The sequence below is a fragment of the Balearica regulorum genome, chromosome 5, assembly GCF_011004875.1.
Source record: "Balearica regulorum gibbericeps isolate bBalReg1 chromosome 5, bBalReg1.pri, whole genome shotgun sequence".
In the NCBI taxonomy this organism is placed as follows: Eukaryota; Metazoa; Chordata; class Aves; order Gruiformes; family Gruidae; genus Balearica; species Balearica regulorum.
In genome coordinates, this window is record NC_046188.1 from 61,442,855 (window position 1) to 61,731,212 (window position 288,358).

General features: G+C 37.5%; 1 protein-coding gene across 2 annotated transcripts; it reads right to left on the reverse strand.

The window, feature by feature from the left end:
- Positions 1-30,678: 30,678 nt before the first annotated feature.
- On the reverse strand, positions 30,679-234,344 carry SPON1 (spondin 1). Of its 2 annotated transcripts, XM_075755244.1 has the most exons (17): positions 233,912-234,344; positions 227,053-227,159; positions 193,385-193,518; positions 167,251-167,324; positions 166,446-166,568; positions 160,667-160,815; positions 62,751-62,815; positions 39,220-39,421; positions 37,990-38,130; positions 37,543-37,618; positions 36,917-37,099; positions 36,410-36,580; positions 36,130-36,297; positions 35,096-35,260; positions 33,230-33,493; positions 32,307-32,386; positions 30,679-30,996 (listed from the first exon to the last, which is right to left on the reverse strand). In XM_075755244.1, exons 1-17 carry the CDS (start codon positions 234,132-234,134, stop codon positions 30,808-30,810), a joined length of 2,514 nt encoding a protein of 837 aa, XP_075611359.1. In that variant the 5' UTR covers positions 234,135-234,344; the 3' UTR covers positions 30,679-30,807. The 2 variants fall into 2 exon arrangements, with proteins under 2 accessions (XP_075611359.1, XP_075611360.1); XM_075755245.1 differs by lacking the exon at positions 30,679-30,996 and having other exon boundaries at positions 31,630-32,386; positions 233,912-234,267.
- Between the last annotated feature and the right edge of the window lie 54,014 nt (positions 234,345-288,358).

Below are 288,358 nucleotides of genomic sequence, written 5' to 3' on the forward strand. Positions count from 1 at the left end.
TCGGTGGTCTCCTGATGCCTGTTTATGCGCATCCCAACGCGTGGGCATGGGACTGTTTGGTTTTCCCAGAAGAGGAAAAAGTAGTGCTGAGGTTGCGGGGACATTACAAGTGTAGATACCTGGAAAATCTGAAATTCAAACTGGGAGTTGATTGCTGGAGGCCATTTCTTCCAGGATTACACAGAACCTAATGTGGGTTTCTGCTGGGACCTTCACTTACCCAGCTAAATCATGCAGCTTTATGCTGCATTGATGCTTTAAAAAACTTTAAAAGCTGATGCTGGTCTTGAAAGTTGAACCTAAAAATCTCATATTCCTGGTAAGCCTTTAGAATGAAATGTTAAAGTCTCCAAGTTTGAGGCTTTATAATAAAAATGCTGCTTTGATGCTTAATTAGAGTAAAATTAAAAATGATTGCTCATGATGATATTTCTTTGTAGCAGAGCTCACCCTTTAAGAGTATTTGATTTCTGGCAGCTTCTTCAGAATTTCTAGTAGAAAGAGGCAGTATGGTCAGTACTTAGTTTTTACATTAGAATCTTTTTGAAATTATCTATTGATATGCTTTTTTAATGAATTACTCCAAGATTTATTTTTTTTTCAGACAGGCGACTTCATAAAAGAAAAGTTTATCAATAGATTACATTTACCAAGCAACAGTAGTGTCGCAGATCATTGTGATATTTAGAACTATGTCGAAAGCTGAAGTTCTGCCGGTTAACTATTGCTTATGTTCTTTAAAATGATTTTGTCACATTTCTGGTTTGAGGTAGAAAACTCACACTGAAAATATGAAACCTTAAACTTAATTTAAAAAAAATTGAGTTAATTGTAACTTCTAATTCTCAATACTTTTAATTTTAGTAACGTAGAAAATATTCTAAATTCAAGGTCTTGGATCTTCTTATCAGAAAGAATCTACTTCTCATATAATAGGTTGTCAGAATTTGAAATCTTCCAGTACTGGGACAATATACACTGAAAATAATCAACTAAACTGTTTTTGGCTTTGCTAAGGCAACCTGTCATTAAAATGCATTTCAAAATACCTAGGGATGTTTCACAAATGTGGCATACAACGTTGTATCTACTGGTATGTTCTGCAATCTCTTTCTTGAGTACTAGCACATATATCCGGATTTCTAGGTCTGGAAGAAGAATACTAACTACTTTTGTGTTCAGAAGAGAGAAGGTGAGGGAAGGATAGAATGTATCTGCTGAAAGTCAGGGTTAAACTCCCAAGTTAGGTGTGATTGGGGAGCTCAGCTGTGTAATCGTATAATAATGTATAATATAATGTGTGTAATATAATAATATGTAATAATGTTTAATGTTTCCTTCTCCATTTTCTCACAGCTTATTTCTTTCTCTATGCTAGAGTGTCATATCACATCTTTCCTAGGTTTACTGGAAGTCTTTTTTTCCCCAAGTAATTTTTTATTGAAGCTAATCTAACTTTAGACAAAAGAATTATTCTGAAGCAAAAGGTTCTTATTTTAACATGCCTTCTCTGAGGATCAAAATCTCAATTTTCTGTTATTCTGAAAATAAAGACCCCCTGTTATCTGCTGAAAACAACCAGCCAGTGCTACTCCCTGTTGGGCACAACTTATTCTGCTGCCTTGTGCAAGGCACTCTGGTGCTAGCCCGTGGTGGTATAGATTTGGTGGTGGTGATGTGGTGGAGCTCGAGAGCCATCCGGTACTGTGATTATGACTGCGTAAAGGGTTTGGCAAGTGCAAGGATGTCCTCTGGTCAGAATAAAATGCAGTAAGCAATTTGTAGTGTAGGGGGAACCCTTGATAAAGCCAAAGACAAGTTTTGGAGAGTTTGTGGTGCTGTGCCTTAGTTACATTTCAGGGTGTATTAAGGTCTCCTCATCGCAGAGACAGGTGGGATGAGGGAACACACACCTGTGATGAGATGAGGCATAAGGCACTCCTTTGCTTATGGTGCAATATTTTGTCAGACATTTGCTATTTAAAAACTCCAACAAACCAAACCAAACACCCCGCCCCCAAAACCACCACCACCAAAAAAGAAGCTTCTGCACACGTTACGACTGGTGCTAGGCTCTGGGTAAAGGATATCTGGACTACCCATGGCAGGAAAGGGGGGATTGCTGAAAGCTGATGAGGGAAAGGAAGTCATCTCTTGAAATTCACTGCTGGTGGCGTGGGCTCCTGCTCCGTCTGTTGCCGCTGCTCCACGGCCTCGTCAGGCAGCAGCGCCCTGTGCTCGGCAACCGCGGCAGGTCAGCGAGAGCAGCCGCTGCGGGGTGCTGGCAGCCACCCGGGGTACAGTCCAGATCCGAAGCAAGCCAGAACCTAATGCACTCAGTGTCATAAAATATACTGGCATGAATGATAATTTCACTAAATCACTTTGTTGCTATTGATTTTCTTTCACTGGATCAATGCAACCAGATTTAATGTGAGAATGAACGAGGACAACTACAAGTAATAACCTGCAGAATCTTCCAGCAGTTGAACTTGCTGTTCAAATGCCAGATTTTGATCAAAACATATTTTGTATGATTGGAGTGTAAGGAAGTTTTAAGATAACTTGAACAGAAGGTCTCATTATTTTTGCTTGAATGTAAATACACGGATTATTTCCTTTAAGAAGAACAGAATGTTATATTTGTGCTTTGTTCTATCTCCATGCTGGAAGACAGAATATTACATAAATATTGGTCAAAGCAAGCCTTTTTTGATCTCTCTACTCCCTTCAAATTTTGCGTGTTTGCCATGAAAATGAAAACAGCTGTAAATGTGTTATATTTATTGCTTTGCATAGTTGTGAAGACCTCTCCTGAAAAGCCCTCCTTGATAAGTAATTAAAAATTTACTAACTCGCCCATCCTTTTTGAAAACATCTTTGTAGCTCATTTCCAAATTTAATGAGCCTGACTTCAAACTAATTCAAGATTTAACAGCTACTTTGACTGCTGAGAAATGTCAGCAGCAGCCCTGGGTAGGCTGTTGGTTCAGTCGACAGGCAGAAACGTATAAACTCTTTCATAGTCCGTGCAAAGATCTGTGTTGTGGTCGAGGCCACTGCATTGTAGGAGGTGAGTTCACAGCTGGACCATACTGCTGACTGTTGTTGCTGACCAGGCGTGTTTAGAAGCTGCTGGTTTACACTGGTTTTTGAGGTTCCATCCTTTTGCTTTCTCGTGTGTATCCAGGTTCCTGCCTGCAATTTGTTGGAGACCTTTCCACGAGATTATTGCACAAAAAAGAAAAAAATTAGACACTCTGCTTGTGCCCATCTTGACAGTGTACAGCTGCTTCTGGGCACTGATACTCAACATTTTATAGATACATGAGTAGATGCATACACTTCGTAATGTTCACTCTTCCTTTCACGTTCCCTTAGATACTGATGTGACATGATGTATAAACTTTAACCGCAGTCTCTTAAACTAAAAAGAAATCAAACAAAACTCAGCAAATGGGAAAGGTGGCATTTTTCATGGTTTAGTTAAACTGATGTTGTTTTGTTTGCAGGGGGATTTTAGCTTTACTGGGGTATCAATGGCCCCTGTTAACGTACTAAATTGTGTGTAGATCAACACAGACGGATACAAGTCTAGCCTGATATGCTGATCAGCTGGTTATTTTAAGTGCCTTTGCATCTTTAGCTGAGAGACAACCTGTAAGTAGATGTTGACCCCCATCTGAAAATTAGATTGTTTTGGATTCTGTTTTAACAACACACATTTCACATCTCTTTGGGTCCTGGCTCTAAGCGCACGTATGGGGAGTTAAACGTGTGAAATGCAAAACGCATTGAGCGTTATAGCCTGGCGATAATATTCTGTAGCATCTTAAAACCCAAAATGCCACTTGTTGGTCTGGAGAAAACCCAGTTATCTCACGATTATTGTCCTGATTGCACAGGCAAGGCTGGCAGAGTAAGCTGGAGAAAGCAGCACAGCCTGCTTGGCCAAACATTATTCCCATTCCTGCTTATGCGTTGCTGGCTGTTGCTGGAGGCAGAAGACGAGGCAGATAGATTTAGGATCTAATGGAGTATAGATATTCTAATGTGCTTGTGCTCATATGATTGCAAATGTGACAGTAAACTGTAATCCTTTTTTCCTCTTCACTTCTGTATAATGAATCATGGTTACTACTGATTTTCCCTTATAGCTCTACACTGAACTTAACTGTAAAATTGGAGTATATAAATCAGTATATATAGAGCTGAAGGTTGGTAGTATTTACTCCAGTTGTCCCATTAAAAATGTATTTATTAGCAAGATTGTCATATTTCAAGATATGAAATACACTGGAGTGGGTTCTTTTTAGGTTTTTTATTTTACTTATTTTCTGCTTGATTTTATATGTGTGGCTCAAATGCTCTAAACTCAGAGTAAATTTAGTTGATCAAAAAACTAGATATGGAAAGGGGGGTGGGTGTGTGTGTGTCTGTGCATATGCAAAGTCCTGACTATGTTGTGGTTTTTCAGCTGCAGGTCTGGGACCATACTCACCAGCAGCTTCTTACTCTCTGTTTTGCTTCCACTCTGATGTGCGTGACTGGCTGATGGGTCTGAGCGCCTTTCGTATAAATCAGGCTGGCAGAAACAGAATCTTTGAGGGATTTTATGGAGTCTTATGTCCTCCTCCTTGTTCAAAGTAAACTTTGCTTGGGATCAGATTTTAATTTTATTTGTTTCAGGGACTGAAAAATATTGTAGTTCATTTCTTAATTAAAGAAGGTGTTTTCAAGTGTTACAGTGGTGAAACGTCGAAAGCATTATAATAGCTAAACCCCAGATACTGAGACTCCAGAATTTATATACTGGTAAAATACCCCTCGTGCACCAGAGTCCCTTCTGTACACATGTGTTTATTTTCATTGGTACCCAGCGGAACAGCCTTTCCTCATACAGACTCAAACAGTTCCACAGTTGCCTCTGTCAAAAATTTACTGTGTTGTTTCTGACTGGAAATAAATATTTGTCTTAAGTAAATTGTAAAGTTGGTAACTGCAGGATTTTTTCCAGGCAATTGGCTTCTATTATATATAGAAGAATCACATGCTAATTTGTATTTTTTATATAAACACATAAAGTAGACTTGCAGCAGGCAGACTGTCTGCTCGCACTGTGATTCCCTCTTGCATTAAGACTCCTGCTGCTCAACAGCCAGCTGAAGGGAAAAGCTTAGGCGGTGCATTGGGACAGGAGTCGTCAGCCAGCAGAAACAGCCTGTCTTAATTTCTTCAAAAATGCCATCTGAAGACAGACGAATTTATTGTCTTTGCTGGTATCAGCATCAGACGGGCATCCTCACAAAATACAACTTGCACAACACGTACGAGCAATGGCATAGGGATGAATTCACCTCGTAAGAGAAAAGGTCGTACGATTTAAAGCTCAAAGCGAACTCACCCCGTGGCTGCAAGCGCTCTCTCAGCTGAAGATGTTGCCACTGGGGCAGGATAAAGAGGGGCTATCTCAGCCCGTGCTACTGGCAGCCTCCCCTGCCCCCCGTGCGTTTGTCACGTCTTTCCGTCTACTGTGGGGCTTGTACGTGTGCTGTATGCTGTGCTAACGAAGTGCTTGAAAATGCTTTGGTTAGGCTCTGCAAGTTGTTTGGCAGTTTGTAATCAGGGCAATTTAAAGATTCGAATCTCTAATCAGAAGGAAAGAACCCTTCAGAAGAGGGTTCTTAAGTGAAAAAGAACTTTTGGGCCATGACCTATTATCTACTTTGAGCCAGGATAATCTGACAAATTAGAACTGAAACTGTTGGAGATGAATTCAAATTTTAGATTTTTTTTTTTCTTAAATTTTTTACAGAAACAAAAATGCGCTGTCTGTTCTGTGCTTTGTAAATGCACATATGCAGGGTGGTCTGGGTGGTAACAAAAAGGATGCAAATGATATTTTCCCAGATGCCCTGTCTCGTTGGTGCTTTTCCCCCAGTCCAGTCCCTCGCGGGTTCATTAAAAGGAAATTTCGTTGTGTGAACCTGACAGAATTTCCTGGGTCCAGTTGATACTCTGTTTATACAAAGTATTCCCTAAGAAATTGCACAAATTCCATCAAGACAATTGAGTATTTATTGTGTCTCTATTCTTGAAATCAAGTGGGCTGTTCTTAATCAAGTTTCATGTTGAATCTATTAATTTTACAATTATCTCATCAGCAAAATTTCCAATAGACTTTGATAAGACTGACAATCTACATAGATCAAAGACAATCATATAAATGGCCTTTTAAAACTATGTGCTGGAAAGAGCATAAGCTCTGCGTTACTGATAGAGCTGATCTCCAAGCTTTACAAAATTTGCTTGATGCTGTATGAGTAATAGTTGGGTTTTTTTAAAAATTAGTAGAATATTGCCTTTTTTCCCCTTATCATCAAGCAGATTTTAGTTTAATTTTGTTTTCATGTATTGTGAGCTATCATCTTTACAAATAATGGGGAGATTTCATCTGGATTTTGGAGCTAAACTGAAATGGTGACCTGTTCAAAGTCAAAAAAACCCAACAACCTAGGCGCTGTGTCACTGCTGTGTGTTCTAACCATCATCATCTTCTCTTTTTCCTCGATGGAGTATGGAAAAAAACCAACCCCTGCTTGAACAGAAGGCAAAATCACAAATCATCTGTTCTTCCCGAATTTTTTTTCTCACAGTTCTCTTAGTAGAACTTGAGAAAATGTATTTCTGAACTAAAAGCAAATTGACTGACCTAAAATGTCAACGCACTTTCCATCAATGGATTTAAATAATGAAATTATGCAGACATTTCTCAGTATTTAGGCACTCAAATTAGTAAATGCTGGAAATGCCAGCAATAATGGCAGTTCTTGTCCTGTTTACTTTCTGTGTTTGAAATCCTGTATAACCTTTGCTGAAACCTTTCAGAAAATTGTTTGAAGCGATCTGAGTTTAGCTTCTGTGTCCTCAGCGATCGTTCAGCATATATGTTTCCCTCCACTTGTTCCAGCCTGTGGAAACTGGTTCATTTATCATTTGGCAGAAGTCTGGAGGTATGATCCAAATCCTTTTTGTTCATTCAGAAGTTTCATTTCTGCTGAGCTATTCAGTTGGAAGACCATTTATGTTATATTTATTCGTAAAGAGATGTACCAACCCCCAAAAGATGGCTGCTAGTTTAGTACTGCCATTTTACCAGAGGGACTCCCTCTTTCTCCCCTTTTCACAGTAAACATGGGCTTAATTCAAAGTCAGGACTGCTACTCTTTGGTTATGAAGTATTTTTCCTTGAAGTTCACCATTCGTAGAATGGGATTAATATTTCCCTATTCAATATGAAAAGAAGCAGACAGTAGTGATCTTAAATGATCATAAATGTATTTTCTTTTTATACTTAGTTTTGTTCCAAATCTTAGCTAGGCTAAGGTTATAATTTTTATAACAATATATAATTTTTAATATAATATTTTTTGCATGTATTATATGATCTGATGTTCACATAGACTATTGATACAACATTTCAAATTGCCGTAGGAAGCTCCCATTTTTTTTATTACACTATGTGCTCTGTTGCCTGGCATGTAGCAGTGGAATGACATAGTGAATTTAAATAAAAGTTGCTGGTCTACTGCTAGAAAAATTAATTTTTGTGTCCAGCAGACAACCTCTTGGAGTCCCTATAACATTTTAACGTGGCTGAGGTGGTGAGGAGAGAACCATGAAACAATACCCGTCCCTGGCAAGCTCTGTCTTTCTCTGTCAATCTTCCACATGCAGTTGTTGGCTTTTGCTCGGAGCACTTGTTCTTTCAGCTTCTTGGGTTTGGGTATTTTTGAAATCCCTAGTATACGTGAGAAAGAGTTGTTGCTTTCAGATTTCTTTCGTTTTAACTTTAATGGAGTGTCTTACCATTCTGTAAGCAGTCATCCCCAAAAAACCACTGTGCCTGGTAGGTAAACTGGAATTTAAAACTGTATTTCCTGTTCCTTCAATGTATCTATAGAGAATAAAACTGCGGAATATCTGAAATGAGTATATATCTCTTGCAGGTATCGTATAAGGATCCAGGAACAGGGAGGACTGTAGGGATAGGTAGTTTATTTTATTATACCTTCTGGGATAGTTGGAAGATGTATTGAAGCTGTGGGGTTTTTTATCTTTTTGTCACATCTAAGAAAGAAAGAACAGTCTCGAAAACAAATAGGCTAACACCTAAAAGGTGGAAAAAGATACTTGCATGGGAGGAGTAGGAGGCTCTAAATATTGCAGTCACACACATTCTGCATGTTACACTTTATGGTCTGCGTGCACGCGTGTGTATGTGCTTGTATGTAAGCAAAAATGCCCTCAGGATAGGAGGATTATGCTCTGAGACCCTGCACCTGAAAAAAATCCCTTGCTTACCTCTAAGTATGGAGAATAATGCTGCCAAAGTGTTACTGGTCTTCAGGCTTGTGCACGTTTTTGGAAACTCTGATAATTAAGCAGATAGGTGCCCACTGCATATTTTTATTATTCTAAGGCAAAGCGGTGACAGACCACCACTAGTTCAATGTGGAAGGTATAATTTTAAAGTGGATAAGATATTTTTGCTTTCAATATATAATTTATATTTGCATCAAATTTGCCAGCTTTATTTCGCCTCTGTCCTTTTTATAATGTAGTTTTAACAGTAATAATAAAAAGAGAACACAGGCTCATATCATACAGATATAAAAGAAGAAATTGCTACTGAAATTTAGTCTATAAACTGACTTTATAACAGAGATTTGTGGAAAGTAAAAATATTATAGTTCTATTTTTTCACTGTAGGGCTGTTTTAATGTCACTCTCCACAATCGCGATGAGAGTATTTGTTTTATTATAATCACCTGATTATTAATGATATTGCCACTAAGCAGTTGTATTGCCAAATTAATAATTCCCATTATATAAAATTGCTATAATGAATGCTAATCTTCCTTTACGTTCCAAGCAGGCTGGCCTTAACTTTCTAACCATCTTTAAAAAAAAAAAAATAATGTTATTGAAATATAAAATGTTTAATTGGAGAAAAATAATATTAATAATATAATATCACCATCAGGACTAGTCATCGGATTAGAGCTAGGAGGCAGATGTGAGGTGAAATCATGTTTTTATTACAAGAAACGTGGTGGATTTTTGAGAACGTTACAGAAAGCTGGTTTTCCATTGTACAAACTGCATGAACGTTTGCTAACGTGGTGTGGAGGTCCAACCCTTGTAAAGACAGACACGTATGCACCGCGTCATTCACCAGGCTGTTCTGATAACAGTCAAAGGGCAATTTATAGGTCACTGCACAGGAATTAAATTTTTGTGGGGTTAGAACCTTCATATTTCTGTCTCTCAAGTCCCCTATCAGCAAAGCTGGAAAAATCTGCTTTACCTTTAATCTTCATTAGCTGGGATGTGAGCTTTGTTTTGCTAATATTCACAGAGCAATCGGAGTTCTCAGAGATGGGTCACCTCATCCAAAAAAAAAACCCCAAAAACCCAAAAAACATAGCTTAAATGGCATTATTTTCTTTGTCCAGGGCGTGCATGGGTGCCAAAGCCATCTCCATGTCGGTGTGTACTTTTAATGATGACACTGATTTCAATGGAATTGATGCAACTGCTTAAAGGTTTTTTGGAATGATTGGTAGAAAATATTTAAAATTTTGATAAGTCTGGCTTTAATGTATCATAAAGACTTCTGTAGATACTTTGGTACCTTGATGTTCTTCATGAAATATTTTAAGTCAGTGCATTTTTTCAGGTTCAAATTTTTCCTTAATGAACAACCGCTATAATATTTTTTAATGTTACTGAAGCTACAGAAACATTAATTATTGGTTTTCTGTTAAGAGTTAAGAAGTCTCTTTAGAGCTATTAGTGTACTTTACATTTACACATTTGTGTGAATATATTGCATTGTGCCGCTCTTCCCTCCAATTCTTTTCCTAGCTCGTTGGTCTAGATAGTAAGCTTTTGGAGGAGCGCAATTTCCTTCCAGCTATGTGTTTGTGCAGTACCTAAAGTAAAAAACCCCAAAACCTCCTGATCTTGCTTGGGGATAATATTTTATTCAGTAAAAATCATGTGTATGAACTGGAGAGAAGGAACAACTTGGTGCTAAGACCACAGGTGTGCGTTTAACGCAGGGAAGATGTTGAAAGAGTGCTTTTCACAGCTCTGCACCTCTTGGTCTGCTCGGTGTAGTGGGAGGCTGTTGTGTTCATGCTTTCATTTTAAGGAGGCTGATTAATGAATCGCTGCTCTCTGAAAGCAGCTTCTTATTAACACTGCATGCTGATGGAGCTACTGTTATTTACCCACAATATTGTCTTCTAAATAATAATAATAATAAAAATTACATAGAGATTATGTAGAGATTAGATGAGTTTCTCCACAGCAATATGAATATTGACTCTGGAAAGCTCTTTCTGCCAGACCAGAAACATGCAATTTTGTTGCAGCCTCAGAGGTAAATACTGGTATTTGAGCAGTGCTCGGAAGGCATAATTAACTGTTTTAGTGGCTCCGCACTTCATTGGTGTAGGTTCAACAAGTGCTGTTGAGTTCTGATCATGAAGAGGAAAGCTTTTTCCCCTTCAGAAAATATTTAGTGTTTAATATGTGGAAATCCTACTGCACCAAAGGCTTTCCATTTCTGTGGTATTCTTTCACATACAAAAGTTTGAATTACAATGAAATTTTGACTGAGCTAAAATCTGCTGTCTTAAATATCTGTCAAAACATGGCAGGTAACATTATGCAGATGGAATCTATATTTCATAAGGTGAACCCTCCCCCCCAAACCATGTTATTCCCACGTAGAGGCAATGCAGAGTGGGAAGCAAAGCAGGAAGAATGAGTGAGTGAAAAGGACATTAATGTAGGAGACAGGAGTTTTATTACTGCATTACCTTAAACATACATAACAATACATTATTGTATATGTAACTAAATCTGGCACAGGAAAATATACCAGACAACCTGGAAGTCAGAATAACACAAGGGTTGCCCTGATTTACGGTGCAAGATCCTGACCTTTTTGAGGGGCTTTTACCCTTCAGCTGAATCCAGTTCGACACAGAAACCATGAGAATTGAAAAGGACGGCTGATACAATAATGTAGAAAAGGGTCAAAGGCAAGGAGAGGTTAAATGTAAGGGCAGCAGAAGAGGAGATTCAGCAAGGAGCTGGGCAGAGGGATGCAGGCAGGCAAACAGGCTGGTGCAGAAGAGCATCTCTGGTGGCTCTCTCACCTTTGGCAGATCACTGCTCTTTCCCTGGCAGCTTCAGCTACAGCTGGGCATTTCAGAACAGGAATTAACTGGTGTGCTGCAGGTCTGTTTTTCTCCTGTTACCTCAAGACTGAGGCCTGGATTTATCCCAGATAACTTTACATACTCAATTGAGAAAAGCTAACTTAGGCACCTTTTGCAGAGCCCTCTGCAATGAATAGGAAGATCTGAAAGACAGCCTGGAGGGCCCCGTCTTTCCTGGTTGACTGTTCATACAGCCAGTGACTTCTAAGGTAGGTAACTTTTGGTGCCTGGGGTTAGGTGGGATGAAAGCTTTGTACTTTCAGCAACAAGAGAGAAAATACTGGTGAGTGGAAGAGCTTTGTGTGGCCCTTATTCCCTAGCGTAGAGCCAGGAACACCTACATTGGGCTTGACATACCGCGTGTATTGTGCGTTCATCTTGTGTCAAAGGTGTGCGTTTACAGTGTAGTACTTCTGATACAGGTTCACTTCACAGAATAGGGGATCCGAGGGCAACAAATGTCCTGTTCGCATTTGTCAGGATATCAGCAGGTGAAGAGCATCTGAAAAATAAAAGTGCTTTTATTTTTCTGATTGAAAGGCATGGATTCAAAAGATCTTGTACAACTACTGTATTAGCTACCCTTTTTATTCTCAAACAATGCCTCTGTTCTACTCGGAGTAATAATATACCTATATTGAGGTCAGAATTTGATTCTTAAACTCATTATGCAAGATGATGTGTATGAGGAAAGAGAGAGTGATCCTAGACAGATAATAAATACATGAGAATTATGTCAAATAATATTTCAGAAATGTTTCAGATAGAAAATTATATGATGATATATTACACCTGTTGCATAAAGAGAATAACTTTGATTTCTCCAAGTTGTAGTGGGAATGTCTTTTAGCTGGAGCTGTGGGTGCTGGGGTGCTCTGCATACTGCTGACCTCCAGCCAGCATCTTAAAATCAGCCCAGGAGCCATGGTGAACACTATTTTTCAAGAGTAGTTTTTTTCTCTCCAGGTTAAGGGTTTCAAAAAAACAAGTGTGTGTGCAAATGAATAGTGCTTTTCTTGCTGTTCTCATTTCCTTGAACTCAGTTATTATAAATATTTTTCAGTCTTTGTAGCTTCAGCTAACTAGCTTTTCTAAAGCCTTCCTTGCTCTATTGTTTCAGGGAAAAAAAATCCTACATTTTGTCAGCTCTACTCAACTACTCAAGAAAAGTACAGAATCTTCCATTGCTGCTTTCTGTTTAACATTGTTTATTTGTAGCCCCTTCAAAAGCTTTCCAGTGGTCATTAATGCTTGGTTGGGTAGCCACACTGCATTTCAAATCAATGAGCTTTTTGTCTATGGGTGGATGGGAAAGGGTTGCTTCAGTCGGTGTGCTGCTGAGGATGTGGATGCTTTCCTTGCTGACTGATAGAGAAGTTGGTTAAATCCTACTGCTAAAAGCACTCGTTAGAATAAAACCACAACTTGCTCTGAGGGTGCTATTTACTTTCTTTATATAACTTCACTTGACTGAAACTTTGTTTGCTAGATCCTAAAAAGTGTTGTGAATCCTCATGAGTGCAAGATTTGCTGTAATAACTGGTGCAAGTACTGTCACTGCATTTAAATATTCAGTATGAAAACACTTGTGTGAGCATCATGAAAACTTTCTGCGTACATCAGACTGGTAGCAGAAATAAAATCATGTGTTTGATTTACAGAAAGAAAGAAAAAAAAAACCCCAAAAGTAAAAAAAACCCAAACCCAAAACCCTATTCCAGGCCCTGAGGCAGTGATATGAGAATACTATAACAGCCCTAGACCCTGCAGGAGATTATAACTAGGAGTCATAGTCCTTTTTTCCCTCCTCTGATCAATAGCCGCTCTGCGTGCATGAGGTCTCCTTGAGAGATAACCTCCTTTGCGGGAAGCCGGAGCTCGGTCTTCAGCCCCAGTCTGCCTCCCAAGGTCGTGCACGCAAAGCACCACGAGAATAAGCTGGATAAAAGGGCTGCATGAATGATTGTGTTCTACAAGGGGCCACGGAGTGTGAACTGTCTTTCTTGATTCTAAAAATACCTCTGTTATATGTAATCTTGCCTGTGGTACTCATAAGGCCAATATGTATGTGTGCTGAACCCATTTTATGAAAAACGGATGGTTGGATTTTCAACAAATTTTTTTTCCAGAACAGATTATTTTTCACTAGTTTATGAGTTGAAGGATGCAGTATCTTCACGGTCAAGTAAAATTTTACTTCTGATGAATGCACAGCTTATGATTTTAAAATGTTGGAGAGCAGGTAGAATTATTTCTGCCTCCCATGTTTTCTCTACAAGGCATAATATTTAACACTGTCTGTCTTCAAAACCATCAGCTAGTACCTTCTGAACGTTCCTTACACAACATTATAGCACATGTTTTCAAAGCCAATCAACTTCTGAGAATTTAGGTGATGCCAGAATTATGGATGTTCATACCACAGCAGAGAGAGATTTCCACCTCCGCTTTTTCAGTTTGGCAGGAGAAGTGTTCCCTAATTTGCTCGGTGCCATGAAAGCTGCTTCATCTCTTTTTCAGTCTTCTGAAACCAACGTCTGTTAAAGACTGCAAAGCATGTTCTGGGGCTTCAGATTTGGTGATGATATGGGCCTGTTGTTTTGAAATTATTTTCCATTTGTGCAACTGTAATTATTGTTATATTGGTCAGTATTTCTCTGGTACCCAGTGTTTCACAAATGCTGTGACACATTTCAGTGGTGAGAGAAGGCCATTTTGTTCTTCACGAGTTGAACCTCATGTGCGGCTAGTCACGTCCCGGGAGGTCTTCTAACATAGAGATCATCTGATTTATGTTAGACTGAATAAATATGGATTCACTGCATCTCAGTAGTGATAAAGGCAGCTAAAATCCCTGGCTGTTTCAAATTGCACCTTTTTTCTACTAGAGATGGAGAATTTAATGAAATTGTTTAGCAGATGAAGCATTAGAGAGATCCTTTTAGATAAAATGAATGGCTGTAGCTAATACTGTTCTTCTGAGATGGAAGGGAACAAGTGTATCGAAAGGCATCATGTTTAATCTCATCATTTTCATGTACTAAAGGCTTTCACGAGTCATTAGGTGAAGCTATTTGAGTGGAAAATATGTACACATCAGATGAATATTTCAGTCAAGTATGTCATTTAGTTTTTGAGAGGGCACCGTTACTTATGGTCCTGACCAGAATGATGGATGCACTCAAAAGGGTTAAGCTGAAGGCACTGTTATATGAATCACCTACCAAAATCAAATTGCACTGGAAACAGGGGAAATGTGTAGAATGTGAGAATTACTGTGCACTTGAAAATATGAAAATAATCTTATGAGCATGCTTTTCTGTAGCACTGTAAGAACTGTTTCAGTGTTAGAAAACGTAACTTCTTTTGAACAGTTGGAAAAACATGACAGAGTACTTGGGCTTTTTTTGAAAGCTGCAAAATTCCCTTTTTGGACTTAGCAAATGTGAAATTTCTGCCATTATTTTTGCACCGCATCTGGCAAGTCAGTCCGTCAGTCTAGCACTGCCTGCATCTGCATGTCCCGTTGGTGATAAATAGGAGATGTTGACTTGTGGCAGCAGAGAATAAATACGAGCTGTATAGCAGGGCAGTATGAACATGCCCACAGCTGACCTCAGCGTATGTAACCGTGGCAGCGTACGCAAACCCTGTCTGCGTGGTGATGGATGCAGATTAGTAAAGCAAGCCATTAGTAGAAGCTGCCATGTTTGGTTAGTTTAATAACAGACTGAACAAAACATATGGGAGTATATGTGAAGATACATACTTTGGCAGAGGCTTTATATAGATATTATGGCTTTGACGGTCTATAATCTATTAATGCATTGATAGATTAATATTATCTGTGGAACAGGAGGAGGGATACATCAGGACCACTCTTACAGGAGAAACAGCACCAGAATGTATATAAAGAAGCTGTAGTTCAGTTTCTGTTATTTTCCAATGTTTTTGATATGGTTTTATATTGATATGAAAATAAAATCTTTCTAGGTTCGTGTATGCCCTTTAACATAATCCTTCCCTTCTTTTCCCCTGCCTTTGCAGCATCTGACTTCTTTGCAATAGTAGACAATTTTGCTGTGGGCAATGGAAAGCAAAGTACATGGACCCACTTCTGCCTGAATGTGCCAGGAGTCATACGTATAGAACCAGATTTTATCTGAGATTTAAGACATCAGAATAATCTCTAACCTGTCACACCTGATCATGTCCTCTTATGGGAGAGAGCTACGAGTTTTTTCTTCAGTGCTTCCCGGTATCTTTTTTAGGATTATGCTGTCCTCATACTGATACTGTTCTGTGAAAATGATTCTCCCTTCTGCTGGCTCTTTTTCTAGAGAAGTGTAAGTTGTGGTTCTGTTTTTAAGGCACTTAAACCTGTGTTGCATTTGAAGAGTACAAGATTATTCTCTCCTCGTTTAAAGTCCTTTCCCCTCTGAGCGCATCACTAGGTGGGATAAAAGCTCTTGTCTTTATAAAAACTAATTTTGTGTCATCGATGACGACAAGCATCATATTCACAGTGGTTTGATTATGGAATGACATCACTTTAGGACAGCTTAAAAATTGATCCTAATGTAGATGTAGGTTGATGTTAGGTGTGGCAGGTCAGTCGCCAGGAGCAGGCAGCACGCCTGAAGCACTGCCTTTTGTTGTGGTTCTGTCGTCTAACAGCAGGACACCTCCACCCCCTCCTTCCACAGCCTCTTGCCTCTCCAGTGCTTCCTATGATGGATGAGTTCCTTCCGCCTCGCCTTTGCTCTGGAATGATTGATTTGGTAGTATTCTACCATTAAGTTATTCATGTTTTCTCATGGTTTAACATGATTGTAATATATGCAGGGCCAAAATATAGACTGAACAGAGCTGGCAAAAGCCAGAAATGGACAGGGTGCATCAGTTATAAAATTCTTAGTATCAGCTAACATGAAGGAGCAACCCTTTTCTGGTCGTCTTGTGTGAGAAAAGCAGAATATTGTTGTAGAGACTTCCTGTTTATTTTTAATGAAGAAGTTCAGGTTTTGCCATGTACTTTATGGCTCTGGGAAGTGAGCTTTAACCAGAGAAGAAGAAAAAATTATATCTGTTGCCTTGGAGTGATCCAAATGAAAATAGGATTTCTGAAATTGCAGGCAAAAAACCTGTACTTGATCCACCTAGGAATTAGAGCCTTTATTAGGATTCATAAGGTTTGACATGATTCCTCCTTTTATATTTTGGTTACATGTTTTTTTTTTTTTGTGAGCAATAGTTTGGATTTAAATGTCCTGAAAAAGTTCTGTGATATTTTAATAACTTTTTTCTTAAAGAATGCTGTAGAACAGGTTGATCCTTGCTGTCTTTCCTCTGGAGTCAGTGGAGTTATGCCAGGAATAAACTGAGGCCAAAACTTTCTTTTAACTCATTGAGATGTTAAAGGTAAGAAGCCTTTAAACAATCAAACAAAAAACAATCGAGCGTGTAAAAAAGCAGAAGGCCTGATTCACAAATACTTATTAATAAGTATAATGCTTATTGATCTGAAGGTTTTCCTGTGAACCTGCCTACTGTAGAAACACAGAGCTAGTGCTAAGCATCATAAGGCTGTTAGTTTTTCAGCTGTTCCATAAAATAATGAGCCTAGGAAAGACAAGTAGCATTAATAATACGTACAAAACCAATAATGGCGCCTGGGGATAGAAGGTGGAATAGACCAACCCCTCTCGTATTTGCATGGAATATTACTGGCTTTCATGTCCTCTAGCCGTCTGTTGAAAGGGTTTCCAAATCCCTGTTAACATAGGTCATTTGAATGGGACCTAATTCCACACCCCTCCCTTCCCTTTTTTTTCCCTTCCCATATCTTTTTTGTAGCCACTAAAACTATTCCTGGTAGAGAAGCAGTTTATAGGAAATCATATTGTCGCCTTTAAAACTGTTAGGTCTCTGAGAGATCAGCAAGACTTGGGACTTTTGTTTTTCTGTTTGTGTGTTAACCCCCCCCCCCCCCCCCCAAACCGTCACTGTATAAAGTGTGTACCCAACAGAACAAAACAAAGGATCTCTAGAAACATAAAATCAAGTCAGATTTGTGAGTAACAGCTCGGGTTTTAAAAACTTTTGAAAATATCTGAGTCATCCTTGGTATTTACTGTCAAATTACTGGCATGTGGAGGATATTAATGATTATATTTATTATGCATTTGCTCTATTTTCTCCAGCCGTTTAATTTGTTTTGTCACTTCTTTGGGTTTTGTAACATTTTATCTCTTTTATTGTTTCTTTCCAACTGTATGGCCAACAAAAACATTAGATTATTACTGTGGAGATCTAGCACAGATGGTTCAAAACCTGGGCTCAGCACATGGCTGGAAGGCATGCAGAGAGGGCTGAGACGAGGAAGTCTCGCTCCCAGGCGACGGAGCATTTGCTAAGCTGCTCTGTGGAAGCTTCTTCTTCCATCTGGCCGTATGTAGTCCCAGCCCTTTTCCTCCGTGCTGGGGAGAGCAGGATGGGAAGCCGAGCCTCCTCGGCTGTGTTTTTCCCTTCTCGGGTATGCTGCCTTTTTGCTTATGCCAGTACGATGTGCAACATCTTTCCCACCATTCTGCAAGGGAACGTCGTCGGTTCTGATCAGAAGAACCTCTTAGTGTCAGGGGAAGGGATGGGGACTGCATTTCCGTAGGTTTTACTACCAAATGCTTGTGAATAATGTTTGCAGGTGCAGCCTTCTGGCAGAGGAAGTACCTGTGCATTTAGATACCACCTTTTCTAGCACATACAAGGCAAGGTCCGTTCAAGGCTGCAAGGAGGACTTTTTACATGGGGCACTTGTGTTTCATAAAAATTGTGGTTTATGATGTGAATTTTAAAAACACACCAAAACCCCCTCACATACCTTAGCAGGAATCCTGTGATTTTAAATTGCTTTTTGTACTAGGAAGGCTGTTTATTTTGTGAATCAAGCCACAGTAATAGAGTCCTGTTGAGCAGGGGAGGAAAGATTTTTGCTTTTTTTGCTGCAATTTTGCCTGCTGTTCTCAGTTATTATCTGCAAAGTTGTGAAATTCTGTTAAATCATTTTAGTCATCTCTTGGCTGCAGGAAATGTGTAACTTGCAGATATAAAGAGTTATGAATTTGTTGAAGAGATAAGTATCAGCCATGTGAATGTTATGTTATTATACAATTTCTGCTGACTTTATTGCAGCCAGAGATGCACTCAGTTTTATAGGGCTCCCAAAGAGATCGATTAATATTTCTTTAAATATTAAAAAACAAAGAATGCAAGAGGGTACTGAGGAGTTTCTAAAAGAGCAAAGAAGCTCCAAGAAATGCTCTTCAAATTTATTTCCTCTTTGGCACACTGAAATCTTGTTGAAGTCACCGAGTGGTTTGACTTTCCTTAGACTCATTCAGGAAACGTACTAAACTAGGTTATGAGCATATTCCCAAATTTTGCCTGAGAAAACATCGAAATTACCTTGAAAGCACCCACCCATTATTTTTCTTGGTAAGATTTTGGAGGAACTGTTTTTCCAGTTCTGAACAGTTGAGTTCTTTATTTTAACAGGGTTTTTTGAAGGGTGGGGTAGGTGTAGGCTCTTCTGCTCACTGCGTGGCTGAGCTACTCAGTCACAGCCGTTACAAAACGCCAATACGTGGCACCACCTCTTGCCAGTAAAGCCGTTTGGAAAAAATTGACAGAAATACTCTCTGTCAGGAAAAAACAAATGAAGCAAAATGCAGCTGCACACAACATCGTAATGCCTCAGAATTTAAATGTGAGATCAAAATGGGCCCTGTTCCTGTCCTTGCATTGTTCAAATGCTGTTGTTATTACAGATGCTGGGGTAGATGAAGCAGACAGCTAGGGGTGTTTGTCAATATGTAAGTTATATTTGGCATTTATATAACACTTCTTCTGCATGTTGCCTGCTCTCTACCATGTGTCTGTTGAAGCCCTAACAGTGTCCCACGACAATCTCAGCTTAAGGCTGTTTGTAATGCCCGCGGTTTGTCTCTGTCCCAGTGCCACAGCATGCAGCCCCTCAGTTTTTGCTTTTGTTTTAAGCCAGAGTGGTACCCTGAGCACAGTTCGATCTCATGAGTAGTTACACCAATACAACTCGTGGTGTGGACTGGTAGTTAATGAAAAACAAGCAGGATTTTTAGGCCATTAAGCCTTTTTAGCTCCCCAACATTTCGTGGTATGAAACAACAACCTGAGGGAACTCTCTCATAATTCTGTCAATCATTAATGATATTCACAGTTGCATTTAATCCAGAATGAAGTCCACGCCATGTATAAATCCTACTTGAAGGACAGACACAGATCTTGAGCAGCTCAAAGGCTTCTGCTGGCCCCCTACGTCCAGAGGAACTGCAGTGCTGGCAGCAGCCAAAAGAGGTGGTTCACATACGGCAGTAAATCAACAACGGCGCAGTCAATAACCTTTTGAGAAAATACTGTGGGACAAAAATATATAGTTTCAGTAAATGGCATCACACAGATATCCACTATCCATACATTACACAGGTTTACCAGCTGGTACTTGGAGGACTGCAGCCTAATTTAGTCTGACCTGTAGACAATAGATTCTGTTCTTTTGATGGGTTGGATAATAATATAATGGGAAGAACCTCCTTTAATGGAAAGCATGTATTCAGAGTTGTACATGTAAAAAGCATTGTATATATCTGGAAAACATTAAATCAGAAGTACTCTGAAAGTATCTGATTGTCAAAGAGTGAGTCAAATGTGAACTTCCAGCAACTTTTCCATTAAATACTGAGAGCATTTCTCTTCTTTTGTTCTTCTTTCCTTTTGGTGATTTTTAATCCTTCCATGAATTTCAGATGAAGTCTGCTTAAGTGGTGGACAGGTGTAACTTATCAGGGGACAAATGGGGAGTGGCACAACCATTAATCACAAAGCAGAAGCCCTGGGCATGGAGTCAAAGTGCACTGTCTGCCAAACAGTTTTCTACAGATTACTTGATAACAATATTAAGATTGATCACACGGTACTGATCTTTTAGGTGATGTGAACTGACCTACTTTTAAAGGGGGTTAATTTGCAATTTCACTGTAGCAAATAGAGATGTTGCCTTGTGTAATGCAATTTACTAATAGAATTCAAAACATGCACAACCTTAACCCTATTTTGGAAAGAAAGTATGATCATTTCACTTTGTCAGTCCTGTTTTCTACAGGGAAGAATCGTTTTTGCGGAGATCAGGTTTTCAGACATTATTATTATTACTACACTGAAGAAATACACAGTGAATGAGAAAGGTGTAAAGACCCACGACACCAAATAACAGACTGTGGAACTATGCCTGATCCACCCCACTGCCCAATCTGAATAGGCAAAAAAGTGAAAGGAGAATGTTTTTATTAATCCTTCTTTACAAACGAAGCATGGAGGCATAGACCTGGTACCACAAAGCAATCTTGGCTCTGCAGCCCAACTTTTGTCTGTTGTGTGTCCTCCCAGGAGAAAGGTGGGCATCAAAGCAGTGTAGTTTGAAGTGAGGGACTCTCCGGGACATGCCATGCCGTGCGGTGGCATTGCGTTTCTCTGCTGACCTGCCTGCTGTGTGTCACACCCGCCAGCCCACGGGCAGCTGCGCACCTCTTCACAGCCGTGCTGCTTCGCGGGCGTTGCGTGCTCAGGGCATAGCGTTTTCGCAGTTACCACAGAGCTGCCCGAACAAGAGGGGGCAGAGCGGGTCTGGTGACAGCAGCAAGGGTGAGCCACCACTACAGATGACCTCACGAGCCTGTCACCAAGGCCAGCATGGCGCAAGGGCAGCCACAGCAAAGCTCAGGCCTGGACCCAGGGCAAGGGCTGGGCTTGCTTGCAGCTCCCTGGCCAGCGAACCCTCGGGTGCTTGCGAGGGTGGGAACACCTCCCCAGGGGACGTTCATCAGGGCAACTAGAACCTGTTGGTGTACACCGAGGTTCGTTAATAAGCTGTCTAGTTTATCCACGGTTCTTTGTGAAGACGGAAAGATGAGGGTCTACCTCTCACTAACTATAAGAGGACATCCTCCTTGTCAAATTGTAAGTCCCTGCTGCAATGCATGGTGGGTTGTAAAAATTAACTGTGGGCAAAGCAGTGCGTGTTCTCTTAAATGAATTATTGAAATATCTGAACAACTTTAGCATATGTTAAATAAGAAACATGAAATGGAAAATTTTAGGTTGAGATTAAAAATATTTCATATGATTAAAACCTAGATTTTTAAGAAGGAAAGTGTTAAGGAGAAGATGTTGGTTTGTAGTAGTCATAGCAACGTAGCTCTTGGTTTTGTAACATTCTGGTCTTTTGGGACTTGAAGGGAGGGAAGAGAGGAGAGGTTTTATTGTTTCATGAGCAAAGTTTGCTCAGCTAAGATTGTGCTTTGTCCTAGCTTTTCTGTAGTCATGTCAGCCAGCATCCAGTTACCTTAACATAATCACTTCATGCCAGCAGGCATAGCTCAGGGAAGACAATAGACCTAAAGGCACAGTTTAAAAATTTGGGGTCGAAAAATTAGTTCCCTGCTGTTATTTATGGGATCAATTCTGAGGGGTCTGACTCTTCAAAACATTCAGTAGGAGTTTTCAGATGTCTAAATTGTGGTTGTAGGTGTGTTCCGTGGGCCACGTACTTAAAGCTTAAGCACAACAATGCTGATGATTTTTACAATTAAAAGTTCTTTTTCAGGTCTACACCAAAGGGATTTTGTTCCAAAGTACTGTCTTAATTAAAAGAGAAATCTTGCTCTCGAGAGACAGTGTTATATTTTTTTTAGGGAGCACACAAAGTCTGTTTGGAGTTGGATCCGTGTTCAGTCGGTGCCTGAAGAACTGACCTGACGTCCCAGAGCCCCGTCGGGTTGCAGCACCCCGCTGTCTCTGACAGGCACCGACCGACCCGTTCGCTCTTCTCAGTTGGTGCTTGGCGGGTCTGGTTTTGTGCTGCTGACCCTGATAGCATTTCGCAGCAGGTCTGGCTTCGTACCTCTCTTCAAGTCAGAAGCGCTCTGGTTTACGGGACTTATCTGATTTATGGGACGCTCTGCTTGCTGCTGTTCATCGCCCTGCTCCCTGGCCCAGCTCTGTGCCTGAGCTTGCGGTGGAGCTTGGGTGGCTCGGGAAGAGCAAAGCCACCGTGTCTGAAACCTGCTCCCATGCTGCCGCCTGCAGACGCGGCGGAGGAGCCTCGGATGGGGACTCCAGCCTGGTCTGGATGCAGAGGGGGGTTTCTTTCTGCGTGTTTCTTTCTTTTGGAAATAGCTTCAAGGAATTAATTGAAGGAACTCAAGGAATTAATTGAAATGAATTTTTCTGGAATTAATGAAAACCAAAATTAAACACCCTTTATTTCAGTTAGGGGTGTGGTCTGTCCAATCAGCTCTGTTTTCTTTTTTCTGTAAGTTTTCTTTTTAATTATAAATAGAAAACAAAAAGATCACTGCACCAGGACAGAAATAACCTAGTTGTCCCCAGTAAGAGAAGCTAGTCCAGTTTTGGTCACCATAGAAATTAAAAGCTCTAAAAAACGCATCTGGGAGCAAAGTATTTCAGGAAGTCAAACTATTGATTGTGAATGTATTTAGAGCATTTTAAACGGACACAGAGAAGCTCCAGACATGGCTTTTTATACTACTTTAGAATAAAATGCTACACTTCAGCTTCTAGCAATACAAAAAAGGGTAAACCCATGTGTCCTGTTAGCCCTCTGGTCGAAGAGTGTGTGAAAGTACGGCTCTGCTCACGAATTACTCCTTCAACAACTTTTCCCTTCTTGCAACGTTGCAGGCTGGATGCTCTGTAAGCCAGTGCACGCCTTACGCTTTCACCTCATGGTCCAAGTATAGAGTGAAAAGAGAAACCTCAGTGAGAAATCTAACATTTTAAAGGAATATTAAGTTGTCTGGCAGTTAGATTTTACATTTTAAATTCTAAAATGAGTAAATAAGCTTTTTTTGTAGTTCAGAAAGTAAAAATGTTAGGAGTATTCTTTGTGTGCTGTCTATTCCAATCGCCAATGTAAAATTCATGCCTTAATTAGTAGAGCTGTGTCTACTGTAAATGAGAATTAATTTGGTAACTGTTACTTGCATTACTCTTGTTTTTATAACTGAAATTTTGAATTTTTTTTCTAATTGGCAAAAATAGAAAAAATAATATTACATAACTTATCTTTTTTTATAAAGAGTTTGAAATGTTCTGATTTGTTAGATGACTCGCACTAAACCACTTTTTTCCCCCAAAATACGTACAAAATAGACAAGGCCACTGTTTTCTTCACTTGTCAGACTGTTTTAATTTGAGAATGTACTTTAATGTGAAAAAGGAGAAAAAGCTGTTTTAAAATAGCTAGTTGATGAAATTGAACAATACATTGAAAATGTTTAATTTCAACTGAAGTAAAAATGTTCCTAAATTGGTACTTGGGTATGAAGCTTTTAAAGTTCTGTTTAACCCCCAAAAGATTAATTTTTCAGATTTGTTTTCCCTTTTCTGATTCTGAGCCAGAAACCCTTTATGCATTATACCCAGCTGGTGGCATAAGCTAATGTTTTTATTTGTTTTTCCAAGATAGACATAAAGGATTTTGAACCTAGGCTTCCTTGTTCCTGAAACCCATCAAACCCAAAACCTTAAAGGTGTTCTTCTGTCATCAGTCTCTCTTAGGTGATGCAGCATAAAGCTTTGCTGCTGCAGGTCGTGCTTAGAGGAGGACAGCAAGGGATCCTGCCTGGCAGCATGAAGCTGGACATGGCTTTGGACATGACTCAAAACTTGTACGAAATAGGTATTACTGATTTTTTTTTTTTCATTATTTATGTTAAATGGTAAAGAATACTTTGCCATTGGTTAATGGTGCGTGGACTTACACCCAACTTACACCCTCTGCAGATCCTTGCAATCAGTGATGCTCTGCGTACAGACTCCTGCTTAGTGGGGATTTTATTATTTTTTGTAAACACGGAGCGGTCTGTGTTGGCTTCCAGTGCCATCTAGTGGGTTGGGATTTTATTTCTCCAGTAGGTAGGGTTCCAGTAAAGACATTTCAAGCCTGTATATGTGCATAGGTCAATATCAATATTCCTTTCTGTACACCGCTGTGTCCTTCCGGAGTGATCCATTTCCAGATATTTATGCTCATTCCTGATATTTAAGGTAGATATAAACTACAAGTTGAAACATGTCATAGAAAAGTAAACAGAACTGTATGTTTGCAAGTAGATGGTATGACAAATACCTGTGTTTTCCTTTAATGGAGACTTCTTAGATAGAATGTAAATGTATTAATCTTTCTAAATAGTGTAGCTGCTTGGTTGCACTTGGAAGTACTGTTCCTGTATTGCAAATCTTGTTCTCCATGTCTTTTTTATTCAAGTGGTATAAAAATTGTATTTTCCCATTAATAACATTTTATGCATTTTGATCTCATGATGTAGACCACTTTCAGAACACTTTTTAAAATTACAATCTAGGGCCCTTCTTTTATTTTCTAGACACTGGTGTGGTTCCCTCACTGCTCAAGTGGGCTTAAGGCTTCTGTAAGTAAAAGCCTTCTTTTTTGTTGTTTTAAAACTTCTGACTTGTGTTGATAAAGTATCGTGAGCAAATAATATGTAATAGCTCAAGGTTTATGGGTGAAGTGCGGGATCTATTCTCTGTGTTGTTTTCAACTGTTGGCCCAAATCCTTTGGCTTGGTGCTTATATCGATACAACAAAAGCATAAATCCTACCCCTGGCCTCATTAGCCCTGTCTGGGGGGTTACTGAAGGAGGCTCTGTGGATGTGCCCCTGGTTACTCTTATACATTGTCCTCACTCTAGCTCCTCAGGAGCTGGGTGATGCTTTTGGGACCCCTCATTCTGCTGGCGTGAGCCCTAATCTGTTCAGATGCAGGGATGAGTCCCTGGCTCTCCCCAGGTGATGCTCACCACCTTCCCAAAGCTGGATGGTCCTGCAAGAAAGTCAGCTTTGGGACTTTTTTTATTCTACTAACCCTGGTGCTAGTCCTGTCCAGTCTAGGTTTACGGGCAATATTGGCCAAGGAACTGTGGTTGAGGCAGTGGTGCTTTCTGTATAGACTCAGTCGTACGACCTTCTCTGTGCTGTCCCCAGCCACTATGGGCACAGGCAGGGGACGATTTTTTTGCAGCATCATCCAGGTCTTTCGGTGTAAGAGAGCATTGCTTGGAAAGATTCTGTGATTCACTTACACGTCCCGTTTGCTGTCATTTTCTTTATATGCATGTGCACTCACTCTCTTTTTTCAGGTAAAAGGCAGTTTAGGTAAAGTTGGTTTGGTGTGCACCGTGCTGCTTCAGAGTCCTTTTAGCATTTGGGCCTTGAGTGGGTGAGTGTTTCAGGCCCTTGGTTACTTCCAGTGTGAATGGGTGAGCACCAAGAGTATGATTGTCCACCGTGTCTGGGGCTTCACAGTCCAGCCTGTTGTGCCTAAAACCCAAGAACTTCTGATATGCCCTAAAAAGCAGGTGGTGTACCATGCCCGTGGCCTTTCCCTGCAGAGCATCGTCTCGTGGCATGTCCAAGCTCCACAGAAAAGCTGTTGAGTTGGCGCTGTCATGACTGTCCTGATTGGGGCAGCCTTGAGGCTGAGCCCACGGAGTGTGCTAAGGTGGTAGTTGCCAGAACGGAGGGGACACACAGGCTGTTTTGGCCTTTCAACGGCAACGGGCACTTTTCCAAATGCTCCTGATTGAGTCCCTAAGAGACGTCTGCCTGAGCTGGGCTTAGGACTGTGCCTGCAGTGCCACCGGTTCAAATGGAGCGGTGAGAGGGGTGGTGAGAAATGCTTACTCTGCTCAGAAACAAGCTTTGATCTTTCTTTGAAAATTGTATCAAATGTATATTTTAATATTAAGACCTATTTCAAAATACCCTGCTGTTTGCTAATGAAAAGGAAGCAAATTGGAAGTCATGAGAGGCTGCGTTTTCTCCACTTGTGCAAATGTGACAAGTAAGCAGAACGGGAGGACTTTCCTGTCTCAGTGTTTGCAAGGTTATTACTGATGGCGGAGTAAATGATGTTCCCTACGACTTTTATGAAGAAGATGAGAAGAATGCAGAGCTCCAAGCGTTAGCATTTTAGATGCATTACACCATCTAGACCACATGTGAAAAATGTCATTGCCTACTGAGCAGTTAATGTGCCCATCAGTTATGGCACAAACTGCTCTGTCTTTAGGAAACCAGAGGAGACAGAAGTCAGTATCATTCAGGTGGCCTGTAATTGCTTTGTTTTGCACAACACTGTGTGAAGTGACTGAGTCCCAAATTTGAAAGCTTTACAATAAAGATCTTAAATGGGTTTGCATGTGGAGCAAAGGACACTAAGTGCCCGAAGCTTGGTAGCAAGAGATTTTTAAGCACGTTTCAATTTACTGGTAAAGGTTTTTTCCTGCTAGTAGTTAGTATGCTGCTTCCTAAGTGGAAAAAAGCATGGAAAAAATTGTATGAGTATATATGCACTGTATACCATATGTATATATATACACACACACTAGGTTGATTTGCAGTTTAGACTATAGCCACGTGACTATATGTTGCGGCATTAGTAACTATATAAGAAATGGAAATGGTAGTTGTCAAATAGTCTGCAATGATAGGGTTCAGATTTTAGCTAAGAACCGTGCATAATTTCAGGGTTTTGCTAGTTTTTTCCCACCCCAGAAACTCAGTATCTGTGGCCCTGAGGATGGCAGATACCTCTAGAAGGAGAGTTAATTGATTTACTCATATTACAAATCATGGTTGAGGACCTGCTCTACCCATCATCTTTCTGCCGTGCTGGTTATGGTTTAGGTGTGCTGGCCATGCAAAGAAGAGCATCCAAAGCTGGGGCAGGCATACTGACACGCAGGTCCCAAGCAGTCACTCGGAGAGCCAGGATTTAAAGAGGCCATATGTTCACTGTGCTGACTTACGTGCTCTGTGACCCCTTCTGAGGAAAAGCTGTTCTGATACAGCTTTATGGGCCAAACAATCGTGATTGCTGTTCCAGATGTCTCGCCATTTGGTACGCCAGAACATTAAATTGCTCCATAAATTCACTTAGCTTCACATTGCCAGTGGAGAAAGAGTTAGTGTTTCACTTGGATCAGTAAATTGTCCTTTGGAAAAGTTTGTCTCTGTCCATTGGTTATACATGACGTCAAGGCGCCCAGCTGACTTGTCCCGCTAAGCCAGACTGCTGTTACTGGCATCGCAGTGACTGCTCAAGCTAGGCAGGCTCAGTGCTGTTGGTCTTACTTGAAGACAAAAGGATTAGCAATTTTTGTGGAAACCCCACCATTCACCAACAACTTAAAGCAGGGCTCACAAGAAGTTGAGTTAATCTGTCTTTGTGCTTCTAGAAGTGGCTACAAAGATTGCGTGATGCTACAGCAGAGCATCTGCAGGAGCGGCTTGGCAGTAGGCATGTCCTTTTCCCAGCGTCGCTGGAACAGAGGTACTCAGTCGGTAGGCAGCCCTTTGCAGGAGAGCAGCACGCATGGGGTGCCTCATGCTGCTGCCGTACACGCTGACAAACCTCCCGCGAAACAGCTGCTTGGAAACGCTGAGCATTTTTCTAGTAAGAGCAAACAGCTAAATGCCAATGGAGTTTTATTGGACCAGACTCTGCCTTCAATTATCGGTAAGCAACTCCTAGCTTATCATCTCCAGGCAACTACCTGGAGGTCCACCTCAGCTTTGTTATGGTGTAGTTTTAGAATGGAGCTTTTTCATGAACACACTGGTTGCTTCTAGCTGGCTGCAAGATGGTACTTGAAGTCTTATTTCTACAGCAGCAGCAGCTTTGCTGTAGGGCTCCCCCTAACTGCTCCACTTTTCTGTGTAATTATCAGTGAGGTACTCTCACTACCTACCTTAACAGTCTTCCAGTTGCACAAAATATCAGTTGAAAGTTTCACAAAATCTCAGACTTTTTTGAAAGCTCATTTTAAACATTTTTATTTTTCCATTTATATATCACCAGGCTTTAAAAATGTGTTGTTTTAAATAGTCTCTTTTATTAAAAACCAACAAAACCTGCATGAGCGTAAGACAGGGTAATCTGAGTAACAATCCCAAGTTACCCTGTGATTTCCAAAGAACAACAAACTATTTGAGGAAAACCTTGATGCAAATAACTTATAAGTGGAAAGAATGACTGGCTTTGGTAAAATTCAGCTCACTCCAGATATCCCATTAGCTGGAACAGGAGTAAAATGTAAATGACAGTGTGACTTGCCTCCTTATATTGATAAGTGTGGGGGGGGTTTTGGTGTACATAATCATATTAGTTGAACAGAATCTCAAACAAGTGTAAAATTCATAGTAAAGATGTCTTTATTCCAAAATAATAATAATGTGTTAGCCAGACAGCTACAAAACATCTACACAAGACTTTGGTAAGAAATATTCATGGTAGCTTTTTCATAATTCCACAGCAAACAAAAACAACAAAGGAAATCTAAAAATGCAATCAGACAAAATTTTGTTTAAATTGTATGCTGCACACACAGAGTCCTACTGTACATTTGTTAAGCCCCTAACTTTTCTTTTTTATTATGTGTAAAGCTTCTACAGTTTGTATGTTAGGAAAAAAAACCCCCATACACACAATGCTAAAATCTGATAGTTGAGGTCTACAAAACTGGAGTGATATCTGTGCTTTCAGTTCAGCAGTATTCTTCAGGAGATGAGAGAGAGAACAGTTCTCATTTTTATTGACTGATAATCAGTGGCTATCACACTACTAGAAAGTTTACAGTAACAATGCAATACTTGTACATATTGTATATCAGAGCTTTATTTTTTTTCTGAATAGAAAATCAACCTCTTTTTTCTTCATTTGTTTTTGTTTGTGGTTTTTTTTTTTTACAAAATGTAACAAGCTTAAATATTTCTCTTGTATCAAGTTAGAACAAAGACAAGCGACTTTTAAAATGTTTCAACAGAAAAACAGTGTGAAAAGCTGAACCTAAGCAGGAATGATCACGTATTTCTGACCCAGTGCAATCTACATTGTCATTGCATGTGTTAACACGGTGGGGAAAAATTTTTTTCCAACATTCATAACTTTAATAAGCCTAAGAGAAATGACTGGAAATCACACTGAACAGCCTCCTAAGAGAAAAAAAAAAAGTATATGGAGAATCAAATTAGTAAGGGCCACAGTGAAAGGAATGCCAGATTGTTTTAATGGACAATTTTGTGGGCACGGTCAGAAAGATGGTGTGTATTTCCTACACACCTGAAGGTGTATTTGGACTATGTAGCCTTTGGCAAAGGGAGTAATTAAAAGACAAAACAGCTTGATGAACTGGAACAAACATGAAAATGAAAATAACTTAACATTGGTTTTAATTTATTATTTGCAGAAATGGGCATGGATTTGCAAGATTAGCTTGAAGGAAGTGGGAAGGGTTGATGAGATAAAATATAGTTCATAAACTCATAGCATTATTTTTTTTTTTTTCCATTCAGGAGAAACTTTCTTCTTCTGCTCCCTCTGCCCCAAGCTCTCACAGATCCAAGCCTACAAAAACCACTCTGCCACACATTTCATAGTCAAAGGTTGGTTTTTGAGTGATTAGCCCCTGCTGGGATATCCTCTGTCAGGCTCAGCAAGAGCGGCTCGCAAAGGTAGGTGGTGCGTGGGTCTCCATTGCACACGTAGCTCTGCCCTGGCTGAGCGCCTGGCGTTAATCGCTGGAGCCCTTCTCTGCAACCATCTGTTTCTTCACCTGAAATGTGCTCAGCTGGCTGCTCCTCCAGTATCTATATCATTCCACTGTTTTATTGTTGGGGATTTTTTGGTCATAAAAGGGAAATGTGCAAGGCAAGATCATAAATATGTTACTTAGGGACAGTTGCTGCTACACTGTAATGACAGTGCTATAGAGATGTAAACTGAAGAATTTTCCAACAAGCACAAGGAGGCAAACTATCTGAATTAATATTATTAAATGAGCCAAGCTGTGCAAAATGTAAAATGTTTGGTTTTAGCATCAAACCTTGTTCATTTTTTTTCTCCTGGTTTGGTTCATTATGGGCTTGCACCCATTTCCTTTAGCAGCAGTGGGAGAGGCTTATCACTGTGGTTGGTCCCATTATTTCCCTGGCCCTCCCTTCATTCCAGGTCTGAAAAAAAGGCAGGAAGATACTGTGAGGGGGTGGGATGTGACAGCTGTGGAGGTCCTGAGCAGCCCTTGGAGCATTCAGTGGAGAAATGGTGATGAAAAGCCCTACAGTGTAATGCAACCACCTGTCTAGCCCGCTGAGGTACAGGGAGATAATGAGAGGATTCCCAGGGCAGCGACAGTGACGTTGAACAGCCTCAGTGGGTTGTGGTTCACATCAAACCTGGGTGTCAGGTTCTCAGGATTGTGACCAGGTCTTAAGGAAGTGACTAAATTACTTAAGGCTGGTTTAAAGAGACTATAAAATAAATTTTTCTCCATTCATTTCTCTCAAGCTTGTTTTAAGAGTCAACAGTCTTTATTTTCAGTGCATTGTTATTACTCCTGTAGAGACATAGGTGTATGCTGCCTTTCCGGGACCAAAATAGAACCTATCACCTTCAACTTTCATCTTTATTGTTAACTTGTTAAACTTACAGGACAGTAGTATATTCCAATAGCAAGTGAAGCCCAAGGTCTCGCTGGTCCTACACGTAGGGCTGAGAGCTAAACTCTGCAGGAGACGGTGTAAAATAGCAAAAACAATTAAAACGGTGAGGAGCTATTTCCTAATATCAGGCAGTCTGTTGATCGCTCAAGTGGTCAGGGGAGATATTTATCCTGGCTAGTACATCTACAAATGAGTAATTCTCACAAATTTAGTAATTTTTAGATCCTCCTATACTCTCAGTAAAAACCCATGAATGACACTGCTGTAAACGTATTCTTGTGTCAATCTGTAATTAATATTTTAAGAGGCTGTCATTGTGTCATTTCAGAGGCTCCATTCCCTTTGTTATAAGGGATGCATGAGAACCTGGCTCACATTTTCTCTACCATTTTTATTATATTATAAACCTCTTTCTCTCTTCACCTGGAATTAACATCTACATGAAACTGAATCTAATTTTTTAGTGTCTCTCATGTGGAAGTCTTTCTGTGACACAGCTGTTGCGACTCTCTGTGTTTGGCCCAATTTCTGTTAGTTCTGTATCCATTCCGAGAGGCAGTGGATAGACCCAATATAAGAATATGGCATCTACGTATACTGCGACATTCACAGGTTTTCTTTGTGTGCTATTCTGACTGTTGACTATGTAGTGGGCAGGTATCACTATTGAGCTGCACAAATTCTTTCCTTTTTCAGTTTTAAAGAAGCAAAGACCATTTTGCATGGACCATAGCATCCATATGAAGACAAGTATATAGGATAATTATTATAACTACCAGGTTAACCCAATAGTCTACAAAGATAAACATGCGCTTTTAATATTATTGAACCAGCATTGCTGAAATTACTCCTTGGCATAGTTGTGTAATCACATAGGCACTGCTTTGGATTTTCAAAATCAAATCGAGAGAGAAATCCTCCCACACATGAAACATGTCACTTTTTAACTTAGTTACGTTAATATGCATGCATCCCATGTCTTTACAAGTAGTATTTCTATATGGCTATTCCATGTCCACAGATATGTCTGTATTTTAGTTAAATGACTCATAATGACCTACTATTTTTATGCATTAAGGGCTGGCTGGAGTACCAAAGATTTACTCTCAGCATAAATCCGTGAGGAAATATTTATAAAATATATTTCTTGCACCAGCAAGACTAAAAAGCAAACCACACTGCAAAAATGAAAACTAATATACACTTTATATTTTTTTTGTTTTAAAAACCAAACCAAGGTTGACTTTCCATTTAGCTCAGAGTGCATCACTTGGAAGCCTTGTGTTTTGTTAACAAGGATGAACATTACATGCTCTCAGCTCCTTTTTGTCTTTGCAGCTGGTAAACTGAGTACTTTTGGACCTCTTCTTTACCATCATGTAGCGTTCCTGAATTCCACCTCCACAGAGTGTAGAACATTCTGTCCAAGCAGTCCATGGTTTCAGCCTACAAACTGAAAAAAATAAGTAATTTGATTAAGTTTTTGGTATTTCAGTCTAACCTACGTATCTCAATATGTGTACTGCTATGCATGTCCGCACACTTACATCTATCTAAATGTCTAAGATAGCGTATTGCCTATTTATTACAGTAGAAATTAAGAAAGCCCAGTTAAGTATAATCAAGGAAGGTGCATTTCTCAAACATTGAAAATATGTATTAAAAAAGAAATTTACTGTCTACATTATAAAACACAGATAAAATTAAGAAACTGTTAAATGTCGGACAAGCGTGAAGCACAACTTAGCAGTAATTCATATCCAGATAATGTAAACTATACCACAAGATATTATGTTTTATTGACTGGAGGCATCAGTGCTTGATAATACAGCCCAAGCAGATCTCTCAGAGCAGTCTGAGTCAGATTATTGAGGTGGAAATCAATTCACTGTAAAAGTTCAGCATTGGATCCAGGAACAAATACTTTCAAAGTTCAAAAGTAACTGTATGGAAAGATAATCACCCAGGTCTGCAGAAACTGCAATCAGTCCTTTGCCAAGTGTCAATTCTAGATTTTTTTTCTCATTCCATGCTTTGTAGTGAAGAAGCTAAAATATGTGCAGTGATGGGACATGGACAGATGTGAGCCTTTCTCCATTGTGCCCTAAACTTAGGCTGCACATTTTTGGTGACAGGCAAACACCGAAAGTGGCTATGCTTTGCTTTTTGCTAAAACTTTCCCTAGACTGAAGTGCTGAAAATGATCTTGCAGCATGAAGTGGAGCTGGTCACAAACTCCTGTTATGCAGGAAAGACAAACAGACATCAGCATACTAAATAATGGTTTCACACTCACCTGGATACTGCTCGCTATCTATATTTTTTTTTGCTTGTTCACTTCTCCTTTTTTCCCGGGCCTCTTTCCAGCGCCTTTTTTCCATACCTGGGCCTCTCAGGCATTTCCTTACTCGACATTTTGTACGTTGGACTGTTTCTGGGCATGCTATTCCTCCAAACTGTGGTTCTATTTTAATCATTCTTGTCCTGATCATATGGCCCTTTCCACATGAGGTATTGCATTCGGACCACTGGGACCACTCTGTTAGTTCGCAGTCGATGGCTGCAAAGAATGAGAAATATTACACAAAAGCTGTGAGATCTAAACATAAGGTCAAGAAGAAACACACAGATCTGCCTAATGAGTTTTTAGATCCTAAATATATGAATGCAACTTAAGCCTCCAGTCTTTTCAGCAGATTTTGAGGCTACACGTTAAAACTTTGAGTCCATTAAAACTTTGAGTCCATTTCTAGCAGAACTATTATTTGACACTTTCTTCAATTTCTTTTTCAAGAGTGCTGCTGGCAGATCACTAAGATTACAAAAAAACATAAATAATTCTCCCGTGCCTTCTTCAGTTTTCCATTCTGTACACCCATATGTCTGTTTTATAATGAAAAGCTGTTAAAAAATGAGTTATATTTACAAAGAATCTGATACCTCTGAGCTCTAAGCCTTGCTTTACTGGTAAGTGTTATGCAATAAGCAAGAGTCACTAATACCATTGTGGCTTAAAATTTTTCATCTTTTCAGCACTGCTTAAAACTCATAGCCCCAGTGAATAATAATCAAAATGATATTTCACGTTATTTAAGAAACGCTGAATTAGCAAGTTACAGTGTAAAAGCCTTCTCTAGCCAATACTTACTGTGAAAAATAATGTAATTAGTTATAAAGCTTCATAAACCAGCTGGTAACAGGACACTAAAAGCAATCATATCTGATTCATTCAGCAGTGCCTTAGACCATCACGCTTCACAAAGACTGCAAAGCAACTAGAAATTTGCACCACCCAAGAAGTGGGGGATTTTAGTGGAGAAAGGTAAAAAATCAGTGCAGCTTTCTCCATGCCATCTGCTGGCTCATATGACATTCCAAGTTGCAAAGGGTTGTAGATCAGAAAAAATGCTGTGATACACCTCAGAGATGTATCAAAGGTGGAGCCTCTTTTGTGCTCTTTTTGTGAGCTCGAAGAATCACACAGGTGATTTTAATCCTTCCTTTCCTTCCTAGCACCCATTCTGCATTTAAGGAAAAAATAGAGTTTATAATTCTGACTTATTTACTATTGAGAAGTGTGCAAACTGTTGCCTAAAGTTACGGTATTGTGTTAAATATGGAGAAACCATATACCCAAAGCAATATTGGTCATCAGTATAGAGTTGAGTAAGGCGAGCTGAAAATAGGATTTGATCATATTCCAGCTCTCAACAGCCAAAAGTGCACAATACTAATAGTTAAAAAACCCCCAAAAACTACAGATGATAAAACTCCCATAGTACTGAATTCCCTGTGGTTAGACTTAGGAGTAATACATGGATGGAAAGCAAGAATCAGAGCAAGAGAGTACTGGGTCATTTGTTTACAGAGTTTAAGGAGGCAGAGACTACTTTTGCCAATTGTAGACCCCTCTCCAAAACAGAAGCAGAAAGCAGTCTATAGCATTCCTGCTGTCAGAGAGCTTTTAACTAAAATTTTCAAATGATGTTTCATAACCAAAGGCAAGCAGGAAATAATTGTCCATATTCATAACTTTTCTTAGAAAAAAAGAACTATTGTAGACATCTAAGAAACAATGCTAAAAAATGGTGGTAGAGTTTTGACCCACAGACTGTAACACTCATAATGAGCCTCCTTTTTCCAGAGAGTTTCCCACACTTACGGCATTCAGGCAGCATGCATTTTTCTGCTTGTTCCAGCTCCTCGTTGCAGTCTCCGAGCTCGGCAGCGGATTTCAGCATCCTTTGCCGGGTTCGCATTCCTTTCCCACATGTTACGCTGCAGTCGCTCCATTCAGACCAAGGAGAGAGTAGACAGGGGATAGTATCTAATATGGAAATAAAAAGGTAATGAATTCCTGTTATGCATAAATTACAAAGGTATGTATTTTGAAAATAATACAGGTGGAAAAGGTACTGGTTTATCTGTCATCACCCAATTATACTTTGTTGTCTCTTTGGACAAAATGAATCACCTGCTGAATGATGCTTCTGAAGAAGCTCAGAAAACACTATATTAAATTGAAAAGTTTGCAAGGTTTCCTTGGTTTTAATACCTTTTCTTTGCTATATTTTTCTATATCTTATTCATATCTGCAGAGTCTCAGTGCTTCCAGGGAATAAATAGTTGAAGAAGGAATGTTTCAATAATAACTCGTGGATTGTTGGTTGACAGAATTAGAAGCCAAATTGATATAGTCTAAATGTGATACTTCCTCAATTTATCTACCAAAAATCCTCTTAATTCTTTCTGTCTTTGAGGAAAATCTTGACATTTCATAAGAAATTAAAACCAATATTAATAGTCATAGTAAGGAAGAGACTGGCTGACTGCACGAAAGAAGGACCTCAATTTTTGAACTCTTCATGGGCTAAAAGGAGAGGGCTCTGTTTTATTCTAACTGTATTAAATATACTTCATACACCATAAATTAGAATTGCTTTTGTATGGCTTGCCAATATAGAGATCACTGTATGGGTAATACAGTAATAGCATACCACTGAATATTTTTTTACTGATACCCTCATTCTGTTGGTGAACATGCTACTTAGTGCGCATTCCCTAAGGGATCTAATTTTAAGGAGAACAAGAAAAAAACATTGCTTCTGGGTTAACTATATTCTTTGTGTGATGGAGCTACGTGTCAGAAATTATGCCTCTCTTTACAGCAGAGGAGGTAAACTCATGGACACTTACGGCATTCAGGCATCATGCATTTCTCTGCCTCTGTAGTTTCTGCCTTGCACATGGATCCATCAGCGGGAGTCATCTTGATCATTCTGTGTCGTCTCTTCATCCCCGTGCCACAGCTAGCACTGCATTCATCCCACTCTCCCCACTCGGTGACAAGGCAGCTGCTAGGGGCTATTCAAAATGGACAGAGAAAATCATTCAGCAGCAGAGCTCATATAAAAAAATGTTTTGGGCAGTGCTCCTGCTATTGGCTGGGTTTTACAAAGCTAAATAAAATACTTACAACATTCCTCATTTACAATACATTTCTCAGTTTCCTCGGTAGGCACTTTGCACATAGAGCCATCTTCAGGGAATTGTTTTACATATCTCTCTCTAGATCGTGTTCCCATCCCACAAGATACGCTACAGGGGGACCATGTAATCCAGTCAGACATCATGCAAGTGGAACCATCTAGAATACAGAGAACCATTTCAATTGCTAATATTAACACAATTGCTGATAAATCTGTAGGTGCCCACTTGGGCGCAGTATCACTTTTATGCTGCCTCTCACATCCTGTCCTCTCCATCGCTTACTTTACTCCTTTCCTTTATACTTTTGTGGACTTCATGCACCAACTCAGATGAACTGCAGAATTCACCACAGCCAGCTTCAATTTGTATTCTTCAGCAATTATTCCTCTGTTTGCCATAACCAAGTCACACGGCAACCAACAGCTTTAAGAACTTTAAAAGAAAAGCAAACCCTAGAAGGTGGTGTTCTCCTGCAGCCTTTCCTCTTGATTACCTTCATCACTGCAGCCTGGACCCATGCATGGCTGAAAATCTTGGGTATCTGGGCAGGGCACACTGAGGTCCAGCTGAGCTTTAAGCATTCTCTGCCTCATCCTCTTGCCCTTTTCACAGGTAGAAGAGCTACAGGCTGACCATGGGGACCAGTTTGAATATATGCAGGTCTCAGGGGTATCATCTAAAAAGTAAGAAAAGGCAGTAAATGTTAAAAATAGATTGTCTTCCACTCGCTTCTCCTGACTTGGCTGGTGATTACTTTAGATGCTAATAGAATACATTCTTTCCCTCTGCATTCCATCTTCTCCATTTTAGCCCAAAAGAAAAAAAAAAAAAACAAACACCAATTACCAACTTTCATTAAAAAAAATAATATTTTTATTTGAACCCCAAAAGGCTTCTCTCTTCTATTGCTTTTATTGTTAGCTTCCAGATATGCATGCAATTTCTTTGCTGTATAAGGGAAGGCTAATAGTGGATATCAGAAAAGATGAAAACCTAAATCACTTTTTGACGCTGAGTGGGACTTTGAATCCTAAGTCAGTTTTGTACTTTATCTAGAAATGATAGTGGAGAATGGAACAAAATATAAATTAGTGCAGCACAAACTAATTTAAAAAATACCTTCTTCTTTTTCCTCTGGTGCTAGATCTGCCACAATATCGTCTATGTTGTCAGGTACGATATTGCATTGCTCCCCCTGCAAAGAAATTATTGTGGAGATTGAATACAGGAAACTCATAGGTGTACACAGTGAGAGGGGCTAAACCAGCGTACTGTGAGGCACTGCTGCATCTGCAGCACTTTTTTCTCTTCTACTTCCTATGCATACTTAAAAAAAAATAAATCCTCAATTAAACAGATGCAGTAATTACCAGAAGTAGGAGAAATAATACCTTAAGACAGTTTATAAATGTACAAAACAGTTTTAGTTCTTTTCTGCCATTATCTTTGCTGCGGGTAGGTTAAGGAGTATAGATTTGGGGGGGAGGGGAGAGGAAGGATTGGGGTTTTTTTTGTTTATGAAGTGGGGTTTTTTGCTTGCTTGAGAATTTTATGTATATATTATACCTTGCGTGCAATTCTCTCAATGACAACTCTGGCTACCAGCTTGATAGATCCTCCTTCTGGATCATAAAATGGACTTTGAGGATGATCTAAGCTTGTAAGTGGTCTGATCTTCTCTTGAGGCACTGTAGGTTTGTTAGGAGACTGCAATCAGAAAGAAAAAAAACAAGTTAAAAAAGAAACTATTATTTTTTTCCTAATAATAGAATTCATCTGCAGAAATTGAAATTTCTCCAGATTGTTAAACTGGAAAATTCCAATATAAGATGAGCTTGGTATATTCATACTTAATGGTAAGGTATTGGGTTTTTTTCTCTATTGGGAAGCACTTCACTAATATTTTAGGATTCGATCCTGAAGCTGGGTTCATAATAAGATGTGTGCCTTGTTGTGTGGTTAGGTAACTACATTAATTAAAAAAAAAAAAAAAGTCCAGTATGCCTCCAGAGCTGCATTATAACTGGAGAAATTCCTTAGGTTCTAAACAGACTAGGTCTGAATGAAAAAAACCCCCACAATTTTTTTCATCTGAAAATATGTGGGGTATGTGGAATATGTATGGTATTTGAGGCTGTGACTAATCTTGCCTAATTTCAGCTGTCTATACAGTCTGCATAGACACATAGGGTAGGTACACTTGTCACCTATGGAGACCTAACCAATTCAGTAATTTGACATAACTCATTTGGTCAAAAACAGGACTTTACCTGAGGATGATGTGAATCTCTTCCTAGACTGAGAGAGGGATGGAGACAGAGAAAATGGATGATTTTAGAGTCTTGTAGTGATGAGAAGTCCAGAGTTTCAATCCCTGCTGTAAGGAACAGTTAAGTTTTCTGTGCCAAGCAGAATAGTTGGCATTGGGTTGAAACAGTAGAAAACTCAAGTTGATGTGGCTGCTGATGGCACACAGATTTGTTTCAAAGGGCTTGGACACCTTAATGCTTAGTTTTGAGCAAACAGACCTCCATTTATTCAATAGGCGAATATAATAATATCCCAAGTGAATTTAATATTATCCCATTAATAATAACACTCAGGGAATTCAGACACAACGACTGACAGTAACTGTAGCTAGCATCTGTCTAAATGACTTTTAATTAATTATAAGCAAAATTCTTACTAGAGTAGTATAAAGGCATTTATGGTGTTACCATAGATCCAATAGCTTTCATTCTTCACTGCTTTAAGGTAGACGTTATGTTTTGAATACATTACAAATAGGCCGCATACCTCATAGGTAACGCCGCTGTCTGTGCCAGCATCCCAGGGTATTAAATCCTGAACGACTTTCTGAACCCAGCCGCAGTCCTTGGTACAAAGGTCTTCAGCTGACAGACCCACGTTCCAGTCCGGGCTGGGGCCGAGCATGGTGAGGAAGGACATCAGGTGCCGGTGACGATCGACAGAAAACTCAGCAGAGGGAGCAGCTCTCCTGCAAATTGGGCAGAGGAAAAACTATTAACTGAGTTCAAGTTTGCTGTTAGAGGGCAATGAAACCGGTGCTTCAAACTGGGCAATACTGAACAGCGGCATGATGCTGTGTCCGGTACGAACGGATGGAGAAGCAGGACGGAGAGGACTCCTGCTCAGCACTCTCTAGTTTCAGGCTCCATGTACCATATGCGGAACGGCTTTGACATTGTTCAAGGAGATTTACAGTTTAATGGGTGAGAGAGATGTAGCAATACAAAGCTGCAGCAGCAGGCTTATGTCTTAGTTGTATAATAATAATAAAAAATCTGTCATGACACTTACAAAAATTTGAAGCACAATAGCAGGGCAATACCCTGAGGTTTTGGTTGCTGGGATACTTTTGATGCCCCCAAAAGATCATACTAATTCCAATGCCAAAAGTGCTTGGAAGTGCTACTGTATGTGTGTGAAAAAAGCACTCATTAGTAGAGTTTTAGTGCTCATGTGAGAGATTAATGGCCATTGCCAACCCTAGAGAGTTCAGCCAAGACTTCTGCAGGGTTCCGCCAGTGTATGTGAAACCACCTCTATTCATCCAGCCTTTGTCAGCCGTGCCCTTAGGAAGAAATCGTGCTGAATCACGGCGTGCTCTGCGATGCTGACGAGCAGCCATCATCTTCCTATGCAAAGGGAAAACAAAATCAGGCCAGAACTGGAGGGTTTTGGTCACAGAGGAAAAGCTGGACCTCTTCATGGCATCTTTCTCATGATCAACAACAAATGTGGCGTTATTTAAAATATAATTTTGTCAATTCTGCTCTACGAAATACTGGTCTGATGTCAACCCAAGTTTTCTTCAGTTACAGGACTTGGATCAATGCAGAGTCAAGTTGGGTTTTTCTTTCAGTTTTATGCCAAAACACACTGCTTTATGAACATCTAAAGACCATGTTTATTTTTAATGTAAGGGGTTTGTGGTTTTTTTTTTACAATGTTATTTATCTTCCCTTTTTGCGTTTGGTAGCTATATATATATATAGCTATATATATATATATAAAATGCACATACACTGTTCTTAGTCATTAGGAGTTTGTTCTTCCTATACATGCTTGCATCTCTGTAAAAATGTGGCATTTCATTTGTGTATTTTTACTGGCTCATAGCATTCTCAGCACATTAGAAAAAAATCCAGAACAGCCCAAAGACAATGATTTTTGAGTGGTTATCATGCATTTTCAAACTTAAGATGGCTGAGTTAGAGTATCTAGTTCCCCTTCAGGAAGCAAGTTGCAGAAGTAGGCATTTGCTAATGGGTAAAATGTTCTGGCCACTTCTGTTCCAGAGTCTTTAGAAGTTGTTTCTTACTGTGTAAGTTATCTTAAATTGAATTATAGCCTCTGAGTAGAAGAGTTTCTAAGTATTTGATGACATTAATCCTGCCTTTCCCAGAAAGATGCAAATGACTTTTTTTTTTTCATGACAGATAGAACTCTGATTTCAGTGGAACAATTTGTCTAATGTACAGTAATAAAATAATGAATGACAGTATCAACTTCGCTCTGTGAATACAGTATCCTGATGTATTTGTCAAGTACACAGTAGTGATTAGGTTTAAACAGCCTGACTTCTGTTAACTAAAGGATTTACAGCATTATAAGGGTTTCTAAGAATTCCCTATAGGAATTTTATATTTAAAACACTACATAGCAGAAGTCTAAAGAGTGTACAGTAAAAATAACAGAGACGTGTGTTTGTATACCCGCTCTTTAGCTTAAGCATATGTCTAATATGGACATTGCAGAATAGAGACGCCGGGAAAAGCAAGGGCAGCGTGGAGCCACCCGCTACGGTGCCTGGCACCTGAGCTGATGTGCAGCTGGTTGGTATGTATTGCGTGACGTTACATTTCACTGCTCCGTGCACACATGCTCTCAGGAAAGATGAGGGGCAGACGCATGCATACCATTTAAACGCAGAGAGTTGGAAATCACTTGACTACTTCAGGCACATTGCGATGGAAATCTTTTGGCACCTGTTATTCTTGTGATAGGCACGTACAATTAAGGGTCTGGATGCTTTGTTAGGAAAGTAAATACTAATCGTGTTATTAATATAAATCTAAATTAATTGTGTATTTAAATTATAACTATATCAATATTGAAACTGTGTAAAGAAACACTTCAGTAGGAGATACTCTTTGCCTAAAAGCCTTTGCATGTGTTGAATTATATCAGTAAACTTGAGCCTCCCATAATTTTCCAATTTCAGAGCACTTCACAAAAATTCCTGATCTTCTGCTCCTTTAAGACAGATAGCTAGTTTCATGGCCATTTTTACTGTGTTTTGTCCCATAAGTGTTTAACACAGAAATATAAAGATTAATAGGGGATGAATGGAAGCAAATTTTCTCCTCTTCCTTCCTCCATTTTTGTGCAGACACGTACCCAATGCACGTACACTTTGTCTGCAGTGCAGCACAACATGCTAGGGTGGACATTTTTAAAATTTTTGATATGCAGGTTTAAGAATGTGGTAGTTGAAATATATGTTATCATAAAATATATTTGTTGCACTTGCTACTTTATTAACTAATTTCTACGTGGATGCTTGTAAACAGTATGCATTCAAATTTGAACCACAATTGTATAATGTTGCCCAACATTCACAGTCCTTCTTGAATTGTTGTAATTAAGGAAGAGAAATGGGCTGATCTAAGGCACTGTAGACAACTACAACCTCAGCGTAGGGAGAGACACTGATTTGGCTTATACACTAGAGGTCTTTGGTGGGTTTTGGTGAGTTAGTTTGTTTTGTTTTTTAATAAAATTACAAAGTTCACATTTCCAGTATCCACAGGAATGACGAATTTATGAAACTAGCAGGAGCCTAAATCCTTCCACACATACCTCAACAACACATCTGGCTCAAGCGTCCTAAGGCTGGCCTGTGGATCTCCCCGAAGGAAACTAGTGTAAAAATGTACTCAAGTGCACCCTAAACCTGACCTTTTTCATTTCTGTATTGTCACACACCTGATGAAATAGGAATGTAGCTCATCATATTTATCTCTGCTTTCAATACAAGTATATATTGCCATTTTAAGGCTTTTAAATTTCAAGAACATGTTCTTCTGCAACAGGTAAAGATGTTGGAAAGGCTCGCAGGAAAAGCCTAAAGTTTGTAACTGATGTGACTTTGCTGTAAGAGACAAATACGTCCCTTTTCCTTCTCCTACACACATACATGCATAAAAACAATGGTGAATATGAGTTGCAAAGCAAATCCTAAACATCAGTTAAGTTGAAGGTGACAACAGTGAGGGCCCCACAGGGCTGGGGAATCCTGATTTCCTTGGCTGAAGCAGACAGAACTGTTCCACCGTCAGCCTGATCAGCAGGCTGACCATTCCTGTCATGTAGTACAGAGTGAAGCAAAGTACTAGACAGTGTCCTGCATCCTAATGTTTTCCATTTGCTTTATTTTTATTCTATTTTCTTTTTGTTAGCATGATTTGGATCTCCAGCTATAGGGATGCCGTATACTGAACAGCATAAGAGAATGGTCTTCCCCGCCCCACTTTTTGTGTGTGTGGAGTTTTTTGGTTTGGTTTGGGGTTTTTTTAGGCTAAAAGAGGACAAATGTGATTTTGCTTTACAATTCCTCCCCCCCCCCCCCCGCAAATGACAATCTAGTTACTATCACTGCTGGGGTGGAGAGGAGGCATTTAAGAAAGCCTTTGACAAGCCAACAGAAAACTCACCTTGCTGCCAGACATATTTTTGAGCATTGAATCAATACTGTTGTGTTCTGCTGATATTCTCGTTAAAAGTAATAGAGCACACATAAGAAAGGTTGTTGTAGAGAGTGACTGGAAATAGTGAAAATAATATTTTGCAGACTCAAACTTTGAGGTTACTTTTGGTTTAATATTTAATTAGTATACAATAAAGAAGTAGAAAAAGGCAGCCTGAGCATGTACTCTTTGTCTCTGTGACACTAACCAGCTCAACAAATAAGACCATTGATAGAGTTGAGTTTGTACCATTGGAATCAATGTGAATTTTACTACTGGATGCTATGTGCATTTCTATTATTATTTGTATAAGAAAGCCATGTGCCTCACCCATGCATAAAGAATTTTCCAGCAACAGAAAAGGACAGATTTGAACATTAAGAGCATCTGTATTTCCACTGCAAAGCGCAGTGTAGTGCAGAGAATCTCTTGCTCGTTGTTAAACTCACCAGGTTGGCTACTAGGAGTGACTCTAGCTGTGGCAGCACAAGCGCAAATAATTTTTTCAAATAACTTAAAACAAGGTATTAGATGCTTGTTATGCAGCAGTGGAAGAAAAGCCAACAGCCTGAAACAACTTCAGAAATATTTTATTTGGGCAGTGCATCACAGTTACCCAAGTTCTGACTTCAGTTGTGGGTAAAAAGTAATGTTGTGATGAAGTGGGCATATTAGAGAGAACAGGAGACTGTAAAATACTAGTTATGACAGCTGTTTAAAATAAAACTCTAGTTCAAGTAGTCATATATTTTATGCTTGGAAAAAAAAAACCAAAACAAACATCTGTTTGATTCCATGGATTTCATAACTATATGGAGTGTATGGTAGTTTGAAATAGCTTATACCTCTCCAGGTTTCTTCACAGAGCTGTAGTAGGGTATAATCCTCCTAAGCCTGTTGTTAGAGTCTGGATACTACATTCATTTGTGTAGACCAGGATGATCTCACTCATGCTAAGGATAAAGTAGTAGCCTTTTCAGCTAGGAAGAAAAAAGTGTAAACCAAGAGAAGCCAGTCCAAGTCTGATGGCCACCAGCAGTAGGTAGTCGAGAGCACTGTGGAGCACATTGCCACTGGTGTAGTTCCAGGTGGTGCTGATGATGTTAAAACACTATTTTTTTTAAGCTGAGAGTTTAGCTGATTACATAGACTATAAAACCCTGTATTTTAGGGAAATAATAAATGGATTGCCTATCATACCTCTAGTCAGCAAAAGTGGCATCCTTTTTTAGAGGCTTATGTGACATCACATTTACACTTTCCAGGATGAGCACTTGTGTTTATTCATCTTTAGAACTTTTTGCTGTTGCTACCAATAACATTATGAACATGGAAACATACTTCACACCCTTGAACTTCCAACTCTGCACCTCCTGCCTACCAGCAGCACCTACACAACATCTGTTTTATTGAATAAACTTTAAATAATAACATCCTGAACAGTACACTAGCTTCAAAGAAAAGAAATGAAGAAAATGATGTAAAATTGAAGGGGAAATACTACTCTCCTAGAAGTCGGCACGTAACAGAACAAATTAGATGGCATATTTAGATGATATATTGTTAGGAAAACCATTTATGAAGTGACGCAAACAAATTAGGACCATTACATGAACAATGTTTTTTGCACAGGTATCAACACTGACCATAGAAACAGAATTTCAGAGTTGCACAGAAGGAGGGGAAATCAAATTCTGCTTAAATTCAGGGCAGGTAAGCATTTAACCTAATGAATAATTTAAACACATGCATGTCCCAAAAGAGCAAGGGAAAAGAAAACTACAACAAAATGAACACTGAGTCAATGAAATTTGACTGACGTCCATATAAAAAAAATTTGAAAAGTACTTTAATGCCAAGCTGCTATTGTGTCTGAGAAAGAATGAAGCAAGCCACAACAAATTCTTATACATTTACCTTTTGGACTACCAAAAAAGGTCTACCTAACAATCTCTTACTTTGTTGTATTCAAACTCTTAATATGAGACTATTGCTGCTAACCAGCTAAAAGAGCTGGACATGTACTTGCATACACAACTAAGGAATTAGGTCATTATCTCTGACATTAAAACCACTAATCAGAACAAATGCTGTTCTAAAATATCATTAATCTGAGTATTTTTAAAAAGCATTAGAAAAGAAAGGGACTTTGTGCAGTGCATCTATCAGACATTTCCATATTGCTATCTAAATGTGCCTGGAATGCTACTTCAGATAATAATGACACCAGCTATTTGATTTGCAACAAGAACACCTTAATGATATTAACAAATGTGAACAGGCTTCCCTCACTGAAAAAAATGCTCAGATATCTCAAGTTAGGATTGCAATTTCTGAAAACTGCTGAATGTGTGTGTGTGTGTTCTTTGCAGATTGTCACAAAGCAGGTAGGTGTGGTTATCCCACACGGCGCTGGGAACATTTGCTCCTGTTTAGAATAATTTCATGTCACGACTTAGATCACTTACTGTGCATTTACAATCAAACCATGTTTCAGCAATCCTTTTGCAATAGATGACATTACTGTGTTTTATCCAGGCCAGGCTGACTATAAAGCCAAAGGACTCTAACTGTATGAATTCATAAAACTTCTCTCTTCTTCACTTCCTAGCAGCTTTAGGGCTACAAATCACCCAGAGTAATTACAGCTATATTTACAAAGGAAATCCTATGGGATGTTGTAAGAGCACTGTTGCTTTGTATCTCCTTTTCACCTGGGTAATCTACAAAAAGTCCTGACCATGCCCTGTTTGTCCTGAGAAACAGTGATGAGAGGTCAGTTCTTCAACCCAGCATAAGAACCCTGACAGCCAGATTGCTGATCATTTCCTCTCCCAGCAATAATATCCGATAAACAGCACAGATTTATTTATGAGCTGTTTTAGCAAAGAACTCTCTGTTTTGCTATCAGTTTAATTTGTTCTGAATATTAGGTTACAGCAAATATCTCCATTTAACAAAAAAATACTATAAGCTATTTATTGGAATATCTACAAAATGTAGCTACTCCTTCAAATTCCTTTCGAAGAGTTTAAAGTAGTATTGTTGTATTGTCATGCATTTCCTAACCATTTATTTTGCTGGTGTCAAAAGCGCAGAATTGCATTTTACATTTCCCTGTCCCAGTGTAATCTCTGAAGATGTCCAACATCTCACCACCTTTACGATACACAATTCCATTTCATTCTGCATCTATATCCATCTAACCTACATATACCTTTTGGTGTCTGGAGATTTGAATTAAATGTTTAATTATCATTACATTCATAACAATGCAAAGAGATAACAATTGGAAGTTTTAAATTTTGCATATAGATTTCAGTTCACTAGAAATTTAAATGGCAAATCATTCCAGTTAGTGAGTATTTACACAAGAATGAGGAGCTAGGATTAGTAAGTAGACATATAATTGCGTGAAAATAATGTATACACGATTACTCACTAAAATTATAAAGGGAAATTATTTTGGCTCAAGGAAAGACAACAGATGGTTGGGAAATAATCATAAAACAGTAACTACCAATGGGAGGAACATGTAAAGAAAACAAAAGCAAGGATAGAATGGAATGAGTAAGTTTGATTTAATTGGATGGCCATTAATTTCCATGAACAATTAGTGTAAAGTTCTTGCAGTGATTGTTCTTAGTTAAATCTTTTCTATGTTTTAATAACCAACTTTTTTCCTTGCTTAGTGACATTTAAATTTTAAATAGAAAGTAATTGGTAAGTGATAGAAAATGGAACTGCCATATGTGCTTGCACTGACAAAAAAAATGATCGATAAATTTTTTTTTTTCTTTTCCAACAAACACATATGTTCTTCCTTATTTTTTTTTTTTTTGAGATTGAATTATGAATTTCTTAATGTGGGTGTCAGACCATCTGTCAGACAATGAAGTTTTCCTACGTCTCAATAACACACATAACATTTAAGCCATTAATTCTTTTTGTAAGCAGGATGTAGTTTGTGATTAGGGTTTTTTTTTTTTTTAATCAACACGTTAAAAATGTATATGACTAGTAATGCAAAGACTCAGGTAAACATAGTCCTTCACAATAGCATGTGACTTCATGCTAGGAGAGGTAGAAATTTGCAGCCTTCTGCTGCTAGTATACAGCCCAGCATTATTTAGTCCTGTTTCTGTGAAAAACAAGAGACTATGTTCTTTTCTCATTTAAATGGAGTTCTGTAGAGCCGTTAAAATAGAGTAACCAAGTTGCGAGGGCAGCATATGGTGTTGAGTTTACTCATTCTTCTTAAGTAAGTTCCTAAAATATTAATAAAATGGAAATTCATATGATTAAAGCTTTTATGTTAATTATCCATATAGACACATACATTTTGAGCTCAACCACACCCAATCTCAAATTTAGCTGAATTATCGAAACTTGTAAAAATGCCAATTATGTAGATTTTTAAAATGTGCTTTGTCTACTTCAAGTAGTTCTTTTGGGTTAGGTGAAAAAAAAATCCTGCTTTTTGGATAAAATTTAGAATTTATATTTAAAAAAAAAAACCTGAACACACTAAGAAGATTTTCTGTTGTCAATGGGAAACCTTAAATTTACCGTTTAGATCTGATTCTTATGTGAAAGCTTTCATTCTGAAGTCAAAGCTGTTTAAGAAAAGTGTTTTAATTAGCTCCACTGATGCATAAACTGCTCATTCAACATAAATTACTCCTGCATACAGCTGTCAGGAGTTTATTGACACTTCTATGAAACTTCCAAAGTACTTCAAGTCCTACGAGCGGGGATCGCCTCATGGTTTAGGGAAAATGGTGGTCCTTAAGACAGCACATCAACAGTGTGGGGGAGCGATATACCGCAGGAAGGAAGGATGGAAGTTTTCTGACCTAAACTATAGTTTAACCATTAGTCAAATGCAAAGCTGGAGCACTCAGAATTGTTTTGCAGCTCCAGAGTGAGTTATGAATTTGCCTTCATGTTACCAAAAGCCACAGCTGACGTTTTCCCTATATATGTTTTTGTATATCAGATTGTCCTTTATGCATTACCATTTCTGATTAGACTGGGGGTTAGAATTCTTGTGGTTTTGACAATATTAAACTTCACTGGATCTATAAAATCATAAAAGGAGAAAAATAGTGAGCTAGACACACCATTGTGTTGCCATAGAAATAAGCGGCTCTGTCTGGCCTTCTCATTCCTCCCAGTTTGTACACAAAATCTCCAAACTGAAAATGTCTCCTAGTACTATACTGTCATTTTGTGTAAGGAAACTTCATTTACATCTGGATTGACAGATATTGGCTTTTACCCCATTTTACAATAGTCAGCGCAGTGTGACAGTGGGAGATAAGAAAGATAAGGCTTTGTGGGGGGTGGGGGGAAACTCCAGAGATTTTCAGAAATGAAAAGTAAAGACACACATGCTGTAGTGGCACTATCGAAATAAAATGTTGCCATGCAAGAATAAATATCTACACTTTATAGAACACTGTGTTTGGGGGTAGGGGAAAGCAACAGAAATTTTTGCAGGCTATCATCATATTCTATTCCTGGGATGCATATCATCAAACTACTTAAGTTAATATGACCTTTAAATATAAGGCTCAAATAGTACATCCATGCCAGTAAAGATCATACTTTAAAAGCACAGAGCTACCAGAACATGGTATTTTCATTTTTTTTTTTTATGGTGACATCTCTTTGCAGTAGGAGATACCATAGAATGCCTAGAAAGTTCTGCAAGAATTTATTGTTACTACCGCAACTTGTAACTAACTGGATTTTTTTAAAGTCTAAACCCAGAAATATTAATTATTAAAATTACATTCCTTTTCTCTTGTGAGCAGTTGACTATGAAACCTGAGTTTTTTAAAGACAAAGCATTTTCATCTTCAACAAATACTATGTGAGAAAGCATTTTTTTCCATAGAGGACTATGACAAGAAATCTCATCCAAAAAATTGTGTACATAAATCTGAACAAGATATTTATTTTAATTGACGTGCTTGCATTTCTTCTACAGTTAATGTATTTTTCCTCTGAAACTGGCTTCTTTTTACCTTTGTCATATTTCCTATGAAAGTTTTTACTTTAAAAATGTTAGTTTCTAAGAAAATAGGTTGGAATTTGACCATTTTTTAGTTTTAGGACTTCAAGATAATTTTTTTACTTGTAATCAATATAAGGAAAATATCACTTATGGAATCACTAACGAATGAGTGTTTCACATCTACATCTAACTCAGGTCCCAATTAGTTCTTGCAAGAGTAATACCGTTGGCTGTGATATAGTGAGCAAATGCCAATTCATATGTACTGCTTTCCTCCACTTCTTCCTGTAGTCTCACCAGAATATCTCACCTCTAACTATTACAAATTGTTTTGCATTCCAAAAGGCTTCAATCTGAAAATGTTTCCCCCAAGTCTGAGCTCTTCATTCTGATTTTTTTCTCACTGCATTTCACTGGCTTCCACTACGGCTTTCGCAAAATTTTTTTCATCCGTTTATGCTTTACATGGCATCTCAAATAGGGTCAATTTCTGAAGAATTAATGAGCTACCAGATGTTAACAAGTGAAGATAGGAATACTGAGATCTCTGTACATTCATTAAACTTGGTCAGATGTGAATGAGTTTTTCAACTCATTGATTATCAAGTCTTTTTTCCAAGAGATGGCAATACAAGACCTTCATAGTTAAGCAGCCATTATAACATTTGAAACAGAAGTAAAACATTGGATTTTCCTCTAACTTGGCATGAAAATTTCAATCTGAACACTTACCATGCAGCAAAATTACACCAATGGAAAACAAGGTATTGTAATCAGTATCCTACAAGGTGAACTATAATTGATACATAACGTTTCCCACATTTTGCACTTGTTAAATAATGAATCCATTGGCCAAATCCACTCAGACAAGAAAATCATTGAGCACGCTATTTTCCTCTGGTCAGGGAAATCCTAAAATCATTTTCTACTATTCCATGACAGCACTGAATTGTGATGTGTGAATGACACTGCACAGCATCCCATACGAGCAGAGAGGGACAAGTATATGTTTATTTTAGAGCTCAGAGGTGCACTTCTGAGGTGAATTTCCCGTTGTGTTTTGGTTCATATCCCGGAGCCATCTCAGAGCACAGACCTGATTTCTTTCCGATCAGTGTCGCCTGGAGCTTCTCCCCTACGCTCCTGCTGCCGGCAGGCAGCCGCGCTCCATGCGCCCAGTGTGGCGGCCCCCCAAAGCAATCTCCCATCCCCAAAATGTGTCCGTTCCTCAGCAATGTTTCACTCCACGGATCTGCTTCTGTTGCAATATATTTCTTACGGATGTAGGCAGCTTAGGTAGCTATTCGTTACGAAGACTGTTCACGGTTATTAGTACGTACACTATAGAGATTGTAATGCTTTCACCAGAGAAAGCAGAGGTTTAGGTTTAGACAAGACATATCTCACACAAAATCATTTTAAAATATACCCAGAGTGCCTATTTAAGGCAAAATATGGGCCATACAATGCAGCATTACAGTTTTTATTCTTATAAAAGCGTATCTGTACTTGGAGAGAGCCACTTAGGGATTTAAAAAATACTTTTAAGCATCTCAAAATTTAAATCAACTTATCTGTCAAGAGAGAAGCACATCATAACTCTTCAGTAAAAAACTCGTGTATTTTCTTTTAGGATAACATAGATCCAGTGAGATGTCAAATATAACCACATTTCACTCATCCCACTTCATTACAATGGCAAGTCACTGAGAATAAATTTGTAACTCAGACAGTTCATCAGCCTAGTCCTTGTTTCAATTCTTCATGCTTTAGCTACTAGCAATTTTATATCCTTTTATTTTCAGTTGTTCATGATGACTTGTTATCAATGAGACAGGCTTGTACAAATTTAATTATTTCTTTGCTGGAAGTTTTATTTTCCTGGATGCAGCTGTTACTGATTGAAAATCATGTTGATGTGAATTCCGTGCACTATGAGTACGGTAATGTCGCTGTTGTAATGGCAATGACTGGTGTGGGTTTTATGGCTGACTTCCCAACCATGTGTTAGCCAACTCATGTTCACATTACTACGGTCAAAGATCTGTTGATATTGTAAGCTATTAGCTGCAGTTAACACCATAAGCTATTTTTCCTCCCAAGAATCCCTAAAATAGCCATTAAGGTTTGCTTCAGGCAACAATTTGACAGTGTCTTAGCATGCTGGTCATTTAAGTTTCATTTTTAAACAGTTACTCTCCTTGAACTGTTTGTGCTATCCACTTTACTGTACGGAGAGAGACTACTCTCACAAATCATATTTATATAACTGCTCACATCAGGAAAGTCAAATGTATGAAATTGTCCCATATGCTAAATGAATAGTTACCCACCGATGAAATGATTTGCACCTTAGGCTATGTAGTAAATCAGCTAACATTAATGGCATTACCATGCACAGTGACAGAAGAATTTATCTGTAGTGTAGATATTAATTAATCCTTTTTAAAGAAAATAATCTCAAATTGAATATTGAACTTTGTGAGTAAAGATCATGTCTCCATGGAGCCTTACAGAACTGTTTTGCTTCTGCAGTAGTACTGCGATTCATTTTATAAGGCAGTCTATATAATGATCCAATACGTAATATATCCTGCAAGAGCTATACTATTCACAGTTCTGCTACTGTGTGAAAGAAAAGAAAATGTCTTTCAAAAATCTATTGTAACATCAAAACATAGCATGGGTTTTTTTAGAACAGGACCATGGGCTCCTCTGTGTGTGTCTTTCACACCCAACTCCCTAACCGCAGAGCTGCCCACGTGCCACCGTATCACAACCGGTCACCAGGTTACACCCACAGTATAACAAAGAGCTGCCCACGTGACCTACACTATTTTCTTTTAATTACAATAATGTCGCAGCCCTTCATATGTCTTCACCCTTTCCTCACCAAAAGATTTAACAGCTGCTTGGCTTCACAGTGCACTTTTCTAACAAAAGAGTTAACTACACTGACTTTTCTCTGTTAAAAGAAACTTCAAGGTAATGCAACCACTTGCACATCCTAAGGTGTTCAATGGGTTAAATGCAGCTTTGGGAAGATAGCTAAACTGGGAGAGCAAGAAAATATCTGAACCTTACTTTCTCAAAAGTACAGAGGAAGCAGAAGATAAATGCAGCATTCAACGAATTAGGTGAAAATGTCTAACAAGTATGTAAGAAAAATGAGCATTATAAGGAATATAAGAAGTAGCAATAAATACTAAGGTTCCTTATTTTTATATAACCCTCTGCTGACTCTTTCACACTAGGTGAAATTATACATGCATGATTTATTTCTCAAATCATTAGGTAGAACAGTGTTTATAAGCACTTTGTGTAATCAAATGTTAATGATATACAGTGGATAGATCATTAAAGGACTATGATGTGAGCTTTTCTTATCACTTTGGAGAAAACAACAAATACAATTTAAACTATGCCCATTACAGCTGGTTAATTGCAGTTCAGTCTGTATTTTGCCATTTGGAATGCCAGTTAAACCCAAATACAAGTATGTGTGTTCAAACATGTCTTTTTTTTAATTCTCAGATGGGTACTCTGAGGACTTGATTAATTAAGCAACTGAATAATTTACTCATTTCTGATGTATATTTTTATAAGTTGCATTCTGATACCAATATCAGCTATTTATGGACAGTGCATTGCATGGCAGGACAGGAGATCATTTCAGCATTCTTAATGGGATAGGCAGAGACGCATAACTAAAAGTGAGCAACTAATTTCAGAATTTGTTCACCTAAACATCACACAAAACAAGACTTCTGTGACTACATCACATTTTAAAAGAACTGAAGGTGCAATTTCATTTCGTGTGAAATATTTTAAGTGGATGGATAGGAACTGGAACAACTGCAAAATTCAAAACTCCATCTTCCCTATTGAGGTTGATTAAAGAAAATTAGCAGGTACTTTTCAATGAATTTTAGTTTGTATGCTATAAGGATTTTAGTGAATAATTCTATCAACCCTTAATAAGATGCTCCAGGAAGACTAATTCACAGAATTAACTTACAGACGTCGTCAGGTCTCTGGTCTGTAGGGCTCTGGGCATTTCATTATTTTTTATCGAAAGCCTCTCTGTTATCAAAGCTGAAAGGTGCATTGATTTGAATCTTCCCCTGGCAATGCTGATTAATACAGATCTAGCAGAGAACAGCATTTGGCACTGGTGTTGAGATTCTGAGTTAGACAATGCAAAACGTCTGGCTCCGGAGGAAGACGGTGAGAGGATTTCTGACGGTTCCTGCGTCCGCCCTGGACCTGGCGGCGGCAGGAAGCTGAGGAGACGCAGCACGTCCCCTTGCTGGCCCAGAGCATCCCCGGGTAATGGCTGTGCAAACAGGTGGGCTGATTTTATGATGACACAACTAAATGGACCATATTTTGGTCATGTGGATTTGCTAAACAGTTAAACAGTATGGGCTCTGAACAAGTCATGTACCTTCTGTCCCTACAGAAAGTGCAGCATTCCCTACAGAAAGTGAAAGCATTTCTAAAAAGGTCACTTAAGGTGCAATTATAGCATATAGGAATATACCAGGTGGTTTTATTTTGGTGTGTTCAAGCAGCACCTGATGCAAGACTTGGCAGCAGAGGTGTCAGTGTGGGTTTGTGCCAAGGACTCTGGATGCACGTTGGGGGCAACCAGGGCTGAAGGCTGCAGAACTGCACCGTCTCTGCTCTTTTTGTTCAGACTGGCTCAGCTGGCTCAGACCTGTGCTGCTGTCACACGTGATTTCAGCACGTTGCAACCCTATCTGAAATGCCTTAAAAAAATGTAGCTGGCAAAAACTGCTTGAATATTTTAACCTTAATATTTATAATAATTAACTGCAGTTAACCATGTCAAAATTAAAACATGATACAAGGGAATATGCAAGTTGCTGACACTAGCTTGGTTTTATCAAAATCAGAGGCAACAAGTAAACAGGGAGAAACAGAAATCTTTTTTTTTTTTCTGCAGTAAGATCACTGATTGAGGCCATGAAACTACTCTGTACTCCATCTCCACATTAAGCTCTCCCAAACAAATTACTCCAAATGTAGGCAGTGCAACAAGGTACGGATTTTGAATATAGCTTATAAATATTGTTTTAATATAGATCTTATAAAAGGAGATATGCCAGCTTTAAGTTGTGCCGTGTGTGCACGTACATTTTATCCACATATGCAGTTTAGGAAGAAATAGATAATTCACATAGATGAATAAGTAAATTAATTTCTCAAATTGTCCAGATAGTTATAAAGATCAATTACATAAATCCTAAAAAAAGATTACTTCTGAAAGATTTTCAGAACATCTTGAAAAGATTCCTCAAATAACATATTAATTTTATAGGACAACACAAAGGCAAATGTCTTCTTGAAATCTTCATTCTAAAAAACTACTCCATTTATTATGGCTGTAATGCAAATGTATGTAATTTTGTTCTATTTCCAGCACAGAGAAATTAAGCAAGTAGTGGAAAATCAGTTTCAACTAAATCTAAGCAAATTATCATTTACTTTAAAAATGCATTTTTGGGTGAACAGAAACATTGTTTCTTAAGCTGAATTCAGTAAATATCTGTCAAAAATTACCTAATTCATGCATTCTATTTTAAGTAATGTGAAGGTGTTAAAAAAAAAAAAAAAAGGCTAAAAACCTGGAAATAGAACAAAATATTTTTGTTGGCCAGAAACAGTCTCTCTTCCAAGGCAGCCAGGGAACTGAAAAAGCTATCATCCTTGCATAAGTACCACAAAATAAAGACAGAGTGATTTCTAATTAATGAGAACATGCAATTGATCTGTACTTATTCCACACAGGCCCCTTCCCCATCTCACAAAGCTGCTTTACTCACTGTTTACCAAACATTTTTGAAATTAATGTCCTTTAGAGAACTCTTCTGTCTCTCCTCCTTTTTCTTGAGGGGAAAATCCTAGTGATTGCTTGCTTTCTCTGGTTAATAAACGTTTGATTATTCCATGCAAAATAGCAAGGCTCGAGCTAGAAGAACATGATATGAGGTAGTAAAGGGCTCTCACTGTGTAGGTTGCTGGTTTGAATTTTCCATGCAGAGATAGTTACCGTTCAAATCCCATCAGGAAGAAAGGAGAATTAAACTTAGACCTTCCTAGTATCAGGAGAGTCTTCTCCATATTGGGGGATACCCTCTATTTCGCTGACCGTGTGGGGGTGTGGCTAACTTAGAAGGTATACTTGAAGATTTCTGTCAGGTCAGGTCATCACTGATGGAATAGGCAGGCCAACAACTAGATAATGGAAGTTAATATGATTTAGTTGTGATCTATTGTCTAACAGAGGTCCCCTCACCCTTATGAAAATGTAGTTTGCTTTGGGAACACTGACAGTTGGTTGTATTGTTATGCATTTAGTAATGTTATTAATAGCTATTTAGGTATGCAAACACTTCAGGAACTGAAAGTTTCAGAATTAGGTGTTTACAGCAAATTGATGCCTAAATGTCTTCCAGTGTTCTTTCATAAATTAGTCCCTCTCTCTGAACCTCACAAAACTTGCAACATGTGAGGTCAACAGAGAGGTTCAGCAACACATCATGTTTACATGGATAACGTTTACATTTCAGCTCTCTGCCATCTGATGGAACTGATTAGATAATATTGGTAACATTAATGTAGTCACAAATTGTTTTTATTAAAGCCATTTTCACTGCTGAAGACTTCTTTGGAGTATGCAACTGTATACATAATCTTGGGCAGTTTTATACAAGGATATTTATCAGTGAGACAAAACCACATTAAGGCTGTATAAGTTGTAAAGCGTAGAATATCAGACACAATAAATTGAGATCTTTTACAATGAAGCATAAGATGAGGAGAGGCAGTTCTCTCATTACAATTCGGAAGACAGCAAAGAGTTCCATTTCTGACTGCAGTGGTTCTCTGTCTAACAACATCTAAGTAATCATTCAGTGACCTAGATATGGAGGCTACTTTAAGGAAGAGAAGTTTCGTGGGCATAAGAATAGCAGAAGATTACAGTAAAGTAAAAAAAAGCAAAAAGTAAAAAACATAAGTAAAAAAGAGGTAAACCCAGAAACAAACAACTGCTGAAACCCCAGACAGATGAAATTCCCTACTCATCTGTGGCTTAGTTTTCGATTCCCAAATGGTGTAATGAAGACTCATTGAGCATAGCAAATTCACTGCAGGATCAAAACATACAACAAACATTCTTTACTCAAATTGTGGCAGAACAACTCTGGAAGAAAGTAAAGATTGAAAGAGCTTTCATTCAAGAACAAAGGAAGGAAAATGAAAAAGAGTATGTCAGCATTTTTTTCCCCCAGCTAGTTTGATCCAAGAACTCAAACATGTTTTGGATCAGAGCACTTTTGCATTTCCCATGCCCTTTCTATAGAATACTCTTCATTTGATTTCTGGAACAGTTTACTTTGTTGCCATGTTTAGTCGTGTTATCTAACTCGATGCGGAAAACCATACTTGGGAGTATCCTGTCCTATCATTTTCTGATATCCTCCTTGCAAGCCAGGAAAAACAGCCCTAGTATCTTTGTAGTCAAAAAAAAAATATCAAGGATATGTAAAAGTTGAAATGGAAGTGGACTGAGGGCATAATTTGTAGGGGATGATGAGGTAACCATACTAACTTATAAACTGTTTGGACTAAATAGCTCTACCCATCTGTAGTATACAGGAATAGGCCTCCTTTTCCATTAAACTTCACTTTCAAGTGCTTACTGGAGTGTTTTCAGGTAATCTCCAAATAAATGGGGAAGAGCTGCTTAAATGGATGAGAAAAAGAGTAAACTCTGCACACAGTCAAGTGGCTGAGGGAAAACCAAAGGACCATGGCTACTCACACAAACAGCATGGAGAGATGAAATGGAAACAGGAGAGACATAAAGGAGAGGATAATTTTCCAAACTTCAAATACTTCAGAACTATTTCCAACCTTCAAAAAGTTCAGAAAAATGCCTATCACTTTGACGTGCATTGGTTGAAATCAAGAATGGACTGAGGACATAAAAAGATTGGAAAGCAGTGGTGTTCTTGCATAAAAGAAAAAAGTAAAGAGATACATGAGTATGAAAAGTAAAGCTTGTGAATATTTCAGGGAAAGCCAGAATGAACACATGAAAATACTCGGAAAGGCACACTATCTGTAGCAGTATTTAATAATTTATAAGATACTGAATGTTAAATAATGGAATATGTGACATACTGGAGAGTAAGTTCCATCCTATGTCTGATCCGTGTTTGTATTTGTCAATCTTAGGCTATATGTGCATGGAAGTCCGTATTCCACAGTATTGCATAGGGCTGAACACTTTCCTGGTTTACAGGAACTACAAATAAGTGATTAGACACATTGAATTACCATTCAAATACTTCTCCCTTTGCCTATATTAAGAAAGAGCCATATAGTTATAGTGGACATATTTTTGAAATGTCAAACTACCCAGACAAATGTCTATTAATGTGTGACTCCTGTCCAACTACCCATTTTCAATTCCACTCTTTTTTTTCGTTCAAGACCTAAGAACTGTATGGTGAACTGATATTCCTTGTTCTGATGTGGTATCTTGTCTTGGAGGTCCTGCCATTTTGGAAAATCAGAGATCCATCTGAAGAATCTGCTTTCTTTCACTCCCCAACCACCACAACAAACATGCTGCTATGTTTGACACCTGTACAATAATGCCTTTCCCTGGTGGTGAGGAATCACGGAGGACATAGTGACCGTGAAAAAACAGGCAGCTGTAAAAGCAGCAAGTGCCCTGACAACACTGTGTGGCTCAGTTTTCACCACGTTAAAGACAATCCAGCTCATGCCAAGATGTGGAATTGACAGCTTCTTCCATGCCCCACAACCGACTCTCCCCCACGCCTCCCCAAAGGGTCCCATTTTTCTTCTTGTAACTGACTCTATAATTCACAGTGTAGAGTGGGACTAATTGATCAGGATTTGTGCTTATTTTCTTCTGGTGGATTATCCTGGGAAGCTCTTACTTAGATAAAAGTGCTTGTGGAACGAAAAAGGGGGTTGTCACAATAGAGATCTCTGGATTGGAAATAAAGGCATAACGAATACAGCCAACAACAACAACAAAAGCATCCATTTGGGGGAAGGGAATTCAAGGCAAGATTTTTAAAGGTATTAACTCCTGTGGAACTTGATGTATACTATCTTGAAAAGTCTTGCCTTCTTTATCCCCAAATTCTTCTGTTGTGGCTTGATTATTTTACAGGTGCCAGATATGCAGATTTGGGTACCAGTTGTACTATCTGTATTTGCTGTATTTTATCCTCCGTGTTGCCAAAGGCCAATGATTTGCAGCTGAATATGAAAGTGAAATTTCATTCTGCCTGAAACAGAGCTGAGAGGAAGGAAGCAATGAGCTGTGCTCTTGTTTATACAAGTAAGATAAGAAAAACTACTTTCATTTGACAGCACGCTGTATACTGATAGCATTACACTCAAGGAAGAATGCATTCCCTGCAAGTACTTTAAAGTCAGAGTTTCAGACACACAACTTGGTAATACAAACATAAGCAAAACAGCAAAGTGTTTTATTACTTGGTCTGGCACTCCTTGTGTTACCAATACTGTGCTCTCGGTTGGGCAACCATAAAGCTAGTTCACAAGGATCACCCAAAACTGTCTCCTGCATGCAGGAGAGTTTTTTGCATGCTGGTTTCCTGGATAAGAAACTGAATGGAGGATAATGAAGATGAGTGATAGGAAGGAAAAAGAAAAAGAAAAACAGTGACAAAGAACAGGCATATAGAGGAACTGAGGAGAGCAATGATAAAAGACAGTGAACTGTTAAGTCTATGGCAGGATATAGTTTCCACAGCATTATATTGTACTGGGAGATGACTATGTTAAAAAGTATTAGCCTTAATTGTAATTAACAGAAAGCACTTGAGAAAATTACTTAGTGTCATTATATCCTTCCCTGCTTACAGCTGGCAACTTGTCTCAGCCCCTTCTATAATTTCTTGCATCTGAACTCATGTCTGAAGCCAAAGACCTCTCCCTGGGGACGCACTTTGTGCCCACTGGATCTGCACTGAGAATTCTGTTTTCTCCTCCTTAAGCAGAAGAAAAGCTCCCAGTTATATTTCCCTTATTTCTGGTGTCATGTGTTTTGGCATCACTGTCAGATTTAGACACAGACTTATACACCTTATGCCCTCAATCCCTACAGAGCTTGAAACATTACTTAATGAGGTACGACTGGCCTCAGGGGTCACAGCCTCATTGACCGGCATCGACAGAGTAGAAGAAAAGCCATTTAACTCCGTGACGAATCTGTGAGTGGTGCCCCGCCAAAACCATCCTCTCACACATTATTACAGGTGACCAGAATGGAAACACAAGGGCTCACCAACTGCTCAAGATGTGGGCAAGAATTAGCAGTTTGCCTTGCTACAGCCTCTGCAGGGAAAGGAGGATATGCTGCTGTCTCCTTCACTGTTTTGGGAAGACGGGAGGGGAGCAGCAGCCCCAGGGGCAGGTGCAGTGCCCGTCCCGGCTGGCTGGTGGGTTTCCACTGAAAAGGATGGGTCTGAGTGAGCTGGTGCCTGCGATGAGCAACTATCGAGCCCGTAAGTCTCCTCTGCATGCGGAGAGAGTGTCTGCCACCACCCCTGTGAATGTCGCTGCACTCCAGCCCTATTAACTGTGGGTTGTTACTCTCAGATAGCGCGTTCACCCGGGGTGGCAGCCTGGCCTCCATGGTGCCTCATCCCGGGTTCTCCACAGCAGCGTGAAAATACATCAATACTCTTACAGCCCTCTCACAAGTTTTGGAGGTAACTGTTCCCCTCCTCCCTCTGATGTTAAGCGTAATCGCCATAACTAACTTGGTACTATAACTTGGATAGGGTTAGCAATAAAAATTACTATCTGGACTCAGGAGGTAAACTTTGTAGTGTGAGCAGGCTGAATTTGCCAACTTTTGGCACTTTAGGCCTCCGTAAATTGGCTCACTAGTGTTATGCATTTCATAATTGTTGTAAAACACACTCAGGAAGGTTTTTAGGCTGTGCTATTGTGACACATTGTAACACCACTTTGGCACCACTATCATGCTGTATTCTATATTAGATACCTAACTCATTATTATGCAAAAGAAGGTTATTCGTGACTTTTAGTCAATTCTTGATTAGTAAAGTGGCTGTGTTATGCATAATAATAGACCAAATGTTTATTCTGAGCAGTCATTATCCAATACTTGCACAGCTCCAATCTGAATTCCAGGAAGGACCATCTATAACAGCAAATGGGAAATTAACACCAGAATTTAATGGCTATTGAAAAGTTTGTCTTCTTTTGAAGCTCAGATCATATGTTAAAATGGAATCAAAAATAAGGACATCATGGCAAAAAACAATAAAAAATTATTTTAAAAGCAAAATATCCAACACTACCTGTAAACTGAAGGGACATTTGTTAGGGGAACCTTTATACAGCATTTGAAAGCACAAGTACCAAAAGTTATTCCTTTTGATGTTATTGAAACGTGAGAATCACCATATAGAAAAGGTAAGAATTGACTGGAAGAACATCTGGAGGACGTTGCAGAAGCATTTGCAGGCATGTCTGTGAAAGACTATGCCTAGAAAGCCTCCGAAGTCCTTCACTCAAACTTTTTGTGAAGTTTCTTAGTGCTATGTTAAACTAGCTATTATGACCAGGGGTAACGTACTTTACTTAGCTTTGATTCTTCTTATGTAATGTAGTCAGTGTGTTTGAAAGATGATGGATTGAGACTCTGGAGCGGGAGATCCTCTCTCCATCTTTCCGTGAACAAAGCACAAAGCTGCTTTCCTGTCAATGCCAGAGCCTTCCAAGCACCCAGAACAGTGAATTCCTAACAGTATTGTTCTCTTTGATACAGAAACACCATACATAATGTTGCTTCAGGAAAGTAACTGAAATTGGAAGGAAAATATAAATGGCTTGTTTCAGTCAGAGACCTCACTGCAGTAGAACAGAGAAGTGGAAGGAAGTTTCCATTTTAAAGTGTTAGTTTGGAGTGAATAGAAAGAAGGCAGCAGGGGAAAAAAAATGCTATCCACAACCACTACCTGGCAAACACTACCAAATCCATACACTGAGAATTTCAGGAGAGTAAAACCATAAGTAAAGAATGCCATTACTATCACCTTGACTGACCACTTGCATTAACGCCAGCCACAAAAAGTCTAACCCACAATTCCTGTGCAGAGCCTACAACTCTGTCTGAGGATTAAAATATATTCAAGTGATGGAAAATCCATCTCATGTTCAGGTAAGCTGCTCTGAAGGTTAGTCACACTGTCAAAGCCTTTTCCCATACCTTTTCCTTGTCATGAATTTCCTTAGCTTCCATGCTACGAGGGATTTCATACGGGTTTTTTTCTAGATTAAAGAAGGATCAGCTATCAGAAAGCTTTTCACTATTTAAGCTGTGCTCACCTCCTAACCTTTTTTTTTTTTTTTTTTTTTTTTCCAGAGGGGGAGGGAATAAACTGAATAGCTTAAGTCCTAAGCTGCTTAAGAGTTTCTAAGCCTCTTATGGTAGGGGAAGTTTTCTAAAAACTGAACTCTTGCAGCTTTTTTCTGACTAACCTCCAAATTTTCACATAGTTTCTGAAATACAGATGACAAAACCAGACACAGTATTCCACTAACACTTCCCTTATACCTTTTACAGAGGAAACAGGACTACTTGGTCCCTACAGTCCTGCAGTAGACTAATTGCCCTGCTTCTCCAAGGACTTAATTTGACTCTCAGTTAATGGGGTGACCCGTTATAATGGGTTCTCATCTTTAGTCACTTCTTGGAAGTCTCAGTCATTTCAGTCTGGATAATTAGTATGAACTTTGGGCCAAGCACAGATAAGTTATGTAGGAACCACCACCTCAACCTTCCCCCACAGCTCCCAGACAATCACTAAATTCAAGATATTCTGAAAGAAGAGTTTTGTCCTCTTTTCTGCTGAGTGCCAGACAGCCCAAAGCAAGAATCCTGGGAAGCTAGTTAGCTGTCTAACTTGGTGAAACAACCATGGTTATACTACCATCAGGATCATAATGCTATCATAGAGTGTTTCAGACAAGCATTTTAAAGAATTAGTCCTTTAGGAGTTTTTTGTTTGTGGATTGAGGATTTGCTGTATTGACACAGCGCCTTGCCACAGTGCATGACACAGGATGTTATAAAAATACTACATGTAGAATGGTACAATACATTTTCGAGCAAGCACTAAATAAACATCATCATTCAATGAAGGCACAAACTCCACGGGATAATCCTTCTCCTGTAACAGTGAACCAAAGCATGTAAAAAATGGAGAGATGCTAAGGAGGAAAGAATGAGAGAAGCAATTGTTGGGGGGCGGGGAAAGATTAAGAACTCATCTATGAAAATATTTTTAGACTCTTTCTGTAGAAGAGTGAATGATTATAGGAGGCAATGAGTTTAGAGCAGTCCATTAGCCAACACTGAACACAAGGCTATTGAGACATACTAGTCCCTACTTACTTACACATTCAGAGGTTGCCAGGCAGGCCACTGTGCTTTTGCCTTGATGACTGTTAAAACCTCATCGCTCTGTGAAGAGACACAAAACAAGAGTGATTGGGACAATTTTACAATGAAAGTAATATGTTTTACAGCAAAAAGAGGTACTAGATCAAACTGTGCCTCCAAATTCTGACTATGAGAAATATTCTTTGTCGTTTTTGTTATCCAAGCACCTCGTGTCCTCAGGTGCACAGGGTTCATCAAGGAGCCTATATGAATGCAGGAGGCAAGAGCAGCAAGCAAAGGCAGTCAGACCTTGGGCACAGTCTCCTTCCCTTCTGCAGGAACTGAAGTGAGCTTAAAACACCAATAGCAGTTCACAGACCATGTTAATTCTGCATTACGAGCTGAAGGGAAAGCTTTCAGAGCGGTTCACTGTGATGACAGGTATAAATAAGATGGCCTTTGCATTGGGGAAATACCCCAAACCAATATGACCAAACTGAGTTTGTTCTGGTAACACTATCACAAGATGATAACCATGCTGTATACTGGGCTGTTAGTCTGCATGTAGTAGTTTATTAGCAAAAAGTGTGTCTTGGGCTGTTGATTCTGTGACTCTGACAATCCTTGTGGTCAGAGGGACTTACCAGGTTAAAGCAAGCAAAGACAGAAAAATTGCTCTTAATGCATTATAGCTCCATGGGCCAAGAGGCAGGCAAAAGCTAGAGGCTCCTGCTCTAGGCACTCTAACACACCCTGTGAGCATGTATGATATATTATTTATTTATCCTCATATATGTAAGGATGTGAAGAGTCCACGGTGGATGCACTGCAATCTCCTCCAAGTCAAGTCATTGATAGCACTTTGTTTCTGCTCTCCATTTACTCACATAAAAATTACAGGGTGAAATACAGCACCCACCTGTGGAAGCCCACAGTGTGGCAAGGCATTGAACAAAGATTATTTCCTAAGTCTGCAGGAATTCCTGCATCAGCAGTGTTGAACTTTATATCGGTACAATCAACACAGGACAAAGGCAGGAGTCCGCTAACAAGGCTCTGATGCCCAAAAGACATCTATCACACTTTTTTAGAAGCATTTTCCCCATCTCCCGTAGGAATCCACCCCAGTAATTCGCCTAGAGGAACACAAAGTTCACAAGTCACTCACATGATTTCTACTGTCTTTTAAAAATATTTCCCAATTAGACTAAGAAACCCGCCTCATACATTACCAGTAATTGGCACTTCCAACTGAGCTGACCTTTCAGTTTATGATAATCGTGCAATTTCCTGCTTGACAGCAATAGTTCTAGACTAGCTCTAGTCCATATGCACCCCTGTTTAAAGAAAATAATATTCACTGGTTGTTTCCACCACTCTCAATATTTTCTGACTCCCTCTTTTTACCAAAGCGAGGTAATTACAGCGCTGATGGGCCCTCTCTGTAACACACAAGGTTTTCAGCCTTGGGAATACATATGTGACATGACCTCTCCCTCAGCCTGAGTGGATGGATAAGCCATTTCTTGAAAATCCTTTTTAAAAATACAGATGCTTGGCCAAAGCCTATACTACATTAAATGTCCTTAGCTAACATACCTGAAAGTCTGACTCTATAAATGCAGGTAAGTATAAAAAGATTTAATCAAACTCCCATACTACTAGTATAGTTTGAATAAAAAGCATTTTAAGATGAAAGTGAGCAATCAAACAGCACGCAGCAGAGTTACGCCAGCGGGCAGAGTCACCGGGGCAAGCCCTGGGTGAGTAGCAGCAGGCTGAGCCGCCAGCACAACCCTCTCCCAGGCTCCCCGCTGCGCTGGGCAGCACTGAGCAGAGGTGTGCTCCATGCAGGAGAGATGCATCACGTCCAGGTTCAACTATGGCAACCTTCTTCTTACCTCCATGCCTTCAAAAGTGGAAGAGACAGCTTTTCCCTCAAAGTGATTTAAAAGGAAACTGATCAGATGAATGAAGATAAAAATCTGAAGTTAAAAAGACATTATTTGTCTTTATCTGTTGATAGAATTTGCCTAAATTTTTAATTCTTGTTTCAACATCCTAAGACTCTCCAGCCAGGCATATCTTCATTTACTTGCCATTTGCATTCAAAATTATTAACTATGTATTGTACAGCCCAAAGAAAGTCTGTTGTGAGCATAGAAGGTTATGTTTATTAAAATAATACACTGCTGATCTAATAAAAGCCAATAATTATGTCAGTAACATCCCAATCGCCTGTGTCTGAAAGTATTTTAATGTGTGCTATACAAATGAAAAATGCACACCAAGAGTGGATGAACCATGATTAATAGTTTGGTAGGAAGTGCAGAGGGAAGGGAATAAGGAACAGAGCATCGGGCATTCAGACATCTCTGCATTTTTAAGGGATGTGAAAATTCAGATGCAAGAGCTGAATTCATGACCACTTCCTGAACAGTAACCAAAATCAAAAGATGCAGAATCCAGCATTCTGTTGGGCCTGGAATGAAAATACACATTTTTGGTACCTAGAGTTCCTTGACAATTACACAGGATTAAGCTGCAACTTGAATGAAATCATTGTTATACCAGACTGATATTCTAATTATGCAGTCATCTCCATCATGCAGATTTGTAATTTTAATTTAATTAAAAAACGTAACATGTACACTGTTATTAATGCCAGTGTATACTTACTTCTACATGCACTGATAGACAGATATCAGGAGTTGCTCCAGAAAAGCAGCCACCTTCCTCTGCCTCCAGCCTCTCCAGCTGACCTCCACATTTTTAAGGGAACATGATAAACTTGAACAGCCCAGGCAAACAGATGCTATCCACCACGCAAGTTCACAGCCTTGTGAACAATCTATAGATAGAGAGCAATCTACAGAAAAGGCACAGTGGTTGGGTTTGCTGCCCAATCTCTTTAGCAATAATTTATTGGCAGATGGTAGAAATTGAAAGGATGTGAAATGCCTGATGAGAAACCCACAAATTAATAATATACAACTAGTTGATATAATCCAACTGCCTTAAATAACCCACTTGCACAGACTTCACAGCGGAGGCATGAAACATCACATAAATTTTATGAATTTTAGTTAACATTTTCTTAGGACTTCCTGTATAACATTAATACTCATTTTTCTCTCCTCTTCATAGTCCCAAAGTTTTATTTTGATTTCTGAAGTAAAGAAACTCTCGAATTCATGTCAAAATATGGCAAAAAGAACTAGAATGTTTCACTATTGTATGTTGCAAGTTGTCTTGTCACCATTTATGTATTTGGCTGGGAAGCAATGGTTCCCAGGTAATGAAACTGTTAGATTTTGAAAAAGAAACCTGGATCATTTGCAAAATGAAGGAGTGTCAAAACGTTACAATGTCAGAACAAGTTAAAGGGAAGGGTACCAATGCTCTTGCTTGCAGCTGCTGAAAATCCTTTAGGTAAAGTCTGATATAAGCCTCTTCCAACAATAAAAGGGAAGAGGGGAAAAAAAAAGGAAAAAAACCCCTGTCAAGCCTATGTTACACCTCTGTGCACGTGGAAGTTTTCAAGGAGTGAATTTGGCACTACCTGTCAGTTGTTACAGAGATATACAGGAGGAAAGTTGCTACCCTCTTTCCTTTTCCCAGTTCAGGGGGGTTCCTTCTTGAGTACAAATCACACAATGATACTTGGGAATTTGCAACTGAGTTTTTGCTCAGCTTCTTTTGGGCATATCGGTACCACACGATGGAGTACAGGTATGCAATTCTCCCGTGAGGGGAGCAAGGGTGCGTGGTGCCGTGCTGCACCACCGTGCTGTACCGCCGGCCTGCCCCGGCACACCGCAGTCGCGTGCAGGCAGCTTCTCGTGGGAACAACGCGCCCTGCTCCTGGGCGACTTGCCTGCACTGGTGTGTCTGTGCCTCCATGTGCTGCAGGAACGTGCTACTGCTGATGCAGCATCTCTGCTACTCCTATGAGTAGGAAGTCACAATTTAATAACTAAATTAGTAGAACCTCTCAGGAGTCTTCACGGTAAATCCCTCTGAAAAGTGTGGTTAGGCATAATCACTTACACAACTTGGTGTAAAATCTTTGTAGAGCCTACTGAAGCCTCTTCTTCACTTTCAGTTATTAGTACAAATACACCATTTCAGTTTCCAGTTTAAATACAATGATCCCTTCTCTATACGCTTAAAGCTTGCTCAAAAAGCCCAGTGGAGCCAAAGTAGTTTCTAGATTGACTTAAATATTTTTTGGATTGTGGCTTAAAGTAAAACATGCAAAAATAGCAAACAATTATCCTTTTCTCCAGATCTGCTACATTTGTGTTTCAAGCTGGAGGTGGGTGGTTGACTCATTAGTGGTTCCTATGAAAGGACTGTCCTCCAGAAAGTCCTAATAGCATGATTTTTAAAAAGTTGATAATATCATTCTAATACAGACAGCCTCACTGACATTCTGAAGTTGGTAAAAATTAATCATTTACTTTACATCCATTTGTTCCTGCAATGTACAAATGAAGGCACAGGCAGAATAAAGTCATTAAATGGCAACAAATAGAACCCAGTGGTATGAAACCACTGCTAAATTAGATCATTCAGCTGTGCACTTTACAAAAGATTAAAAACATTTCCTCATCTGCAAGAACAGCAAGTGGGACATAACTTAAAAAGCAGCATTGAAGATAGAATTTGATTTGAAGTCTTTCTAAACCAAGGGGATTTAAACCAACTTGTTTAAAGGGTAACATCCATTAAAATGTAATGAAAGCTTTCAGGAAAAGTTTTAAGTATCATCTGAATACCTTTAGAATAAAAGAGAGATTAGTTGGATCTGGAAAACCATGTAAACTATTTCATGTGCTCCTGCTGCTTTTTGGTAACCGATGTGATTAGTATCTTTTCTGTACTGGAAGTTATTTTTATTACTATATGAGTAATTTTTATTACTATTTTTATTTTATGTGTGCCAAATAACATTAAAAAATGTTACTGTGCAGATCACTTAGCACTTTGTAATAATGATTTTATTCAGTTCAGCTAAACAAATGACAGTGTATTTATTATATGGCATCAAAACCAGAGTCAGATTCAATGAACTGTGGGAATGAAAAACACCTGTTTTGAGCCAGAGCTTAATTTCACTCATTTCACACCGCCACTGCTTGGCATTCATTCGATTGTTTTAGAACAGAGAACATTTAGTTCCTTCCACAACACTCATCCTCATAGTATCTGAATGCCTTTCTATCCACAGTGGACTCATTTTCATAAGATTCTTAGAAAGTGGAAAAAGCAACATTATCCTCAATTCACAGATGATGAATCGAATGTCTTCTGGAAACAAACCTACATATCTGAGTTTTAAGATAGCATCTCCACCACAGGATCATCCTTTCCCTCAAAAAAAGAATTTGTTATTGAAGGAGAAAGAGATAAGGTGAGAATGAAACAAGGTAATGCACAGTATGTCTCCTGTGGGGAACAAAATGCTATGAAAATGAGAATGATATAGTGCTTTGGAGGGATAGTTGGATGCTCTTAAAAGCTGATCAGTCTTCTATGATGAGTATAAACAAACCTTATTCCACCTCCACCCTATGCAGACACACAGAAATTACTTTAGAATGTGAAAAGCGTGTATTCAGTATCCCTAAGACTTCTTCAGTTCATGAAAATAGTTTCAGGTTAGCAGAAGGCTTCAAACTTTCAAATTTTGGCTCCTTGTTGCTATATACACTGTAAAGTTACAGAGTGGTGTTAGGAGGAAACATTCAAGAGAAGAAACAAACATCTGCCTGCACGGTCTGAGCAGCCAGGTAGTCTAGAAGGAAGCCTGAAGACCCAGGACTGAAGACGAGAGGCTGTTATAGTCATTCCTCCTGTGGGCTTAGGTACCTCACCCATTACTAAAAGGACATGCTTACTTGGGAGCATGAAGCTCCCTTCGGAAAGCAGACACCTTTCTTCTAAACTAGGAAAGGTGATAGTGTTTGCTGTAATGCTCTACTAGTGTTTATATAGGTACAAATTTCTACCAAGGGGTTTATGTTTACAACTGTCTTGCAGCTCCCTGCTGTTGAGTGAAAGACTATCTAGATGACATTGCAATCTATTCTACTGATCAAACTACCACAGCCTGAAAAAAGGCCTCAGGTTTGGGGCAGAGTGCCAGACTCATGGTTAGGCAACTGACTGGAGAAGGAGGAGTTCTGAGCTCTGAACTACGATTTTTCATCTGATAACCACTTAATGCTTGGTATGAGGGTGAGTAAGGTGGAGGTAAGAGGGAAGTGACTGTAATTTTAAGTACATGTACTTGAATTCTACTTAAGTTATGAGTGAGCTGTAGCTTCTTTGATGTCATAGGACTGTTACAATTCAATAGCATATGATATTCATTTATGAAAAATTCAACTGCAGCAACAGATGTGCCAGAAGGTACATTACAAGACCAGAAGAAAAGAAAAAAGTACTATTTTACCCCAATACAAGTGCACACTTTCTTTCCAGGTTGAGAGAAAAATAAAGACCAATCTTGTCTTTAAAGTAGTAACTAACACAAAATATCTAGTTAATTAATGCTCAACACATTACGCACTTCCATGGATATTAGCTGAAATCTGGCATGTTTTCTCCTGGTTAATAAAACCTGTAGACATCTTGCCTACCTCATTTTTACAGATGTATCTGAATAAAAAGGGGACATATAGGCACATTACTGAAATTCATAAAAACTTTAAAAGAAAAAGGAAGTAGCCGTCTGCTTTGTGGTAATAAAATATTTCTGGGATAAAAGCAGCTACATACAGCTTTATTTGCTCTGGAGTTCATCTTCACATAAATATACTTAACATGCACATTTGCTTTATAGTAACTGTGAATGGGATCTCCTGTAACGCACCCTGAACGGGCATGTTTTATTAACTGCATAAGCAATCAGTGTGCTTTGAGTCTGCCTGGGTTTCTGAGGATTTCTTGTTTATATGGAGCATGTCACAAGTTTCCCATAGCTATTAGCATGGTCATTACATAATCTTACTTTCAAGGCAACTATGGTGAGCAGGTAATACATCACACAACACATCTATTTTCCTGTGGGTGCAGCCAAAGAGGTTGCTGAAGTTGCCCTAAGCGTCAGCACTGGGATGCAGATCTTTTTAACATGCAGAGATTTTTTGATGAAAGAATGTGCAAAAGCTGTTTTTTTCCAGTTCATAAAAAAGAGCATTTTTGAAAAGGTTAAGCTTTTACTCACAAATTACTTTATATGGAAGGAAAAAAATAGCTCATCATTAAAGACAAAGACTTATTTCTACCATTTGATGACAATTAAATTCTGTTTAATTCTATAACTGACTGACATTCAGGCAGATTATACTTAAAACCAGTAACACAGATTTGGGGTTACTTTAAGCAACAGCAAAAATACATTTCAGTCCGTGGAATTATACCAGGATTGTGTTTGCCCATTTTACTTTGACTTCTCTATGTTTACGATAGCGGTTTTATGGCACCTAACAAACCCACACATATTATATGATATATAAATTTGCCTGAATGGAATTCATTATTTCATCATAGTACATACAAATTCAATATTTCCCTGTACAAAGAGATATTTCTTTAATTAAAAAGCCTTATTTATTTTCTTCAAAAAATAGGTAATGACATTTCAGGGAATATAAAGTCTGGTTTTTTCAGTTCACCAAAGTCTGGGGGAATTTTCAGGCTTTTAATAAAATCTACTCAATCACAAAAGCACAATTTTGGGGCTGCGATAGATAAAGAAATACCGTTGGGGTGGAACTGAAGAAAAATGGAAGGAAAGATGAGCGTTTAAATCCAATCCTGAATTGTTACTGTCTGAATAGGTCCCATTTCGGGAGAGCAAGTAACCCAGTGCTTCAGACAGTCCCAGCTTAACTACTGTGCTGTACAGGAAAGCTTTCCTAAATTGGATACTTAGCAATTTTATATTCACTTTTACAAAGAAAAACTTCTCTGTTAGATAATCAGGCTGAGAATTTTCCCCAAATGTGGATATTTTCCAGAAAATATGGAAATATATGTTAAAGCTACAATTTCAGGATTATGACTGCACAGATGCTAGCTGACAGTGCACATTTAAAAAAAGCTTTTGGAAGGGAATTATAGGAATTATAATTCCTGATTTTCTTAAAAATTACGAGGATGGGATGCAAAAAGAAGTATGTTCATTGTTACTCTTAGTACATATCCCAAAAGCACTGATTCACTTTGCATTAACAACCTTCTGCATTACCTGTCCCACAGGGTTTTCTTTCAATGAAGTGCTTGTTTCAGGAGGGGAATGTAGGCTGAAATTAATAACAGAACTGTTGCTAGTGGCAACAGTGAAAATCGTATGCTCTATTTTATTTCCATTAAGGTGCAGTTACATAATCGAGGGTGTCCCAATAAAGCAATAATTCATTTTTGCATAGTATAAAGCTTAGCAGTGTGTGTTAATGAGCCCTAGGTACGCTCTGAGTATTTGAGCTCTCATTTTCTGTGGCTGAGCAGATTCTGTAGGAAATGGATCTCCCTTGTGAATCCACTTCTTGATTTTCTACCGCACATTTTGCTCTCATTCTACATAGAATGCTTTGCTGTCTTTAGGACTACAGAAACATTTTGGGATCCTACATTACTTTGCCAAAAACAAGGGACTACGCTTACAAATGGCCACTTTTTAAAGTAGGGGATTAAACTAATTTTTGTAGCTGGCCATAAGTGGTGTAATTCGCACCCTCTGCTTAATAGGCTTATCCAATACGTACACTTTTATCCTCCTTCTGTCTTAACTTTCCCGATTTCACCAATCCTTTAGACTAAACTAGCCTTTAAACCTATATCTAAGTGCTATAAAGCTTTTGTTATTTTAAATTCATAAATGATCTGGAAACAGTGAGCACACCAGAAGAGAAAGAGGGGAAAAAAACCCAAAATCCAAAAACCAAAAACCAATCCAACACCCCCAGGCATTCTTTGTATAATCAAGCAGATGTATGCAAGTGAATGGCAACCTGCAAGCAGCAAGACAAAAACTGCATTCACTGAAGATAACGATAAAAGTGTTTTAAAGCACTAGGTTCACTCATCAGATTCCTATTTGGGTAACTACAGCATTTTTTGCTCAAACTCCTTCAAATAGTTTCAAAACAGTCAGGGGTGAAAGTACCGAGACAGGTTCTTGCGTATGCTACGAATAAGTGAGTTTCAACTGCTTAAATATCAGGAGGAAACCTCCGGAGAAGACTGGGTCTGCTCTGAGAAACAGCCCAGAGAATGGGGACGGAGAACAATTCTGTCTTCCGGTAAATGCTGGCAGTAAGGCTCCAGGTATCACGATTATTCATCTTGCTGCTTCTCTCAGACATTAACCAAATGTAGTAGCCTGAGCAGAGGAGAAATAATTTTTTGGATAATAGCAAGTGATTTTAAGTAAGACCAGCAAATTAGCTCAAGAGGTGAGCTTTCTTGACCCACGATAGCATTTTGACAAAACAATGGCAGGGTTGGGGTTTTTTTCTATTCAGAATGTACAATATAAATATTCTAAATGTGCCTTAACTGCTGTGTAGAGGCAATCACAACAGCTTCATTTCCCTTCAGTGAAGATGTGTTTAAGCCGTCCTTTACCATTCCTTCAAAAAACCCCCAAAACCAATCCAACAAGCCATCAAAAATGTAGCCTTTAAACAAATTAAGGAAATGAGGATCCTATCATGAATGATATTTTTGGTAATCTCTAAAGTAGTATTCTTTTAGAGAAAGCAATTTCACATCCCTTCCTCCCCCTCACACACTTTCTGCCGTTGCCGTGACAAACAGGTTGCTGCCCTCATGGACCATTTCTCCGGCACTCTGTAGTCTCATGGTTTATGCTTTGACATTAACCTGTCTCAGAATTTAATGACCAAAACACACTTGTCTCAGATTTTGGATAAAGTCCTCTCAATCTCTGACAGGACTTACGAGAGCAGGGTCTTAAGAGGAATGTCAGAGACGTTGCCATTTTTCCCGTCAGGGGCTGCCTTTACCACCTCCTTTCCTCCCCTCTGAAAAACAACTCAGTGTACACTGTGTGACTCAAAGGTCTATCTACATAGTCCTCCATGGACAGCAGGTCCACCCAGAGGCCCCTGATTCTGCTTGTGTAGTTTAATTTTGCCTCATCTTTGCTTCTGCACTCCTGTAAGTCAGGGCAGACGGCCAGAGAAGCAAACTGCACTACCTGAGGGCAGGATTAGCTTTTAGGGGAATGGATAGCTTTTGTTTTTCTCAGGCAAGGAACTCTCCCTTCCTGATCGCCAGCGAGGATTTGTATGCGTTTATAGAAAGGTCTTGTTTAGGTAGACGTTACGTAGAGGCAAATCCAGAAACTGAGACTGACCCAGAAAAGTTTCCTTGCTACTTAGAAATTTCAGAGGCCTGAGCTGGGTAACGTTGTCTCCCATCTCTGATGGTTTGCTCTGGCTCTCCAGCAGTTAAACAGCTGGGAAATGGTATTATGATTTTTAATTTTTTTTTTAATGTAAGCTATTTAGCACTAACTGTTCCCTCAGAACAGTGTGGGAGGTCAGATGAAGGTTATCTCCCCACCTGGTGCCCACACTACTTGTTGCTTAAAGAGCTTCAGGTATCTTTAGATCAGTTAATATGGCTATACTTTAGATGCACCATTGAGCAGAATTAATATTAGAAGAGGAATTATATAAGACTTACAGTTTTAAAAACAGTAGGAGCTGCTATTAGAGTGACATCTGCAATTGATGTAATTAACATACCAGGGAAGAGCTATTAATTCCACTGTAGAAAGTACTGTTTTGGTTTCTAGTTGCTTACTTAGAACAGCAAAAACAGAACAGAGAAATAAGAATTAAACCCTGTAGCCACAATGCTGTATGTCATCCTGTAGTAATCAGAGATAAATGGGTGATGTTGTCTCTCTAATAAGCCAGACATGAAGAAATGTCTTAAGGAGCATCTCTAAAGTACTCTGCAAAATTTCTAGGACATGAAATTGCTGAGTGTAGTCTTCATGTAGTTATTTTATGATCAGAATAGTTCTAAATTAAGGAACATAAACAGAAGCTTGCACTCTAAAAGAAGGTATTCACCATATTGCACTGTACTTGCTTGCCACAATATTAATTCTAAAAGTAAGAAAATAGTGAGAAACAAACACTGCAGTGAGGTCAGGATAAATGTAAGCATGTTAATTTTAGCTGTAAAATGCCGCTAATTGGTCAGGATACACCTTAAGGCTGTGTACCTAAGTGTACCGCTAAAAATGCTTATCGTGATGTACCTCCCTTGCTATTTCCCATGGCTGTTTTGTACACTGACCTATTTATATGCTTATCTCTAAAGCTTATGTGCTGAAGTTAGGTTTAAATTTTAGAGTTTAGCTGTTAGTCATGTTATCATGAAATGACACGATGCATTATTATATCATGAAACTGGCGTTTTGAATATTCCATGACATGTTCAGGGCCAAAAAAAGCACACTTCTCATTCCAGTAGTAAAGCACATATTTCTGTTGTGATCATCTCATTTCTATTCCTTTAGGCCTCTAATAAACTCTTTCTTTTCTAGCAACTCTGTAATCAGAATTGTACAGTATTAGAATTGTGCTTTTAAATCAGGGATACCGTGTACAGATATTTATTTTCCTTTATCTTTTTTTTCCTCTCCCTCGAGTCCTCTCTCATACCAGACTCCTGCTGGGGGATTTACGGCAGAACACTGAACACAACCATCAGTCCCTTCTTCATTTGTACAAAAGTAGCAGGGCAGACTGGTCCCCACTGAAGTCCTAATTCCAAGTGTTAAGCCACTTTATTAAAATCATTTACTATCCCTTAAAATAAAATTAGGTTGTTTTCTTTTTACTAATCTCTAAAGAGATTAGAACTGTTCCATTATTGCAGGGCAAACTTCCAAAGTGGTTAATAATCAGAGCAGCAAAGCATGGTAAATGCCACTTCTCATTACGAAGCCAGTGCTCGGACTCTATTCACTGGAGTAACTTTAAAGATACGTCATCCTTTGGCTAATCAGGATGAATGTTTTTACCATTCATGCTTCTAATGCAAAAGCATGCAAAATTCACAGGCTGGTTCCATCCCGTCTTCTCCTGACACTGCAGTTGCACACTGAAAGAAACTGATGGAAACGTTCGCTTACAACAGAATTGCCGAGTTGTTGCACCACAGTAACTACTGAAAGACTATTAGATATGTAATTACTGCGGCATTCTCTAAAGTCTGATGAGCCAATTAATAGCACTTTGTATTTTCATGGCATCTTGCCTCAAGGAACTTAAAAAATGCTTTTAAACAATAATTAAGTTCTAGACCTCTCCTGTAAATCATTTGCACCATTGTACAGACACAGAAACTACGGCAAAGTTAGCAGACCAAATAAACCACTTACAGATCAAAAAGTTTTTTCCCAAGCATGTTCACTGAATTCCAGCACTATGATGATACAATAACATTCCTTGCAAGACCAAAGACTGACAATCATACCGCCACTGGTCTTACCCCTAACTCTGAAGAAGTGACACCTGCTAATCCACAAGTAAAGGTGGGGACACCAAGCTTTCTCTACAATACTGAATGACCCACCCTCTGATAATCTAATTACATACAAACATGGCACCATCTACAATGTGGACTGTCAATTTGAATTTGTGGTTAAAACATTAATTAATCCAGCAAGCATGATCAAGCTCTCTGTGAAATACGTTAACTACATTAACTTTGTATTAACTAACAAACAGATAAAGACAATCTATGGCTCAAACCACATCTTTCACAAAACCAAAACCATGTAAAACCACCCTAAAAGGCATGCTATAAACCAGGCATGCAGTTGGCTTTGAAGAACAATTGTGTGTCTTTCCAATATGCACCTGACTATGATGGGTTTATAAATGAGGACACTTGTCTAAGGAAGACAGATGGGAATTTTGAACAATTCCTTTCCCCCAGTATCATCTACAAAGCTGGAAGCTTGTTAGATCTCAACCCGTTCTAGTATCATTGCATTATAATCTATGCTTAAAAAAAAAGTATATCACCCCTCAGAAAAAATTCTCTCGAACTACTAATTCAGCCTCATCCATCTCTACCCCAGTCAGAAAGCAAATGACCTTTTGCCACTCCATCCAGTCTTAAATATTGTAATGTCAAAAGTAAGTTTTCTGTGCACCAACAGACTTTGTACAGTGCTACTTGCTGTGCCAAAACCCAAACAGAAGTCACAACATTTCACAGGAACTATGGAAATGAAATAAAAATGAAAATATATTATGCCCTAGAAAGAAATCACACAGTCAAGGAAAAGGGAAATCCGATCTCCAGTAAGATATATTCTGAAGGTCAGGAAAACCTACAAAATATTTTCAAAGCCTGGGAACTAAGATCCAGTACTCTCTGCTTAGGAACAGTTACCGCTGTCTCACATGTTCTACCTCCTCCCCATCATGCAGCTGTATAATTATTTAAACCCAGTCAACTTTCAAACTTTAAAATTACCTTAAATTTTGAGCATTATCTCTTCCTGTAAACTTTCCTTCTTTCAGACAAACATTTGTGAAAACTCTGGGAACAAAACCCCAGAGTACTGAGCCAAGGTTTAATGCTCTTAACCATTCAGCTTCAATTTCTCCAAAACATTCTGCTCATTCTATAGATGAAAACAAGCCTCTTTCTCACATAAAGATCAGAAAAGATCCCAATTGCTCATAGGCTTGCACCTTATCAATTATTCATTTTCTGAGTCAGAGTTGCCCTATACAACAGGCAAGAACATTTGCAAGTGCAGATATTATTCACGAATAATGTTAGTTTATTCTCAAATAACTTGTGCTGGTTTTGGCTGGGGTAGAGTTAATTTTCTTCATAGCAGCTGGTATGGGGCTATGGTTTGGGTTTGTGCTGAAAACACATATGACGTCACGCTCAGCATATAAAGCTGGGGGAAGAAGAAGGAAGGGCGGGACGACATAACTGAATTATACAAAAGTTATGACTGTTTTTGAAGGAAGGTACTACTTACCATAAGCATGGCCAGGTGAATCTGAATTTAACACTTTATAAGATATGATCAGACTACTGAAGTAATTAAGGTGGGGTTTTTTATTTATTTTTTTTTTTCCTTTTCACCTGTTCTACATACAGTTTTTGCACCTTACCCAGATACAGAGACTTCTAAACTGTTCTGAATACCTCTCTCTTGCTGATCAGGAATACAGTCCTGATTGTATCGGCCTTTCTCAAAGTCTGTTGTCTTAATCACTACTTCCTACAGCTCCATGAGAACTTACAAAAAGACTTAATCATTCACAGTTTCTTTTTTCTGCTTTCAGGTCCACATTTCTACTGATTTGTTCTGCACATTTCTTCTACAATAAATCATCCAGCATTATTGGTCCCATGTGGCTGCATGCCTTTCATTTTTGTGAACTAAAATCCAACCATCTTATTGACTGCAGCTGCTTTTAAATACACTTCGGTGTCAGCAGTGATTTACTTTTTAATTAAATTATTTTATTTTAGATGAGTGGTCCTATTGTTTTCTTAACAGCTGCTTTAAAGGCAGTGTTAAAATAAATGAAACCTCAGCATTTGAGCAAGGAAAACAAGTTAATTCGCAATTCCTTAACAAAAGAATTTCCTACAATAACATTCTTGATGAAAATATTGCCACATTTCCCAAATCTTTTACATTTTAGCATGATGTTAAAGGGGGTCATTTACTTGAAGTATGTTCTAGCTGAGAATTCTTGGGAGATTCCTGATAAAAAGACCAGCAGGGACAGTACAAAGATACGATTATTTCTGTCTCTCTTCCAAATGCCTGAGAGACTCTTTTACCAGTTTTCTATTTCAGCTGCAGAGACAGGTTCCGAATCCAATGCTCACCAAAATTAAAGACTAGGGATTTGATCCTAGTAGAAGGCCCATTTTTGTCCTCTGATATGTGTATGTAATTTCTGTTGTCTGCAGGAGTACATTTACGCTGTATCTGGGACAAAATTGAGCGTATAGGTAAGGTGGTATTTCTCCAGGGAGAGATTATAATCAGTAAAACAAAACCATCACAATCCATTGCAAAAATATACTCTCTGCAATGGAAATGTTCAGCAAGAAAACATTCATGAATGTGGAAGGTACAAGTTTATACATGTTCTGTTGAATTGATTTTTAACCAATATGTCTTGAAAAAATGTCCTGGGAATACAGGATATACATTGTTTCTTTGACACATATATGAAGCATCGGATATGAAAAATATTTCTGTAATCTTATCAAATATTTGATGCACTTTCTTTACACTGAATCATTATGACGACAAATGATAAACATGTCCACTGGTTTCAGACCAGGTAATTGCTCTCAATTTCTATACTACTGGCCACTATTAATCTGGCTGAATGAAGCGCAGGGAACTGCACATTTTTGTAATTATATTTTTGTACAGGATATGTGGAATTGAAAAGTAGCCAAAATAATAACCGTGGCCCACAATTCCTTCTGATTCTATGTATTTGCAAAAAAACCAACAACCCAACCCCAAAAAGAAACCAGTGCAGTGCAAGGCTAACTTCATAGTGAGGTGTGATGTTTTTTCTTTTTTTTTCCCCAGTTACCTTTATCCTTCTGAAAGTCTTTTTCTGTTCCTTGCAGCAATCATCTTCAAAAGAACAGAGAGGAGGGGAGAAAGGGAAGGAGCAGATGTTTTAGGCTAATGAGCAAATAACAACAAAGTAGTTGCCGTGGGGGTCTTAACATTACTTTGAATCTGGTCCTTATTTATTCAGTACTAGAAATTAGTTTGGTGGCTGAAAAATATGTAACAAATAGTTGAGATCATTTTTCTAGGAGCAGTTTGCAACCCTCGTCCTCCTACACCACTGAACTCTGAAGGAGCAGGTCCAGGAAGAAGCCAAAGTGGTAAGCCCTGCAAGACCACCCCAAGAGCACATTAACAACCAGTATCTACATTTACCCATTAACCAGACACGACTCTGGTTGGGACTGAATTGTGACAGTCATCTCCCTACTCTTCTGGAGATGCTCAAACTATAGGTGCCCTCCTGCTCTCCTTGTAGCCATCTTCTGAACAGTGATGATCTGGTTTTAAATGTTTTCTGACTGCTTTCAAAGAACACACAGCTATGGACTGAAAGTAGAAAAAAGCCACAGATAAATGGAAAACATGTAGTCAATTCAATTTTGGGTCTAAACTCTTCCTTTGGGAGATAAATATTTATCTGTTGAAACTGAAAGCTTTACAAGCATTTCTGAGGATAGAATGTAACTTTTGTTATTAAAACTAAGAGGTTAAGCATTTGTTCCTACTACAATCTACACCAGACGATCCTACTGCTAGTATTAGGGCAGGGAGCTCTTACAGTATTCATTAGCTCTATATGCTTTGTTTTTTTCATCTGTTTGCTTACCTAGGCAAAGAAGGGAAGACATATTTAGGAGCTCCATCATTCTGCAACCCACAGAAGGCTTCATGAATGCACAGTGCCAGCATTTCAGAATCTATGCCCCCTACATACCACTTAATTCCATTCTCTTTACAACGTTACCTGTGATGTGTCACAGAAATCTCTAGGGCCTAGAAATGACTTATGAATTAATTATCTGAAGCATAATCATTAAGAAATTAAATTTAAACATCACAATTTCACTTTTTATTTCATTAACATTCTGGGGGAAAAAAAGAACATTCAGCAAGTTTTCATGTCCACATGCAAAAAATTTTATGCCAGAACAACACATTGAAGGTGAAAAAAGAGCTTTGTGGGGATTTCAGCAAATACAGAATTTCAGTTACATGGATTTATATTGAGCACCATAATACCTGGTTCTGTGAAGTGAGACGAACTCACCAACAAAATGTCAGAGATTTTTTGTTACTAATGACACAAAGTCAAAGACAGGAGTCATCTCTGTGTTTGGAAAGTACCTGGAATATTTTGGGCTCTAAGCCTCGTACAATAAAATGGATGTGTTCAGCAACTCAGGGTGTTTGTTGCTTTCAGGTCTTTAGATGGTCAGTTGTCACACGATAGTCATTCACATATTTCAAGTGCAAAGAACCACCTGGCTAGATGCATGAAATTTAGTTATATTTGCAAACATGGGTAAAAGAACTATGACAGATTCTTCAAGACAGTATCCCCTTCTCCCTTTTATTATGCTACAGATATTTCTGGATGTTCTGCACACCTTCTAAAACTATTTCATCTTGATTAATTTGGAGAGAAAAGAAGAAAAAGGTAATAAGATTCAGAGAAGTATTATGGTTATTGCTGACACCTGTCTCAGAAAATTTTAAAAGGATGGAAATAGTGGATCCATTTACCTCAAAGCAAAACCTGCAAAATAGATCGCTAAGGGTTTCCATGAGTCAAAAAGGACCATTCTAGAAAAAGATTGGAAAAAAGGCAAAATAATCTTCAGCCTCACAACTGGAAAGCCAGTTGCAGTGGGACATGCTGTCAGTTTCTACCAAAGATGGAGAAATCTGTTAGTCTAACTTCCAGATCTCACAGAAGACCAATAAATTCCAAGAAAAGATGTCTAATAGGAATCACTTGGACCACACCATTAGATCTGTTTAGAAATGTACGTATGTTTATATTTTAACATAAGGCCCCTTGGATGGATCTGTACTCTCTTGAGAAGCTAGAGTCCTAACTTGCTGGTAGAATCCCTGGTATTTACTGTGTTTTTCCAAAACTTGGGCTTTTCTTCCAGGCTGTGAAGTTGAAATGCTTTATAAGGAATTTGGCCTTGGAAAATCTAGTTCTTAAAATCACCACAAGCTATTGTTATTAATAAGGTGTGATTGAGGAAATTCCAAGATCATTATTAGCCTGCAATGCTGGAAGATGGGATTTTTCCGTTTTAGTAGGAGATAGCTTTCCTTAAAACAACTTACGTAAAAATAATCAATTGCTTATTCATCTTTGAAGCATAATTTCTTCTGGAATACATTATAACTTCAGGACTTACTATTAAACAAAGTGCCTGAAATAATTCTCCTACCACATTCATTATACTGATTTCTGTCTGTATCAGCAGGCAGCTGATATGTCTGGGTGTCTGGGTGTCTGTAGAACAATCTCAACACTGTCAACTGATCAATTAGCATGAAACTGGTTAATACTTTTTCCAGTCTTTTCTTATCCATGCATTTCTTCTTTAACATCTGCCTGATGCATAATCCACATTATATCTCATAAGGACTTATTCTTATCAATGTATGTAGGATTTGAGAGACCTAAAGTTCAGTAAAAGCTTATATATCAAAATGTTTGGCATTTCTAGGCTGTTTTGTAAGTGAAAGTCCCAGCACAATAAAGAACATAATATTGTTATCTGGTAAGAATTATTAATTTGTTCATTATACACACATATCTGTAGGCAAAGTTCTTGTCATAAAGTTCTTATTGTCTGACGAATGGAGAACTGACTCCTGAATTACAGCTAATCTTGTGCAGGCTAATTTAGAATATAATACTTATAATACATTTTCTTAAAATGAAAATAATCATGCCAATAGCTTGAGAAATTATTTTAAAAGAACCAGACCTCTTATTTATTGGAATAGTAGCGCTAGCCATTAATAGTATTTAAAAGTTAGCATTACTTTTATAATTCTGCTACTTTTTATAAAAAACATAAAATCAGCTTTTCAATAATATATTTCAACCTGCAGTTGAAGTGCTGTAAGTTTGTTGTGGTTTAACCCAGCAGGCAGCTAAAACAACCACACAACTGTTCGCTCTCTCGCTGCCCAGCAGGGTAGGGGAGAGAATCGGGAAAAAAAAGAAAAAACTTGTGAGTTAAGATACAGACAGTTTAATAGGCCAGAAAAGGATAATAATAATGAATAACAATAATAATAGAAGAAGAATATACAAAAGAAGTGATGCACAGCACAATTGCTCACCACCCACTGACTGATGCCCAGCTAGTTACCAAGCCGCGATCACACCCCTGGCCAGCTTTCCCCAAGTTATATACTGAGCATGATGTCATATGGTATGGAATATCCCTTTGGTCAGTTGGGGTCAGCTGTCCTGGTCGTGTCCCCTCCCAGATTCTTCTGCAACCCCATCCTCCTCACTGGCAGGGCAGTACGAGAAGCTGAAAAGTCCGTGACTTGGTGTAAACATTGTCTAGCAACAACCAAACTATCAGTGTGTTATCAAATTTATTGCCATCCTAAATCCAAAACACAGCACTATACCAGCTTCTAGGAAGAAAATCAACTCTATCCCAGCTGAAACAAGGACAAATTTCTTACATGCGTTCAGCCAATGTAGCATGTAGCTTAAATACATGATTTTATCACACAGCAATTATAGCGTGTGAGTGCTTTTATTATTTTGTTTGTATAAATAGGATTCTGAAACCCTCTGATAACACATAAATGATGGTATTTTAAACAATAATGAATAGAAAATTATTTCTTTTCTACTGTACCTCACATAAGTGTAGCATAAATGTCTTCATTCAAGTATTTGCCTTTCTTATTTGACATAGTAAGTTTTTGTTACAAACTGAACTTTTATAAGTAATTGCTCCTTTTCCCATGGGAACATAGAAAACAAAGATTTGGACATTGCATGCATGCAAACTGGAAGATCTAATCAATGAGGGGTAGGTATGCTTTTTAAAGAAATAAAAGGAAGATGTTAATCCAATGAACACATTAATTCGGTGAACATCAAAATGATTTGCTACTACAAGCTATAAAGATGCATCTTGTGTATATACACTTACAATCTGCAAGTCCTAATCTAGTTTCTAACATATCTTAAATCCACAGATCATGTGTGCTTGAAATAGAAGTGCAAAGATATATTCAAACTAGGCACAAGACTGATAACCAATTCTTAAAAATAGAATCTTATCTCTCTTGATAGCATTTTTCTGGGATGACAGTCTAAGACTGAGGAATGCCTGCTTCAGTGGGAACGTGCCACCAGCGATTCAACCCACTGATTGCCTCGACCCATCTACAGTTGTGCTTTCATGATGCTCAGGCTCAGATACCTTCCCAGCGCTCCTATTGAAGGCCAGTGTTACTGACTGAGCTGTGAGAACATTACAAGAAAAAGAAAAAGGAAGACAAAGAAGAAACATTCATATGCAATTACACTAATTGAATAAACGAGAAGCAAAGATTAAAATCAATATTCCAGTGCTCTATGGCAGAATAAGAACAGAAGTTTATAGGGTGCAGATTTCTCTCTATTGCTGACCAAAGACAACTGAAACATGGATGTCCAGAAGTGGATTTGACCTGGGAGGCTTGTATAAATGCAAGACCTGTAGTGGCTATCAAAACAAGAATTGTTAGCTGAAATTAACCCTTCTAAATTAGACTACCTTCATCTGTAGAGCCTCATTTCATGCGGTCATATCAGCAGCCCTTTCAGCTTTGAATATGTGCTGTGATGCAGAATAAAATGTGACTTCTTGCTTTTTGTTTTAGACACTTTCAATAGCATTAAAAATGCTATGTCTGCTACCTTGTCTCAGCTAATTAATATCACAAAACATGATGAAAGCACACGAGTGTTGATTCACTAACAAGATGGTATTCGGTGGGTCTATAGTGACCTGTTGTACGTCTGTTGCAAGAACAAGCAAGTCTTTTGTTAATGAACACACTCACATCATAATCACTAAAATCACTGCTTTATCCCATAATGCTGCAGTGATTAACATTAATTAATTTTCATACATGGTATGAGATATGAGAGAAATAGTAATAAGTAGAAATCTTCCTGTTTCACTATTAGTTCTTCTTGTGCAGTGGTTCATGTGCAGTTTTAACTATCTTGCTGCTCCCCTTTTCTCCCCATATATTTTTAACATCCTGTTGTCTTTTGACTTGATAGTTGCCTAGGGCATGGATTATCTCTGTCTTACATGCCTATAAAAATATAACACATCTATGCCTAGAGGCACTGGTCAAGTTTTTAAGGCACTGCTGCAGCAGCAAAAATCAATAATACTTGGTATAGCAGAAATGAATGAAGGTTGTTATACGTGAAACCATTTAGGAATTAATGGCTTTGTAGGTATGGCAACGGAGATCCTTCCCAATTCCCTTCCCTTGTCTTTGTTGATTGTCCAAAAGGATTTACACTGAGGGACAGGTGATGGTTTCTCTCTGTAGGATAAATTAGTTTGTGCAGATCTCTTTGTCACTGTAGCTAGGCTAGTTTAAAGCTAGCTTGGGCATTTCTGCACTACACTAGTTACTAAACCACAGGGTAGACACAAAGAGGTAAGTTTCACTTCATAGTACTCATCTTTAGGGAGGTACTTAGTCCCTGTCTATCTGGTTAAACTCCTGTTGTTTTGGAGTCATCTTAGGTCCTTGCATGCTGACCACAGTGTGCCCAAAGCCACTACGCTTTTGGAGGAAGCATCTCTATGTGCCTTATTCCCACACATTCCTTACAGTTACTGGTCAGTGGTATGATATGTGGTTAGAAGGACTTTCCATCTATCTAATCCACCAAAGCAGCTGTTGTGCTGTTAAATACCAGAAACTGTGAGTGGCAGAAAGGATGAGTCATTTGCACAATAAACACAAGATTTTGCCATCGCATCTAAAGCCACAACCGCATGCTGCTGTCAGGAAGTAACAAGTTCTTACCCCAGGATGATGAACACAGAGAAAAACAGGAGGAGAAAGAGAGGAGGGGGAAGAAGAGACAGCATTTTGATTAAGGCAATACTCTAAAGCACAATGTTAAGGCAATATGTTATATGTTATCCTTTTGTTAGGGCAACCTGTTATACCTTCTTAAGTAGTATTCATTGCGGAATAAGAAGCCTGTTCTGAAATGTGCAAGACACTATGTGTTAATACCATTACAGCTGGATGGCAATTTTTCAGTGAAACAATACTAATTTACTGAGGTAGAAAGAGATTGTAGAAATACATATTTGTTTTGATGAATTCCTTCAAAGTTTGGGCAGCTTTCTGCTGGAAATACACTTGGCTTCCCATCTAGCAAGCTGCTTGGGAGCCTGGGATCTCATTTAATTTGCTCATGACTGGTATTTAAATGTCTCACAAATCCAGGAGAACACTGCATATGTTTCTAAAGGGGACTCAGCTTTTTGCTCAAGCCATGACGTTTAGGTTTTGTGGGCTCCCTGCCATGGAGTTGAAATGAGTCTGATTCTCCCTGCTGCAGCTCTGGGTTTCCGAGCTGCCTGCTATGCGTTCTGCCTGTTGGCTGCGGCAGCTGCCCAGACGAGCGAGCTGGGGAATCGTAGGCTTCTTGCAGCGCTGGGAGCTTTGCCTGAATTTAAGACTCTTCCATTACCCTGGCCAGTTTTCTGAGAGTTGAAGACAGCCAGTACTGTCTCACTTTTGGGAAACAAACATGCAAACAAAAAACCCCAACACAAACCAGCCAAACAGAACTAGAAAAAACATTCCAGTTCACTGGAAAAGCAAATATTGTGCTACTGAACAGCTATGAACAACTGATGTAGTTGTCTTAGGCTGCATGTTTATTTTAGGCTACTCTTTGTCTTCAGTCACTATTCTGATCACCCACAGATGTCAGAGTGAGTCGTACTTTGTGACTGGATGAACTGAAATACTTGAGATGCTGGAAGAGCATCTTAAAATGCTTCAAACTTTTTATAAAATCATGTATGAGTACTTAGGAATATCCCTCTTAAGAACATTACCATGCCTCTGTATTTCCATAGCCTATTACTGTTGATTAGGAGATTAAAATGCAGAAAGAGCTTTTATCAAGAAGAAAAAGTAATTCCGTTCCATCCTTATCAAATTAGCATCCTAAACTGGATTTCTAAGTATGTTTTAAAAAGCAACAGCTGTTATTAATCCACTAGATATTTTGGCTTAAAATGGACAAAAAAGTAGGCAAGTCTCATTTAAACAGGATGCAAAAGAGATGTGGGAGGCAGGATTATTTTCTACATTATGCGTGACTGAAAAGTACTCTCCAATTCTGTCTCCTTGCATATCTAAACCTCGTCCTGTGGACAGACACTGTTAGAAAGAGGTGCAAGAACATGTGAGAGTGGTCTTGGTTTGGATCCTCTGTGGGCTTTTTGAGAAGCCTGTGGATCTATCTTGCATGAAGAGTTCTCCCTGCCAACAACATCCCCCAGCAAAACTTCATGTGTGTATACCTAAATGACACCAACTTACTGGAGCCAACCAAATTTCTGACAGAGGTTTTTGAGTATTCCCTACTTGTCAAAAGAAGTTCAATTGTTCTCATCTTCTGCTGGTGTAAAACAATACTTTCAGTACTTAAACACACATATTTAATTTTCTTAATATAAGTTTGCAGTAATGGGGAGTTTCTATATATCTAAATAAAATTATTTGTATGGTCAACTTATACGTACACATCTGGAAGCCTATCTGAAAATCTAGCCCTTAGAGTATGTATTAATTAAATAAAAAGATGTGTACACTGCATCTGGGAACACAGATTTCCTACAGGTAAAAGTCTTACTGAAAACAATATTTCACAATTTTCATTTTGGAAAAGATTGCAAAGCATCACTCTGCTATGAAAGAATAAGGCATTTTTACCCTGTCGGCCCAAATACTATGGTTTGCCATGTTTAGGCGCAAAACTATCTCAAGAGTAAAAACCAGATTGAATGCTGAATAGAAAATGAGTTACATTCATAGATTCTAACAAATGTGTACATGCTTACAGATGTGTTTTGTTGACAGTCTTTAAATATTTAATCCCCTCATTTGACTCAAAATCATTCTGCTCTCTGAAGAAAGAGAAAAATCTTAGCTTGCAACTGTTTCAGTCTGAGGAAAAAACTCTCCAACTCAATACTCCCTTACTTTGACCTTTTTTAAATCCAACGAAAATTCAATTTTTCCCAGCTGGTCACTCACTGAGTAACCTCCTCTTTGTTCTGCACTGTGACTTATTAGATTGTACACTGCTCATGAAAATGAACATTGATTATTGCTGTGCACTTTGCTATGAACATGCTTTCACTGCTGAGCCTACTGTACCTATCATCCGTGTGTATACTAATTTATAATGTTGCAGATGGATTCAGTGAAGATGTGACTGTAAATGGGTAAATGTGAGTGCTGTTCATACGTGGAGATGTTCACAAATGAGATGCATTTGCCTGAACCGAACTGTCAATTAAAACAGCTTGGATGCTTTTCCCTTGGCAAAGAGCTATATACTCAGTAACATGTTTATAAACAGATTTACATAGCTTTTAATATTCTATTTTTCCCAGATGATACAGTAAACATTAAAATACATTTGTGATGAGCCATAGATATAAACAAAATAAAACTCATAATTAAAAAAAAAAAGTAGAAAAACAAACATAATAAAAAACAATGGACCGCAAAAAATAAACCATCAGCCATATGCTGACTTTGAATATATCAGATTCATTGGCAGCTTCTATGACTTTGCACAAGTCATTTGACCATAACTCAACGGAAGGACGTTTAGGCCACCAGCCTGAGCCCTAGTAGATCTGAGATTGCAAGAGTGTAAATATCCTCCAAAGTCCCCTTTCCCACATTTATTCTCATTTTTATGTTGAATGTACTTCGCCTGCAAATTCAGAATAAGCCCTAAAACAAAACACTGAAAAATTAGGAAGGTTTTGAGGTTGATTTGAATTTTATTCAACCTAAAGTAGGTTTTATGGGTATTTTAAAATTTTTTTAGTAATTTCTTCATTTCTGGACATTTTTCTTCAGAATTGCTAGTGACCCCAAAATTCAGTTATTGCTAGGTTTAAGTGCATTAGCCACTTAGCCATAACGATGGTTGCTATAGTGTTTATTATATTGTAACATTAAGTTATATAAGATTGCTGTATTACAGTCCCTTAAAGTTTGTTACAGCATTTACAAAACACCATGATGAACTACAGTTGCTTTTCAACAACAAAAGTACTGAAGGAAGATGCTGTGCATTAATATGTAGCTATTAATATATATCTCACTGGAGCGAGACACCACTTACCAATACCACTTTGCGAAAAACATATAAATCGAATTGATGGCAAAAATTTCGTAGCCTTTGCAGAAAAGCTGACTGGTGTACGAGGTTTTTCTTTTTTGCTGTTCTGCAGGTGGCACCAAGTTATTTGTTAAGATCTGGGGATTTCTATGTTCTCATAAGCCCCCACATGGCTCTTTCCATTCTAAGGATGCCAGAGCTCTTCAAGCAACTTCAAGTAGTGAACAGGTTTGACAGTTTTTGCCTGGAGTTATTGTTTCTCTCTCAGGTCTTTGTCAGTAACAAACAATTCCATTAATTCACCTCAGAAACACTGAATAGATGGGGTAACTGGGCTTTGGGGATTTTGATGGCCTTTTTTGTTTGTTTTTATTGTACTGACCTATAGCGTATATTCTAGCTACAACAAGACGAGCACAGTATTTTCAAGGCTCATATGATTTTTATCTCATATTGATGACATACCAGGAGAGCACAAAGCTTCTATGTGCTTTTGTACGCAACACAGCTTTTTGCAGGTGGAGGAACCTTTCAATGGATCTCTTCTCAAATCAGCTACTGAATATATCTATAATGCACATTCAAAGAAGAATACCTATCTTCTCTACAGCATACTTTTGAAAGTGCCCTCCCTGGTTCCTTAAGCCAGAGTAGGACATGAATCAGTTTGAAATAGCTCTCTTATGAATGCAAACTATGCTCATGTATGACCACCCTCTCTCTGGGAACTAAGGAGTATTTTCCTTTATAAACTGCAACTATATTTGTGTTTAATGTCTCTCTTCTCGGAATGAGCCATAAAAGAGAATATTCACATTTTGATACTCTGGAGAGTGTGAGATGAAAGTGGAAGAATAAAAACAACCAAAAATATCCCTCAAAAAGTCTTCCATGAGGAAATCAAAGTCTCTCACTTGATACGATTTCAGTCTGATAACTGCTTTCATGTATGTAAATACTCATATTTTGCACAGCTTTTGAGTTCTGAGGTACTAGCAACCTAAAACATTACGAAAAATAGGGCAGCCAAGACCAAAACTGTGACATCTTGGTGAAGGAAGATATAGTTGAGAGATAATTCTGAAACTGAGCTATAGAATTCAGCCCTGTGCCAGAACATTACCTTGCTCAAACTATAGCAGTATTTATAAAGGTATTTAGATGCTTTACTCCCATCACAACTAGTTTCTAAAAAGTAAGAACAACCCTTTTCTATCTCGTAGAAATCTTTTGTATGCAAGTCCTACATTACATGCTTGGAAAATATAATCCTGAGAGGTGTATGAGTGAATGGCACATTCCTGCTCTCACACAGCTGGCAGACTGGGTGGTACCTCACATGGGCGTGCTGCCATTCAGAGGGACCTGGGCAGGCTGGAGAAATGGGCCAATGGGAATCTTATGAAGTTCAAAAAAGGGAAATACAGAGTCCTGCACCTGGGGAGAAACAGCAGTACAGACTGTGTGGACTGACTGGCTGGAAACTTGTTTTGCAGAAAATGTCCTGGGGGTCCTGGTGGACACCAAGTTCACCCTGACCGAGAAACATGACCTTGTGGTAAAGACAGCCAACAGTCTCCAGGGCTGCATTAGGCAGAGCATTACCAGCAGGTCAAGAGAGGTCATTCTTCCCCTCTCAGCACTGGTGAGACACTTCTGGGGCTGTGGGTCCAGTTCTGGGCTCCCCAGTACAAGAGAGAGATGGACACAGTTGAGTGGGTCCAGTGAAGGTCACAAAGGTGACTAAGGGACTGGAGCATCTGTCATGTGAGGAGAAGCTGAGAGAGCTGGGACTGTTGAGTCTGGAGAAGAGAAGGCGCAAGGAGGTCAAAGATGGACCCAGGCTCTTCTCAGTAGTGTCCAGTGACAGGAGAAGAGGTAATGGGTACAAACAGAATTCCATTTAAAAAAATGAAAGGGGTTTGGGTGGGGGCTGGTGTTTGGGGTTATTTTTGTTCCCTGCAAGGGTGGTCAAACACTGGCACCACTTGCCCAGAGAGGTTGTGGAGTTTCTCTCTTCGGAGACTCTCAAAACCTGACTGGACATGTCCCTGAGCAATCTGCTTTGATTGACCCTGCTTTGAGAAGAGGATTGGGCTACACGATCTCCAAGGTCACTTCCAACCTCAGCAATTCTGTGATTCTCCCCTGACCCTCACTGGAGAGCCCTCTCTATGCTTGTACTTCACATCCTGTAGGTGACCTGTTTCTCTATACTGACTCAGGAAGAAATAATGGAAAACATTCTTCAGAAGTCTAGCAAATCTCATCCAGTTGCATTCAAAAGTTGAACATAAACTTGTGCTGATGAAAACCAGAAAATACTCAAAGGCTTTCAATTCACACTTCAGCAACACAATTAATTTTCTTGTCAAAGAGGGAAAAAGTGATTATCAACCCAGCTGAAAAAAGGTTATAGACAGAGCTGTTTTCTTATGCTCATAATTAAATATTTCATTTACAGTTATTATCAAATGTTAAGTAGAATATGTTTCTGTCGGCCTTCTCTAGGATTCCATTTAGTACGCAAAACTTTTAATCAAAAAAATCTATTGTCATTCTATTGAAGATAATGTTTTACCTCAGTTAAGACTGAAAACAATTGTCCTGGTATTTTTTAACTCTAATGTTTCTGAATTTCTTTTTCCCACTCAACATGAATATGCAGAATGAACACCAAGCATAAGTAGCCTGATTATTATTATTTATGGTATGGTTACAATAAGACATCTTTATACTTCTGTGACAGTAAAAAGAGATCTTCACTTGATCTCAATAGCAATGCACTGAGGAACTTGCACACAAAAATCTATTTTAACTTATTTTAAAAGTTGAGAATATCTTTGATATATTGAAGATCTGTGAATGAACTTTGTCCCTCTGGTTGTTCAGACTACACAAATATAACAACTGGCTTGAAGAATCAGTGAAGTGTAGCTCATTTCTTAATTATCTTTAATCAGAATTCACTGTTGTTCTAACTACAGGCAGAAGTTTGCACAGAAAAATGTATGCCTTTTTAACGTGGAAAACTTCAAATCCACAATGGTTCTTTCTGGAATGAATTCCAGAAGATCCAAGAATGACTACTGGCAGCTGGCTCTTATCTGATTTTATTGAGAAAACTAAAAGATCAAATATTTCTAGCCAACTAAAGTAAATTATATAGCAATTTGTCATTTTGTGGCTCTGTGAATGAGACATGAATTGTAGGTATCCCAGAACAGCTGTTTCAATTCATCTAAATTTAACCACAAAAGATACAGGCTTTGTTTTATAATCAGAGTTTTTAAGCAGGCATTTTATTGCAGTTACTTAAGAGTTTTTATTTCAATTTTATACATATTGGGCCTGCTATAAAAATTATAAGTAGAAGACTATTATTTATGCCTATTTCATCTCTAATGGACCAGAAAACTCATTGAAATGAAACTAGAACTAAATTTACCTGAGCCCAGGTCAATAAAATATTTGGAATTTTTCATTTTATTTCAGTAAAATTTCTGTTATTACTCCGCATAAATCTCTGCTTGAAATGTAAAGTGCGATGCGAATGAATATCTAATATATATATCTCAGAAAAGTCTTATCTTATATTTCAAAATCAAACAGCTATAAAGTACAATTCTGTACTGATAAAGAGTAACATAAAAATACTTCCTCACTGGAGCACAGCTGCAGTACCAGAGAAAATGTGTATATATATATGAAATTCATATTCAGTTTTTCATGCAGCCAGATGTGTTTAAAGGCCACTGTCAGAATTTCTTGTATATTTAAATGTCTGTTAACAGAGTGGAGACAGTCAAGGCAACATATGCTTAAAAGTCTAGCTCAGACTGTGAATCTCCAGATAATGGAGATTATTTGAACTTCACTTGGGCCCATCCAAAAAAATTCTAGTACTGTATTTGTTCTTTCAAGAATGTCCTATGTGGATGAAAATCCACAGACAATAGTGAGGCACTGAGTAGAGACACGGTGTAGGTGTCCCTCTGACAGAAAATCCTAATATTGCCCAAAGTATCTTAACACACCTAGGAGATTTCCTCTGACAAATACTACATATCCCGTTAAAATTCCTATTAGTTTGTTTTCACGTACTTTTTTTCTCTATTGGTAGAAAGTAGATAATTTTTAAGAAATATAGCAAATGGGAAGCCACTTTTTGCCATTTCACCAGAGTGATACTAATAAACTTCCTAAGTATGAACATGCTGTTTGCATTCATTACTCTTTCTGCCAGATAGGTTTGAGGTTATTGCACAACATAATGATTATAGAGTACCAATAGTTAATACATATTTTTACTCTAAAACTTTTTTCCCCAACACGCAGCCATTTTCTCTAAGGGGTTTGCAATGTTTCCTTAAATAAGGTACCTAGATATTCTCCGTTCTTTCATTGCAGAAGACCTGAGAACTCTGCAGAAGAGATTTGGTTGTCAAAGGAAAATGTCAGGTTTTTACAAATGACCACTCATGCTATGATTAGCTGTTATGAATTCTGCTCACAGTTTAAAAACTTCCTCTAGAATATGTTCATATTGACAACTATACCTCTGACATAAGTAAAAATAATTCTGTTGACTTAAACTATGAAAACTCAGAAATTAGTGTAATTGTGGGGTTTTTTGTATTGGTTCCTTTGTTTTGACCTACTGTCCTATGTTAAATCTTTACCTAGTCCTTAACAATGAAGTATTAATGCAGGTGGGGGGAAGAATTCCATGCTAGCGATTTACCTGCAGATAAAATATATTTCTCACAAACGTTCTGCCAGTATGTGAGTATAAGACAACAATAAGGAGATAAAAAAGATCTTTCTCCTGTTAAACTTTTCTTTTGGTAGTGAACTCCATCTCAAAAATGAATTGGCATTAGCCCAACTTGTGAATAGTTACAATTCCTAATAGTTGCCCATTTGGCTTATGTTCAGTTGGGACCTATGAGCTTAAGTACTCTGACGACATGACTAACTTCAGTAACCTTACTTCCTCTCTGTAACTAACAATTATAAATATTTATAGACAGTAATGGGCTTAAACTTGAAAACAAGAAGATATGATGAACTAGTGAGAACCTGGATCTTGGTCCTTGACTTTCCCTTTATTTTCTTGATAAAGTATGTTTCTTTCAACAAACATAAGTTCACACAACTTTCCCTGTTTTATATCTGCACCATGCCAGGAATTAGTAAAAGGGTAAATCTCTACTGTTCATCACCCAGCATCTCCAGCTGTTCACTGGGAGCTCGTATGTAGTCTGAAGAGACTGACATACTACAAAAATACTACATTCATGGAACAGGTCAGCAGGTAATGGTGAAGGCTGTTAATGGACAGGTTGACTCTACGCTTAATGTTTAGAAGTACCAAGCAGTTGCAGCTCTCATTCAAGTCAAAGACAGACATTTTTATTAAAAAATTAATGAGGCAAAAGATCAATTAATGTTGTAATTATCTCTCTCCTGTTTTCTCAGAATGTGTGTATGTGTCTTAATGATATAACAGCAGAGACAGCACAGGTGGCCACGGGGCTGGGGGGGAAAGGGGTGACTGCGGCCGTTACTCCAGAGAAATCACAGAGTTGTAAGAGAAAGAAATGTGTGCTTAGAAAAAAAGAGAGAGAATCTGGAAAGCCAGTGGGGCAAGAGGGATGTAAAGCCTCTTTCCAACTGAGTTGGCAGAAAGTCAAGACCTGTCAAACCAATAACTGCAGTAAAACTGAAATTGTCAGGCACTGTTAGTCACTGTGTTCATATGCTAGTGCTACTGGAAGCATTTAAAGAAGGTGCCAACCACTGCTATTTAAAAATACAACCCCTGCTCTAACCAGCCCCAACCCACTCCAACCACAACATGATTTAAAAAAAAAAAAAAAAATTCTACTCTATTTGCACTTTTTTTCCTGTGGCTGTCACGCAGGGTTAGGAAGGAGACTGCTCAGGTTCTCTTTTGTGAACGAGATGCAGAACAATGCTCCTGTCGCATGATTAGATACATGTTGGAGATGGGCATACTGAAGAAAAGCATTATTTAAGGCTATACAGGAATATATCCTTTATTTTATAGGTGGATATCTAAAACATTTTTTTACAACATTCTTATTTTCTAGCCTTTCTGATAATGGGTAATTTATTTCTAAGGTATAGTGTTCTTACTAAACAGCCCATGATCTCACTGATAAAGACACTTCTGAAATATATAAGAAAAAACAAGTTTTGAGATGCCACCCGTGCCTAGAGCTACCACTTCTCAAGGATCACATCCTATAACCTCTCCTTCAGGGGCAGTACAAAACATGTGCTATGTGCTATCACTGAAATATTTAGCTAGCTAATAAAGTAGGGATAATGGTACTTTCCTAATAACAAGAGAATATGTCAATTCATTAAAAAAGATAAGCACTTTACAAGACTATAAATACAATGTAGTGTCTTTGATCACACTATTGTTAAAATTAATAAATAAAATTTAGGTATTCTCAAACTCAATGCTATGAAAGAATGTAGATTTGCCTACTTAGATAGTCTGCTCTGTTCTGCAGATTTCCTCCTTCTCACAGAAATTTCAAAGCATAACCTAACAGGAAATCATCAACCATGGAGTCATATTTATAGGGTACCACAAGAATGTGTCCTCGGCACAAAACTATGTGTAACCCTAGCAGTAATTTGGAAAAAAAATATATGGAACCCTTGCTAAAAAAAATTCATATAATGCAACGTGTTGCAGAAAGTTAAGAAGAGATCAACTGTACTGCATAGATCACTTAGTACGTTAGATTCATTCACTGCATAGGTTTGTAAATACGCTTAAATATAATACCTGAAGTTTAGGAACAAAGGATGTAGAATACCTAATCAAAGGAAAAATGATCCTAGAAAACTAATTCTGGAAATGGCTTAGGAAACTGGCTACTCAGGTAAGATGAACCATGAAGAATACTAATTCAGATTTTTATGTATGATCAGGCAAATAACAAGTAGAAAAAGGGAAATTACAGTATTTGTCACCACCTTATGTGAACAAATACTACAACTGGCTTTGACACATAGAAAAACAAATCAAACAAACCAAAAAAATGAGGGAGGGAGAGGGAGAAAAGATTTTTTAAAATGCAAAAATATCCATATATAGAAAAATGGACTTTAAGTGAGAGACTTAGGATGCTTGAATTATTATCCTTCTTTACAGAAACATTAAGAAATTACTTGATTCCCATCTTTTATACCTTAACTGTGAAAATACTTGAGATAGTAGCTAGTTCTCAAATCTGGTATGCCAACCCCCCCCCCCCCAAAAAAAAAACAACCCCAAAACAAAACAAAAAACCCCAACCAAGATCCAAATGGCTCAAGTTAGAAAACCCAAGTATTATCCTTGCCATTCTGAAACAATCTCTCCACCTCTATCCTTTTTAAAGAAATTAGAAATGTAACTTTCTCATTTGCACTCCTTTAGATTAGGAGTAGGCTTATGAATCAACCAAGGAACGTCTCAGTTAAGTTATGACAAAAAGTAAGAGGATATTTCAGGAAACACCAGAAACATTGATGAATTTAAGCCATCAATTCTTTAATTAGGTACTGAGACATGACAGTGCATGAATTATTATGACGTACATCTCATTTGGGGCTAGCGAGCCACAAATAAAAAAGCATAACAGAATGTTTTCTGATAATGATAAAGTATGAAAGACAAATATTAGTACATGGTTTGCTTACAGAATGATATTTAAAACAGCTGCAAAGAACAAGATGGTCTCTGCTGTGTATCATTCAGCTCAGTAAATTAAAAAAAAAAATCAGTGAGGAAAGGTATGAGAGTGGTCATGTAAATATTTAAAAGTATGGAGGTGAGAGCTCCTTTAAGACAGCAATTTTTCTAAAGAAATGGCTACCAAAGCTGACACTGGTTCAGCCCATGTTACAGCCTTTTGGCAAAAAAAGTAGGCTCATTCAGTCAACAAGATTTATAATATACTCAAAGGTAAGGCAAAATTATCAGGAACACGAGCAATGAAACACACATACAGGAACTGAATGTTCAAAAGTCGAAAAGTACATAGAAAAATTGTCTTTTAAAGCTGCTGTAGGGATCTGTAAGGAGCTACTTAGGTCTAAGTGGGCAGTCTGCAGGTTTCTGACCTGACCTTTTGGGCTGTAAAGTCTTACTGGCCTGACCTTTTGGCCTGTAAAGTCAATAAACCATTTGACCGAATATTTCTTCCCCCCCAAAAAACTGACCAGATGTCCTTGTGAGTCAGAGATGCCAGTATCCTTTTCACAAGACCGCTTTTCAGAGTTCATAGAATCATAGAATGGTTTGCAATTGAAGGGACCTTAAAGATCATCTAGTTCCAAACCCCCTGCCATGGGGGGGGACACCCTCCACTAGACCACGTTGCCCAAAGCCTCATCCAGCCTGGCCTTGAACACTTCCAGGGATGGGGCCTCCACAACCTCTCTGGGCAACCTGTTCCAGTGCCTCACCACTCTAACAGTAAAGAATTTCTTTCTAACATCTAATCTAAATCGACCCTCCTTCAGCTGAAACCCATTACCCCTTGTCCTGTCACTACACTCCCTGATAAACAGTCCCTCACCATCTTTCCTGTAGGCCCCTTCAGGTACTGGAAGGCCGCAATTAGATCTCCCTGGAGCCGCCTTTTCTCGAGGCTGAACAACCTCAACTCTCTCAGCCTGTCCTCACAGGAGAGGTGCTCCAGCCCTCTGATCAGCTTCGTGGCCTCCTCTGGACTCCCTCCAACAGCTCCATGTCTCTCCTGTACTGGGGCCCCCAGAGCTGGACACAGTACTCTAGGTGGGGTCTCACAAGAGCAGGGGCAGGATCACCTCCCTCGACCTGCTGGTCACACCTCTTTTGATGCAGCCCAGGACACGGTTGGGCTTTCTGGGCTGCAAGCGCACACTGCCGGCTCATGTTGAGCTCTTCATCAATCAATACCCCCAAGTCCTTCTCATCGGGGCTGCTTTCAATCCATTCCTCGCCCAGCCTGTATTTGTGCTTGGGATTGCGCTGACCCACGTGCAGGACCTTGCACTTGGCCTTGTTGAACTTCATGCAATTTGTACGGGCCCACCTCTCCAGCCTGTCAAGGTCCCTCTGGATGGCATCCCTTCCCTCCAGCATGTTGACCACACCACACAGCTTGGTGTCATCGGCAAACTTACTGAAGGTGCAGCACTTTAGAAATTTGAGTATACTTCTTTTCCAAATCACTTCATTTTTACATCCCACTGTGTCTACTTACGTGACTAATGTGAGTGAAGTTTAAAGCACAGAATTGTTAAGAACTGATCTGACATGGATTTAGGCATGTTTGTTAGCAGAGGAAAATAAACTAATACTCTTTAAAAAGAAGCAAGTCAAATGGAAGAATCCTGCTTCAAACCACCATCCTGTAAGGCTTGTGGGAAACATGGACATAAAGTTTTGTGGGAGCAGATTAGTGCAGCAATCATATACTAAGCCCTTTAACTGCAGTCAGTGGATGGAAGTCATCTTCTCTAAGAATTAAAGGGCATAAAACAAAGCTCATGGTGTTCAGGTTCAAAACTAACAGAAGTGATGTGTCACCTGAAGGATATTAAACGTGTGGCTAGTGTCAGAGGACATCACGGGACCTGCTAAATCATTCAAGGGGAGACAGGACAAGTTTATGGAGATGGAATTAATGGGGGATAACTAACTAATGAGAAATCATATGTAGCTTGGGAAGTCATTGAGCTGAAAATACTTGGAGACTAGGAAAGTATCAGAAGGAGGAATCAGAGCCGTCCCCAGTACACCTGTGGCACTGGAGGCTGTTTGTGACTGTTTCTTGCCACACAGGCCAAGCCTATTGCTGGAGAGGAGAGAGTAGGGACCCTGCACAGGTGCACCTTTGGTTTCACCTCATGTAGCTGTTCTTATGGGCTCTGACCCCATGGGCTCTGGTCCGTCACTCTTACCACTTTCAATTCGATTGTTCTGCTATTTCGTTACTCAATGAGTCTTCTGGATGCTGAGACTCCAAGAACCGTCCTTCACCAAGCATTGCTAAACTTAATCTTTTCAGTAGAAGTAATGTGATGAAACATGTATATTTTGCAAGTAAATAGGGTGGGGTTTTTTCACGGCAGCTTTAGCACACACATTATGGCACAGGAAATACATAGGCAAAAATACGAACACAGAAAGTTGCCAAAAACCTTGTGCATCATTAAAATGTCAGTGAATTCTACTTGGTATGTGGAAAGCAAGACATATAATTCTCCATGTTTCATCCTAAAACTATCTCTTGGAAAAGCTGAACTAAACTTTTCTTTCAGTCAAGGTTTTGCATACACATGAACGAGAGCAGAACTTGATCCTTTTTTCTTTTTCTTATTTTTTTTTTCTTTCTGCCCAGTGTCCAACATTTACACCTGATTCTTACACACATCAGATATTCCATAATGTTGCAGTAAGGCACGTTTTAAAAGAAACATGCATTTTGAATTTAAAAACAAAGAAATAACTGCAGTTGCTATTGATGGATGGTGTACCTTATCTAACAGGATCTTTGAAAGCGAAGACCATCCAACTGCTCTGCTCTCTGCTTGCACAATTTATACTGTGCCTAGTTTTTCCATGGGTAAAATGCAAAAATTGCCCTCTGTAATAAAATAGGTATACTCTCTGATTTCAGAATCCTTTTAAAAGACAATATGCATTTGAAAAAATCATGTAACAAAGAATAATACAGTGAAATGAAAGCAGCTGGCTATACTATTACACTGCTTTTTTTTCTTGGACAACTGCTAACTAAATTAATTACCTTGCCGCTGAGTTAATTAGGTAATATTAGTACATAAATACCCCAATTAATTATCCTAAGCTAATAAAAAGACAACTGCCGTCAAACATGTTTGACACAACCGTATATGTTGAATGTAAATTTTCCCATTTGCTTCCCAATACAATTTTAATTAAAACATTATAAATATAAGTCATTCTCATAAATGAGTTTTATAGCATCACAAGCTAATCACTCCAGAAAAATAAATGAAGAGACAATAATCCCTTGCATAATTATACTGCCGGTTAGAAAGAGTGACTTTAATAAATAGCTCATCAATTTCAGAATTTTAAAGTAAAATGTTCACCAGCCAAATGAATGTACATGCAGCCTAATTGCCTGGAAATGTCCCCAAAAAGATATGAAGAAAATATATTTTTTCATTGGCCTCATAATTCTCCATTTTGGCAACTTTTTTGCTGTTTTTCCAGGAACCATTTTTATAGCATTAATTATTAATGAAGACAAATCATGATCGCTGTCATCTCCTTCTGGGCTCCTCGATACTGTCTAGTATTTTGTTTTATTGTTTTAAAAGTGAAGACTCAGTTTTATTACTATCAAGTTTTGTTTATTTAATAAAAATCTTATTTTGTGATTTATAAGAGGAAAATCAATAGGTTTAGGCCAATACTAGTCAGTATGCAGGACTAAATATACCAGCTAGAAGCTTATAAAATGAGTAAGAACTGACAACAAAAGCTTGATAAAAGCTCATAAAGTGGGTTTTAATGCTTTGGCTTTCCAATGCATTTGGAAAGAAAAAGAGAGATTTTCTGACAGTCGTAAGTTCACAACCAAGGTCATTAAAAACTCTTCTTCCTTTTAGGAAAATATTTTGAATGTTCGCAAAAAGAGCAAGATAATTTTTCTTTTCTTAAGATCCCATGTCGATGGGTATACTAATTTCTTCAGCATATCTATGCACCCACCATTTAAAGAATTACACAAAAGAAGAAAACATAGAAGAATTAACAACAAATACTGCATGAACTAGGGAAAACAAGCCTATCAGAAAATACATTCAAAGTAATATTTGGAGATTCCTGTTATTTCTGCTACCACCAGGAAAATATTAATCATGTTCAGCAAACATGTTTTCAAGATTTTCTTCAGTAGTTTTCCTTTAATTTCATTATCTAAATTAACAAATTATTGTTTGCTTTTTTTGTAAATTAAAACAATTACATTACTTCATTTTAGGCTGTTGAAAGTACAAAATGTAATCCTTCTTGACCTTGTGTTCCTTATTTCTGCCCTTGTCTCATCAAGCATTGTTTCTGTGATTCAAGAAGCTTAAGTCTATCTAAAAGGCCAGACACATTCTCTGCTTGCCACTGATATCAACAAAAATAGGATTTAATTTTTTGCCAGTATCGCTGTACTTTTCAACTTGTGACCTAGTTCTGCATTTCTCATACAATCAAATCTTTAGAGAAATAACTCTGGACTATGCAAATCTAAGACACCAGAACACAAATTCCTAAATTTCAGACTCCTCTTTGGGTCTACGTCTGGCCGGAAAGTTTTATTCAGCTTTAAAGAGGTCTTTAAAGAGCTTTGTGACCAGGTTGCAGTACATCCCTTCTTCTCAGACCCCAAATTCTTAGTTTGAAACCTTATCACAAGCCTATCTTCATGTGCATTTAAACAAGTATATTATTTGCACATTAAGAATCTGAGGATGGGTAAAATGCCTTTACGCCATGCTATCTTCTGTAGCAGGTGGTCAGGCAGACGACTGATGATGGCAATACTTTTAACCAAGAGAGCAAGAGTTAACTGTAAAATATTACACTCACGTTAATACACCAAAAACAATAAACAAGGGAGATTACATGTCTCACAGTCTGCTCAGGTTGGAGTCATGACTATTTGTTGGCCTATGGAGATAAGGAGGTGACCCACTTACTACTTATGAACTAAGCAGTTCTATGTCATCTATTGATTAAGCCAACAATATCCCAAATTTTGGTCATATGTTGTAAAGAATTATCCATGAAGCCGACATTTGACCCAATTTTATTTGAAAAGTGTCCAACTAACATATCTTCTCGAGAACTATGCCTTTTTTTTTACTACCTTCATTAATTTGCTTGAAGATAACTTCTAAACAAGTAACTTTTTGAAAATAACTTGAAAGTGACTTCTAAGCAAATGACACGCAGACCAAAATCAATATGTCCCAGTCTTTGCAGTGACTATCTTTCAAATCCCAAAAATATTGTCTGACATGAAGACCTGTGTTCAAGTTTTACAGAGAGATTCCCAGCCAGTGACATGCTTAAGATTTTGGAACACGAATTCTTTTCTTTTTCCAGTTATTAAAGTGCTAAGAACGAAAAATTGTCTGCTCCAAATTTTCCTTCCAAATGCTGTTTTATGACCCCAAGTATTTTTAACTCTCTAAAGGGGCTTTTGCTTCTTCTGTATCTTCAAAAGAGGGAGAGTACAAAAGAGAGAAAAGGAATGAATGGAAGGAGAAGAGGAAAGAAAAGCTGTTGCCCTTGCAGAAAGAATGTCTCATAAAGAGTTAGGTGTTCTTCATTTCTAGGTCTCCAGAGAAGAGAAAAAAAAGGATTAAGACCCAAATGAACACCCACGCTTACATGACTTGGTTAAGGATCATTTTCCCCTGTTGAACAAAAGCAAAGAAAGGAGAACAAAAATCCCAAAGCTTCCTCCATAGGCAGAAGAAAAACATCAGCTGCTGCTTTCAAAGACAAAGAGAACTGTAACCATATGGTTTGATCTAAGTACAGGGCCGCAGGCACGCACGTGCGGCAGGACATACCTGTCTCCTCTGCTTCCCCGACATGTCTCTGGGGAGCAGGGAGGATGCTGTTCTAGAGGAGATCACCTCTTCAAAAGAGTGTAACACTGAAGTCGTGGGGACAAGCACATTTCTCCCTATCTGGACTTCACTGCACAGAAGACATGCATGACCTTACTCTAACTTACATGGATAAACTTATTCAACAAAATCAAAATGGTTATGTATCCCATTATATTTTCCGCAGAACTCTTTCTTTCTAGTAATATATTTCTTATTTTCAGGCTTTTTTTTTCCCATAAGCTTACTCCTTGGCTGTTTTTCTGCATTCACTTTGGTTTGACTTTATGTAAACCTGTTTACTCATAATATATAAAGCTGGACATATGAGTGCCCTGAACACTGAACCTCATAGCAGGGGTGGGAAAGTAGAGGGAATAAAAAGTATATGTTTATTTATCAGTACTTAAGCACAAGCAAACGGACTGTATCACATCATTATTCTGATAATAGGATTTGCCATGGACCACTGCCATGTTTCTTTATGAAACATGATAGTAACTGAGAAATATAGACTGTTCTCAAACTGTTGCAGTCAGTGTGCCCCTGATTTTACTCTGAGTTTATAGCATTAAAAAAATGTAACAGGAGATAAAGATCCCCAGTGTGTGGCAGTACCAGCCTTAACGGCACGTCACTACCACTCACCTTCACTGTGATTATCTCAAACAGGCAGAGATGGGGAGCCAAACTGGGAATCCGTTTTCACTAAGCAGATATCAGTACAACATCTGCCCCATCATGTATTTATGAAAATCTCCCTGCTGTTCCAGGAATCACTTGAGCATGAAATAGCTGAGTTCCAATACGTTAGGAGTGCTGGCATAACTGATGCTACAGTAAAACACTTCTGCAGAAACTTCGTAAAGATTATTCTGGCATAGAGGAAGTGAGTAAAATGAGTAGCTTTCTGTTTGTGCTCCTTCTAACACATCTTAAATGTGCGCAGCAGTATATCTGAGAAATATAAAAACTATTTCTTAAATGATACTATGTTTTGTAGATACACACAAGTCCTGTATATATTTTTCTAAAAATCCTACACTTTCACTTAGGTAATTCAAGGTTTAAATCAAGACTGCTGCCCTATTTAATCATTGGCAAGAAAGAAAAGAAACACCTAAAATACTTTTCTTTGCTAGATTGCCTTAAGTTCTTACCACTTTGACACTCATTTCTTGTAGTTTATATATCACCCCTATTTACCAGCCAGCAAGAATGCACTGGGCACTTTTAACTGAAGAGATTTAATTAGTAAGGACTGCAAAGTATACTTTTGGTCTTCATGCTTGGTTTTATATAACTAACACAAACTAAAATATTATTGAGATTTCTATGCTACCTCTGCTCAGTAGTATCAAGTAGAAAACATTATTTTCTCATTAACATTCTTCTTTCTAAATACATGCGGTATACAGGGATTCAAACTGACCTTTTTCTTCAAGAAAGATAACTTTCCACAGAAAACTAATTTATTTATTTTTTGAACTAAAAATCATCTTCTGAACTTGATAACACTGGATATAATAGTTTGATCGTCTGATTTTCAGATCAAATCAAGCGTGCTAAATAGTTTTGACCAGCAAACGTAAAGGAGAAGCAGAGGGTCCCACTCTCAGCTGTTTCCAGAAGCCAAGTGTCCAACATGACTGCGTCCAGCTGCAGCCCCAACCACATCCTGGCTCCTCCCTTGATCCTCTTGGAGCATCTCAGGAATGGCTGAGGTGTAGCAGCAGCAAAGACCTGCCTTCCTCTCTGGCAGGGTTTTCTGACAAGCCTTGAACAGGTCACTAACCTCCAGAAACAGACTCATTCACCTGCCTGATGTCGGCCTTGATACCCCCGGCCCCACCAAGACACATTACCAAGCAAGATATTTGAAAAATGATATCTGAGGAGGAACCGGAAACTATACACCCTTACCCCCAACAGAGACGGGATTGGCAGGAGTCCTCTTCTTTATGCAAGAAGTGTGTTTGGGCACATTTGGGTCTCTGCCAGGAAACAAATCCCATCTTTCTGGCAGAGGTGAAAGCACTGCTGTGCCTGTTCCCAGCAGATGCCTAAGCCTCTGTAGTCACCCTCAGGCTCTCGTCTGATTCAATGACAGGAGCAGCATTGCAGCAGGACATTGATGGAGATCTTCTCCAATACTTTATACATCCTGACAAATGGAACAGTTTCCTCAGAAGCAGAAGTGGTGTAACGTCTCTGAATGGTGCAGATAGTGGGTTTGCAGATGCAAAAAAGTCCAAAAGTGTTGCTTATCCAATCTGGCAAACAAGCCCTAAGAATACCCAATATCTGTCATGGAAGAAATCCAACTCTGAATTAAGATGCAAATTTCTACCAGGAAGAATATTAAACAAGATAATTACTTATCTCTTATCTGGCAGTTTTGTTGGGACCTGAAGTATTTAGATTGTGATTATACATATATAGTTCAAAAATGTATACTTAAATTGAGGGTTTGGTAAAATTCTATGTGCTGTGCAGACAGATATCAAACTAGAAAATAGTTGTGCTCCTTTCTCATCACAGCCTCAGAATGAATATCAAATGTTGCTTTATTTAGTCAAGTTATTTGACATGGTAGAAACTGTGCCGTGAAGGGCTTCTTCTGGTGAGATAAGAACCACAGATGTGGAACTAGAGCCTCCTACTCCACTGGTAGATTATTTCAGCTGTATTTATTCCATGTATTCTGAACTCCTTTGCATCAAACCTTCTGTTGTCATCCATGTGCCAAAAAGCTCTAAGCCTTTTGCTCTACTGAGCTTTGAAAGAAACAGAGGCAGAATTTTGACTCCAGAAACTGTTCACTATACAGATCCAATTTACTGATATTTCTAAAGCCAAATATAAAACACATTCAACAGCTATTATATTATATTAGTCCTAAAATTTATTTCTCACTGTTCCTCTCCCACTGGATTCATTCTCAAAGGATGGCCAGCTGAGCTGGGGATTTTATGTTTCTCTTATGCAATCCAGCTTTTCCATTTTAACAACTTTTAAGTGGCAGGATCACTTTTTACAAAGGAGAGAAAAGCGTATCACATTGGCATCTTCTCTGAGGCGCTACCACAGGCATTCCTTATAAAGCTGGGGAGATGACTTAGAAATTTGAGGATACAAAACTTGTTTCTGAAATAGCCATCATCTCCTATTTGATGATGCACCATTTCCCAGCACTGATGCCTTGGCTGAATTCCAGCTGGGACTATGCATATTGGTGGCATATTCTGGTTTATATATTCTGGTCTCCTGAGATATCCATCACCCTAACAACAGATTTGTCTTTTAATTAGAGGTCACATGTTGTAGTCTTTTGTGTAACTTCTGTACACTTTATACACATTATTTCTATACTCTATATGGAAATAAAATTTTATTGCAAAACAGATCATTATGATAATTTAATACAGACAAATCTAAAAATTTTATAGCGAGTACATCTCCCTACATGATAGCTTGCAAATATTTGCAATGCCATCTCACCACAAATAGGCAGCAAATACTTGGCATGCAGGCAGCAAATATCTACCTCATTTTCATTTCTATACTTTATTCTGGAATGGCAATGGTGTTTCTCTGCTTTGCAAATAAGAACACAAACATGTAGAACATCTGGATGTTTAATGGGATGAAAGAGACAGTGGTTTCAAATTGTTCACGAAGTAAATGTTATTCCATATGCCAAAAATACTATGACAGGTCCCCTTGAAACATAATTTCAATTATATATGCCTCTGCTCTCAGAAACTACACTGTAAACATTAGACAGCTTCACTCAGTGGGTCTGGTTCCCTGTGGTGCATATAGTCCTATTTTCTGATTGAAGAATTAAGAATGCATTTTGCTCATCATTTCTGTTATTTCAGTTAAAGTGATCTAAGGAGACTTGTGTATATCCCTCTCTTCTTAACAGGAACATTTACAGATTTCTTGTTAGATACTGAGTGCAGCCAAACCAGCAAGGGGTTTACATCAATGAAATCAGGGCCATAATTTAGAAAAAAATCACACTATTCAGTGTCAGGGGTAGTCTTATTTGTATAGGAGAAAATAGGGGCTAAACGCATGTAAGGCTGTATGCAAATTGCAGGTAGAGCAAACGGCAAAAAAGACCTTTTGTTTACAGTTAACACATACTAAATACAGAAATCACCTAATAAGAATGAGTCCAGAACTCGACAAGCCCATATTTCAGAACATGACTGCATTTTAAAGGAAATTTCTTTTATAAAACCTTGCATTGCGGATGGGTGGCAAACTCAAAAGACTGAAAACTATCAATATATCTGTGAAAACTACTTGCTATAGCCATATATTACATGAACTATGAATTTCTGATGCTTGTCTATACCTCAACTATCTTTTAAGACAAGTCTTCTTATCTAGTTATATTTCCTATATTTACAGCTTTCATACAAGCTTTGGTTCCCAACTATGGTATGTTATTTCTAAACTCCCTTTCCTCACACCTTAGACTGTTTCTGAAGTCTGTTGAAACTTTCCACTGAAATCCATCCAAATTTTCTCACAACATGCACTGCAAATGAAGTATATAGTGCTTTACAAAGGCTGCTTTCAGAATACATGCAGAATGAATTCACTACCAAGAGATACGATTTAGACTTCCACAAGGAAAACAGAAATCAGCAGTGAACTCCAAGGACTGAAAGAGCTTCTTTAAGGAACAGGTTAGCACAAGCACTCCTGAGGTAAGGAACTTCACTGAGCAGGTATAATGAAAATATTCATTATAGCACAATTGTCTAAAAATGAATATCAATAATACTAGATACAATCCTTCCCTGAGGCAGTTTTGGCTGTGCGTTGAAATTGGCCCAGCATTAGGTCATTTATAGCACATAATTTAGGACCTAAAAATCAGAGGACGGTAGGGGAGTTAAGCCAATTCAGCAGACATTTTTTCCTAATCAGAAGCTTTTGTTCCTGTCTTCAAGAAAGGGTCGTTTGAGTCCTAGTCCATTTAGTCAGCAGTGAGGCAAGTTGCTCAGTGGTGTTTGTTACAAAATACAATTCAATGGTCTACACTTCTGGAATTGGGACCACACTTCCTCTCCAGTCTACCCAGAACTACATTTAAAAAAGTATAATAAATTTAAGATCGCCATTGCCCCTGCAGTTTAGCATAGTCATCATGTAGAAAGCTATCACTTGCAGCTCAGCGGCCCAAACAGGATTGGATGGGCCTGAGAGAATGGTTCCCTGAAGAGGCTTGTGCTGTGCTGGTGGCTTTTTGCTCAGCCTGGGAAACAGGGACACAGTGGCAGTCGCTGCCCTTGGCTCCACATGGGCTCGTAGGGTGCAGGATCCCCGGGGCTGCGTGAGCTGCTTTTCCCAATGCCTCCCTCCAGTGCTGAGCAGAGATCTCTCAGTGGGCTCTTAGCTCTCCTCTGCCTTCTCTCAGCTCGTGTATGGGGTGAATTACCGTTAGTTAGGGGAAGAATTAGTTCCTCTAGATCAGGAGGTCCCTGAGTGCCTGGAGACCTTAGTATTTCAACCATTTGAAGTGGAAGCAAATTAAAGCTCAAAACTAGACTCCAGCTCAGGCTTTATGCATTATATACACATACCTAATTGTGACATTATAAACTTAAAAAGAACAACTCTTTACATCTTTACTCAGTTTTCAAATGATTCTTTAGTCCACCAAGCCTTCCAGAAGTTTGCTTAATTAAGATAGGATGGGTGAGGGAACTAAGGCAGAGAGAGACCTCACCCAATGCCCTTCCCCCTAACTATTTTTCTCACTAGCTTTATTGGAAACAACTTTCTTGTCTGTTACAGCTATGGAAATTTGGTAGCACTGCAGGATAGACAGTTCATTAAATGTCTGGAGACAAAGCTGCTTTTAGATGACATGGCTGTAGCTTATTTTTACATGTAATAGGTGACACAAAAAGCTAAGAGGAAGTGCCTTTTGTATCAGCATCCTCAGGCATCATGCATGCAAAGTTGTAGCCTCCCTAGAAATGCCTGCAAACGCCAACAGGGACTATGTGCTTATGTGGATCTGATGATGTGACATGGGAGCTGTGATGATATAGACTATCCGAAGAAAAGCTTGTTTACTGAGCCACTGTGCTGAGACCACGTGCTCAATTCACAACAACAGGGAACCTGTGGCTCTAGTAGTTCTCATACATGTTTGTCAAGAAATAACAAGTCCCAGATTAGTAAGTCACAAATACGGTTATGGAAAGTTTTGTCCAGAGGCCCTAACGGAATATTTGCTAATGAACAGTCAATTCTGTGAATTAGTAATGGGACCATAATGGGTCTTCTGCTCAGGGATATGAAGTTGGTGTACGTTTTATCTTGCCATATTTAATCAAGGTGCAAATACAGACATTTTTAGACTACATACAAAATATTGCCACGCTCTGTAACGGCCTTAAGCAAAACAACATTCTTTTGATACCTATGAATCATTTTTGGTCCCCTCCCTCCACTGCACGCAAGAGCTCTACCAGTGTTTCTTGTTTTTGCATTTCCCTCACCCTTGTTTTACTTCCTTTTGGACCACTCCTTAGTGAAGGCATCTGTTCTGTTGCTACTGAAAACTTGGTGAGGACAACTGTCAAGGTTTCATTTTTCCTCCTCCTTGGTACTATTTTTACCCTTCCTGTATGTGCAACCTGCTGGAGGGAAGCTGGGCTCTTCCCTCTGTCCTTACTAGCTCCACTACATCCTCCTCTGCCACAAAAGACAACTTGTATTTGTCATCTCTTAAGCTGCCTTATAAAGTCGAAGTGGGAAGCACCAAGGCTGTACTGCACACACATCATGCATTTCTGTGGCAGAGAATGGTCTTTATCCTCCCTCTATCATAGTCTCAAAGTTGAAGTGTTATCTCCTGCCTTCCCTCTCTGTAAGAAGTGCACTGTTTATGGACAGGTGTAGCCTCATATAGGAAATAAAAGAGCTGAAAAAAAAAAATCCCAAATTTTTGCATTAGCCATTTTTGAGGGTTACCTATAATTATATCCACACGTATTTTCCCACAGAAACAATACTGTAGCTGCAAAAAGAAGTTACGCAATCATAAATATAGGGGAAATGACATGTGGGCTCTGAGGCAAGTGGCAAGGGGGGTTATAATTCAGGCAGAAGGGCAGACATAAGTTTCAAACCTGCCTTTTTTGTGGTCCCCCAGTCCCCTTGAGATAAGGTCTATGAAACTAATAAGACTGCTTATGGATTGGCTGCTAAGGGATTGCTACAAATCTAGAGAAATTAATAAGGAAAACCTTCCCATGTAAAATGAAGAACATATATGTAGACCAACCATATGGGTGAGTTAATTAGCAATGTAATTTTGTTAATTGGTACCAATGTACCAATTCTTTTATAGCACTGCCATAAAAACAAACCACTATTTTTACGTGTAGAGAATCTGCCAACTGTCCTCTTTCTACCTGATGAAAGACTATACGTACAGCTTACTGAAAATCACTTGAAGGAATTTAAAAGTAGAATAATAACAAAACTGCTAGAGGGAAGAACAGGAGAAAGTCTGCTGTAAACATGAGAATATAATGGAAAGAGAGCATAAGAAATTATGTAAAACTACTTTCACCTGGTTCTTTGAAAATCATGCATGGCATAAAGCTAGTAATGGTAGCAACAGGAACAAAAAAAATGAATCCTTCACAATCTGTCATTAAAACAGAGAAAAAAAATAAATTGTTCTTCCTGCTACTACAGAAGACTTATCTATGCACATGCAAAGCACTATTTCAAATCTCTGTACTTCAACGAGCTACCAAAATCTATTTGCAGAGTTATTTTGTTGCCACTATGTCTCAGCGCTGTAGGAATGCTCTTGGGGTTGCAACTCAGAGGCAAGTTCGTCTGTTTTAAATACCAACATGAGTGAAACGAAAATAATTAGATATTTGGGAATCACAAGGCTATTTTTGAGGAACTCGTTGGAAATGCCAAGATCAACATTTGGTGGCATTCACTAGTTACTGCATACCAATACTTGGAAGTTAAACCACCGGGTTGTTGGATACAGTTATGTCAGTTCATAACACAAAAGGAAAATGTCCAGATTCTCCATCCACTTTGCCAATTTGGCTCTGATGATCTTCCAAGGATTCATTTTCAGGCAAATAAGATTTCCGACTCTTTTTTTTTTTTTTTTTTCCCCTCACACTGTCCTTTCTCTTTTAAAGACAAGCCTAAAGAGTTACTACAGCTCAGGAGTATTTTCTTTAGAGATCTTGCAGAAAATGGGGAAAAGAGAATTGATAAGTTGCTGAATTGATACTTTTCCCCTTGCACACTTTTGGGTTTGTAGGAGAGAAAGGCTAAAGAAATTTGACAGGGTTGGTTATAGTTCTTTCTTTCTCTTGCTATTGGAAGCAAATTTTATTCTCATTCCCTATCCCTCCGCCAGAAACAACCTCCTACTACCAGGACTGCCACATGAAAACCATCAGCCAGGTACTTGCTGGGGGCTCAGATGCAGGTATGACCGAGGGGAGGCTCTGACCTACCACCAAAAAAGGGTCTGGTTCCCCAGACCACATGAAATTACTGGGAATGAAGAGCAGAATGGAGCAGATGCATTAGGAAGAAGTCAGGGAATCATACTAGACCCAGAAGTTATATATTTCCACAATTGCTGTAAGTTGTTTGAATTCCCTATCTAAATTTTATGTAGTAATTTGGCTGCTATCTTTTGTCTAATTAGAACTAAATGTAGACTGTACTTTAACTTTACTAATTCCCTTAATGTCACTATCTCGAGTTTGCAGAGGTATTCAGTAATGTCTACCCTAGTGCCCTTTACATAATGTTCATTTCTTTTCCAAGTAATAACACAGGCTGAGGATTCAAGGGGTGATTTCGTTAGAGCTAAATAAGAATGAATTAAAAGAGAGGGACGAGGCTTCTTAATTTGCACTGTAATTTTTTTCTTCCTTTTGTGTTATCATCGCTTTTCCATCTCTCCTTTAATAAGATGTCTCTCCTTCCTCCCTGGTATCTGTCTACTTGCAAGGACCTTTGCATCTATCTTTTTCTTGTCCTTCTATTTTTAGTGCACATCTGTTCCTGTTTTGACCTCAATTCTCTCTCGTCTGGGGCTTCATTTTTCTATGTCTCTCTACTGCTAGATCTTCTCAGAGCTGTCAAATCCCTTCGCTCTAGCAGATCCATAATCTTTCTGTTGGTGGTCAATGCCTGGACTCCCTCCCTTGACGTGCTGCCTGCTAGGAGAAGGCAGCTCTCCAGGAAGCCCCTGCTCAGCTGTGCCACCTCTGTCACCCAACTCCTTACTTCCAAACACTGTCAGCGTGGGCGAGTTACCCAAGTTGTAACTTGGTCTCTATTTTTTCCCTGCACTTTTATATTTTTCTAATACCTTAAAATTTTCCCAACATCTGCAAATTAAACTTGTTGGCCTTTACAAGCATGACAATAAATGCCACTTTTGTTCATTTCGTAGGCTGCATTTTGATTTTCTTTAGATCAGTAATTATTAAATTTGTTTTGTTCCACCTCATTTCTTCTCTCGTGTCATGTCTTCATTCACTGGTACAGTTACCATTTCCATTATTTTCACTACTCCATTCTCTCTTTAGCTAGGTTTTCTTTTTCTCCCTTTCAGGTTTCTTTTTGTGTGTGTGTGTGTGCACAGTTAACATTTTTGCTATCCCTCAACTTCCTGCCACCATCTTCTTTGGAGACCTCAGTCTGAGAGTCACCACGTCAGCTTAACTGGGGAGCATTAAAGAGCTGTTGGTTACAGGAAGGCTCTGGATCTGGGAAGCGGCTGGCTGCTCTGGTTGCCTCCTTAGCTGGCCCTGAGGCACTGGGGATGGGGATGCTCCAGGCAGCGTCTGGCTCACACTCCACATCCAAACCCCTCCTGGCAGCAGAACTGGGAGCATGAACAAGGAGATAGAGGAGGGTCTTTACTGCTTTACTCTCAGCCACTGAAACATGTTTGTAGAGGAAAATGTTCATCCTCATCTCCTCAGGTGCACCTACTAATGCACCTAGTGCTGCTTTAAATCACAGGAGTGCCAGCGTAAGCGTTGGTGGATGCTGACAGGCGATGATGCCTCCTGGCACTTGGCCCTACCAGCACGCTCCAGTGACTGTGAGTAAAGCAGACAAAGCCCTCTGTCTCCTCTCCTTGTCATTACTGAGGCTCCTAATGCTGTTCCCCCATTTGTAAAAAACAATTTTTTAAAAAAAGTGTCATGGTTGTGCAAACAAGGATCAGCTAACATAAATATATTTCCCCTTTTTAGCTGATGTGTGCTATACTTTTGTTCCAGTCAAGTATCTGTGCAGTTTCAATGTTATAAAACAGTGTTGTTTTACAGAATATATTAACATTTAAATAAGACACTCCGGGTAATATTTTTAAAAATTGAATTTTAAAAAAATTACTCTGTACTAGTTGCATATTATCCAAAGGCCACGTATACCTTTAGCAAATTCAGATTAGATCATGAACATGTCAATACTAGAAACATCTAACTCTAATTGTATGTAATATTGTAGGAGAGAGATATGTGCACTGCAAACAGTGCTCAACTGAAATGTTAAAAATTGTCCCTTATACTTTTCCTCCCTCTTAGAGCACAAAGAGCACAAAGAGAATCTAATTAGCATGCTTAGTGTCTCTCCAAAATTCAATTCAAACACAAAGTACGCTATCAAAGGCTTGAACATCAGACAGAAAAGTAATTTGGGATGACTGAGCTATCTCTACAAATACATTAATTTAACTCTAATAAGTTCATATGAAAAATGATACCAAATGCAGTTAAAAGGAATTTACCTGCTTTTGAGAGAGAATAATAAAGTTATTAGGAATTTTCTTTAACCTTAAAGCTGTCTTGCAATTGTTGAGTATGATTGTGTAACTTGATAAATGCAGCAAATCACACAGTATCTTGTGAGTAGACTTGTGCGTGACATTTCTCTCTTCGGTCATCTTTTCTCAATGACGGAAGTTTTCTCTCTGTCTTACAGAGAGAGAATCTTTCATGATCTGCAATTTTTCTGTTTCTCTCAAATTTCACACGTGTCATTTACATGCTTTGCATTCTTTTATCTTTTTTTTTTGTTGTTAAGAAATTTCTATACATTAGATCTCAAGCTACCCTGACAGCACTTCCCATCCAAGTCATTTCTTTGCTGCAATGTTCTGCATCTCTGCGTTGCAGACGATAAACCAGGTCTCAGCGTTGTTTAACATGTGCCCAGGGCTGGTTTGTCATTTCAGCAAATGCATGATGGTAATCAGCTAAATCATAAAGAAGAAGAAAAGGAACATAAATAGCTGCTTCTTTCAAAATCCCTTTATGTATCAGAATAAAAAGAATATAATGCTCCCACATTCAGCACAGTAAATGAATAGCTTACTATCACCCATCAACTTTTCTGTTTTTATATAGATGCGCTATTCTGAGCACATTAAAGCAATGTTGATAAGAGCAAAATGGTTTATTTTTTTAGTCTAGATTTCAAAGAAATGTTCTTAAGAAGGAAGGTATGTCTAAGGAGCAGTGTCTTATCACGGCACTCTTATTAGCATTTCTTCAAAGATACCTTCTACTTGGTCCCTGCTACAAAGACAAAATCTGCATTTGAATACAGATATTCAAAATGAAGTTGAAAATTGTCAGAGTCTTATGGAAAAGATGGACATAAGCCAGAAAACTGAATTGTAGCAAAAGGGAAAAGATAGTAAGTGTGCACAGATAAGCAGTTCTTGTGTGTTAGATATCAGAAATCAGAAAAAGAAAAAAACTGCCTATGTATCAGAAGTTTCATGCTGATCACAAAAAAACCAAATGCAAATTTCACCAGTTACCACCAGTGCTAATGCCAAAATGGTCCCTTACTTTATGAAGCCATCGAGTCTTTCAGTGTCTCCAAGTAATTACTGCCAAGATCACTGAAATATAGGTTCTAATATATCCAGACCTGTGTGCTGAGATCCTGTTCCTTCACAACAATATATAACAAGCCCAGAAAGGACAATTATGCAGTCTCTATGAGACAATTTTTCTTCATAAATGCAAGCAATTAGGGCTCAAATCTCAGTGTCTTTATTTTATTCTATACAGTTTAGTTGTGCCAAATGTGTATATAAAAATAAACATTAATCACAGCTTTTGAAATAATTGTTTAGAATAGGACTTAGAAATGGTCATGAAAATGAATTCCATAGCCAAAATTACAGTGATTAAACATTACTTCTTACCCATTTTGTATTTTAAGTCTTTTAATTTAATCTGTTATTCATATATTCTGAGAAAAAAATTAAATAGAAAGTCTTGAATAACATTTATATACTATTCTTTATTTTATAATCCCCACAGAAAAAAAACATTTAAGAGGCAGTTAAGGCAGAGAGACCCCAACAGTAACTGAAGGATAAAAAAGGACCATAAGAAACTAATTGCTTCCAAAATAGATTGTAAAAAAATTTAGGACCTTCAGTGCTCAGTGCTACAGTTAAATTTAAAAGAAACTGAAGTTTTGCCAGAGGTCTGGTTTTCCTTTTAGCCACATCAAGGTGTAATATAGTAAAGTTAACTAATTTTTTTGACCTTATTCAGACCAAAGCACTAAGATTTTTTGCTTGTTGCCTATAACTTGTACAGAAAACAAACTCACACATTCATTCCTGAAGGACTTACAAAAATTGTACTTTACCAATTTATTTTTTCTACACTATGTGGATGTGTAACTGCCTTAGATATTTTTGAGCAGACACCCAAATTAACAAAGTGAGCTTTGGTTTATATGACATTTTTATATTGTATTATTATCCACCTTAAAAAATAGTAGAATGTATCTTAATATCTTAGCCCTCTCTTTTGTCTATTTGTAATTTCAAGGAGCTTTACACAAGTCAAATCTTTTCTTATGTGTTTCCTATATATTTGAAGCCATAAAACGTTCATCAGTAGTTCAAATTTCTTCTCTTACTGTTACCTCTCATATTTTTACACAGTATGTATTGTGAAAGTATGTCTCAAACAGAACACCTCTGACTGCGATCTGTCTGACTGCATCTCTCGTAATGCTGACGCTTCTGTGTTGCAATCATCTGAGATGGGTTTTCACTACAAAAATACAGTGTTTGCATAAGCCCCATGACTTATTCTTAACATTACCTGAGGGCTTTCTCAGATATTACTCATTAACAGATTAACTCGTCAAATTAACAAAAAAGAAAAAAAGGTGTTACATTATGTATAAACGTGACTATTTAAGTGTTTATCTTCCAGAAAGATAACCGATTTCAATGACAGCTCACACCATTTTGTGAATATCCTTGTGACTTCATTTGTAACCTTCCTCAGTTATAAATGACTATAGTCAGGCATGGTGACTTATTGTAATTTAGACAGATCAATGCAGTCTAAGCTCTTCAGGACATAATACTTAATATGTTAAGGTTTTGCTTAAAATACTTGCAAAGAATACCTGTCAGATAGCTATCTGCATCTTGCCTGTAGCGACAAACAATGCAGAAATTTGGTTCCTTCACTGTTTAACTGTCTAGTAATATTCAGAGATTTCTTTTACAGAAACATATATATACCTTTCTTTTTTGTTTTCCAACGTGGTTTACTTGTTTGTAAAATTCCCTTTTTAGTCCCCTCTAATTTGTTGCACATTTCATTTGCCTCAGTTCATGTTTCTGCAGACAGCCATTCTCTTTTTCTTTTTTAAAGAGTTCATTTTGGTTCACTTAAAGAGTTTAAGAGCTGCATGTCATTATTTAGCCAAGTTTGTCTTCCTGGCCTTTTTCTTCCTTTCTGTCAGAAGTAAAATTAGTTCTTGTTGAAAGAAACCATTAGAGTTCAAACATGTGTTTTCAAAATTACTTAGGAAGAAAGCATTTCAGATAGAGTATGAAAAAATTAGATGTTACAACAAAATTTTCCAAATTTAATCTGTTGAAACAATAGCAGGAATTTAGTGGATTTAGCTTTAAATAAAATCTGCTACTTTAAGTTCAAATATCATTTATGCCTGATCTTGAAACAATAACTGAGCATGTTCATGACTTACCAGGTATGATTTACTAATACTGTCAAGTATTGAAGTCTTTTTAGGTGTAGTTTTTTCAGGAGACTTAGAGAAACCTGCTCACATTTCTAAAACTCTATTAGTGATTAATCACTAAACTAACCTACCAAGAAACGCAGTGGGTTCCCCAAGCCTTGTCTCCAAGTTAAGCCTGGACTACTTTCCAGAAGATCAGACTTAGTCAAAGAGAAACTATGTTTTAGTCAAGCAGGAGATACCAATCTCAGTGTAAAAGTGAGGGAATGTAGTGACTTATATAGTGGAAAGATCTATTGATCCCGCAAGACTCAACTCTACAATGAATCTGTCATGGAATATGAACAGGCATTTTCCCCTTTTTATTGGTCAATTCTTTATAGGTGGGCCCTTCTCATTCTGTGTTTCTCACTCAAAATTCCCACGTAACTGGAAGTTTGCATAATATTGTCCTTATTAGTACACAGCTGCTACAGAAGTTGTACGTTTCCTGAATCTTCCTATAAAAGATCAAATCTTTAAAGACACCTCCCTTGGAGTAAGCCAATAAGGAATAAAGCATACCCTACCATTTTTTTTAGAAAAAGTATATCCTTATTTCACAGATACTAGTTGCTCATTACATAAGTACCTGGTTAGTTTCTAATTACAATGCTGATGGAAGTCTCCTATATTTAGATTGCAAAATTTAGACTGATGGACTTTTAACTTTTTTAATTTTGAAAGGAGCAACATAAGCCAAGAACAAATTAAAAATATCCCCACTGGAGCAACAGAGAGCAGGATATTTGCACAAATTTACATGTAGCAGAAAGTAAACTGTGTTAAACCTTATTTGGAATCAGACAGATAAAACAAGCATTGTTTATATCCTGATTTCCTAACTGTAATGTTTATGCACACATTCACATATCATTACACATCACTCAATGTAAAAAAAAAAAAGTTCATCGTAAAACTCAGCCCAATATCTATATCAAATTCAGGCTTTAGTCTGCAACAGTTAAATATGAATGGGTCAGATTTACTTGCAATGGCACAGAATTGCACATCAGTTAAGAAAAACAAACCAAGCCCAAAACAAAAATATTAACTTCATCTATCTGGAGACCAGAAATTCAATGACAGAGAAATTCTGTTTTATGACTGAGGATCATTTATAAAGATATGTTGTTGTAACAACCATGGCAGGAATTTGTCATATACCACCAGCTTACACTTTCTTCTTTTAAGCAGGTTGGGTTTGTTTGAAGAGATCTTAATTCAAAATATGTGACTCTGAATGTGCTCAGGAGGTAACAGACTTCATGAAAAGTAAAGGAAACAAATGTAGTGAGGTTTCATTAAGGTAGAAGGCATGCAGGTAGTACAATCTTAAAAGAGGTCCAGTAAGGGAAGCAGCATCACTAGTAAAGTTCTCAGCCTCTACATAGTGCTGCACGGGCTGAATCATTAGTCTGTTTATTGCAAGCCATTATCTTAATATTTGTATTATTGCTTTTTAGGAGCTGCAGGGACAAATAAACCAGCACCAATATCAAGGATTTGTCACAACAAACTGTAACTGTCGTCACTTCTTCATCCTTACATGTTGAGAATTACTAACTCCATCAAACTTTGTACAATGCTCTATGTGGTTACAGAAAAGCAAGAATAAAGAACAAATGGAAAAGCCACAATTTATCTCATGACTTTTCCTTTTGTGGCTTAATATAATGGTTACCATGCTACCTTGTCAAGCTGGAGATAAATGGAACAGTTGGAACCTAAAGCCTAAAACAGTTTCAAGCCTGGCTGTGCTTACGCATTAAGAAATGACTGGAAGCAGCCACAGCTCAAGAACAACCAAGTGCTTTGAGAAAGGCCATTATTACAGAAAAACAGTACACTCTCCAGCTATTCTTTCTTTTCTTTTTTTTCCCTCTTGTTGTTGAAACGTTAACACCGGTTGGCACTCTTCCTGCTCCCCATCTGCCAACATTTCAGTAAAACGTTGACCATTCTGATGAGAAAGGTGAAAAAACCCATCAGTTTCAAACAGAAAGTTGTATAAAAGTTCATACGTGATTTGGTCTCCTGCAGGGCTTTTTAGTCTATAGCATAAGTCTCTACAGCTAAAATGTAATACAGAGGAAAAATAGTGCTGGAAAATGAGTCCTAAAACTAAAGACCAAAATGAGTTCTAAAACTAAAGACCAAATTTGACCCATTATTCACACAGAGCAGTACCTAACCCACTGCTTCATTATGAATAAAACCAAGATACTTTCAAAATAAGCAACAAGGAAAACCTGAGTACTACATGAATACAAATATTTTTAAAATGTATAGAGCCTAGCAGTATTGTAATTTTGATGCCAAACTTTTTAATTTCCAAGTTATTATAATTATAAACGTAGAAGAACTGAATATACTTGGGTTTGTAAGAGAATGGCCCTTCAACATTACAGAAGGTTCCCAGCTTGACTCAAACTTACAATTTCGACTGCAACACTGTCAGTTCAGCCCACGTATCGAGCAGGCTTCATCTGGGCATTTCTGCAGTGCATCAACGAATGCTGCTCCACAACAGGTCAGGAAAGACCTCGTCAGTTCAATGCAGAAGAGGCTCCAAACTGTAGCACCTTGTCCCAAGTTGAAGACCCTAATTTCCTCTGTGCCATTCACAGCCTTTACCTGGCCCTCCTCCTGAGCAGACTGACATAGTCCCATAGGCAGCACTGCTGTCACAGCCCAAGAGGTGTAAAACAGCTTGTTTGAGGATGCTGAAGGGCTGATGAACACTTTGAGGCTATGTTCCTGGTCAGAAATAGTCATAGGTTCCAATCTAGCAAAAGGATGTGTGCTCCAATTAAATGGAAAATAAAATTTGCAATCTTAAATCCTCTTTGTTTGTAAACTTAAGAAAAAAAAATCTTAAAACAAAAAACCCAATAAATTTTAAATTGGGCAAAAACTAAACCCAGAATATTTTAGAACTAGGAGGCATCATAATTAGAAATGGCTGAAAATTGTCTGATTTTCAGTGACAATGCTGCTGAAATCTTGTTTTTACTTGGCAAGTACTTTGCAGCTCTCCCACTCAACTTCCTATGTCTACAATGCAATATATTTTCAGATTTTTAATAGTTTCTAATGATTTTCAAAAGAACTGGGGCAGTGTCTGTTAACATTGATCCAAAAGTTTAAATGATAAACAGGTGACAGAGGAAAAGAATGAAGAGAACTGATTTTCTTTTGTGCGGAAGTTAACAGCTGGTAGGTAACTTGGAGCTGGCTAGTAAGATAATTTATTTTAAAAAATGATTGCAGAATAACAGCAGATTCTAGGTTGCTCTTTTATTTTCAGGCAACAAAAGCTTTACTACGCCATCTTTGGCTACTGGAAATTGCAGAATTGTTTTAAAACCAAATAAAAGCTAATTGGTGGACTTTTTTGGCATCTGTCCTGTTAAGTAATAAAATTTATTCAAACTGCAGTATTAAATGTTTATATAGGTGTTTGCTTAAGTGTTGGGTGGCTGTATACCTACACTATGCAGAAAAGTAAAAAAAAAGAGCATTAAAAGCTATATGAAACAAGTTGCAATATTTTTCTTCTGAGATGGCACGACATAATTTAATACCCTAAGAGCTTTCTTCACAGAAAAGCCATAGCCCCTCCATTTTTCATGATCTGTCTTGTACTATCTTATAAAGAAAGAAAAACATCCTGACTGTAAATTTCCTCAGTTTGTCCTTTCCCCTTTAAAATATGAATTAATCTTGTGGAGAGACCTGTTGTCTAATGGTATTGTACAGGGCATCAGAAACAGCTCTCCAAATGTAGGTGTCTTAACAACGTGCTTAAAATTAGGCAGAAAGAATATGGACCCAATTAGGAACAAATTATCTCTGTTCTTCAGTAATGCAGCAAACATTACCTAGCTTTCATTATGTCCTTCAAAAGTCTAAGAGACTTTAAAAAACATCTCTCACCCTTAACATTTCCCCTCTACAATCTGAAGAAATGCATTAAACAGACATGAGCTGCACTAAGAGCATTTAAAGCTTATTTTTCAAGTTACATCAAATGTCTTCCTTCTTGCAGTCCACAATGCATTTTGTGTTTTCCAAACCACCTATTACATGAATGTTCTTAAACCCAGAGGTTAATGCTAAACTGGCATAGCGTGGTTAGTTGCTATGTAAGATAGCTCCACACCACCGCTGTAGTAGTTTGCCGTATCAGCCCTGAATCGAGGCTGCCAATCTGGTCACAAGGCAGCTGTGTTTTGAAAACTCCTCAGGGATAAGACAACTTCTGGTTTGACCGAGATTTTGGGCTTGTGGCTTTGGAGGGAAACGTTCAATGAAATACTTCACTGCACAAATAACTACCACAGTTGGAAATACTCTCATGTAAAGATACTTGGTTCTCCAGTCTTGAATGTGGTAAAGCAAGGCATGTGTTTGCAGACGACCTTTATGCCTTTTTTGAACTCCTACATACTGTCAACAAGTAAGTCAATTAAGTAAAACATTTTAAAAAAGAAAAAAATATTTTCAGTTATTCCCACATAAGCATACTTACATACATAAGACATGCTGCTTGCCTGAATGTATACAATTTCAGAAAAAGGGAAGATATGCAACACTACTTGCAGGTGTATGTATAATAAGAGGAAAACAAAAAGGAAAAAATACTGTTTTAAAGACCGTGAATGATTGACACCACTGGGTAGCAGTTTGGTTATGAAGAATTGCTTTAAGCTGTCAGCATTTGATCAATATCTTATCTCCTTAGAAGAGCTGCACACGTGTTTGAGTGAGTATCAGGGGCTGGTGTGTTGCCAGAGATGCTCACTCTGATTTCAGATGTGTAAACCAACTTCCACGCCAGGTAAATGGGAAGAATACACGCAGGTAGTGTGAAGGGACCTGGGAGAGGAAACTTCCACCCAAGCAGGGCTGCTGGACACTAACTGATGTGAACAAGCTCCTCAGTTCTGCAAAAGAGCGGTTTTGTAGTCCTGCCTCATTGAGAGGTACTGCTCACGCATTTCACGCAACACTAATTAAAGGACTGCTTTCTCTGGTCCGCCAGTATTTTACTTCTGTGCTGCTGAGCATCCCCATGTTGAGTATTTGTTTCTCTGACTAATTTTAGGTATGCAGGCAACCTCCCCTGTAATTAGGCAAGAGACATATGGCTGTTAGACTGTACCTGTCACAAGTTGCCATGTTGATTTTGAAAAGATATCAGATGAATTCTGCAGGGAGTGTTCACTAGATCCCCTGCAGCACTCGTGCTTATTGTGTGATTGCCACACTCCCGAGGACGTGTGCACAGCGTGTCAGATCACATTACCAGACTGCAGTCCATCCACCTCCCAGCAGAGCCGTGCCTGACTCCGTCTGGTGAGAACCAGCCGCTGCTCGCTGCAGCACTTGGAGATCCAGAGCAGTTTGTGCTCTCCCAGACCCCAGCAGCCAGCCCTGCCTCCAGCGCGGGCAGCACAGACCTTATTCCCTCTCTTAACCAAAGGCTGGGCTTAAAACCGACCACCTCCAGACCTGACCCTAGTTTCACCCAGTGTCAGAATGGAAAAGTTGAAACTGGATAGATGCAAGAAGGTATAAAATGGCCACCCTGTTCCCCCACTCCTCTTTTTCTTTTAATTCCTTGATCCCAAGCCAGAAAGGATGGTAAGTTCAAAAAGACATATTTTGCATGAAACAATCTAGGGGATAACATTAGTATTTCTGTAGATAATCTCAGATAAGTCATAGTCTCTGCTACTTATCTGAGATTTGCTTGATAGATCTAATAGGATGATTTTTGCTCTTAATGCGTATCTGTTTCTAGACAGGCAACGTGATTACCCAGTGTTGGATTTCCACTGTAAAATTAAACTTGCTTTCCCATATGGCAGTAATTGCAGTACAGGATCTCAGTAGGCGTATAAAACAGAGAGTACAAGAAAGATATATAGCAGAAGCAAACTATGCCAATTCTGATAACATTTTTATGCAAATTGAAAGCTAAAACCAGCATTTTTGACTAAACAGCATAAGTGGATTTTCAGGCTTGGGAATCAAAATAGATTTAGATATTTAGTTTAGGTCTATAGGTATATCGACTAATTATCTCATTGCTTAATTTGAGAATGATGTTTAACATGGATTCAGAATAATGCAAGGTTATGCAAATCTTAATAAATGTTAAAGGAAACATCCCTAACTTTCTGAAGATATTGGATATTCCAACAGTTTCTTCTTCATTCCTTAATTTGAATCTTTGTCACTAACAGTGAATCGATATGGTAGGGGGCTCAAAGAACACTGGAAAGATTCAAACAAGCAGGGGAAAAAAAAAGATTACTGCAGTTGATTTTCCTCTTTTGAAGCCTTTATGTCACGAAATAGAAGAGTGGTTGAGAGAGTACTTATTGAATCTAGAATGATCAAAAAGTTAAGGTTTTACTAGGAAACACTAAGGGCTACATGAGCCAATATAACTTTTTTATGTGTAGTTATGATGAGAATTTTTTTTATATATATATATATAAAAGAGGCCCATTTTTCATTTGCAGTTCTACTGGGTGTGTTTGGAGAGGTGTTTGTGCAATAAACTACTTTTTATCGCTTCTCCTTGCTGTTAACACTGCAAAGCTACTTTAGAAAATGAGATAGATTTTATTCTCTCTCACATATCATCAATACAATTCTTAGTAAAGTCCACTATTGCTGATGATTTTGCACATGATGACGCTAAGTGATGATACTAGCAGTCTGAATAAGCCTCAATTGATTTTTTGGGCTTGGTTTGAGTTTTCAAAGCTAGAAGTTTAGAAAACTGTGTGTGTACGTGTTTCTAGGTGGATATAAATGGATTTGCTTATAAAAGAAGTGCCCCTGCTATACAACTTGCTTAGTTTTTATAGTTTCATTACCAGGGATTTAATTTTTCAAAGGTAAAGATGAAATTTCAGAATTCTATTTTGATAATATTTTTTCATAGTGTTTATATTATATTCCATAAATCTCTGAAAACTTATTTTGCACCCAAAATGACAGTCATAATCATAAACCACTGGGGAAAAAACCCCACACCATACATTTTTTTCCCCCTCTAAATCTTGTTGGATAGGACTTAAAGATTTAGTACTCCTTTAACTCAGTCTCTTGTCTACCACAGGAAGTTCTTGTTTTATTCCAAAATACTTTCAAAACCTTACTAAATCATTATTAGTTTGCTCACTGGAGACTGATGTTTCCTCCATCAATTGCAACATGTTGCACTGAAAATGTGAATCAGAAAGTCTGCCAGACACATGAAATACTCCTCAGAAATGAGATAATCTTTCCTAAATCAGTAAAACAGGTCCACAAGAAGATTCTGACTTTAATTCATGAACATAATTTGTTAGTAAATGCTGTATCACTTTCTTTTTCCCCTAAAAGATGGTTGGGATTGAGACTTATCACCTACATAACATTACTTAATTTTAAAAAAGGCTTTGTTTTATAAGATCAAAACCTATTTTCTCCAACCCTAAAAATATAGCTGTAGGAAAAGCATAATTTAAAGGAAGATATTTCTGAATTAAAAAGAAATAAAATATTATTACAAATTTTCTCCTGCTTGTTTAAATCTTTCCAATATTGGAAAAAATTATCAGTAAAGCACTAAGTTTTTAATTCTTTACAGTATAAACTAGTTCAGCTGCTCCATCAAACTTGTTGCTAAGAGCTAGTTCTCCATCCAAACATTATATAAATACAACTTAGTGTGCTATGAAGTAAGAAAGTAGTAAATCGGTGTCTCCACATTTTTAATTAGGAAGCCATAAATTCCAAACAAATGAGAGGTTATTTGCTTCTCATATACGTATGTGTATGTTCATATAGACACAAATACATTTCCACTGCGCTGTAAGAAAATCCTGCAGCACACTGAAATCTGCCTCCATGGGGGAGCTACGATGATCTGTTTGTTATGACAGTCTTTGTTTATTTAGGGACGACAGAAATTCTTCTCTGGCTCTGAGTGTACTGTCTGGTTACAGTAAGCTCGTTTTATATTGGCATTGTTAAATTTGTTTACTGAAAGAGCTCCAGGCTCTACAGAACCTCCCCTTAACCCCCCACAAAGATGAAAACAAAAACTGAATAACTACAAGTGCACAGCAAGAATAAGACGTACTTGAAAATAATAGCTAGCTAGGCGAGCAACTATTTAAAACATTAGCAAAGCAGCATGTGGCCCTGACAAGGGAACACATCCAAATTCTCTCCCCTTCCTTTCCTTATTTTTTGTCGTTCTTTCTGAGGAACGAAGCAAACTGAGTCAAATCACAGCATTTATTTAGGCTTAGGAAAGGCCTCAGTTTAACTGAGAGCTCGGGGAAGTCTCAAGCACAGGACAGATCACTCACAAACTTGGTGACACATAAGGAAAAGTTGTATTTATCAGTCTGGCACCTTCTGGAGAAAACATTAATTTTTTTAAAGCAATAAATGTAAACAACCTTGCAAAGTGAATTCTGAGATCTCAAAGAATCCCATTATGACTTGATACTTTCCTATAAAAGCGTCTGTATTTCGATCTTCCTAACAAGTTTATGTACAATGCTTTAGGCAACGCACACACCACACATGAATTGTTTACACTCTTCTGCAAATCATTTAAGGAGTTATATATAGTAAAGGAGTAATACATATCAAATTAGCTTGTAAAAGGCAAAGCACATATTGGAGAAATAGAACAGCAATGAAAAAAATAAGTCTATTAGTACTGTACTCAGTAGGAAAATCCCATTTAGAAGTACTTTAATTAATGCCAGTCCTTGAATGCTTGTGGTAACTAAAACAAAAGAGCAGATTACTACGAGGTGCCAGTGTTTTTCACCCTAAGTAAATCATCACATGATTATTTGCAATGCTTTAATTGTCTGTGAGGAGAAATCACTGCTTTTGATTTTACTACACCCTTAATTTGTTCATGCCTTTCCAAATATTATTTCAACAGCATTGCTGGTAATGGTCGAGCCTTGAGAAAAACATAACTACTAAGGCTAGCTTACCAGAACCGAGTGCTGTACCAGCCAGAGTAGGTGATGAACAGCAGTCAGATATGAAATAGAGCCAGGCTGCACAAAACATCCTGAGGGCAAAAGTTCAGACAGAAAAATTCTCCCAGGATTCTTCCTTCAAAAATAATGCTTTTATTTTCTGAGCTGAAGTAATTAAGAAACATTTTTTACTAATAGCTTTTTCCATCTCTTTGTGACTAGTACTCTGCATAGTAAACTCCTAACAGCATAAATTCCTCCAAATCTCTCATGGTCCTATTTCCTAAACACGGCCTTAAAATCAAGTTAGCAACAAGCCTTCTTTGCAGTAAGTAGAGAATTGATTTTGATAAACTGAGTGTTGTACATCAGTTTACTTTTTACACTGCCTGAGCAAATATTCATTTCCAACCCATGCCCTGCACATTACATCATGCTTCCTCCACAGTAAAGTTTACATAGATATCTACACATTTGCATCTTTTATAAGCCAAGCTCTAGCACTAAGTAGCAATTTAAGCAGAAAATGCGTAATTCAACAGCTCCCCAAACTTCCTTCTTCACAGCCACATTACATATGTTTCTGCTTCAACACCATGAGGATCTTTGATAGACAAGCATGTTACTCCTGCAAACTTACACATACATACGGGTCTTTTAGACATTTTCAGCACTCAGTTTTCTTAGGATGTTGGTATTTGAATGGTCTGTTCTTACCACTTGCAGTTCCGAATTCCCAGCTACCTTTACACTGAATCAATATTGAAACACTCTTCGTACCAAGCTGGTCTTTCCTCAGTACTAGAAGTTGTGTTATCTGGAAGAAGGATCTGCTTGAACAACTTGGTTCTCCTAAAAATGCGCCATCATCTCTGTACCTGGAGGGAAAGCTCAAAATTCAGTCTGCCATTACTGATGATGCACATGGAAGAAACTGGTTAGTGCAGAGTAGTAGTAGAGGAGAGGCAGGCGGCAGAGACAGCAAGCTCCTTTGAGCTCATGGCTGCTGGGACCCATTTTTGCCACTATGTTCCTCCACCCAATAACGCATGTAGTGGTGGAATAAGAAAGGAAAATATTCTATGACTCCCTCTGAAAGGCATCAGTGTCAATTCTAAGCTCTCAACACCATCCCTGTTTCTCATTTCTACACTGCTGGTCTTTTCCCAAGTTTGTGTGCTCACTCAGCACCCTGGTGTCTCTCTGGCCCTGTTGCTGCCACTGGCTCTGCAGAAGCCCACTCTCCAGGGGATGCAATGCAAGGCTGCTCCTTTTCCTCTCTCACAGCTGTCTGGAGAGAGGACTTCTGGGCAGCATCCCAGCATTCGGCAGGCAGCATGTATATTACACTTCGTCATGTTGGCTGGAAGTTTTGAGTTGGTGGATGGAGTTAAAGAAACAGTAGATAATTCTCTTCAATTGAAATGAGAAAATAGAAAACAAGGGAAACTCTTCTGAGTCCCAGGGAAAACTGGGAGGCGAAGGAAGTTATCTTGATTCTTTCAGATGCCCAGCTTATTAACGTGTCAGAGGTAGTGCGGTAATGAGACTCAAATTCCTGAAACAAGATCAGCAACTGGAATGAACACCAGCTCTAAGAAATGGGACCGATGCTCTGAGGATTTCCTTCATGTTTAACAGAATGGTCACAACTACTCTTCTACATGGGACATTTCTGTTTATTAAATACCAAGTGGAACAGTATTCAGTGCATCCAATTCTGCCAAGCCACCCAGACAAAACTCAGACTATTTCTATGAGATCACAGGTCAAGTCTATAATATTTTTCTTTTATTCTTTTCAGGAGACAGAGATTATATAAAATCCATCTATTCTGTTAGCACTGTCAGACCTCTGCAATACACAGGTGCTTGATGTATGGTATTAGCTTTTCAGACGTTTTGATACCCTGTCATTCCAATAAGCTGTTGAGATTGAAAAGTGAATTGAGAAGAGAGGAGGAAAATGCCTCGACTCCTCTGACAGCCAAGAAGAATTTCACAAATGCTCTATTCCCCCCGAGGTATCACCAGATAAGGACGAGCTCTATTCCCATTCAGCTGGCACTTGCTCTGTAATACTGCTGGCTGTCACAGGAATGAAGATGTGCTACCTTCTTGAGAACGGCACGAGAAGCTGCGACAAATCATAGAGGGTCATCAAGAAAAATCTGCATTAACCTCTGTGACAGTAAAACACTCTGCTTCTGCAGCTGGAGGTAAAACCCACAAGGTAGTGCAAAAAAATGGATTTGGACAGAACTGTAGCAGCATGTAGCACTTTCAAAGAGTTTCAGATCTGGATATTTGTGCTCAATGACTATACCTAGTGGACTAGATGTCATTGGGAATCTTCGTTTCCTTGTGAAGCTGTGCTGTTTTATTTGAATGTTTTGAACTACATGGTTTGCTCATACAAAGTTGTACAGGACTGTTCCACATAGATCATCCTTTTTAAAAAGAATGAGTGAATATTTTCAAAGCTCATTTGAAGATGAAGCATCAATCGGTCATCTCAAACTGCAGCTACCAAGCAAGAGTTTCGGGCGGGCAGATTCATACACAAAACCACACAGAAGAAAGCCCAAAGGCCCTCTGAGAAAAGAGAGCTTTGCCACGCAGCTCGCTGAAGTCTCTTCAGTGCCAGCTGCAACCTGGCATAGGGTACCTCAAATTAGCCCTGCCTTCTGAAATGAGCAGACCTCAAAGAACCTGTCACACAGAAACATCAGATTTTCTTTCTGTATTGTGAGTCCTGGTTACCCTCAGGGTTTGGGCTTGAGCAGCAATTCATCATGACAGAATAAAACCACAAGATTTTTTTCCACCCACAAGGATAAAACACACGATGTTGCTTTATAATTTTGTATTTTCGACACAAGAGGAGTAGAGGAACACAGGCAGCAATAGGCAATGTTTTCTAGATCAACTCTACACAGGATTTCAAGGTGGCACGTTTTACTGTATATCAACCCACTCTCCTCCATGGTTTTCAACTTCTCTAGGTATGGATGAAACTCCACCTGCTTGCTTATCCACATTCCCCTGCATTCCTTGTGAAACTACTGCATGCTGCAGGCAGGGCTCTCCTAAAACGTCCTAAAATAAATCAAATTTGGGTGCTCCCTATCAGTGCTGATTTTAGAGACAGAATGACTCAGCACTCATACCTCTGCTCAGAGTCCTTGTGAATCAACCTTCTCCTTTTGTAAATGGTGAGTTAGCTTTTCTATTCAACTCTACTGATTTTCCCTTACTCCTGGTGCAAACTGGGGGCCAGGGGGTTACATCTACCCAAGCAATTGCTATTTTATATGTATTTGGTCCCATTTGCCCTCTTTCCGTATGTTCTCTGTAAGGTAATCCTCATTAGGCAGTCATGCCAGATCCCTCCTAACCCTGAGTGGAGCATTAGTAATCTCCTTGCTGAGCTGCTGTAGGAAGGGAGGTGGTATGCTCAGGAGCAGATAGAAGGATTACGGGGAATGAAAATTAATTGCTAAGGTTTTGGGATGCAGAATTGACTGAGATGAGAACAGGCTAGGGAAGAGGTGTGGGAATCTCACAGAATGAGCTATCAGACTAGGCAGTGCAGAAACCTCCAAAATGCCATACAAGGATTCCATATTTTCATTATTATGCAGGGTTTAAAATTTCTTTGTTCTGTCAAAATGTGTTAGGCACATTTGAGTTGCTCTGTGTCACTGCTGACATTTTTCTTCTGGGAAATTTAGAGAAGCTTCCTTGGTGCTAATACAACAATAGGATACAGTAGAAAAATAACCAGTTAAGATACCTCTGAAAGGATAAAGCTCTTCAACTAAGCTTCCTGTGCTCAGGCTAAAGAAAAATCTTCTTTACCTCAAGGATTAGAGCTATCATTCACTGAAAGGAAGCTGCTGAAGAATCAGACATTGTTGAACAATTCATAAAACTCTCCCTGTTATGATCTGAAAATGTACTTTTCACCTAGTTATGAACAGACCTATTGGTCACTGGGCTGGTTTTTCTTTTTAAAAATAGGAAACTGTCCCTTTATTAAAATTCAAAGACTAGTAATTCTTTGAATAACACAGTAAAATTGAAAGGTTTTGTCCTTACTATGAGCATGTCTCTTTGATACACTTTAGTAAGTGTGTAAATTTGTCTTTAATAACTTAAAAATTGCAATGGCATAGCAAGATGAAATAAACTACAATGTCAGATCTACCACTGCAGATTCACCTCTCAATCTCATCAGATTTTCATTTTCCCTTTTCATTAAACTCTTGATGATATTTAAAAATATTGCATTCAATTGTAAGAATAATGAAAATGTTTTCCTCAGTTATTTTTGCCTCATCCCGAAAATAATTTGTCACTAATACTAACATAATAAAACACCAGCTTTACAACATATTGCACACACAGAACTAAGCAGCTTTGCTATTAGAAATCAGTTGCTCACTGTATTAGGCATAGAGTTTTTCTTATGCTTGTAAAATTTTATCAAGATTTCCTTCTTTACTATACATAAAGAAATAAATTTCTAGATTGCCTAGTATATCCCTTGACAGATGCTATAAAATTTCATTGATTCCATGTTTATTATTTTGTAACAACAGCAGAGTTAAGTTACGGCATTGTAAAAATGTAATTAATTCTAGTTAATCCAATTGTTTTAAATTCTTATGAATTACTACACCAAATATTTGAAATCTTCAAGTTTTTCCACCTAAATATATTAATTCTTTTATCGGAAAGCCTGATCTATCAGTAGCATCCAACTATATTATTTTCCTAATATTTGGTTAAGGATATTTTACACACAGTACTTTTTCTGATCAATGGATTCTTCAGTCCATAATAAGTATTCCAAAACCAGAACCGTTAGTAGCTTTTCCCTCCCAGCTTATTGCAATTAAAGCTTTATATTTTATTCAGCTGGGGAGTTCTATGGACTGCTGTTTTTAGAAATATAATTTGATTAAGCCTTAATAGATTTTTATTTTTTTCCACAATTATTTAATTGACTAGATTGATTAATGACAACTGAAGAAACATGAGATTACATGCAGCAAGAAAGCAGGACAGAAATGATAATATTTCATGCTATATTTGCAAAAAAAAAAAGAAGAAATCCTACAAGGATTCCTACTATGCCTAATTTATGACATTGTGACTTCTATGCTGGTTTGACTATTTCTTGCCATAAAAATAAGAACTCATATGGCTGCAATAACACCATAAATGACAGCATTAAGATCTTCAATGAATTAATCTGGATGATTTCTATGGTCAGCACCTTAGAATGGAAACAAAAACAGAGAACTAAATTATTGGGCCACAATATAATGTAAAGAAAGTAAACTTGGATTTCTAACTTAGTACTACTCCCCCATGTACTCTTCCACATCTCCAGTGTGTCAGATTCTTCTTGACTTTTTAGATCTACTATTCAGAGCTGTTTGAAAGAAACTGAGAAAGAAAGGCAGGCTACAAATATTTATTTCCATAAGTGGTTTTGCAGGAAACCTGAATAAAACTGTGTAGTATGCACAATGCACTGAACATCAGTGTTGCAGTCCACAGCACTCAACAGAAATGTCATTTTTCGTATTCAGGTTAATCCTATTAGGATCATTCAAATTAAAAAAAAAAAAAAATTAGACTAGAATAGAAAAAGTACCAATACTAAATAAGTATTTTGCAAAGGTATATATAATCATGTAAGCTGCAAGGCAAAGCATTTAAAGGTAGTTGGTAATCTTTTACATGAAGACTATGCTCTCTCTTCTAGAGAAACATGATGACTCCTACCCTCAGCAAAGCATTCATAGTCAAAACACCTTTATTCTGGTAGACAAGACAACATGTATTTATAGTCTTAGATAAAATTAAGCATGGTATTATTGCTGTATGTATATATATCTTGGGATTTTTGCCAATTGCAGAATTATGAAGAGTACTACACAATAGAGCTTTTGTCAATTATTTCATAAAAAATTAAAGATTCAGTGTGATATAGAACAAAATGGAACAAGTCATATAAAACACAATAGATAAAAACAGGAACAAGATAGTTAATATTTCTATTAACATTGGGGTAGGTAAAAGAATGAAGAAGAAAATGATACCTGTTGAAGGACAGAATGTGAAAATAAATAGGATTGATACAGAACTTACGGATATTAAATGCTGCACTGAGAAACCTGCTGTCATGGACTCTCTAGGGTATGGCTAGGCTATGAAATGACTATTTCAAACCAAAGTTTCAAAGCCTGTACAAGTTGATGATGCTAGGAAAAGAAAATATTTTATATGTCATCTCAAAGGATCCCTGATTCGAGTGATGACAATAAGGATAGGAGGACAAGATTTTTGTTTGTTTGTTTGATCATAAATGAAAAGACCCAATACCAGGAACGACATAACTTTAGGCATACTTAGCATAGAGAATAGAAGGCAGTAGTGAACCTGAGGATCTACGTTAACTTTAATGACAAAGAAAGGAAAATTAAGAAAGCTGAGAAAATGAATTATCATACTGAAATTAAAAGGTCTAATTTTAATTACCATCAACATTTTAAATTTAACCATCAAAGCAAATCCTAGGCTGGTTTAAAGCAGCATTACATCAGTAACTCACTGGGGTGAGAACCTAAACTCAACCATCTAGAGGACAGCATAATATAGCCAACTGGAGAAACTTAAATCTTGACAAATAATACTGATATATCTGAGAATTATAAGATGGCCTGAATATGCTAATGAAAAAAATTGAAAGCTCTTACCTGAATGCTGCATTGTTGGAGATAAATAGCAATGTTCCATAATTCTTCACAAGGTGCAAGGAAAATAGGAAAACTTTTGTTGGTATCCAAACTAATGCATAGACAGTTAATAAGACAAGATGCTCACCAATCTGCTTTGTTGGTTTTGAGGCAGTTGAGAAATCCATATGCCAATCTAACAGGCTATCTGTCATAAACCTGACAATACTCGTTTAGTGAGACGGTAATAATCTGAAGTGGGTCTGCCCTTCAACAAAGTTTAGGTATTTTCTGTTAAGAGATTCAAGTTTCTTTACCTGAATAACAGTCTGAGACCCCTTCAGTTAATTTGGGAGATGAGTTTATTTTAGCTCAGTCACGCTTACCAAACCCACCGATTCCATGATGGGGATTCATCCTGAGCTGACAAACCTCCGACTGCTCTCCAACACAGAGTACACCACCAAGGGGACACTGCGAGAGCAGCGTTGTATCCGCTACGTTGGTGAAAGCTACAGTCAGAGAGAGTCTCACAATAAGGTACTCTTAAAGGGCGGTATTCTCACAATGTTCACAGCCCAGGACAAAGGAAGCCGTTCCGGAAGGATGGCGGTAATGCCGTTCCCATATTTTAGCAAAGATCAAAATGAGATTCTACCTTCATTTGTGCAGAAATGTGATAACAGTGAAAGATGCTCACACTGCTCAAGCTCCACTTAGAAACGTGAGGTGAAAAAGCAGAAATTTGTCACGGGCACTTCAGGAAAGTTTTTTTACATAGTTCTGATAGGAAATACTAACATAGTAAGCATCTGAACGTGACTATAGCAAGAAGGCAAGTTTGAAGTTTGCGTAGTTGCTCTGCACTAAGCGCAGAGAGCCTGAAAGGGAGCGTCTGCCTGTGTCATGCCTGCCTGCCCTTCTCGCAGAGGAAGATACTCACCTACATCTTTCCCCTCTGACCTCCTGACAAGTTTCCCTAATTATCTTCTTCTAACACAATGATATTCATTTTTAGTTTCTACTCTTTGTTCAGGTTTGCTCAGTAGTTTTCAGATCTATAGCTGACAGATGAATAGTACAATCACATAAACTTCAGTTTCTTAGGAAACCAACCTAAAAATGAATATATATGCTTTTCGTGTATTTTAACCACAATGTTAGAGTTCAAGATCCATGTTAAAGAAGCATAAATACACGTGACTAAAAGAAAAGCAAGCATTTAAGTCCTTTTGAGAAGCTGAGATCTCATTTATGTTCACATCCCTTAGCTTCTATAATTTATATATGCAAAACAGTAGTATACACGCTGCAGGGAATATAAAACTCCACATATATAAGGAAGGGGGCACAGTGCATTAAAGATATGTATAATATTGGAGTCAGCAGGAGACAAGCTGCTTTCTAGTCATATTTTACCCTAAAATACTTTGTGATGAACACAAGGATTAGTCTTGGGTTTAGAGACCAGTTTAGAGAATAAAGAAGGGTGTAAATTATGGACAGATGGTAGGTTATATGCAGTTGAAAATCTTTCCATTTTATGAAAACTATTACAACATTCAAGGTTTTACTTAAAAAGTCTGGTGACTTTTAAAATTTTCTTTTAAGACAGTTGCAGTTCTTGTAGCACAATAATTGGAAATATAAACATATAACCAAAAAAATGAGCATATAAACCACTTAAAGAGTCTCATTTTCCCCAATTCTTATAAATCGATTTTGAAGCCACTTTCATGAAATTGAGTGTTTTAATCATGGTATTAGAAGATCTTAGCCTGGTGATACAGTGAAGTAAAATGGTATACAAAATGATTTTGTAATCTCATGCCTACGTTCTTAAAATTGGAAGGACAACTCTGATCTGAGCAGGGAGCACTAGAGGAAGACCTCACGGGCAAGCAGCATTCCAGCGGGACGGAGCTGGATTCGCAGCACCTGGCACGGTATATCATTAGCCTTTCTTTTCTGTTTAATGATGGTACACAGGAACTGTCTTAGAGGGAAAGCCATGAAAAGCGCAGGACTATCTGCACAATCACTTTCAGCTCTGTGCCTCTCCAGAAACCCACTTCAATGCCCAGGTCATCTCCACTGGGGAGGGAGTTCCCAGTCTGAACTGCAGGAGGAAAGGTGACCTAGCTAGCACATATCTGACCCCACATGACAAAGAATTTTACGCCACCAATTTGCTGCTGGAAGCTGTCAGATGCTAATTCAGTACCTACCAAGAGGCAGGATTTTGCGGAAGCAAAAGCCAGCAGTGACTGCAGCATTTTGCTACGTTCAAAGCACAGCAAAGCTCTGTAAATACTAAGTGACAGCAACAATAAATAGCATTTTTCTCAGAAAACCACACTCATGCTCAGCACTTTCTGGCCAGGGAAATATATTTACTAATCATCACAGAAAAGTGCCTCTAAAAATAAAAACTTTCAAAGTTGAAAATCTCATTGTTTTGTGAGGTGTTTTCCTTTTTTCTTCTGGCTAAAAATATATTATGCTATTAAAACTTAAGGGACAATGCTAATTTGTTTTGAAGTATACAAAGCAATAAATAGGTTTGGAAGTCAGTTAAATGATGAAAATAGAGTTCCAGTATTTAACAACCACAATGAAAAGTCTATTTATTCCAAGCACTTCTATTCCAAACCATTTACATTATTCCTGTAACATACAATCAGATGAAAATAGATACAAACCCCTACAGATTAAAGATAATAAAGGAATTACAATAAAGGTGTCATATTCCTAAATTTCATGGTGCACAGAAATTCCATGACTGGTGACTTGTCATTGTTTCTCTGCGAATTACTCTGAAGAAATTTTTAAGTTTAGCAGTTTAAAAGTGCAAATCTTTCTGAAGAAAAAGCAACATCATTATATATACAAATATATTTTTCAAATTGTGTGGATACTGCACACTGTTTATATATGCACATTAGGTGGCCCACAATTTCCACATGTAACAAGTTACCTCACCTGTAGTCAAATATTTCTGTTTTACATGGAATCCTAAGACTTGCCTGGTAAATATCTGGGTATGAATTTTATACTTCCATCAGAAAATCAAGTTAGATATAAGAAACATCTGATTATAAGTTATTTGACCAAAATAGACTTTTTTTTTTTTATACTTAATTTTCACAATAAACCATCATTTTACACTTGTCTGTAATTTATTTTTTTTAAATGAGATATATTCCAATGTTGAGCACTCATGTTTCACCTCATAGTCAAGGTTAATGGCTATGTTGTGGTTTCCTGAAACATAGGGTGAATGACAGAAAAACAGAGAAGAGCATTAATTCTAGCTGTAACAGCAGAAAAAAATGATAATGTAAAAAACCTGAGAACTACTTGTGAAATACAAGATGCAGCTCTTGAGGAAAACATAAGGCAACAGGCATTTCCCTGAATAGTGCAGATAACACTCCTGTTTAAGCTACAATATGTGATTTTCAAGAAGCAAATTCCTATAGCTACCTTTTTTTTTTAGCTATCTTAATGGATTTAAATGGATTTTGATAAATCAGGAAGAACTACTTATAACTGAGAGGTCTATTATACTGTGCTAGGTTTTTCTTATTATTGCCACTTCTTTCCTTTTTCATAAAATTAATAAATATTACAGCTTACCTAAGAGATTATTTCAATCTTGCTACAATTACTATCACCTGTTAATACAGCGAGAAGCATGACATGACAAGAGTATCATTCCCTGATAGCTATTCACTCAGTCAATTTTACAATTGTCTCTGGCAAATTATTGCATTTACTGCATTTCCCACCTTTCAAACGTGAAATCAGTACAAAAGCTGATACACACCAACAGGTCCCATTCGGAAAACCAGCGTGGCTCTTACGTGTGCAAATGCCTTCAGTCTCACACATTTCAAATTCATCCATACATGATCCTGACATACTCAAAGCTCTAGAAGGCCTAATTATTACACTGACTTATTTAGCTAGTTTAGGCATGAAATAAAAGTTATGCTGGGTATTAATAATGCAAACCACTGCATTTCGGCATAAACAATGTACCTCCATTGCTGCATCAAGGCACAATTTATTTTGAGATAATGCAGGAGTTGACTCAGAGGAAATGGGTGATTAAACTCCAGTTTAATTGATCATTATTTTTATATTCAAAATAATAGTTTCAAAAAGAAGGTGGCTAAAGCAAAATCTAAAGAAAAGACTGGAGGTATAGACAGTATAAATATGTTAACTTCACAGTTACGGTATTTTTATGGTTCAGACTTTTTATGGTTTAGACTGTTTCCTGGGAAACACATTTGGAAAAATATTCAACAGCAATTAGGTCCACAGATTTATGCAGGTTTAGAAATTCCCTGTCAAGGAGGAAGATAAGGTATTTGGAGTGTAGACAGGTTCTACCAGCCAGACAGAATGGGGACAGATAAAAGGCATGAAAATTTGCTGAAGCCTTTTAAAATTAAGAAATTCCTCACACAGTAGTATTAAAATCATACTGCTGTTAGTCTGCATTGTCAGCAAACACCTTAATGACTCAGAAGGCTGCAGCCAAGCTACTTTAACTCTAAAGGCACCGTTAAGTTTATTAAATTTATTTCCACTTTATTGACACAATTTTGCATTTGGAAACAGGTACCAATGGTATTAAACCACTCAAATGTTGTTAACATTTAAACAAAAGTCTAATTTCACAGGAAGCCAAAGGTTCTGAGGGTCAAAATCAGTGCTAGTATGGAGATGTATATGCACTAATAACTCTTCCATGGAAAAATAACACATTTTTCTGACTGTAATGTGAGATGATACAGGTCTAAAACCAGGCTGACATGTTGTGCTTACAGCTCCATACACTTAGATCCCTGTAGTGACCAGAGCTGTTCACGCTGTGAAGCAGCATTCAACCAAGGATATAGCCACCTAACTACTATACGCGTTTTCCTCTGATGCCGAGAAAAGCAGGGCTCAGCACTGGCCTCACCGACTTGGTTGATAACGGGCAACAAGAGTGGCACAGCCACAAGGTCAACAAAAAAGCTAAGAAACACGATGAACGGGGAGAAATAGTGTACAAAAAATTTCACTGCGCAACAATTGCAGCTAAGCACAGGAACATTCTTTCAACACGAGAAATTTAAAGCAGAAAATATATGTATAAAAAAAATGTTGGAAATTTTTTTTTTTTATTTTATTGGCTCAAAATTGGCAGGGATCATCAGATCTGAAACACTCTCATGGGAGAGTCAAAGAAAAATCTATTAGCATTTTCAAACTTCCTAACCTAAAATTGTGGCTGGCACAGTAGTTGTTTCTTTTCTGAAACAAAAGAAAAGCGTTTGACTAACCAAGTTTCTCTTGTGTTTATGAGACTCTTTTCACTCTGTTTTCTCCTGGGTTTCAAACTGTGATTTGGAAAGAACGTATGCATTGGAAAAAGAAGGGAGGAACGGCTTCCAAGGTAAGAGAGAAATGATCTTTTATTAGCTTTGATTTGAGAGCATCAACACTGTTGACAGAGGCTGATCATCTGTGATTCAGGATATTTGCTTGGGGGAAACCTGCCTATCAAGACTCAAGATGAGTTCCCTCTGCAAAAATATGCTCTGTGCCAGTATAATTTTGTTTTTCATTAATGTGACATGATTCTAGTAGTATGCTTCTTCAGCAGAAAACAGACTTGTCCTTAACTGTCTTCCCTCATCTGTCAGAGGGGGTTCATCTTCCTCAATATAGCTTTTGTTCTAGTGGCTAATTTTTTTTTTGGTTCCTCCTCTATCTCACATTAACTGTTTGGATTCCCGACGGTGGTTGTACAGGGTGGTAATGACACTTTTCATTCATATTCTTTCTGTTGGTCATTCCAATGTACGAAATAGATTTTCGAGTCCCAGAGCAATAAAAAAAAGCTCAGTTTAACCAAAAACTAATTTAGGAAGAAAATAAGAACCTTTTTGAATCATCATATTTCAAATTTTTAAAATAAAATATTTATGTTGTTAATCTGAAGTGTTTTATTGTTTGAAATCACTACTTGTATATATTACTTCATCACATAGTAGCAATGCTACATTTTCAGATGCTCCTTTGATAACCTTTTGATGTACAATGTAACAACAAAACAATAAAAAAAAACCAAAAAAGCATCCTATTTTATCAAAATGAAATCTTCTCAATAGCTTAGTTATAACAAATTAGTTTAAGAATTTTTATGTACATAAAACTGCATAATTTTAAGATTTTGCTCAAATTCATTAAAAATCACTGATTTTTTTTTTCCTTTTAACAAAACTACTCTTTGCACTGCGAATCTCCTCAGAAAGTACTGGAGAGAAGTTATGAAACAATATTGGCTTTGTGGCTCTGAAGCCAAGAGATGAAACAACAATACTGCAGGATGTACACATTTCTAATTTCTTCAAATTAAACAGTACCATATTTGCATAATTCCAGCAGGGCAGGAATAGCTCAATTCAACTATATTCTTTTTTTTTTTTTTTTTTTCTTTCCAGAAAGCAATGACATTTTAAAAGAAGGAGGGAGAAAACTGATTGACAGCAGTGTACAAGAGAGATGAGAAAATAAAAGCAAGGAAAGAAAAAAGTCAAAAATAAAACCCCCAAATCAATGAGATATAAAAAACAAAGGAAAATTGACTCCTTTGCAGGGAGTCAAGAAGGAGGGAAAAAAAGAGGCAAATAAGGCAGAGATGGAGTTACAACTGCACAGGACAGGAACTAAGGCCTTCAGTGAAGGAGTCTGGGCTTTTACTCTGCACATTCGAATTCTCAGAGGTAGCCTTAGATAGCAAGCAATGGAGTAATTTTCTTTCCACCAAAGACTTCCCACATGCCCTTTCAACAACCCACTTTATCTGTGCCCAATTCTTCATTATACACTGGGGATAAGAGCATGCCCTAGCCTTCAAGATGTGCCGTAAGATGAAAGAGATTGTTAGCTGGGTCTTCAGATAACAGCAGTAGCAGTGGTCATCAAATAAAACCTGCAGGTGATATATGGATATTAAAAGAAACTAAGCAATTAAGGAGGCAGGCTTGAATTCCTCTCTCCTGTGCCCAAGTCCTAAGTGATTACAATGGGAGCAAGAGCAGAACCATATCAAAGAGCTATGGTGTACTGTGGAGCAAATAAAACAATTAGGAATCAGGGAATTAATAAAGACTTCATTTATGTCAGATCTGAAATATTTAACCAATATAACTGGCTTTAATTTGACATTTCTTTCTAGGGTATATGACAGAAATTTAATTAAATCAATATATTTCTCCTCAATGTTAACTATTCCCTTTTTTTTTTCGTGTCTATACTTGCTTCTTGACCATTATTAAACTCAGTAACTCAAGTCAAGTAAATGTGAAAATGTAAAGGAAATGCCTATGATAAGTATCCAATTATGTACAACGGATTTTTTTTTTCTTTTTTCAATAGTATTTTTATTTCAGAGGAGAAAACTTTAGCAGCTCCAACTTCTAGTGCTATACATTGAGAAGGATATCAGGGAATAAATAATTATGGAAATAATCTACAAATGGATGACTAATTCTTTGAAAGTATTCTGAGAAATATTTTGTCTTGTTTGCAAGATTTACAGGTATGACTTGTGAAAATATGTATAAGACGACCTGAATTGCTACCAGGTGAATGTTTTGATGGACATATTAGAAACGTTCTCTGAATTTTGGACAAGCAATTATAATCCTACATGACTGTGAAAGTGTTTTCTTCATGGGCAAATGTCTCTTAAAACAGACACTTTTTGATAAATACACCTGAAGCTAGTACTGAACTAGTGTATTCTTTGTCAGTTCTGTGGACTCAGTGAAAGCACACTTACGAGTCAAGACCAAATACTCATATCCACAAAACGCACAGCAATGCACCATGATTCTCATTTTAAGATATTGCTCTGTATAAACTGAGTACCCAGAAAAGGGAAACAAAAGGGAAAAACAGCTCTATTCTTTACTTGGAAGAGAATTAAACAAGATGGGTCCTTGCTGCTACTCTAGGGGAAAGTGTAAAATCTCCTTGGAAAGGGAAACAAAAACTGGAATATTAAGCATCCACCCTCACGAGTACAAAACTGAATGTATGGATGCAAAAGCAGGAGGTTCCCTTCTACCAGCAACCAAAACAGCCATAGAAAACTTTATGATCAGTGCTTTGATCAGACACACTGTTGGATTAAGTTCTTGTAAGACCACTGTGCTCTTGAGTTTGCAGATATTTCCATTTTCTAATCATTTTATCTCTCGATTCATTTTAATTCATCTATAATCAGCTTCTAATATGAATATCCCACAGGTATTAGTCTATGCTTTAATGTGAAAAGGCTCAACCTACCTATTCCTTAGCAACCGATTTACTCTGGCTATAAAGCAGTACTATTTCTGGCATCAAAACTGATTGCAGTGATCTGTGTCGTTCTTGATGAGAACGGAGGATTTTTTGTTGTTGTTGTTGCAAAATAACTTTTTGCCAGCTTTGCATTTCCCAAGTGCAACATAAAGAATGCTTTTTCCCCCTGTATATTTCCACCCAGCCGGATCAGCCTTTTTGCTTAGAGAGAGATTTTTTTTTTTTTTTTTTTTGCATTTGCTACTGAATCCTAAATCAAGCTAAAACAAGTATAAAAGGCATTCTTGAAAAAATAGTCTGCTGCATTCTTCACCATTTAAATAGATCAGTTGAACCAAGGCACCTCAATAAGAACAGGATTAAGAGAATAGCCAGGCTGAATTATGCTTTTAACTTTAAAAGTGATAGTTGTGTTTACCTCCAGAGAGCAGTTTGAGATAAATGGCTGCTATTAAAGTGATGATCTCATCAACACATGGCAGCCTTTCTCTTCTCATACACTGTGAAGAAAATAGAATTATCCCGCTGCTTGGAACCCATCTTATTTTCTCATGCCTCACAAACTGAGCGAAATGAAGGCAGTATCATCATGTCTTAGCTATCGTATAAAGAAAAGGTCAAATTCCTTTCATCCACACTCACAGAAGTGCAAAATTGTTACACAGATTCTAATTAATTTCTCCTCAAATGATGAACAAACAATTTGCCTTTTACCTTAGAAACATTCAAATGATCCAGTCCTTCCTATGTCTCCTTCACTGTCAGCCACCTCCTGCACGGGGTTGTGGGATTAAGAGTAACAGCACGAACGTTCCCTTTCTTGAAAATCAAAAGCGCTGTGTAATATTTTACAAGTGCTTTATAAAAGCACGTACAGTATTAACTGTCACAACATATACATGTTCTGCCTAACACTACAGTCAATTCACAGACTGACTGTCTGTCACAGGTATCAAAAGATAGACCGAAGTGCCCAGTATTGCAGGATGCAATAGCAGAGCCAAGGAATCCCGACTACTAGTTTTCTGCCTTAGACAGTCGTCAAGCCACTCTTCTGTGACCTAATAAAAAAAGGAAACAAAATATATTCTACATTACCCATCCTTAGTTAGTATTCTTGCTATCTCTTAAGCATCAAGTTCCAAATTAAGCTTTGAAAATAGCTCTTTCAGCATCACCTCATAATTGAAGAGTTTAGTTTGAAGCAACCCTGAGTGTCATGTACAGTCAAAATCACTATTCAAAGGCATTGGCCAAAGAAAAGACCCCTTGACTTTGGTTTTGTTTTATACTGGAACACAATCTCCCTCTTTCACAGTTCAGTCTGGAGATAGCACACAACGGAGGGACATCACCATAAAAATACCAATTGATGGAGATTACAAAGAATTTCTACATAGCAACCAGAAAAAGCTTTACAAATGTATTTGTTCTTAACTTGGTGCAAAAGTTAATTCCTAGTGTAGCCACTGATTTATAACATATGCAAGGCACTTAACCACTCTAAGCTGATAAAAACTCTCTATCCAACTTATCTGAGTATTAGGAAATTTCTGCTATAAAATGTTTGTAAAGTGCTCTGAAGCTGTTAGATGAACCTTCTGTGAATAGAAAGTATTAGTGGACATCACTATGGGAAAAGAATTCTTGTCTTAATGATGACATCAAGGTATTATGTCATCAGTTAAGCAAAATGTTTAAAAAAACATAAGCCAGATGCTTCCCCTACTTCACCAACATGTACTAAATGAATATATTTTAATTTATTTTCCTAACACCGTAATGACAAAAGAGAGAACCAATAACCTCTTTTTTCCAAAAGATATCTAAGAGTCAGGGGACATAAGTGACTATCCTGAGGAAAAAGCAACGTCAAGCGCAGTGGTGACTCAGTCAGGTGCAAGGCTGCTTACTGCCTTACCCCAAACTGGCCATCATTCTTATCCCTTATTTTTCCTTATCTTTAGCTCTTTCATCTAACTCCTCTAAAACAACTTGGGTCTACACTAGGAATGGAAAAGTAGCAAACTCATTTAAGAGGAAAACACTAGGTAGCAATCAGGCTTACTGTCTAGCTCACATGTCCACAAGATTTGCATTATTACATGCCAGCAAAAGAAAGTTAGAAAAACAAAAAAGATCTTCGGCTATAAACATACAGATGAGAAAACTATTGGTCCTCTCAATCATCCTTATTCCAGAGATTTTTCTCTTGGATTGAAATCTGACTGTGGGTGCTTCAAATTGTGTTAGGTGGATTAGGCCAAATCTCTTCTGCTATGAAAAAATAAAATTGTACAGGATCACAAAGCTCTAATGTTTTCTGTAAAGAGCAAGATATTTTTCCTCCTTTATCAAACAGATTAGAGACCTATAGCATATAGGTATGAAAAGCAATTAATTTAACTGTTATTTGTTGGGGGGGGTTGCGCTGCTATTTTTGTTTCTCTTTAAAGTCACCAGCACATGGGAAAGGTTAGGGGGTTTAGTTAACATCTGGACAGTCAAAACATATTAGGAGTATATAGGAATTTGTATAATTTACTTGTAAATTTAACAATACTTCACAGTATTTTTTTTTAGCATACATTGGCCAAAACTATACTGGAATTGAAACAAAGCCTGGTCTTCCTGAAACAGATGTTAAAAAGACATGAAGGCAGAAATAAAAACTGACAAGGGACTTACAAACTAGTTTATTATACCTTCCACAGAAAAAAAAGGGTGAAAAATTTTCTCATATAACGTTATGGATGAATAAATGGCCTGCAACTGAATTCCTTCACTTAATTGGAACAGCTATTTAAAGAAAAGAATATATATCCTATAAACTCTGGAAAGTCCTCAAAATAAGTACAGAGAATTGACCAAATAACTGGGAAAGGTTGAAACATAGGTGCTCTTTAAAAGAAGCCTGGAAAACAATTTCAGAATAAGTTGATACATGTTTACTAAAATACTTTTCAGTGCAATTATAGGAAGATTAGAAGGAAAGATGAGATGAAAAGTAAAGGCAAGACTGAACAGGTAAGGAACTAATTTCCTCTTCTTTGCACAAGAAATCCTTAAGAAATGGCAGTGCTATTGTGCTGCACATAGGCTGGCAGAAAACATTTAGAGATCAGTGTCAAAGGATCAAATTGTCTTGACTATTTATTGTTAATATAATTCCAGCCCTTGTCTCCAGTGGAGCTCCACTGGCGCGATCAAGGGTACGTACTGCAGCTCTGTCAGAGCCTTTGGTTAGGAGGGGAGGCTGGGGTACAGCGACAGGTTTACGTCAGACAGATGTAATTGTCCAATGCCATAAAAAGACGAGCCAGTCACTGCTGGTGGGACCCACTCAAGGACTCCAGCAGAGAGTGAGAAGAAGGGCTTCCAGGATACTGAAGGTGACACTGGAGAAGCATCTTCTGCGTAAACTGCCCTCTTCTGAAGATTATTCCGCAACATCGCCAAGAGTGACACATATCCAATCATGCTGCTAAGTGGAGCACAAGTAATCAGCTAATTACCTGCTTTACATAATAAGTGAGGGCCATGCCAGTAAGAATGTTTTCACCCAAGGAAAACTGATAAGAAGAAGAAATAACATTTCCTATAAGCATCACAGGGCCTGTGTTCCAAATCAAATGACAAGGCACCAAACTTCAGAGAGATGTGTCAAAACACATCAAGTAGAAAAGTAGAGTCAAATAGAAAAGAGCACCTTCCAGCACCTGAACTGAACTGCTGGCGCAGCCCTGGAGACCGAAGGGCACTCAGGAAGGCATTCACAGCTAAAAAAACTAAAGCACTGCTGTAAGAAAGTGGTGGCTTCGATGCCAAAGAACCGTAATTTTGAACGCTAAGTTTCTGACTTAAAAAAATGAAAGGCTTAATTAATCTAACTCACCAAACTTGGTATTACAATAAGGTATCTTACAACATCTGCTGACTATAATTTCAGTTTATAAAACCAAAATGACCATTTTCTTTAATGTTTCCATGAACTCTTTATTAAAAACTAGTTCTTTTTAAGTGGATGAAATATCATGTCATTTCACCAACTACTGTAAATAAAATCATAGTTTGCCATTATAGCACACCAGACTTGGGAAAAGGGCTTTTCCCTTGGAAGACCTTACAGAAATTAACATCATCATTAAAAAAAATCTAATAAAATAAACATAAACTAGAATATCCCAAAGCTTTTAATTACAATTCTGAATGATAGACCAATCTCAAATGATTCCAGTAATATCAAGGCAGTCAGAAAAATGCCTCAGAACTGAGCACTGATGGAGACATCTCACTTTCAGTAACGATCAAAACTACTGATTATTGATACTTCTCTGGTGGCCTGTGAACATTGTGACTTTGGAGCCATGAGAGCATTAATAATGAACTAATCATTAAAATAAATCTGCTGCAATTGCTCCTGATAAAATTCATCAGTCATTAAATACCAAATTTCTCTTGCAAACTTTATCTAGTTTGGTGGATAGTAAACATGACCATTACTGGCAAGAACAGCGTTGCAGTTATGCTGCTGCATAGATTTTAAGTATTTTATATCTGTTAGCACTCAGTCATAAAACAGAAGTGTCCTTTGTGTTCACTGATGCCCTTTGAAAATTACTTTCATCATTTGAAACGTTCTCTTTTTCTCCCTTAGAAGAAAAGAGCAGTGGAGAAAAGTAATGAGGGACTATAGTGAATAAGGGAAACATTCACCATTCTGTAAACCTAAATTTCTAAAAATAAAATTTTGGGTTTGTTTCATGATTAACACCTCTGCAAATGCAATTTATGCTTGCACACTGAAAATTTGATTATTTCATACTTTTGCAAACTCATATTCTCCATTGTTATTTGAACAAGAAATATATATAGAATATGATCTTTGACATTTTAATTAAACCCTATTAAAAAGTCTATAGCAAGTAATAAAGTCCAAATCATCTCCCTAATTTTAACCTGCATTGCAACTGTGTCATGAATTCAGATAACCATGGATAAAAATCTTTCACAGCTAAGAGCATGAGGTGAGCAAAAAATTCTGGGCCTGACACCTAATTAAGATATACTTCCCCCTGATGAAGAAAGTTCTTCATCTATTACTGCGTGTTACAGTGGATCAGGGCTATATTTAAAAGGCCATTAAAAATGTACCTGAAGGCAAAGTTAATCTTTATATTTGACAGATAATAGCAGCTTTTTTTGCAGTAAGTAGCGAAGTGAATATTTTATTTCTTTATGATCTAATGACCATTCTGTTTAACCTTAATGGAGTAAAGACGAACAAGAAAATATGCTTAGGGGGTATACTAATACATCAATTATGGAGAGTGGGAAAGTACTTTAAAAAAGTAGCCGTAATCTATTGCAAATGGAGATCTCAATAAGCACTCCTAGCTACAGGGAGAGCTAAAAGAGATGCATTAAAAAAATATTCAGATTCTGCTCATTATAGATGTGTTCTTCTCAGCTCTTAAGTAATGCAGCAATCACATAACTAACTTTTGAAAAGGGAAGCATTTAAAAAAACCTGTGTATCTACGGAACACAGTAGGCTTTCTCCTTATTTTGTTCAGTGAAAATGAATTTTTCCATCTACTTTCCTTAACGTTGTTTCAGAAGTGCTACAACTGAGTGACATTTCTTCTGAAGGTATTGCAAAAGCATAAATGCGATTCCACAAACAAAACAGACACTAATTTTGGTCAAAGGAACCAGATAAGTAAAGAAAGACGTATCAATAAACTCTGGTCCTGCTTAACTACAAACACACTATCCCATATGAAAGTGGGCACTTGTTTCCCCTGGAATTTCTCTCAAATCCAGATCTGAATTTTACATAGGAAGGTTTTTTCTTTTTAAATTATTATGATCAAAAATTTTTTTTGTCCTGTGAGGTGACATGAGATGACACATCTCAAAAGACCTGTATGCCCCAAACCCATGCACTAAACTCCAAGAAGAAAGTTTACATAATTTTCCTAGTGAAATCACTGAGACTACAACCAGCTAAGGACCCTGGCTGTGGAGATGTGAAGGACCAATTCACGTCCCATTAAAGGAATGAGGAGCCTTTCAATTGACTGTAACAAGCATTGATACTATATGCAGTAATTTCAAGGAAACATGTCTGTACTCAGCAACTCTCAGGACCGGGCACTCTGGGTTCTTCTCGTACATATGTCCTCATAACTTCAAATTTGCCTACAAAAGCTCCAGTGAGCTACTGCAGAACAGATCACCTATGAGGACTGTTACTCTGCGCTAGGATTCTTCTGTGCAGTTTTCTTCCTTTGCTGTCTTTCCATGTGTTGGCACACTACTAAGCTAAAATGCAAAAAAGCCACTTCTCCAGAACAACAGTTTCTACCTGGAGAGTTAACGCAGCATAACTATCATCTGTTAAACTCAAACCATTCCTTACATCCCGAAGTTGCCCCAGGCACATGAGTCCCAAGTGTGCAAAGAGGCACTGACTTTCGCATAGGCAGGCTTCTGACTGAATTAAGAAACGTTAACATCATTGATATTATATGACTAATCAAGGAGTAACCCACCTTTCACATTCTTAACATTGCTGAACTGATGTAAAATTCCAAATGAACTGAGTATATTCACCTACGGACACTCATCTGCACACATACAAAAGATAATAGTAATCCATAAAAATGCCCACTTCAAAAGGACGCTTACAAAAACTCGGGTCTTGGGTTTTCTGAACTCATTGCACTGCTTGCGTCTGATCGAAACCACTCTGGACATCATGCACAGCTTTGGGGCAGCACCATTGCTACAGGCAGCAAAAGCGCTGAAGCCGTCTGTGACAGAGCAATCTGAAACCCAGGTGGGACCGCAGGGCTGACAATGGCAGCAGACTGGCAGATGTGCATTAGGTGTTGATGCAGTGAAACACAGAGTCTTCTACATTGCAAGTTATGTAAATTAAATCAGTTAAAGCTTCTTAAATAAATACTGTTAGATAATATCCCAGCATTTAACACTTCTGTAGTAAAAGTGATGAAGGTTACCTGTTCTTTCCCGAGTCTCTCTTTCCCCTTTGTCTATGAACACATATGAAAAGGACAGAGTAAAAGAGAGGGAGGGGAAAAAAGCACAGCAAAATTGCACATAGGCACTAATTCTGCTCAATGTTTTGTGTTAAAAAAATCACAAAACAAACAAACAAAACCCCCACACACCCCAAAAACCCTACCATGAAACAGGAAATACCCAAAGTGGCAGCTGACAGATAATTTACTGACAGCTTTTATATCTTATGAATAGGTGTCTACTGTGGGTATTTCTTTGCCTGTATAACTCAAATGAAACATTTTTATTTGACTAATGACATAGCAAATTTTTAAACCTTAATTTTAAGGGGTGATTATTAAAGTGAATTTATATGGGATGTAGAAAAATTGCATTTCCATTTGCAAAATGAAAAGAAAAAGCTTCTGTACTATATTTCTAAGATGGTCTGTGTGGGGGATTTAAACTCCTATACTAAAAAGAAATCATGTATTTTCAATTTGCCATCAACACAAGCTGTTTCATAAGTATTATAGCACAAAGTCTTGTCATATAGTTTAAATAACCAAGGGATTTCATTTATTTGCACTATTGTAGTTTTTTTAAGCTAAGGAGAAATGAAGACATAGTAACAGACCTTGGTTGCAAATTATTTTTAAGGACTTCTGGATGTCTTTCGTAATCTGAAGACTGGGGGGGGGATGCATGCATCTTTGTTTTAAGAAAACAGAATGCTACTATTCATGGCTGTATTAGTCAATGACAATTTAGCCCCTTGATAAAATGTCTGAAGAGGAAAAGGCTAGTGATGCTCAGGCAGATTTTAGATAGTGGATGTATCTCTTGTTATATAAGTAAGGCTAGCTACAGACTTTTGATGTAGCTTACGTGGATAAGAAAATTATTTTCAACAGCCTTCTCATGTCTAAACATTAAACTAAATAATCATATGGCCATATATGTCTTTGTATATTATACACATTTTTATACACACACACATATTCCTCTTTGTATATATTGCTTTAAAACTAATGATGACAAAGATCTATTTATTCCTATTTAAAAGCACAAAAGTCACATAGTATAGTTTTCAGCAGAATGCACTACATGCAGTTATGGAAAACTGCTTTTAGAGGCTTGTTCTCAACTGCAGGAGGAATAAAAGCAAAAAATCATACATGTAACAAACTATGTTCTGAAAATTGATGTGAGAAACTGAAGCTGTGAGGACGGAATAGCAGTGATAATGCAGCTGAGTATTTGAACTGACCTAATTGTTTTGGAAGAACACTAAAAGCAAATGCTGCATTTTGATGTTTTGGAGCATGAATGTAAGGAACAAGAAGTCCACTGAAAAGAGTCTTTAGATATTAATCAGTATTGTATTAGGTTCATACATGACTAGACATATTCACAAAATTTTAACTACAACGTACATTGCTCATGTTAGAAGTAAAAGGGTTTGTCTTCAACCTCCTGCACAGCCCCAAAGCACAGCTTCTTCCTCTTAGCAACGTGAACATCAAAAATAAACCACCATTTTGTAGACTCCAACTTCCATGACTACAAAGCAAATGAAGATTACGTTCATTATAGATTAAAAAAATGAACAAAGTTGTAACTTCTTCCTCTGTGGGCAAAACCACCGATTGTCCATTTCCCCTCTCTTCGTTCCCCTTACCCTCACACTAAGAATTCTCTCTCAAACAGGAAAAAAAAAGTAGGTACGTTTAATAGATTAATAAGCATATCTGAAATGAAAAGTTGCAGTTCTGATTTATGTATTCTGAAAATGATAGTCTTCAAGAAAGCATCTATCCTCTTCCACTATCACTCCACTGTCAACTAATACAGGAATTTATATCCAAATAGGAGCAATAAAACCCATCTCGTATCATGCAATTTAAAATGTCATGAGGCACAAATGCACTCACACTTACTTAATCCTTGCTTGGTTTATAGGCACATCTGTCTGTCAGATATTCAATAACAAATCCCCAAACCTTAAACCAATATCAATAATTTATCTGGTTTGCGTATCAAAATAACTTTATGAACTATGTAATCCAAGTGTACTTTCAGCCTATAATAAAAAAATGCTTAATAAACTCTTTCTCCTTTCCATATTTCAACGGAATTTAAAAGTAGAAGCTATCTTTAAAAGTTCTGTTTTCTATGCTGGTATTTATTCTTAAATAAGATATTTTTAAAGTATTGAATGTATTTAAAGTATTGAGTATGCAAAATGGCAGTTATAAAAGAAGGGGAGAGGGGCAAAAATCATTGCATCCTCAACATCTAAATTAGTATTACCAACTTACAGGGAATGTAGCACAGAATAATTTTAAGGTGCATTCCATTTCTGTAAATAAAACAACTTATCCAGTCACTTAGCTCATCTTTTCTTCCTTTCCCAAGACTGACTCATATTGTACAAAACAAAATATGATAAAAGGAATAAAATAACTTGTCCAAATTGGATGACTTACTACATAGGTAAGGTATATGGGTATTTAAGCACCTCATAGACCACTCGAGGTACACTGCTGGCCTCTTTTCACTCATAAAAGAAGAAAATAAATATTTGACGTACTCAGTGTGGCAAAGCATTGACTTACAAGTTGTGATACGATTACTATCTCACATAAATTTCCAAATTATTATTTGAAAACAAATTTTCTTTAGAATATTTTTAGTTATCAATATATCTACTTTTGAACCCAATATTTTGTATTATTTGCTACATCAAATATTGGTGAATGTCAATGCAGGTAACTAATATTCGACTCCACTCTTGATTGCTTCCTTTCCAATAACTTCTGTGTAACTTGTTTTTCACATAATGTTCTTGGAATAGCAGAATACAGCCCACAATATAAGTAATGGTATTTATTTGAAGGTATCACTGACCGAAGCAAAAATGTAATAAATGAGTTAAGCCATGTTTAAAGAGAGAGCAGACTGGTAGAGAATCCACTAACATCTTTTTAAAAGGAAACTAGAGAGTTTGTAACCAGCCATTAATGACAATAAGAGACATTTTCATCTGAGCCCTGTGTTAACTCTTGAATCTGTTTCAGTTTACAGTATATCTTACGGTTCCTAAATTAATTTATATGTTATTTTACATCAATGTTTGACTGGTGAACTTCTAAGAAAAGTACAATCTTCAAGCATGTTATTCTTTCCTGACCTAAACACTAGTCAACAGCATTAATCTTCCCACCTCTAGAAATAAGTAGTCCTGCTTCTTCTTTTGAGTTAACTACAGCACATTAGAGTCCTCTCAGATTCAGTCTGGAAAAGCAATCTAAGAAAACAAAGTTAAAAGCTGAAATAAAGTCTGATGAACATCCTCCCTATTCAGTGTCTCGGGTCAATTGATTCATTACGTATTAATACATATGTAACATAATACCTGAATATGCCTATTCATTGCACATTAGATGCAATAATTAGATTTTGAAATCACTATCTGTGATCTAGATATTGGAGAGGAGCTGTCTTAGGAAATTACACAGGCCAAGTGATATTCATATACGTGCATCCATATTTGTTTTTGAAAATACGTACAATATTTGTACGTGTATTTTTCTGAGTGTTCTGCTGGAGTTTAGGTGGAAATAAGCAGTTGATATAATCGTAGCAACACAGTTCTGAACTGAGGTTCCTAAACAAAGAAACCCCCCCTAAAACGCTAATGCCAGAATGATGAACTTGGCATTGTCGTTTTTTTCCCTTAGTTTTTAAGTTGAAAATTTGGTTGAATAATGAAGCATTTGCAAGTCAAATGAGCTAGTAGGGTTCTTCAGCTTCAGCTGCTATATCATGCTGCTCCTTTGAACAATATTTACAATGCAACAAGAAAGAAAATAGGGGAAGATCCTGTGGATCCTGACAAATGCTGCTAATGAGAGTTCAGGCACTTCTTCAGCATTTGCAGCACCTCCTTAATAGGCAGCTGAATGCCACTGGCTATGCAGCCACTGCATTTTAATCACAGGTTAAGCCACTGCAGAGGAAAGTATTCACAGAGAAGTCAACTCTTCCCTAATTTAGTTTTTAGTGGTACTCTGACCCATAAAAACCAGACTTTGCTAAAGTCAACAAGAGTTTAGGTAATGTCTCCCAGTGGAGGAAGAGCCTAAGCATCTGTTCTACATGCCTGTCAAACAATTTGACATTATTGGTAGTAGCTCTTCTACAGTTTCTGTTACTTAACATTCTGCTCGTGTTGCTGTAAGACAGTTCCTGAGTGCATTAGAGCCGCTCCTGAAATGCATCTGCTATGCCTCGTTAGGGTTTAGAGCTGCTGTTCCAAAACAGAGTAGCTGCAAATAATAAAACTGATTTCTCTGTCCAAAGTCTGGTGTTTGGAGTGCTGAACTTCTGCTGTCAGATAGAGTTTGTCCCTCAGTATTAGCAGCACGAGAAGAATCAATATATCTGAAATGTTCATGTTTTAAAAATACTACAGTGATAGATTGAAAGAAAATAATTTGAAAGTAATTTGATCGCATCTTTCCACTGGACGAATCTCCTACAGGATAGTAATAATTTTGTGACAGCCGAACAGTATGATAAAATCTAACTGCAGGAAATGAAAAAGCAAGATATTTTAAAAGACTTTAAAATAACCAAATAATGTCTAGCAATCCAATCATATTGTCTTGAACAGACGACATTTCCTAGCGACTTTTATGCCTGTGTACTGGAGAGCTAAAATTATTGCATACTGTCCAAATGAATGAATCTACCAGAAGCAACAGTTTCTCTCCTCTAGCATTGCTTTACTGCAATCCAGGCAGTTATCAAAGAGGCAGAGAAAATCTTTACGGGTTTTGATGGGCCTCTCAGTCATTATAGACATTAAAAAAGGTAGGAATTTTTGTTGATCTCATTTCTGCAAGATTTAGCATCAGAATTCACTAAGGAAACACTAGTCTTTGAGTTAAACCTGATTTTTTTTCTTGAAGGGTCTGTCTTCTGCAAAAAGAATTCTACCTTGTTTGAAGGTTTTTTATTCAAAGAGAATCTGATTATTGGATTTTACTGAAAAGTTGTTTTTCTTCCTGTTTTACATTATCAATGGAGTGTCTGTGATAATTGGAAGAAAAGAAGTAGCAAGGCAAATTAAGGTAAATTAAAGGAAAGCTAACTGTCGAACTAACTGTTAAAACCTGAACTCGTCATTTGGTTATGCAAATTGTTTCATATCAATAACTGAGTAATTATTCAGAGAGCAAAACTTCAAAGACTCCCATACAAGTTAGAGGTGTGAAACCTCTGGAATTTATTAAGCAAGATTAGAGCTAGCAACCTGGAGTTTTAAAAATCAAGCTGCCTTATTTATTATCAAACAGTAACTGCTGTCAAAAGCACAGGAACAAACAAATTAAAAAAAGATATTTTTTTCTTTCCCCCCATATCATCTCTACTTGTCTATTACCAGAACGATCAGCAGTCCTCACTCAGCTGCCAAGGTATGAGGGAAGATGGGAGACTGTCAGTAACTTCTGAGAAAAGGGGTTAAGAAAGAAGGCTTGAGCCACCAACCTCCGGCAGCTTCTCTCAGCAGCAGGCGGAGAGAAGCCCGGCTCACCCCACAACAGGCATTGACTCCTGGGAGTGCTGATAAGGGTACCAGTATCCCTGACTGAACTGACAGAATATCACTCCTCAAAATTATTCGTCTTTTAGAATGGAAATGTTGGACTGGAGACCACTTTAACTGGGGGAAATTCCACATTTCTGAGCGGACTGGAGATGGGTTCATGGACAGAGCGCAGGCTGCGTGATCAGCGTAGGGAGGGAGAAGTGCTTTTGATGCTACATTTGCACGGCACGGCTACATGCAGTGTGCACAAGTCAACGAGAGGTTATTTTGTATGAAAACAATGTCCTAACAGGAGTTTGTTCAGTGCTGACAATTTCCGAAAGCATTTTCTAATTTTAAGTAGATGACAAAAATTCCTGCAGTGCATCATACACCCCAGTATATTGAGACAGAATTTTTGAAACAACAATAGCACACGCCTGTCATCTTCTCTATGGCATGACAGCACCAGTCACCTTAAACCACAAAGGCTGTTTCTTGCAAGAGAAACACCCATCCATCATGGAACAAAACTACAGAGGTTTAACAGTTTCTAGATCACAAGTGCAAAATTCTCCATCTGATTTTCACCAATCTTTAACAGCAGAAAGGACCTTCATTTCTCCACGACAATGAGGCACCTGGCCTAGCTCTGCACAGAACTAATACGAGTGGATTAAAGATGTACCACAAATTCAAAAGAGCAATGCTAACCAGAATGGTTCACTAAGATTTACAAGTCTACTGACAGAGTGAGTTTCCAGTAATTTTACAGCATTTTCCTGTCCTTGTTACTAAACCTGGCAAAAAGCAATGTGACAAAACTTGAAAACTTGAAAACTGTTAACCACGCCACTATTTTGTTTTGACCCAAGGCTAAATACAATTTCAAAATTATATTTTGCCTGATGTTCTAAACCAGGAAGATTACCACAATCATAAAAAGAATGTTTTGCACAACACGTGTTCAATATCTGCCAGCTCTCACAATCCTCCAAACAGAAGAACCGCACATGGAGTATGTGTGGCATAAGGACCGTGCACTAATGATTAAGAGTTTATCCATAGCACAATGGTATTTTCAAGTACTCAAATAAGCACAAATTTTCCTCTTCAATTTTATTGCCTGACTGCATGAACTATTAAAAGTATGTTGAATCTTCCATGTTTAGGCCCAGGAAATAATATACCACTTAATATTTATTCATCAGAACCTGATTTTGTAAAAGCGTGATTAACTACAATGGCTTTAAAATGATCTGAAAGTGCTTTGTACTATTCAGAAGGATGCGTATTTTCCAGTATTTAGAGGGACTATTTTCATCAACAAAAAACAATAGTTTTTCTGATCAAAATGGAAGTGAAGCTTTTAGTAAGAGTCATGACTTTTTTCTTTTTTTTTTTTTTTTTTTTACCTTCATAGATGAATGTTTCTTTTCTTTTTGGTATCTGAAAGTGAACATTTCACATGTTTAGTTATTTTTAAGGCCAAAACATGATTGCTTAACAGTTACGCAAGCAATCAAAACTTTTGCAATGTAATTCCAATTACAGACTACAGTAACTATTTAAATAAAATACTAGCTTACTGATGGGAACATACAGTGACTATGTTGTTTATATAAGCCTACAGAAATTTAAATTTGGGATTTTCCACACTTGCTTCAGAAGACTAAGAATTTGTAGAAACACAATTTATTTACTGTTATGTTAGGAAAAAGTTTATTTTCTGTTTCTGGCTTTCCTTTTAAAGTGAAGCAACCTCTAAGTATCTGCCTTATAAGTCACTAGTAAGATTAAAAAAAAAAATAAAATAAAGTTTTGGGGTTTTTTTATTTCAATGGTTGTCAGAAAAAAAGCCTCTTTTAAATGCATCTTTCAAAATGAATGCTGTACTTTGACCTACATTAGTATCACGCTCACAGCAATTGATCATATGGCTACAATGTGCCATCAAATGGCACAGCATTCAACATCAGTTTTATTTCTTATTAGAGAAGCATATATTTATTATTATCAAGTAATAAAAAAGAATGCAATTGTGATGAACAGTGTTTGTTTGTTTGTTTGTTTTAAAGAAAGCAATACAAACTGTGAATCATCCTAATTACAGTTTCCAACAGAAGTTTATTAGAAGATGGAAGCCACCCTAGAAGAGGTCTTCTGAACCCTGTTACATGAGTTATTTACTGGTAGATAAAGCTTCCGTTTATGACATAAATAGACAACAATTTCTTTTTGGCAGAACTTTAGCATAGTAAACAGGCATTTCAAAACTTCTAATTACCAACATGCCAGAGATTGTAAATTATTATATAAGCTATATCTTCCAAAAGGAAAAATCTACCGCTTAAGATATTCAGAAGACATAAAGGTACCATAATTCACAACAGATATGTATGCACAGAACAATAGAGGAGTCTAACTCAGCAGACAAAAGTCTAGATATAAATTTACAATCAAGCAGCTTGATCTGTCCAGAATTAGATTAAATATAGCATTAAAAACATGCACTCAGGCTGTAACTAAACTAGAAAGCATGCTGGGACAGCGTTTACTATTTCACTGTTAGAACAATTCCAAAATCTACTGGAAATTTCTGTGGGCTTTGCACAGAAACCTAAAGGGCTTTTGGACTATTTGTAAGAACAGTGGCTGTACTTTTCATATTAGGAAATATTAGTATGGCCATAAAGTCTAAGTATGGCCATAAAGTCTAAGCGTTGCTGTCTTTTCAGCAGAGAGAGGCTGCTGCCTCTGACAACTGGATGGGAACTCAAACCCCCTCCCGGGGACTGAGGAGGAAGGGGCTCTGTGGGGATGTGGACACCATTCACTGAGGGTTTGCTTAAGCAAAGGTAGACATCCCAGTTGGCCAGTTTCTTCTAGTTTCCATGAGCAACAACAGTAGCAGAAATATCTATAGTAATACATGGCAAAATAATCTAAGATCCTGTACATGTTTTAATCTCCACCTGCAACGAAGGCCAAGCCATCATGTTTTCACTAATTTTTTAGCTACTTTAAACAAGCACAGACTAAACTACTCCTGCAGCAATCACAGCTTTCAAGTGCAAAGCAGCCTTATTCTCAAACATGGTCAGGGGTATCATGGTCTCTGAAGCTTAAGTGTTCAGGGACAATTTTTAGCTGTTCTGTCAAGCACAAGTGCTACACAGTTGAACCTCCCTGGTTGGTTGGTTAGTTAATTTTAACTTCTATAAGTACACAGTAACAGATAATGCAAAAAGTAAAATTTTGAGCCTGTTTCAGTAAACACAGTAATAATTTGCCTAGCTCTATAACAAAAAGTAATCAATATACTGCAGATTCTTCTTTGTAATTCCAGTGATTTACCAGCTTCAGTCAGAAAAACCTAATGACCTCATTTTTCTCTGGAAGAACATAGTGCTGTGTTACTAAACATGTAATGAAATGATAACTATTCAACTGAAATATTGGAATTCTATTTCTCAGAAAAATCGATAAATCAGGATCAAGCCAATAATGAAATTACTTTAATTTTTACTCCTTTTTTTTATTATTATATGGATATTTAAAAAAAAAATCCAAACCAGAACTATTTTGTAAAAATAAACGTTTGCATAGAATCATTACAATAACATATTTTATTCTGTAGACAGTTTTGGATATTTCAGGTTTCATCTTCAATTAATAAATTGTCTTCACATAAATTATGACATGTCCAGAAATTTACAAGCATCTTACTGGAAGGCAGAGCCTTCTCTTCTCAAAGGTCTGCAGGTATAGTCGGCTCTAACGTGAGCCACTGAAGACAATGGAAAAAGTCATCCCACTTATCGACGTTTCAGAGAGCATTAAACCAAACCTGTAAGAATGTCATCTATGTGTCCATAGGGAATAAGCAGAGAGTACAAACTGCATTTCCTGGAGATAGCGACAAGGTACAGAATATTACTGATCCTGGTTTTGAAAAAAATGGTGGCAAAATGACTTAGTATTTATCCTAAAACAATTAGGCAAAACCAAATGAGTTCTCTTAAGGTGTGAGATATTTAAATCAAAGAGGAATGGCTATGTCTCTATTTTAATCTTGTTTCATCTGCCTAGGATACGACATTTAGCATTACACTTTATTCCTTTTGATTCATCTTGTTTGTTTGTTTGTTTAAACACAGCAATCACAATATGGATGTAGAATTCCCCTTTCAAATCCTGTATTTGTTTCTGTTCAGGCATTTTATCAAATAACAGGTTCTAGGCAAGTCAGACTTTCTGAAAACAAAGTGAAAGAGTAAATTTATTTCAGAGATGAGGGCAGTGAACATTCTTTTGCTCACATAATTCCTTTTCCATCCTTTGTTCATTTATAACCCCTGAAGTATAACGCATGAATTATCCTATTGTGCACATCAACCACTTGACAGACTGTTTTAGTAAAACTCTTATGTGCTGTGACTTTCCTTCCAGGCTGACAGGAAAAGCTGAACCAAAAGGCTGATTAGTTCCTTTAAGTTCTCCCAGATAAACAAACTACAAAGCAAGTTTACAGTACCCAGGATCATTCATGCAAAAATATCATCCAGGTTCTTTACAGTAACAACACAAATCAGAGCATTTGAAGGTGTTCAGTCAAGAAGAAAAGCTGCTGATGATTCAGCAGTCTGTCACATGGGACGCACAAATGTTCAGCTTGAGAATCTTTAGCTAATGACACATAATTGTTAGGGCACTTCTAAGCTAAACTCTGTTTAAAGAAAGCCTTTTTTTCTTTGTTTCAATCACGGACGGTAATTTTTTAGTAATAACTCATAAAAATCATTAGATTTTTTTTTTCTTAATAAAACCTTAGATAATGCTAATGACACAGATGCTCGTTACATAAATGTGTCTATGTATTCACCTAAGAAACTGCACACAGAACCCGTTAGACACATAGCAGATTTCCAAACCCATGTCTGGCCTCGTACGACGTGCGTTACCCGCTGTGGGCATGCTGCAGGCAAGGGCTATGGCCGCCTGAGGTCTGGGTCCAGGCACCAAAATTAAGCACAAAAATTTCCTTTCCTCTGTTTTCAAAAACCTCACAAGTAGCTTGCAAGAGTGATTTTAATAAATTACATCCTCCCACCACCCCACAACAGAAGGCTGGGAGGATGACAGATAGGGGAAATAAAGGTAGAATAAGAAATGGAAAAGGGGGAAATGGATTCTGAAGTAGATTGGGAAGTGTGGGGAAGGAAACAATGCTACCAAATTTCAAGGCAGGCAGGGATATTGCATGGGAGAAAGTGCAATGGAAAAAAAAAAAAAAAAAAAGCCTGAATGAAATGTCAGCAAATTAGCTCCTGGCATTACTAGCTCTGCTGTCTTGGTTGTGGAACTTTATCTCAGTATATCTCAAAAACATTCATGCAGCTTAAACACATGATAAAAAGAAACAAAAAAGTCAAATAAACTCAATAAAAATGTTATGATGTTTATTGAAACACTGCATTGTTCTAGGTAATATTCAGTTATTACACTAGTTCATTGCTTGGATTACACTGAACCAGGAGAATCAGGAGAATTACCACAGGTTTGATGTAATCAGACAGGCCTGATGTTGCAACGAACAGTGGCATTCCTTAATTTCATGTGCAATTTCAGCAGCCCCCAAAATTGAAGCCATTTAGCTATTTTATGTAATCTAAAAGCCATGATCACCTCTCATTTGAATCCAGCGTATAAATACATCTCCTTTTTGCAAATGCATGGCAGATAATGACAAAGAACCCCGAATTTGGAAAGCAGAGTCATGATTTTCATTCTTTTCCATATTCCCTTCAACTTCACTGCCTCTTCCGCCAATGCTCAGCATGACCTTTCACAACCGCACCTCTACCTGCACTTCATCCCACGCTCCCCCCATGCTCCTGCTGCTTCTGGACCAGACCTCATCTTTCTGTAGTTACAATTCAGATGCACCAAACCCTTATTTACAAAGTATTTGTGAAGACTGTGCAAAGAAATTATCTCTTTCTTAGTACAAAGGTACTAATTAAGCTGATTTTCTTCATTTCGTGTGAACCAACTATGAGAAAATCTTGATTTCCCAAGTAAGCAGCAAAAATGATAATTACATGTGGTGTATGGAGTACTCTTCTATAATTTCAATCTATCTGGGTTTATATAGTATTGCTAGGATAAAATCCATCTGCTTCTCAGCAAAGATGTAAAGGCAAGTTGTCTAGGATCGAGACCTGCTTTCTATTCCCAGGTATGCCACAGGTTTACTACAGGATAAAGAGAATAACGTACCCATCATCACATCTCCCCACCATATTCAACATGTTTTCCCCTTTCAAACTCCTTTACATATCCCTTTAGTATATTAAATTATAAGCTGTTTGTATTTTATTTTCTTGGATTTGGGAGTTTCTTGTCAAACACACCAGCTTTCTTGTACTGTGATTATGTACACTTAAGCATGACAAATCAGCAAATGAAATTTAGAATGTAAAGCCTTTCGCTATGCAAATTTTCTTGTGGGCAAAACAGTCTTTATGGTTGTTCTACACTGTCTATATAAATATAATTGAATACTTTTTTGTATCTCTCTATAATTCTGCATATAATTTAAGTGTTATAGAGGAGGCCTCGAAATACTGTCTTTTTAACACACAGCAGTTACCAAAAGTGAGTATTATTAATCAACATTGTCATCTGACATACTTTTAGTTTTGTCTACATCATATTCAGAAGTATCAAATATAGAAAAGATCCAAGCAAATGGAGCAAAAATTATTGTATGTACAAAGAGTTTCTTATATCTGTTCAATATTAAGGAATAGATTATTTTCTCTGAAAAACAGATAATTAAGGAAAGCATGCTAATGATACATAAATAATGATTAATAGGGAAAGACTTTTTTATTCATTACTGAAGTGTAAAGTACTATTTTCCATTCTCACTATATTTATTTTGATTTTATTGTTAAAATTTGTACCTTCTAAAAAGAATGGGCATTGAATGCTTGAAGCAGAAACACTTCTATAAAATTCCAGCTGTTTTGCAATCTTTAATTCTCAGTACATCTGGCAGAAGCAGAAAGTTTCCTGGGAATACATTAAAAATATTGCATATCCATTAAATACTAAGTCCCACCTCTCACGGCATGCTAACGGTTGGCATAGCAAAGCAGGAACATGAAATGCCAAAATAAGCCCTTTGGCTCCCATTTTGCTGTTCCTTGCAGTGTGTCCCTGTTACCCTACCTGGCCGTTCTGCCTCGGAGTAGGCCTCCTCCTCACTTGTACCACTTGACCAATTGGGGGGGGGAAGTCAGGAAAGCGGAATCAGCGATGTGTCTAACTTTTTTCCTTCTGCTCCTATCTTGTCTGTACAAGGTGATAAGCTGCTGGGGGCAATTTCTGCCTTCTCGCCCATGTGGAGCAATCATAACTATGTATTATATATGCATTTACCCCCACACATACATCTAGATAAAATTATATATACAGCTTTATTATATGTAATAATATCTACATTCTTTCTGTCTTATAACTGAGCTCAGTTTCCAGCGAGTCCTTAAACTTCATGGAGGTAGACGTCCTAATAATAATCATCACTGCGTCCTGGTATATTTTATTTGGTTGCTTGTTACTTGATGTAACAAAATGAAAATAATCTATAAACTATTTGAAAGATTGATTTCTGTTCAGCTGAATCAATCCCCTGTAAGTTGATACACTGTAAAGGCTCTTTTGCCCTGAAACCATAGTCCCCATTCATCAAATTTTATTAGTGCAGTTCTGTAAAACTTTCCTGCTCAGCAACAAAAAATCACCTCACTCTCCCGTAAGAGCATTTCTAACTTGAATGAATCTGCAGAAAATTGCAAATAAGGTGCTTACCAGAAAAAAAACCAAAACCAACAACAACATACTATAAACTAAAAATCACCACTTCAAAAAGGAATACAAAATTCTGCTTGCTGTCTTCATGGTATTCCTTTAAGAAACTCTAAGTGCCTTCATGATTAAGCCTGGAAAGATGGATTTTACATTTCTACCTCTGATTTATGCCTGGCACGACATATAGATTTTCTAAATTCAGAATACTGCAACTTACTTGTCCTTTCACAGACAAAAAACTTTTGCCAGAGTAAGAGTGAGTTTCGGAAGACAGGCAGATCTCCTAATCTCCTTAACTGAAGATGAGCCAGCAAAATGACATTCACAGACATTGTCAATGACAAATCATCCACAGGCCAAGGTAGGATGCATTTTTTTTTTTTTTAATATGCACTGAATTACACCTACTTGTTGTCGAATTTCTTCTTCCATCTTTACTGGGGACCCCAACTCTGCAACTTGTTTGACACCTTCACTAGCATATCCTCCATACTCCCAAAGGATGTAGTTCTTTGAGTGAGAACTACCAATGATCGCAGACCAGTGGTTGGTGCGTCCTGTCGGGGGAGGGGAAAAAAAATCAACCATCAAGACAGCCTCAAAGCATAATTCCTAACTTTTTTTACTAAAGTGAAAGGTTTGAAGTGCCTAGTGTTCACCAGTATCAAGCTTTTGCATGTGTTGCACGCTGTCAGTTCTCACTGCATCAATACACAGTATCATTAGAGTAATGAGAACAAGCCAGTGAACTACAGAAATGCAGCATAAAGGGTCAGTAACTATTGGATATAACAACACAGGCAGAAATGGTGAGAAAGATCGTATTCCGCCTAATCAAGCAGCCTCCCAAACATAGACTTAGTATATTTTTTCTTCACAGAAGACTTCACTTCTTCAGGAAGTTTAAGAATACTTTAATTTTAGGTTTCCATGTAAAATATTTTTGAGGATGAAACCTGCAAGGGAAGACATCAGTGGTCACTCAGATTTTTAACAGCAAGTCATCTGCTTACTGAGGGATACTGGTTTCTAACAGTCCACTGGATTTGTGTTTGAGTGGTGACAGCACATTAGCAGCAAGAGGTAGATATGAGCGTGATTACACTATCATTAAACTTTATAGATTTTTGTTTATAGCTTTGTTCCCAAACACCAGGCACAGAACTATAAAGGGCTTACGGCCAGAAACCTCCCTCAGCAGCTTCCTGCTGAAACAGAGGTGAAACATTTGCTTTCTATGGGCAAATGGTGCCCAGCACTTCCTCCAGGAAAATTTTGAAATACTTGTAAAGAACTCCTCTTGTTGGCACTGACATAGCTGTTTTTTCTGCTTCTGCATACTTAAATTATACATGTACCATGTCTCCTTCCCCCACCCTCACCTCAACCATTAGTAAAGGTTCCCTTTAATTTAGGAAGGAAGCAATGGAGTGAATTTTGGTGCTTCTATATTCACTGAGTTTACTTGCTCAATTTTCTCATCGTGTAAGAGTTGTAGAGCTAGGCAAAAAGATTCCTGTTGTTGTTTTGTCTTCTTGAACATAAAAAGAAAAAAATATACAAGTTTAAAGAGAAAATGTTTGAGAAGTCTGACAGAATTGAAAAGACAATTGAGCAGAAATAAGGAGTCACAGAAGTCCCACAGCACTGGAAATAAAAATGAATTCACTTCAGTGTCAAATAACACTGCAAAGATATGGGTTTAAAGGAAAAGGATGAGAAAATTAACTGCTCACATAAGCAGACAGTCTGGTAACAACGCAAAGACTGTAGGAGATGAGGGAGACAGAATGATGGAATGAGACAATATTCAATGTTTTTCTTTGCAATGCAAAAGGTAGAGAGTAGCAGTAAAAACAGTTGAAAACTAGAATAAATGAATGAAAAATGAATAATGAAGTAAACAAAAGGAATGCAAATTTAAGATGTGAAAGCTGGGACAATGAAATTGAAAAAGACAGTGTAGACAATTGAATAGATAAAGTCAGATGCAGGAACCTAATCACAGCAGAATAGAAAATAGATTAGAAATAAAAAATGAACTCCAATGGTAGGGGGGGAAAAAAGCTAGAAAAGTGTAGCAAACAGAACAGATAGATGAGGGAGATGGCCTAGCAACACAGCAAAGTCTCCATAGTTTCCCTAGTGCTAAACTTGGATCAAAATACACGTACTGAGCACTGAATTATAGTAGGCTTGATGTTTTCAGAATCCATTAAAGCTAATCAGTACTTGATAGCCAAATGGAGAAAAAACCAAAACTAGACCTCCTCCCCATCCACGTAATAGCTGAAGAGACTACAGTGTCAGAAGGTGGTTTCTTGATCTAAGGTCTAGTAATTATCCTTAAATATACACTGGCACCTTGTCAAACCACAGAGAGATACTGTCATTCAGCTCCAGTGGTGGGACCATCAGCTGTGCCCGCTCTTTCTTCCTAGCACACAGGCCTAACTATCTCACAAGTCATAGACAGCAGCTTTCCCTGAAACACAGTAAGTGACACTTACTGAAACTTACTGAAAGAGAAGGTTCTACATAGTCCCTACAAAAGAAAAATGTATCGCTACAGAAAGGAAACAGAGTGCCTTTAAGTTTTTAGCATAATGTATAATGAATTGTTTTACATGCTCCAAAGCTTCTCACGCTCCCTACCCTAAAGAGATCAAGAACATCTGATGTCTTTGCAACCAGAGCCCAATCTCTTCCACTAAACACCTCTCCCTAAAGATACTGGCTCTGCAGAGAAAGCAGCTGGCCCACCTACTTGCCCAAACAAGCTGGTTGAAGTATGTTACACCTACCCTACACCTTCTACAAAATCTATACATTTGCAAACGCTTCACTCCTCATCTTGAACCTCCCATTTTTATGAGAACAAAGAGACAACTCAATATCGTTTCTTAAACCTTTTCCTCCAAACATCAAAGACACTTCTCTACATGAAATAATCTGAGCAGTGCAAGGCCAGAGCAATTTTGCCTCACCAATGCAATGTCACTATTTAATTCCTAAGACAGCAGACAGAAATACTGACAACTATCTGATGGTGTTATTTCGCTTCCTTTTAATATGAGTAGTGTCTCAATTTAAACATTTACCTATATATTTTTGCATAAAGATCAAGGTGTCATTGTGAGAATGTATCCTCTGACACATTTCATAGATGTACCATATCAAATCACGATGCACACCATATATATTTCTGTTATCATAAATGGGTGATACCCAGAGACAATAAATGCTTTTAAGCCACAGGGCATATGTAAATATAAATCTGACTGGCAAAATGTGATAGGAAATTTAATAGTTCCCCTTGAGCCAGATTTAATAACAAATGAAATACTCAGCTTCCACTAGTCCTATTATCAGGAGCTGTGATAATTTCCAAACATTACCTGATAAATATGATCACTTTTTTTAAGCCTTAGTTTTCAAATCAGTTTAATTATTTTTTTCATTCTGAGATCCATGAAAGCAAAATTGTTTTAAGAATTAGTTTTTTAACCCTTTCTACAGCTGTAGTACACCTCTCTCCATTCACTCAATGGTTGCCACACTCAGAACAAGATTGTGTTGCAGTGGTTTCATTCTAAGCTTTATAGAGTAGGCACATCTGATAACTCCTAAACAGACAATACACTTTTAAATTTAATGGAATGAAGCTATCTTAATTGCACTGGTATAAGAAGTGTAAAATTATTCCTAATTCATGGAATCTGTGAAAACTTCAAAATAGTTTCCCAGAAGTTTTGCACTGTATCTTCCAGAAACATTTTTGTGTGATAGCAAAAGAAAATATTTTATTTGCAAAAGCAGTTCTTTGGAGAAAAGCTAAGCAACAGAGTACATATTATTTATAAGTTTTTAAAGCAAGTCAGAAGATAAGTTAAAAAAAGACACAAATATAAGTTTTATGATCTGCTTTCTATTTCAACCCTACTCATGGTATAAGAGTAAAGCAGAATTTTTTATGTGATGGCTTGGCAAATAGTGATTTTCCACAGTCTATAATGAATAGAATTTTATTTTAATGTAATTACTGCAAAAGTTCAACATTTTAAAGAATAATCTTGCTGATTAGTCTTCATTTTTAACTTCACTACATCTGGATAAAATTGTTTCTCAACTTTCAGAAATTTCAATGTAAAATCTTACCAGCTGTTATTAGTGGGCTTAATCCTACTAGCATTATATGGTAAATTTTTAAATTTTCCAGGTTTTTAAGTAAAACATTAATGTAATTCACCACTTTGTAACTGGGGAGAAATAGCAGTCTACAGAGTCCACTATTGTGGCAAACTATTGCAAGTCGCTTACTTTCAGTTATGCGCCCATACTCTTAATGCGTTCGCTGACTGGAAGTTAAAAGAAAAGGCCATTTATCTCCAATATTACATTGTTAAGTCACACTAATTTCATAGTTTTCAATCCTTTTCCCATGCCCTATTTCTAACCACCAGCTGAATCCATACAAATAATGCATATAAAGTGTGACACTCAGCAGATATATAAATCATCCAACAGCCTAAAAGAGCATTCCTGCAATTACTGGGTTTTGGCTTATTTTCTCCCTCATGTATTATGCTGGCAAATAATAATTGAACAATGCTACATTCAACTTAAAATATATGAGAGACTCAACATAAGCAATATTGCTTAGAGTGTTAAAACGGTGAGCTGATTGACACACAAACCATATTTGAGTTATAATGATATTCTGACACTGTGAGAGTAATATATAAAGAATATTTGACATATACAGTCTACATAATAAGCATCAGCCACAGACAACATAACAAAGTTTAAAGACCAGTAAATGTGATTCACATTCTCAAATCATTTCCTAGCCTTTATTGCCACAGACTGTGGAGTCAGTAATGAAAGAGCAAATGCATAATGCACATGTTTTTCTAACGTTAGCTTTTTACAGTTACTTGGGTTATTGCAACAAGAATACTGATTCTGTAGTTCAGAAACTTTAAAAACCCAGAGAGGCAAAGCTCAGAATGTGTATTTTATCTGTCTATTCAACCAACAAAGGCGACAGAACATTCTAAGGTCTATATAACTAATGTCCTGGGGCAGCAAGATTCAGGGCTCATGAAAACTAACTGGAATCTTTCAAAAGACTTTGAAGGAAAACATACTGGCTAGATTGGTATGGTTGTAAACTCCAAATATTACTATGTTGTCCATCTTTTGTGGCCCTTTTCTTAAAATTTCCTTTCCTGGCTGTAACATTATAAGCCAGTCTAACCTTATCAAAAAGAAAAAAGGAAAAAGTAACTGTTCTCACTACAAAGAAAACTTGAAAATGTGATCTCATACACACCTCCATTCAAAATGTCAAGTAAATCGATAGAATTCATTTGTCATGTATAGTATTCTGTCCTGGTTTCAGCTGAGAGGGTTAATTTTCTTCATAGTAGCTAGCATGGGGATAGGTTTTGGATTTGTGCTGGAAACAGTGTTGATAATATAGAGATGTTTTTGTTCTATGGACTTATTGTTGGGCAGTGCTTACACAGAGCCAAGGCCTTTTCTGCTTCTCGCACTGCCCTGCCAGCGGGATGGCTGGGGGTGCACAAGAAGTTGGGAGGAGACACAGACAGGACAGCTGACCCCAACTGACCAAAGGGATATTCCATACCATATGACGTCGTGCTCACTTTACAAGGAGCTTGGGGGAAGAGGCGGGGGAAGAGGCGGGGGGAGTGGGGGGGAGCGGCAGCGGCATTCACAATGATGGTGTTTGTCTACCCAAGTCACCGTTACGTGTGATGGAGCCCTGCTTTCCTGGAGATGGCTGAACACCTGCCTGCCATGGGAAGTGGTGAATGAATTCCTTGCTTTGCTTTGCTTGTGCACGCAGCTTTTGCTTTACTTGTTAAACTGCCTTTATCTCAACCCACGAGTTTTCTCACTTTTACTTTTCCAATTCTCTTCCCCATCCCAACGCGGGGGAGTGAGCGAGCGGCTGTGTGGTGCTCAGCTGCCGACTGGGGTGAAACCACGACACATTCGCAGAAAGATCCATGGATTTTCAATACTGAACGTCAGCAGTATTGCACACATGTCGTAATTTACACTGCTGAGCTGTAAATAAGTAATATGTCATACAACCAGCTCCAACCCTCTTCACAGTCCTTATATGGTACAACAATAGTAAAAGAATGATACTCACGTGGAAAATCTTTGGGGTGTGTTTTTTCTGACCAGTTTCCATAAAAAGTTAGCCTGTATTTGGCAGTTCCACAGGCACAACAATCTAAAATTGGTTTGTCAGTCACACCTTCTGAGGCTGAGTCTGAAAAAGCAGCAAAGTACCCATTGATAACAGTTACAACTCAAAATCAACAGGTGACAGCAAAGTTGCCATAATAAATACTCCAGTAAATAAATCTGAGTTAAACCTTTTTTTTTTGTTCCTTTGTTTTTAAGTTGGGCTACACTAGACTAAACTAGAATCCTGAAATACCTGGACTATAAGTGGATGCAGTCATTTAAATCTACATTTTTAAATAAGAAGGCATCACTATTTCAGTCGTCTTCAGATTTAAAATGTGTTTCTTTCTGGTGCTTATCTGATATGGACAAACCCTCATTTGATCTCAAACCACAATAGGCTTGAAATTTCTGGACAGCCAAAGCATGTAAATTCTCCAGTGGGATGCAATAACCAACTGCAATGCTTAGATTTAGGAAAGGATGATATAACCCAGAATTCAATAAACTAAGTGCCATGGAGACCAATGAGTTTCACATGAAGACCAGGTAAAAAGGTGAGAGTATCATATCTAGGGGAAGGCAAGGAAGATTGTATTAGGAACAGTATATGTGATAAGGAAGAACATAATTGAATAGGAGATCCCAAATTTGAACCTAGATGAAATTGTTCAAGGCCTTAAAATTTTAGTTTGATATAATGAGTTAAGAGAAATAAGTAGAACATGACAAGGAGGTCAGAAAGATCTTTTACTTTACCTTACCTTGTTCACAAATTTTTTTGGTGAGAGAACCCTCGTCTTGAAAATAAATTATGCGCTTCTGCACAATACTGGCTCTAAAAAGAAAAAAAAAAAAAAGAGGTTTAGATATATTTATTCCTTAAAGGAAGAAGAAAATGCATGATAAAGTAGCAAAAGGACAGAACTGGACTACTAAGACCTAGGCACATTTCCGTCTTCTCACAATACGTATACATGATAAAGGACTACAGATAGGATATTTTTATTTCCACTTGCATTTGAATTTCATTACATTTTACAGAAACTTGGATCTTTAGAGAAGTGGTCATAGTAATATGGTGAGGATCTGCACTCTTGAAATGCATGATGGTCAACTGAATATTTAATATTTCCATCATATTTTATATTAAAATACTGAAATTGTATTCAATTTCAGAAAAATAGCACAGCTAAAGCAAGCAGCTGTTTGTAGGAAATTAAATGGCATTATGAAGACATAAATACTTGATATATGACAGCAATTCAGTGCAAATATCATGTAAAACAGAAGTTTGAAAAAGCTAGCATAAGCTGAAGTCTTTAAAAGCAATTCAAAGGTTCCAAAAGACAAGCCACTTTAAAATTAATTAAATCTACAATATTTTATTCAGACTTATAGTTCAAACAAAAAGTAAGTTTAAAAGTCTCAGTTTAGCAGAGCACAGGAAGGTTGAATCTTAAAACAATACAGTGAAAACCAGAGTTACTATCCAATTTCTTTTTTGCATCTGGAATTGTACAGCTGAAATTTAGCTGATTTTTAGCCTCTCGTATGAGAGACCATAAATTGAATTTTGTGTCAGAGATCTTCAAGTCAGCAAAGCACCACGCCCAAGTTCTTCCTGCACATTTGTATCATAACCACCATATGGTAAACGTCAAAACCAATAATCAACTGGAAAATATATTCAAATAAGTCAGATGACCCCTTCCAGTCCTAAATAAACTTAACTAGATGCTTTGAGCATTTTTTCACTATAAAAATTTAATTCACATGTAAACTTTATTTTCTTTCTATAAGAAAACAGAATTTGGTTAAATTCAAAGACATTCTTTGGACAGAAAGTTTTCTGAAGAGAATGTGCTTTGGGAGCTGACACTTTGTTTACCTGTAAGGGAGCACATTCTTCTAGCAACATTTTGTACCATGACACGTATTTAAAAGTCTAAATACCAAGGGCCAGATTCTTGTTTTACCTCAACTTTACAGTCAAATAATTATCTTGATCTCACTAGAGTTACTCCTCACTCATACCAGTTGAAGTGAGGAGAAAAGCAAGACTATATATGCTTAGAAGTGGTGTCATAGTGATGTAAACCTTTCTTTGACAATGAACCACCCCACAAAATTATCAAAAATAAGATGCAATTTTACCGTGCTTTCTTTGAAAGATACAAGGGCAGAGTAGGATAGGAAGGAATCCTTTGTTTCACATTATAAAGCAGCTAGGAAAATAACTGGGTTTTGTAAACTTCTTAAAGCTAGATCAAACTGGAAGGGGTGCAGAAACCACAGCTTGCTCTCAACCTTAACAGGGCTGGCATCTTCTAAAGGAAGATGTGGTAAAGGACAATACAGGCAACCAAGGCTGTGAAAAACCAGCGTGAAATAGAAGAGCAAGACTAACTTTTACAAAAAGCAAGGGCATGATCTGCTAGTATTTGGTGAAGGGGAACTCCTAGGCCTCATCTTTATAAGGGAGTGTTTACACTAAGGATAAATATGAGCCTATAGCAAATAAGAGAAAGTGAATGAAACCTAGAGTTACTTAAATCTGTCTTCTATTAATATGAGAATTGTCATGGGACAATTTAAATGGTGCCAGAAGAGACTGACCAAGTATGTGAGAAGCAGAATACAAGCTTTCTGAGAAATCTTTTTCAGGGTTTCTAACAAGAAACGAGGGGAAAAAATAAAATGACAAAACCACCAAAACAACTACTAGCAAGAATATGAGCCCAATGGCCACCCTGTGACAGTGGCACACTACCTTAGTTTTTCCAGCCTTCACATTCAAAACCAAAGACAACTTTAAAGACTTTTTGGATGCTACAGAGCAATCAAGAACCAATACTTTCACACAGACTCAGTGAAACACATACAATTTTTGATAGACCATCAATCATGGTTCTTCAAACACTGTACCATAAAACTGAAAAAAAGTCATGTAGGATGATTAATAAAATGTAAAGTAACAGCAACCTGAGCTGAAATGTACATACAACATCACAAGTCACATATTGTCAAGATGCTTTAATTTCTCATACACTGGCCAACTATCAGCAGCCATTTCCAGGCCTGATACTAGGGCCAATAGCATCTTCACTCATGTCCTGGATGAGGGGGTGGAATGCAACCTCAACAAGTTTCCAGATGATACTAAATTGGGGGAGTAGCTGACATGCTGGAGGGTAAGGCTACTATTTATACAGGCAGATCCCAACAGACATGAGAAATGGGTTGATGTGAACCCCATGAAAAGTCAAGGGCAAAGTCTTGTACATGGGACATAATGATGCAGTTACAACAGTACAGTACAGGGCATGTGCTAGCCAGAGAGCAACTCTGCAGAAAAAGCCTTAGAGGTCCTGGTGGACAAGCTGACCATGAGCTAGCAGCACGTCATTGCAGCCAAGGCAGCCACCAGCCTCCTGGATGGTTTCAGCAAAAGCATAGCAACCCTGTCAAGGAACGTGATTTGTTCCCATCCATTTGGTACTTGTGAGACCATATCTGGAGTATTACAGACAGTTTTGGGCTGCCAAGTTAGAAAAAGACATTGCATTACTAGAGAAAGTCCACTGAAGGGGCATTGAAATGATTAGAGGAATGGAGGCCATGATGTCTGAGGAGAGGCTGAGAGAAGTGGGTTCACTCAGTCTAAAGAAGAAAATGCAAAGGAAGGATCTTACTGCTTGTTGTCTTCAACTATCTATCAGAAAGATACAGAAGAGGTAGAGCCAGATGCTTCTCAGAAGCATATGGTGGTAGGATGCAAGGCAACAGGCAAGTGGGGACACAAGAAATGTCATGCAGATACATGTCATGCAGAGGAAAGCCTTTCTCACCACGAGAATGGTCTAAGTGATGAAACACTGGCACAGGCTCCCTAGACAGGTTGTGCAATCTTCAACTCTGGAGATACTAAAAATTTGATCAGACACATCCCTGAGCAACATACTCAACCTACCTGATGTAACAGCATCTACTTCAAGCAGGCAGGTGGACTAAATGACTTCCAGAGGTCACTTCCAACCTAAATTATTCTATGATCCTATGCCTTAAATATAATTTTAAAGAACAAGTTTTCCAAAGCTTACTCAAAAAAACCCCAAAATCCCACCAAAAGACCCCAAACCCTGCCCCCCAAAACCAACAACTTAGAAAATTCAAACAAGAAATCTGTTGCTTGATAAAGGAACGTCCAAATCTGCAGATAACGATATTACGAGTATTTAATTTCAGAAGTAGTTATTTTAGAAATAAAATGTAGAAACATTGTTTGAAGCCTGAAATGTACTTATATTATTCTTTTTGCTGCAGTTAGGTTGTCACTGTGAAATGTCAAGGGAACAGTTCCTTTTCTAATAACAAAAGCTTCACAGCTTTCTGAGTCATTGTCTCTTCAGTTGTGCTCGGAATTATATATGTAGCCAATAAACTCAATAGGAGGGTTTTTTACTGATTCCAAGTGGAACAGGATGGTATATTAGATGGCTGCATAAATACCAAAAGCAGGCACACAACTTTACAAATACTCAGACAGAAACAATGTTAAATTAATTTTAAAATATTCGTTATTTTAATAATCAGATTCTAGATTGAAGACAGAGCAAAATATCTGATCAGTGCATTTGCCAAGTTTTTATCACTACCTTTTGTTCCCTTATCATTTTAAATTTTTTTACGTGTTTTATTCCTCTATAAAAGTTCTGATTTGGACTAGAGATTCTTTCCTTTGGATTTGAGGCTTACAGAAACAGTTTAAAAATGGAATGGCTAACTTTTACAGAGAGGTAAGAAAGCTTTTAAGAATTTACACAAGGTACACATCAGCTTAGTCTGCATAAATCCTTCCTGCCACTTCCAACATCCAGTGCTGTCTGAACTTTATGGGAAGGGGAGGTAGGATTGCTTTCCCCTACATATTAACAGATTTAAGTGGATCTTTAATTGATTTCTTTCTCTCTTTGACTGTCAGCATACCATGGAATAAAAAAGGAATCAACTATGACTCCAAAAATCTGTTTGTTTGCCATTATCTTCAAAGTGATTCTTCTGGATTTGTGTTAAAGCTTTTCCATCACCAAACTAAGGAGCAAAACCTGATGTTACAGGCATATATACACCTAGCAGCACCTGGGTTTATTTATTAAAAAAAAAAACTTCAAAAAATGTTACTTATTATTTCTGTTTTGTAGTTCTCTCAGCAAAATCAAGGAATAGCCGGTAGCTTCTGTAATATTTGTTTTGGCACTACTTCAGAATGTTATAGGTTAGATACAAGCAGGTCAGAGTCTCTGTCCTGTCTCAGTTTGGTCAGACCACATCTGAGCATGAGGGGAGCAAGACCTGCCCTGAAAGACATCCCTGCAATAAGAAGGTCCCTCTGCAGCATCCTGCTGTGAAAACCTCTACCAAAGTCACAAAAATTGTATGTTAACAAACAGGAAATGTCATAAACCATAAAAATTCAGAGCAACCTTGGGAATGCTCCAAGTCATACCAGAAACAGAGGGGTTTTGGGTTTTGTTGTTGTTTGGGTTTTTTCCCTTTCTTCCATAGAAACAGCTTTAGATCACCTTCCTTACTCTTTTTTTTTTTTTTTTTTTTTTGTCAAATCCTAGCATTAACAGAAATACCCCTATTTTAAATTGCCTTTGTGGGTGTAATGATGTGACAAAAGTAGTAAGGAAGAGGATCTATAAGAATTGTTCCTATGACATTTTTTAAGCTTACATCAAAACCATTAAGTACAATATTAGAGTTACATTTTAATAAAACAGATTTTGCCAGAGCTGGTGAGGATATCCTAAGTTTCACCTACATATTGAGAAATAATCATAAACTACTGGATTCCAGATGAGAAACCTTTTCTGATCTATATTACTTATGAGTTAACCTTGTCTTGCCCTTCCAGACATCAAAATTCTTTTCCTTAATTATTCCATGTCTTACTGATTTAATCACATTATTATAAGTTGTTTTCCACCCCGGGAAGCTACTGAGAACAATTACACTTAACAGGACATTAAATTCATTTGCTTTTTTGGTTTTGTTGTCTTTTGGAGAGAAAGAATTTCTAAATGTACCATTTACCTTAGCACTAGAAAGTAAGGTGAAAACTACGTATTTACATCTACTGTAATTTTCTTGGTGCTAGTAGATTTTGTAATTCTAATGCATTATTCAGGACATTCTCATGTTATTCATTTCTGTGTTGTCTTGGAAAAAAACAACCCTATGTTTCTGTCAAGCACTTACAAGGTCAGGAAACGTGCAAACTCCCAGAAGTTTACAAACATGACTGACTTCTCTTTCTAATATTTGGGAGACTCTTTCTGAAAATAAATTAAAATTCCTCTGAAAGCATATAAAACCGTTTAGTCATTAGATGCCCAGCAATTTTGACACTAGTAGGGTATTTGACAGCTACATTCTTGTGCTGGTTTTGGCTGGGGTAGAGTTAATTTTCTTCATAGCAGCTAGGATGGGGCTGCGTTTTGGGTTTGTGCTGAAAACAGCGTTGATAACACAGGGATGTTTTCGTTACTGCTGAGCAGTGCTTACACAGAGCCAAGGCCTTTTCTGCCTCTCACACCACCCCACCAGCGAGTGGGCTGGGGGTGCACAAGGAGCTGGAAGGGAACACAGCCGGGACAGCTGACCCCAGCTGACCAAAGGGATATTCCATATCATATGACGTAATGCTCAGCATATAAGGGGCTGGGGAAAGAGTAAGGAAGGGGGGGATATTCAGACTGACGGCGCTTGTCTTCCCAAGTCACCGTTACACGTGATGGAGCCCTGCTTTCCTGGAGATGGCTGAACATCTGCCTGCCCATGGGAAGCAGTGAATTAATTCCTTGTCTTGCTTTGCTTGCATGTGCAGCTTTTGCTTTACCTATTAAACTGTCTCTATCTTCACTCACGAGTTTTCTCACTTTTACTCTTCTGATTCTCTCCTCCATCCTGCTAGGGGTGAGTGAGTAGCTGCATGGAGCTTAGCTGCCAGGGTTAAACCATGACAATTCTTCAAAATAATTTTCAACTAGGAAAGTCTCATCAAAGAACAAGCACCATCTACACCAGAATCTAATTTTGTCATCAGCCATCATTGACAAGGCTCAGCACTATTAAAAACTTGCATGAAATTCCTTCTTTCTTGATGCCGTACTTAGGAGCTAACACAGATGGTGCGGTTTCTGTTGTCATTTTGTTGGTTTTGTTCATTTGTTTGTTTTTAAGTATGTTGTTAACACGGTTTGAGCAAACCAACCAGACTTGATATTTGATTTTGGATAAAACACAGTAATATTAATGTGAAGTTTATCAATGTTACCATAATTCAATATTTACATCCCTGCACAGGATGAGTGCCTTTTCTGTAATAGATTAGTCAGATAAAAAACAATAAAAGCTGCTCACTTCTAAAAAATTCAGTGCATATGTATACACCAGAAATTCTTCTTCAGTTTTAATTTTCAACATTTCATCCATACTGTCAGAAAACATAATTGAGAGAAACCCCACAGCAAGAGCAAAGTAATCTAAAGTTGTCTTTCAAATTTACTTTAGCTTCAAAATCCTTTCAGTTGTCCTTCATATCATACTCGGGTCTACCACCACATGCATACACGGGAGCTCTCTGACTTCAGCACTGATTTGGCCATCATATATAATACAACAAAAAGCTCTAATGGAAAACACAATTATATATGCTGCTATCTTGTATTTGTCCTCAGAAAATCTCTCTGTTCTTTGCTTGAATGGCCACAAGACATAAATATTAAATCTAAAATCTTCAGGATAAAAACTCATACTGACAAAATAATTTCTGACATGTACACTACACCTATTACTTGGGGGGGGGGGGGGGGGGGGGAACCCCAAAACCAAAAACCAAACAAACAAAAAACACACCCACAAACCCAAAGCAAAAGAAAAAAAAAAAAAAACAAAGGTAAAAAAGATGAAAGAATGAATATGTCTAGGACTCCTGAGAAAATTTCATGTTGCTTAAAGCCCATTCCTATTGGTGGGCTGTACCTCCACCAGGTATTTTGCTAGCCACCATTTTTTGTAGTACCACCTCCTTGAATTTCAGAACTAAGCATTGTAAATTACACTATACAGAAAAGTCAGAAAAGATTGGATAGGACTGGATGGTTGGAGGATATATTTATTTTGTTATTCTACGTACTGTTTTTGTATAGTAGATGGAAACGATCTATCAAAGGTGGGAGTACAGTTTTTACCAAGCTAGTGAGCCCAAAGTCATATTACCTGATTGCTATATTCATTGAGCTAACTTGTGATAAGAACCAATGCAAAGCACTTGTGTATTAACTAACAAATCCTAAAATCAAAATAAGAAATGAAAACAAAAAAATAAAACTTAAAAAGCATTGTTTAATTTCTGCTCAAAAGGTCTATGCAACCTGTAGGACACTCATCCACTTGCAAAGGGAACTCAAAGACTCGATTCCTCTGGGTGTTCAAGAGAAGCAAGAAAGGAAAGAGGCAACCATGCCACCATTTTCAGTCTGTAGCCTGTTTTACCTGCTATGCCAGGACGTGGCAGAAAACAAACCACCCAGGCAAAGGTCACATTTCACACCCTCCCACACGTGCTACTCCTCCACTCCTCACAACTTGACCTCTGTTGATTTTGCCATTATTGCACAGCAAGTGTGGACAACCGTGACACAGTGAAAAACATATTTGCCCTTTTACAATATTTCTTTTAATCTTTATATCGTACACATATTCCCCTTCCCTCTTGAGCCACTTTCCCCCACTCCAGGTGGGGGGGATAAGAAAATCCCCATTTTTCTATATGGTATTAAAAAAGCAAAATAAGTAAAAGTTAAACATCAGCATGAGTGCCCAGTTAATGAAGCTTGAAACAAATTTCTCAAAACTTAAGAAAAATTGTTCTAAATCTTTAAGATTCTTAAGAGATTCAGGAAGGAAGGAAGAGAATTTGTAGATAAAAACAAAAATATCAGACCTGTCATTCTCCAACTATTGTTTTGGAAGAGGTGTCACCTAGCAATATACTGAAGTTATATTTTAATGAGTAAATTATTTGCTTGTATAGACAAAAATTGTATGTCAAGAGCAGCATCCTAACCAGGTCCACCCACTTGTAAAGTACCGATCGCTGAGTACTCAGTAGCAGGAATCCAAATTGGAATAAAGTATTTGATGTTTTCAAATCCAGAAAAATCACCTCATTTCAGTTGACAGGAGTCTGAAGGTTAAAGTGTCACAATTAACAGAACAAATTAACACCCACTGAAACTAAGCGAACTTGTTTTGATACTAAAATGCTTAATACTATTTCTTAAAAGAGACGTTAATATTATGAATGTATTTGCCTAGGGAAGTTTAATTTTGATGCAAGTACTTTAGTACTTGTGGTTAACTCTGACACTACGAATCCACTGGAACTGGATCTGGAAACATCAGAAGACACTTGCCATCTCCTTAGTGCAGCCTAGACACATGTTTCAGCTTTCAAGAATTAACACCTGTAACAACTGAATCTCTTCTACCTGGGCTTTTCTAAGAGCTTTCGCTGACAGCTGAGACTGCAGCCTACCGAACACTCAGACAGCTGCCAGGACATACTGGTTGTTTGTGCTGAAAGATATGAGTGCAGAGAAATGAAAGAAAAGAAAGGAACTGTAAAGATAAAAGAGCCGAGATCTGTAATTTTTCCACTTTCCTCAGTCTGAAGAGACAGTATATGGGAAGAAGGCACATTGAAATTGCATTTGAGAAATAGCTGAAAGACCACCCTGCTCATGCAACACATAATTATCACAGAATGATCAAATTAATCCAGGAAATTATTCTACATCATTAGGGAGGTTTTTATCAAGCTTCTCTTCTTACTCTTTGTTCAACATCTGTTGCAACAACTTTGTGGCTGAGGACAGTGTTAGGCTAGTGTCACTAGTTCATACAATGGTTCTGGTTGCAAAAATTAGTTGCAGTAAGGATTTGTAGCAAATATTGTTGCAAAACTTTGGTATGGAGATTTTTGGAGAATGCCGTGTCCGGGAACCTGTACAGCAGGGTTTTTGCTTTTCCTGCTTCAGTCCTAAAAATGCCAAATTCAATATAACCTTCTTGTGTCTGATTAGCTGCCACACCAGTACCACTGGTAGCACTTTTGCTACAAAAAAATCAAAAAAACAAGCTGGCCCCAGTAAGCTATGAATACATAAAAATATCAGTACTGGCACTATACTCTTCAGCCTATGTTTGGGAATGCTTAGCAGCTGTTTGGACAATACAAAAAATGAAATATTGACATGTACTGCCCCTATCATGATGCAAATAAGATGTCTCCTTTAAAGCATACTCTGCCAGGGGGAATACACACACACACACACACAGAGCTTCCACTGCGTCTGTTGCTCTATGGACATTAATATTAATGAACCACAGATCAGCCTCAGAAATTGTCAGTAACCTGATCTCTTTTATTGTGCTTCTGGGAACAGAAGGTCAATATCCAAACATTTACAAACACCACCTACACATAGGACTGAGGAAGATATTGAAGGATTTCAGTACAACGTTACAGCACAAATCACCTTTGGTTCACTGGTGGAATTTCAAAGTATACTGATGGCAATGGTGGCCAGGGCATGCATGCTTTGAACCTGAACGGGACCACATACAAGGAACACTCCAAGCAGGTCAGCCCAGCAAACAGACTACAGTAACCCTTGAAGTTTAAAGACAACAAAAGGCTGGGTTGGTTCTGATTTTACCTGATTCAGATTATTGTGCAAAGGGAACACTATTGCATGTTTGACTAGGTGAGGAGAAGGTAAAGGCTGGGCAACAGAGCTATTTTTTAATAAGGACTGGTGTAGAAGGGATTTATAAGCATGGGAATTGCCATGGGGATCAGTTGTGAATTAGGCATCTGAAGGCTCAAAGGAATAAGAATCAGGAAGCTGAACGGGATGATAGGGAGATTCAGCAGCTCAAGCAGCAGCAGACCTGGGACATATTAAGTAAACAATAGTGGTTGTTACTAGAGCACAGCAGAAACAAAAGGACCAAGAAAGTAAATGGAGAAAGAACAACTACTAAACATGCTACATAAAAATCAGAAAAATACTGTTAGGGTTAAGGAAATAGCAATGTTGAAAGGTACAGGTGTTAGGAAATGGATCAAAATTGTCTGAGAAATGTATAAGAATGGCAAGAACAAAGTCTAGTCATATCACTTTGCTGCAGCAGTAGGTTGTCAGACTGGATGTGATAACATATAGATTATATACATTTGCTCCCCAAAACAGTCTGGTGTAACGAAACTCCTTGGAAGTGACCGATTCCTTTTCGAGGTGATTTGAAGCCTTTTCTATAAAACAACATACAGCAGCAGGGAGAGGAAAAAAATCCAACAGTATCAAGAAGCCTTTTGCCTCCGTGGGGCTCCTGGTCTTGTTGACCCAGATAAAGGTCATCATTTCATGGAGGAAGTGATTACAACTATGCTTAAAGGATCAGGGATGAAGCAAAAGCTACACAGTCTGTATCTCCCTCAATCATCAGGACAAGAAGAGCACATGAACAGAACTATTAAAGGAGCATTATGAACAGTAGTAAGTAGCAATAGAAAGGATTAAGATGATAAATTACCCTTCATATTAGCAGCTTTGAGAAGCATGCATAGACTAGGAACTGGTATGCAGCGCTACCAAGTTTTACTTGGAACAAAAGTGCAGTTAATTAGATTCTTAACTTCATTAGAAACTCAGAGAGGAAGATGTTTTAACATGGATAATTGAGATACATCAAGTGTGATTAGAGATACAGGAGGAAATAGAGCAAGGGATCAGACATTGTAGAGACAAGCAGGGGTGCTCCTTCCAATATGTGTGTGGGAAATAGGTGAATCAATTATGTGTTTCAGATTGATTGCCCAAGCAGTACAATTTAAACTTTTCCAATAGCTGGTTTAGATTTTGAAACTGAAGCAACACGGAAAACAAATCTCCTGATTTCCGAGACAAAAAAAGATCAGGTATACCTATCTGACTTTGGTTTTTACAGCAGGAAATCATCTGCTCACACCAAACATTTACACAGAAAAAGAGACAGAAGAAATACATGCTTTGAAAATTAAAACCATACAATTATCAGATATACTGATGTTGAGAGTGTTTTGAAAACCTGGATGTGCCCTGCAATCTCACGCTGCCGTTGATTGTGAGATGACGCTATTGAGAACTGACCAACCTTCTACTGAAATCAATTACTAGCTTCAGTTTCACTTAATCAGAAGAGAATCACAGCCTGAATTTTTTCTGATGCATGAGTAGACACTAGAAAACTAGAACATTATAAGGATAGCACTTAAAACTTTATTCTTGATAAGCCAAGTGCCTTATGATAAAGACAATGCAGAAAATACATATTCAAGTATCTGTGAGATTTGCTTCCTTTTCATAAGTTTAGCTTTATTTACTTGCCTAAACATGTTTAATACTTTGTGAGTAGAACTATGTGTGGCAGAAATACGGACTACCACTATAAAACTGTGAAGAATGAAGAGCTATTTGTGTGTCTTCGCTATATGGAAGATGATGTTTTCTCCATAATTTATTCAGAGAAATTAGATAAATGCCTGTTCATTAGTATTTGTTATCTAAATTAACTCTGATGAACAAAACAATTTCATTATGAACCATCATGAAATGGTGGCACCTCAATAAATGACATCACCTCTGCAGTGTGGAACATTTTTCTATTTTGTGTACGAGTTCATTGTCTTATCATATATCTCCTTAAGCAAACAACTGCAAGGCAACTGCATCATGAGAGAGCACACCTTTTCTTCTACGTACAGAAGAAGTGTATATTTCATTTTCAGAGAAATCTATGGGAAGAAACATTATGATAGGTAATCTGTGGAACTTAAATAAGATGTTGGTACATATTAAGGGTACCAGCAGGCTACATACACAGTCTGTGCAGTGAGCAAGCATCAAGCTCATTATCCTCCTAATGAACAGAGCTGATTCCTTCTCTAGACACAGGTCCCTATGTCTGCAAGCCTATCCCTTCTGCAGCAAATGAAAACCCAGAAACCATTACAGAAATCAAGTGTGCTTTCTGGTGCATTGCAAGACTTTAAACTACATTCTGCTGAGGCAATGAACTGACTGAGCAACAAATCCATTTCTTCAGGAAAGCAGTGCAAAAAGCATTCAGACTGCTGCTGTTAGATAACAAAGATACTTAATACATGTCTAATGAAGTAGAAAAGATAGAAAAAGTGAGTACCTAATTACTGCAAGGAAAAGAAAGGAATGGCCCACACAATTATTGCTTGAATTTAATATTTCAATCCTTTCACAAATCCCTTCAAAAAAATTGTCAAACCAGGTAAGTAGAAAGACAACAAGAATCAATTCAACAGTCAGTTTACATGAAGAACAATTCCTTTTCTAGGTGTTTTTTTCCTTTCATAATTTCTAAAGAATTGCAATAATACATGTAGCTGCTCCTTTAAGGAAACAAATCAGAATTGATTTTGTGGTGCTTCATGTGAAAAAAAGAATCAAGATAAATACTGTGTTCAGGTTCTGAGATCCTTATTTATATAATACATCACTCTTAGAGAGTCTCTAGTTAATATCCTTAAATCCACATGAGAACCATGGAGCAAATCATCCCGGAAACTATGCTCAGACATATGGAAAATAAGGAGGTGATTGGTGACAGCCAACACGGCTTCATTAAGGGCAAATTGTACTTGACTAAATTGGTGGGCTTCTATGATGGGGTTACAGCGTTGGTGGATAAGGGAAGAGCAACTGACATCATCTACCTGGACCTGTGCAAAGCATTTGACACTGTCCCACACAGTCTCTCAATTGGAGAGACATGGATTCGATGGATGGATCACTGTGTGGATAAGGAATTGGCTGGGTGATCGCACTCAAAGAGTTGTGGTCAACAGCTCGATCTTCAAGTGAAGACCAGTGATGAGTGGTGTTCCTCAGGGGCTGATATTGGGAGTTGTGCTGTTTAACATCCTTGTCAGCGACCTGGACAGTGGGATTGAGTGCACCCTCAGCAAGTTTGCCGATGACACCAAGCTGTGTGGTGTGGTCGACATGCTGGAGGGAAGGGATGCCATCCAGAGGGACCTTGACAGGCTGGAGAGGTGGGCCCGTGCAAACTGCATGAAGTTCAACAAGGCCAAGTGCAAGGTCCTGCACGTGGGTCTGGGCAATCATAAGAACAAATACAGGCTGGGCGGAGAATGGATTGAGAGCAGCCCTGAGGAGAAGGACTTGGGGGTGTTGGTGGATGAGAAGCTCCACGTGAGTTGACAGTGTGCGCTTGCAGCCCAGAAAGCCCAACTGTGTCCTGGGCTGCATCAAAAGAGGTGTGACCAACAGGTCGAGGGAGGTGATCCTGCCCCTTTACTCTGCTCTTGTGAGACCCCACCTGGAGTACTGCGTCCAGCTCTGGGGGCCCCAGTACAGGAGAGACATGGAGCTGTTGGAGTGAGTCCAGAGGAGGGCCACAAAGAGGATCAGAAGGCTGGAGCACCTCTCCTGTGAAGACAGGCTGAGAGAGTTGCAGTTGCTTAGCCTAGAGAAGAAAAGGCTCCAGGAGACCTTAGAGCAGCGTCCCAGTACCTAAAGGGGCCTACAGGAAAGCTGGAGAGGGACTGTTTACAAGGGCATGGAGTGTATCACTGGATGAGGGGTAATGGCTATAAGCCAAAAAAGGGTAGATTTAGATTAGATATTAGGAAGAAATTCTTGACTGTGAGGGTGCTGAGGTACTGGAACAGGTTGCCCAGAGAGGCTGTGGATGCCCCATCCAGTCTGGAAGTGTTCAAGGCCAGGTTGGATGGAGCTTTGGGCAACCTGGTCTAGTGGAGGGTGTCCCTGCCCATGACAGGGGGGTTGGAACTAGATGATCTTTAAGGTCCCTTCAATTGCAAACCATTCCATGAGTCTATGATTTAAATAATATTCAATATAAGTAAGGATGGCAGAATCTGACACTTTGTTAATTCAGTCATTTGCCTTTTATACTGAAATATAGCTGTGCTTGAAATTTTAACTGTAAAATATGCTATGCAGAGCTGTTCTAGATTTTTGTGGGCACACAGACAGTTCAGCAAATATTGAACTCAGCATGCTAGAAAAGTTTTGCTAACATTTCATACAAAATTTTGCTAAAATTTCATACAAAACAGCACACCCAATACCACTTCTTAAATTTAACTGCAGGTTTACTTATATACCATCACAGAAACACATAGTCTTGAAATACCTGAATAGATTGTATTATGAAGGAGCAAATGACCAGTAAGATTTGCTATCTTTATGACTAATTTTGATTAGACTTTGTAACATCTAAGAATTGCCAAAGTGTTGTAGGATTGAGATCATATACTGCTAATTTCAACTCTCTTGTCTGGGTCTATGGACGTTTTGAATAACGGAGGATCTTGCCAAGATATTCTAACAGGATATTTTATTAAAGTCTCCTAGTCACTGGGCACATACTGGATAAAATCATTGGTTACTAAAATTAAAAATGAACCATATTATGTTACTTTGCTTTTTCATTATCTCATTTCATCATTACTGGACAAAATTTGCCCTTCAGTTTTGTTGATGTGAAATAAGAATACTATTATACTACAGTAAACAATATTATGTTTGTACAACAGTCAGCCCACTGGTGCCCTGGTTTTAATATAGAGACAAAAATCTCTTTATCTGTAAACTGTAGAAATAGTATGACATTTTGATTCATAAATAAAATACATATTTTAAAGATGTGGCATACTGCGTTAAAATAATGCCTTCAGTTCCTGACATAAGACAAATCACTTCCTTAACATGAGTTACCATGCACTGAGAAAACTTAATTTCAGTTCATGCAGTTATAAAAAAAATTGATTTAAAACATTCAGTAATAAAAAATGAAACCACTTTTGATGTCATTTATAGTGGCTCTGCTTATGTTTTGAAAGAAAATAAAATTATGACTATCATGATTATTTCTATTCCTTTCCTCTCTTTTGTTTCCCCTCAAAAATTGACAATGGCATTGAAGTCAAAATAAACATCTGTTTGTAAAATAAACTGGAGTGTTAGTGACAGCTGCTGCCGAATGGCAAATGTTCTACAGCTGTCAGGCTCCTAAATTAACAATGATTTTCATTTACAAACAGCAAACAACAAGAAAATTATGGACTTTTTTTTTTATCCCACTACTTAAAATTTATGAAAATACAGACTCTACTAGAGACTTAACCAGAAAGATATCAGTTTACTGTTTTATTTCCCCACATACAGGGAACAAAATTCAGACAAAATCAGATTTCAGTGTAAGATACTTCAGAGAACTTCCCTCCTTACATGTCTTAAATCCTTTTGCATTTCCTCTCCGTGATATGTAAACAGATGTAATAATTCTTTGAGGATTTATCCTTCTCCAACACAAATTTTGTCAATACAAATACTATCAAATAAAACTATGTTCTTGATTTTTCATGCATCTTCTTAGATTTGTAAATACAAATACATCAGAATAGCATTTTTTTTTCCAAAATTTTATTTAAAATGCTTACCTATTAATTACATCAGAATTAGATGTCAGGACTTTTTAGACAGCAATATCTATATGTTTAAAACAAATGAATTTGCTTTTTCATATGTTTAGAACTCAGCTGGAACTCACTGAAGAGTTTCAAGTTCAGTGCAGTTATGCATAGATCAATATTTTCATTAATAAGTTGAAGGATGGAATAGGGAACAAGTTACTGACTGCAAACACTATCAAGCTGTAATTAAATAATGTTAAACACAAAGTACTAGTTTTTAGCTAAGAGTAATTATTTGCACAAAGACAGCAAGGCAAAAGCCAATGACAGAAGTATTTGATAGAGGATGAAGGAAGTCTAGTGGATCAGAAGTTGAATACAAGTCAACGTTATTCTCTTATGAAAACCAGCAAACACTACCGTAGAAGCACTTTCTCTAAGCCCATGTGGAGTCATGTAAGGCATCTGTAGGATTACAATGCCCAGGTTTGGGTACCACAATTCAAGGATATGGGTCATTTGGCAAAAGTTCCGACTAGAGTAATGAGAACAGTTAGATATCTAGAAGGGGAAAGAGATTGAAGGATCTGGGGTTGAGTATCCTAGAGAAGACTGAAGGAAGGCATGGGTTGAAGAGGGGGTTATAGCACCTGAGAATAAGGCACATCACAGGAATCATTTTAGCAAAACAATAGCAATGACAGGTAAGAATTGGCACCACTTCCTTTTGGAGGCTGCCAAGGCTCCACCTTTAAGAAGAACAGAGGTGGACAGGGGCAACTCAATCATAGTTCATCCTATTGTCATACTGTTGTCAGACAGTAAAAGACTTGGGCATTTCACCAAAGTAATTTCTAACATCATTTGCTATGGCTTCCCTATTTATCTTCAAGTTTTGGATCAGAAAGCAGAATTATTACCAAGCACCATACCCGGACTTGCTACTTCCTATGATTTTTCCAAGTGCACACATAGTAAGTATCCTTAGAACAATGTTGAGAATCTGGAAGGACCAAGAAATTCAGCATGTATAACTGTTAAGAAATAAAAATGAAAGTTTTAAATATCCCATATATCTTTGTTAAGTACCAGATGAGAATACAGTTGACTTCTGATCAGTTCTGTTTCAGTTTGTGTCAACTGTTAACCTTAATGATTAATCTTAATTGCAGTATTTCCCCAGAAAGTCTGAAGAAAATGCAATGATCAAAAAGAGAACTGATATCATTGTTTTAACATAAAGTATGTTGCACTTTTCTAATGCCTGCATTCCTACCCGACTGCACAAAGGACACTTTTTTATAAAACAGCTTGTTTTACAGAAATACAAGTATTTGTGCAATATAATAACCATACAGACCAATGAAAGTAATTACACATTACTTCCATTTACCACAAAATGTGCCATAACACTGATTATTTTTTTTTTTAATATGAAATTATCACAGGCATTTTCAAGGTACAGTGTGAAATAGTTAAAAATATTATCTTTCATAATAAAGCCATAATCGTATTCCCCCTACCACTAGAGGAAAGACCATCACCCTCTCCTTACTTCTTTTTTTTCCCCACATTGTTTTTCTATTGCTTTGCACTCCTTAAGGAATAAACCCATCTTTCAGTAGCAAAACCACTAAGCTGCTTTGCAACACTATGCCTTTAACAAACAAAACAGCATATGAATGAATCTAGCTAGATTTTTACAGGATTACTATATTAATTGTGCTGTAAAAAAAAATATTATTTAGAACACAAAATTACAACAAAATCCATTTACAACACTTTCCAAATTCATGTGCTGCCATTGTAAGTTAAAGAAACAATATTAAATCTGTGAGAAAATGAAAGTGAAACAGATTTTTATTTTAAATGTAGATGTGGGTAGTCAGTGGATCCAGGGGGTTGCTACTGTATATATTAAAATGCAAATATGCATTTTTACAATCTAATATTAGAACTGCTATAAATATAGAAGCTGTATAGAAATGCAGAAGGTTATTCTTCCTTCCTAATACAAGTAAACTCTCTGTGGGTGTTTAGCCTAAAAAATGAAACATAGGGCTGTAAGTTAGTTACATTGCAAAGTTTAAATTTTTTTCCTATTTCTTTTGAAAAAAAAAAAAAAACCTGGACAAAGAAAACATTTAAATTATTTTTAAGGAATTAGAATAGTTCAATACTAACATACAAATTGTCAATCTTGCAGTGTTTTATAGAGTCACTGGTCTCTAGATGCTTTTGAGAAAAAAGAGGCATTGAAAAATGAGTTGAGCTGTGAATGATAACCCAGCATGAAAGATAGGAATGGACCCAAATCTACTCACTTCCAATCTATGTCCCTAGCCATTTAAAGCTGTGTGCATTTCTGTTACATCAACTCCTAAAAGTGAAGAATGGGGAAAAATATAAGCAGGCCAAAAGAATCGCATATGGGAAATGAGTACATTTTCTATATATCAAAGGTTATATTCGTTCTAAGGACTATAGGGATGTATAGAGATATCTTAGATTCCTATCTTAATTGTGTAGAAATACATAAAGTGTCTACATAAAATGTTTTAAGCTATGCACAAAGAAATATTAAGCTATATTGTTATTATATCTATCAAAAATGAAGTTCAGAAGCTACTGCTGTTGTCCTGTGGTAGTTAACTGGAAGATACAGGTTTATATTTTTTTAAACTATTAGTACAAGAATTTTGATCATTTCTCTGCATGCAAAAGACTCATTAATTCTTCTGGAAAAATCAATATAGCTATTTATAATATGAGAACTGTTATCTGCTATTGTTCTGTAAACAGCATATAATTGTTACTGAGAGCTCTTGCTAGGCAAGCAAGGCAGATTGTTCTCCATTTTTCTTTGGCCATTCTATTTAGTGATAATGGAAAGCTTTCAGTAAAAGTTTTAAAACTGTGCTCAATTGCTCCGTATTAGTATTCTAATAAACAGTCAGGTAAAATTGTTGCCATCTAAGTGTCTGGACAATCACACAGGAAGACTGCAAGGATAAATGGAAAAGATTAACAAGCTTACTATCCAATTCAAACAAGCAGGGTTTGGGGGTTTTTTGTTTATCTTTACATTTTGAATATTTAGAGGTATAATTTTATAGTGAACTCATAGCTCTTCAACCATGTACTAGTAGCTCATCTACTTCAAAATACACAGTGTGATTTTTCCATAAATACAAATCCATGAATCTTTTTTTCAAGAAATACAATCCACGAGTATTCAGGAATCCTAAAAGAGAATGTAAAATCATCATATTTCACGTGTTTTGCAATAAATAGGATGGATTTAAAGAATACGTTACATGTAAAGCATTTAAAGAAATGTGCAATTAAGTATATGGAAGAAGACTTGAGCTATGCATTACTCAGGTAAGTATCCCAAAAAACAAAGGAAAGCTGCACATATTGGAGTAAGTATAGCCTAGCAAAGAAAAGAAAATGTTTTAGTGGTGAGAGCATCAGAAAGGAGCAAAGAATCTACTTATACTGCTTAATCATCTTAGTCTAGTAACCTGAATAACTTAAAACCTTGCCCCACTTCTCCTCCCTCTGCCACCTCATAGGTAGCGATGAGGAATTTGGGACAAGCCTGAAAAGTAACACACAAATTTGTCAGCTGTAACTGCACATCATTCTTTTTTCTTTATTGTTTTTTCAGTCCGACTCTGTGATCATCTATCAGACATTCCTTTTATATGACTGACAATCATTTCAGAAGAAGCACTGTAGCTTCCACCCATTTAAAGGAGTCTGATGGATGCAGACCCACTCTGCAGCTCATTGACAACTGGAACTTCTTTCTGGTAGGAGAAAATTTCTACAACATGTTTTTGTGATAGAGAATCATAATATCAACACTTTTACTAAGATTAATTTTGAAATGCATTTCATTCTGACCATTTCAATTTGGCATTTATGATAAACACTTTTCCCAATGTAATGTTACCAAGTTGGTCATATATTAATTTACACACCACAGACCTGCTCTTGTGTTTTGTGGGTTTTGTTATCCAGATGCCTTGTGCTCTGTTTCTGGCCCAAGGACTCCCTGGTTGGATCTCACCATGTGTTTTGAGCATAGAGAAGAGATTTGGCTGCATATCAAGACAGTTTCAGTATGTATATGTAGTTGTGAACTCATGGGATTTTGTGACATTTGGTTCCTTTGCATTTGGTTCTTCTTTTAGACTTTCCAACATCACATTTCAGCGTAGTGTTTACTCAGAGTGAGATGCCAAGTGACCTGTATGAATGTAATGCTTGAAGTTACAAGAAATCAAAAAGTACATGTTCAAAAAGCTCTAGCTGGAGTTCATTTGCCCTCAGAGCTTTGAAGGCTGGAGAGCCAGAATCCACACAGAGGTTGAAAATTGAGTATTATAACCAAGGCGTAGACTCATGGACTAGAATTGAAGTTGTCCTCACAGGTACAATAGCTTTGCTACAATAGCACAACTACCTAAAAGATTTTGCCAATACATACCTGAAATACTAAATATATCATAGTTTTTATTTGGAAGACCGCAATTCTTTAAAATTCCTCTACTCTCTGACTACATACAAACAAAACCCAATGTAATTAAAATCTTGAAGATAATTACATATGCAGAAAACCATAACTTTCTCACTTTTCCTCAAAAATTATAAAACGTTTCCCTAGAGATGGCTCAAAAAACATCTCCAGAAACAAACAACAGAGACATTATGATGAATACAGTGGATTTCTGCAAGTAGTAATGGTAATAAATGCTTTTACAGATACCAGATTTTAATTTGTTGGTTGTTTAAGCATGATATGTATAGCAGAAATAAATAACTTGTCTGCAATAACTTTTTTTACATTTACCATACAAGTCACATCCATTGCCCAAGAACCTGATTACTCCATGAGCCAATTGGAGAACTGTGGTTTCTTTTCTAAATGTTAAATTGAATATAACTTATCTGCATGTGGCCATCATTTACTACATTAACAATTAATCTCAGACTCAGTGAAAATCACCAAATGCTAAAGGAGGAAAAGATAATTACCATCCAGCAATACTTGACTCTTCATGAGATCTACACCAGCTGACAGATTTAATCAATTTGGATATTAACAAGATTCTCCCTACCATGAAATTTTAATGTGTGACAAGCTAAGACAATTTACAAAATTTTCTTCACTCTTGTTTTATATTAAAGAATTCTAAAAGTACTTGCAGAAGACTGTTTGTCTTGTATTTTCCATCAATTACACAGGTCAGACCTTTACCTACCTGTTCAGTATCACACTGAACTGAGACACTTTGTCTTGAGGAATACAACTAACCAGTTGTATCTAGAATTCTGGGGCTAAAAGAGGTGATACTCCATCACTGCTAAGAATTTTTTAATAACATTTATTGTCTTTTTTTTATCAATAGTGTAAATCACTAATTGAAATCCATATTTAAGACTTTCCTTGTTAAACTAGATAAATCTCCATTAGCTACTTTTTCTACAGAATTAGCACAATCTCTTAACATTAGCTGTCAGATACATGTGTTGTTCTACTTTTGCTGAAAAGTAGAACATGCTAAAACAAGCATGACAGTCTACATGCAGAAAAAAAGTTTTAAAAAGTTAAAACAGTTTTCAGACTCATTTAAGTAAAATATTAAAACAGATTGACAAAGTCAGGGTTCAAACCCCTGAAAATTTCTCCATTTCCATGTGATGATATAAATACCACCATGCTTTGCCACTGCTCCATTGTCTATGTAATTATTTTTTATATAAATTGCACATAGCAAACATATTTTATATAAATTGCACATAGCAAAAATAATTATTAATATCTTTCAACAAAGTTTTAACAGTAGGTTTTCAAAGATGCTAGAAACCAAATACATTCTGAAGAGCCCAGAAATCTAAAACATAAGGTTTAGAACAGAAACATTTATCAGAAGATGAAGGAAATGACCTGGTTCTCCCATATTGCCACATGGTACCTTACGGTCTGATCAATCACAAGAAACAAGGGAAAGTAAATAAGGATGGAAAGATTAAATGTTGCACTGTGAACATGAAAACAAGTAGACTGCACACAGCGTGACAGCTCAGAATGGTCCAAATAGATATCTTTAACCACAGAAGCAAGAAAGATATTGTTGTAAGCACTTTCCTGCTCATGCTGATATTTGAGTAGCTTCTGAAGCTAGCACAGATGCTGAGGCAGTCAAGTGAATCCTTATTGCTAAGCAAGATCCGAGTGCGTTCTTTTGATTTATCTTTTTATAACGACTTTGTTCCACATACAAAACTTTCTATTCAAGTACCTAGTGCTATGATGAGGCTGACTACACTATCTGACAGCCAACAACGCATTCCCTTCCCATTAGGTCATTCTAAAAATCAAGGTGCTTAAAATGGTCTTGCAGTGTCTTGGGGCCATCCCCAAAGTGATACGCTGTTTCTCCATTTCATTCATCTGCAGAAATCATTTTAAGACCTGGTATGCTGGAGTCTGTGTACCTTCCTATAATTGGATTTAGCTGCACAGTGTTCCTAGCATACGTGAGGCAAACAGAAAGAGGGTTTAAAGTTTGAGGGTCTCCCAAGCAGTGTGTAACATCTAAGCAAAGTCTTCTGTCTTGTGCCTTCAGTGAGTCTCAAGCATAGGCTTAAACGTTTGGACAAACAGAGCCAAAGCTATTGTTTGCATCGCAGAAGTACATTCAGTACACTGGCAGTTTCAAGAAAGAATACAGAAGGATTCAAACCTTTAGGCTATTTCACCATCATCACTTGGTGGGAATGAAGAGAATGGATGAATTATTCTCAACTAAGCAACTACAGTGCAACATCATACGTTAATCCATTTCCCTCTTATTCCCCGCCCCCCCCCCCCCCCCCCACCAATTCTAAGTTTTCACACATACACAGATGTTCTAGAAAGCAAAGTAGTAATGATAAATTGAATTCAAATATATGTTTATTCTCCCAAACTTTGTATTTTGGAGTCACTCAGAAAGCTATCATTACACATCTATGTGCTCATGACAAAAGATTTAGCATCCCTTACTGAACCCTAGAACTACAGATTACCATTTGTCTGTGCCATTTTATGCTTGTCACAACCAAACTGATCACATGCACTATGCCTAGAAAGCATTGAGAAGACTACTAGCCAAATGTGGACAATCAAGTGTTTCTATCAAAGGTATCAGACTTCACAAACCAAAAAAAAAAAACGTTCCCAAACCTCAGTTCTAGTTCAGGAAAAACTTCCTGGAAGCCTCTACAGTTAATTACACCACTATAAATCTGAAAACACCCGATATTTGGCACTAAATCTGTAATAAGTTTTTATGGATTGGCTATGTTTAACTTGTGACTACATTTAACTTTTCTATATATTGAAGTCAGTAGATCAGGACATAGCAAAAAGGAAAAAGTATATCCTCGTGATTCAGAACAGGCTCCAAAATGCTGCCATTCTGTTTTGGAAATTCTAAAAGAAAATGGTCAGATAGTGTCTAAGGATTGAAACAGATAGGTATTGATAATAAAGAACTATTTGCACTCCATCACACACAGGAAAAAAAAAAAAAAGAAAAATACAGAGGGCTTTTGTTTCCTCTAAAGTTCAAGGTTTCAGAATTTTTCCACGATGAGTTTGGACTTAACTATTTAAAGTAGGAACCGTTTTTAGACTTTTGTTTTTATCATATCACTAAAGCTCTCACAAATGACAGAGTAATTTTGAAAATTGCATCTAACATTTCTGTGCTATTCTGTGGGAGCTGACTATAAAGAAGGTTTATAAAGAATGCTGACTGAAACTCTAATTCAGACGTGGTCAAAGCTTTACATACAAAAGAAAAAATGTAAATGCTGTTAATGCCAAAACCACATCAATGATTGCTATGTGTCATGCCATGGAGGATTGCACTGCAGCCCAAACAAATGCCACATTATGATGTGATATTATGATGGCATCAGCAGCTCCTAATAATGGTGACTGTTTCCTTCTTTCTTTGAACTGCCCTGGGGCATGAAACAGTTACTTGCCCTCTGAGGTCAAAAAAGCAACGATTGGGAGCAAGCTTGTACTTTTCACATAGTTTTTACTGGAAAGTACTTAACTTCCTTTCACTTTCACCAGCACATACACACCTAAGATACCCCCAATGCACTGTAAATGGGCAGTCATAATACCAAAATTTTTTCCTTTCACCATGAACTTCAATTTCTAAGACAATCCTTTAGCTGCCCAAACAGATCATGGGAAGTGGTGCCAGTCAGCTAATCTAACTCTATATTGGCACTACTGATGTACATCCAGCAGTCTGAGACGGTTGTATACCACTGATTTACTCTGTACATTCTTCAAGGCAGTGACACTTTCATACTTTCATGTGTATGGCATCAGAACTGCAGTTCCGACGATGCTACTTTTTGGAGCCTCTTGAGTTTTCTGCAATAATGCAAGTAGTTCACAGTGTAAAAATCATGAGTATGGAACATCCAGCATGACTTGACCAGCAGAGAGGAGAGAGAAGAAATACTTGTCAAGGCTCCTGCGGTTGGTAGTACTTTACTACATTCCTTTGCTGACAAGACCCAGGCAGGCCTCTGAACTAACTTCAGCCATAGATGTTTAAGTTTCAGTGAGAAATGTATAAGTCTTGGTGGTTCTTCTTTTTTTTTTTTCCCTTTTTTTTCTTCTTTGCCTTTTTTTTTTTTCTTTTGGCAATGGCAACTCTACTTAGGACAGTAATTAAAAAAAAAATCCATCAACTTGTGTTGTTGCATATCATTATTGGAATAAAGTTTAAATCTTGTCTCTTTAAAAGGATGTATAAAACATCATCACCTTATTACACTCAAGCAATATTTGTTATGCAACTAAGAGGGAGGCAATCCTGAGGGGAAAAACCAAATAGCTTTACTGATAAACAGCTCAGCAACACTGAAAGAATCTTCTTGATTGCTGAAGGAACCCTTGAAAAATTCCACGTATAAACTTTAACACACAACCTGTCTTGCCATCCAGCAAGCAGCAGGTTTCACAGTTTTACTGCAGTCCAGTGTCTGTCCTGAGCTTAAGACTGTAAGTGTATTTTTGAACTGCTGCAGTGCACAATAACACAGATGATCTTAATCAAAATTGTTTTACTTATACCAAGAGACAGCAGGTAGAAGCACGCTGCCAAAGATCTGAGACTGCTCCACAGCCAGTGTCAGGATTGGGGCTAGATCACCCTCACAGACGTGGAAGAGGAGGGTGTTTATGTTGTGTGCCAACTGGCAAAAGGAGAAGGAAGTGAAGCACAAGGTGAGCGGAGACCAGCCATGGACCAGTTTTGCTGGTGGCAATTTTGCAGCCTGTTCAGAAATCAGTTGCAATTTTAATAACACATTTTCCTGAATTGGCCTGAACTATCTTCAGCACAACCTTTGTGCTAGCATCTCCTTAAAAGCCTAGAGGTGTTTTGTGTCTCTAAAGGCATGCCCAGTACTGATAAGACTCTCTGAAATTCTTTGGTCTACTGCAGGGCACATCTTAGCAATTGCAAAGTCTTATCCCAGACACAGATTTAAAGCAAGCAAAGAAATCCCAATTGTGCATGCATATTTGACCAATCTGTCCTATTAAATATGACAAGCAAAATCTTAAGAGACAGGGCAATGTTTCTCTGGCAGTTTCCTCTAATACTCTTCATAGTAAGAAGACACTTGAGGTTTCTACAGACAAACGAGTGGCCCTATAGCAAAGTGCACACACATAATGTTATCTTTACCTATTGCTTAAAAAGCATAAATACATATGGTTTAGAAATAGACTGTAGAAATAATAGGAAAATGTCAGTAAACAACCACCAGCTCTAAAGTGAAAGAATTCACCTCTAAACAAATAGATCTGTTTTTACTGATAAAGGTCCATTTAGAAAATCCTGACTCTAGAAAACAGAACGTTCCTATTATTATTATAGATGGATGCAATTTTGATCTTAAAGATTCAGAATTTTTAGATTTTTAGGTGAAATAAATGGCTGAGAGCCTACCAAGTTCAATTAAGGTTACCAATTCAATGGTTACTGAAGGTTTGGAGTAACTTCTGAATACTTGGGCTTTAAGTTACTAACATTTGACAGTGCAAGCAGAACTATCCTTGGTCAAATGTGTCAAAGGAGAAAAAAAGCATCTAAGAACTCCAGTAGTTCTTAATCTAATAAATATTAGATCTATTATTAACTGAATTTTACTTTCATTGTTAGTTTAATATGCCTTAAAATACTTACTTCAGAATTACACAACCTGTACCGGTAGGAGGAGCCGTCCAAAACACTTGAATGCGTGTCCTCCTTCTAGGTGTGCTTTCAGTAACAGCGACGGGACAATTACTCATGAACTGTGTTTCTTCTTCATCTATGATCTAAGGAAATAAAAAGAGAAGAATGTGAAAAGATAAGGACATACACATAGCCAATGTCTCTCAAATATGTTTTGTCAGTTCATGTTTTCCTTCAGTGGGATTATTTATAATACTCTCTGCTTAGCTCAGCACTGATTTGGTAAATCTATTTATAATATGCAGATCACTCACTGAAATGAAAAGAAAAAGCCCACAAAATAAAGACAGAAGAATAATTCAGTTCTAAGGGAACAAGAAGTTAGACTTTTCTGAGCATGGCTGCAAATAACCTTTTTTGTAGACCCTAACTACTGGAGCTTCCTGTAAATGTTAAGGAACTGAATATAAAAAAGATGCATAATTTCAATTTCTTTTTTTTTATATTATGGCAACTGGTTAGGACAGATGGAGCATGCTAGAGAAGAAGGGGGTTCAGTTTGTTTATTTTTTGTTTGCTTTTTAAACTAACCTTTGTTTAAACAGTATTATTCTCAAGATTCAAAAGAATCTCCAGGTCAAAAGAGGCAATATATGAATCAATCATCTATAATTCAGAGACCATTATTTAGTCCAATCTGCACACATTTTTGCTTTTTTGATTGGTTGATATTTAACAGAAAGGTTTAAATGATGTAAGTCAACACAAAACCAGAGAGGCTGATTTGGAACTGGTGGTGTTCTAAGGATTTTACTCAAAGGTGTCTGTGACAAAATAGCTTTCTCACTACATATGTACTTCATGGATTGTACTTGAAGCCTTCTGTTCATCAGATCTCAAAGAAAATTCATCAGAAGCTGCCAAGTTGTATTTAGAAACAGGCAACGCTGTAATATTGCAAAATTTCTCTTCAAAATTAATCAGTGGTCAACTTTCATTCAATGAAGCCACAATTCACACTACATTGGGTCGAGATTTAGGCAATGAATTACAAATTTTACCATTTTGAGAAAGAAGCTGTACTGATCGATTTGTAACAAGACTCAATCCTGAAGGACCTCTTTCAGAATTCTGGTTCTAATAACATGAACACAGTTTTAACAGATTACAATTAAAAAAAAAAAAAATTCTGGCAGAAAACATAACTTTAAACAAGAATTTTGACAAAAATACTATTTTACATTCTGAAAAAGTGGCAGTATTTGTAGTTTGACCAGATCTGCTTTAGTGAGCAGGCATCCACATTGCCTCACCCAATGATACTGCCAGCATTCCAAAACATTTTTAGCTGAGCCAACAACCATTTCTGGTTTTCCACGGCAGAACGAAGGGGCACTGGCCCAGAGGAGTGTTGAGAAACTCTATTTAGTTGGTCAATAGGGTAATGGTTAATGAGTTTTAAATCTAAAGCCATTAATATTCTTCAACTTTTTTAACGCTTCGCAGAATCTGTGTAACTAAACACAATGTGTACAGCTACTACTTTGCTAGATTTTAATTAACGTCAAGCATTGGGAAGCATGGGATCTAGTGTAGGCTTAAACTGGCACTGCACCATTTCTACTTCCACTTGATAATATTTAGTGCACTGAACTTGCGCATCAAGAAATCCCTAATCTACAATCCTGTCTTGGCCATCAGCTGTATTTATTCTGTCTGCCTTATTCCTGGAACAGTAAAATAAAGAAATAAAACTGTTTACTTATCTCTCAGAAAGTTTGTCTCAATTATTCAGGACCATATCAACTGACATTTTATCCATATCTCACAGTAATTCATTCCCAATCAAAACCCAATTTTGGTGGAAGTTCTGAGTGAAGAATGGGTGATTTTATACCATCTCATACAAAACAAAATACTATTGTACATTACATAAAAACAAGATCATTCCCATTGAAAGGGCTCTTAGCAGGACATCTCAAAGTTCTTTAAAAGGACAGCTTTTCTAGAAAAATAGAAATATTACAAATTACTGTACAAGTAACACTAGCTCTATATTCTCTTGCCAGATGCCAACTGCTGCCATAGTATCATAACTCACATTCTTGGATAAAAGCTTTAAAAATATATTCAATTCAGGTCAAGAAAGATTAAGTAATTACAGGTAGGTGTAAATACTTTACGACTGACCAGATAAAAGCTATTCCACAATGATCAGTGAACCTTTCACATATGTTGATTTTTCTGAATCTAGACAAGCTCCTGTCTGACACACTCCATCTATGAATGTTTCTTGAGAAGACCAACTGAAATGAACCCCAGTTCTCAAAGTACAGAGTTGCTATTTTCAGTTAACAAGAATTTAGCTGCTCTCAGATCCCTAAATATCATTCCTCCAGCACTCATCATTGCAAACCCATCTGTGATGCATTTGCATGTTAAGTAAATTCTTGTCTCCATGTGAGCCAATCCTGGTTTTTCCTCCCAACAATGAAGGGAATCACGAGCAACACCAAAACCAAATCCAACAACTAATACTTAAGGAAGGAGTTGTGAGCAACTGTGAGTAGTCATTACAAGTTAAATTTCTGGCTACTGCAAAACCAAAACCTGAAATATTACTTTGAATTCTAGACAGTCATTAGGTTGGAGTACATCCATGGCCTTTTCCAGCAGCAACAAATGAACACAGAAATGCAGACATATTTGTATAGCCTACCTAGTTGCTGCAACTTAGGCAAGTTATGAATTTTCTCAAGGAATACAGATGCCTATAATGAAATAGTTTAAAAGTTCTGATTGCATTTTAGAACATAATCCTGGAAGCACAGGAAGCGGTTGAAGCTCAAGGCTACATCACAATTTCCTGCATCACTAACATTCAAAGCAAGACGACTTAGGCAATAAGTGTTTACTGGGAAAACTTGACCATAAGAGAATAAGGTCCTCCAAAAAGAGTTCCTTTGAAGAAAAATTAGACAGAAGCTTTCTTAATAAAGATTTCTAATTTTGACAGAATACAGTAAAGAACTCCTAAACTAGTTGGAAAAGCTCAAATGCCAGTTGATCTGACAAGATTAAAGAAAAAGTTATTTTAAGATATTTTATAACACTCAAAAGAATTCTCCAGACTATAGGATTTCAGATAAATACAAACCCATCTCAAATATATTTGTTGAAAAGAGGGTGGGGGGTTTTTTCAATATCCATGGAGGTTTGATACTTTATAAAAAGTTGTTAGGGGCAATACAGAAAGGGTTCACTACTTATACAACACAATTCCAAATGATACCATATTTTAGGGTGCTGGATTGTATTATTGCACTTACACATAACACAGAAGAAAGCAACAGTATCCTGGCCAACTTTGGGGGGGGGGGGGGGGGGGGGGGGAAGGATACGTAATCTCTGAAAATAATACAATCCTGATTTTTCTTCTGGAATCAAGTCAGACCACATAGGCATGAAGGAGAGAATTGGCAGGAAAAGGCATGCAGATTAAAATGCAGCATTTGCAAAATTATAGCTTCTAAACCCCAGGTTATCTGTAATGGGAAGCCTTACATTTTCAGGAATGGGCCAGAAAATTAACTACACATTGGACAAAAATCCTAAAAAACTAAAATAAACACTTGGCTGAAGAATCTAAGGTCTCAGAGTGGGGATCTCTGTGTGACTAATTCTTTCAAATTCACAAGCACAATGACATTAAGTCTTAATGTTCTATTTAGTTTATGGTGCTTTTTGTTTTCTTTTTCCCTTATGACTGTAATATTATTGGACCAATTTATTTCTTCAGGGAAACTAGTGTAAATCCTGAACAAGACTCTTGGAGTTAACCTGGATTTGAATGAGAGCCACAAAAAGAAGAATTTGGCTGAACTTGGGTAAATCTACAAATGTGGAAGTATGAATATTAAAAGGGAGAATTTACCATCTCCAGGCTCAGTCTTGCATTCTTTGCATATTCCAAACATTGACGAGGTTGAAGATGAGTTTTGGGTATTCCTGAAAAGCAGGACTGGATAACTGCTTAGTTGTTAAACAGATGAATGAGTGGTTTTCTTTTCTCAGAACTGGAACAATTCATGCTGAGTGATAGAGCTTGCTAACTGTATCTGATTTCTATAAATTGTTAAATTGTTAGTCAAATAAATGAAACCAGGCAGTCGTCCACTCTATTGTTAAATTTATGTCAGTATTTAAAAAAAAAAAAAGTCAAAATGCTATACACCACAAAGAAAGGAATTAGTATCAAGTACAAAAGGAGATGAAGTTACATAAATCCTCTACTGGCTTGTGTCCACTTCCTTAGTTTAAACCACTGGCTAGGATCTTCAGCACCATTTTTTGTTCTGTGGACACATCATCACTTTCCACCCACTGAAACAGCTGCGTTCTACTGGAACAACTGAGTTAAGAAAAAAAAAACCCAAAACCAAAACACCACCACAGACAAAGTTCACAAGATAAGAATTTTTGTGGGCAGTTTTCTTCTTTGGAAGAGCTAATACGGAGCCTGACTTTCAGAATGTTGCAAAACTATCTTCTCCTTGAGGAAACTTTCCCATTATAAAAAGAACATTGGGTCTACATAATGGTAATAGTATTTGGCCTTTAGGAATTAATCTAGAAAAGAGCTTACTATATGGAATGGAAAACTAATGACGTACAAAGTCAGTTTGAAAAAACCTGTCTCAATTATATGCTTCACCTAACCAATTTCTTTGACTAAAAGGCACAGAATTTCCTTCAGAGTCTGTGCTTAGAATCAGAACAATCAGAACTGGGACTTTTTAGGAAGTATCAGTCATCAATCTTGAGGCAGACTATGATTCAAAACCATACAGCACCACTGAGCACTGCTGGGCTCTTAGTAAGATTTGCCACCTTTAGCACTGCACGAGAAGAGTGGATTTGTCCGGTAACTAGCACACCTTGAAGCACTGGAGAAAAGTGTGCAAATGCATCGAAGAAAGGCATTGTTAAAGTACACTTGCAGATTATCACTATGTTCTGGTAACTTCTAGCACAAGCTTTATGTGATATCCTACAATGTGTAATTGGAAACCAAATTTAGTTCTGTAATCATTACCTGAGCACAGACTTCATCAAGTAAAGATGAAATGCATTCAATGACATGATGGTAAGTTTTGTGGAAACAGCATCAGCACATATTATATGCCTGTCCACCTATGTGCCTCTACATGTCCATCTACCTGCTTGTTTTTCATCCCAGACATAAGGTAGTTGGAATCATGGGGAGGTTGGGCAGGAAAGGACCCTTCCAGTTCTATAAAGTAGTATGATGCCAGACAATCAGACCAAGTCTTTGATGTATATGAGCAAAAGGAGAGGAAAAAATGAAGGATTTATAAATCACCTTCTAAGAAATGATAAAAAAAAACCACAAAACAAACAAAAACCCCAACCCCAAACATTTGCGTGTGCAATGTTCTAAGGAAGTATTTAAATTATGTCCAACTGTCCCTCTCTTCCTTAAAACAAACAATTTGAATAGTGCATTCATTGGAAAAAATGCTGTGTTGGATGATCAAAAGGAAAAGCTACTGAGAGCATCCTGTATGAGAATCTTATGCATTGAAGTGTCCCAAAAATGTTTGCTATCAAGAATCTTGTAGTCATACTGTAGTACATGTTGCTCTTCAGTCTAAACAAACCTAAGAGCTACATTACACCTATTGTAGGGCAGGCTGTAGGGTCTATTCTAAGGTGCAATTCAAACAAAAGAAGGAAGAAAGTAGTTCAATGTGACAAGAACCTGAAGTGCGTTAAAGATAAAGCACTAGACTGTCAGCTTTTACACTGAACAGCCTTTCCTGCCTGAGAGACTGTCTATGGAAAGCTTAACAAAACAGCAATTTCCTTTTCACTTAATTCAATATAAATAAAAAGACAAGATGTATATTGATAGAGACAGATAATAACTTAACAGCATTTAGTAAATGTAAAATGTTACATTGCATATTCTTTCTTGAGTTCGAACCACTCTCAGTTAACTTAATGTTGCAACATGTTGGAAATGAAAGCTTATGCCTGTAAATCGAAAATGGCCAATTAAGAAAAAGCTCTCCATGAAATTCAACAGATGAATGAACATTGAGGCAGTTTTCATCTAAGTAGTCACTAAGAGTGGACATAAAGTCCAAAGTTTAATCTTTGTTTCCTATGAATTTTTCTCCTTGACTGTAACATTAATATTTTTATGAAAACAGTTGGGAAAATTGATTCAAGCTACTTTATCAGACTATATTACTAGCATTTGTGACAGATAATCCAGCCTTTCCCAGATAACGTATTACTTTTATAACCTCTAACAGAGAAGCTATATTGGGCACAGAAACCTATCATTATTCTCATAGCTATAAATCTTAGCTGGTTTCATCTATAACTTTCTTTAAAAAGCAACTATTTTGACTAAGAAAACTTCTCTCATTTCATGTTTAAAAGGCTGTTGGTAAATACTAAGTTCCAGCAGGGAAAATGCAAAATCTTTTTAAATTACATCACCTTATGAAATACCTTCAAAGATTCTAGTTTCTTAATGCAATCCATGTTGTGGTTTAACCCAGCCGGCATCTAAATCAGCCACACAGGCGTTCACTCACTCCTGCCCCCCACAGTGGGACGGGAAAGAGAATCAAAAGAGAAAAAAAAAAAAAAGAAAAAAGAAAAAAAAAGTAAAACTCATGGGTTGAGATAAAGACAGCTCAATAGGACAGAAAAGGAAGAGAATTATAATAATAATGACAAAAGAATGTACAAAACAATTGATGCACAGCACAATTGCTCACCACCTGAAATCAATGCTCAGCTCGTTCTTGAGCCAAACTGCCTCCCGGCCCACCCACTCAGTTATATGCTGACCATGACATCATATAGTATGGATTACCCCTTTGGCCAGTTTGGGTGAGCTGTCCTGGCTGTGTCCCCTCCCAGATTCTTGGGCACCCCCCGCCTTCTTGTTGGCAGGCCAGCATGAGAAGCTGAGAAGTCTTTGACTGCTTGGCAACAACTACAACTATCAGTGCGTTATCAACATTATTCTCATCCTAAATCCAAAACACAGCACTATACTAGCTACTAGAAAGAAAATTAACTCTACCTCAGCCAAAACAGGGACAATACGATACTATCCAACAATCCTCTTCAGAAATGGGAAATTATTTTGAAGACTGAACTTGCTTTTCACACCTTGGCACATAAAGATTCAAAGTGCACCAGCTGACTCTTGCCCAAGAGAGTGCCCTGGCATATGCATCGGAGCATACAAATTAGTTGCAGCATTAGAGTAAATTGTGTAAAGGAACTTTTTGTGACGTTTTGTACAAAAGCAGTGAGTCACTCTGTGCCTTGCATGACAAATGGCTTAATTTTATTCTTCATGCTTTGTGTTCAGTCTACACAGCTCCTTTTACAGCATTTGAAATGATGTATGAGGATTCTGGGCAAGATTGAAAATTTTAGTTTCAAAGAAACAGGACTTTTGGCTCTCCTTGATGTATGATTTAATCAAGTTAGACCTAAATCTAGAGTAAATTTACTGAGGTCAGACTCTATGCTGAACAATTCAAACACATTAACTTGTGGGTTGGGGTTTTTTTTCATTACACTCATGCAGCAGCTAAAAGACTGAACTTGCTTTTCAATGAAATCAGGGTTCATTTATGATCTAAATATAGTTTACATTTAGAAGCATGAAACAAGTAGATGAAAAAAGGTTAAGTTTTATGAATACTTAGTCCAATGAAAATGAAGAAACATTACTTTCAAAACTCTGTTCCAAGGATTAGAAAGCAGAATTATCTTGTTACAGCTCTAAGACAGAATAATAACCAGTGAGGATGATGGAGACACTAAGCAAGGCGATGCTGTGGCAATCTTTTGCTGGCCCCCAGGGAACGGAGTCAGCATTAATCAGAGCAGTCCTCTAGCTGCAGTTCCCTTCACCCGAACCAAGACCAATCCAAACCAGCAGCTGTAGAAAATCAAATCCAATATTAAAAGAATAAAAATTTTAAAAATAGAGCACAACCATTTAGGCTTCTCACTGGCTGTCATGGATTTCTTGTTCCTCTCCTCCTTGTAACTGGATGATCAGAGTGCAAATGGTTCTTCCAAGACTACAAAACTCACATACTCATTTCAGATAAGACTATAACCACAATAAACTTCAAAAATACATGCGGGATTTGCTGTGCAGTACTTTTGCAAAGGGATTATTTATACTCAATGTTATATTGTCAAACTATTTCAGTAAGACCATTATTTATTTGGCAAAAAATAACTACTATTTCAATCTGATAAGAAATTTTCACAGGGAAAAAATAACTTTTGATAGGTAGTGTCTCAAGTGCTTTCAGCCTGGGAGAAATGTTGCTTGCTGAAGGTGGTGTTATATAAAAATTAACCTCACAATCAAGGATTTTAGATAACAACCACTTGAAAGCAGTAAAAAGCTTAAGGATTTTGTGTATTTCTTGTGCAGTCACTACAGCTAGGACCTTTCCAAAGAAACGTATTCTAAGCTGAAATGAAAGAGAAAAAACTGTTGCAAACTCTCCTAAATATATTTGCTGCCAATTTATCTAGTTATACATAATGCAAGTAGTTACCTCATACTTAAGAGACCATTTTAATCTGATTTTCTAGATGGATAAAAGGCATTGGAAGGTTGTGTAAAGAAATAAATGTTTTCACAGCCTCATAAAAGAAAGTGATATAAAATAAGGCAACATAGATACAACACTTGACTGGAAGCAAGACACGACTTATTGCTGAGCAACCCTTCTCAAACGACTTTAATGTAATCTGTTCCTCAATTATGAAGTGAGGATACATACATTGAGCTCCTTTTTCAAAACAATACATTAAATGCTCTATAAAAACATACTTATTATTATCCTTAACAGCTTGTTATACCTGAAATTGGTCTCAGACTTCATAAATAGGAGTTCTTTGGGAGGAGATTAAATACGAGATGCCAGATCTTCAGCCTGTTCTGTGATGTGCCAATAGCTTAAATTAGATGGAAAAGTGGCTTAGAGAAGCAACTAGGAATTCAATTCAGGGAAATCCATGGAAGCCATAAAGCTAGGGTGGCCCCCTGTGTACCAACCCTTTGTTTCACTTGTGTAAAAAGAACAGCCGACTTCTGTCAAAGGTCTCCCAGCTTGGTGCATTGATGCCCACAGAACCCAGGAAGCAGAACAAAACCAAATCTGGCAGAGCTCCAGCTTAACAATTGCATCTTGTACACGAGAGTGCTTTTTCAGAACATCAAGGGATTGTAGCGCAATTAATTTAAAATGGAAATTTAAATATTACTAAATAATAAGAACCTTGCTTTGCAAAAATATTTTCATCTGGCTGCACACTGGGATTAGAAGACAAGCCTTAATTACTTATCTTGCAACAGCTGAGACACGTTCTAGTAGAGCATGCTCTGGGACCAGCACTGAACTCTGCTTCTGATATGGAAGACGCAGATTCATATATCCATTCTGAATCAGGCACTTCACTGTCAGTGTGAGCTTTATAAAATGAGCAACCTTTAGCCAGTCACCTTTCTGATCTAGTCTACCTCGCAGATATACTCACTGAACCAAGGCGGAAACCTGGCTTCAGTCAGGTAGTGAAAGCACTGGCGTGTCTTCAAACCTCTGCTCTGTTTATCTTGATGACTTTCCCTCCATGTTGCAAAGCCAGTCTCTTCCCTGCTGGCCTACTGAAGTGTTTTACTAGTTTTACAAAGTAGAGGGATCCAAGAGGAAAAGACTGAGAGAAATCAAACCTGAAATACACTGTTTCTGCATGGAGGAGCACTCTTTAGGGTTGCAAAACCCCCTGGGTGCAATCCCTGTTCTTACAACTGAGACACTTGAACCTTATTCTCCATCCAGATTGAAAGCCTTTTGTTGCTTGTGCTGGACCTCTTCTGACAGGAAATTATGTCTGGATGAAAATTTTTCCCAGCAAAAAAATTGTGAATATTGATATATTCCATTGACAGGATCAATATACTGGTGTTTCCTTTTGGAGAGACAAGAGACCAAAATGTTTCCCCAAACTATTGAGAATCCTTTCTAGCATTGGTTTGCTAGTCCAGGACTGAGATCACATCAGTTCTAAGAGTGCTAACCTAGAACTTTTTAAAATGTTCAATTAAAAACATAGCAAAACTCCTTCTGCGTTCATTTCTGACCCTCACAAACAAAAGCCCTTGTTTGAAAAGGGACAAAACAGATCTCCGAGCTTCCTCCCCAGACATGGCCTTGTGTGACACCTTGAACTAGTGCTCATCAATAGTATAGCATGTCTCTATCAAGAGTTTATGTTTAAGTCAGCATGAGCACTCTGGCCATGTTACTGCAGCTTTTATAAATATATATGTGTACATACACACATATATACGTGTATATATACACACACGGTGCTGCATCTGGCAGCACCAAAAATTCACAAATAATTTTTAGTGAATAAAAAATTAATCCCTGATTGACACAGTGGGCCACTCATGCATGCAAAGGCACATGCATACGAACCAAACTCTAAGAATACATTAAAAAAAATATATTCTTCCCCACATTTTCCAAATCCAAACAGTAAAGAATTCATTGAGATTATTTCTGTCTCAGCACAAAACAATGATTTATAAATATGCACCTAAAACAACTTCCAGGTCTTATGCTAAGCACGCAATTCAAAAGTCAGAGGCAGAGTGCTCAGTACGTCTGAGGTACCTGAGCGCTGGACTGAATCCAGGATAAATTAGAATTGTGTTTATGGCCATGCTTGTGGAAAGCTGAAGGACTATCTGATTGCTGAGAGCACATTTTTTTTGCTAAAAATCAGCATTTACATTTTTACTATGTGCAAACGAAAATCTTGTCAGCACATTCTTAATAATTTGTCAAAACTATATGAAACTTTTCATACTAGCACCAGGATTTTCCTCAATTTCTGCAGCAACTGTCTCTACCTGCCTGAGCCCAGGTTTCTGTCAATGCATGTAATTCTTTGCACAAACATACCATTTATAAATGCTTGAAAGGATGTGCCTTCACTGCAAATAATAGGCATTTCATTAGAAAGGACCTCTAGTCACCATTGAAGTCCAGTTAATAACATTTTTTAAATTCAGTGCTCCAGAACTTCTGTTCACCACAAAAATAAGCTTGCAGCATTCAAACAGTTGAGAAATGTAAACAACCAAAACCCTGACATTCTCATGTTCATAATGAAACAATACTTGAGAGATAAAGCATGATCTAGTGCTAAAGCCACCATTCTTATTATCAGTTTCTAGAAAGCTTAACTAAGAGCAGTCAAGAAAATCTGACCTTCATATCAGGACAAACTACATGCACTACGTGAGAGTCATTACCTACTAATTAGTGCATTTCAGTAGTTTGGTAAAGTTGGAGTCAAATCATGCTGCTGAGATGTAGCTCTTCCCTTTGAAATTAATTATTATCTTTTGATAAGATTATCATTCTTCATGTACTGTTGCCACAATTGTACATTGCCAATATCTTTAGTACCATAACGAACAACGCACAAGTAATGTCAGTGCCAGAGAAACATTTGCTGTGGACTCACACAGAAGACATGGACCTTATCTTCCTCTCACACAGGCGCTTCTCATTTACATTTCTGTGGCAAGGAACTCCAAGTTCATTGTCAATTCAATTTAAAACTCAGGAACTGCCATTTTTATTTCAGGAACAACATCCCAGATAAGACACAGTTGCAAGACCAGTCGATCAAAGGAAGAGGAATGTTAAATTTGAAGAGACACATAAAACATCAGATAAGGAAGAAATTTTCTAGTGGCTGGTCAAATGACATATATAACTCTCCTACTGAAGCCACCTTCCTACGTGTCAGGTTCTCCCTGCAGAGTGATGATAACAGAGAACGGTTGAGGAGGAAGGCAGGCTCTCTCGCACTTGTCAGAATGTTAATTGTCAGCCAAAGGAACCCTTTCTGTACTCCACAAAGCCGTAGTTAAAGTGCAACATGGGCTTAAATCTAGATGTGGCTTCCTTGCTAATGTAATCAATAATAATATTATTATAGAGCTGACACTTTTCTACAATATAACATTTGATAATAAAGCACAAAGGAAATGCCTCTTCTGCTATTAGGTACACCAAAATTGATAAAAGTCATTTGAAATACATAGTAAAACGTGAGTCCGCACATTTTACTGGATCAGCATTTCTCAGTTGCTTAGTTTGTTCAGGGTTTGCATTTATCCTTCATTTTAGAAAATATTACACTACTCAGCATTATGAATATACTACCAAGAATAGCTACCTCACTTGGAGCTCCTCATTTAAGTTAAGAAGGGATTTAAGGATTACAGAAAATACATATTTTTAATAGCATTATTGTCCCGCTTGGTGTTGGAGCTTTGAAACATCAGCAGCTCTGGCATATGTGCTATTCACGCTCCTCATGAATGTCTCAGTGCCAAAATATACATCCCAACCCAGTTCAGGCAGATTCCACACAAATTCCCGTAGCCTTCAGATGACTGTGTACAGAACATAATCTATTTCAGAGAGACTTAATCCACTGCTAAAACCACATTTAGAGCAAAAACACTGGTAATCTGGAACTATAGGCTTTATGCAGATAAATTTAAGAAGGCATTTACCTCCTTAAAAGAGGTAAATCTTTTTTAAGCAAATCTTTTGCTTAACAATTTGCGTGACCTGCTGGATCAGGAACACTGTCGGTACAGAAGAGCTGCGGAAAGTCAGGAAGGGTTTCTGGCAGCACTGACAGTAGTTGTGAGCAATTATAAAGCCACCTCGTTCCTTGTGTATGTATGAGTGTGTGCCTGCACATTAGGCAGAGTCAAGAGACAATAATCCAGGCTACGGCTCCTCTTACTTTTGATATGCTGATGAATTACTAATGTACAAATTCTCAAATTCTTTCCTTGCTTAGAGAGCATCACCGATTATACAATTTATTCATGAACAATTCCCTTGCCTTCCTCTGTGTCCAAGGTTTTCTGTGAAGCCTAATTTCACATCACCTAGAGTACCCTTTGAGTAAATTACACTTGCTTGCCGAGACTTTCAAGGAAATCATAAAGTTATGCTTTCTCCCTACCAGTATGAGAGGAAAAGACACACTGCAGTCAGTCAACAGTGAAGTCATAGTTTGGCAAAAAGGAGGTTCTTGTGGGCAGACTTCAGATTTCTTTTCAAGAGTTTGGTAGGCTGTCTTCAAACACTGACTGAAGTTCAAGTGGGTTAAGTGCTGTGACAAAACCAAAACCTCACAACACCAAATATTAAAACTGCATCTGTATTAAAACACGACTTGGACACTTTTTCTGAACACTGTCTTGCACAAAACGTTCATTGTGGGAACAAAACAATGACGTGAGTATCAGGAAAGAGAAGTAATTTAAATGCTTCAAGAGTTGGGGGGGGGGGAACGACACACGGTTTGAGGGGTTTTGTTTGGTTTTGGTTTGTTTTGTAGGGGTTTTTCCCCAGAAAAGTCTCTTGAACATAGAAGTATATTTCATCACGGTATAAGATGTCTGCTGGAGAGTTGAGTAATATTCTTGAAGGAAATAAACATGCAGAAAGGAATTCTGAAATAATAGAATAAAAAAGAATTTTGGTAAAGGCTTATAATAAAATTCTTCATAGCCCTGTAAATTGAAACACTCTAAAAAGTGACATTTGAACTGAAATGGAACAGTATCAAATTGTACTTGTAAATTAACACTATAAGGACTAACAACCTTTGCCAGATTTAAAAAAGTAAAAATATATATAATGGTTTCTTGCTTTCATATTAATTTCAAGCAGAGTTTAGGGATAAAGATGTAAACGTGGCATGACAATCAGAAACATGCCTCAATGAAGAGGCTGCCTCCTATGCAGGAGGCTGAAGTAGTTTTACACTAATTACGATTAGAAAAATAAAGCTAACAGAAAAAGTAGCATCTCCTCCTATGGACATCACTGTCTGTTTAATTTTAAAAAGCTACAAAACATTTGTAAAATGTAAAGAGCTCCAACTCTGCTGTTGCTTAGGGCCTAAAATAGTACTCCCCCTCCCTCACGTTAGTGCAGCAGCACTTCATAATCCTTAGTGAATATGCTGATTCTATTTTGCTTCAAGTGATATATAAAGTGTTCACTTAGTTGTACTTCCATATTAACGCATGGACCATGAATTTTTTCAAGTACTTGACACACAACGTTTTTATTAACCAAATTACGAGACACAGTGATTTTGATAAATCTGCTACTGAAATTATTTGTACATTCTAAGTGCGTTTCCAAGAAAAATGCGTAAGGGACAGCAAATTTCTGAAGGACAGAAATGCAGTAAGACCGAGGTGAGGAGGGTGTGCGTGAAACCAGCCCCTGCCAAGAGGGTGCCAGACAGGAGCCCAGACACTTGCATACCATGGCACAGACTGCAGCTGCTGGCACTGCCACTGCCCAAGGCCGGCACCTCTGCCCTGGTCCGATGCAGAAGGAGCAGGAGGAGCAATAAGGAGCCTGAGGAAGACAGTGGGACATGACCTGTCTGCATCTCTTGCCTTGACATTGCCAAGCTGCATGCAAAATAAAAACCTAAGGTTTACTGCACTGTCACAGAAGAGCTAAAGCTCTAAGCAGCTTTCAGAGCAACCCTATATATATATACGTGCGCATTAGACTAAGTTTTCATCTCCTGATGGTTTGGCATGTTTTGTTTTGAAATACAAGCTTTCTTTATGTGTGTCAACTTTATGGCTGTAAATAGACTTTCCAATTAAAAATATGTACTCCCATCTTACCATACATGCAGATGACAACACAATACCTTCAGAAAAAACACAAATTTATCTCAATCTCAAAGGGATTGAATTCCGATGAATATGTATTTCAAGACTATAAAGCTGTTTCATTTGAAATTTCATTAGGGAAGGTAGAAATGCAATATATGCAGTCATAGACCAAGAGGGAAGTAAGTACATTTTCTTTGGGGGAAAAAACCCAGCTTTTTGTGACATTCATTAAGAAACAAGTAAATTCATTTCCAAATCAATTTGACACATCTGCAATTTTAAATTTTCCTTGCTTATCTCTAGCATCAACAACCTTTTCAGTAATATCCCATCACTGCAAAACAGGCAAATGTGTATGGAATCAAGATGTGAAGAATAGAATGAATTATAATATGATTTAAATGAGCAAAAACTGTATTTATGCTAGCTCTACTCTACCTTCCTTTGTGCTCTTAGCAAATCCATTTCAAATACAATAGATTAAAAAAACAAAACAGACGTTCCAGTATTTTAAAGATACATTTTAAAATAAACTAAGTTTCTAACTGAATTGGTAGTATTTCTTGCTATACTGAAATTTAGGCTTTAGAACTCCTACCACTACTACCTACAAGTAGTAGGAGAAATGGATTTTTACACAACTTCCAGTTGCAAAACAATTTTGTTCAAACAAATTTTTCTTCTGGAAATATGCCATTTTATTGAAATATCATTTTTAAGCATTTGGAAAAAAAATAAATGCACTCAAAACAATCCATTCTGAAATTAAATATTTTGATTTTTCACCACCTCAAGTGTTGTTGCTTCAGTATTTTATTTAATATTTATCTATTGCAAGCAATGCAATGAAAATAATAGTGTAGTTCAGTTTTATCTGCATATAAAGTGCTGAGGACCTTTCTATTGGAAACTTCCAAGTGATTTAATTGTTTAACTAGTTAGCACTGTAGTATATTGTGACAAGAAAAATTTATTTCAACCAGTTTCATTTTTTTATGTTGTTCAAAGACCTTCATGTTGTTCAGTAGCCCTTTTTACTACTAGCCCTAATCGGGGGAAAATAAACAGTCCTCCTGTATTGTTCAGGTGTGCCTTTCATACAGTAGAAACAGAAGAAAACAGTAGTGTTAATTACAAGGCAGGCAAAATTGCCTACACTCTCTGCTGCTGATCAAAACTATCTTCAGTACAGTCACAGTATTATCGTTCACGTGCTACTGTTAGTTGGAAAGTCACAAGATACACACCTTCTCTTTTTCTGTATATTGGTATTACACCAATCTCAAGATTCCGAGCAATCTTGAAACACTTATTCTTTGCATTCAGCTTCCACATTATCCTGGTCATTCAAATATGAAGAGACAGCAATAGTTACAAGGCAAAAGGCAGCAGCAAAGGCGTTATGCACAAAGCATGAAGTGTTCACTTTCCTTTTGGCAAACGATCAGTTTTATTGCATGGAATAAAAGAGATGACGCCTTTCTACTGCACTTCTACAAGCCATCTGAAGTATCTGACAATACTTCACATCTACACGTATCTGACAATACTCAGGTCCCAAGCAGCTAAACTTCACCTGTGTGTGCTCTCATTCGTACTTTTCAAAGAGATAAAGATTCAGATACTTTGATGGAAATGGGCACGGAAGAATAGTAACTCTACAGAGAGTTTATATGGTAGCATACAGGAATTGGAAACAGGAACAGACACCTGAGAACCACAGTGCGTTTGCGCTCATCTCGTGCACTTCAGCATGACATACGCTATTTATGACCATACTGAAGGGCTTAATTCACATGGGCAATTCTAGTCATAAGTGAAGTCAGAACATGGCACGTGGGCTTACGACTGCTCTATTTACTTTACAACTCTAGCTACATTTCAATAAATGACAATGATGAGAGCTTCTAGCTAAAGGGAGGCATCAGGCTCCTGTCCTTTGATGCTTCCCTGGAGACTTTAGCAAGAAAATGAAGACAAGCAAGTAAGAAACTTTTACAGATTTTGCATTAAAAGTTCTAAAATTGTAAAATAATGTTCCAACAAGTTTATATATACATATAAACTTTTTCTTAGTGGCAGACAAAATGACATGAGTCCCATCAGATGGAATATACAGAGTGATAAGTATCAATACTGAGCTCCACACTGTTCAGTGTCTTCATAAACTATCTGGATGATGGGATTGAAACCATCCTCACCAAGTTGCTAATGACACTAAACTGGGTGGTGAGGTGGACACATCAGAGGGGAGAGATACCTTAGAGACCTGGACAGGCTGGAAGAGTGAGCAAGAACTGTATGAAGTTTAATGAAGATAAGTGCATCCTGCACCTGGGATGACATTACCAAAGAACCTAGTACCGGCTAGGACCTGCGTGGTTGGGGAACAGGTTTGCTGAAAGGGTCCTGGTGGACAACAAGCTGAACTGGAGTCAGCAGCACACCACTGCAGCAGCAAGTTGGATCCTGGGCTGTATCCACGAGGGCATTACTAGCAGAGACAGAGACATGATCATACCACTCCACTTGTCAGACCACACCTGCAACAACATGTCCAGTTCTGGTCCACACAATTCAAGAAAGAAGGAGACAGATCAGAGAGGGTCCAAAGGAAGGTCACAAAGATGACTGAATAGCTGGAGAACCTGGCCTATGAGGAACGGCTAAATGAATTAAGGTCTCCCCTCACTTCTCCCCTTGGAGAAGGCACAAGGGGAACCTCATCACAGTATTCCACTACTTAAAGGGCAGCTACAAATAGGACAGAAGCTCTGTCTTCACAAGAAGCCTCGTGGAGATTAGATGCAATGGCCACAAGTTGCACCGGGAGAGGTTTCATCTTGATATAAGAAAAAAAATTTTTTTTTTTTTTACAGTGAGAATAATCTATGAGTGGAACAACCTCCCCAGGGAGGTGGTAGAGTCCCCATCGCTGGAGGTCTTCAAGATGCAGTTAGACAAGGTGCTAGATAATCTCATCCTTTCCCAGGAAAGGTTGGACCAAATGATCTTTCAAGTTCCCTTCCAACCTAGGCTGTTCTATGATTTAATGAAGTGCACAGTCAATGAATTTCTGTTTCTCAACTTTTATATGTATTACAAAATATTTCTTTGGACTTCCTTATCTGTGTTTGCTACACTTAATCTGCTACAGGTAGTTTTTCCAACCTTGAACAAAGTTTCTTTCAGTCACATGACCTTATACATATTTGGGAGAGGATCTTGGAAGAAACAAATATAATGAAAAAATTAAGTGCAGCACCAAATATGAGTCCAGACAATACCATCTTCTCAAACTGATGAAGTGTTGGTATGTAGGAATATAAACAGCTGTCCCTTTCTTCTAGATTCCCATGTGAGAATCTGAAGTACATAATTGTGAAAGTTTTTATCTGAAAACAGAATGTACTCAAAATCACGCAGTTGCAACGCGAGCAACACAAATAGTCTAACCTGTCTATATAAACATTTGCAGAACGTGAGCATGGGAGCACTAGAAATAACACAGATTTTCACTGCAGAAACTAAATATTGTCCAGCGGGTCATCTCTAGCTCGTGAAAAGTATAGTGTCATCTTTCACTTCTAAAGCTGAATTTTGGTGATATAGGAAATCTGCCTCAGTGGTTATGGACAACCAGTCACACCAGTGTTTACTCAGAGACTTACATTTGGCAGTTTCAATGTTATTCTGAACTATTCTCAATAAATTTCAATTAAAAACTGTATAAAGCTCAAAGTCAGCACTCTGGATCAGTTATTTTTCTGTGCTTTTACATCTTTTGCAGACTAATCCTACAAATTTTGCACAGGTACTTGAGAAAACAATCCTATGAAGTATGCAATTGTAAAACAACTTTAACAAAGAAGTCTGAAAAAAAACTGGCTCAAAAAAGGGAAAAAACAACTTCCAATGGTCAGAAATTCAACCACATATAAAGGAAACATTAATTTGCAGGAGATACCAACACTTGATAAATGACAGCTTATCTCCAGAATATGAACCATGTAATTAGAGAAGTATTAAAGGCCAGGAATCATATTTAATAGATGAGACGCTTATTACATCTGGGATTATTTTAACTTTTTTTTTTTTAAATACACAGTATTTCCATATTAGAGACAGCTCAGAAGGCATTACACCATCCAGTTTACTAATCCAAAATACATGTTAATGCTGCTGTTTCTGATTCTATGCCAGCCACAGGAAGAACTAAAACATAGTATGGATCCAAACCCATTTATTGGTTTAAGTGACTAAGCCTAGAGTGCTATGAGAGTATTTGGAGGGGTTTTGTCATTTTAATCCTGTAGTAGGAAGGACTTGCTTATCTGCCTGATACAGACTGCACAACGGCTGCCATTACTGGAATTGTTTTTAGGGACCCCACTGTATACACAGAATTAGACTGTGTTCCCATACTTTAAAATCCTCATGTTATATTTTACACTCACGGTTGGAATGCTGTAAGTTTTACAAACATTGTTATTTTATGCATGGACAGTATTTACATGCAAGACGACAGATGACTATTTAAACATTCCTGACTTGGGAGGCAAATATCGTATGCAAAGAGCAGAACTCCTGCAGTTTAATCATGCCTAAAGCGTGATATGTGATCTTGAGTAAGTTACTTCAACGTTTACTCTTCTGTAAAGTGGATATGATAAATCCACATTCTACAAAAATGTTTATGAAAATTTATCCAAAAACTTTGAAATTTTCAGCAGAAAGGCAATATAAAAGCACATTTGAAAGCTGTATTATATCCATAAATCTGGTAGCATTGACAACAGAAAATCATTAGGACAAGATTCAGAAAATGTAATTGGGAAAAAAATATAGTCATGATTTCTCAAAATTCATACAAGAGGTGTGTATCAAGAGTCAAGTATCTTAACAGCAGTGAGTTCAACATTTTATCCTGTCTTTATATGTTTACCATATTTTTTAATCTTGAAATGTTTCTTCCCACATTTATGTCATTCTGGCTTATTTGGCTCAGGCATAAACTAACTTCTTTTTTGTACACGATGCGTATGGATGTAAAAATATGAACAGAAATGGTCATACTCCAAGACCAGCTTTTACATAGGTTGTATCAGGTTTGTTATTCCCAAAAAGAAATGCCAAGTCTCTCTCATAGCATGCAGTTAGAGGCAAATGGGTTTAGAAACCTAAGAACACATTGTGATGTACACTATGTTCTTTCTGTGGATGTTGGCAGTTGCGTAACATCTGCAGCACACACAAAGCTGGTTGTTTATTATGTGGGTTTAATACATTTTGCAACTAATGTAATCAGATGAGCTGATGAGCATCAGATGAACTAAAAAAAAAACCAATATACAGAGAGTTTTGAGTAGGTAGCATACAGGTCTTTTTCATCCTGTATAGAAATCTTATACATCCTCTAAGAAAAAGTTCCAAATTACTGTTTGGAACACACTGTATTTGAAGCTAAGGCTATTATATAATCCCACTGTCTAAATATATCATAACCCAATTCTAATTCATATAAGTACTTTGTATAACCTTTATGGATAATAAAACTAGGTTACTGAAAGAATCTGAAAGGAAGCCAAGAAACTTTGCATAGCCAAAAAACCCACTGGTCCTGCGCATGCAGCAAATACAGAAAACATTTATGATTATCTTAATAATACTGGGATTTATCACAATATGTGGGCAGATTTTCTTAACACGTAGGATTAGTGTAGGGGGTAATTTACTAACTGCAGGTTCTTGCTTTATTCTTACATCTGGATTCCCACACTATCATGTACAGAGAGGCCAGAGCAAAAGGACCATGAACAAGAGGCAAACTGCTGCCTTAGCAACCATTTAAAATACCTCCCTGAAGCTCCCAGAAAGCATTTTTCTATGAATGTTATAAAATAGGTAGCTAATTTTCCTATGAAAGTGACCTATTGCTCAAGAGAGGTTACAGCATAAAGCATTTCTTCATTTTCAGCATTTGTCTGCTACTTTATGTCCCTTCTCTCCCCTTCTCTGTTTTCCTCCTCTTTAAAAAGCAGTAGGTTAGCTAAAATAAGTTTGTGACAAACAGGCTAAACCAAGCAACACCAGGTATAATTAAGCCTCCCATATAAGCAGAGTCAGCTTTACTTGTACAATTGGAATAAAAAAATAAAATTAAAAAAGAGATTATATGAGCTTCAAGAGAACAAAACCCTAATGTGTGCCTGACAAATCATGAATAAACACTGGCAATGCCTTAAGGAACCTCTACTACACTACTGAGTGTATCAAGATATATAATCATTAAAGTTATAGAACAGTAAGGACTAAACCTACTTCTTATGTGCTCATTCTTTTAAATGTTTCTTTTGAAAAGAAACACAGGTCCAAATGAGCTATGCCCACCCACAAGGAAAAAAAAAGAAGGCAAGAGCAACAACAGTGCCTCAGTTCACATGGATGAGAATAATTGGAGCCCAGTTCAATCTGTGAAGTAAACAGAAGCAGGATGAAGGCTTTTCAATTTACACCTACAGCCTACAAATTAGTAAGCAGTCTGGTAGGATGAGCTTGCCAGAGATTGCATAATAGCCCTACCCACAGTGACAATGCAGGGAATGGGGAACAAAATGGTAGCTCTATACCAGCAGGGAATTTCCCTTTCTAATTACCGAGTAGTATGAAAAGCATTCTCAAGAGCCAAACATCAGCTTTTGTGCAACAGGATCAGGAATTTCTTTGCTACTCTTGATTTACTTTCATGTGAAAATGAATTTTAATACACTGCTGTTTTAGTAATCAAAAGTAACTATGCATAAAAAATACAGAATATTGTCCAGCAAATATTGCTTGGGAATTTGGTAAAATAAATAAATTTTTTTGGTATAGAAAGTCCAATGGGTTACCCGTAATAATGGCTTCTTCAAATGTCTTACCTATATAGGTATTCTTTATAGGCTCATTTGCTTATATCAATTGAAATCAAAAGTACCTAAGCCAGAAAATTGTGCTTTTGCAGTACATGCAGGGTATATTCATATACTGCCCCTTATACAGCCATGAGAAAAGTAAAGCAGAGCACATGATTTTCATTTTTTTCTCACAGCAACTGAAAAGGGAGACAAAACAAAGCAGGAGGGGGGTGGTTGGAAATAAATAGTTTAAAAAGAAAGCAACCCACCTCTGAGAAACGTAATTACAAGTAACTTTTCTGTCCCCTTTCAATGATTGTTGATATGTAGATTTCCATCATGGCTGATTCCCAGTGATAGGTCCTTTCACAAGCACAATTACTTGGAGGAGGAGTCAGTCATTTCAGAAAACAAAACTGCATGACTATACTGGCAAGTGGTGCTTTATTTCTAAATACAGCCTTGAATTTGTAGTGATTAGTAAGTCAAGCTCCTGTAAGTCAGTCCTATAAGTAGCTGTCCTGATATTGTCCAGGATGGAAACATCCACACCATGGCTTGAGAAATAACCTGACTCAGAAGTGGTCTGTAGTGAGACCATATCTACCTATAGCTGTTCTCTGATGTCTCCCTGCTAGAGACACACAAAAATGAGAGGTTGAGGAAAGGACCTGGCTCAGCCAATGTAGAAGGCGAGAGGTCTCCGTATATTAAGGAAGGCCTCAGAACTAAAGGAGCAATTCAGGGGAGGGGAGAGGCAGAGATAACCAGATCTCCTGGCTTTGTCTGCTGGTTAAGATGACAGTCCTGCATAGGTACCAGGGTAATTCTGTCAGAGAACAATTTAGCAGATGAGAAATCATCCATAAAAGCATGACTCTCATAGCAGTGATGACCACAGTCAGGAAATCCACACAGATCGAGATGCAAGGGGCAGGCTGGGATCAGTGTGAGTGGTTAACAGAAAGGTCGCAGGAGAACAGACAGAACTGAATACAAGTCTCACCGGTGGGACTGGTCACTGGGACAGTGCCTCAGGAGGCCTTTGAAAAATTAATAGTTACGTAGCAGATGAACACCGAGAACCTCTCTGGCAGGGCTTTACATTAATGGAAGGAGATAGCGTTCGGGTGATCATTAAGCAGAGGCTGAGGTGGATAGCAAGCAATTGGAGAAAATCAGAACATGGGGTGACTGACCAGGAGAAATTCTAATGACTGAACTTGGTCCATATGTCTGAAGAGATCCTTCTGTGTAAGTATTTTCAGCTAGCGATATCCTTATAATCCCAGACTTCACAAACCAGGGATGAATAAGGTCACTTTACATGGAAGTGATTGAGCATCATGCTGGATGAGACAAATTCCAGGAGTTCTGCAAGAGCAGGTGTGAGAGGAAAAGCAACGTTATATGGCTTTTTGGTCTGGGACTCCAAAGAATCTCAACCAGGTCAGGGAAAGAAGACTTAAAGCTACATCCTAGCCTTACCTTGCAGTTTTCAGAGAAAATGGACCAAAAAAAAAATCAAGCGTCCTAATCAGAAACATGTCTGCAAAGTCTCTTGAGTAAAGACAAACATTGAAGCAAAACATCTGATGTCTTTAGGATGAGAAGGTATATTTTTCAGTTGTATGAGTCCTTGTGTATCATTATGGATTTCCATTCATGACTGCATGGAGTGAAATGACTAAAAGCAGCTATAAAAGTATATTAGAATAAAGCACCAAAAGACAAACATGTTGAATGTAGCAGAATCAAAAGATATGGTCATTTCCCTGAACAGGTCTTGCATCATTCTGATATAGAATAAATACACTGTGATCAGATGACTAATGATCCTGGGTTGTTAGGTCATGAGAAAGAGCTATCACAGCAAAGAGAATAATCAATTACAACTGTTCAGGACAGCAAAGGAAGTTGAAACAGTATCCTTTTGCAAACACTGCAAGGTCTCTACCATCATTACAAAGGGAATAGTCCTAAAGAAGGAGGACTGTCAGGGTAGACCACATCTAGGTCTGAGAAGGGTACACATGCAGTCTAGAAAAATGAAAGTTAAATATGTTGTCCCTTTGGTAATGCAAAATTGCCTTCTGAATTTAGAAAGTAGTTCTCAAGACAACTGGCATAGCAAGCAGTACATTTAGTCTGGCAGCAATTAATTCAGAAATGAGTTGTGATGAGAACTGACTTGCCTCACTTGACTATAAAGCCTGAAGGAAGGATTTTCCCTACAACAGCCATTCATGAATGAGTCAGGTAGGTAAACTGAGTTTAAAAAAGCCATTCCATTTCTAAGTCACCAGAACCTCTCTGAAGACATTGGAGGAAAAAAAAAAAATTAAAGACCACCATTTAAATTTAATAGGGAAACTTTCTATTGGCATATGTCTACCTTCCTCAAAAGTCCAGAGGACTGACAGCAGGATTTTCTTTAAGTAGCAGAAAAGTCCATGTATCCTGGAGAAACTTGTAAGTTGAGCTCCAGCCTTTATCATCACCTTCACCCACACCTTCTCCCCCGCCCCTCCCACCCTAAATCACTTGAAGGGGAAATAAAGTATATTATGAGAAAAGACTTTCAAAGTTACAGACATAATTCTGTACTTCTGTAGTCTAGTCATTGTAGTCTGGTAGCTGGAGGTGCTGTTTTGGAGAGAAGTGTCAGAATAAGCATGTTTCCCCAGAATAACCCTTCCTTATAAAAGCCTTGTGTCATTACGGGGGTAGCATGGTTGTCCAGATCCATAGCTGTTGTAGCTAGGATTACAGGCAGTAATAGCTAAGGAAGTCCAGATCAGTAGGGAATACCCGATAAATGCTTTGTAACCTGATGTAAAGTGAAAGTGCAGAGAACAGACACTTGCTCTAAGGTCCTGTTGATTGGAACTGACACACTGAACGTTTTCTGATGCTGCAGAATGGCAAATAACTACATCAGAGATAATTCTTGGAGCATTAAAGAAGGATAATAGGAGCTAATGAGATAAAATTGCTGATCTTTCTCAGTAGAATCTAGAGTAACTGATGAGTGCCTTAGATGAAGCTAGTAAATAATGAGGAGACTGAAAGAGAAATCTAAGGAGGAAAGCCTGATGGCAACATTATGAATGAAGAAAGAGATGCTGAAGACATGCAGTGAACCCGGAGCCTACATACATCTTAGAGTTATAACCCATGATGGTTACCCTAGGGTAACTGTAAAGCAACTGGCTCTTGCCAGAGGGTTAAAGATCTTTCCTAAAATTTCTGGCCCAGGTTAGTTTCCATCTAAAGACAGACTATCTAACATTGGAAGAAACATTAGGTAGATTACCTGGGCTGGAGAAAAGGCATATTTGAAATACACTCCTTTAGACCTGAGGTGGATGTGTATTCTTAAATATTGCCTAGGGAAGGAACATATAGCTTCTACTGATGGACAAAAGAGAGTTAGTGGGATCTGCACTTCCAGAACCAGGCTTTGTCTCTGAATGAAATAATTGCAAATGCAAAACTGGCCTCGAATCTGGAAATAAAACCTGAACAGACAACCCTCATAAAGCGTGAAATGGTCCTAAGTCCCAAAAGGCCAAGAAGGGCACTCCCAATGCTGATGTGTCTAAAGAGCAGACTAGAGTCTCTAAGTCAGGGACAGTGCTTCCAGCATCATTTTCTCTCTTTACTTCTTCTGCAGAGTGGAGCTGATTTGTTAAGTGTCAGTGCCAAATTCTAGGAAACAATTCTCTAACGGGCCTCTTGAGGAGCCTCTTAGAACCAGAAAGTCTTGGAGTTTAGTGCCATTCCAAGGAATAAACTAGTAGATACTCTTTTTTTTAACAGGACATTTAGGCAATTCTGATAGCTCACACCATGATGTAGTCTGGCACTGCGTAGGTAGGCTGGATGCATTGGCAGATTGCAAGGCAGGGCAAAAGTTAGACTTGTGATAACCTGACTCTGATAAGCCTTGGATCTGAAAAGGAGTCTGGAGCTTTAGCTAACAAATCTCAAGAGGCATGCTTCCTTGTTTTGGGGTTTTTTGTTTGGTGGTCTGGTTTTTTCTGAAAGCAGAACTTGAAACATCAACAAATAAAATATTATTTTAGGCATAACCCTTTCCAAAAGACATAAGCTCTTACTGTGACACAATCATCATTTGAAGTCATTCTCAGGACAGAGCATTTCCTCAGCAGGCAAAAAAAAGAAAAAAATAGATATAAAGAGAATAAATATGATTAGATTAAACAAAGAGAGAGGACTGAAAACTACATGTCCAGAAGCTAGATGATCTTTTCTACAGCCAAGAAGAGAGACAGGAAAAAGGGTGGAAAAAAAAGAAAAAAAAAAAAGAAAAAGAAAAGGGCAGAAGAGAAACTAAAGCCAAATAAATAAAATAAAAAAGAATTTAACATTTTAAGAGTGATGATAGTGACATACCAAGAAAACCCAAACAAAAGGCACTCCAGTATATTAAAAATTAAGCTGTCTGAGGGGAAGTCAGGGTTACACAAGCACTCTCCCATCAGCATGAGCCTGCCTATCAAAGGGCAGCTGGGGGCGGGGGGAGGTCTCTGGTTTCAGTGTTCAGGGTATGAATATTTAGCACGAAGCTATATATAGGCAAGTTTTTTTATATGAAATCAATGGTTATGAACTTGTTCAGATTGATTCATATGCCCACGTAAACAAATGTTTGTACATGTCTCACACTACAGATTGAGTGTAACTGTACTGGACCGTGTATGTACTAGAGACTGGGCAGTACTGTATGTGTTGGCACCTGCTCATAACTCCAGTTATCAAAATACATTACTTAGAAATACAAATACTTGTATCCGGGCAAGTCTTCAAAACCTCCAAGAGCAGAGACTGCAGTGTCTTCTCTGGGCAATCTCTGCTACTGCCTGACCATCTTTGTAAAGAAAAAGTTCTTCCTTATATCCGGTCTTGCACCCTGCCTTGTTTCAGCTGGTACCTGTCGACTTTCACCCTCCCAGCATCCATGGTGAAAGAGTCTGGGCCACGTAAGTCCCAGAGGGCTTTCACAGAAAGCCTCTTAGCTCTTTCCCTATTACACGATAAACCAGGAAGCTATATGAAAACTTGCAGAGTTGAGATAAGCACATTGTCAACAGAAGAGCCTAGGCTAAGAAACTGAAACCCATTCTCATTCAGTAGTGAACTAAGTTACATTGCAAGCAAATACAATTTAATATTTATTTTCTCTTCATAAATGCGCGTTAGCTAATACTTCAAAGATCCATTAAAATACATTACAAAGCGTATGCAGAAATTTCTCATATTTTCTAATTTTGGCTGTGCAATTTTGTGGTTTCAGTAACTAATTCTAAAAGACACGGCAACTATGTATACGAGTTGAGGGAGCTCCCAAGGTATAACAAGCCAACATATAGTATATGCAAAAAGTGGGAAATGTTACAATATAAAAAATTTTGCCTCATAACCCAAGCCCAACCCAGAACAAACAAAATAAATGTAAAGAAGGATGCAAAACCCCCTACATGGTCAGATTCCAGTTTGCTTTTTCTACAGCCTCATCAGTAGCAAGTAATCATGACCAGAGAGCTGTTTCTCTTCTGCAAGTTCCTGATGCTCATCAAGTTTACTTTAAATGATTATCCTTTACTGTCTGAATAAGACATAAGTATCTCCTGAGACAATTTTTAACCCAAACCTTGCCAATAAGTGGTTAAGGTTTCTCCAGTGTAGTGGAGATTTTTCTACTTAATCTCATTCGGTCTTCACATTTTCCAATCAATGCTAGAACTGGTTGTGGCAGGTACCTTTTTTTCTTTTTTTTTTTTTAAACTCTTATTTAATCCCTGAGTATCATGATACAGAAATCAGAGAGTTCTAGAAAAATGTGTGGAAGTTTTCATCAAGGACAATCAATTCCACCCTACAGGAAATGGGAACTAGAGGCTTATTTCACCATTGTAAAATTATTTCTTTTTTTTCTGTCTAGAATACTATATGCAATGATTCTTATAGAAAGAAAATACAAGAATACTCTTGTAAATGGAAAAGATCAGGAGACTTAGATTTTACAGACTCAGAATTAATCTCTACCTCCTCATTCTCAGATACCTGGCATATTCCAATTCTTTCATATTTAACATACTCCTGTAATTATAGCTTTGGATAATGAATTTAATGACTGTGTACAGCTATTTCATATTGATTTATCTCCTGCTGATAGCAGAACTGTTGATCAATACATGGGAAAGAGAATTTTCATTTAGGGGTTTGGATGCAGCTGCATTCCCGCCTCTTTTTAGGGGTACAGCACCCATCTTTTTGAAACCAAAGTACACAGCTTTGTATTCTTTTCTGTTTGATAAATTTAAAGTAGGTATATATGGCATGCCCACATAATTACTAAGTTTAAAGCCACAAGTAAATAGTCAGTGTCCATTCTTCCCCGCCCTCCCATCATATGTCACAACGATTATGTTTCCTGCTTGTAATTTCTCAGCCCTCCTTTATGAAAATCCTGAAGAATTTTTAAAGTTTGAAATGTTAATTAGATAGGAACATTGTTTTCAGTCACTAGCATGAGGAAGCTTTACTATGAAACCTAAACTATGTGGTTTCACTATGAACCGAAAATTCATCCCCTCTGATTTGCAAACCATTGGTGATTGAACATTTCACATCGAATCAGAGTAAAAATGCATTACTTCCATATGCTTATAAGCAGTAAGATGACAGACTCAGTTTCAGTGATAAGATGCTGGGAATGGGAATGTACAGAATGCAAACATGAGCAAAATACTTGAAAGTTCTGAATACTTGTTAAATAAAACTACATCACTTCATACATCTCAGAATAAGCCATTCACTAAGTAGCCTGATGTGCTTATATTAGCATAAAAGGTTAAAAAATCCACATACAAGTTGAGTACAACATCAAGATTACATAAGCATAGCTTAATTTTTATGTTAAAAAACTTAATAAAATTGCAGTCATTAAAGATTTTTAAAAAATATAAACAAACTTTTCTTATAAGGAACTAATAAATCATGAGACATCGCTAAAAGCCTTTTAAGGTTGCTTCTTTCAAAACGCAGTATATCAACTGCTTAAAAAGATGTAAGATTCTTATAAAATGCTGGAACGCTGCAATTGAGAAACTGCTTTTCTAAGAGCTTGTAAAAATACCTTTCTATCTAAAAGCTTTGGTAAGCCTATCAGTCAGCTGAACAGCATCAAAAGAAACAGGCACCGGTCAGCATGTCTTTGAAAACAAAGGCGATATTTGGGGCTATTGTTTCAGGGTAAACCTAAAGAAGAAGAACTTAGAATAAAGGTCACTTACCTCACTTGTATCACTACTACTCCAAGTTTCCTTAAATGTTTTCTTCTTCAGGACATGTCGCTAGCTTTTATAAATGCCATATGTTTAATGAAAACTTCACTCTTGCTACTGCCATGCTTGCTTACGTTCTTACATTGGTTTGGCACTGGTGAGTTGTTAAATTCAGTGACCTAAACTAAGAATTTCTTGATTCACTCTAGAGCAAAGAAAATTAAAAGGACATCTCCAGGAATACTACTACAATGAATGGATTTAATAGTAAACTATCACAAAAAATAGTGGACATAATCTGTTGTTAGATTTTTATGCCAAAAAAAATACAGAGCAGTATCTAATTTTGGGTCTTTATGACTCAGTTTATCATTGCACATGAGAAAAGCAGGTCACACTTGCACACAGTATTTTATATTGACTATTTAATTGTCAAGCACATATTTATAAAGTCCACAAATAGCACCAATTTTGGAGGAATGGTAAGTACTTTGAAGGATAGGATTGTAGTTCAGAACTTTCTTGATAAATTGAAGATGCAGTCAAGATGAAATTCAGGAAGACAAATACAAAGCTTTACACTTAGGAGGACTGAAATGCAAAATGAGCTACCGGCTGGGGCTAAACCACGTCAACAACGTAGGCAGCAGTACGTGCAGGAAAGGATTTAGGACTTTATTGTGGACGTCCTGTACAATACCGAGATGCTCCTGCAATAAAGGCAAGTTGCATACACTTAGAGGATTCTGCATGAAGAAAAGAGAAGCAATTATGATACTCCAAAGGATTATTGCATCTAAATTCTGTATGATTTTATGCTGAAGGTTCAGATTGACTATTGTGTACAATTCTGGGGAATGTAAATAAGACTGAACTCTCACTGGAGTGCAGAACTGGCAAAATTGAAAAAAGATCCACTACAATGAAAATATGGAAGTTTTAATAAGAAACAGGTAGACAGCATGTGGAATTGGAGACAGAATAAAGGAAACTTCAGAATAACTGTCTCATAAGATATCAAGAAAATTCTTAATTTAGAAAGATAATCTAAGAGACAAATTTAACCACTATTAGTGAAGACTCAGTTTAGACATTAGTAAAAACTCTATAAATTTTTCCTTAAATTTTCTATACAATATATTGAACTGTTTGAACAGGCCACTTGGAGAGATGAACTTTTTGTTGTTGAATACGTCTTCAAAACAGATCCAGAAAATACCCACCAAAGATTTCCTTAGAATATTTATTCTTCCTCAGAGAATGAGGAAGATAGATGAGATGAGATTCAGCACTAAACTTCTATTATTCTACATTATTTACCAGACTAAATCTATTACATTGCATACATATCTTGATTAAAATGGCCTGTACAGATACTGTTCTATAGCCAATCAGTGCTTGATTGTTGCCCTTGAGCATAATTTGCCTTCAAACAATTTGCAGACTGTTGCTAAACATTGCAAAAGAGAAAGATCAGCAGACTGCAAGACAACAGTTGGGAATGGCTTGTGTAAATAGGCCAATGGGACATGACATCCAATGCTCCCCAAGTGCCACACTGCACCCGGGTTGTACAATTACCACTGGCATAAGTAAGAGCCATATTATTATATCCCCAAACTTCTATGACTGAGTTTGGCATCTCTAATTCCCCAACCATATTTAATTTAGCTATTTAACATATGTTTGCATGTTTGTGGAAGACAATGCGATTCGTCTATTTTAAAGCCAAATTATGCCCTGGGTGTGCTACAAGGACAAAGAAAAAGAAGTGTGGCTGCATTAAATAAACAAACAGTAGTAAAATCAGATTTTAAAGTCTCCATTTTCTCAGAGGAAAACAGATTTAGAATGGTGAAGTCCAAACTACACTTCTCTAAAGGTCTCTACTGCATGGCAAGTATAAAGGTAACAAAAACCATACAAAAAAAAAAAATACCTGTCTGCCCAAGAATTTTAACAGCTGTGCTATTTATAGGATCAAGACACTGCAGCTTAATGATTAATGAAGATTGACCGTACCTGCTGACTTGCAGAGTCAGACAAGAGTAAATGAGCCATAAGGAGGTTGTAAAAGGCAGAGCAAAGCTCCTGTAGGGTGAACTCATGGCAGCTGCTTACTCTGCGTTCATCCTTTGCACTGGGCTGCGGCACTCAACCTGCTGCAGCATGACTGGAATCACTGAAAATAATGTTTTTCCAGCCTGAGTGTACCGTGTCCATATCGGTCACTGAGATGTTAGTCCTTATTTAACACCTTGTTACTCTAGCACATGCCCCTCTACAGTACTTTGAGGCACTACACCTGTTGATCTATTGACACTCAATAGCTATGCAAAACAGAAGCCACAGTCCCAGTGGGCTCTTGACCCGAGTACAGTGTGGATTCAGGTTTTCCCCATGAAAGACATTGCAACCCATACTTCATGGTTTCAAAGTGGCACTCACAGGCTTGAAAAGATGGTGGTTTACAGTCCCTGAGGCATAGGGGAAAAGCATATGTCTTATTTGGTAAACTTTCATTTCTTTCTATCCTGGTTATACTGCAAAGTCTTGCTGGTATGAATGAAGCACTTCGCCTCATGCAGTGCATTCATGTGCTTTGACTATTATTTGAACAGTAAATACGTCTTCTCACAGAGGCAGAGGCTTATACCACTACTCCAGAAGCAGCATGTATTCTCTCACCACTATTAAGGAATTTTCACTAAGTTCTGTTCCACTAGGTAATTCACTGAGTAACATATTCTCCGAGCACAGGAAATACATAACTGCGAGTGGCATGCAAGCTATTGTACACAGTTCTTTCTTACTCTGCACAGCTGTTTAGACACCATTAGGATCTTCACATTATAATACAAACACAGCACAAACCCTTGAACTAAACTTATTTTTTCTTCCTCTAGTGACTAGTGTGATACAAGAGACATCGGTATTTATTACTGTAAGCATTCCTTGGATACTTAAATAAGAATCTTAAATCTGTACCAACACAGACAGAACTGGCAGGCACTACCTGAATGAACTTCAGTTAATTGTGCTAGTGTGGGATGAGCACAGTGAGTACTGATTGTGCCACAGAAATACATATTTAGTTATGCATAAAATTTGAAACTCTCATCTGCCAGTTAGAATACTGATTGTATGGATTGCAATCCATACAATAAAGCTAATTAAACAATCTTCCCTCCACTGAGATCCACTGGGCTTTTTTTTGATCTATATGGAATTTCCATTTGCATCCCACTCTGCTGCCTTCAAAATTCCTCTGTACTTCAGCAAAGCTCAGTGAGAGTTTCTCACTATGAGTTAGACGTACACCTGGCCATAAAGGCAAAACGCAGGCCAAGTCTTTCCCATTAACCATGGCTATAGAGACATTAACAACTGAAATACAGAAATGAATGGTGAGAAGTTTCTTTTAAAAAAGATGAAGCACCACCATTTCTACTTCTTAACATTAGCTGATGTCTTAATTGTAGTTTATTAAAAAAAAAGAAAAAAACAACAAACCAACAGCAAACCACAAACTCTCCATATTAAACAGATTTCTCCTAAATAATATTAGGAAATTGTTTAGTTTTAAGGAAGATGGAGTTATTCAAACATCAAAAAAGTTCTTGCTTATTCTAGATTTTCTTACAAAATGTATGAAAACCAGAAAAAGGTCTCTAGGCAAACTCAATAGGAAAACAGGACCAATACATACTGAGTTTGCACATCACATTTGCTACATACAAAAACCAGAAGATGCTTCAGAAAGACATACTAGGATTAAAATTATTTCTGTCTCCTTATAGATCAACAAAATGAGAACTTTTGTGTGATTCCCTTGAAAACAGAAATGCTTCCTTGAGGCAAGTAAAATCTTCTATCTATAAATCAGTATTAAAATTAGTATCAATATTATTACCAATCCTGAAAATTAAAATCAATATCATTCAACAATATTTCTCAGTTTGGAAATTCAAATAGCAAACAATACCTCATCTGACAATCAACAAACCTACATACATTCTACCTACTTGCATAAATATGATGTGTATTCTCAGTTTCCAGAATTCCTTTCATGCAACATGATCTTGAAATAGCTGCAAATACTATTTTGTGAATCATTGCTCTGGATTCTGATCCTTTTAAATAATGATAAACAACATTTCATCCCACTGAATGTGTTCGTTAAGTAAAGTACTACTGAGCATCAGTAAAACAGCAGAATCTAATTTATGACTGATAAAACAGTCATTACAGCTGTGGCAAACACACTTCTCAGAGCCATAATCTGCATCTGAATGGAAAAAATATCTACGCAAAGAAATACAAAAAGCAAAACGTTAATAAAACAATTTTCATATTCACTTTGGGTAACAAATTCAGGTGTCCTAGGCTCTAGTTCAAATACTTGATGCTCGTGTTTGACTGCAAGAAGGTAGGAAGGGAAGCTGAAGTCAAGGTACAAAAGCCTTGACCCTTGAAGAGGTTCCATGGACTATAAAATGTGCTATGTTGTTCTCATGACAACATCCACAGATACCTATCCTTACTTAAGCATAGTCTGCATTCTGCTGTGCAAATAACATCTCTCTGAGCCAGGCATACAGAGAGGAAGACGCCTAGGGAAAGTTCTCTCACCTGAAAAGTTCCTGCATGGTCATCTTCTTTGTCACCTTCTTTTCCTTCCTTGAGAGCGATCAATGTGAATCCTCGAAAGTAAGCAGGAGTGGCAGCAGAAAGCGTCACTGAGATATAACAAACAGAGAAATAATGAAAACATCATTTTAATTGTGAAATCAGCCACTTGTATATCATTGCACAGATCAACTTGAAAGGTGTATGTTTATAGTTGATATTAACAAAAGTTAGGGCACTAACAACACGGAGCAGAGCCAGCCAGAATACAAAAACTTTCACTCCAAGTTTCCACATAAACTGGAAAACACTGGCATGATGTGAAATACCTCAGCTATTTTTCTCCACACACACGTCCTTTGTTTTTTGGTTTATTTTAAGCAGATTGCTAATCTGCTCAGATCTACAGGAGGGTTGTTTTGGTGGAGGTGGTGGTGATTTAGGGGTGGGGACACACATGTTCATTTGGGGGGTTTTTTTCTTCGGCATTTTTGTGATTTTTTATTTTATTTTATTTTTAAATGTGAGGGAAAAATCTTCTGAATATTTGGCTTCAGCTTTTGTCCTGCTCTGAGCATAGCCAAGGATTTAGGCATATCAGTGCACAAAAAGTTTCTTTAACTGTAAAGCAAGATGACCATATTGCCTGCTCCAGCTCAGCTACCCTCACCACAGTACTCTAGCTGATGGAGATGGTTGCTATAAAACTATACTTCCTCTCCCTTAACCTGAGGGCAGAACAGGACACAAAGTTAAACTCACGGCTAAAGCAGACCTCTCAAGATTGTGCTGCCAGCTCCGACTGCCAAAGCATCCTACACATCAGCAAAACACCCTTCTTCACACACCAGTCCTGACCGGGAAGGTGTCATTGGATCCACCAGCAGAGAATAATTCATGTAATGCTGACTAATTTGTTTTTACCATGCTCAGCATCAGGATTACGTCCCTCATTTTCTGCTACTGCGAGATAACTTTGTATGGTTTTTCTCTTTGCCATCATCAGTACCTAAGCACCACCCAGCAACACTTGAGTTATGGTCAGCTGCAGCTCTTCTGAACACTGTCAGAAAGACCAAATGAGGCAGGACGTTTGGGGGAGTTTTAAAATTACTGAATCCTTTTCAACACCTTATAAGAATCCTTTTCTGAAACAGAGGTAAATTTCAGGGAAAAATTCTTTTTTAAGTAAAGGAAAAGAGACAGAAAACTGGACTACTAATACTTTTAAGTAGCTGTTACTTCAAGCATAACGCAGACAGTGTTGCTTGTAGTACATTATTGTCACACTTTCAAACTCTGAATGGCACAATAAAAACTGAAGACCACCCAGAGTTTTTGTGAGCAAACTGCAACTACCAGTGCTGCTTCATAGAGGAGTATTCACAAAAGACTCCCTCTCACACAAACAGGCTGCAAGAGGTTGAAACACATTACTGAAAATGACAGATTGCCCTTAAAAGATATGGATTTCAAAATACGTCCAGAGTTAATTTGGAACATATGGAGAGCTTTTTGATCTAGAAATTCAATAGTAGAAAAATATAAAATATAATATTTGAAGATTTCTAGCATTACGCAGCTATATTTGGGTCTAAACCCCATGGTGTTTGTACAAATCCATAATTGTTCTTATTATATGTGAAAAAAGAAGGATTGGAGAGACAAACAAAAGGTTAAAAAGTGAAATGAAACTGCCGTGGTTAGACCTGTACACCTGCAAACACCTGTGCAAATATAGAGTAGTGATGGGCATAATAGCAAGTCCCCCAGCTCTCAAGATTTTCAGCACACTTTTCATTCCATGGAACCTTATTATGAGGTTGAACCTCATGATTTTTGAGAGGAAAGAAACTTTCACATTTTATATACAGGAACTGAGAAGTAGCATAATAGCATTAAAATTTCTGATTACGTTTCTAAGTATTGCTCCAATTCATTAATTCGGTATCTGCCCAATAATTAGTAGTATTAGCCCCATTTTGCAAACTTTTGCAGTTATATCTAAATGAAAATCCACAGCCAGCCTCTCCATTGCGGTAATTGAGAAAAAACACACTGCTGAACTCAAGGATGAACGCATTACACTTGCTCAAACACTGATTCTTAGAAACTAATTGCCATAAAGGTCTTTTACATGCAACAATTTTTTCCATATATTATATGTAATTCAAAAGTCTGAATCACTATGAATAAAAGGTTACACTAGGAATACTTAAATACTTATGCAAGCAAACTGAGAATCCAGCTGTGAATTGACTCAACAGTTTTCATCATTTTCCTCACATATTTACAGATCAAACCAAACAGTTTTCCAAATTCTAAACAAAACACCTACCTATAAAACACAGAACATCTGAAATACTACAAAAGCCATCACCAAGGGAAAGAGAAAAAAAAAAAAGGTAATTCCAAAGCCTGACTCATATTTTTTGAATGCTTGGGGTTAGCAATACTCATGCTGTGGTTGCACAGTCATTTTAACCCAGAATAAATCTGTGCTTCCTCTAACAGGAGGGATCCTGCCCTCCCCCACCCCGCACTGCTCGTACAGCAGCCACATCCACGCAGCTGTGCTGTCAGCTGAACCAGGGAACACATCCAGCTGAAAAGTAAAACAAACCAGAAAACCCCAACCAGAGAGTTCAGCTGGGTCCAGTCCCTGAGCGGCTGCACCATGCAGCCCCAGGAGCGCTTCTGCAGTGGCTGGGACACCCAGATACAAGCGAGGGGCCGGGAGGGTGATGACCCGCAGGGTGGACGCGTGGGATTTTAGCATCCGTGCAACCTCAGCTCAAGGACGCCAAGATGAATGTGTGCTTTGGTCACCCCTGAGCTAGGCCAGAACAAACGTTTACGCCTGAGCTGAAACGATTTCTGTCAGTTCTCTGAACTACCCAGTGCGCTAAGATAACATTGCTGTGCAAGGCTTTATTTGAAGCACTCCTAAATGCAGAGCCTTGTTACGGTGATGGTTCTGTACTCACTGGCTCTGGACTGATTGTTTCGGCTCAGAAGGAGGAGGGTTGGCATTGCACAGGCAGCAGCGGGAAGCTGACAAACTACATCTGGTTTTCACAAGAGATAGTGGCTCCTCGTTGCATAAGAGTTGAGAGTTCTTCTTCGGCTAAACTGTGCCAACTTAAAGAACATCCAAGTATTGCTCACACCACGATCACGTTAATTAACGTTCACTGAACAATATGAACTTCCTGTAAAGATGAATTAAATCTCAGTGCAAGTCTCAAAGTTAAGGATTTTACTTTAAAAGGAAGATTACATATCAACAGTTACTTTTGTCTGTTTCCATCCCCTCCAGCAAACCTCTAATTACATTACAAGTTGCACTTTGGCACACACCTTCAACATACTTCTCCTTCCCCAGTGTTCCCAGCTAAAGGTGGGGTGATCAAAGCAACTGCTCCTTTGGTTTCAGGCAGGAAACTTGACTTTCCACATCCTACACTGCAGCACATCCTGTGTTGTACCTTGCACAAGTACCAACAAATACACTTTTAATATTTACTTTTATCCATATTTTGTGAAATTTGAGAATCGCTAAAATATTTACAGAATGAGGGGTTATTTGCATAGAAAAGAGTTTGCCTGTTGGGGGAAGAAAGAAATGGAAAGAAAAAGATTCATCGTTCCTTAGATGTCCCCAAACTAATGCAATAGCGTGTGTAACGTTAACTGAGCGTGTCCTTGAAAACTAAGGTGAACAGACCTACAAGTGGAAATTCCATTAAAAACAGAAACAGCATTCACGCAGAAGGTGTATCTAAGAACTATACTAGTCAAATGCTCATTTTCTTCATCAGAATAACAATTTCAAAAACTCATGGAGGAAACTCTGTACATTTCATGTTAGCACGTGAAATGGACATAGTACTGCCTTTTTTTAGAAGCAATTTCATTTATATTTTTAGTAGGATGAAACTAACCCCGTTTTTCATGGAAATCTCATGCAATCATTAATCTAACTGCACATATCAATAAAGCTAGGACTGAGTACTTTCAAGATCATTACCCCGTAACACCATGTAAACTTAAGGCTCATTTGTGGCCTGTGAATGCAATGGGAACTTTGACCTTCAGTGGATGGAAGAGGAGCTACATCAAGGTCTAACTTAACCAGCAGGTGGGAGAGGACCTTGATCCCAGGATGGTGTGCCAACAAACCTGGTGCCATGGGAAGACCTGCCCACCATATGCATTTGGCTGCCAGCTCCACAACGGGTGAGGCAACAATATTGCAACCTGAAAGACCAGGCAGATGAAGGCCACTTGCAGGCTATAACATCGAGAGTCCCAAATAAGATGTTAGAAATCAGTCATGTCAGCTTCCCTGTAGGACACCACGAAGCCTATAGCCACGGTTCCTCTTTTAGATGGCTCCTCAGCCCTGCTGCTACCTTGTTTTCAATTGTCTGAAACAGAAGAAAACGTCCTTATTATTTACTTCTGCCGGTGTTGCAGACCCAAGGAGGCACATACTCATTCAAAGAAGTTATTCAGGGATCAGGGTCATTTTCATCTACCACGGCTCCAGAGAGGTGGAAAACCAATGCTTCCATATACACAGATCCACCCAGGATTTCCCCTCAGGGAAAATAGATCCAGGTTGATCTAAAGGTAACTGCAGAAAGCCATAAAAATTTTCCCAAAGACAAATGGCAGCTGTGAACTGTGGTCTTCCAGTTCCCACACTGCAAGAGTGCTGCGATGTTTCCTCCAGTAGTTGCAGCTTGGGGGTCTTACGTGGGTGTCACATCAACTGATGATCAAGAGAGTTACGAACATAAAGGGATGCCTCTATAACATCAATTTGGTGGAGTACAGCATTTGTACGTACAGTTAATTCCTGTGTTATCCACCTTGCCTAAATACTAGTTTATTCCAGGAGCCTGCTAGGGAATGCGCCAAGGATCCAGATTGCATTAAATCAAACAGGGGCCATGGAAACAGGCACATTTGGCTCCAGCGCAATGGAAGTTGTGCAAATCTTCTGCAGTGTTGTACATCTAGTAATTTACAGATAAAACCCCACAGACCTGCCATAATCCTGCATTTTTTATCATTACTCTGATTTTCTAACCTTTGTATAAAACAGTAATAAAGTTCCAGTTGTAATTTCCTCTGCAAATGAGCTCTTAAAACTTTCTGTAATGCTGCTAGTTTTAACTATTGCCGTAGATAACGTATGCGCTACGGTAACACTTACAGTCTTCCAACCATTCAGAAAGTGTCCTTAAAGGACTATCTAGATAAGCTTATATGCCACCTGAATACTTGAATCTTAAATACCAAAAGCTTGGGCACATATTTTGGTCTGCATTTTAATTTTTTTACTGTTAGCTGTAATTTTCTCATTTACAAGAGGCTACAATACTCTAATGTGATTTTATTAATTGAGTTCCTAGTGCCAAGACCTAATATCCCCACAAAATTAGTTCTGGTAATTCATCTGGGAGTTTCTTTCCTCCTACGTTTCCATGTAATAGAAACTTCTTTGGTAGGTGACTGAAAATATCCAACTTTCACAGAAGTAAATTTCAAAACTTTTTAAGAACTTTCACTTTTGTCACTGTCAAAGAACTCGACACTTTTCTTTATCCTGCTTAGTAGATGTATCAAACTGACATGCAACATGAAATCTTTCAGACTCGAGGTACTAATCCTAATGTGTTAAACAGTTAATGGATTTGTGGGAAATGTGCATTTCCTCACACCACATTAAAATAAATCAATTATTGAGAAAAAAATTAATCAAAAATCATGCAGTTACAGACTGATGCTCAAAACAGGTTAATCACTGCTGCAGATGTATTTTTCAGCCTTTAAGAGAACATGACGATTATGCTATGTGCACACTTTTTTCTACCTATACCAAGATTCCCATGTTCATGCAATGGGTAAACATTGCTCTTTACACTGAATCTAAGGAAGGTCAGGAGAAACACGTAGAAGAAACTCTCAAAATTTCTTTTCCAAAGTGATGCCAGAAAGTACGTTAGTTATGGTAGCTAAAAATGTCCAAATTCTTTTCAAAGTGCTCTTAAAATACGAAGTTAACAGTATACTCCAGGGTTTGTTTCCTAAGACATTATATGGTGAGGAAGGAAAAGTGACCAAGAACTGCCTTAGCCTATTAATTAGAACAATACGCTGAAATGTGCTTTGGAAGTTAATTTCAAGGATTGTACGTGAAATGCTCAGCAGAGAACGAATGCCTCCATCTCTTATTTACAGTGGTCATTAGCACCGTCTCTGCCTCTTTCCTGTTTGAACCATCTGTTCATTTCCCCAGAAAAAAAAAGGGGGGTGGGATAAACATAAGTGGAAAATGTGGGAAGTTGGCAGTGTGCTGCATCACTGTTTGCCCATATGCTAACTCATTATATTAACATTCATATTTCAGGGCAAGAACAATTAGCTCTGAGTTTCCTCTTCTTCCTGCTGAATGTTACAGCTTCTCCTGTTCACCGTGTTATATTTAAAGGGATAGGAAGAAATCCTATAGAAGTAGGTAAACGAGGGAAGGTTGTGTGTTTTGTATCACATCAAATTGTGATCTTGTGCTAGCGCTGAGCCGGCAGAGAGTATCCATAAAAGAAATTCCTCTTAATATTAAAGTTAATGTTTAGGAGTAAAGGAATACTGTGAAATCCAACTCCCTCTCACTTGTCATGAAAGCATCCCCAATAAAGTAATGCGTGGGAGTATATTACCCTGTCTTAACCCACATAGTCACACACACGCCAAAAGGGATACAGAGATGACAGGCAGACGCGTTATAGTTTGAGACACACTTGTGCTGACCATTATCGTTAGTATCGGAAGTAGAGGATGGCTAACTTACCCCGGTAACTGCTTCCAGGCTTGTAAAATTCTGGATCACCCTCCACCCTGAGGCTAAATTCATTATACCCTTCCCTCCTGGTTCCTTGGGCTCGCAGGATCCGACTGCAATATCCCTCGGATTTCGCGGCTTTCTCCAAGGTTTCGTCAGGAAAACCCTTCGCCACCAAGGGGAAAGTCAACGCCAGAAGCCGCAGGGCTAGAGGCTGCAGATGCGCTCCCATCCTCGGCGCTCCGCACAACTTTTTATCGTCGGGGCGGCGGCGGTGCCCGGGAGCCCGGCGGCGAGGGGTGCCGGTACCGGGGGGAGGTGGGGGGGGACGGGGGACGGGCAGGGAGGTACAGGCAGAGCGGGCAGGGCGGCCTCAGTCAGCCCCAGCCGGCAGCGGCCCCCAGCATGAGGCTGCCAGGTCGGAGGGACCGGCTCGGCGGCTGCCGGGGAGAGGGAGGGGAAAAGCAGGGAGGGGGCAGAGAGGGAGGGGAGGGGAGAGGAGGAGAGAGAGGGAGGGAGGGAGGAAAGTCTGATCTTGCCCAGATCCCGAAGTGAAGTGCTGTTTTGTTTCAGAGCCTGTGATTAGCAGCTCGGTAATGTTTATTTAGCCGAGCTGAATTCACAGGGTTTGGTGAAAGAGCGGAGCACGGGGGACGCCGCTGTCTCCTAGACATCCAGCGCGGCGGCGGGGAGAGCTGCTGCCACTCGGGCTAAGCCCACAGACCTGAAATTAATCACCCGCATTCCTGCCAAAGTCTATAGTTACTGTAGGGATAACAAAGCTCAAAGAATTTCCCGACACCCCCCCCCCCCCCTTCTCCAAACCAACAGACATGGTAAACATTATCAACTAAATCAGTGCAGATGGACCAAGACAACCACTTGGTTTCTGCGCATTTGACAAGCAAGGAGCATCGACTGCAGCTCCTCAGGTGTAAGCATCTCAAGCACCACAGAGGAGACAGATGTGCCAGAAACATGAGATTCATTTCTACATCAACCCGCAACTGTGCCTATCAGACTCGCAAGCTATGTGAGTGTACAGGCAAGCACATCGCGTACACATGACGGCTATGAACACAGTTCACCTAAGTGAACATGGGAGGTCTGCTCTGACGCTCGGAAAAATCCAAATGCAAACAGGAGAAAGCAAGGAAGAGCAGGTCTCATTATTTCACCTTTATCCAAGGCATACTGAGGCACAATGACACTTATCTAAATCCACAAAAGTTTACAGCAGTGGAAAAAAAGGTGAACCTAGACCCCTGGGGTCATTAATACCAATGTTTTGATGCCCAAATGTTGCTCTTCTCTCCCTCGCTCCACTGCCTTGTAAGTGGAGGAGAAAGTCAGAAAGGTACATCCTCGATCAGAACCTGAACACTTTCAGGATGACAGATACACAAGAGGGCACAAAACCCTTTCTAACCACTTTCTCTGGGGCAAGACTGTAGCAGACTGAGGAATACAACTGTATTTAAGCGCAGCTTCCAAGGAAGTATGGGAAATAGCAAGCAGCTCGAAATCCTCCTGGTACCTACTAAGGCATTTTCTAGTATCAGATTTGCAAATTTTGGGGTTCCAAACTTACCTTTGGAAGTTGTTTAGCAACAACCTAGTGTTGTGTGTCAAATAAAGGTGTTTCTTCATCAAGGTCGCTGTGAGGATGCTGAGATTTTATTTTTTTATTGCAAACATGGAGTTATTGATAATGTCCATCCGTATGCTTGCGAAGAGGTGGCAAAGATTTTTGTAACCACACCGAATAGCAGCATCCATCTGAAGCACATGCCTGCTTAGGCACCTGCAACAGTGGCCATGGAACCATCCACGTGGCTTCTGCCAGACCACTTGGAAAGCCAGGCTGACTAGGAGTTCTACTGTTGAGAGAAACATTCAACTATGGGAGGACAAATGGTCCTTCCAGCACAAGCAGCTTTTTCTGTTCCTCTCACCCTGCTGAATGAGGCAGAAACACCAGCCCTGGCTTTCCAGGGTAATCTGCTAGGTCATCTGCCTTCACTCAGTCCTCTCCCTTCACTGTTCTCCTCCCATCCAACCTGCCAGTACAAGGGCAACTTAACCCATCATCTTAGGGCAACAATATTTAGTCTGCTTTTGCTACTGAAACTTTGAGTTGGCTTGGTTATGCAGGATATTTAGTTGCATGCTTCCAAAGACTCGCATTCATTTAGGTAATTAAGTGACTACAGTTCAGCAATGTCATAGACTCTTGGGGATCATTTGACTGCTACGTTCAGCTCATTCATTTTATGAGAACAAGGTTCACTTTATCCAGGTTCTTCAATGAAATTTATCAGTGAAAAAAACCCAAACCAATATGCAACTGAAAATAACAAGACCGTACTGGTATAAGATGCCTGTGAATTTGCTTCATTCTCCATACTTGACTTCTCATTTCTTTCGCTGAGATTGATTGAAAAGCAATTACCTGACTGAAGCATTCACGGCAGGAACTGCACAAGCTTCTGCACAATCTACCTTTGTTCTGAGCTAGAGTTCTGGGTTCTAACTCAATGCTCCTCGGAGGATTTCAAGTCCTCATCACAATTTTTTGTTTTTTATATAGTACCAAACTAATTAAAAGTTAACTAATTCATCAGCATCTATTGATTCTAAACTTAAAATAGATCCTCTCTCTCTTACTTTTTTATCTCTCAATTGGCCCGGCCTGTTACTTATAGTTTATTTTTCATTTAAAAGCTAAAGTGTTGGAAAGTTTCCTAGAAAGGTATAATACAGCATCTTGTACAAAGTAAATGCTTCAACTTAGCAACTGATACAGATAAATTAACTTGCACTGCCTACAGCCATGAAATGAGTAATTTGTCGTAGAGATGGTTTAGAATATGGGCAATGTCATTAAGCATGGGCATCCTCAGGGTTTTCTATTTGTTCTACTAATTAGTGTGTGTTTGCCTAAAGCATCCAGCATGATGTATCAGTCAAAGACACATGCAAACTGATGAATCCAACCATCCATGGCAAATTTAACAGAGAAAGCTTCGTATCTTAGAGACTGCAGTGCTGCTTTTGTTTGTGTACTTTCTGGGATGAATAAAGTTGCTGTCCATGACTATTAGGCATAGCAATCATCGCTGGGGTACTATTGCATTTGACAGAGCTGTAATGGTTGGAGGAAACTCTCTCCCCCCTCCTCACCCCCCCCCAAAGTGGGCTTTCCTAACAAATAGAAGCATTCACAAGATCTGTGGTCCTTCTTACTTTTTGCTTTTCCAATGAGGAGCTCATTTGTAAATGGCATTTTAGAAGTCTGTAATACTGCAGGATATCTCTGTGTTGACTGGAAGATATCTTAGGTGGTGTTTTAAAATTTTTCTTTCCTTCTGCTTCTATGATTTCAAATAGCTATTTGAAGTCTTAGGAATTACGTACAAGGCGACGTGCAATGCAATGCTTGGCTATGCAATACATGATTTTAAGGCCCCTAGCCCTCAAAGTAAACCAGTGCCTCAGGTAATGTCTAAACTGATTACAGGATTATTAGACCCCTTAGAGTCAGTTCACAGAGCAGAGGCCAACAAAACTAACCAATAAGAAACATCAAGGTGACAGGTGCCCTAAATCTCATGGCCATCAGGTGCTTGGTAACTTTACTGAGCTGTAGAACTCACCTTCCCAAACCCAGGAGCTGGAAGCTGATGCCCAGCTTTAATATATTATATAAATAAATATAGTAATAATAACAGGGGAATACATCTCTTTCATCAAAAGATGACTGGCAAGAATGATGCCTAGTCTTTTACACAAGAGCTGGTGATTAAAGGATGTCAGAGACATGTGTTTCAATTCCTTGTTTGGTTTGCAAGTGTTCAAATCATCATTTCTCACTTCTCAGGAAGCTTCTAACCTTGATGCTCTAAGTCTTCTGGAAGCACTCGCAGTCCCTCATGGAAATGTTAGAGTTCTAAAGTTGACCTGAAGCTCTAATGAATAGCCAGAGAGAAAGGAGAGTCAGGGTGCTCTATCAATTAGGATGAATTTTTTGGCGACTGAAATCTAGGGTGCCTTTTCTTTCTCAGAAGACATTGATGGTATTGGGATCAATAGTTATTCAGTGTTCAGGTGATCACCTAACTTTGAAAGCTTGTAGTAAGTGCATTCTGAATACTGCTACCAAGTTAAGACACATAGGTTGGGGAAAGGCCCCAAAAGATCTTTTCCTCATGAGCTAAATGTTTAGTTGCTTATCACTGCCAAGACAGAGGATACTGCTGTTCGGGCAAAGGAAGAGTGCATCGGATGACTGGCAAATAACACTGCAAAACAATCTGCAATAAAACCTTTGGTGATTGGGAGGGTAAGCAGGGAATTTGAAGATCGCACTAATATGCCTATCCCATTTTTAGACCTTTATGTCTTACTGTAGATCTAGCTTTTAGTCAAATTTGCAGCATTTCGATCTCCTTTCTCCCCCCCACCCCAGCAGTCACAGTCAGTTTTTCTTAACCAAGATAGAAACATCCTCTAATGATTTAGAAGGAATAAAAATCCCATTGCTACTAAATTTCCCCTTTATCTACAGTAAGAATAAGGCTTTTCTAATGCCAATTGGTCTATGCTGTCTTTGAAGTCTGTTTAGAAAAAGATCTGGAGATATCTGTTCTCCTATAAAGGGCTTTTGAGAGACTTCGGATTATTACTTATGGCTCTAGCACTGTTCTCAACTTCCTTTCTCTTAGGAATCTAAGTAGTGAAGAGTAATGACAGTAAATGTTTGCAGAGGCCTATTCACCATTTATACTACTGTCAGTCAATACAATGCATCTCCAATATTAAACTTCCCAGTAGCTCAATTATATTTGCCTGTTTGGTCATGCATGTCTTCAGCATATTTTTACACTGTCAATACAGGGAGTTTTTATTTCCAATACATTTTGTAGAAATAGTTGGTTCCTGACATGATGAGAATAGCAACATACATATTAGAGAAACTGCAATGCTGAGAGAAACAGAGGGAGAGAGAAAAGCTCTGTTAAAGTTCCTTTAGGCTTAACTGGGACAAAAACTGAATGAAGCTGGAGAACCATGGGACAAGATATAGGTGTGAAACAGCACAGAGGCTGCAAAAGACGTAGAAAAGTCTTGCCAGCACCCTGGGTAACACAGGCAGAATGGGATTTAAACTAAGGCTGCTCTTGAATGGATCTTTCAAGATCAAATGTTGACAGAAACTCATCTTCCACACACAGTCTATTTTGGGGAGGAGGTTTGCTAAGGAAAGACCTAGGCTTCTTGGAGTATTTAAACTCAGGATTCCTTTCAATACCAGAGACTAAATGTGTTCTTAAAAAAAAAAAAAAAATCGCTCCCTTTATCCTACGCAATGACTCAAGAGTTATCTTGGGAATCCCTGAAAACTCCCAAGACTAGATTAAACACAACCAGTTTCTCCAAGCCCAGCATGAGGCTTCATTTATGCCTAAGGAAATTCATTGCCACAGACTTGGAGCACCAGCAATTGCATCTCCTCCAATTACACCTGACTGTCTCCCTCATCAGTCCCTGCCTTTAAGAACTTCCCAGTTTCTGTGGTGGGGGAGGAGGGGACATGTTCCCTGGTGCTCCTCTCTAGTGCTTGTGCCAACCCCACTGCTGCATCTCTCAAGTGCCCACCACTGCTGCCTTGCCATAGTCCCACCACCACGTGTCCATGGTCACCTTGGCCATAACATTTTATCACAGAGTAGAAGTTCATCTTTAAAAAATAAACAAACAAAAAAAACCCAAACCCCAAACTTAAGTTCTTCTACACTCCTTCCAAACTAAACCACACAACAACAAGTCCATAAGGGTTTGCGTTAATTCAATTCAATTTTGCATACAGAATAACTCCCTTTTTTACCAATTCCCAGGCTGGATTTTTTTCCAGGAAGACCACAAAAGACATCTTATACGGTCAAAGAAAAGGATTGGTTTATATCTGGACAAAATATTTACAAAAACATTCACCAAGTTTTATATACACCTATTATTTATTCAAACAATCCATCTCTTTTTTAAAAAAGCATTTTTATAGCAATATAGTACATAAAACTTCAATCAACTCTGATAAGAATAGGACTTATACTTGCCCAGATTACAGTAGCAATTAAATCTTATATGTGGAAAGAAAATGCTCCTTGTGAAGCAAACAGCCTATCAACACAAAAGACCCAAACCCAAGAATTACATCATCTTCAAAGAAAAAAAAAAAAACCAACAAACCAACACCCTGAACCCCAAAAACAACAACAAAAAACCCCAACCAAACAGATAGTGGAAGGATGAAAAATTCTTTGGGATTTCTGGCACTGACTATGAAATCAAGGCAGAAGGAAACATAAATATAAGGTGAAGCCATCAGTGAACTCACTGACACATTTGCACACTGGGACTATAATCAAGCATGCTGATGTTTGCAAAACAGAATCATCTCCTAAAGCAAGCTTTTTACAATAACCTCCTGCTATGTGTTAAGAATTTATTTTGTCCATGTTCTCCTGTTGGATTCAGTAGCCCGTCTTAAGGAAAATATTTACTGTAATGTGTTGGACTGACGCATCTTTTTTCATACATCATTGGATGGCAGGTTTATTTGAACCTCAGACTATCAGCTGCAGCACTTCTGTAGCTTACAGACAGTTGACACTTCCATTACAAGAGCCATTATCTCCAGGAATCTAAATCAGCTACTTTTATCTTCAATCCAATGCAAATTAAATATTTGGAAGTACAATGAATTCTAAGGGGAGGGTGTGCAGTGGTGTGCGTGTGTTCATCTGACATCAGCAACATACTACGGAGCAGAGAGCATGGCCAAGTTGAAGTGCAGGACTAACAAGAGACTTGCATTTCAGAATTCATTCTGCCACTGAACAGCTGCGCTGAATCTGAGCTCACAAGGTCTCTCTGTAGCCAGTTCCCTATCAGGCAGAATAGCAGAATATCTTTGTAAAGCACTGAGATCTACAGATAAAAAAACATAACCTAAGAATAGCTAATATCTATGTATTATTACTGCATGCAATGGCTAAAGCTCTACGAGTATCAAACATGGTTTCAAAGCAGTTTTTGGGCACTGAAGGAGTTTTAGAAAGTTTTCTTTCAGTGTATTTGTGCAATTCACAGTTATACAAAGTATTGCTAGATATTCATTTGGGTCACTAGGAGCACTGATGAAGATAGTCACTATTCACAGAATCTCCGTAGAGACATTCTGCATTTGGGGATATCAGAAAACAACCCAAGAGTTCTCCAACAAAGTTTCTTAAATCTCAGATTTCCAGTTCAAATATTAAGGGAGCTTTGGGAAATCTTTCAAACATTTACAGACCCATTTCTTTTTCACATCAAAGAAAGTTTTGTGGCTGTAATTTAGAAAGGAATCTAAACTATCTGACAGCAAACAAGTAAAAAATACATATATTAAAAAAAACCCTTTCAAATATTTGTATTCATACACATGGAAAAAAAAAAAATCACAAGGGGACACCATGCCTCACCATGATCTTCACCAAGGGCTGGAGGGGAATCTCTGCTCTGGTGCCTGGAGCACCTCCTCCCCCTCCTTCACTGATCCTGGTGTCTGCAGAGTTGTTCCTCTCACATATTCTCACTCCTCTCTCTGGCTCCAATTGCTCCTGGTGTTTTTCCTGCCCCTTCTTAACTCTGTTATCCCAGAGGCACTACCACTGCGGGTGATGGGCTCAGCCTTGGCCAGCAGCGGGTCCATCTTGGAGCCGGCTGGCATTGGCTCTATCAGACACAGGGGAAGCTTCTGACATCTTCTCACAGAAGGCACCCTTATAGCCCCCCTGCTACCAAAACCTTGCCGCGCAAACCCAATACAAGATCAAATAGGCAAAGGTACTATGCTAACAAGGCACCCCGTGAGTTCTGTGGACACGTCATCTTATTTTATCATCAGCATATGAGGTTAAAATTGCAAGCTGGTAATGCAAAACAGGGTTTGTGGGAGGAGGAAGTATCTTTTCCCAGACCAGCTGGTATTGCTAAAAAAAAAAAAAAAACCAAACCAAAACCAGACAAGCTTGCAAACACACCAGCCCTTCTACAGGTCTGATAAAGCGCTATTTTACAAAGCTAACAGCACGTTCACAACAATTTCTCAGTTTCATTAGACCATCTCTATGAAGAAAGGTAATTGGTACCTATGAAGTAAGAGAATGTTAAAAGGAGGGAAGAAGGGAGGTTGCCAGAAAGAGGAGGAGGGTGATAAGTAGGTGAACGAGAGAGTTGTTTTATAGCCTACAGAATAAACAGAAGTTAGTGTGGGAGAGGAATACCAGAGTATGCCATAAGCCAATGTCTCTACTGAGCTCCTGGGTTTTGGTGTCCCATGTCGTGCTATCCATAACAAGTCTGCAGGCTCAACTTTGGGAAGTAAGCTTACCTTGATGGTAAGAACAGAAATATTAGAGACAGACTATTTTCTGGGAAATATTTGGAAATGGCAGCTAGGTGTTATCTTCTTTCTAGATCTCCCCAAAGAGATTCACCTGGTGTACTGGGAGAGAATGTCACTTTCTTCAAAACACAATCCATTAGTAACTACAAGCACAAATGATGGCTGGCAATTTGCCAACAGATTAGGGTTTTTTTGGTTTGGTTTTTTGGGTTTTTTTGTTTTTGTTTTTTTTTAAGTATCAGTTACACCTGTCACAGCTTTTGCCTGAGCAGACAGTGAAGCCTGGCAGTCACCAGACTTCAGTTCTGTAAACTGATAGATATTTGTCTGGAATATTTCTAGATGAATCAGAAGAATTATGAAGAGAAATTCTAGACGCTAACCCCACCCTCAAAAAGCCTAGAATCTAATATGTTTATGAAATGTATGTTTGGGGTTTTTTTTAATTTAAATTGCAGGGGCAACAAAGTAGAATGGATTTCTTGAACTACCAAGCGTCCCACCTTCTCCTGTCCAAAGTAAAATATCATGTAATACCATATTTGATCAATCTCCTTAAGTCATTATGATTTTTCTGTCATTATTTTGCACTGCCATATGTGAAAACCAAGAGTAAATCACAAGTGTCAAAAAAAATATTGATTTTACACCAATGCCTTTTTTCTATGTATACAACAAAAAATCCCCACATCCAGCTGTTAGTAAAATATACATTTTTTTATAACATACATTATTCAGTATTGCTAAAAATAACTTGCAATATTGACTGCAAGTTAAGAAAGGTCTTTAGGTTATGTATAGCGTTCCACAGTCATGCAGGGAAAAGTGCCAAAATTGAAACAACTACAATGAGAGGCAGGTAGTACTAGTGTTTTTTAAGCTGATTAAATCATCTTTTCTGATATATATCACAGTCCAAGCTGTATCACGGTACTGAAGAAGTGAATAAAAGAAGTTACTAGAGTTTAGATAATTATTTACATCCATTGATTCTTAGACAACTGATGAGGTACCATATTAGTCACTTTTGTGCTAACACAACAACATAAAAAAAGAAATTTGATTCTATATGTAGATACACATATATCAATCATAATACAAAAACTTGACACTGTAGATAGCATTCATGCTTTTGGATTTCTTTCTTTGGGGACAAAAATTGAGAAATTACTTTTTTCAACTTACATTGCTTGTATCCCCATAACCCGTAAAGCTAAACTGTCTTTCACCCTCCAAGCATGAACATACTTCTTTCAGTCCACAATAACTGTATATAATAGAGCATTTGTAAGAATCCATGAAAGATATGTACCTCTATATTTTAGCAACAGGAAGACAATAGTGTCCAGGGTTGTTTTTTTTTGGGGGGGGGGGGGGGGGGGTGTTGTTTTGTTTTTTGGCTGGGTGTTTTTTGGTTGTGGGGGTTTTTGTGGGTTCATTTTGTTTTTAATTGGTCTGTCATGTAATTCCACCACTATCAGTTAGAGGTACTGCTACTTCGTACATAACAGAAATGCAAATATTAACTTGTCATTGACTCTTAAGCTTCTTCGTTTCCTAATAAATAAATATATTTATACACACACATGTAGCTAATGGACCCTGCTATACTCCTTTAGCTACTGTAGGAACTATGTTCAAAACCAAACTTTTTTTTGTTAACACAGTCTTAGGAATAGGTTTTATAGAAATACTATTATGGCACTATAAAATATCACTATAAAATTTAAGCCAATTATACTTTTAATTTTTTTCTTTCTTTGATTCCTAAACATGGCTCTAATACACTGGGAATTTCTTGTAATCATAATGAAATCAGTAATATAGGCATGTTCATAACAGTCTAGATTCAATGAAAATCTTACTTGTCCAAAATAGGACTTCTGGGAAGCTTAGATTTCCACAGTCACAATTGCCTTCCTAGATAACCCTTGCTTGGCTGGGCTTTTTAAAGCCTCCTGTATAGGCACTTTAATTGAGTCCCATGACAGGCCCAGATACTGCATCGGTGTTGTCAAGGCTAAACAGATCCTCACAAAGGTCATGGACTCTGCACCTAGACCTGAGCACAGAGTTTGGAAATGAGGTATTTCTTCACCCCAGCTGCCTTTGGGATTTGAGCTAGCAGGAATTCACACATATGTTGTCAACATTCCCAAATGCATTTGGGATCATTATTGTCCTTTAAGACATTTTTAGAGTGCTAGAAAAGTTGAAAATTGTATAAATAAAACTCAAAAACATAAGAAAAGAACCAAAAAATGGCTATAATGAAACTGCATTTTATAAAGAATATGAGTATGAGATTAAACAGAGAAAGACATCACACTTGGATAAAGAACTCCAGAGAGGATAGTTCCAGGTGCTGCAAGTAAGAACAGCAGGATATGCTATATAGGCCACAGCGATCTCAAAAGACTAATAGTATAGAAGAGAGTTATGTGATTTTTTTTTTCATAAAACCAAAATAGAAAAGGCACATGAGATGAAGGCTTGATGACTGCAATGCAGAAGCAGGAAAAGGCACGGGAACACAAAGGTAGAGACAGTAGCATACCCTTGGAAAAGTTCCAGTCCCCACAAGAAAACTCAAAACATGACTGATTAAGCTTTTAAATTGGCTATCCACTCAAGAACTTCAGGAATACTTGAGGAAATCAGTCTTCATTTCTTTGACAAAAAATAATTAATGCCACAGACCGTGAATAATGCAAAGCCATAAACTTGATGAGCTGTGCCGGGAGAAGGACATATAACTAGAGAGAATTACTTGATCATTAAGTTCAGTCCCCTCTAATTTTAGGTAAAGAGGCAATAGATGCTTTTAGTCCCAAGCAGCTCAAAAAATTCTATTACATCCCTTAGACAAACATCAGAAGCCAAAAACATTCTCCAATATTTTGTGAGAAACTTTAAAACTAGAGTACCCTGCAGTTCCTGTCAATCTGACGTGACGCACATTTCCTTCTGATCAAAACTTTTTCATCAATTCATAACACAGGTAAACATAAACTAAAGCTGCTGAAATTTATTAAGATGCACATGCAGTTTGAAATCATCATAGCACAACAGGCAAGGCATATGGGGTAAGAAGGAACAGAAGCTGGTTTCGTTTACTGACCTGCTACAGTCCTGCAATGAGTACTTTATGAAAGTGTATTTGTAGTACAAAGAATTCATATCACTTTGTGAGGATTTTAAAATAAAACATTGGAAAGCATAGAAAACAGGCCTGAAAGAGTCTTTGAAATACACCAAAGCAGGATCATCATTTTTCCTCACCAGTTCATATCCTTATATGCAGGAAAGTGCTATTTTGGAAATAGTCAAATTTTTGTCTTGCATATATATTTATGTTCACTGAACCCATCGTATCCTCCTTCAACAGTACTGCAGCCTTGCTAGTCATTCCCCATTTGTTACGTGTACAGCTAACTATTCTCACCTGTTGCATCCTTATAAATTTACTTTCTCCTTACTTCATATAATTTCTCCAATTTATTTGGATAACATAGAATCATGGAATGGTTTGGGTTGGAAGGGACCTTAAAGATCATCTAGTTCCAACCCTCCCTGTCATGGGCAGGGACACCCTCCACTAGACCAGGTTGCCCAAAGCCCCATCCAACCTGGTCTTGAACACTTCCAGGGATGGGGCATCCACAGTTCCTCTGGGCAACCTGTTCCAGTACCTCAGCACCCTCATAGTGAAGAATTTCTTCCATATATCTAATCTAAATGTACTCTCTTTCAGTTTAACATAGCATAAATACAAGTTTTACTTTTCACTACTGCTGTGCTTGCAAACCCTCCTATGCTTATCTCTAAGAAGTGTAAGTTTGGCATTTTAGATGCTATTGTAAAAGTAATTAATGCTTATTCTTGAAGAATGTAATGTTGACTCACAAGACCTCCAGCTGGTAAAATCTTGTAGTAGGACAGAAAACAATGGTATACATAAACCACAACACAAAATTGAGAAATGTTTGTGTCAAGGTTATCTTATGTGTCTCCATAACACAAGAAAAGAAAGTACAGATCATACACAGAATTTGTGAGATAACAGACTTTACAGTAACATAAAAATAAGCATATAACTTCATTGTAAGAGCTGCAGCTAGCACTGCTGCAACTAGTCACTTAGAACATGTTCAGTCCTTTCAACAAAGTCTTCAAGAACTGTGGAACTATGATGACTGGAAAAAAGGGAAAAACCTCACAGTCAATAAAAATCAAGATTGCCCATGTCTAGACATCAGTCTTCAAAATTAGTAAGTTTGTATTAGAGAATTTAAATATATTTAGCAAGTAGATTAAATACACTAAAACAAAAAGTTCTTACAAAAACTTCATTTACATCTTCCAAAGACCTTTGAGTCCAAAAAGTTAAATTTACAGAGTACTGAATATTATTGTGAAAGCTGGACATGTAAGAAGCATATGGAGATGAACCAGATTGCTTGAACCACTATAAAACAACGTCATGAAGCAGCTGAGTAACCCAAACTGCAACAAAATTAACATTGACAGAATGAATTTAGGCCTGAACAGTGGAGCAATTTACACTGGGATGGCTAGCAAAATTACTGTTCCCCCTTGTATCTAGCCCTCACAGACAGCGACTTCTACACTCACCACCCTTCTTGTTGTCCTATAGCATAGGAAAAAACATGCAATGAGTGAGAAAGGAAACAACTCTAAATCCTGGGGTCAGTAAACATAGCTGAGAGCAGGGAAGCCTGGATTCTTTTCTCTGCTCCTATGATTATTGTCACATTTTATTAAAGGGTATGTATTTTGCTTCCTATTGTCTGATTTTAAAAATTATTTTGAGGCATTTAACTCTCCCGATGTACTATATTTCTATACCAACTCTGGGAGTTTAACGTAACTCTGAGTTTCTACCCTATATTGGCTCTATTGTACATTAACACAGCTAACCTAAAGAACACTTCTAAAACTATGACCAATAAATATTTGCAACTGAATATGCTCAAATGAGGTAATTAAGAATGATACATCAAGAATCACCTTATCTTTGTCCAAGGGGAATATTCCCACTCTGAATATAAAGTATTTCAAAATAACGCAATTCCCCTAGGGCTTTTCCTTTTGTTGTTCTGTGAAGAAAAAAAAAAAAAAAAAAAGGTATATGATGCCGTTAAATAGATACTTAAACAAGCTAGTTGAAAACCAGTTTCCATGTTGCAGAAACCTACTTTGTGGTCTAACTACTTGTCCCATCTAGGATCTAGAATTGAAGGTGGGCAGACACTAATTCACAGAAAAATTCTAATATAGGAACAGTCTGATATTTTGCTTCATTTGCTGCTTATTTTTCAAAATATTCTGTTTCAGTTTACTTCTAATCTCTTTTACATAATGTCAATGAATACATCTCATAAGCATTGTATTCTCCCTCATGAACAAATGGAAAGATCTTTTGGTGGGTTTTTTGTTTTGTGGATTTTTTTTGTTTGGGTTTGGGGGTTTTTTGTTTGATTGGTTTTTTTCTTTCTTCTTCTGTTTTTTTTTAGGTCAAAGGTTTCTTATAGTAAAATAATTCCACAAGAAGGTTATGATGAAGGGGTCTATGAGAAATAAGTAGTCCATTACTCTCACATGTAAGGATATGAGGTAAATAAGTTACAGAATTGAGCTTATCAGAACAAGCTCAGCAGTCCAAAATATTTTTATTTCAGTTGATTTGACAACTTTTATTCGTGACAACACAAATATCCAATTCCACCCATGAAAAACTTGTACTGAATGGAAAAGAAAATATTTTTTTAGCTTGTCCTCAGAAATTATTTGAAATTTGAAACTGTCTAAAAGAATAGAAAGATATTTTTGTAGATGTGTACACAAACGTAATGGCATCGAATGCAATTTAAACTTGCAACTATGGAAACAGCAAATTTCTTAAAAAGGCCATAGCCTGATCTCATTGAAATCAAGAGAAAAATGACCCTCTATTGAAGCAAGCTATCTTCTTTCTTGAAGATTTTTTTTTAAGTACCTGGACATTTCATCAAAGGACAAGTGTCACCATATATGAAGTCTATCCATAACCAATGCACAGTAAAGTAGAAAGACCCAGAGTTGTAAAAACCTCTAAAGCAAAACCTAAATTACATCCTGCAAAAAGCTATCCTATGGGAAAGCCTTTTGGGAGTCAAAATGCTTTCTGCCTTAGCTTTCCAGACACTCAGTTCTACTTTCCTCAAATTTCAGATGAAGGGTCAGAGCCACACGTGCTGTGCAAATTCAATACCTTTGTTTGAGCTTCTTCATACATACTGGGATGTGAAAAGATTGATAAAAGGACCCTGTGGTTTGTTTGATTGGGTATGTTCTACCCTAATGGAAAGTACGACGACACTCCTGCATCTTATGTATTCTCCCGCTGCAACGGGAAAACTGTCTTTAAAAAGACACGTTATTGAAGCAGAAATATATTGTGCATAGGGAAAATCTGAATAATATTTGATGAGGGATGACATTTTTGAAAAATGACTGTGGATCATTTAGAAAAATAATCTTTCAAAGACATCATTCATGAGGCATTTTGTAAAACTAGGTATCTTGTATCATGAGGGACAGCTAGAGACAAAATGGGTCAGTTAGAAATGCTTTTCTGTAAGAAAATTAGACATAAAATTACAGCCTGGAGTGGAAATTTCTTTAAACATTCCTTTGCTGTACTGATTGCAAGAATTTATGATCACATACAAGTCCTTGCAATTTTGTTAATTTATGCAACTTATGAGGGCACATAGGAAACACTTAGAAAATAAGCTGTTAAATTACAGCTACTGAAATGTACTGAGGAAGAGACAAATACAAGCAGATTTTACAGAATCAGAGAAAAATCAGAATTTCACAATTTCTAGAGGAATAGTTGATAAAAAATAAATAACTGTGAACTAAGTTTGTGGCCATAAAGTGTACTGGGTTCAAAAATACCTTTAGAATTCCATTTAAAAAAGAATTCTAGATTTTCAAATTTCAATTATTAATTATATTTAAGGAGGTATAACCTAAAAAAAACCCCAAAAAACAAAATGCAAATTCTTATATAGACTGTACACAGTAGCATGGTTGTGAAAGGTAGCAGGATAAGACTTGAGTGCCTAAAGCTGCAAATACATCAGTAGCATCTCCTGAAAGCATTAAGCAGCTAGCTGTGGGGGTTTTTTTTGTAATCTCACTCTTCAGTGTTTCCTTTGTGAAATCTGACACAGATGCTAAATTATGCACTCTTACATCTGCAAAGTCTTAATGCTTTTGTGAAAACATACAACAGAACTTTACATTCCCTTTGTAAAGACACCAGCAATTACTACAGCAAGTGCAGGACTTCAAAGTAGGTGGACACTAATGTCTAAGTGTTCATTTAATTACCAACAAATCAGTAAATTTAGCATTTCAAAATAGTTTGAAACTTTTTGTTTTGTCATTTCATTTTTTTTCCTAAAGACAGAAATAAATGTCACATGCTGTGTGACTTTACCAACACATAGCATGCTAATTATCAAAGGGTAGTACTACTGTATTTGCAAATTAACCATTTAAAAATTCAAAACCGCCAGAAAATACCCCAGAAAAAACTAGAAACCCCTTAGGAGTTGGGCAGATATGTTCCCTAAGCAGTAACTTGTTACTGTGTGATTCTCTGTGAAAGTCTCATGTGATTTCTGAAGAAAGCTGGTAACACCGAGGTGAAGAGCTTGATGGAACATATTTATAACTGATTAATGAAGCCTTTGCCAAAGCCAAATAAAACAAAGTGTAGAACAAACAGAGGAGAAACCAATGACAAGGTGATTAAAACAAACAGAAAACTATAGTAGCCCTGAATATTCCGTTCCAAGACTCATTTGCAGTATCCGTGTGTTTCTGATAGTCTTTTTGGTCAGTTAGATAGAAAATAAAGGAAGACACTGCTGTAACCATAACCCAGCTTGCTCCAGAAAGAGACAAAAGGAATACAAGATCCAGCTCCAGGGATTAGAGGTATGGAGATAAAAGTGTCTCAGAAAAGTGTGAACACTTGTGTCAGAGTTACTTTGTGATATTTTTTAGATCACTGTGGTCTCAAAGCTGCTCTACCCCTCAGAGACAGAACAGATTAAAAACATAAAATAATCTGAAAAGTATGGAGAAAGACTGCCTTTAGGAGTGCCAGATGTCTGACTGGGGTATATCCCAGGGGTGGGAAGTGGAGCAACGAGAGATGATTCCTAAGGTTATGATCAAATGGTCTTCATAAGAATATATGGTGTCTCATTCCATTCTTGTAGCTTAAAGACTGATTTTAAGGCTTTTCATAAGTTTTTTGTTTGTTTGACTATGGAGTTTGTCTGGCAATAGAAGCAAGGTAAAACACCCCTGCTGCCAGTTTAACTCATCTCCACAAAGGCAATAAATCTGTATAAAGCAATACATACTTGTGGACATTTTAAGGAACTGTGTTTAGGAGCTTGGGTTTGTGGAGAAGTGGAAGCTCAGGAGTGATCTGCAAAAGCATTTACACAGCAGATATAAAACAAAACCACTCCCCCCTTTAAAGGGCACACATTCTGGTGCTGTGGCTAAAATTTCCTGGATGTCGGTTACTCCTTACTTTCTGGAGTAAGAGAAATGCAAAATCATTTTTACTTGCAAAATGATAAGCATAAGTAAGTGGTTTGCAGACATAGGTCTTGGGAATCAAAATAAGCCCAGTAGAAATTCCATCTTTATTTTTTAAAAGATTCTTGATGTTTCAATCATTTCAGAATTGCATATTTTTGAGCTACAAAAGATATCTTATGCTACGAACTGCTCCTGAAGCTAAGGAAAATAATTTGTTTCAGAAAAGATGAAAGCTAAAGGGCAGAAAACAACTATGACTCAGTAGAGCTGGTGGAGTAAGAGACCAGTCTCCAACTCATCACTTCTTTTATATTATTCTAATTTTTATGTAACTAATTGCAACAAACAGATTGACCATAATACAAATATAAAAAGACATTGGTAGTCTGTTTTAAAGAAAGCTCAGTCAGTCCTGACCTAATTAAGGATATTTTTCAAGAGAACTTCCTCATAATGAAAAATATGAATCTTCCCCTGAAATGCTGCCAGGAAAAGCTTCCTCTGGGAGTACAAGTGTCTAAAGCAGAAGTGAATTAGACTAACTGGTGCCCCAAGTGTTTTTTTTTATTAATGAATTGTGTTTCTTTGTTTAGGTGTTTAGATTTCTTTGGGTCTTTGCCATCGTCCCTCCCACAAAACATATGTTCTGCCAAATGTGGATGAAGCTTTATTTTGGATTGTAATGGTAGGCAAATACTACATTACATAAATTAGTTCTTTAGATGGTTAGTCTTATTGTAAAGAGAACTTGAAGTGCACACTGAATGTTTAATGTATACCGAATGCGAAAAACAACACTGCACGTTGTAGAAACAGTAAGTCAACAGAATTTTGGAAAGAATGAGATATTTTTGTTCCAAAAGGTATGTGCAAGGGACACTAATAAAACTATTTATACTAAACCACAGACTAAAAGTATTGTACGTAGCTAGGCTAAGGGATTTCCTCAGCATTTTAGGTCTCCTGTGTACCTAGTTAAGGTAACTTGGAAAACTAACACGTGAGCTCAGAGCTGTCCATCGCTTCAGGCAATTGCATCTCCTTTCCGGTTTGCAAAAATAACAGGTCTCTGCTTGTCTTTGTGATGGACTGAAACACAACTAAGTATACACATAGACACCCAAAACACCAACGCAGCAGGTTAACTGCCCCACTGCACAGCACATCGCACAGTTAGCTGAATGCAGGAGTTTCCAGGTCTGTCACCTAATGAGGGGTCTGTTCAAGCATAGTTACTTTTGTAAGACATGGTTGAAGAGTTTAGAAAGCATTACAAGGCATTAGTCAAAGCTTGGAGAGTTATGATGACCATGGCACCTGGAAGAGAAAGTTATCGAGACATCAAGGCAGACCCTCTTAACTAGTCTGACAAGTTCTTCTGCAGTAAGCAGGGTCTGACTAACCAGAGAAAACTGAACCACATCCAAACATCTCTAGTCCAAGGGGAAATAATAACTGGCATTAGATTAAGAGAAGTCTTATTCATTAATTTAAAAAAAAAGTCTACCCTCTATCATCAGACTTAAAATATATATATAAAAGTATATCCTTTGGAAAGTGTACATTAGGTGATAGCTAAGTGGAAATAATGCATATGCATTTGTGAGACAATCTCTAATTTCATGATTGCACATTTTTTAGATGGCTCTGTTTCATTTGATAAGCAGAAGAATGATGCAAACATGGAGGCATAAATTTTTATCCTTCTGTTGTAACGTACAGCTTTATACATTATTTATGGGCTCTGTCACTTTAGGCTCCTATACAAAACCAGTACTAAGTCCACAAAGTAACTTTGGTGCCATAAATACACAGAATCATAAAATCCTCAGTCAATGCCACCCACCCAGCAAATGCTTAAGTTTCCATTATTAAAAATGTCTGGTTATGAGAAACAACACAGAATAATAAACAACCTTAATATCACAACAGATTCTGAAACGAGTATAATTCCAGAAAGAATGAATGCAGGAAAGCTCCTAATCAAAAAGGCTGGCACTTGTCTCCCTTTCAAACAGCCTGGAACACGTATGTTCCAAGCTTCACACAATTATTAGATACTAGAAATATCTCAGTTTAAACAAAATATATATTTCTGTTTAACATTGCTAAATGCATATGGCAGCAGCCTCCTAACTGGATGGTGCATATATAGGAATTTACAATAGTTAAAGCAGTGCAGTCTGGGGAGGGGGGGATTACAAGCATCATCAATTGACTAACACAGCACAATACATTATTTTTGTAGTCCTACGAATCTTTATCATATATCAGTTTTACAAAACAGCATGAATGTGGTTAAAAATTCACCAAGATGTTTTGCTGATAATACAAATTATTTTTAAAAATGGAAGAAAATATTCATACTTGTATATTGACTATAAGGATGTGCTCCATATAAAAAGCCTCATGAAAAATCTGTGCATTTTGCTTTGCATTCCTTTAACTTTTTTCGAAATCGTCCTACAACATTCTGTTTCCAGGCAAAGTTGGAAAATCCTGAAAACGCTGTTTGAAACAGTAATGAAATCTTGATGCTAACTCCCCTGGCCTTCACTGAGTTTTGGATCCTCAAGGGCCTCAGTCAGCTAGTCACTTTACAAAAAGTAACCATCAGTTCATGAATGTCAAGGCACCAGAATTAACTTTTGATCTAATCTTCAATCTGACTACACGAAGGTGTTAGATGCCACCTAAATTACTAATTTTGCCAAGTGACTGCCCATACTGCCTGTACATTTGCTTAGGCTATGTAAAGGCATTTGAGCCCCTACCCAGAACCCAGTATCAGTCTTTTCCAAGACACCGGTTTAAGCACGGACACATCACTTGGAATTCTATGCGTCCCAGTTCTGTTTATAACAGTAGTGTAGAAATACTTTATGACAATTTTATTATATATCTGCCTCAGAAGAAAGCATTTTCACAAAAGACTGTGGGCATAATTTTAAATAAACGAGGTGTTATAACTGTAATAATCCTGTCTTGCACTTTTATTATTACAGTTAATTGCATTTACTCTCAATGTCAGAATTTGTAGTGTTATATTATGAGAACAACATAATTTACATTTTCCTGATCACCAAATATACTTTTACAATCATAACTCACTTCAGCAATGACTATTAACTATATGCATGAATCTTTAAATCAAAAGCAAAAATACTCAATTGCCATATTATCACCATAGTATTTTTACTTTGGTCTGATCCTCCTTATCATGAAAGGGAGAACTAGGAATCCCTTTGCATCGATTCATTCAGCACAGATGAATGAAATGGCAGTAGCAGCGTGGTGTTTAAGAATATCTGTGCTCAGAGATGGCAGAGTTACTTAGCTCATTCAGATTATGAATATAAAAAGTATTAAGTAGATAGATAACATTATGGAAGGATACTAAGGGAGAAAGAGGGAGTTGCAATAAAGAACACTTCTCTAGCTCTGACCTTGTAGTCTGTAAAATTAACCATTTTATTTGTGTGAATATGCTTTTAAATAATCCTAGTTTTTGTTCAGGACCACAATATCTACAAGATTAACTCCTTTCACAGCACAACATTTGAGCATTTGTACTTTCAATCTGAGGTAGGCAATGCAGGAAAAAGCAAGAGTTATTCAATTTTCAGAGTACAGGTGAGTTTTTAGACCAGCTCACTCCAGCTTCAGAGCCCATTCTTACTCCTACTGGATTCAATGAAAGTTATTCCAGAGACACTAATGAAATTAGTAATTTTTTTTAAGGTTTATAATTGATTGTTCTCCCTCTAAAGTTGTCTTAATGCAAAAGAGACACAGTGACACTGGGAATTTTGCAGTTCTACAGTGTTCATTCCAAATGTTTAAGTGCTTTTGTTGATGAAGAAAATCATGGCAGTATCTATTTTGTGTTGGTTATTCAGATCTAGTACTTCACAGCAATTTTTAGAAATGAGATTAATGTTTAAAAGAAACTGCTCCTGCAAACAGAGAGACAGAAGACTTAAAAAATCTTAATGGATAATCGTATAGTAAGCTATCTGGGTTCAGATAAAACCCAGACCAATAGATTAATACAAGCTGTAATGTTGAATAATGCTAGGCTGTATTGATTTCCAATTTTTGCTCATAGTACATACTGTCCCTGCTTTATACATAGGTACATTAAATAGAAACTGGGATCATGGACCCAAGGACTCAAGATATCAACCAAGTATCACATTAAAAAAAGCACTTTTAGAAGTGGAAGACAGATAGACTAACTGAAGTGTCTTGTATATTTGAAATAAAGCTAACAACATTATATATATATATATTCATCTATGCTGTAAAGATCAACTGAGTCATCTTACCTATAAAATACACTAAAGCAACATTTAATCAGATTTATTTCTCCCACTAAGTTATATTCTCTCAAAACAGCATTTATCATCTTTAATTCTTTTTTTTCCTTCTCATACATTTGCCTGAAATACTTAGATATAAATGCAATCTGACTCCACTCCAAGAGTTATCCTTGTCCACAATTTTTTACATAGTGGAACAGGATTTTTTCATTGATCCTAAGGAAAGTAGAGCTCAGTTCATGAAGCCAAAGACCATATAGCTTAAGCTGGAGAAATGAGATCCTGCACTGGTACTGGGAAAGACTAAATTCCGTAGGTTTTGTTCAGATAAATGTCTTGCCAGACTGAACTATAGAACTTGACCAATTGACAGGAAAGGGATAAAGGTATAAATGTAGCGGGATTTTAATTTTAAAATATATATTTTCAACAACGTGGCACGTTTCACTTTAAAACAAGAAACCATGCCATTGGAAGACTCACATACAAGTTCTTAATCACTGAAGTGTTAATAGCATATCCACGATGAATGATCATCGCTGCTGTATTGCCATAATATCTATTAATCGTTAATGTTATTATATGAATAATGTAATTCCTTATGGCTAGTAAATCTTCTACCTGATAATCACTTCCAATTTTTGGAAATTTGTATTCTACAGTGTACTAGTTAGATCCAACGGAAAATAACAGAACAAGTAGTTTAGTTCAATCCACAAAAAAGTAGTCAACTCTTGCTAAATCTACAGCATTTCCCATGCATATCACAGCAGAGTATGCAGGTGCCAGGTATTTAAATAAGTTATAATAAATCCAGTTCACTGGATTGATTACTTCAATGTTATGCTACTCTTTGGGAAAATTATCAGAGAAAATATTTTTGGGGAGTTGTTACTCAAATAGTTCAAGATTTCTTCATGTCATCAATCGTATTGTTTATATTTTGATTGTCAAAGCAATACTGAAACAACAAGGGACAAATACTGCTTTAATTACATGTAACTTCTAACTGTTCTTCTTTTGATTAGTGAGCAAGGAAGAACTTAAACTCCTACAGTGATTTTATGATTCAGTGTTTAGCATAAATTGCCTGCTGGTTTAGGGTATAACTTCTCTGACTTTCCTAATTCCTAGTAAGGGCATTTATTCAGGAGGTGATTAAGCACTTTTTTCTTAATTGTTATATCAAAATAGTACAACACAAGAACTAAGCAGCAGCTTATTTACATATTAAAAGCTGGAGGCTGGTCTGTTGAAAAGTTTGTTAAATCTCCCAATGCTTTCAGCAAAGCCCAGGCTGCAGCTTGAGAACAGTCTGAATCTATTTAGCACTTTAAGAGGAAAGCATAAGGAGCAAAGAAACCAAGGAAAATGTTTGGATTTCAACTTCCAGTATTTGGATTTGCAAATAATTTATTCTAGAGACAAAGTACAGTTCTGGATCACAAATGTTCCTAAAGTATTCAAACCCTGGGTTTTGTTTAGACTTTTGAGATTAAAAGCCAAGCTCAAATTCAGACTTACAAAAAATTGAACACAATCAAAGAATTTCTAATTGCTTGAAAATGTAATTCCCTGAGGATTTTACAGCTTTAGAGATATATACTAATTCTAATTGCATTTAAAAACCAAAGAAAAAAAATCCCACGACCACCCCCCCCAACCAAATTTTACTGAAAAAGTTTACTCAGACTGAAAGAAAGTTTCAGCAACTAGACCTCAATAAATATGGAGGCCTAATGCAATGCAATCTCAGCTGAGAATTTGTGGAGTAATGCAGTCTTCATCTGTGTTTTTAGGCAAACGTTATAGAAGATATTTTATGAACAATTAGTGCTAGCAGCACCTGCAGTTTCTAAGAGGTATAAGATGCACTAAAACAGTTATTTCCCCCTGCCCCAGGGTGGGGAGATGATCATCATCATTATGGTTTCTTCAGGGATAATTAAAGCTTCTCCAGAGAGTACTGAAAATCCATAAATTCTGGTTCAGACATTCAGGACTGGAATAAATATAATACTTCCTTAAGACTGACTTAGAAAAATTGCCATTGTGAATTGAGGAACTGGGATAGAAAAATATTATTGAAGTATGAAAACAACAACATTTAAGCAAGTACCAGCAAGTCACACACACACATTTCTGACAGAATATTTGCATATTTCTATTTCATTCACAGCAGAAAGATATTTAGGCATATCACAGATAGCAACTCGTTACCATTTTTTTCCTCAGCCTCATAGCCGTATCTACCATTATTTGTCCTAACTGCCTTCATTTAATCTGATCTTCATCTGATTTCAGACTACAATTTTCTTTTTTTCAAATTTAAAATGGGCCAAAAAAGGAGAAAGACTATCTCTCTGGAGCCTCAGCAGGTTAATCAGGTGGGACCTGACAGAATAAAGAAAGGCTTGTCAAATTTTAAGACATTAGCTATGTTGTGAAGCAGGGGTATTTATACCAGCCTCAAATCTGTTGAAAGAGATGAAGCCCTCTAATGCTACAGTTTGAGGAATTCAATGCTTCCAAAGTCTTTATTTCAGGCTAGAGAATTGTGTGCCAGAACCTGACAGTCTCCAGAGGCTCAAACTTCCCATTTAACAGAGATAAACTGTTATCTGTTACAAAAGGGAAAGGAATCCACTGTACATTAAAATATTTTAGTGATGGAACAACCAGGAATCAGTTACTTGCACTTGGAATTTTTCCCACTGTGATGTCTTAACACATTGTAGCCATGAAATCAGACAATTAAGCAACTCAGTGGGAACCATTTCAACAAATTTGCCCATAAAATATTGAAAGTAGACTTACAATTCATGTACAGTATTTGGAAATAGAATATTTTTTATTTAGTCATAGTAGCATTCAAGAATAAACCTGCAAGAAATCAGTATTCTCATGATTTCAAATTCCCACTTATAATTCATCTTGCTTTCAAATAGTTTGACTAGTATTTTCATCCTTTGCCTCCATATCTGGTAAGCTGGTTTTAAAATATTAATTGATAGTTATGACACATTTCTAAAGGGCAGATAAAACAATTTGGACTAAGAAAAAAAATCCAGAATCGCAGTTTATGACTAAATAGAAATCATTTGGGAGACTTACTAAAAATTTCCATGCTCATGTCATCAAACAACAAAAGTAATTAATTCCTTTATCTTTTAAAGTATATAGATTGAGCATTGAGCAGAACACAGTTTTGTGTCTTTTACACAAAACTTTCAAAAAGAAGGTCAGAAGATCTGTAAGAGATGATAAAAGTAATTTGTAAGAAAAACCAAAACCTATTTTTGCCAAAATTTTTTTCAGTCACCTCTTGAATGAAAGCATATTATGCCTGTATTCTAGAAGAGATATTTATCAATCTTACCCTGAAAAATCAATCTTATCCTTATTACCTTCCTGGATCTGGAAATATTTACCAGCATTAGTGGAAAATTCCTAATTATCATGACAGGAATTCATCTTGTCGTGAACATCTTGAAGCAATGGGCTATAGAACCAAATACTGCAACTGTAAAACACTTTAAAGAGAAACTTCCTTAAAAACAACTTCAGCAAGAGTCAACTTGTGTTTGTGCACACACAAAAGATTAAAGCTTTCCACAGGACACCACCTGATCACACAATCTCACAGATCACACAATTCAGTTTTATTGGCTAATCGTGACAGACTTGGAGTGGATTAGCACTTAGACAAATCTTTTCTCTTTATTGAGGTCCTCAATTAAAGTCAAAGACAACTTCTGTGCAAAGCCAATTCCCCAAAGGTATCTAACTCCTATTTCCAATATATTCATTAGGTGCACAAATACCTTTAAGGATCTACAACTTCAGGTTTTTCTACCTGTCAGCACACCTTACATATTTATGTAAAATCCTACAGCAGCTTCCTATCCCTCAAGCAACATCTCTAACCTAGAAGCTACACATGACGTCAACAAGAAGCTATTTAAGTCCTCACCATCAACTGAATTGGCAGGGAGCTGACAAGATCAGCTTTTAAATCTGTATCAAATCAAGACAGGGTAACCAAAAAAAAAAAAAAAAAAAAAAGGAAAATGTATTAAATAATAAGAGCCCATAAGCAAAGCTATTATTATTGTTATTTAGTTAGCTAATAAACCAGGGAGGTCTGGTAATTACATTCACATGGTTAGATCACAGATACTGGAATTTCTAGGTCTGATTTGGATTGGTAATGATGCGTTTTAGTCAGTAGATGGTGCTGCTTCTTTCTAGCCCTCTCCATCAATATAGAAGCATATGATTAGGTACGTAGTCTTACATTTTCATACATTTGGGGAAAGACTGCGTGTCTATTACTTGTGTCTTCCTACTTGGCCAAATAAGCAACAAAAAGACAAAGTTGCCTGCCTTTAGCAGCACAGCTAATATAAACCTGGTTTTAAAGTCTATTTATTAGGGAATAAAAGAGAGAGTGGGAGAGACACTCGGACTTGTTTTCTGCCTCTGGAAGGGTAAGATTTAAATACCTAATAGATGCCATGTCATTTCTTATCCCCAAGCTGCTTTACATATAGAAAAAACTAATTCACTAATTGTGAAGACAAAAGAGTTATTCTTCCATTTACATGTCTGGTTTGCAGCCCTTAAGACCTCCTACCACTAGTCCTTAGATTTCATCAACTTATCATGCAGATAGAGATGAACAAGAAAACGCTGCAGAAAATTGCTTTCTCCCTGAACCAAACCAGTAAATCACTGCATCGTCAGTGGGTAACCGCATGCTGACGGTGCTATCTTTTGCATGACTGGTAAAAGCAGAGGCCCTAAGCTGCTGCTAACACCGGCCTAATCCAATGCAGGTCACCAGCTTCCTGCCTACTACTATTCTACCCCACTTTCAAATAGAGTCTTTCATTTTTCTATCCTAAACACTACTTCTATTGCTCTATAATGCTAAGAAATTCCTGTGCTTTTATATGATTTCATGAGTTCTAGCAAACCTGAGTATATCCTCAGGTACTATCTGAGTCCATGCCACTTGCTTAGCTTGACTGTTGTCAGAAGACTTTCATTGCTAAAGAAGTAGTATAGATTACCTTGAAAAAAAATCTTTGCATACTCATTTCTTTTTGATACATTACTATGTTTCTGATCTGCCGACATAACAGATCACAAGAATGATCTGGTGTGAAAAATCTTGCAAGTTTTACCATTAAGTATCATGACTGGCCTCTTGCCTCAAGCCACACGAGAAGTATAAGGTGTACCAGACCATTTCATGTTCCTTATGACTTTTTGATTCATTGGTGAATTTAGTCCAGATGTTCTAGTCATATAAACAGCACAGAACAGATCATATCCTTACCTCAAGTTTTCTGTACAAAAGGCCTTGGATCTTGATGAGAATTGGACCTAAGAGATTTCTTGGTCTTTCTGATTGAAAGGGGAAAAAAAAATATAATAAAAATCGTAAGCCTCTTGCTTTGTTTTGATCCTGACAGCTATAACTGAAATCTGAAAGAAGTGCATGAAAAAAAAAGCAATGAAAAAAATCTAAATGGTCTAGCAGCTCTAAAATTAGTTTATTTCTAATAGATGCTTAGAAAATGAGTTATTTGATTCTCATTTTGTCCATGTGTTCATCCAGATAATTTACTCTGAGCAATACATGTTTTCTGAGACACAGCAGAGATTTTTTTTTTTTTAAATCACTTTTAAAGGAGCAAAGCTTTATTCACACAGTTTTATTATGTTGATGATGATAAAAAACAACCCAAATTATAGTCACTTGGTCATAAAAAAAAATTGCAGTTGACCAGTATACCTTATAGCTTTAGCTTGCATTAAGATGTAGTTATACTTTAAATGATGCTAGTGCCCCTCATTTGTTTTATTTCATGTATTCTGTAAGAAGAAAGCATTAACTCTAGACAGTACGTTAAACAATTCTTATGAAAGTTTCTACATAATATTCTGGTGTATAAACACAAAGGGTCAAAAAGTTATGCAGCCTAGAAAAGGAAGTTGCAAAAGAAAGGTCATTACAGATTTTTATTCTTAGAACATCCTATCAACCAGCATAAGTGAAAAAGCACAGTTTTCCTTTCTGAAAAACAAAAAACAAAAAAATTAAGATTTTAAAATATGTTCTTCAGTAATGTCTGTGCCTGCAAGAAGAGTATCCAGCAAAAACTGGACAGTAAGCATTTCCCTAATATTGATCTTGAGTTATTTCAAAGGTTGTCTTCCAGGGGAAAGAATGCATTTTCCAGCATCTGTTTGTGTGGAAAATGCAGAAATAACCTTTTTTTAAAAATGACAGAAAAGGTATTTTGCACAAAAGTAAGCACCTGTTGAACTGGGGGGAAGCCTCTGGTTATAATTCTATTCCAGTGGTTAAGAATTGAAAAAAAGATAGTGCTTGTAAAAGGTAATTGCCCAATTTGATAGCATTTCAATGCTCTCTTCTTTAAAGTTTAGACAAATACTCATATACATCCTTGTCACCACATACTCCAGCAAGATGGCACAGTTCTCTATGTGATTGCTTTACTGCAACACGTGATCAGTCCCACACCTTTCATCGCTATGCACACACCAGCTCTACTAGTAGTTCATCACTCTCTTCAAATATTGGTACAGAACTATAGGAAGTTTCAGAAGTGACAAAGTCCAAATACTCATAAGGAAAAAACCAAAGATACCTGAGAAGACACACAGTCTATAAACTCTCAGATTCCACATCTTTTTCCTGCACCAGCTGAATAAACTGAAGTCATGCTTACAAATTTGATTTTAAAAATCTGAATTACTTTTTCTGTGTCCCACATCACTTTATTTATCTGCCTTGTTCATGCTGCAAGTGTGTTCAAAGAGTACATCCTGCACTGCCCCAAAATAATACAACAAACAATAAGATATCACAACATTGAGAATGATGTTATGAATCTCTTTTTAGGAATTGCTATACTAACATCCACATGTATACACCATTAATTTGCTTTTAACCGTACAGAGCTCAGTGGAATTATATTTAATTTTGAAAGACCTTTCTTCTTTTCAGCTCTGCATCTTTTGAAAGACCTCCTAATTGTCAGCCAAACATGACAGTGGCTTGATAAAAGCCTCAAAAGGCTGGGAAATGGTTCAGAAGTTGAATCAACAAATAGAGTTCCTAAGTTCTGCTGACATTTGCTTATAACTAATCATAGCCTCCACTCAAGGGAGTCTCATTTACCTTTTTGGAGAGGCTGTTGCTAGCGGTAAATAAGATGCTGCAGAAGAATATTACAGAGCAAAAAGGATACTAGATAAATATTCAAAAGGAAAGAACTGTATCTTCTCAGTGAGAGAAAAAAGTAATTGCAACAGAGAATGAAGCCTAAAATAAGTAACTGAACTGAAGGACAGGGCTTTGAGCAACCTGATCTAGCAAAAGATGTACCTGCCCATGGCAGGTGGGCTGGACTACATGTTCTTTAATGGTGCCTTCCAACCCAAACCATTCTATGATTCTGTGACTGGTATTTGAGAAAGTGATTAAAATATGTAGGTGTGTGGAGAACAAGTCAGTGGGAGCAGCAAGGCAGTGCTGCAGGTCCACTAGATGCATGGACATGAAAAGGCTGTAGGATGAATTAATAATATAAGATAGAAAAGCCATACTATCCCAGTATTTAACAGCAGAAAAAGCAGAACAAGAAGGAACGGATATATTGATACTACTCCAGCATTACGTTCTCAAAACAAATTCTGGCTCAGATTTTTCTTTTAGTTTTTCCTCATATGGATTTGCCCAGTCACATCTTGAACTCCTGTAAAATTTAGCAGCCACCACAGTCTATGAAATGAACTTCCACAGTTTAACACTGTACAAGGAAGTATGGCAAGATCTACGGAACCAAATTAAAGTTTGGGGGTTTTTAATTATTAAGTGAAATCAGAAACAATGATAATCCAATGATAATTGGATTAGATTTTTGCTAAAGAATGTTCTGAACATCCTGCAAAGTTTTACACCTTGAATGGGGAAAACAACAGGTAATAATGCTGAATTAACAAAGAGCCTTGGAAACAAACTATTTGCAATTGCAGGTTCCAGACAACTTACAAAAGTTACGTATGTTGTGTTCTATTACTGTAACACTGTAGTAGGAAAATAATTCCACTATTGTCCAGAGATGCACCTGTACATATTTTCCATCTCTTCCAATTATTATTCTGTTACATTTCTGAACAGCTTGGTTTTCTCATTGCCAAAAACTGTCTCCAACTAAGGTATTGATGTCATCATTCTAAATAGGAAAAAATACTGCTGAGTAAAGGAGTTTCTTTTGGCACATGAACATTTATAGATCCACCAGCCTTTTCTATTTCCTTTTGAAATCCATCTCTAGCCTTTTGTATTTTCTGGGTGCTTGTAGTACAGTATGCAAAATGAAAAATATCAACATTAATATTTGGACATGAAAGTACATAAGTTGCATTAAATTTCCATAAAGTTTAATGAAAAGTAACATTCACATACAGAAAATACATTAATGTTCTGATTTTCATTATGTAGTTCAGCAAGGCAAATAATTAAGAGTCTGAGAGGAAAAAAAAATAATCAATCGCAGTTCTTAAATAGACTTCTACTGTTAGGGCTTGCTAATGGGAAGAAAGCTATTCTAGATCATAAACTACAAATTCCAAAGCTATGAGAATGAAAATGTAGAATTCAGGGTATTACTGACCACGTGACCAGGAGAAAGCTGTTGCTAGTGAAGGAAGTCAGGCTATTTCAAAATAGTGGTGGTTACTGTGATGATATAAACTGGAAGCATACAGTATCCAGGCATTATGTCTAAAAACAATTTGTTTCCATGTAAATTCTGTAAGTGATCAACTAGTGAACAGCTCAACTAGGTTAAAGATACACAGATGGAAAGGCTGTTCTGACATGGCCTAGAATGTTCTAGAAGAACTGGTTAAATGAAGGAACTGTAATGAGAGCCACAGAACTCACCACAGAATAACTGGTTGTAACATACACAAAAGAGCACACAAAAAAATATTTGTAGTATGAAAAGAAGTTGTGGGAAACACAGACTATGAAGGAGGGATGTGTAGGTGAACTAGATGCTCTGCTAGACTCTCCCAGAATGAGAACATAAACCAATATGCACAAAACACCATTCAAAACAACTTTCATTCTTCTGAGATCACTATTACCTTTGACATTCATTTTCTCAAGCATTTGAGCTCAAACAGCCCAGTTACACAATTATTCATATAATGTAAAAGTTATGTTAGCCAAAATAGTTAATTTAATTTTTTTAGAAATCCACTTTTTTCCTGTTTTGCTCTTTTTACTCATCTAAATAGAAAAGGTTTTAAAACTTAACTGACAGTCAACGCATTTTTTCAGCGAACACTAAAACCTTTCAGATCTGCTTCTGAATTATTCAACTCACAAGGTCACTGTAATTTTATGTTAAGACTGATCTGTTGACTAGCCTGCCATGAAATTTCAGATAAAGCAGGCATATTTTGCTCATCGTGCCTTAGTTCTCTAGACTAATTTTTATAACCAGTATGCATATGATGCCCTGAATTCTTGTATTTCTCTTAAATTGGAGTTTCCAATTTGCTGATTATTCTTTTTGCACAAAGATTAGCTAAAGATTAAAAGAACCCAAACATACACAACAAAAAACAGAGTGATAAAGAAAACAACCCTAAATTAAATCCTACCACAAATAGGACATAAGTAGTCATGTTAGTATTCGTTACAATTTCTGAATTTTATGGTAAAACAAAACCACTATATTGTTTAAAAGGGATAAATATCACGTGTTTCCACATATAGCTGGAATAACTGCATATTTGTGCCTGTAAGCAAAGCTGTGAACAGTTTTCATCCTGCCAACTGCAAAGGTAACTTGATAGTAGAAAATCATCCTTACCAAACTTTCTGATAATCAAATTCTCTCCAATCAAGTCATATTTTTACATGTATTCTACAGCAAAATTCCTTTTACACATATTCTACAGCACATATAACTTTCATTGTGCTAAATTATTCCAAATGAATTAATACAGGCTTCAATGTTAATGTTTCCCCCCCCTAACAATTTCATCATCAAGCCAATTTTTACTCCACAGAAACCCACATGTCTGTTTAGGAAATCTCAAGTTTTAAGAGAGAAAACCTTTGCAACAATATAGCAATAACAGTAACTATCTTCTTTACTTCACAACACTTTACAAAAATATTTTAATGGTGAGTACAGTGTTTGTTAAGCTTGGCAAAATTAAAAAAAAAAAAATCAAACAAAACACCACCAAAAAACCCAACAAAACAAAGCCGCAAACAACAACAAATCAAAAACTTTTTACAACTGCTTACAATTATTAAAAAACATATGACATTACACCCGAGGCACTCTATCCATGTTGCCTGGAAAGTAATCATTTCTGTTTTCCTCCGGAATGTTAATCTTCTGGAGGAAAAGAATTTATAACAAAGCAGAAAGTCACAGAAAAAAAAAAAAATATCCAGAAGGAAAGTTTACTTTGAAGTAACCAACCAAATTATTTAGAAAAATTCAAAAGAAAAAAAAATCTGGAAGCTCAAGTTTAGATGTTTAAGACTTAAATTTCCTAAGAAACTAGAGGAATCTTGGAAACCTTGGGAATCATAGAATAGTTTCAGAAGAGGCCTCCCTGCCTAGCAGTCATATAATAGCAAAACCAAAGTTTCTTGAAGCATATTGACTCATATAAAATATTTTGTGTTTGGTAAATTCATAGCAGAGTCCTGATGCTACATCCTGCATATCAATCTTGAATTAGAAGAAAATTTTATAGTCACTATCAGGTCATTTCTACATTAAAAAACCCAAAGAACTAAGATTTTCATCACAGTGAAGGATGGAAACATTCTACACACCTTTAAATCCGTCATGGATTTTCTTCTTTCTTACAACCTTTAATATAATTGTTTTTCCAAAGCATATATGGGGCATACAGAATTGGAATAATTCGGTGTTTGCTTTTGAAGCTCTTTCAACATATACCAATCTACCTATACTTCAAAAGCAGCAGAGCTCAGCTAGATCTACTGCAAATTTGTAATAGAACAATAATAAGAGGCATAAAATCAGAGGGGGAAATGAGAAATTAAGTGATTTTTGCAAGAGCCATTTGCATTGGGAACAGTAACTTACTACAATAACATGTATGCAAGCATGTTTGTTACCATAAGCAGGTATTTGGTCTTATTTTTTACCTATAGAATGGCTCATTTGTTTAAATTCATATTTCTTTAAAGTTCAAGGCCTTTTGTTAGCCAGAGGTTTTGAACTTCACCTGTACAGGCTAGAAAGAATCTTTATATCACACCTTTTCCTTACCTTAGTAGGTGAGGCAGTATTTCACCTATATAAATAAAGATATCTACACCTTGTTTGCAGGATGAGACAGGTAGTTCTGTTTTCTGCCTGACTTTAATTACAAGATCATTGATCTATTAAGACAACCTTTGAACACATATATTTTCAGCCCAGAATATGGGTGGGGAAATGACAAATTGTTATATTGTTAAGAAACAGAAGAAATAAGGGAGAATATTCCTGAAGGGTGTTCTGGGTGATTTTTTTTGTTCATTTGGGATTATTGTTTTAGTTGGTTTCTGGGGTTTTTTGCATTTTGGTTTTTTGGGGTTTTTAATTCTGAAAATGATTTTGCTATTGTTCTATAGTTGAATAGTTACCAGTCTTCACAATCCAGATCTTGGAACGAACAAAGTCAATGGCAAGATTCCCTGTGGTTTTAATGGGATCGGGATTTGGTGCTTTAAAACAACTGGCCTCTCTCCTCCTCACCCCATGAGGAGTTATGCAGCACTCATTACGTGGCATTAAAACTGTGGGTGGTATAACGCCTGTTCTCTGTATCATTTTACTCCATGTAAACTGTAGCTTAATATCATACTACAACACAATTCACATATAGTAAAGTTTCTTGGGAAGGATCTGCAATATGAAGGACTTATTTTTACACTGATGGTAATTATTTTCACATGAAAACGTGCACAATTACAGCAAGATTTGCCTTAACACTGAATAAGCAATTCTATAGAGTACAAAAATCAACCTTGCAACTAGACACGCAGTTCTGTGCTCAAAGTGGAAGTACCTTGTAATGTGTTTATGACTACTGCACGTGTCCCATGTTTCTCTCTTTCCTGTAAGGAGGCAAATGCTATGGTTCTTAATAGACTGCAAAGAAAGAAACATGAAGCATTTGCTTGTGCCACCTGAGGGTGAACAAACTACCAGGACTGAACAGAACAATTCCATGTAATTAAAGTACATTTAGGAGACTGCACTGGACATCCTAGTGACCAAGGTTAAAATTTAACAACTCCTACTACTTTCAGAAGAGAACTAATGAATCATGTGAAGAAAATTACTCTTAAGTAGTATAGGGGAGAGAAGGGAAAGAAAGCTGTCTTGACTGCTTTGTCTCTGCAGAAACATTCCTGGAAGAAAGCACTCAAAGGAGATTGCTTTGATTGACAAAAATTTTTCCCTTTCTGCAATCCAAGTGACAAAAAAACTTTGGTGCTTTAGAAAAGCTACACCTTAGCTATAAGTCATGACTAACAGACTTTTAAAAAAGTTGGGTCTCTGCTTATAGCTCATATAGTTTTGAGAACAAGAGCTAGAGAGAGAAACAGCTTTGCTGCCACTTGCCTGTTTTCACGTAAAGGTTACACCAACATTTAGCTAAAAATGGAAAGCTGTGTAAAAGCCAGATGATCCCTCACATAGGATACATAGTTTAATCTCTGTATTTCAGCAACCTTGACAGCAAATTAGGTATTGAGAATGTCATGAAAGAAAAAAGATAAGAATTTTTTTACTTTCACATCCTTCAATTATAGCGCAACCTCGTTCTTCCAATCTCTTTCTTCTAAATCTGATCCTGTTTGGATTTAAACATACATTCATTTTGGAACAGAGCCACATGTCCATGTATTCCCTCAGTCAGAAATCATAGAGAAATCCTTAATGTTTATATGTATTGATTATGAGAAGAAAGAAGTTTTCCAGGGCACACTTCAAGATATTCCAAATAATTCAGAGAGAAAACAGATTGTGTAAATACAGCAGATTGAGAAAAGGCTTTATGTGGATGGACCATCCAAAAGGAACCACAGAATCCAAAACTCAAATGCTTGTGTTGAGCCTGCTTCAAAAAGGGGTCCTTCCAACAAGCAACAGCTATATAGCAACTAGAGAAGTTTCCTGTAGTTGTATTCACAATTTCTGTGGGAAGCTCAGTTTTAAAGGGGGGGGGGGAATCTAAAGATTTCCAAGTACTAAATGCAAGGTCAACTTTACTGTTGTGGAAAGTCTCCACATACACCAGAATACTTGAACATTGCAGAGTCAAGTTCAAACTGCAAATGTAGTCAAAACATTGCAAATAAAGAAGCAGTTAATGATACTAAAGTGTTAAAGGAAGACATGTTATTCGTATAGGATCTTTAAGAAGATTTTGGTTTCAGAAGGAAATTTACAGGAGAAAAAAAATCACTTTCCTCTTTTACTGTGAGCAACACTGAATCTGGGAGAAAGAGCTCCACAAATAAAGGGGGAAAAATCATCACAGTAATTGACAGCCTGGTCTATGTTTCTATTTTCTTGCTCCTTCTTGCTTTAATTAAGTGCAAAAACATTAATGAAGATTGAAATGCAAAACTGCAAGATCTCAAAGGCTCAAGATCCTGCAAAAATGTTGACTGGACATATTGCAGAGCATTTCTTCCACATTTTATTACATGCTTTTAACAGTATAATCATTCTTAATTCATAACGAACTACAGAAACAAGAAGAGAAAAAGAGTACATAGAAGAGTCAAGACCAGCATCATAAACTATGAGAGATGCTGGCTTTTCAGAACAGATCTCCATGCTGGAAGAGCTCAGCAACTTCACATACAAGATTCAACACCCAACATAAATCTTTTGCTGTGACGATTTTGCTGTCTCTTTCTGAATGTTTTTATCACCAGCAGCATCTTCTTCAGTTCAACTGTCATCAATCAGTCAAGACTGAATGGTGGAAAAAAATGGACAAGCAGTTGTGCTTCAATGAGAGGTTGAACTCTCACTCTTGAAGTGAATGGTCTGTTCTGAAAAGCCCTCTCCTCTCTGTTCAACGACCTTAGTGACCCCTCCAGTTCTGCGGCAAACAGTATCCATTTCTAACGCAAAAAGCTTTATTTTCTGCAGTTTCCGTAAATCTTATGTAAGAATCAAATCATTTCCAAACAGAAATAAAGTCTCTCTGGCTACCTCTAGGTATTTCCTCTGTCACTGAACAGCATTCCCTCTTCCCCCCCCCACCCCCCGCTTTCCTTCGAGGCCCCTATCATTTTCCATATGCTGCACAAAAAAGCCTGCTTGATTTTTGGATTCCTTTCAAATGAGCACTGACTAAGAAATCAGACAATACACTGCCAAATACTGTAGGTGTCTTCCTTTACAATATCTAATGTTACATCACTCTGGATATTCTTAAAGATATATATATGATGATCCAGCATCATTTATATGTGAACTTTTCATGGAGACGGTAAAATCCACCCAAAGATTACCATATTCAGAGTTGCTACCCTCTCATAGGCCTAAGGGTTTGAGGGAAATAATCTAAGACCTCCAGCTAATTCCACAGGTCTCACCTTTAAGTATTAAATAATCATTTTATCTGCTGACAGGACTGTACCAATTCTTAGACCAGGTGAAACAGCCTTTTTCACAAAGCAGTAAAAGAATTTATATTACATGCCAGCTTTATTATATTTATTTATTATTCCCTGAAGTATATTTGCTATCAAATTTAGCATACAAAATTTTGAATACAATTTTGGCAAGTTTGCAAAGGATTTCATATTGGAAAGAGAGGACTAGAAAACCCAAGCAAAGAAAGAGGAAGAAAAGATCTGTACAGATACCAGGAGAGAATTCCTTGCTAGCTTATTTGTGGATGTAAGTGAAATTCTTTACTATAAACCACAAATTTTGTTGTCTTTCTGAACATGAAAATATAAATTCTGTATGCCTCTGGCAGTGTTAACAATTTGTAACTATCTTATAGCAAATGGTCTGTTTTAATAGCTGGTTATATTACCTGGCCAAACATCAAATTTTTCTCACAGGATATTTGGTAAGGGGATATGGGATCAGAAAATACACTGGGCTTCAGAAGTTGCTGAACAAGTGTTCCACCCCCGTCCTCCAGCCCAAGCAAGGATAAATACAGAAAATATTGAAAAACCAATTATACAAGGGATCTCACAGAGACCAGTGCATATTTATAATTTTTTACTTGAATAACTGGTGCAAACGAAAAAAACCCAAAACTTCAGATATATTCCCATAGTTCTGGATATTTGGTCAAAACAGATTTTCACCTAAACAGCCTAATTTTGCTCTTTAAGGTTCGACTTCTGATAAGCTTAGCCTGTCTTTGAGCATACCTTCCAGGAATCTATAGAAAAACATCCATCAACTACTGGACTTTGGAGACACCAGGATCAGTTCCACTGCAGTCAGCCTAACTTGAGGAGCACTGAAATTGGAAAGTTTATTAGATAGAATAAAATCCCAGCACTTACCACTTCTGTGTGTTCATTAGCCATGCACCAAACCCCATTTTCTCAGTAAACAGCAAAAGTCAGCGCAGTGGAACAAAGGCTACGAACCCCCTCCCAGGCGAGCTGAAATGGGCTCCTGGATCCATGGGGGTGGGGAGGATCTAGGTGAGGCTCATCAGGGCTATTAAGGCTTATTAGTGCCATCTGGCCTCCCCTCCCAGTGAGGTATGTCCTCCCACACTTCACAACCCCAGCTTGCTCAGGAGGAGGTGTTGCAAGAGGATATTCTAGTGGACAATACAGATACCAAACTAGAAATGGGACATGGTGTGGGAAACTTGGGGGCAGGTAGGAGGTTCAGGTTGCCCATGAGGGTCCTAGGGAGGACAGGGGATGTTCAGGGCACCCTGAACAGCCCCCAGAGGCTGGGCAGGCTGGATGAGAAGGCTCCCAGCTACACCTAATGACCCCTGGGAGGCACACAGCACTCGGAGCACAGAGCCCAGGGCCAGCCAGGTCCTGTAGGAGGGGTGACAGGTGCCAGTCAGTGGCCTTCAGACACAGTTTTTGTCAGAGAAAAAGCATGAATCATCTTAGATTAAGATGCTATCTTCATCATGCAGCTTTGTCCTCCTGTTTTCAGAAATACTTTCAGATAAATCTTTCCAGGTTTCAGATATGCTGGAACACTTCAATTTGGATCTTTTAATTTATTTTTTTTTTTAAATTTGCTACTCCTAGGTAATAAAAACACTAATGTTCTTTTCATGTTACATTTCAGGAATGCTTAGTCAAAACAGTGACCTTTTCCTCTTCCATCCTGATTTTTTTTTAATCTAAATTTTAGGTTACCACCATATTTTTTTATCCAATCCTTTTACAAATAGATTGTCTCTAACAAAGTGAATGAATTCGAAGGACCATTTAATCTTACAAATCACCAAATGAATCTGTCTGATGAAGACTAGAGCACTAAAATGTCACGCTCTTTGGAAAGGGTTACAATGTAAAATTAATTTTTTGATGACCTGTTGTTTTTAATTTTATTTGCAATTATGTACTATTCAGAGTGCCATTGCCATGGCAGCTGTATATTGAAACACACTTTTAAAACATAGGAAAAAATCAAGAATGCTTTGGTTGTAGATATTTTAAAAATCAGACTTTGTTACTAGGAAATGAAATAAAATTGGAGAAACCCCAAACTGTACATCTCACCCAAACACAACTTATCCATGTTAGTATCTATAAAATCCCAATGAACATAGCCTTTTAAAAAAACGTTCAAGTACAAATAGATGTTGCATGGCTTTGTTTTTCAAACACTTTAAAACACAGTATGCTCATTAAAAAACATCTGTTCTTATTATAACACATTATAATAACTGTTAAGGAAAACATACTTTTTTTTAATTATTAGCAGATATAGCATGTTTAGAAATATTTCTTCAAATGTATAATTTCTGCAAAGGTGACTAACTAATTATCGTGACTAGTTTCATTCTTTAACCAAGGCAGCACAAGCACCAACAGCAGTGAATTTGTGGCCACACAGTTTCAGCATATATTGTACAACCACACAGAAAATTCACAGAATTCAGCCTGAACAGAAAGATGAGCTGCTTTAACTTCCTTTAAAAGCTTCATTTAGAGTGGACTAAAAATACATCCACATTTTGCTTTCTGAATATTTGTTTTAATTTTTACTGTCACTTAACTTCTGCCTTTTGACTTTCCTATTAGACTGGGATATTCTGGGCTGATAAAGGAATGGCAATGATCCAGAAATACTAATCTGAGCGGCCATCTATCCAAATGGAATCACCACAGAAAAAGTGTGTTTGGTTTAGCCCAGGACCATCAGGAAACTAATGTTCCCAATTCGGACCGTGGGCTGGCGATACAAGCAGGAAACCATACACAGTGGATTTGAAGCCAAACAAGGCAGCCACCTAACACGTATAGCTACACCTTCCCTTTTTTGAGAGGCTAGTGTTTTCAGAAGAGATGAGAGCCTGAATGCAAAACTGGGGAGGTAAAGAAGGAGAGAAGGGAATAGTCCCACAAATGGAAATGGTCGAAACCCAAAGGCGTCTCTGAATAACATGGATAGTAAAGGGACAGGTTTGGATGTACGTGTTGATAGTTCTTCTCTTTCTTTTCTGTGCGTCTTTTGTGCTTTGACAACAATTAAAATATGACTGCTTTATAAAATGTTTTATAAAGTCCATGTGCCTGAACTTCAGGGTCTGCAAGACAGTGATGATCTAGAGTCCAGATCTTCTTTCAGGAAGGAAGACTAGTTAGAAGACATACATCTTTGCATTATACATCAGAGCACGTAGTTTGAGATATAGTTGATTCTGTCTACAGCAAATTGGCCTAGTAGAAGTAACATCCAAAGGCTGGACACAGTTCTGCAGCTGAAGGAATACACGTCCACAAGGTTTCTAACGCAGACTATGACAAACTACAGAACAGATTAGATCCTTGTGAACACTCAGCCATATTTCAGTTAAATGACAAACCCTCATATATAGTTGTCCCCGATAAGGGAAAGAAAATTGATTTATTTTCCTTCTTGGGCTTCACCAAAACAGCTGTCCAATGAGTTCTGGTCAGCTATACTTCTGCAAGCCCAGCAGCATAGTTTCTCTTGCAGAACTTTTCATGCATCGGTGAAAATGGATAAAAAAGAACAAAAAACATGCAGCTTTTACAATCTAGCCTGAGTTTTCAGATATGGGATTTATCAAGTAACGCTTTCAACAGTAAATATACTTGACATTTAGTTGCTGAAGTAAAGTAAATATAGGACCCAATAGTGTCATTTTTATGGAGTAGAACTACACTTTAGAGTATATGTCAAAAGTGAAATTCATTTAACTAAACAGAAAAGAGCCATCTAAAACTGACAAGGGATATGGAAAAAGGTTGATACAAAGCATTTCAAAGATTCCTTTACTAGGTATCCCTCAGGAGGAGAAACTGTTTAGATCATCAAAGAGTATTATCATTCTACCTACAGAGATTCTTTGTGTAAGACATTAAATTTATGCTGCAGACTTCACTGTCCATTAGAATCATTTTGATATTCTTACATTGTTTCTCCTATGATATTACACCCTTCATACTTGCTCATTAAGTCCCAATACTTGTTTATCAAAAACATGTCAAGTCAACGACAAATCTGGAGTTCAAATTTAGACAATGCATACGATCAAGGCAAAAAACCTCATTGAATTCTCTCTCCTGGTGTGAACTCATTACTGTGTATTTACATAATGTTGTTTTGAAAGCCAGTGAAATGACACTCTCTTATTGAACCTCAATGGTTTTCCTACATAAAATCCAGCAATTATCCTTATCAGGTAAATCAAGTAACCAGTAAGTGAGACAATCCAGCCCAATGAATATGATAACACTTTCAATGTCTTCATAAATGTTTCTGGAGAGTGCCTTAATTTTTTTTTTTTTTACTGCCTTTTGTAGAAATTTCTTTTGGTAGCAGAAGTATCTCATTCATATCCAAAGACTTCTAATTTTTTATATGCAAATAAATGTGTTTTCATGCAATTTCACAGCTGTTAAACTTCAAGTTATTCAGAGCCTCATATCACAGTTCATCACCCCTCTAGAACCTATGGCATCAAGCACAGATTTAAAGTTTACTTTTTTTGATGTGAATAGTAATTCTCCAGTAAATGAGCAGAATTCATTATGTGATTTTATTCTACAAATCAACACCTTTTGAAGGAGAAGATTCCCATTCCAGATATTTGAACACAACTTGCAATCAAATATTTAGCACTTTACACAAAATATGATGAATTCTAAAATCTATTCCAAAAAATTTCCTCATTATGCTTCACGTAAAGGTGTGGCAGCAATTAGCTTTGAATTAGTTGTGCATGCAAGTCAAATTCAGCGTATGCTTCGCACACATAGGCCATATCATGGTCCTGGAAATAACAGAACCTATATTTCTGATGATATTTCAGAAGCAAAGAATCTCCAATAATTCATTCCAACACAAGCCACAGAAGAAAACAGTAAATAGCATATCTTTGGCAGACAGTGCAACACAATGCAAAAAGCACCAAGCTAGCATCAAACTCTCTACTCCCATGCTTTTGCACACTCGTGATCCAGAGATGTTCCGTGGCACAACACAGCTGGTGTAATTCTGAAACTCAGAGTGACTCCAGAGCACTCACATCGTGATGAAGCCAGACCACAGGAGAGCAAAGCTGAAGATTTTGATCTTGTACCAGAAAAAGAACCACCTGTACCTAGATGATTCCTGTAGGAAACATCAGATTAATATCTTCATAAACAAAGTCTGCAGGAAGTCAGAACACAAGCCGAATAAGCCAGTTCACATTATTGGGTAGGGGGAAAAGTTTATCTACTTCTTCTAACAGTGGTCTAACAAAAGATGTTGCTTCTGTGCACCAAACCTTACCTGATATCCCTAAACCACCATGGCTACAACATTCTAATAAAAAACCGCAACATATTCAACAATAATAAATATCTTTTCAAATCAGTTTATACTTAAAGTATCATTCAACAAGTTAAACTAAAAGTAAGTACCATGATTTAGACATATTCCAAACAATCCTGGCAAACATCTCAAACAAAAAACCCGTTACCCTAAAAAAAAAATAAAAATCTAAACTTAGTATTTATTCCAGAACTAGACTGCCAATAAAAGAATCTTATTTAAATATGACACCTTCTAAGATCTTTTTAGAAACTGTTTTAACCAGTATAGTATCATTATTTGCATCTAATAAGTGCAAGCATAATGAAATTATCTGGAGATACAACACATATATCTTTACTACCACTCCCACTAGAAAATAAAACCAACATTTCAGTAGGAAAAAGAATCCCTTTCTGTGTCCTTTTCATATCTGCATGTATTCTATTAAGACATAAATTTGTAGCTCTCACTAAGCTATTCTTAAACTGAATGAGCCTTTCTGGGCTAAATTTACTAAGAAATTGAACTTGAGTTCCCATCTTTTCACTTCTCCCTTTCCTTTTTAGATGAGCTTTCTAAGTTGAAAATTCTGGGCTAACAACTGCTTTAATTTTTATTTAGAACAGTAAATGAAACCATCTGGGACATTTGGGACTTGAACAACATTTTCTTACAGTTGTGTGGATTGCTCCAACACTCTACCCCATTTTATTTATATATAACTGAAGGAAAAACAAAACACAAAACATAATTTGGCGGTTATTTTCACTGCCATCTTCTTGGAGAAATGCTTTCATCCAGTTTGTGTTCAATTCATGCTGCAGTCCATATGCATCCTGCTTTAACGTGGAAAAGTCATTTTATTTCCCTTTCATTCACCTCCTCATGTGAGAAATAGGGATATAATTATACATAATGGAGTCCTAACTTTGGCTGGGGTGATAAGAACCAATTATCAACCCAATGTCAGATTCAGATTAGGGGAAAAAAAAAAAGAAAAAAGAAAAAAGAAAAAAGAAAAAAGAAAAAAGAAAAAAGAAAAAAGAAAAAAGAAAAAAGAAAAAAGAAAAAAGAAAAAAGAAAAAAGAAAAAAGAAAAAAGAAAAAAGAAAAAAGAAAAAAGAAAAAAAGAAAAAAGAAAAAAAAAAGAAAAAAAATGCAGGGTAGGCTTCGATATGTACTTACATCCCCAAATGCCACCTTCTCAAGGACAATACGCATGCTTATGTTAAGCATATGTTTCAGTGATTTACTGATTTATGCACTAGTCTTCTCTTTGAAATTTTTTAATCATTCTAAATTTGAAACTAAAATCTCTATTTATACATGTGCATAGATTATATAGCCTTAAATGCTTTAGGAGAATGAATTACAAGCACTTGGATTTAATTTTCTTCTTTGGAATTTGTTTCAACATTTGGAAGCACTCAGTGGTGCTTCCAGAAAATCCTTCTGATGGTGAAAACTATCAGATTTCTCAGACTTTACAAGAGTAGCTTGATTTTCCTACTGAATGGATTACTAACAGATTAGCTCATGTGATACACAAATAGAATTAAGAAGTTGGCATATGGCAAGACAGACATTAATACTCTCTAAAAATTCATACCTCATGCACTGTGTGCTATTTTGCCCAACTGAATTCAATCATTCAATCATTGAAGGTCTTTTCCCCACAATAACTGCTGATTTTGCTGTTAGGCTGCAAAGCATCTTTGTCCCAATTCCTGCAATCAGGCTGACTTCCACCTTTAGAAGCCCAAAGAAATCAGAACTACCTTATTATGTATGAACTTTTAAAAGGAGAAATTGCTTACATGTAAACATTCACAAGCAAGCCATGCATTAAGCTATCAGAATTAAATTATATTCAATATAATGTCTTACTGCAGGAAACTAATTAATCTTGTATTCAAAATGATTACAGAGAACTTGAAATACTTTGTTGAGGAAGCCAAGTTTTCAAAAGCCTTTACAATTAGTTTCATAATAAAAAAGAGCTAGAAATGGAATTCACACCTGTGCTTCCTAGATGATAGCTGTTCAAAATAACTGAATAAACAAAGCTGTACATGTCAGATCAGATCATCTACTTTAAAAACAATTTCTAAAATAAGTTCAGCTCTTATTATGGCGTTCATTAATTGATATGTATTATCTCTCATTTAATTCATCATTTATTGTCATCTTCTCTTACTGGATGCCTGGGGGTCAGACTGTAGTTCTCCATATAAGCTGGTGTCATTTTCAGTTCTCTTTCAGTTCTCTTCCTTTTCTCCTTGTGATGTTTTCTGAAGTTCTGTAGCTCTCATTCTTTCTTCTTCCTGTATATTGCTGTCAGCTACTACATACTCAGCTCTCTTCATCATCCTTGCTCTCTATGGGAGTTTCCATGGGGTGGGAAGACTGTGGTGGCTCATCAAACTTGTACTTCAAGCTATCAGGAAGCCAGGAGAGCCTGGACAGAGCAGTCCTGAGCCCAGGTTATCACACCCTGTACTCATCAAGGTTTGGCATCGCCATCTCTGCCAAATATCAACTGTGTGGTCATCTCACCAGAGCATCAGGCTCACCTTATTCTTACCATACTGCTCTTCTGAATTAACTTTGAATTGCTCATTTCTACTTTGACCAGCTCCTAAGCTATTTCAGTGTGACCTATTTGCTCCTTCCCTCTCACTGTCACACATCTCAAAGTCACTTTCCATGACTTTTTCTCATCAGAGGTGAGTCACTGTATCTTTCAGCCACCTTTCACCTGCTCCACTCCCCTGATGAGTTTATGTGTCATTCCACACTTCCTGTGCTCTTTTTTTTTTTTTTTTTTTTTAACTCTTCTGCCCCCAGTATCTTATCTATCAACCATTGAATCTCTCTCCTCGACAATATCTGCTGCTTTTGCTGGTAAGCTGCAAAGCATCTTTGTCCCAATTCCTGCTGTCCAGCTGGCTCTACCCTTTAGACATTTGCACTCTTTGTTTCTGTTGTATTTCTGTCTGAGCAGCTACACTTCTCCCAACTTAAACTGACTCCCACAGCCATGAGCTGTCTTCCAAAACTGCCTCTTGAAATGCATCCTCCACTTATCACCCTGCAAAGGATTTTGCATGTTTCTTCCAGACATGAATTGATTAAATGCCATTGACTGTTTCCTTCACTTCCACTCAGCTTCTGTCCCCTTTCTTCTCCCACATTTTTTCTTCTACCTTGTAACACACAGAAAGATTTCTCATCCAATCTCCTTCTCTAATCCTTCCACTTGCCCAGTGACATTAGTCCTACTTAAATGGATTTCTCTTCCACTCACTCGCAGTTTCTCTGTCTTTAGGAATAAAGACTGTTATGTCTGTACAGCATATAGTACAATGCCCATGATTAGATGTCATTACAGCTATGAAAATAATATCTCAAAACTCTTAGCTTTGTTTAGAAGAGAAATCTTTCTTTTCTCTGAAACAGAGAAAAGCTGGATTTGATTACTATTTAATCTCCTACAAAAATATTACAGAAAACCAAGACAAGCTAGGGTAGTTTGTTATAGGAATTTCTTGGATATGTTTAGCATAAGCTTTTGCAATTAGAAGTCCCACAGAATGCTACAAAGAAATAATTAATAACAACCTCTCATTTTATTTTCAATAAGTACATTATATAAAAGAATGTCTTTCTGTGATTTTTAAAGACTTCAATATTTTTAAAGTCTTGATAAAAGAATCTGTCATGTTTTGTTTAGGCCAAAACCTGATCTATCTTTGTATCAATTTGTGAGTAACATGCCTGGAAAATTACCACCACCAATAAATACCTTAAAATGTACCTTAAAAACACTTTATATTTAAAAAAGCAACCAAATGCACTTGACACAAAAAACCATGGGACTAGCAGCTGAGCTCTAATGACCTGGACCATTTAAAGATCATCAAGAAGCTCAAGGTTGCTTTAGCAACTCATCTACGACAAGAAAAGAGCTACCACACAGCAAGGCAGCCAAAACTGTTCTGTCTTCCAGACTCACCCTAAGTCACCTTAGCGCCTGCTCTGTCCTCTCTGGATCTCATTGCTATACAACTAGTAAATGCCAACATATTTCATCTCAAATATTCCCCTCATTATTATAAATTTGTTTCAGACACATCCAAGACACACCAGAGGATCTGGAAAAGTTTTGCAAGTCATCATTTCAAAAGCTCTTTTTTTCCCCTTGAAAAACTTGATTTACATTATTCCAAAACAGACAAAATAATTATTGCTTAAAATTAATCAGCTATATCTGTCTAGAATTCCAGCTACAGTCCATGAAGAGAGAATTAAACTGATATGTGGCATGAAAATTCACTCCAATTATGTTACGTGGTTCACACGTATCTAACAGAACAATTTCAGAGTATTTACACTGCCAAACACTAAGCATTCTCTAATTCTAGTATAAACTTTTATACCTATTAATAATCAGACTTTTTTTTTTATTCCTCAAGAAGTAGAAGGTGGTTCACAAGAAGTACTAAACCCAACAGCTAAGATTAAGCAAGGATCATCACATTATACATGTTCAATTTGTGACTGTCACTGGAAAGTACCTCTGCCACAGGTTTGTTTGACAGATGCATACTGTGCTGCTTCCTCCTTTTCTCCAGACTCTTCCTGTTTGTTTCGGCATTGAAATGCTGTCAAGTACATGTATCTGGCCCAAAGGGACCATGATTTTATGAGGGGAATGTAGATCTATTTTAATATAAGCATCTATTTCCCCCATCTCCTCCCCTTCCCCTCAGGCTACAAAAATGGTGGTTAAAAAAACCCCTCTCCCACAGAACGCACTCGCTTTTTGAATACAGAAATTTGCTAAACTGCTTTATCATTTAATATGCTAAACTTCCTCTCCAACACCTATGTATTAATTCTTTCGCCAGTTATTTATATACCTCAAACTAACCCTAGCCCAACATTTAATTAGCATCTCAGAATTGCACACCTCCCTCTTCTTCAGGCAGTGCTTTTAGAATGTTCACTGCAGGCTACGGAACTGAAAGAAGCATTTTATTTCTGAGAAGAAAACCATTCCCAGGGCTCTTTCTGAGCACCTGGCATACTATTACCCCACCAGAAGTCAACAGCTGATGGACATGCAGGTGCTCTTCTTTGCCTCAAGGCAAAGATCACTCACTGTTATTGCCTGCTCTTTGCCGTGTATGTTTGTGTCTCTGCGTAATGAGAAATAACTGTTTGTAAAGCTTTGCCTACCACAGTATCTCAGACACTTAAAATGACTATATGGATGCAATTCATTTTAATGATTGGTTCTGTTCTCTCATACTTGCAACATATTATTGAGTAAATTAACTTTGCCTCTCTTCCTTTTCAAAAGGATGCCATGAGCAGCCTTTCACAAGACAGAATATGTAATTGACTATTTTTCTTTGACCACTGCATTTCCGTGAGATGCTGTTTTGCTCTTGGTGTACAGCCTATTAATTAACAAATAGTGCTAGGAGAGCAAAATATTCAAATATGTAGGAGAAACAGGAATCTATGTGTCCATAATGGGGTATATGGAGTGAGCTTCCATTTTTAATGCAACTGAGAATCAAGATGCTATAAGCAAAGTGACCTGAAATAAAAAGACACAGAGAATTTAGAGCCAACATCTAGCAGAAACCCACCCCAAACAAAATGGCACTCATTACAACAACCAGTCTGAGTCAGGACACTGCTCCATATTGAAGAAAGGAACAAGAAACAGAAACACTTTCATGGATTCCAGCACTGCTACAGCTCACGCACTGTAGAAAAATCTAACACGGGTTTTTCATCAAGGCACTATAATTGTGGCAGAAAGATGAACTGTCATCAAAACAACTGTGAGAAAGATAAAAGATAAAACCTTGCAATTGGGAATGTGTTTCTAGGAACTCGCTATAATCTCCATGACTAAACGACTAAAAAAAGAGGACCCCTGATGATCTCTAAGTCAATAGCCAAGTGAAAAAAAAAACCCACAAAAACAGAGTTTACACTAATACCAGGGAAGACAAAATACTAATCACCGAGTTTAATCTGTCAGGCCCTTGGTTTCAGTAGGAGGATGCATATGTTGAACAGGGAGAGCACAAGAGACATTCTCAGAGTACAGGACAGAAATGAAAGTGAGTTGACAAGATGTTTCCAACCAAAACCAAAAGATTGTTGAGCAATATCAGGATGGAGGCTTCTCCGATGTTTGTAGAAAAGATAGATGTTTGATCTGTAAGCTGCATGGATATTTTTAATAGGAATAAGAAGCAAGTTAGCATCTCACCTAGATATTTTCTGTCTCTGTGGAGACTTACTATGGCTTTCTCCATTGATACAGTCTTGAACTACATAGCCGTGTAAACTACAAAATCCATCCAAGGCGAACACTAAGCACAACCGCTTAATTCAGTTCACTGTAATTTGATACTTTAGACAAGTACATAACTTCTATCACTCTTTTCTTTCTCTTTTAGCTTCTCTCTCTCAAAAATAATTTAGCAGATTTTTTCAAACAGTTTCACATCAATTGAGAAAGCGTATATGGGAAATGAAAATAAGAGGCTGATGGGAATAATTTGGTAAAACTGCATATGAATAAAATCTGTGAAAACACACTGTTATAAATGTCTTGATCCATTAAGTTTTAGTACCACGTATATTTTCAGCCGTAACGGACTGATCTCCACATCTTCCTTTCTCTGCAGAGGTCACGGTTCAAATTTGGAACATTATATATTCTTCATAATTGAAAGAAAAGTCTATCAACTCTAAAAAATTGCTCCCAACTTAGTAAGTCAATAGAATTTAACTCCTCTGGCATAAAAATATATAGTTCATGTATGAACAATAGAAATTATTAATATGTACATTTCCTGAGTTATTGGACCCTTTGTACATCATTGAATAAGAATGCTATAATTATAAACTTTTCTTTCTTTATCTAGTCATGTCATTACTATATGGCTAGATATATTACATTCATAATTAAGATTACAAGAGTTGATACCTTACAACAGACATTATAGACATTGTTTCAGACAATTCATTGTTTCAAACAATGAATTATTTCAATCTACACTCATAATTTAAACTCACTGTGGTGTACAATTTAATCACCAGGATAGTCTGAGAGATAAGGAAAATGGAAAATTCAAATGGGGGGGGGGGGCGGGGAAATCAAAGATAGTTCATAGATATTCTTCTGAGGTACTGGATTCAGCCGAAAACCAGTAACATTCATTTGCCAACCCTGAAGTTAAACTTTATCTGTCACTCAAAGATGGGGTTCTAAGTCTGCTTTCTCTCTCTTTAGAACAGAGTAAATTGGTGAACTTTAACTTTTCTGAAAACTACTTGATTCCATTTGCAAAACTGAACTCAGGAACAGTTCAGGTTTTGGCTCCCTTTAATCAGCCATCATAGAACTTCGAAGTAGTTCAGCTTCAAGTTGAGACACCCTCTCCCTCTGATTCAGGACCTGCCATACAAAAGAAACCAAATCCCATTCTTAAGCGATACTCAAAAATACAAAGATAGGTAAGTCTCCACAGCTGGTGACAGTTTTTATTTCACAGGAATGACATTTTCAAACACTTCAGATCAGCAAGACTTTAGTAATGTAGGTAAATCTACAATCAAATGGATGTATTGCCGAAAAGCAGGGCCAAAGATGAACAGTGAAAAGCATTTTATTCACGCTTAGCCATTTTCCACTCATTTTGGCACACAGCTAGCATGTTCAGAGTTTACTCAGGAGCATTTTACCTTTTGTGACAATGACAATAGCCTGTGAGATGGCTGATGAATGCTTCCAGAATGATGAAAGAGCACAGCTGTATGGTCTATAACCACTTTTACATGCACTGGCATGAGCTATCCTGAGCATTAGAGGACAGATAACAGCAGATAAATAGCAGTAAGACATTACATTGGTCTACATCAGAGAAAAACATGAGAGTTTAGAGATTGTTCTCAAGTTACACAAGAACAAGAAGTTTCTCCCTACACACTGTACTAATCGGAGAGAAAGTAAGCTGCAACACTGAAAAGTGTGTTTATGTCCATGTAACAGATCTGGGGGGCTGGGAGAAGGGAGCTTGTTTTTATTGTAGAGGCAAGACCATACAAAATTATTGCATTTACGGCTGCCAAGTTCTACCTTTTTTTGTGCTAAAAGAAAAGGCTGTACATTTACTGTATTATATGGAATTATCAGCCATGTACAAACTAATTTTATAAATTTTAAAACATTACCATCTTCTGAATATCTCTTTAAGACAAAGGGCCCAGGTACAAAGATTGCATCCTAACTGGAATCCAAATCCAGTTTTACCAACCCAGATCCTTCTTCACAACAACAAAGCAGCCATCACAGGTTATATAAAATTTTCATGCAGAACTAAGGATTGGGAAATGCAGGAGGAGGAAGTTAGATTGACATGGCAATCAAAACATCCAATGTACTGCCCAAAATATCCACATATCATGCTCCCAAGCCATGCAACTTTGATTTCAGAAAGCTAAAAAATAATTGCCTCCATAGACTTTTCTGCTCTTTTAAATTACCCGATCTGCTAAGAAAATAAGATACTGTGTATCACTACTTTGGAATTTCTCACTAGAGATTGCTGTATTGAATATTTCAGAGGATTTTCTAGAAGTTCATCACCAGAGTGTTTCTATAAGTGACACAGGCAGCAAAAAGATATCTAGTTTTCTAATCAATGACATTGTAGACTACTAAGCTAATTATTTAAAAGAGTGCATAGTTATGCTCCAAGCATGAAACTTTAATGAAATAAACGTTATAATCAACTGGCAACCACAGTGTTCTAAAATATTCCTAACAATAAGGAATATGGACAAAAGGATCTTTTTTTGTTTTCCAATTTACTGCCTTCAACTTCCATGAAAGACCTACAAGCCTCTTCCTGCCTTTCTAAGATTAATGTTAGTTTAGGGAAGATCAATGGTTCCTTAGCCACTAGCTAAGGGAAAAAATCTTTCATTTTTATATCCCACTTGCCAGTTTGTCACAGGTAAGAGTGAGTATGCACTTGGGTCTGATAGGCTCATAAATAAAGCAAATAGTGACTAGAGCAATATACTGGGAACTGCTAAAAATGTTTTATTTTTATGCCTACTTCTTCCCTCATTCCAACCTCCAAAATACCTCCACAGAATCTATAAATTTCAAACACAACATGTGCAAGACCTCCTGTAAGATGATGTCTTTCAGTTGTCATCCCTTGACACAAATTAACCTGGTACACAGCTTCCCAAAATTTTTTTGTGGATTTTAGCAGAGTTGAATAAGTATTATTTTCTACCATTTGCCTTTAAAGAGGGCAACATACTGAGTTTGTCTGGCTGTTCCTCACATAAGGAACAAGCAACTTTTATAATTCATTACACAGTGGTAATATGGGAAACCTATAGATTTACTTTTAGCTAATATTTCACAATAATTACACCAAAAGCATTTTGTGGTTTTTAAATATGTAACGTCTGATGTTGTCTGATGACAGACAACAATTTCTAACAGTCACCAAGAAGAAATGCAAAAACATAAATTCACTTATTCATAAAAGCAATCACCAAGGAAAAGACAAGAAGAAACCCACAAGAAAAGAAAGAAAGAAAAATGTTGAAAAAGAAAGATATGTGGATAATGTCTAGTGAGAGAGAGCTCATTGATGACAGCGTTGAACACGACAGTTTTTCAGTCAACTGAGATGGAGGTTAGGGAGCAGACAGCTATTTGAAGGGAGCAAGTAAGAGAACAAAGGTGTGATGGCCTGATTAATTACTCCCTTTAAAAATGCATGTGTACTTTCCATGATACATTTTAGCATCCAGCAAAAAAAAGGCTTTGATGATAAATAATATTTTCAAATAAATGAAGCTTTTGCAGTAAGATTTTTCCACCCAAAAGCACCAGAAAAAAAAAGCACAAATTTTCTACATACAATTGTAGTTTTGACAGAAGTCCCTTTGAAAAACTAAATAAAGCTAGACCTCATTTCCAGAGAAGCTGCTAGAAATATCAATTGGAAGGTTTCATACATTAGCAAATCTGTATTTCTACATTTTGAAATTTTCTGTATCTACCCAAGTAACAAGGGATAGGTCAAGACGAAACACCCTCCAGTTGTGCCAGGGGAGGTTTAGATTGGATATTAGGAAAAATGTCTTCACTGAAAGGGTTGTCAAGCACTGGAACAGGCTGCCCAGGGAAGTGGTTGAGTCGCCATCCCTGGAGGGATTTAAAGACATGTAGACATGATACTCAGGGACATGGTTTAGTGGTGGACTTGGCAGTGCCAGGTTAATGGTTGGACTTGATTATCTTAACGGTCTTTTCCAATCTAAATGATTCTATGATTCTATACTTAATTGTAATCCTGCAGAACTTTTGTTAAGATTTAATTGTTTATTCCAAATCTTCTATACATCACAGGATGTAACTTGCTGAAATGTTGGAGTGCCATGTGTCTGTATAGTTTTTATTTCAATTTGAGAAACAAACAAACAAAACCTTCAAAAAACAAATGCATGATTTCTTTTAATGCAACACAATGAGCCAATATAGAAGATTTAATTAGATTATTCATAACAGTCAAATATCAGTCAGGAAAATTCATTAGGGTACTACATTGGTTTTGCACTTTACTTCTGTGTAATTAATCTCTTACTATATTCCTTTAAAGATCACCAATTAATAAAAATTCTGACTATATGTTCTTGAAATCTACAGCAATCAAAACAAAGATTTGAGAAAAGACTGGAAAATAGAGGCAATTTCCTTTTAGTTGCTATTCTAATCCACTTTCAAATACATAAAAACATTAGAAAACCACTAGAAATCAATGTCTAAAACACACATCTATGTCTAAAACAGATCAAAAGATTTCACAGTTTGAGCCCAGTCCAAATAAAACATATTAGCCAACAACAAAAGACTGTTTCTTTGCTTTGCTTCCACATCTTATTGGAAGTTATCGAATGTACTTGTTAAATACTAAATGAAGAAAGGGGATACTAGATACTAGATCTTGAGCAAATATAATCCTTCTGAAAAATGATGTGTGTTGAAACCAATCAGGTACTGAATTCAAGGATTTTAAACAGTAAAATTACTCTCCTTTCCAAATGCTCATCTCTCTACTAATTTGGGTAGTACTGCTTTAGCTATCAAGCTGCTACACTCCTTGAACTTTACCCCTACTGTAAATAACAACAAAAGTGAGCTCTAAAACTTTCTCAACGTTTCAGGCCTCCTTAATACATTGCGTAATAAGCAAGAAGCCATTTCTTCTCTTTTGGTACATAATTTCCTATATACTAAAGTGAAAACATGTCACATGAAAATAGTGTTTCAGGAAGGTGAACAGAACCGTCTTGTATTTTCCAAAAAATGCTTCTGAAATCTCATTGAAAAGTCAGCACCTACCCCATGGACAGGGATTTATTCTCCCTGAGCGAGCTCACTTAACCTTCCAGCCTTTTTTAGTCACGTACAGAGGAAAATATGCCCCCCCCCGCCCCACCTTTGCCCTCAAAAAAGTACCTTTTAGCATCATTACTTCTTTTGTATCTTAGAATAAAAGTAATTGAGGGGGTTTGATTTTATGTATCACCTGTGTACTTCATATACTCACCCATATGATTTAATTTTTTTTTTTTTTTTTTTTTTTTTAAATAGGAAAGCTTGAGGGAATTAGTTGTAAAACAGACACCTGCAAATGCCTAAGAAAATATCAAAGGAGATTTCATGAGATCTTGCGAGGAATGCCTATAAAACCAAATGGACATGAAATAGATCCAGGAAAGAGACTTCTCAGATGCAGGCAAACTATTGATAAAAAACACGTTTGAGAAATAAAGCCATTAGTTTACAAGTGATTCTGAACAAATACCAATAAATCGATGAGAGTGAAAGCAGACACCAATTTGAATAGGGCTTTTCAAATTTGAAAATTTGCTACTTAGATAAAACAACTAGGACAGTATTTTGTGTGTTTAAAGGTCAGTGGTTTTGATATACTAATAAATAAGCTAACTTCTGTCAGTGTCATCCTTGACATTTGTATGGCAGTAAGCAAACATCATATGTTTTCAAGTGTGGGTATCCAACTTAGAAACTGTCCCAGCTAAATCCTGAAGTCTTTCCAAAAAAACTAAATCCTAAAAAGCAGAAAAGCTAAGCAGCTTCTTATAGACATTCTAGAACCATTTCTGAAAGTAAAATGACAGAAGGTGGCAGTTACCTGGAGTGGTCAAAGAGGAGGATTAGGAGTGAATTATGAAGCCTGAAGAGCTAATGTAGTCAGGTTGTTTCTCATTTCTGTTAGCTCCACTGAACTCGAAGACAGAAGGAAACAGTGGCTGACCTGAAAACAAAGGTCACTAACACTTTAGTTATATTGGCTTTTTTGCTTGCATATTAAACCTCAAATTTTCAGAAATTTGATATTTCAGATATAAAGTAAAATAGAAACTTAACTGAAACCTAGCTAATTTATTATATATTTTTATAATAGGGTTTAATCTGGAACATCCATAAACATAACAAAGGCTTAAGCAGCTGCACTGCAAGTATCAAAGACTCATTGCCATGTAGCTTGTTAACTTGAGAACACAACATTTATAAGCATACATGTGGGTGGAACTTTATGACTGATGACATCTTGGACTAGTTGCAAGTAGACTGATTCCATTATTTTTGAAATTACTTCTTTCCACTAACAAAAACTTTGTGCTTTGTATTAAGACTCCTCCTTTTGTACTGATTCTTATAAATACTATGCTTCCATCAACGAAATAGGAAAAACTAAAACAAAGGAATAGACCCATCAGAATTATTTGTTTACAATTGAGCTACATTTTATATTGTTACTCTTCCATTTTCCTTGCAT

What these genes read in the sequence shown, in the direction of transcription:
- SPON1 (XM_075755244.1), bottom strand. Translation starts at nt 234,134, where the DNA reads ATGGGAGCGCATCTGCAGCCTCTAGCCCTGCGGCTTCTGGCGTTGACT. An exon ending in CAAAAAAATTTGTGAACAAG is followed by an intron (nt 166,569 to 167,250) that starts GTAAGGTAAAGT and finishes CTGCTTTTTCAG; the next exon opens with ACTCAGCCTCAGAAGGTGTG. An exon ending in TTGAGAGAATTGCACGCAAG is followed by an intron (nt 37,619 to 37,989) that starts GTATAATATATA and finishes ATTTCTTTGCAG; the next exon opens with GGGGAGCAATGCAATATCGT.